This window comes from Bos javanicus, chromosome 21 (genome assembly GCF_032452875.1).
Source record: "Bos javanicus breed banteng chromosome 21, ARS-OSU_banteng_1.0, whole genome shotgun sequence".
Taxonomy (NCBI): Eukaryota; Metazoa; Chordata; class Mammalia; order Artiodactyla; family Bovidae; genus Bos; species Bos javanicus.
The window spans coordinates 26,467,499-26,693,735 of record NC_083888.1 but is presented as its reverse complement, the minus strand read 5'-3'; the positions used below and the strand labels follow the sequence as shown (position 1 = coordinate 26,693,735).

Genomic DNA, 226,237 nt, shown 5'->3' with positions numbered 1-226,237 from the left:
CCACTGTGACAAGCACTCATACTTCTATTATGTATTTTATTTCCATCTAGTCATTTTGCTATTAAAAGATTACAGATACCAAAATTTACTCTAATCCCCACACTTGGTTGCATTCCCCTCATGCTACTAAGAGTTCAGCGTGTGTCCATCCACCACTTGTTTACAGTTATATATGTTGTATGCGTGTAAATATATATGTATAAACATCCACAAACAATATGTAAGTATGTCTTAAGTAAGTACTATAATACTGCATGTATTGTACATACTTACCTTTTTAATGTCCGTTGAAATAAACAGATCAAGCTCACTAACTATAACTGCTATGTAGTGTTTCATCATGAATAAACTACACAGTATTTATCCATTTCTTACTGATGGACATTGAAATCATTCCCACTTCTTTGTAGCTAAAAATAATCTTACACTATTTTATACAGTGTCTACTGCACATGTGCCCGTGTTAGAATTGAGTTAGAATTGGATACTGGTACTTTTTAAAAATTGTTTTTAAAAAGATTTTTATTGAAATATAGTTTATTTACAATGTATTAGTTTCAGGCATACAGCAAAGTGATTCAGTTACATACACAAATATATACATATATACACAAATATATATTATATAATAGTAATTACATATATAAATATATATTCTCTTTTAGATTCTTTTCCATTAGAGGTTACTACAAGATACTAAGTATAGTTTTTGTGCTATACTACAAGATACTGAGTACAGTTCCTGTTTCAGTAAATCCTTTTTGATTATCTATTTTATATGTAACAGTGTAAGCAGCAGCAGCAGCATTTTGGAGCTTCCCAGCTGGCTTAGTGGGTAAAGAATCCACCTGCAATGCAGGAAATGCAAACAGATGGGAGTGCCATCCCTGGGTCAGGAAGATCCCCTGGAGGAAGGCATGGCAACCCACTACAGTATTGCCTGGAGAATCCCACGGACAGAGGAGCCCGGTGGGTTACAGTCCATGGGGTCGCAAAGAGTCGGACACGACTGAGAGATTAAGCGCACACACATTACTATATATAAAATAGATAAACAACAAGGCCCTACTGTATAGCACAATATCTTGTAATAACCTATAATGGAAAAGAATCTGAATCACTTTGCTGTAAAAATGTTAGCGACTTCAGGATGATTCTCTTGGTCACTCCCCCGCCCCACCTTTTTTTTCCTGCAGCATTGTGAGGCATGGGGGATCTTAGTTCCCTAACAATGGGTCGAACCCATGCACCATGATTTGGGAGCACAGAATATTAACCATTGGGCCACCAAGGAAGTCCATCTTGGTTACTTCTTACATTTCTGGATTCATGAATGTCATGAAATTCAAAGAAAAGTTTTCTACACACCTCTAAAAGACTAACTTCCCTAATCTGTGGTGAAGTGAAAGTGAAGTCACTCAGTCGTGTCCAACTCTTTGCGACCCCAGGCTCCTCTGTCCATGGGATTTTCCAGGCAAGAGTACTGGAATGGGTTGCCATTTCCTTCTCCAGGAGATCTTCCTGACCTAGGGATTGAACCCGGGTCTCCCACATTGTAGGCAGACACTTTACCGTCTGAGCCACCAGGGTTTTCCTGATACTCTGTAGTTGTGTGTGTGTGTTTCCTCCTTTTAAGGGTTCATATATTATTGTACATATGTTTTAACCTTTGCCCATTCCATAGTAAACACTGTATATCCTTATGGGAAGTGGGAATCAGTAAAGCCTATGAGTCAACATGTGACCTTCAGAAATATAAACAGGTGTGGTGTGTACCATAGTTCTGCCACTTATTAGCTGTGCTGCCTTGGTCACCCTCACCTGTGTGATACTCTGTTTTTAAAATAATTTTATTTATTTATATTTTTGGCTGTGCTGGGTCTTCGTTTTGCACGGGCCACTCTCTAGTTGCCATGCGTGGGCTTCTCATTTCAGTGGTTTCTCTTGGTGTGGAGCGTGGGCTCTAGGGCACGTGGGCTCAGTAGTTGCGGCTCCTGGACTCTAGAGCACAGGCTAAATAGTTGTGGTGCACAGGCTTAGATGCTCAGCAGCACGTGGGATCTTCCATGATAAGGGATCAAACCCATGTTCCCTGCATCGACAGGCGAATTCTTAACCACTGAATCACAGGGAAGTACCCATGCTCAGTTTCTTAACCCAGGTTGTTCTGTCACTCAGTCATGTCCGACTTTTTTCGACCCCATGGACTGTAAGGGTTAAATGGCACAACACAGGTAAGGTGGTTGGGACAGTGGGTTGCCAGTGAATAAAGAAGTACCTGTATGTCGACAGAGTAGATCACTTAGCACCTGCCTGACTAAGTAAACATGCATACAGTTCTTCATCAGTGTCTATGTAGAAAGCAAATACTCCATTCAGGAGCTTTTAGGATCAGAGCACTTGGACACTTGGCCCATCCCCTTGGTGGTCTGGTGGTGGTTTGAGTTAGGAATCTCTGGACTCCCTGCCCCATAGGCACTTAGTTAAAATTCATCTTGGACTTGGGTGAAGTGTGCCCTGGACAACTGAGTGACTTGGAGGCCTGACAACCTCCTGGGTGGGGTCTGATCAATGGGATCTACAGATGTCTGTCATTCCTTCTGCCCTGTTGGCTCTGAACAAGCCTCCAGCAGACTGCCAAACAGGCCAGCTGAGCAGCTCTGGTGGGCGGGTGGCACTCACCCTCTGGCTCTTGCCAGCTGCTCATCCTGTCCTGTCCCGGCCTCTGGAGACAAAACAGACGAGAGCCTGCTCTCAGCTGGCCCTACTTCACCTGGCCCCTGCTGCCAGTGTGTGAAGACCTCAGGGATGAACAGTTTGCCTCTCTGAATATTTCACATAAACCCAGGACTGGCATTTTCTGGCAGCAAAGATTAAAGTGTCCTACAGTGCTAGAAAAAATTTAGAGCCATGCTCCATTTTGTAAGTATAAAAATCTCTTAAATGTTCGATGTCTAAAAGGCACTTTCTAGAGCAAAACTTATTTTCCCTCAGCTTCGTTTTCACAGTGTTTTATCCCCAAACAAAATTCTAATAAGCTCCAGATATGAGAGTTCAAAGCTGCAACTTTAAGAATTATTCTACATTGAAATTTTTAATGATGCTTTTTAAATTTAAGAAAACCTACATGTCAGTAATTAATATACTAAGCAGTAGATGATGCTATAAAGTGAAAAAATGTCTTTTGGCATTACCACCTTCTGTTAACAGTTTATTCTATGCCTTTTTAGAAGTGAATATTCCAAACTAAAGTACATATATCAACATATATAACATATATGTAAACATAGAAATATAAGTATATACAAACACAACTTGAGTTATTTCTCTTTCTCACTCAAGATATATATACATGATCTATGATATATATATTACATACATTTACTTACTGTATGCCATGCACCATTCTCATTGCTTTTCATTTATTAAATTTTTTAACCTATATGTCAACCCAATGAGTTAGCATTACTATTGTTTTCGTTTTCCAAATGAGGATGAAAAATTCTGGAATGGTCAGTTATGTACCGAAGTCACAGTTAATAAATGGGGACACTGGGATTTGAACCAGGGGATTCTGATTTGAGCCCTGACTCTTATCTGTGGTGCTGTTGTCCTTCTCTCTCTCTATATATATGCTCCTGCTGCTGCTAAGTCGCTTCAGTCGTGTCCAACTCTGTGTGACCCCAGAGACAGCAGCCCACCAGGCTTCCCTGTCCCTGGGATTCTCCAGGCAAGAACACTGGAGTGGGTTGCCATTTCCTTCTCCAATGCATGAAAGTGAAAAGTGAAAGTGAAGTCGCTCAGTCATGTCCGACTCTAGCGACCCCATGGACTGCAGCCTACCAGGCTCCTCTGTCCACGGGATTTTCCAGGCAAAAGTACTGGAGTGGGGTGCCATTGCCTTCTCTGATGTCATATATATATATATATATATATATATATATTTATGACATTTTTCCTGTTCAGTTCAGTTCAGTCACTCAGTCGTGTCTGACTCTTTGCGACCCCATGAATTGCAGCACGCCAGGCCTCCCTGTCTATCACCAACTCCCGGAGTTCACTCAGACTCACCTCCATCGAGTCAGTGATGCCATCCAGCCATCTCATCCTCTGTCGTCCCCTTCTCCTCTTGCCCCCAATCCCTCCCAGCATCAGAGTCTTTTCCAATGAGTCAACTCTTCACATGAGGTGGCCAAAGTACTGGAGTTTCAGCTTTAGCATCATTCCTTCCAAAGAAATCCCAGGGCTGATCTCCTTCAGAATTGACTGTTTGGATCTCCGTGCAGTCCAAGGGACTCTGAAGAGTCTTTTCCAACACCACAGTTCAAAAGCATCGAGTCTTTGGCACTCAGCCTTCTTCACAGTCCAACTCTCACATCCATACATGACAACAGGAAAAACCATAGCCTTGACTAGATGAACCTTTGTTGGCCAAGTAATGTCTCTGCTTTTTAATATGCTGTCTAGGTTGGTCATAACCTTCCTTCCAAGGAGTAAGCGTCTTTTAATTTCGTGGCTGCAGTTACCATCTGCAGTGATTTTGGAGCCCAGAAAAATAAAGTCTGACACTGTTTCCACTGTTTCCCCATCTATTTGCCATGAAGTGATGGGACCGGATGCCATGATCTTCGTTTTCTGAATGTTGAGCTTTAAGCCAACTTTTTCACTCTCCACTTTCACCTTCATCAAGAGGCTTTTGAGTTCCTCTTCACTTTCTGCCATAAGGGTGGTGTCATCTGCATATCTGAGGTTATTGATATTTCTCCCGGCAATCTTGATTCCAGCTTGTGTTTCTTCCAGTCCAGCGTTTCTCATGAGGTACTCTGCGTATAAGTTAAATAAGCAGGGTGACAGCCTTGACGTACTCCTTTTCCTATTTGGAACCAGTCTGTTGTTCCATGTCCAGTTCTAACTGTTGCTTCCTGACCTGCATACAAATTTCTCAAGAGGCAGATCAGGTGGTCTGGTATTCCCATCTCTTTCAGAATTTTCCACAGTTTATTGTGATCCACACAGTCAAAGGCTTTTGGCATAGTCAAGAAAGCAGAAATAGATGCTTTTCTGGAACTCTCTTGCTTTTTCCATGATCCAGCGGATGTTGGCAATTTGATCTCTGGTTCCTCTGCCTTTTCTAAAACCAGCTTGAACATCAGAAAGTTCATGGTTTACATACTGCTGAAGCCTGGCTTGGAGGATTTTAAGCATTACTTTACTAGCGTGTGAGATGAGTGCAATTGTGTGGTAGTTTGAGCATTCTTTGGCATATATATATGGATGTATGTATTTGATGTGGACCATTTTAAAAAGTCTTCATTCAATGTTACAATATTGTTTCTGCTTTATGTTTTGGGGTTTGTTGACCCAAGACGTGGGATTTTAATTCCCTGAACAGGGATCAAACTGTGCATTGGAAGGCGAAGTCCTAATCACTGGACTGCCAAGGAAGTCTTTTTTTTTTTTTTTTTTTTTTAATGGCTTCAAGGAACATTCACATGCATTACTTCACCTGCCCATCACACTGGCATGGGACGACATCTATCGTGGTCTCACGTCACCTATAAGAAAACAGGCTAAGTGACTTGCTCAAAAGCACACAGTGAATTGTGCATGAAGCCAGATTTGCTGCTGCTGCTGCTAAGTCGCTTCAGTCATGTCCGACTCTGTGCGACCCCGTAGACAGCAGCCCACCAGGCTTCCCCGTCCCTGGGATTCTCCAGGCAAGAACACTGGAGTGGGTTGCCATTTCCTTCTCCAATGCGTGAAAGTGAAAAGTGAAAGTGAAGTTGCTCAGTCGTGTCCGACTCTAGTGACCCCATGGACAGCCTACCAGGCTCCTCCATCCATGGGATTGTCCAGGCAAAAGTACTGGAGTGGGTTGCCATTGCCTTCTCCGGAAGCCAGGTTTAGAACTCTCTAATTCCGCATCCAGCCTGTCAACACCTGGCAGTCCATCACATCTTCCATGAAATGGTTTCAAGTAGGCATTTTCTTTGGCGAAGGCAATGGCACCCCACTCCAGTACTCTTGCCTGGAAAATCCCATGGACGGAGGAGCCTGGTGGGCTGCCGGGTTGCACAGAGTCAGACACGACTGAAGCGACTTCACTTTCACTTTTCACTTTCATGCATTGGAGAAGGAAATGGCAACCCACTCCAGTGTTCTTGCCTGGAGAATCCTAGGGACAGGGGAGCCTGGTGGGCTTCCGTCTATGGGGTCGCACAGAGTCGGACACGACTGAAGCGACTTAGCAGCAGCAGCAGTCATTTTTTTACACTATTTTTTAAAAAACTTGAGATGAAACAATATGCACCCAAAACAGAAAATAAAAACTGATTTCAGTGTTGATCTTTTCAAATATTTAGTTGGTTATAGCTCTGAAAAGGGGGTCCCAGGGGTGGCTCAGTGGCTTCCCTCGTAGCTCAGTCAGTAAAGAGTCTGCCTGCAATGCAGGAGACCCAGGTTCCATTCCTGGGTCAGGAAGATCCCCTTGAGAAGTAAATGGCAACCCACTCCAGTATTCTTGCCTGGAGAATCCCATAGACAGAGGGGCCTGGCAGGCAGTCTATGGGATTTGATAGTCTATGGGGTTGCAAGAATCGGACATAACTAAGCACACACAGCAGCAGCAGCTGCACTTGGGTTCCATCCCTGGGTGGGGAAGATTCCCTGGAGAAGGGAACGGTAACCCACTCCAGTGATCTTGCCTGGGAATTCCGATGGACAGAGGAGCCTGGCAGGCCACAGTCCATAGGGTTGCAGAAGAGTTGGACATGACTTAGCGATTAAATGACAACAACCCCGCTGTGAAGGAGGAACGGAGCTGAGGGGATGTGATCCCACTCACTCCTTCAAGGTGGAGGCCACCAGAGGCACAGAACTCTGCGATGTCTTAGCTGGGCCCAGCTCTGTCCCCGATGCCAGCGCATCCCAGTGTCTCCCAGACATCCCTTAGAGGTCTTTCAGGCACCTCCTACTGAATAAGACCAGAACTGAACGCACTATGTCTCCCCTCAACCCTGTCTCTGGTCTCCCTCTCAGGTAAACTACCAGCAGCTCAAGCCAGGAGGTGGGAGTCATGCGCTTCCTACTCCTCCAGTCTCCACCATCTGTCACAGAGATCTGTATGTTCTAGCTTTCTAAACACTTTCCGAGGGTCCTCTTCTCTCCACCTGCACCACCACCCCCTGCTCCAGGCTACCACCATCTCTCCCAGGACCGCTGCAGCTTCCTAACTGCCCCCACCCCCACCCCGTCTCTGCGCACACTGCCTCTCCTACCCCTACAACAGCCGCCCTAGAAAGGAATACCTGATGGAAATTTCACCATCATCCACCCTGGCAGAAAGCCTCTGCGCACTCAAGACAAAAGTCCACTATGCTTACACAAGCCTACGACGTCATCCAAGACCTGTTCCCGCCCTCTTGGTTCTCCACCACTGGCCCTCCCAAGTTCCGGCGCCCCCATGCCCTCCCTGAGCTGGGACGGGCGAAAGGCGGATCCCGCTGGACCTTGTGACGGGTGCCCTGGACCAGCCCAGGCTGAGCGCGTAGTGTGCGCTGCCGGGCCAGTCAATCTCCAGCCCTGCTAATCTCAGAGTAGGGCGGGACCTATCAGACGGTTTAAACCAATCCTAGATTGGGGGCGGGGCTGAGGCGGGACTCTGGGCTCCAAGCCAGGCCCTGGTTTTCCGGCTTCCCAAACCCAACTGGGGGGCCGCAACCGCACATACTGCCTGCGACCCCTAGGCCTCGCGCATCTTTCGGCGCAATGGACCTGGCGACGGCCGCGCAGGTGAGCGAGGCGGTGGCGGAGAAGATGCTCCAGTACCGGCGAGACAAGTCAGGCTGGAAGATTTGCCGGGAAGGCGTGAGTGAGGAACGGGGGTAGAAAGGGGTCGTGGGGTCTTTGCTCCCTGGGGCTGGGGTCTCAGAAGCCCCTAGGCTCCTCCTCTCCTGAGAGTTTTTCTGCATTTTATCTCCTGGAGCTAGATTGAAGAGGAGATTCCACTGGGGGTTGTTTCCTTAAAAAAAATATAGGGCCAGTTGTGCACACAATGACCCCTAGGAGATGAGTATGTGTCCCTTTCACTAAATGACTTAGCCAAGGTCACCTGCTGGCAAATGGTTAGGGTGGAGTGGGAAGCACCAAACAGACCTAAATTGTCCGAGGAAACAAGATGCATGGTGGTTTTTAAAGTGATTTGAAAATCTCCAGTGCTCTAAAGCTCTTCGAGTAGCCACACGAGATCCCTTTGTCCATCGCATCGTCCTGGAGGCAGCTTTGTTCAGGGCTAGTCCCCACTCTGTCACGAATCAGTTGGGTCTCACCTTGGAGACTTGCATCTCTTGAGGCTCTTGACTTTTCTTCCATAAAACAGGGGATCGGGCTCTATCTCCCAAGAGCCCTTCTAGCTCTAAATTGTGCGATTCTGTGCCTTTTAACAGAACGGAGTTTCAGTTTCCTGGAGGCCATCTGTGGAGTTTCCAGGGAACCTGTAAGTGCATGCCTTGCTCAGAGCTCCTCAGGGTGTCACACCTCTCCTGATGTTTCTGTGGGTTTGCTTCCTTTGAGACGGCAGTCCATCCTAGCACCTGGAATCAACTTGCCAGTCATCCTCCGGAAAAGCTTCTGCATCTAACTAAATCATTTCCTCAAACTGTATTCTTGTGAAAGCTTAGCGTCCGTCCGTTTCTGCAGGCCCATGGGGAGGTGGGCCGGTAGATGTCAGCCCCTTCTCTGCAAGGCTGTCTTAAAGAAGAGTGGCACACATGGCTTCTAGTCCTTCTGTGTAATCCCAGGATAAACAAGTCTGGTTGGTGCCTGGGGGTGACATTGCTCTTTGTGCTACAGGTACAAAGGAGAAGGCATTGTGAATGGGACACCAGAGCAGGTGTGGGACTGCGTGAAGCCACTTGCTGGGACTTTACGAGCTCAGTGGGATGAGAATGTGAACAGTTTTGAAATTATTGAAAGCCTCACTGATGTAAGTCTTTCCAAGCACTGTTATCCAGAGACAATAAGCTGACTCTGTCCCCTCTGTGAAGGGTCAGTGACACCTTTAGGCAAGGGGTTGTTGTTGTTTTGTTGCTAAGTCGTGTCCGACTCTTTGCAACTGTAGCCAGCCAGGCTCCTCAGTCCATTGGATTTCCCAGGCAAGAATACTGGTGTGGGTTGCCATTTCCTTCTCAAGAAATTTTTTCCGACTCAGGGATCGAACCTGCCTCTCTTGCGTCTCCTGCATTGGTAGGTGGATGCTTTACCACTGTGGCACCTGGGAAGCCCTTAGGCAAGGGGAGTGCCCAGCAAATAGGTTGCGCACTGCTCAACACTTAAACCCAGCCTCAGCTCAATATAGGTATGTAACAGTGAGACCCAGAGAGGTAGAGCTGCCCTAAACAGAGCTGAGAGAACCCTGCAGTGGCTAATGAAGGCAGGAGTTCAGAGTGAATGTGAGTTCTGAGAATGGTGAAGCAGCCTGGATTGGACGCATCAGCTCTAGTTAGAAATATTGCCCCTTGATGGGACCATGATAATGAGTCCTGGCCACAGACTCAGGATCCTCCGCCAGCTGTGAGACTGTGCTGGGGGCAAACTCTGGATGCCAATTTCTCTGCCGATAAAACATGTGGTATCTAGCCTAGTGCTGCCCAGTAGAACTTTCTGCTGTGATGAAAATATTCTACAACAGCGCTGTTCAATACAGTAGCCACTGGCCCCAAGTGGCCACAGACATTTGAAAGGTGTCTAGTTTGAAGAGATTGTCAATTTTATATAATTTTCATGATTCAGTGTAAATTTAAATAGCCATGTGGAACTTGTGGCTGCCATATTGGACAGCAGAGATCTAGTTGGTCCTGCCCTGGGATCCTCTGTTGTGTTAAGCATGTGTGTGTATGCTAAGTTGCTTTGGTTGTATCTCTTTATGACCCCATGAACTGTAGCCGCCAGGCTTCTCTGTCCATGAAATTTCCCAGGCAAGAATACTGGAGTGGGTTGCTATTTCCTCTTCCAGGGGATCTTCCCAACCCAGGAATCCAACTGGGTCTCTTGCGTTGGCAGGCGGATTCTTTACCACTGAGCCACTTGGAAAGCCCCGTAGTGTTAAGAATCCACCTCATTTTGATTATAGAAGTTAAGGAGGAAAAAAAAAAGACATAGCCAAAAGAAATGAAAAAGTTGCCTTGAGGAAATGTTGCTAGTTTTTTTTTTTTGAACGGTGCCTTGATTTTGACATCTGTGGACCTAGTACCCTCTTGGGTGCTTCTGTAGCAGGTGTTATGAAACCTGAAGCCATACTTCTTTACTATTTGATCAGCAGAAACCAAGTATTCTTAACCTTCACCAGGAATTCACATTTCAATTCATTATCACAGGAGTTTACGTCAGTGTTTCGTGAAGGGTGGGGCACACGGTGATAGGTCTTTAACAGTCGAAGCTGCACTTCAATCACCCCTAGTGAGGTCACTCCATTTCAAGCCTTCAATCTCTCTGATAACTTGAAGCGGAAAGTCTCAGGGGCTGATGTGCCTTTGACACCTTGCTAATCTCCATTATGACAGACAGACAGCTGGCCTCAGGCTCAGAATCAGAACCCAAGAATTCCATGTGTGTGTGTGTGTGTGTGGCAGTTGTCTTTTATTTATGCCAAATGATACCTTCTTTTTCATTTCCAGCAGTTAAATAGCTTCCTTTTAAAATAAGTTTAAGTTTTAAAAAATGAGCACATTTAGATAACAAATATTAAGTGAATGGGCTTCCCTGATGACTTAGATGGAAAAGAATCTGCCTACAATATAGGAGACCTGGCTTCAATCCCTGGGTTGGGAAGATCCTCTGGAGAAGGGAATGGCTACGCACTCCAGTATTCTGGAGAATCCCATGGACAGAGGAGCCTGGCAGGCTATAGTCCATGGGGTAACAGTCAGACACAACTGAGTGATTAACACATGTTAAGTGAATAATGGGATAGGCTCTCCCTGGGACTATCCCATCCTGGGGCCTGATCTTGTGACCCTGAAAGGGCCAAAGTCCTGCTGGAGTAGGGAAACCATGGGATAAAGCATGGGCTTGAGGGGTCCTTGACTTGTAAAGTGGGGGAATGAACTTGGTGGAATATTCTGAGACTGGGTGAAGTTCTAGGCGTGCTCCCTCCCAGGGCTGGGACTGGGGGAAACCAGAAAGCTGTGCAGGACACATATTTAAGGAGGCACTGTTCTCAAGGTTGAGCAAGAAGAGCAGAGTCAGCCTAAGAAAGGAATGGCCTCTCTTGCCTCAGCCTAGACCCGGCCCCGTTCAAGTCTCTCCTCTTCACCCTGAGCTTTGTGGTCAGTTCCTTCATCTCTGCAAGCCTGTTTTCTTCTTTGGTCCAATGGGTAAATGAAACCAGTTTCTCGGTTGTGAGGGGCCACGGGGAGCATTGTACATAAACTCAGTGGACCTGAGTTTGAACAAACTCCAGGAGATAGTGAAGGACAGGGAGGCCTGGCATGTGGCAGTCCATGGGGTTGCAGAGAGTCGGACAAGACAGTGACTGAATGACGAAGAACTTTGTCCAGACAGACTCTTGTTGTGTGCTCCACCGGGGACAACTCTCATGGTCCTTTTACAAATCGTTTTAAAAAATATTTGTTATTATTTTTGCCTGAGTCAAGTCGTAGTTGCCGCAGGCCAGCTCTTTGTTGCATCGTTTGTGCTGCCCTTGTTGCCCAGGTCACAACCCAAGATTTTGCAAACTGGGTATGTTCTCGTGAGCCCGGCACCTCCGTCTGGGGAAGTTCATTCCAGACCCTCTAGGTCACAATGCCACCTTGCTGTCAGTGCTGTTCCCATCTTCCAGAGCCTGGCTTATTGGGACCGGACGTGGGGGTGGGTGAGCTCCGAGTGGAGTCAGGGCAGGGAGCAGATGCCAGGCCATCGGATGCAGCTGGACCCCTCTTTCCTCTGACAGACCCTGCTCTTCAGCAGAACCACTACCCCCTCGGCCGTCATGAAGCTTATTTCCCCCAGAGACTTTGTGGACCTGATACTGGTCAGGACGTACGAGGACGGCACCATCAGTTCCAATGGTGAGTGACGGTGGCCCTGCTTTGAGGTGTTAGTGGGCTGCTGGTCTCTGTCTCCCCCACACCCACCCACTTCCCCAAAGAAAGCCCACCAGCTAGAAATCCCTGAGGCATGCACAGCCTGGGCCTGTTTTTCTGTGTTCCCTTCCCCTTGTCAGGTTTGGGGGGATTCTGTGCCAGGGAGGTCTGAGATGAGAGCATCCACACATGTCATTTTACTTGGAAGACACAGATTCCATCAGCACCCTGTTTTCATTCCTGCTGAGGTGAATAGTTTGTACCCCAGACACACGGGCTATGATTTAGCTCGAGGGAACCCCAGGGTGTGGTGATCCCCTGCACCCGTGGTGCACCTCCCCAAGAGGTCTGTGGCGCTGTCGGCTCCCCGACTTCCAGCCAGGAGCAGAGTTCCTGCCTCTGCACTTTTTACAGTCCCTCCTGCAGAAAGCGCCAGCCTGGCTGCTTTCCTGAATATCCCATGTGGGGACAGGTGGTGGCACGTCCACACCTCTGTTGGCCGGGAATTGAGAAGGAGACCTTCTTCCTTCTACACTCGAGCCTGACATCTGAAATGTTCTTTTAAAAAAAAAATTGTACTTATTTGGCTGTGCTAGGTCTTAGTTATGGCATTTGGAATCTAGTTCCCTGCATGTGTGTATGCTCAGTAATGTCCAACTCTTTGTGACCCCCTGGACTATAGCCCGCCAGGCCCCTCTGTCCATGGGATTCTCCAGGCAAGAACACGGGAGAGGGTTGCCATGCCCTCCTCCATGGGATCTTCCTGACCCAGGGATTGAACCCACCTCTCCTGCATTGGCAGGTGGGCTCTTTACCACTGGGCCACCAGGGAAGACCCTGAATTATTCTTTCCTCTAATACTCTGGCAGGTTGGAGAGGGTGTGTGTGTATATGTGAGTGCAGAAGTGTGTGAGCACACATACGTGTGAATGCATGTGTGTGAGGGACAGTGGGGTGGCAGTAGGGAGAGCTCAGGCTCCAGGTGACTGGTCTGCATACACTCTGGGTGCCTGGTAAGGCCCTTCAGCCACTGTGGCCCGATTGCCGGAAGTTGTAGCTCCCTGACCCTTTACTCTCTCTTCCAGCTGCCAATGTGGAGCATCCATCTTGTCCCCCAAATCCAGGTTACGTGAGAGGATTTAACCATCCCTGTGGTTGTTTCTGTGAACCTCTGCCAGGGTAAGGACAACCTCCTAGAATGAATGATGTGCCCAAACCTTACTGGCTTCACTGAAGATGTCCTGTTGTTGTTGCTGAGTCGATCAGTCATGTCCGACTCTTTGCAACCCTGGGGACTGCAGCATGCCAGGCCACTCTGTGCCTCACCATCTCCCAGAGTTTGTTCAAACTCATGTCCGTTGAATCGGTGATACCATCCAACCATCTCATCCTCTGCCTTCCCCTTCTCCTTTTGCCTTCAGTTTCAGCATCAGATCTTTTCTAGTAAGTCAGCTCTTTGCATCAGATGGCCAAAGTACTGGAGCCTCATCTTCAGCATCAGTCCTTCCAGTGAATATTGAGGGTTGATTTCCTTTAGGATTGACTGGTTTGATCTCCTTTCTATCCAAGGCAGAGGATGTTCTACTCAATGGCAACATTAACAATGATTCCCAATAATTAAAATGCCTTACACCTCTCCTAGGCCTTGCTGTTACAGAGCCCCACATACACATATCAGTGATGTAATACGCCAAAGTTCTGTTGGTGTGTGAGAAAGAATTGTGGTGGTATTGTTCGGTCACTCGGTCGTGTCCAACTCTTTACAACCCCATGGACTGCAGCACACCAGGCTTCTGTATCCTTCACCACCTTCCAGAGTTTGCTCAAACTCACGTCCACTGAGTTGGTCATGCTATCTAACCATCTCATCCTCTGTCGCCCCCTTCTTCTCCTGCCTTCAAAATCGTGGGGAAGTGTCCTTATTTCTGATGTGGGAACCCTCCCTCTAGTCCTAGGCAAGCTGGGCAAATGTCTTGGTCCCATTTAGCAGATGAAGAAACTGAGGCTCAGGGAGGCTGGGGAGTCTGTGCAGGGTCACAGGCTGGCCATGTAGGGTCTGGGCACCCAGTCTTATTGTGGTTCCCTCAGCAAGGAATGAGGTTGAGATGCTCTGGCCTAACGCATGATTCTGAGAGCACAGCATGAGTCAGCCCCAGAACTGAGCTCAGAAATGGCTCTGTCCCCGTGTTCTCAGAGGTCATGGCCAGTTTTTTTTTTTTTTTTTTTGCCATACTGAGCAGCATGCAGAATCTTAGTTCTCATATTTTTGGTCTAAGTCTCCATTGTTGCTGTTCAGTCACTCAGTTGTGTCCAGCTCTTTGTGATCCCATGGACTGTAGCCTGCCATGCTTCTCTGTCCATGGGATTTCCCAGGCAAGAATACTGGAGTGGGTTGCCAGTTCCTTCTCCAGGATATCTTCCCAACCCAGGGATCAAACCCACATCTCCTGAATTGGCAGGTGGATTCTTTACCACTGACTACCAGGGAAGCCCTCATTTACACTCTTCAGTATTATTCAGAGCATCAAAGTGTTTTGTTCATGTGGATTATATCCATCAATATTTACTATATTTGACATTAAACCTGGGATATTTTAAAATAATGATACATTCATTAGAAGTGACTCATTGGAAAAGATCCTGATGCTGCTGGGAAAGATGGAAGGCAAAAGGAGAAGGGGACGGTGGAGGATGAAATGATTAGATAGCATCACTAACTCAATACGAATTTGAGCAAACTCCAGGAGACAGTGAAGGACAGAGAAGCCTGGCATGCTGCAGTCCAAGGGGTTGCAAAAAATCGGACATGATTTATCGACTGAACAACAACAACAGCAATTACATAATAACATAAATATTGTGAAAAATAACTATTTTTCAAAAGAGAAAAATAGTGGAGAGTGGTCTTGTTTTACATTTGAGGAAATATTAATGTCAGGCTTAATAGAAGCTCACATCTGCTTCTACATTCAGTCTGTTGTGATACACACATCAAAGAGCCTTTGGAAACTGGGCCCCCCACCACAGCAGCAAAGCTGTTAACAACTCCATTCAAATAAAATGCTCAGGGACCTCCCTGGTGGTCCAGTGGCTAAGACTCCATACTTCCAATACAGGGGATGCAGGTTTGATCCCAGGCTGGGAAAGTAAGATCCCACATGCTGTGAGTCATGGCCTCCAAAAATTAAAAATAAATAAATAAACAAAAATGCTTGGTCTCCACAAAGCCCATGGCTTTGTTGTGCTGGCCATGGGAAAAATTTGTGAGAATAAAATACAGGCTGAGAGAATGGGAGAGAAAAGGCAAATCACATCTTTATGCTGTGAGGAAAATAGCCTTGACCTTAAAAAGCCCTTGATAGGGTATCAGGAACCCCCAGGAGTTGCCAGACCTCTCGCAGAATCACTGCCCTCAATGGTCAGAGGGCAGCATCATGTCTCTTTCTCCCAGGACCTGGCACCAGAGTAAGTTCTCTGGAAGACTTTCCTGACTGAATCAGGCACAGGGAATGAATGACCTTGCTGTGATGGAAATCAGGGCATGTCCTCGCTTGCCATCGATGTGGGGCCAGAGAAGCATGCTTGAGAGGATCCACTTCCATCCTGAAAAGAAGCAGATCCAGAGGGGACCTCTGGGTAGTGAACCCAGTGGAATCCCTGGGTTTGGACCACTTCCTTGGGTGGGCCCTCAGTTCTGGATACCTAACAGCCCTGTTTTTGTTTTCACAGGGAGCCAAACAAAACCAGCCTGGTCACGTTCTTCCAGACTGACCTCAGTGGTTACCTCCCACAGAGCGTCGTGGACTCCTTCTTCCCCCGCAGCATGGCTGGGTTCTACGCCAACCTTGAGAAAGCAGTGAAGAAATTCTTTGGTTGACAGCCTGGCTGGTTGGCCAAGAACTGCAGTGGCTCGTGCAGAAGGGCAGTTGTTGAGACACCCCTGGAGAGCTTGGGAGCCCATGGGCTCCTTTGGAAGACACCGATGGAAAGTTCGTCTCCAGGGGCAGCCCTGGGTCCTCTGCTCCTCCATCTACTCGGGTGGGGCTGTTGTCATCCAAGCATACCTTCTCCGGCAGGTGCATAAGAGCCCCCAACCACCAGATGGGGACTCTGCCTGGGCACCGTGGGACACACTAGGGTCCAAAGCCTTCCTCTGCCGGTCACTCTAAGAGATCCCCCAAAACCTGGCTCAGCCCCTTTGTTGCATCCGAGCTCTCCGTCCTGTATCACAGACCCCCGGATGTATGGTGCTGTACCAGCCTTCCTCTTAAAGACGTCAACTTGATGTTTAAAAAATGAGATGAGACTTCAGGAAAAACACTTTCAGTATTCCTTTTGTTGTCTCTTTTATTGAAATCAGTTTTCTTTCTTTTTCCCCTGCATGAGTTAAATTTCATGTGCCCCAGGGAAACCAGGCAGTTTGAATCTGACCCTGGAAGCACTCTGGAATTGATTCTGGATGGAGCAAGCCTATAAGTGGGATTTGAGGAGAACCTTCCTTCCCTTGGGCATTTGCCTTTTCTTGTCCTTGGTTATGGAAGGTGGAGCAGGAGTCTTCTGGCCTCCAAGCCCTGGTAGGGCCATAGTGCTGTTACCAAATCCATGGGCTTTCCCAGGCAAGAATACTGGAGTGGGTTGCCATTTCCTTCTCCAGGGGAGCTTCCCAACCCAGAGATCAAACCCATGTCTCTTGCATTGGCAGGCAGACTGATTACTGCTGAGCCACCAAAGAAGCCCCGGTCAGGGGATACTGCTGCTGCTGCTGCTAAGTTACGTCAGTCGTGTCCGACTCTGTGTGACCCCGTAGATGGCAGCCCACCAGGCTCCCCCATCCCTGGGATTCTCCAGGCAAGAACACTGGAGTGGGTTGCCATTTCCTTCTCCAATGCATGAAAGTGAAAAGTAAAAGGGAAGTCACTCAGTCGTGTCCGACTCTTAGCGACCCCATGGACTGCAGCCCACCAGGCTCCTCCATCCATGGGATTCTCCAGCAACAATACTAGGTGTTGCTAATCAATTTCCTTGCCCCAATCTCAACAATCAGGCATTAAGTAATGACCAAACCAAATATCCCTTTGATCAGGCACACAGAGGTAGTTTCCCTACAATGTTCTGTCTGCATTTAAAAACATCTTGGCCTGTTGTGCACGTGCTTGGTTGCTCAGTTGTGCCTGACTCTTTGTGAACTTATGGACTGTGGCCCGCCAGGCTCCTCTGTCCATGGCATTCCCCAGGCAAGAATACTAGAGTGGGTTGCCATGCCCTCCTGCAGGGAATTGAACTAGGAATGGAACCCAAGTCTCTTGTGTCTCCTGTATTGCAGGCAGATTCTTTACCTGCTGAACCATTGGGGAAGCCCCATCTTGGCCTATTGGTCTCTACCAAATCACAGAAGAAAGGACTCTTTGTATCATTTACCAGCTGGACAAGTTTCTTACTGTCTTTGGGTCTCAGTGTTCTCATCTATATAACAGGATGATGTCACACTCTGTAGACACTACTGTGATTACTGAAGACAGTGTCCACTTAACACCAACACGGTGCTTGGCACATAGGAGGTGAATGGCAACCATGTATATTTCACCCTCTCAAACTCAGGCCAGTCTATTCTGTTGGCACAGCTGAGCACACATGGAGTTGCACTTGTCTGTTTATTGCTCTGTCACTGGGTACCACCCCGGCTAGGAGCACTTCTCCAACCCCAACCAAAAACAGTTTTGCAAATGCGCTATGTGATAGACCATATTTTCCAAAAACAGCCCAAGCCGCCTTTTCCCTCCCCTTAAACCTGAGCAGATCTGGGCCAGCTCTGACTGATGGAGCACAAGAGAAGTGATGCTCTTCAACTTTAGAGATGAGGTCATATCAAGGATGCAGCTCCTACCTGGCTCTCACACTCTCAGAGGACATCCAGTCATGTATTTGAGGAAGCCCTGGCCATAGGGAGAGGCCACCTGCAAGTGTGCAGGCCAATGGCTCCAGCTGAGTTCCTAGCCAGCAGCCAACCTCAGGGACCCATGTGTGAGTGAGTGACCCTTCCAGTGGCTCTAGCCTCCAGCCTGTGAGTTGGTGCCAGCTGATGTCAAGTGGAGCAGGATGAAGGGAACCCCCTCCAAGCAGGCCAGCATTGCAGACTGATGAGAAAAACAAGGTTGGGGTGGATTGTCACCCAGAGACAGGCCTTAGAAAACGTGCAGAGCAAGCCAAGGATTTCATATCCAATCATATATCCAATTTATTTACAGCACCACAGTATTATCACTAAGCTCTCTAGATGCAGTCTGTCGTTTGTATCAGCCACCCCACTGTGACTGTGCCCTAACTTCTGGGACCGCCCTCTTACTGGGTGGGGTCCCAGAAGGTCCAGACCTGGGCAAGCAGCCACCGGGAAGCACACCTGTGCATTCCGCCATTGGGTGGGGTTAGCCGTGACCCTGAGAATTAGCAGTTTGGGGACCTGCATGTGGTAGGCTCTGGCGTCCACACCGGTGCTGGGCCTAAGGATCTCCAGCAGCTGGGGTCCCCTTGGACTGCAGGCTTTTCCTCCTGAGGACGATCGTCACAGGTCCATCAGGCAACGCCTTGATGATGTTCCAGGCTTCAAACCGCGTGAGGCCCTGCATGGCAGTGCCGGCCAGGTGTACGATTTCATCTCCCGGCTGGACTGTGTCACTCTGTTCTGAGGCCAGCCCTGGGATGAGAGAGGAGAGAGTGGGTGCCTTGGGTGACAAGGGAACAAGTAGTCAGCACCTACCCTTGGTCTCTGAGGAGCCAGGACAGCTCAGAAGGGAACTGGAGCCCGTCCCTCCGGAGCTCAGTGGTCGATCTAAAGTGAGGCATCCCAGGACTTCCCTGGTGGTCCACTGGTTAAGACGTCACCTTCCAGTGCAGGGGGCACAGGTTCAGTCCTTGGTCAGGGAACTAAGATCTTGTGTGTTGTGCAATGTGGCCAATAAATAAATAAAACAGACCAAGCATCTAAACAGACATTTCTCAAAAAAAAAAGAAAAACAAAGAAGCTAAAATATACTGGGCAGTTATATATCACAGGCTTTGTGTTAACACTCAGCATTTATGGCAAGAGTTCTAGGACTCTAGTAGCTCTGTTACTGTTCCCTTTTCATGTGGGAGGAAACCAAGGACTCAAGTAACTCACCTGAGCTTCGAAGCTGCTGCATGGTGGGTCTAGGTTTGAACCAGACTTTGTGGCTCTAGAGACCACGTCCCTTGGCCGCAGCTGGCAGACTCATCCCCGTGTAAGCAAATGGGACCGAGATGGTGAAGTGACTCGCCTAAGGTTGTGCTGCCATTGGTGGCAGAACTAACACTAGAATCCAGGTCCAGTGGCTTGGAGACCTATGCTCATCTCAAATTGACTTTCAAAAGTTAGAAATATTGGGAATTCCCTGGTAGTCCAGCGGTTAAGACTTCAAGCTTCCACTGCAAGGGGTGTGGGTTCAATCCCTGATTGGTAATTAAGATTCTGCAAGGAAATAGCAACCCACTCCAGTGTTCTTACCTGGGAAATCCCATAGACAGAGGAACCTGGCAGGCTACAGTCCATGGGGGTCACAAAGAGTCAGACATGACTGAGCACACACACACACAGGCTGTGCAATGTGGTCAAAAATTAAAATAAAAAGTTAAAAATATCTTTCTCAGAATTGAGGACTTCCTGCGTGGTCCAGAGATTAAGAATTCACCTTGCAATGCAGGGGATGAGGTTGGGGACCTAAGATCCCCACAGGCCTTGGGGCAACTAAGCCTGTATGCCAACTAAGCCCTGCATGACACAACTCGAGAGAAGCCCATGTGCCATAACTAAGACCTGATGCAGCCATAAATAAATAAGGTGAAGTTTTGGTTAAGGATAAAACAAAGCAATTCTATTTATATATATATTATGTATATATAGCTTTTCCAGAATTGGAGTAAACACAGAATCCTTCGGAAGCTCCCATGTGAGCCTCAGTTCTTCCCGCTGTGGTTCAGCAGTTGTAGCAGACCTCCCAGAAACAAAACCAGTCTGCAGTGGGGGCTCCCTGGGGGACAGGGAGCAGAGCTAGGAGGGCCTTTGAGTCTCAACACTAAGAGCCCAAAGACATACACCCACAGCTCTTCTTATAGATCAGGAACCTCAGGCCCAGAAGACAGTAGTCACTTGGCAGTTAGAAGCAGAGCTGGAGGGCTTCCCGGGTGGCTCAGTGGTAAAGAATCTGCCTGTCAGTGCAGGAGATATGGGTTTGATCCCTGATCCAGGAAGATCCCACATACTGTGGAGCAACTAAGCCCACAGACCACAACTTCTGAGCCTGTGCTTTAGAGCTTGGGAGCCTCACGTGCTGCTACTATTGAAGCCTTCGTGTTCTGGAGCAGGTGCTCTGCAACGAGACACCACTGTAATGAGAAGCCTGTGCGCTTGCAACTAGAGAAAAGTGTGCATACAGCAATGAAGACCCAGCATACCAAAAATTTTAAAAAAGAAGCAGAACTGGACCAGATCCCAGACCACGTGACCCCTTGTCTACAACTCCTGGCTCTGGGACTCAGGGGGTCCGGCTTGAGAAGCAGTGAAGAATCAGGGGTGATTGTATGTGACAGCTGCAGGCCATTCATTATCTTCCCAGGAAAACCCAAGTAACCTCCAACTAGGGTTGGCTTGCTCCCCAGTCCATGATGAACAAAATCTCAACATTTTGAATAGCAGTAGGAGCTGACGGGTCCAGGATTAGAATGAGGTGAGTGAGGCTAGGAAGTCGGACTCTGTGTTTTGTTCATTGTGGGCTTTTTAAATTAATTTCAATTTAAAAAAATATTGCATTGAAACAGTCTGTATCTTGATTACTGAATATTTCGGCACCCCCTTCAATATTGCACCCAGGACTTCCCTGGTGGGCCAGTGGATAAGAATCTTCCTGTCCAGGAAGATTCCATATGCCAAGGGGCAATTAAGCCTGTGCACCACAACTACTAAGCCCGACTGCTCTAGAGCCCCAGCTCTGCAGTGAGAGAAGCCACCACAATGAGATGCCTGGCCACCGCAACTAGAGAGTAGCCGGCTCTCTGCAACTAGAGAAAGCCCACGAGGAGCAATAAACACTCAGCATAGCCAACATAAATAAATAATAAATAATTTTTAAAAATTAAAAAAACGGCACTCAGGGCCTCATGTACTTCACCTTGGTCCCATCCCTGCCAGGCTGAAGTCAGAGCAGGCTGGGTCATTTACAAGGACCCAGCAAAATAGAAGGATTACAGGGATGTCTGAGCCAAGGAGAAGAGGGAGAAAAGCAAAGTCAAGTTCATAAGAGGTCTGCCTGCCTCTCAAGAGGGCCTGGGGTTGTGGGAAACCAATAAGTCCTGTAGGGCCCTCAGAAGCCTGGAGCTGAAGCCAAAAGGGGACCCACATCACACCTTTGAAGATCCTGTTAACTGTCAGAGGCTTGTCCCCATGTAGGGAGCCCTTCCCTCCTTCCAGGCTGAAGCCCAGTCCCGCAGAGGTCTTTTCCAGGGTCACCATGCAGACTGTGGCCTCTGCTGCTGAGAAAACACAGAGGTTTGTTAGGGATGCTCTTCTTCTGGGTATCAGGTGAGCCTGGCTGATGCTGCCAGGGAACTTGTGCACATGTGCGAATTCACCCATGTGTGCATCACCCGGCTGGCTAAGTGTTCTGAGGACCAGGAATGACTTAATGGCCCTGCCAGCACAGGCCTCACACATCCAAAAGTGATGTGGCCCACAAGGCTTCTACCAGGCAAGGAGAGCTTACCGGATTCTATGGAGACATCACTGGTCACAGAGGCTGAACCTGAGGAATCAGTGGAGGAGTTGAGGTCGGTCGTGGCCTCCAGAGTCGGCCTCCTGGTGACGATCACAGCTTGCCTGGGCTCCCGAGCTTGGCGGAGGATAGCCAGGGCATCATTGTGCGTGGCTCCTTTGAGAGATTTGCCGTTGATGGAGAGAACCTCATTGCCCTTCTGAATGGTCCCTTCCTGGGAGGCCAGCCCATTAGGGAACACCCTGTGAACCTGAGCAAACCAGAGGAGGTCAGGACCCAGGACTTACCATATTGGATCTGGATTCTTGCTGGAGGAGGATCATGACCAGTTAAACCTAGGTTCTTGTTGTTTAGTTGCTAAGCGACCACCTCTTTTGTGACCCCATGAACTGTAGCCTATTAGGCTCCTATGTCCATGGGATTTTCCAGGCAAGAATACTAGAATGGGTTGCCACTTCCTTCTCCTGTGCATCTTCCCCACCCGGGAATCGAACCTATGTCTCATGCATTGGCAGGCAGGTTCTTTACCACTGAGCCACCAGGAAGCCCAGAAGATTCTTTCAAAGAAAATAAAATGAAAGGTGTCCTAGCTCAGAGCCACTAGCCAGGTTCACTCCCTTCTCTACCCAGAGCAGAGATCAATAGCAAAAATGGCCAGACTGGCCCTCAAAATTCTTCCCAACACAACATCCTAGACTGTATTGCTTCAATCCTAGTTAACATTTGGTCACACTCTTTTGCCCTTTGTGCTCTGCATCAGCATTCTCCCAGGAAACTTTCTTCAAGCACTGATTTTGTGACATATTAATAGATACTGTGTTAGAAAAGTTTCCAAGGTCTAAGAAAATTAAGAATGTTGGATAAAATACAAGCTCTGAAAATGTCTACTGTTTAAAAAAAATATTAGAGACTCTACAGTGCAGGCTGGCATGATAGTTCTCTAAGAACAGGCCATATAATATAGTGATCCCCAAAAGATTCAGCAAAGCATTCTTTTTTTCATAGAGAAATTCTCAGGCCACATATTTCACAGAATGCAGAATTCCTATCCTAGGAAGTCTATATATTTTTAAAGCTCTTCCCCTAGAAATTCTGATCCTTAATTCCAGTTAAAAGAGACCATCCCCACCTAGGTTCCTTTTCTGAAAAAGTGTAGGATTAAAAAAAAAAAATCTCATGTCTTTGCCGCAGTCATCTTCTTTTTTTTTTCCTGTAATACATTTTTTTTACGTGTATAGGCCTTTTTATTTTTTGGCCCCACGGTATGTGGGATCTTAGTTCCCTGACTCAGGATCAAACCCACCCCCTCTGCAATGGAGGCACAGAGTCTTAACCACTGGACTCCCAGGCAAGACCTGCCTCAACCTTTTTAATGATGTAAATTCTAACGTGCTTAATTAGGAGGACTGAATGACAGCACGAGTGGCCAATCGCTGAACTGTGCTATGTGTTGTTTTGCTGTTATCCTCTGATCAAGGTTCTTTGTTTCTCTAAACAGTTTCAGTGTTGGAAAAATTCTGTTATGGGGTCAGACGTGGTCAAGATCCTCTGATTACAAGACCCGAGTAGGAGGAGAATCTGTTCTGCATCTCCATCCATCCTCCACAAATGAAGCATACATGCCAACGATCCCCCGTCCTGAGGCATGGGGAAGAAAACCTGCACATGTCAGTGGGAGCCCAGCTTGTTCTTGGTAATGGACGGTACTCAACATTAGTTCTCTTTGAATGAATCTGGAAAGGAACAGAAGTGCTCAAACATGGAAGGAGAAAGGGGAAGCTTGGTGCATAGGATCAGCCGATGTGTACCGCTCCTGGCTTTTGAGGCAGTGTCAGCGGTGGCGACCGAGATGGGTGCAGAAAACTACCCCCTCCAGGGCAGACCCACAGATCCAAAGTGTTGTTCCCACAGGCAAGCTATCTTTTCTGCTCTTCAATTAGGAAGCAGCCTGTGCCGTCCAGAACGTCTTTACGGTGATCTACCAGTGCTCAGTGTCAGAAATAGGTCCTCATTGGTTTTATGTGCTTTTTTGTGGTGGAGAGCTTGCTTGCAAAGAAGGAAGTTGCTGCTCACACATGACTGAAAGCAGTGTGCCAAGTTACTCTGGGTACCAGCTGGTCCTGCGAGAACAGGGGGCTGGACCTCGAGATCTGAAGCCTCGGGCACATTCTGAGCTGTGCTCTGTGAATAGCAACAGAAACAGCTTCCTGACCTTTCCAGCTGGGCCCCACCGCCCGCCATCAACCGTCAGACCTGCTTCACCACCGTCCGTGTTAACACACCTATCTCCCAGTGGGCAAACCCAGGAAAACAGCCTCCTGTACCACACCTGCCTGCCCAAGGCCTCTTTCTGTCCAGGTGGGACCTCTTTCCATCTAGATGTGCTATGCTATGTATCACAGCCAGACCTTCAATCCTTCCTGTAAAGCCTTTGGCAAAGGCTCCTGTGGTCATAAATCATTCTTGTCTAAACGTTGGTGGCATACGTATGTCAAGAACAGGGAGCTCAGGTCAGTGCTCTGTGATGACCTGGATGGGTGGGATGGGGTGGGGAGTTGGGAGGGAAATCCAAGAAGGATGTATATATGTATACATGTACATACATATATGTATATGCATATATATATGTATATAGACATATATGTATACCTATAGCTGATTTGCTTTGTTGTACGGCAGAAACTAACGCAACATCGTAAAGCAACTGTACTCCAATAATAAGATAAAATGTTGGTTGCTCAGTCGTATCTGATTCTTTGTGACCCTATGGACTGTAGATTTCCAGGCTTCTTTGCCTATGGGATTCTCCAGGCAAGAATGCTGGAGTGGGTTGCCATTTCCTACTCCAGGGGATCTTCCCAGGGATCAAAGCTGGGCAGGTCTCCTGCATTGCAGGCATATTCTTTACTATCTGAGCCACCAGGGAAGCCCAGTGGCTTATAAAGTTAAAAACATTTTTAAATGTTGGTGGCTAACCGGTTACTTATCTCTATTTCCAAAAGAGACATGATGCTGAAAAAAATTTGTTTTGAATTTTCTTCCTGTTTTATTGTTGTTGAGATGAAATTCCCATAACATTCATTTAACCTGATAGCTCAGTTGGTAAGGAATCCACCTGCAATGTAGGAGACCCCGGTTCAATTCCTGGGTTGGGAAGATCCTCTGGAGAAGGGAAAGGTATTTACCACTCTGGTATTTTGGCCTAGAGAATTCCATGGACTGTGTGGTCCATAGGGTTGCAAAGAGTTGGACATGATTGATCAACTTTCACTTCACTTCACTTCAACGCAGTGACATTCACTGTGTTGGAATTTTTTAAACGTCTCTCCAGGACCTTCAAAAATGGAGGCATTAAGGCTCTGACTTCAAGAAATTCTGATAAAATAGCTCTGGGGTGAGGCTGAGATGCCTGTAATATTTTTTAAAGTTCCATAAGTGATTCAGATTTCTTTGGGTAAATTAAAGTTGTTTTGTGTACACAGAGACCTTTTTAAAGTTAAGGATCATGGGACTTCCCTCGTGGTCCAGTGGTTAAGTATCTATGCTTCTCAAGTATCTTAAACTCCTGCAGTAACCTCCTGCCCAGGGCCTGGGGTTATGCATTCCTCTGATTCCCCCCCTGATAAGTGCTTCCCCCTCCAAGGGTCATTGCCTCTGGCTCTGATGAACCCCATGACTGGGCCACTCACCGTGATCACCTTATTTTCTAGATCTGCTCCTCCTGCCAAGCTGAACCCAAGGCCAGCCCCTTCCTCCTTGTGCAAGATGGTGACATGGATGCTGTCTAATTGCTGTAGAAGGAAAATATATGTATTAAAAAACATTGTATCGCAACAGCATGAACAATTTAGCAAGTATTCTTCTTCCCCTCTGTTCAAGTTTAATAAAACTACAGAAGATCAAGATTTAACAAGTGTTCTAACATCAGGCTGTGTGTGTGCTTAATCATGTCTAACTCATGAGGTTGCAACCTCATGGACTGTAGCCCACCAGGCTCCTCTGTCCATGGGATTCTCCAGGCAAGAATACTGAAGTGGGTGGCCACTTCTTACTCCAGGGGATCTTCCTGACCCAGAGTTTGAACCCACGTCTCTTGTATCTCTGGCATTGGCAAGCCAATGCTTTACCACTAGTGCCACCTGGGAAGCATAACATCAGGCTGATTTGCTCTCAAATCACAACTTGTCCATGTACCCAGTTGTGTCAAACCCATCTCATTATTTAGAAAAAGAAAACTTTCTGGGAAGTCATGGGAAGCACAAAAGAAAAAAGAAAATGCATATAAGGCAACCTGTAGAGTTCTTTGCCTCTCCTGTGTACCCATCCACACCCACATCTGTACAGATGGGGCTGGGTGCTACTGAGTCAGCTGGAAATCGAAGCTGGGACAACAGCTCTGCTATCTGGTGTGGAATGGGGTCAGCCTGGAGAACTCTGGGTCAGCAAGCTGGAGCGGTGCAGTTTTGCAAGAGTTAGCTGCTCTGTTTTTACACCTGCTGCTCCGTGGGGCACAGCAGCAGCATTAAGGAACCAGCTGGCTTCTCACCCTAGAACACACATGCGTACACACACACACACACACACACACACACACACACAGTACTTCCCAGCCTGGACCTGGGCTCACCTGAAGTCAGAACAATCCCTCTGCAGTGTCTAAAGTCAGAGACCCTCGTCTGGTCTCAATGGTGGTGGGGGGCCTCAAACTCAAGTGCATCCAGGGCTCAGGCAGACCACTTAAAAGAGCAAAAGGGGCAGATGTGAGAGAGAGAGGGGAACTACAGAGAACTGAGAGCACATTGGCTCAAGAGGACCCTCTGCTCCTAGGAATGCAGACTAGTGCTCCAGGACCATTCATGCCCTTTTAAAAAAGAGAAGCCAGGGGACTTCCCTAATGGTTCAGTGATTAAGGATCTGTCTTGCAATGCAGGGAACGTGGGTTCCATCCCTGGTCGGGGAACTAAGATCCCACAGGGCAACTAAGTTAGCCACGGGGCAACTAAGCCTGCAAGTTACAACTAGAGAGTCTGTGAGCCACAGCTAAGACCTGACACAGCCAAATAAATAAATATTTAAAAAGAGAGAGAGAGAGGGAAGCCAGAATCCAGGTTTTGATTTGGGTTTGATGATATTTAAAATATAAATATAATATTGGGCTTCCCTGGTGACTCAGATGATAAAGAATCTGCCTGCAATGTAGGAAACTTGGGTTGGATCCCTGGGTCAGGAAGATCCGCTGGAGAAGGGAATTGCTGCACACTCCAGTATTCTTGCCTGGAGAATTCCATGGACAGAGGAGCCTGGCAGGCTACAGACCATGGGGTCGCAAAGAGTCAGACATGACTTAGCAACTACACATACACACACAATATAATATTTTTTAGACAATCACCAAGCAGACCAAATACAATACACCTTCAGGCTCTCAGGCCACCAGTTTGTGCCCTGGCATAAAGAAATAACCTTACATCAAAAATTCACTTGCTCTGACACCACCAGAGCCTCTGTCGTGCCGCTAGCTCCACAAGCCTTTGATCTAGAGTCCCCAAGACCCGGGGTTTGGGGGGGATGAAGGGATGAATGGACTTCACTGTCCCCACCTCAACTGCAGCACTGGCCCAAATCTCCCAAGTAAGCTGATGCCGGATCCCCAGGCATCAGCTTACTTGCCTTAGAAGAGCCCTTTGTCAAGTTTAAAAGCAAATCCTCTCCCAGGGAGGCCCCAGGCAAGACAGCCACGTATTTTACACAGCACTTCTTTGCTGTTGTTCAGTTTCCAAGTCATGTCGACTCTTTGCGACCCCACGGACTGCAGCACACCAGGCTTCCCTGACCTTCACTGTCTCCCGGAATTTGTTCAAACTAATGTTCATTGAATCCTTGATGCTATCCAACCATCTCATCCTCTGTCGCCTCCTGCCCTCAATCTTTCCCAGTATCAGGGTCTTTTCCAGTGAGTTGGCTCTTCACATCAGGTGGCCAAAGTATTGGAACTTCAGTTTCAGCATCAGTTTCAGACTTTCCAGTGAATATTCAAGGATTGATTTCCTTTAGGATTGACTGGTTTGATCTCCTTGCAGTCCAAGGGACTCTCAAGAGTCTTCTCCAGCACCACAATTCGAAAGCATCAATTCTTCAGTGCTCAGCCTTCTTTATGGTTCAACTCTCACATCTGTACATGACTACTGGAAAAACCATAGTTTAGCCTCTGTTATTTTGTTGAAATCAGGCTCTGGGTAAGATGGTGCCAGTGCACAGGTGATGAGCAAGAGCCCCAGAGCCCCAGGACATCTTCTCAGGCTCACCCATGCCCTTGATCTAGGGCAGCAGTCCCCAACTTTTTGGCATCAGGGACCAGTTTCATAAAAGACAATTTCCCCATAGACTGGGGGAGGGTGATGGTTTCAGGGTGATCCAAGTGCACTACATTTACTGTGTACTTTATTTCTATTACCATTGCATCAGCTCCACCTCCGATCATCAGGCATTAGAACCTGGAGGCTGGGGACCCCTGCTGTAGGGAACGCTGACTGTGATGCCCCCTTACCCTCTCCTCCCAGTCTGGATAATTCCAGTGTAAACAGCCTTCGTGGACTGGGGCCTCCCAGGTGGATGCAAGGCCCGTGAGGCTGTGCTCATCTGAGCTGAATGAGCCTCAGCTCTGCCTGACCACTTCCTCTCCACACACTTTTGGGTCATGCTCAGAAGGCATAGGGGAAGTGGGACTTTCAGAATGACTTGACTGAGTGTGGGAGCCTTTGCAAGTCCTGGGGTCCGTCACCTCTTGGTGAGCAGGGCAAATCTTCAGGCAAGAACTCAGAATTTATGATGGATAGCTCACTTGCAAGCAGCATCACCCTGGAGATGCAGGCCAGGCAGGCAGTCAGGGGAACGTGGAGATAGAAACCTTGACTCTGCAAACTTGAACCTCACCTTTCTCCTTTATTAAATGATCAAAAAGATACAACTCTGATTGAAATCACTTCATGAGCTACAAAGCTCCCTACACTGAAAGGTCTGGTTTTGGTCCAGTGCTACAGCACCCCTCTGCCCTGGGCAGGGCACAATCTGACTCTGGTATCTGCCCTTGGGAACAACTCTCTCGACTTCAGGGATCCTAGGGCTACATGGGTTGCTTTTCCTCCTACCTAACTGAGGTGACCACACTGCTCTGAGCAAGGCCTTCATCCCTGTAAGTGCTAAGTCCCTCAGTCATGTCCAACTCTGAGACCCATGGACCGTAGCCCACCAGGCTCCTCTGTCCATAGGGTTCTGCAGGTAAGAGTACTGGAGTGGGTTCCCATTCCCTTTTCCAGGGGCTCTCCCCAACCAAGGGATCAAACCCATGTCTCTTAATGTCTCCTGCATTGGCAGGTGGGTTCTTTACCACTCGTGCCACCTGGGAAGCCCTTCATCTCTGTAAATGCCGATAAAAAAGAAACCTACCTTTAATGTAGCTTCATCCAGAACCTTCACTTCCTCTATGAGCTTCTTTAGTTCCTCTGTGCTCAGCAAGGAGATAACCGATTGACCAGGCTGAGAGGTGCAGTGGTCACAGTCGTTGGCTTCCGTGGACTCACTGAGACCTTCCGTGTATTCTCTTAGCTCTGAGAGGCTTGGCAGGGAGGAGAAGCACATAGTATGAGTTGTGATGCTAACAAGAGCTAACAGTCTTTGCATACCTACTGTATTCCCGGAAGGTGCTAATGTTCATTCCACAAGTACATGCAACAAGTCTATGAATAGAAACTAGCATCCCTTCACCGTAGAGATACAGACATTGGGGTTCAGGGAGGTGGGGAAACTTGTCTATGGTCACACGGTTATGAAATGCCAAGATCTGGAATTTGAAATCACAGATTGTGGTGTGTCTGACCCTGAAGTCTGTGTTCAAAACTTCACCCTGAAGTATAACTGATGCTTTGGGCAAATCTGTGTCTATATGACCACCAAGAGGGATATCCCCTCTCTCTCTCACACACACCCACATACATACTCACCCACACGCTCACAAGACCCATACACTCTCACACCCACACACCCTCTCTCTCTCTCACACACACCCACATACTCACCCACACGCTCACAAGACCCATACACTCTCACACCCACACACCCTCTCTCTCTCACACACACATATATATGCTCATAAGAACAGGTGGCGACTTATTTGGTGGTCCGGTAGTTAAGAATCCACCTTGCATTGCAAGGCACATGGACTCAATCCCTGGTCTGGGAAGATCCCACATGCCACAGAGCAACTAAGTCTGTTTGCCACAACTGCTGAGCCTATGCTCTAGAGCCTTCGAGCCACAACTACTGAAGCTCATGTGCCTAGAGCCCATGCTCTGCAACAAGAGAAGTCACTGCATTGAGAAGCCTGTGCACCACAACTAGAGAAAAGCCTTTGAAAAGCGATGAAGACCCAGTGCAGTAAAAAAATAAAATAAACACTTAAAAAAGAGAGAGACAGAAAGGTGGAACAATCCTTTAGCAAACCTGAGAAACTTTTTAAAGACACAGGATTGTAAGAGGATGAAAGATGAGAGAGGTGAAAACTGGATGGAGACACTCACTTGAGAGAGAAGCTGGTGTCCGAGGCAGAAGCTTCAGCAGAACTATTCGCGGGGTCTTCACTGAATGCTGTGGGAGGTAACACCCCTTCTTTGGGGCTGCAGGGGGTCTGGCCGAAAGAGAGGGAAGATGGGAGGCACAGCAGGGACTTCATGACGGCCGAGGACACTTGGCTGCTGATGGAGTAGAGTTTACTGGTCTTTTCATCCAGTGGCTTCATCTCGCAGGACTGGGTCCGGCTCAGGGGGAAGCTCCGAGCCCGCTGACTTGGCATCTTGACCACTGGGCCTCGGGGTCCCTCCATCTGTGTTGCCAGCAGCCTTGAGAGAGGGTCGGGGTCGGAGGAGAGGGTTTTCTGACCGGGCTGCTGTTCCAGGGGAGGGTGCCCTGACACGCCGGGGTTGCTGGCCTCTGACGTGGCCGGGGAGGCGGGGGGCAGCTGCTCTGGCTCTGGCCGCTGCTGCTCCATGGTGGGGGGAGCCCCTTGCCCCGAGGGACCAGAAGCCCGCTCTCCCTCTTGCTTCCTGGGAAGTTCTGCTGCTTCGCCCGAGGAGCTGGAGGCCTGGAGGCTCAGTCTCTGGGCTCCTCTGTCAGGCGGGTGAGCGGAGCTGAATGTTTCGAAGGAGCTGATCCTCTGCTTGATGGAGGACGAAGCCCGCAGGGGTGGCCCAGGGCGCTCCCTGGAGGTGGGGGTCGGCTGGCAGGAGGCGGCCATCTCTCGCCTGGAGTCCGGAACACGATTCCTCAAACCTTTCAAGCTTTGGCGAAACCAGGCTGGCTTGGGGGCTACTGGAGGACCCTTCTTCACGGTGCTGCCGCCCGCCTGCTTGTAAGCTTTGGGACCGCCGCCGGTGGTGTCCAGCTTCGCGGCAGCCCCGTCTGGGTGGCCCCGCATCCCATCTTCCTCACCCAGCGGGGCGTCGGGCTGCAGCGGCACGTGGTTGTGGTTCTCACTCATGATGGGGCTAAAGAGATTTTTGATGCAGTCAGAAATTCTAACCCAAGGGTCTTCGGCTGTGGTCTCAAGGCTATAGTCCATCCGAGCCTGTCTCCTAAGCAATGGGTGTTTTACTGGGGACGTTTGCGTCCCTAGGGGGTAGAAAGAAGGCCAGAGCTGTGTGTTACACCTCGTTGTGGGTTTTCCTCCTAAGTTCTACTTTCAAAGATGAACAGCAAGGATTCTGGGGGGGAGATGAGCAGAGTGGGGGATCCCTAGCTGGGTAAGCTGCTACCCCAGGTGCTATCACCTGGATGAAGCACACACAGAACCAGGGGACCAGAGGCGTGAGTTAACACCACAGCATCCTAGCGTTTTACAGCTAGAAGGGTTCCCACAGAATACCTAGTCTGATCTCTGACACTGTGTAAGTGAGGAATCCAACATTCACAAGGATAAGGGGTCACCTGTTGGCAGAGCCAAGACCCCCACCTCCTGACTCCCCACTTTTGTATCCTTTTGTAAGTCCCCTCCATATGAACCTTCAAGTTGTGAACTTTCAGAGATACAAACGTGTGTTCTCATGTCCGATCACGTGAGTTAGTTCATATGTCTGGTGTACATTGTCACATGTGTGTATCCTCTACAAGTGTTTGTGCTTGTGTGCACTTTACTGTATAGGACTGTATAGAGGACGGTAGTGCAGTGTCTTTATTTCAAGCCCAGAATGTCTGGAAGCAAGTGTAAAAGCAGTGGTGATGTAGCTGGCACTATTGTACTTTTCAAGGTACTCTAGTGCCAGATTTAAAATGTTTTATTTTTTGTGTTTATTTTTTATGCATTATTTTTGTGAAAAATATTATAAATCCATTACAGTACAGTCCTATGTAGCAGATTGTGTTAGCTAGGTACCTAGGCTAACTTTGTTGGACTTAGGAACAAATTGGATTCATGAATGTGCTCTCAGAACGGAACTCATTCATATGTGGCAGACTTACTGTAATAAGTAGCCTCTTGGATAACTCATTAAAACTTAAAAGGTCAAAGCAACACTCAATTCTCTTACCATTTAAACTTTTAAGCCATGGGTCACACATTGACAGCCTTAATTGGTTTGGACCACCCACGTCATTGAAAAGCAATGCAGGCATGAAAGACTTCAGACAGGTTGCACCCCAGCTCAATGGGGTTAACAGCCTCTCTCTCACCCAGTCAGCATTTCACACATTAAAGTATCACCTGGTCCCTGAAGTCATGTCGGTTTGCTACTCTCCCTACTTGAAGACTTAACCAGCTTGCTCAGCAAAGGAGTGTTCCCAGCCCAAAGAGTCAATGAAAGATGAGAAGGCTCCAGGGAGAAAAAAGCTCTGTACCAGTGATTTCCCAAACTGGGCTGCACACTGGAAACTGGAGGATCTAAAATATACTGAGTCTGATTTAATACACCTGGGATGAACCTGGGTGTTTGCACTGGGGCAGCCCCACAGGTCCTTCCAGCCTGCTCTATCAGGCATGCCCAGTGAAGTTCAGCCCCTCACCACTGGGGTCAGAAGAAGGGGAACATATGTTGGTCTTTCTTGGAAGCCATCTTGAACAAGCCAGACCAGGGGAAGCTCTGCCACCCACCACTCTTTCCCAGGGACAAAGGGAGGCTGAACCCCAAGTCCTGCACAGCTGAGAAGCCAAGTGCATGTGTGGCCCTTCGGTCACCCCAGGTCTTATTGTTCTGGTACCATGCTCTGGGTGGTGCCTGGTATCAGAATTCAGCCCATTGTAAGGAAGACATTGATTCCTCTTGCGTCTTGTTCCAATGCCAACCCTCAAGCTACACAACCATGCAGGGCATTAAGCCTGGATGATCCCACAGAGACCTTCTGCACTATCCCAGAGGCCAGGGTGGTTAGTACTGACTCTGGGACTTTACCAAGTGTGTCTGGACCTCTCAGCCTGGTCCTGCATTTATGCATTGCTCTGCTGTAAGGCCTGTTGTAAGACTCAGCTGTCAGACGCTCTACGTGAGAGCCCTATGCAAACTGGGGCGAGGAGCTCTTGCTGGTAGATGTTCCCTGGTGTGTTCCTCAGTTGGGGTGACTAAGGGGTGAAGAGGAGCCTCCAGTAGTAGGGCCCCTGCTCCGGGAGAGATGTGCCAGGTATTTCCATTCACAGCATTCCTGGACCTCCAAGAGCCTTCTTTGTGCTTTGCATGTGGTTATTGTTATTTAGTTGCTAAGTCACATTGGACTCTTTTGCAAACGCCATGGACTGTAGCCCACCAAGCTCCTATGTCCATGGGGTTCCCCAGTCAAGAACACTGGAGTGGGTGGCCATTTGCATGTAGTGCTACTCAAACAGGTTGAGCAATAAATATGTAAGTGTGTAGCCAATTCTGCCACTACCATTATTGGGAGCTCCTTGATGGACTGGTCTGTCTTCTTTCTCTCATTCTCCTTCACATTCATTCTCATCTCTCTCTCTTTCTCTGTGTGTGTCTCTCTCCCGGTGTCTGTCTCTTCCCCTGCCTCGCTTCTTCCCCAGAAGCCAGTACAGGGACTCTTGAAGGCAGCATTCAATACGCACTTACTGAATTGAATCACCCGTTGGGGTTCTATGTGATTTCCCACTTGCTGATGAGAGAACTGAGGCTCACACACAAAAAAGTTGAGTTGCCCCAAATCACACTGGTGAAGGACAGAGCCAGGTTTTCCACCCTGGTCTCCCTGGCCCCAAATCCCATCTCCTCTGTTATCAAAGCTTTAATATTCAGCTCACATCTCAGCACTTTCAGGGGCACCATGGGGGCGCACCCCAGCCATCCCCTGCATGGGGGCGGTGACCACCAGCAACCTGCTATTCACTCATGCCTCTCTGACCTGCATCCCCAGACTTGGAAATGCTGGAAGAAGCTTTCTAGAAGGCTGTCACCCCGGAGGCAGCGGCCGCTCCCTGTGGTTGGGTAGGTGTGTCTGGGACCTTTCCCAAGGGCTCCCTTCTCCCTTCTCTCTGGATTGGCCCGCATTCCTCCCATCACCGCTGTGCATCCCCCCCACCCCCCGCATCACAGCATCACTATTCCAGCCAAGAGGTCCCCACCCTGACTGCTTACCAGCCCAGGTCCAGCGGTCCAGCCATGCAGGATGCTCTAATGCTCCAGTCTTCCCCTAGTGCTGGACCTTGATCCAGAAGGTCCCTCCTCCTGGCAGATGAAGACCTACCTGGGCTGGCTGCCCTCCTCCCTGGCTGGCCCTCTGAGAGGGATGTCGTGTGTGGCCCGACTACAGGTCCTGGGTGGCCAGCAGCGGTGTGAGGGGTTCTCCCCGCTGTGTCTTCCTGTGGAGGCGGCGGTGGCAGCAGTTCTCTGGCTTCCTGTGGTGTAAACAGGAAGTGAGACTGTGTCAAAACGGTAGCCTCCAGCTGTGAGAAAGCAAGGAGCCCTCTGATTGGGACTGGGGGGCCAACATCAAGCAGCTTTAATGAGAAGTCCAATAGCAGCCCTGGTGGTCAAGAGGGTCCTTTCCTCTATGGCGCTGTCTGCATGGGTGACCAGGGAGCTGGCACCTCCTGGAGGCCCAGAGCATCCCTCTGCTTCCTGGACACATGAGCCGGCATCCAGGACAAGGGCTCATGCACTTGACACATGTGAAGATCCTGGGGCCCCTGTGACAGGGAGAAGAGGTCTGGGGGTGGGAAATAGGGCTGGCACTGCTTCGTGTATCACTACATCTGGCCAAACTCCTCCTCCTCCCAGGGGGGAAGACAATGAGGCAAAGATCTGCCTCCCGAGTCTTCACTAAGTTAAAGTTAGACCCCTTAGAGGAAAATTTGGATCTGTTGCTTTCTACATTGTGATTTATTATTCAGTTATTTATGGTCTTCCTTGATGGCAAGTGGTAAAAAAAAAAAGTTCATCTTCCAATGCAGGAGACCTGGGTTTGATCCCTGGGTCAGGAATATCCTCTGGAGAAGGAAATGGCTACCCACTCTAGTATTCTTGCCTGGAGAATTCCATGGACAGAGGAGCCTATCAGGATACAGTCCATGAGGTCACAGAGACCTGGACATGACTGAGCGACTAGACAACAAACATTCAGCTATTTAGAAAGGATGTTGTGAAGGATGACAGAAACTCTGAAACTGTGCCATTGCTCCCCTCTGCTGCCCCCAGGGTGACCTGATCAGTCTAGGGCAGGACGGTTTTCCCATTAAGCATGGATGTGGCCTCAGGCTGCTTCATAAACCAGTTCAGGGACGAGCTGGACCGAGCACCAAGTCACTTTCTAATGCTTGAGTAGAGTTTGGGTTTTCATACAGCATCAAAGAGATGTTGCCAGGGCCCAGAGGCAGGGACCAGCACCAGTTCTGTCCCAGAGTGGGACAGAAAGCTTCCCAGGAGAAGTGCTTCTTGTCTGGCTCTTGAACAAAGGGTAAGAACTTTCCAGGCAGAGAAGCCAAGGAGAAGTGTTCCAGAGAGATAAACATCCATGGTAGAAGGAAAAAGCAGACCAGCAACCCAGAAAGAAAAGAAGGCCAATATAAAAATGATGCTGTATAGGGCTTCTCTGGTGGTCCAGTGGTTAAGAATCCACCTGCCAATGCAGGGGACACGAGTTCGATCCCTGGTCTGGAAAAATCCCCTATGCCTCAGGGCAACTAAGCCCATGTGTCTCAACACTGAAGCCAGAGTGCCCTAGAGCCCATGCTCTGCAACAAGAGAAGCCACTGCAATGAGAAGCCCACTCGCGCAACTAGATAGACCCAAAACAGCCACAAAATAAAACAAATATATAATTTAAAGAAAGATGCTGCCAAAATTTTTCTGCAGGGGAAATACTCTGCCATACTGCAGTTGATGGTATGTCTTTTCTGCTATTTCCAGGGTCAGGTGGAATGATGGGCTGGCTATTAGACAAGGCTGTGAGCTCCCTTCCAAAAGGAAGGAAAGAAGGAGGAACAAATGCACCATGTGGGACTAAAAGAGAAACTGAAAACATTTGTGGCCTGAGATTTATATCTACTTTGTCAATAAACATTCTTTAGGAAGTATAATTCTATACAAGTTAGAAATGTGTTCACCAAGCATTGTCCCAGCCCAGGGTTCCCTATTTAGAACCAAGTTCTATGGTAGCACTTTGGAAACACTGAGAGACCAACCAACCCAAAGGAATCACTGTGTCTCTTGAACTAGTCCTTCATAAAAGCAAGGCTTGGTTATGAAAGTAGAAGCTTAAAATATCAGACTGATGGTATCTAAGCCACTCATCAGCAGAAAAAAAAAATGACGTGTCTGAAATTTAACTGCACCCAGGGAACTCGGCACCCTGTCTATATCTGTGAATGGTTGACACTTTCATAGGCTGATGCCCTGGGTACCAACCACAGTGGTGAAAGCAACTTTGCATGTTGGAATAGACTCAGATGTGTTTTGTCTTTTCATCAACACACCTGATACTGCACCCTCTTCATGGGAGATTTTTTTTCAATTAGCTCCAGAAGTAAGATTGATTTCACTTGACTTTTGCTGTAAATAGTTTTTCCTGGCATAGTGCTTGGCAGTGAATGATGGAGAGAGAAGGGAAAGAAGACAGGAGATGACTTAGGGGAGAAAGTGATTTTTAACCAAAAGTGGTCATTGAAGCTGATTTTCTAGAAGGGAGAGAACTGGTCCTCTGTTGAAAGAAATATCCTGAAGGTCATTTTGGTTGTGGAAGTCCCCTTGAGTTACAGTAGGTGAGAAAGACTTTGGGGTTGTCATAAAAGCTTGAGAAAGGTCATGGGACCCTGGGGAGGAAAGATTGGAGGAGGTGGAGGGTGGAGGACAGAGAGACAGACAAAAGGAGAAGGAGGAGGGGCTAGAGGGAGAAAGGGAGGAAAGAATGGAGAGATATTACACACTGGGACCAAAGAGAAAAACACCCAGTGAGAAATCCCCAGACATGGTGGAGGATATTTTAAGAAGAATGACATGCAGCAAACAGCCCCTGTTTTTATGGTGCTGTCGTCCCTTCTCTGCACCCCCAACACCCAGGAAAATAATATGGTGCTGGCTGTGGAAGCCTTTTGTAAAAGGCTGTGGAAGGGTCTGTGGGCCATGTGGGACAAAGCAGAAGGACAGAGAATTGCAGCTGTGGAAGTGCAGAGGGTGCAGGCAGGAGCGACAAATGCTGAGGAGCAGCCAGGGTGGCAAAGACAGGGGACTTCTGCCTGCAGCAGAGTCCCTGTCTGCCTTCTTCTCCCGCAGCAGCCTCGCCTGGGGAGACTCCCTCCCCATATCTGGTCCAACCCGGCCAGAGGGCACAAGAGCATCACCAGGGCAGCCCCTGTGACCCCCACAGACCCCCTCTGGGTCTCCAGGAACAAAGTAGATAGCCTGGCTTCCCAGCTTCTCTGTTCCTAATTTGCCCTCTGGGACTCACAGGTCTTAGGCTCAAAGGAAAATGAAATGTTTGCTTAAAATGGGGGTGCACAAGGTGAGGGTGTCTGTTCTGAACCCTTAACTGGACAGAGACTAGGTATCTTCAAGATTCATAAGCTGTCTAGCTGTAAGTTCATTTCAGTAGCAGACCTCACAAGTATTTGAGGTCAAAACCCTACCATGTGTTTAAAAATTCTTTTATACCATGTTAATAAAATACTCATTTGCTTGGAAAGAAAAAACAAAAAAAGGAGCAGGAGAACACAGCCCCCCTCGGCATCTCCACCATGAATTGCTAATGAGCCCACATCCTGCCAGCTCTCTGCAAGATGGTACTTCCTCTTCAGTAACCTGGCTTCCTCTCCCTCCTCTGCTCTCTCCTCCTACTCAACACCTTCCTTTCTGGGGTTTCTTGCTCCTCCTGAAGCTTCCCAACCCTTATCACAGACTGTTCGACTGTTCTAGGGGATTACCAGAGGCCCCAGTTCTACCTACCCTGTGAAATCCGCCGAAGAAGAAGTGAAAGACAACGAAGCCTAATGATAAAGTGACCCACAGGCAATGTGAACTTGAGCAAGTCCCTCGGCTTTCTCTTTGCATGAAAGGGACTCTTATCCCCAGATGGTTGTCTGGCTTAACTGAGACAGAGCACAGCACCTGGGCCTAAAAACGGCTCAAGATACAGCAACTGCCTGGCCATAAGCCTGCCCTCCTGTGAGGGAGGGGGATGGAGCTGCAGAGAAAGGAAACGGAGGTCTGCAGGGGTGTCTGCAGACCCCTGCAGGGACAAACTGTCATAGCAATGAACACCGATATGCCTGAGAGCCCGTTAGGCATCCGCTCGGTTGGTTCCTTTGAATCCTCACCTAGCCCATGGAGGGAGCCTCTAGATTCAGCCCCAGGGACTTCCCTGGCAGTGCAATGGTTAGGACTTTGCCTTCCGGTGCAGGGGGTATGGGTTCGATTCCTGGTCAGGGGGCTAAGACCCCACATGCCTTATGGCTTAAAAAGCAATATTGTAACAAATTCAATAAAGACTTTTTTAATGGTCCACATAAAAAAATAATCCTGGGGTTTCCCTGGTGGCTCAGTGGTAAAGAATCCACCTGCTAATGCAGGAGATTTGGGTTTAATCCTTGATCTGGGAAGATTTCACATGCTGCAGAGCAACTAAGCCCACATACCACAACTCCTGACCCTGTGCTCTAGAGCCCAGGAGGCTCAACTGCTGAGCCCACATGCCCTAGAGCCCATGCCGCTATTACAATGAGAAGCTCACGCACCACAATTAGAGAGTACCCCTGCTCATTCGCAACTAGAAAAAAGCCTGTGCAGCAATAAAGACCTAGTGCTACCAAAAATAAATAAATAAATAACTTTAAAAAATCCTAATGCTTGTAAAGATAAAATAAAATAAAATTTAAAATAAACTTAGACCCAATTAACAGATAAGGAAACTGAGGCTTAGAGACCTGTGAGAGCAGCCTTGCATTCCAGTGTGTCATGGATGGCAAAGCAGAAGTCATTCAGCAAGATTGGGGCTTCAACTGAGGTCTGCCAAGCTGCAAAGCTCTCTCTCTGAAGTCAGCTTTAAGCTTGAGCCCAGCCCCTTCTCTCTGATGGAGGAGAAACCCTTCCTTGCCCTCAGCTAACACTCTACTAATGCCCCAGTTCAACACTGCTTGATGCAAGAGAATGCTCAACCCTCTCTTACCTGGCCACAGGTGGGCAAGGTGTGTCCAGAAGGGCACAGGGAGTCCTTTCTCTCTTCCAGACTCTTCTGAGGGTCACTGTCACTTTTAAAGTATTTTCTGGGTGGAGGCTTGGGCTTGGAGGATGTAGGCTTTCTCACCAAAATCTCAAAGGATTTCTTGAGTCTCAGTGGTGGGTGGCTGCCCTGGCTTGCAGGGAGGGGCAGGTTCTCCTGGGGGTGCCTGGATGAGGCCCCAGGAGGCACCCCTGGTTCCCACCCCAGGGGCAGGCTGGGGTTGTGCACACTGACTTCCAGATCAGAGGGTGGCTGCTCTCCACTGCTGCTGGGACTGCCCCCGGGAGATCCTGACATGTAGCTGCTGTCGCTGCTGGAACGGATCATGACCTTCTGTGCCCGGCGATGCGGGGGTGCAGAGTTCTTGTCCCGCTCCTTTTCCAAGGTGGGCCGCCCGTGCCAGCTGCTCTCCAGCCTTTTGACACCTGCATTGGAAGCACAAATGAAACCCCATCCCTGGTCTGGCTCAGGACTACTGCCAGGGGTACACTGCTTGCCCAGGCTGTCTGCTTCTCCCCGGAGGTCACTTTGGAGTGAAGCTCAGAAATCTTGGGTCTGGTATCCAGCACCAGTGACATCAGGCTGGGAAAATCATTCAAATTTTCTGAGTCTCTAGGCGTAGAGACGGAGATGCATCCCCAAGGTTGCCCTTCAAGGAAGGGCTTGATGTCCTGGCTGTCAGCCCCTTCAGGGACCACCTCGCCCGAAAGGCAGCCCACCTCCAATGCCTGATGGAGATGGGGCTAGAAAGACCCAGCCAATTCTGCACACAGGACACCTCCAGTGGGCCATGTGAGCTCCATGGCTGGGTGGAAGTGGTCTGGTAGGGGCAGTCCGGTATCATCTCTGCTCAACTGGCCCCTCTGCTCAGCCCTGAGACCCCCCCTTGCTCCCATAGGTGTGGAGCCTCCAGATGCTTCTGAATCAATATTCTGACCATGCCCCATTTCAAAGCCTGCTGGCCTTTGGGGGAACCCAAACTTCCACCCTCCGTTTCCTATCTGTAAAACGGAGATACTCATTTCAGGATCACAGGACATTTTGGGGTTCAAAATCAAAGAGAGAAAATGTCCATGAAGGCGCTTTCAGCATTGTACCAAGAGGTCAGGGCTTTCATGGTGGCTCAGTGGTGAAAATCCCGCCTGCCAATGCAGGAGACTCAGGTTCAACCCCTGGTTTGGGAAGATTCCCCTGGAGGAGGAAATGGCAATACACTCCACTATTCCTGCTTGGGAAATCCCATGGGCAGAGGAGCTTTGTGGGTTATAGTCCTTGGGGTGGCAAAGAGTTGGACATGACTTAGTGACTGAACAACAATAACCAAGAGGTTACCTTTCTTTCCAAAAATGAGGATGAAGCAAGGCCAGAAAACCACTGTGCCTTAGCCAGACTCTCCTCTTCCTTTTGTCTTCCTATGCAGCCCTTCCTCCTGGTTCTGAGCCCTCTTCCAAAACCCCGTCATATTCTGAGCATAGGGCCAACCACACACCCTCCACTGACCCTTCTTTGTCTCTAGTAGTAGAAGATGCCCCTTCCCTAGCATCACAGATCAGAAGAGTGTGAGCAGACCGAGGCCCAGGCTCTCGCTCAAATGTGAGCACATTCTGCAAGTCCAGGAGCAACAGGCGAGCCCCACAGGCGAGCATCTCAGACTTCAGTACAGAATCAAGGCCAATCAAGCTCATAATTCAAATCGTCTTTAGAGAAAAAGCTTTTCTTTAGCTTTTTACTGATTTTAAAATAAAAATGCATCTTTGTTTAAAGTCAGCTGCAAAAAGGAAGAAATGAAAGCAAAAATTCACCCTCAGCCTATCAGAGATAACCGCTGTCAAACTTTTTTCCTCTGTTCTCCTCCCTTGAGCATAGATGCATGTTGAGTGGGTGGAAATGGAAGAAAACCACTGAAATAAAATTCTGGGTCCTGTCCTTCTGTCTGGACACTTTCCAGACTGTGTAACATCCTTGTGAATATCAGTACTAAAGCCTGCACATTATTCTATAATATGGACATTCCACAAAGACTTGGCCAATGCCCACCAGCTGTACATTGGAGTTGGCCAGCCTGGTTCCCATCCCAGATCATCTGTGTACTCCATGGCTGATCTGGGGTAAGGGAGCCTCTCAGACCCCACATTTTCCCAAAAATATGCATAAAAATTATATGGGAAGATTCAGGGGAATAGTGTATTAAATAGCATGCCTAACACGATTAGAACTCAATACATGTCAGAAACTTTATTAATAGATATTATTCTTTATAAGGAACCTATTATCATGGGCTAGCAGTTGAAATCTCAACTGCCTATAGGGACAGAGGTGAGACAGGCAACCTGGTAAAATAAGGTAACAGGGAATGGTGAGGACTGTAAAGAACTAGAGAAAGTTTGTGGATTTAAAACAATTCAAATTCAGACGATTTTAAACTCTCGTGCCTCCGAAACAAAGCAAAATGTGACCCCAATTTAGCTGGTGGACTGCTAGCTTTCAATCCTTGTCTATGAACCAGGCTCATCTGTGATGACTACTATGTTCCTGGGGTAGAGAGTGAGTTGGTGGCTAGACTCAAAGCTTTCTAAGAAGACAAAGATGCTGCAAATGCAAGTTCATTGTCTCCTTACCTTCTAGACTCCACTGGTGCCGCTCCTTTCCAAACTTGACATTCTCCACAGCCTGGGCCACAGCTTCTTTGAGCTGCTGTTCAGAAACCTGGAAAATTTACAGCACCTCCTCAAGCAAATAGTGGGAACTTCTGCATCAGGTTTTGAGTCCTGTACCAGTTCCCTAACTGGGCCCCTGGATTTTGCTGTCTTTCATTCACACCCACTCTACAAACAGTTGACATTCCCAGAAACACCCTGGGCATCACTGGTTCCCTAGTATCTTATGGACAAAGTCCAAACTCTGTCAATAAAGGGATTCTCAAGGTGGCCCCTCTGAACTCCCTAACCTTCTCCACTACTTGCTGCCAAACTGGGCAGAGTTACCATTTTAGAGTTTACCTCTGGGGAGTTCTTCCACACTTAACGCTGCCATGACATCATCATCACCTTTATTACCAACAACAATGATGTCATAACTGGAACCCTAGCCATCTTATTGTTGCAGGTAATTAATCCCTTTGAGTAATAGTTAAAAATATGAGTTCCGGAACAAACACACTCATGTACATGTCCCAGTCCCCTCATTTTGTAACCACACACTCACACAAGGAACTGAAGCTTCTAACCCTCAATTTTTTTTCCTGCAAAACAGTGACAACAAGAACCTACTTCACAGTAAAATCAGAGGGTTTTTAAAGAGAACTTTTTGGACACCAAAAGCACAAGCAACAAAAGGAAAAAAACAAATTGGACAATCTCAAAATGAAAATATTCTGCATATCAAAGAACTATGAGATAAATGGGACAGAAAATATAGATACAATTGGATGATGAAAAAGAAAAAGATAAAAAGAAGAAAAAGAGACAAATCAGATAACATCAAAATGAAAATATTCCCGGTATCAATCAACAAAGGGCAAAATCAGTAGAGTGAAATGGGACTCACAGAATGGGAGAAGACTTAGGCAAATCAGATTCCTACAACTCAACAGCAAGAACAATCAAACCATCCAAGTAAAAATGGGCATAGGATTTGAATAGATATTTTCCAAAAAAGACAGACAAATGGCCATCAAGCATGTGAAAAGATGTTCGATGTTAGTAATCTTTAAGGAAATGCAGATCAAAACCAAGAGATAACTTCCCTGGTGGTCCAGTGGTTAGGACTTCCCCTTCCAAAGCAGGGGGTAGAGGTGCTATCCCTGGTCTGGGAGCTAAGATCCCACATGCCTCGAGGCCAAAAACCAAAACAAAAAATGGAAGCAGTATTGTAAAAAATTCAATAAAGGTTTAAAAAATGGTCCATATTAAAAAAAAAATCTTAAAAAAACCCCCCAAAAACACAATGAGATATCACTTCACACCCATGAGGATGGGCAGGTGGTCCAGTGGTTAGGAATCAGCCTGCCAATTCAGGGGACAGAGGTTCACTCCCTGGTCTGGGATGGTCCCAACTGCCTCAGGGCAACTAAGCCCATGGGCCACAACTGCTGAAGCCCGCACACCTTAGAGCCCGTCCTCTGCAATGAGAGAAGCCTGTGCACTACAACTAGAGAGCAGCTATTGAACAGCAACAAAGACCCAGTGCAGCCAAAACTAAAAATTAAGTCATTAAAATAAATAAGTAAACAGAAAAGCACTGCTGCTGCTAAGGCGCTTCAGTTGTGTCCGACTCTGTGCGACCCCATAGACGGCAGCCCACCAGGCTCCCCCATCCCGAAAATGACAAGTGTTAATAAGGATATGGAGAAATCGAAATACTTGTGCTTTGCTGGTGTGAATGTAAAATGAGACAGCCAAGATGACAAACAGTATGGCGGTTCCTCAAAAAATTAAAAATAGAATTACCGTATGATCCAGCAATTCTACTCCTGTATATTACCCACATAGAATGGAAAGCAGGAACTCGAACAGATATTTGCACACCCAGGTTCATAGCAACAGGATTCACAATAGCCAAAAGGTGGAAGCCACTCAAGTGTCCATCAACCAATGAAGGGGCATGCAAAATATGGCCTCTACATAAACAATGGAATCTTATTCAGCCTTCAAAAGGAAGGAAATGCCGACATCGTCCATAGCACAGGTGAGCCTAATGGACACCATGCTAAGTGAAAGAGCCCAGTCACATATGACACCACTTAGATGAGGTATGCCGAGTTGTCAAAATCAGAGAGCAAACAGTGGGAACTCTGGGACACAGTGGGAGACAGAAAGTAAGTAGAAGAGTCATCTCCAAAGGGGAGAATAAGGGCTGTTTAAGGGGTAGAGAGTGTCACTTTGGCAAGATGAAGAGTCCTGGGAATGGCTGATGGTCGTGGCTGCAAAACAATGTGAATGTCCATCACGCCACTGAAGTCCATGCTTCAAAATGGCTAAGACTGGGGACTTCCCTGGTGGTCCAGGGGCTAAGACTCTGTGTTCCCACTGCAAGGTTCCATCCCTCACTGGGGAACTAGATTCCACTCACAACTAAGAGTCTGCCTGCCGAAACAAAGACAGAAGATCCTGCGTGCGGCAATTAAGACCCAGTGCAGCCATGGGGTTGCTAAGGGTCGGAGAAGACCGAGCGACTTCACTTTCAATTTTCACTTTCATGCATTGGAGAAGGAAACGGCAACCCACTCCATTATTCTTGCCTGGAGAATCACAGGGACGGGGGAGCCTGGTGGGCTACCATCTATGGGGTTACACAGAGTCGGACACTACTGAAGCGACTTAGCAGCAGCAGCAGCCAAATAATACATAAATATTTCCTCCAGCATGTTTACTGTCAGTGCTCACTAACTAAGCAGGGCTGTGTTTGAACCCTGCCACACAGGCCTGTGGGGATCTTATCCACCATCCCCTTCTCTATCCTATTTCTGCTAGGAGTCAGTCATGTCATCCAACCATCTCATCCTCTGTCATCCCCTTCTCCTTCTGCCTTCAATAGTTTTCAGCATAGGGGTCTTTTCCAGTGAGTCAGTTCTTTCCATCAGATGGACAAAGTACTGGAGCTTCAGCTTCAACATCAGTCCTTCTAATGAATATTCAGGACTGATTTCCTTTAGGATTGACTGGTTTTATCTCTTTGCAGTCCAAGGGACTCTCAAGAGTCTTCTCCAGCACCACAGTTCAAAAGCGTGAATTCTTCAGCACTCAGATTTCTTTATAGTCCAACTCTCACATCCATACATGACCACTGGAAAAACCATAGCCTTGACTAGATAGAACTTTGTCGGCAAAGTAATGTCTCTGCTTTTTAACATGCTATCTAGGTTGGTCATAGCTTTTCTTCCAAGGAGCAAAATTCTTTTAATTTCATGGCTGGAGTCACCATCTGCAGTGATTCTGGAGCCCAAGAAAATAAAGTTTCTCACTGTTTCCATTGTTTCTCCATCTATTTGCCATGAAGTGATGAGATTGGATGCCATGATCTTCGTTTTTTGAATGTTGAGTTTTAAGCCAAATTTTTCACTCTCCCCTTTCACTTTCATCAAGAATCTCTTTAGTTCTCTTCGCTTTCTGCCAAAAGTGTAGTGTGATCTGCATATCTGAGGTTATTGATATTTCTCCCAGCAATCTTGATTCTAGCTTGTGCTTCATCCAGCCTGGCATTTCAAATGATGTACTCTGCATAGAAGTTAAGTAAGCAGGGTGACAATACTGCTTGACATACTCCTTTCCCAATTTGGAACCAGTCCATTGCTCCATATCTGGTTCTAACTGTTGCTTCTTGACCTGCATATAGATTTCTCAGGAGGCAGGTAAAGTGGTCTGGTATTCCCACCTCTTTAAGAATTTCCCACAGTGTGTTGTTATCCACACAGTTAAAGACTTTGTCATAGTCAATAAAGCAGAAGTAGAAGTTCTTCTGGAATTATCTTGCTTTTTTGATGATCCAGTGGATGTTGGCAATTTGATCTCTGGATCCTCTGCCTTTTCTAAAGCCAGCCATTATCAGCCTTAAAGGTAACTGCCTGCTGGCCTGTCTAACTACACACCCCCCAGGGCCTCCATCTCACTAGTCCCCTACTGAGATCATTCTTGTTGAGTTCTGCCCCAAGGTCACAGGTGTTAGGCCTCCTCAGAAGTGGAGCCCAGAACCAAGGTCACCTCTGAAGCTGACTGAGCCCCTCTGGCTTTGCCAAAAGCCTCCTGATCATTACTAACAAGCTTCCTGACTCCCAGTTAGGCAAAGATGCCAACTCCAGTAAATATCCTATAGCAGCCCAACCAATCACCTAATACCAACCATCCAGCAGGAATTTTCTTTGTCTTGAGGCTATAAAAATTGGCTATTAACCCATGGAAACTGTAGGCTCTCCCTGGTCTGCCAGGTCTGCCTGGAGGTTGGCCTACTGTGCTCGAATTGCCCACATTATCTCTGCTCTTTGTTCTTAATAAACTCACTCCCTTCTGAAATGCTCTGTGTCTGGAAATTCTTTTCCAACTTGAGCTTGCACTGCCTCAACGATTCTCCTTCCTCCCAAGTCCACTCCCTTCTCCAGTTCTCTGTTCTGGCTGTGGTGTTGCCTTCACTATCTAAAAATACTCCAGTCCTCCTAGGCTCCCCTCTCTCTTATCCCAAACCTAAGCAGCCAATACATCTCTCTCTCTCTCTCTTTTTTTCTAACATCTTAGAATTGAAGACGATTTTTAAAATCCTTGTTGCTTGTCTATTTATTTGTTTATTTTTTGGCCATGCCATAAGGCATGTGGGATCTTAGTTCCCTGACCAGGGATTGAAACTGCACCCCCTGCATTGAAAGTGTGGAGTCTTAACCACTGGACTGCCAGGGAAGTCTCCAACCAACAGATTTTGTTGATTCTTCCCAAGTTGCCTCCTGGTGCCCCTTCTGCTCTATTCTCCTCCCACATCTGCTGTTTAATTCAGGCCTCATCATCTGTTTCCTTCCTACAAAAAACTCCAACTCCACCTACTCCATCCTGTCCTCTGCAGAGCAATCAAGGGGTAAAAAGAAAATTCTGAACATGTTACAGCTAGAGCTTCAGACTCCCCTAGCTCGTCACCACCCACAGAATGCAAACACTTAGCGTCCTGTGGAAAGCCCTTGGCATGTGACCCCAATGCCTCACCAAACTCCATTCTCAACTCTCTGCTCCCATCTCTGCACCCCAATCCCGAGAACCTACCCTTCCCTCCTTCCACGGCAGGTGCCTTCATGACTCTGCAACTTAACTCTGTGTCCCTGCTGCCTGGAATGACTTTCCACAAAGTCTTTGCCTGGAGAAAACTAACTTCTGGTACGTCTTGCTTTTATGTAACCTTCCCTTCTGTATGCCTGTGTTCCATAGTACTGATCACGCTGTATTGCAATGATTTCTCTGCCAGTCTCGTGGGAATGTAGGGATCTGGGGGGCAGGACTGTGTGCTATGAGCTCACTCACTTCTCGCTGTGTGCCCAGTGTCCAGCTCCAGAGAGTCACATAGTGGGGACCCGCTGGATGCATGGATGCGTGAATCTCTTCTATCTGTTAACAGAAACTCTGGGTCTATGTTTTCCTGCCCTAGGGCCTGTAACTCATACATGAGAACCTCCTGAGCTAATGCCAAGTGCCTCAGTGTCTAGGAGCTTGTCATAGGACTTCTGCTGCAGAAACCTGTTACTACAGACACTTGGTTCAAACTCAGTTAACAATGTCTACATGTTCAGTCACTTCTTGTTCCCATGGGAATCCTGCGAGAGTGGGCCTGGGAGGGAGAGGATGCCCAGGGGGAGTCACCTGTGGGTCTGGATGGCGGCTAACCATGATGGGGATGGGACCTGGGTTACAGTGACTCAGGATGGCGTAGACTTCGTTGAGCGTCATGCAGTGAACGGGGGAGTCGTTGATCTCCACCAGCTCATCGCCGCATCTGCAAGAGGCAGCAACAGGGAGCCATCAGGCAGCTCATTCACAGGGCGTGTGCACGGCTGAGTCCCCAAGGTCCCACTTCTGCCTAGGCTGCGTGATGAGACCCCAAATTCACCATGCTGACCAAAGCAGCTCATCACACACACCCTTCATGCATGACCACAAAATGGGAGACAGTGCATCCCAAAGTGGGGCAACATTCACCACAGTTTGTAACTTTTTTCTGCCTTTCTCTATCTAACTTAAGCTCAAATGAGATGAAGGGTGTAGTTTAACCAGTGTAATGGATTAACCAATTAACCACAGGTAAACTGATCATGTCCTCTCTTGGGCCTTCTGTGTTCTCACACACAGAATGTTTAAGGGAATGAATGAATGGGATGTGCTAAAAGAGAGAAGAAATCACTGGTTGAGGTACCTGCATGGTGTTCATTCTTATAAGGCAGGAAATGGGAGGGAGACGAGGTAGAAAAAATAAGGCTGCTTTGATAAACAGGGGATTTGTACAAGCCAATTCCCTTGCTTCACACATGGGGAAAATCAGACAGAGTGAAATTATCTCAATACGATCTCACTTAAGGACTAAAAACTTTTTCTGTTAAGTGCCACATAGTAAATATTTACCCCACTCCAGTACTCTTGCCTGGAAAATCCCATGGACGGAGGAGCCTGGTGGGCTGCAGTCCATGGGGTCGCTAAGAGTCGGACACAACTGAGTGACTTCACTTTCACTTTTCACTTTTCACTTTCATGCACTGGAGAAGGAAATGGCAACCCACTCCAGTGCTCTTGCCTGGAGAATCCCAGGGATGGGGGAACCTGGTGGGCTGCCGTCTACGGGGTCGCACAGAGTTGGACATGACTGAAGTGACTTAGCAGTAGTAGCAGTAAATATTTTAGGCTTTGCAGACCATACCGTCTTTATGGCAACTCTGATGTCATAGCATAAAAATAACAGCCTTAGAGAATATGTAAATGAATGAGTACGGCTTTGTTCCAATAAAACGTTATTAAAAAAAAAAAAAACAACAGATGGTGAGCCCTCATTTGCCATCCTCTGCCCTAGCTGGTTATCAGCAGAGCTGGGACTGAAATTTAGGTCTCCTGACACTGATTTCATGGTTCCTGCTGCTGTGGTTGGCTGCTTCTTTCTTCTACATTGCTATTGCAGAGTTGGTTCCCCTTTCTCCTTCTCCTTGCTAAGAAAGCACACATATTCATTGCTGTAAAAGAAGACCATCGCCAGACAGCACCTGATGCCAAGGAAAGTGAAAGTTTGCAAAACAATCCTTATTCAGCTCAAGTCTAAGAGGGAAGACTATCTCAAAAGATTTGGACTAAAGCCATCACTCTGAGCCACTCTGTCCTAGGTGACAGCACAGCAGCTCAGCCAATCAGCTGTCACCCTCCTGCCTAGGATAGCAGCAAACCCATCAATAATTCAAGCTTGTACATACTATAGTGACAGGAAAACCTTTAAAATATGGCCAAACCCTGCTAATTTAGCAAAACCCAAACTCAGGAGAGAAGGTATACATGAAGATATATTATCTGGGATACATATAAATATATAGCATATGTTGCTGTAAACAGTAGCTAAGTCATGTCCGACTCTTTGTGACCCCATGGACTATAGCCCACCAGGATCCTCTGTCCATGGGATTCCCCAGGTAAGAATACTGGAGTAGATTGCCATTTCCTTGCCCCGAGGATCTTCCTGACCCAGGAACTGAACTTGACCCAGGAATCTCCTGCTTGGCAGGCAGATTCTTTACTGCTGAGCTACCAGCATATATCATATGCTCGATGACAGAAGATAAACCATATATGAATGTGGAACTGAGTATTCTAACAAGTTAAACTGGAATAAAATATTATTACTAGACTCAGATAAGTTGTTAAAAATAAAATTTAGATTTTTACTTCTCTTAGAAGTTATTTGTAAAAAGACATACATGAAATGCTGTATGAAAAATCTTTTGTTTGTGCTACCAAGAAACGGAGTTAATACTATTGATTTGCTTAGTAAGCTTTTTTTTTCCATATAGACTACACAGGCAAACCTCCTTGAACCTCCTGTTTATGTCACTATACAATTAACATCAGTTACATCTGAATTAAAGTGTGTTCACTTCATGTTTTCTGTTTCTGGCCATTATTCTCCGAGACAATATCTCTTACATGATGACATGCGTACAAATTCCCCAGGATCTCCTTAAAATGGTGGTTCCGATTCAGTGAGTCGGGGAGGGCCCTGGAATTCTGCATGTCCAAGGGATTCCCAAGGGATGTCAATGCCGCTGGTCCAGGAACCACACTTTGAGGAGCAATTCTAAAGATCTCATCTTCTGATCAATCTCCTGACACACTAAGGAATTCCTGCCTTAAGATCTTTTCCAAAACATAATCGGGACTTACCGCAGTCGACCGTCCAGATGTGCCACGGATCCTGGAGACAGCGTGTGAACAAAGATGCCAGAAATGCACTGGAAATAGGGGACACTGCACAGTCCGATGCCCAGCCCGACACCAGCCTCTGGAAGGCAGAACAGGGTGGAGGCTGGGGCTTGTGACTGCACTAGACCAGGTGTGCACTGGTCTGTCAGGGGCCCAAACTTGTCCTGGGTTAGCTGGCGTCTCCTATTGATCAATGCAGTCACTCCGTGCATAGTCGCAGAGCATCACTGTGAGCAGGCACTGCTCGAGGGTCAGAAACTAGTGACCAAGGCAGATGAAGATGCTGAGATCGAGCAGGGAAAGAGAAAGAAGGAAGACAGGGAGGGAGAAAGAAAAAAGGGAAAAGGAAAGGAGGAAGGGACGGAAGGAGGGAGGGAAGGAGGGAAGAAAGAGAGAAGATGGGAGAGAGGGAAGAAGGAAGGAGAGCAGGCCAGGTTGCAGAACCAACAAGGAGGCCAGCCAGTATGGCTGGAACATAGCTTGTCATGGAGAGAGTGCTCAGAAGTCCCTCAAGGATTTCCAACTGCAATTAGCAGAGCATCAGCCAAAGAGATCAAACCAGTCAATTCTAAAGGAAATCAATCCTGAATATTCAGTGAAGGACTGATGCTGAAGCTCCAAATACTCTGGCCACCTGATGCAAAGAGCCAACTCACTGGAAAAGACTCTGATGCTGGGAAACACTGAGGACAGGAGGAGAAGAGAGTGACAGAGGATGAGATGGTTGGATGGCATCACCGACTCAATGGACATGAATTTGAGCAAACTCTGGGAGGTAGTGAAGGACAGGAAAACCTGGTATGCCGCAGTTCACGGGGTCACAAAGAGTCACACATGACTGAGCAACTGAACAACAACAACAAAACTACAAAGGCCTGCAGGTTCTTTCCCTCTGTCCCCATGAAGTGCTGCAAAACCACTTCTCACCCTGCCCACCTTGCTGCAGCAACACTGGCCTTCCCTCTCTCCCAACAATCTGGGCCTGCCACCTCCTCTTCACCCTCCAGGTCTCAGCCTGGCTACACTCTGGCGGGGACGGCCTGATGAGCCTGTCCCTGTCAGCAACCACCCCGAGTGGTGAAGGGACTGGATGTTGATCTTCAAATGTCTGTGTGTGAGAGCATCTCAATTCTCTGCCGCAAGTAAGAAAAAGATCCCAGAGAGGGCAAGTGACCTATCCAAGGTCCCAGCAGATTTGCCGTAGAGCTGTAACTCCTGGTCATGTGTGTGTGTGTGTGTGTGTGTGTATGCATGAGAGAGAGAGACCTGTGTTTGCTTCATTCTGTTTTATTTTAACCACTGCACCAGAGCACACTGACTGAATTGACTGAATTTGGATGCTGTGTCCTGGGTTTCTGTTAACAAACAGAGCCCTAGACCCTGGGGCTAAACAATAATCATAAAACATTGTAAAATCATAAACAGAGACACAGACATAGAGAACAATCATATGGGTACCAAGGGGGAAAGGGAGGTGGGATGAACTGGGAAACTGGGACTGCCATATATACACTACTATGTATAAAATAGCTAACTAATGAGAACCTAACGTACAGCACAGAAACTCTACTCATTGCTCTCTGGTGATTTAAATGGGAAGGAAATCCAAAAAAGAGGGCATATATGTAAATGTATAGCTTCCCTTGTGGCTCAGAGGTTAAAGCGCCTGCCTGCAATGCGGGAGACCTGGGTTCGATCCCTGGGTTGGGAAGATACCCTGGAGAAGGAAATGGCAACCCACTCCAGTACTCTTGCCTGGAAAATCCTATGGACAGAGAAGCCTTGTAGGCTACAGTCCATGGGGTCGCAAAGAGTCAGACACGACTGAGTGACTTCACTTCACTATAGCTGAATCACTTTCCTGTGCAGCAGAAACTAACACAGTATTGTAAAGCAACCATATGAGTGCTCAGTCGCTTGGTTGCGTCTGACTCTTTGCAACCCCATGGACTGTAGATGGGATTTCCCAGGCAAGAATATTGAAGTGGGTTGATATTGCTTTTTCCAGGGGATCTTCCTGACCCAGGGACCAAATCCATGTCTACTGCATTGGCAAGTGGATTCTTTACCATCTGAGCCACCTGGGAAGCCATAAGGCAACTATACTCTAACAACAAAAATCTGCTTAAGGACAACAGCCTGGCCTGATTCCCCCTAGGAAAGTCTGGGAGACAGCTCAGAAGTGGGGGGTCCAGTCAGAGGGTGGAGGAGGACAGTGAGGCCCCTGGGAGACAACGCCTGCCTACCTTTCTCCAGGGACACCTCCACCAGGATCCTGTCATTGGGCTTGGTGCTGCTGGCGGGCGCCTTGGGGCTGTCCAGGATGAAGGAGCCGCAGTCCTTTGTGACGCACGTGCTAGAGCTCAGGGAACGGCACAGTGGCGGGGACAGGTGGCTGCCCAGGGAGTGGGGGGCCGTCAGGCGGGTCCTGACCGTGAGGGTGAGCAGACCCTTTTTGGCTTGCTGAAATAGAGAGGGTCACAGCTTCCAGCAGCAGCTCAGGGCAAGGCCGACCTTTTATTTATTACTATTTTTTTGTGAATAACAGTAGTGGAAGAACATGTTTTTGAAGAACATGTAGCAGGGTGTGCGTGTGTGTGATATGGAAACCTGTATATACAGATGCTGTCGATTAGTTGTTCAAACACGTCTGACTCCTGTTGTTCAGTCACGTCTGACTCTTTGAGGCCCCATGGACTGTAGCCCGTCAGGCTCCTCTATCCATGGGATTCTCCAGGCAAGAATACTGGAGTGGCTTGCCATTCCCTTCTCTAGGGTATCTTCCTGACTCAGGGATCAAACCTGTTTTTCCTGCATTGACAGGTGGATTCTTTTTTTTTTTTTTTAACCATTGAACCACCAGGGAAGCCCATGTATACATTTACATGATATATATTTGTATGTCTGAATATGAATACGACATCTTATTTACCACATATATTCCCAGGTGAAAGTGAAAGTTGCTTAGTATTGTCTGACTCTCTGCGACCCCATGGACTATACAGGCCATGGAATTCTTCAGGCCGGAATACTGGAGTGGGTAGCCGTTCCCTTCTCCAGTGGATCTTCCTGACTCAGGAATCAAACTGGGGTCTCCTGCATTGCAGGTGGATTCTTTACCAGATGAGCTATGTGGAAGCCCATCCCCAGGTGGCTCAGTAGTAAAGAATCCTCCTGCCAATGCAGAAGGTGCAAGAGACATGGGTTCAATCCCTCGGTTGGAACAATCCCCTGAAGAAGGAATTGGCAACCTACTCCAATATTCTTGCCTGGGAAATGCCATGGACAGGGGAGCCTGGCAGGCTGCAGTCCATGGGGTCGCAAAGAGCTAGACACAACTGAACACGTGTATGAGCACATACCACATATATACATCAGTTCAGTTCAGTTCAGTTCAGTCGCTCAGTCGTGTCTGACTCTTTGCGACCCCATGAATTGCAGCAGTCCAGGCCTCCCTGTCCATCACCAACTCTCGGAGTTTACTCAAACTCACGTCCATTGAGTCGGTGATGCCATCCAGCCATCTCATCCTCTGTCATCCCCTTTTCCTCCTGCCCCCAATCCCTCCCAGCATCAGAGTCTTTTCCAATGAGTCAACTCTTATATATGCCAAAAAGACAGTCTTGAACTAACTAGTTGGAGACTCAAAAAATACCTTTCAGTGACTGTCTTCAAAACTTAAAGCAGATTGTAACAGAAATACGCGGAACGTTTTGAAACAGTGCTATAAACCTTAGATGGTTGATGTGGCCTCAGGCAACAGTCCTGACCACACTGTGATTTCCTGAGTGAGGCCTCTTTTGGGCACTGTGCCAAGATTGGTGTCAGCGGGGTGCCCCACGCAAAGGAGCCCACCATTAGAATGTGTAGGTTTGAAGGAAGTAGGGTGACGTTGGGAGCTTGGCTCCTTTGTCTGGAGGCCTGAGCATTTGGCCATAGAGGGATAACGAACGGTCACCTTGAACTTCTGTAAAGCATCCTGATGTGTCAGTCCAGCCATCGACTCCCCATTGAGTTCCAGAATTTCATCACCTGTTGGGAGAGGGAGGAGGGAGGAATCGTAGCTGAAGAGAGTGTGGCCCCAAGAGGGGCGTTACCCCCACCTTAAACTCTAGTGCGCTCCCTTAACCCCCTGTCCAGCTCTCTGTGTGATGCACAAACCACCACAGAGAACATTACTCACCCAGGTCTCTCCCACTGAGAGGCAGGCAGGGCAGCAGGGCTGGGCCTTCTCTGGCCCCTCTTACGGTCCAGGGTCCTTACCCAAGGCCTGGCCCGGTCGGCTCCCTGTCCACCTCCTGGCTTCACCTCTTCCGCTCCCGCCTCAGCCCCTGATGCTGCCCTCTCCCCGGACCATTTGCTGAAACATCGTACACCGGCCTTTCCACTGTCATCTGTGAAGCTCCGTGCTCGTTTCCATGGATCTTCTCAACTACAACGTGTGTCTCCTACCTTTTTCAGCTACCATCTCTTTATTTTTTGTTGCACTGGGTCTTTGTTGTGGTCCACAAGCTTTCTTTAGTTGCCGTGAGTGGGCTTAGTGGCCCTGTGGCATGTGGGATCTTAGTTCCCTGATCAGGGATTGAACCTGTGTCCCCTGCATTAGAAGGTGGATTCTTAACCACTGGACCACCAGGGAAGTCTCAGCTACTGCCTCAACCTCTCAGTCTCTTCTGATTTTGTGCTCTTGAGGCATGTGGCACCTCCCACTCTCAGAGCTCTCATCACCCCAGTGGTGACTGATAGCCCGAGAGAGTCCCTCCCTGAAGATGGGGCTTTGTAACAGCAGATGCTGTACCCCCAGGGCCAGTTCTGGGTGAGGCCTCCCTAGTACTCAGTAAAAGTGGGTTGGATGTGATGTTTCCAGAATGCCATGAAGATCTTGTCTTACAGAAGAGGAAAGTGAGCTCAGGGAAAGCTGAAGTTCAAATGGTAGTAAGAATTAGGAGGTAGTAAGAATTAGGACTAGGGGCTTTTTACTCCAAGTCCTGTCTCCACAACACTAACACACCTAAGAGAAAAATGTTTTCTGTATCCAGAAATCCATTTTTATGTGCACAGAAAATCACTTTCTCCCATTCACTCAATCTATTCAATACACCAACAGAGAGCACTGTCTCTGTTTTTTTGTTTTGTTTTGTTTGACCACACTGCGAGGCATGTGGGATTTTAGTTCCCCAACCAGGGATTGAACCTGTGCCCTCTGCAGTGGAAGCAGAGTCCACTGGACCGCCAGGGAAGTCCTCTGCCTCTGTATTTTTTACATGACTTTCTGGTCTAATTGCTTTTGCTGAATCTGCAGTCACTTAATTATGGTTCCATTATAGACAATCCATCTTTTTTTCTCTGGTTGTTTTAAATATACTTTTTCATTTGTCTTCAATAGCCTGAATTTTAACTAGGATGTATTGGGGTGCTTCCTCGTATTGAAGTTCTGGGCTTTGAAATAATTCTAGAATATTCTTAACTATGCTCTCATCACCTATCACTCCCCTGCTTTCACGATGTTCTTTCTTTCTAGAATTCCCATTAGATATTCTGGACCTTCTCAACCTATTCTCCATGTTTCTCTAGTGCTCATCTTTTTTTCCTCCATTGCTCTGTGTGGCCTCCCTGGATAATTTCCAGCTCACATATTCTCCTGACAGTTGCATTTATCTGCTGTCTAACCCACCCACTGAGGTTTGTTTGTTTTTAAATTTCAATGACTTTCAGTTCAGTTCAGTTCAGTCACTCAGTCGTGTCCATCTCTTTGCCACTCCATGAATCACAGCACACCAGGCCTCCCTGTCCATCACCAACTCCCAGAGTTCACTCAAACTCATGTCCATCGAGTCAGTGATACCATCCAGCCATCTCATCCTCTGTCGTCCCCTTTTCCTCCTGCCCTCAATCCTTCCCAGCATCAGAGTCTTAATGAGTCAACTCTTCGCATGAGGTGGCCAAAGTACTGGAGTTTCAGCTTTAGCATCATTCCTTCCAAAGAAATCCCAGGGCTGATCTCCTTCAGAATGGACTGGTTGGATCTCCTTGCAGTCCAAGGGACTCTCAAAAGTCTTCTCCAACACCACAGTTCAAAAGCATGAATTCTTTAGTGCTCAGCTTTCTTCACAGTCCAACTCTCGCATCCATGCATGGCCACTGGAAAAACTATAGCCTTGACTAAATGGACCTTTGTTGGCAAAGTAATGTCTCTGCTTTTCAATATGCTATCTAGGTTGGTCATAACTTTCCTTCCAAGGAGTAAGCGTCTTTTAATTTCATGGCTGCAGTCACCAACTGCAGTGATTTTGGAGCCCAAAAAGATAAAGTCTGACACTGTTTCCACTGTTTCCCCATCTATTTCCCATGAAGTGATGGGACCAGATGCCATGATCTTCATTTTCTGAATGTTGAGTTTGAAACCAACTTTTTCACTCTCCTCTTTTACTTTCATCAAGAGGCTTTTTAGTTCCTCTTCACTTTCTGCCATAAGGGTGGTGTCCTCTGTATATCTGAGGTTGATATTTCTCCTGGCAATGACTTTACTTTTTTTAATTTCTAAGTTATTTTTTCACATTTATCTTTTCATTGTGTTCTATTCTTTCCTTATTGTTTTCAGTTACTTCTTTTATTTTTTCAGCATATTATACACTGAGAAATAATTACCACAATATTGTTGTTGTTCAGTCGCTAAGTCATGTCTGATTCTTTTTGACCCAATGGACTGCAACACGCCAGGCTTTCCTGTCCTTCACCACCTCCAGGAGTTTTCTCAAACTCATAATCTAGTTAATATTAGTCACCACACCTGGTTACAAGTTGATTTTGTTGTTATTGTTGTTGTGATGAGAAAACTTTCAAGATCTACTATCTAAAGAGGGGTGTGGTTGTCAAAGCAGTGGAGGGCTGGAAGAGGGAAGGAGTGGAGTTTGGGATTGGCAGATGCAAACTAGTATATACAGGATGGATAGACAGGAAGGTCCTACTGCACAGCACAGGGAACTACACTCAATATCCTGTGATAAACCGTAATGGAGAAGAGTATGAAAAAGAATATGTGTATCGCTGAGTCACTTTGCTATACAATAGAAATTAGCACAACACTGTAAATCGTCTATACTTCAATACAATTTTTTTAAAAAGCTCTACTCTCTTAGCAACTTTCAAACGCACAATATAATATTATTAACTAAAGTCACCATGATTTATTCATTTTATAACTGGAAGTTTATGGCTTTTGACCACCTTCATCAACTTTGCCCACCTCATGAGCAACCACCCATTTATTCTCTGAGTCTGTGAGTTCAGGTTTTTTGTTTTGTTTTCAGTCCACATGTAAGTAAGATCATGTACTGTCTTTCTCTGTCTGATTTATCTCACACAGCATAATGTCTTCAAGGTCCATCCATGTTGTCCTAAGCGGCAGGATTTAATTCTTTTTATGGCTGAAAAGTTATAGTCTTTATTTTCAACTCATTTTCAAGGGGAGCTTGTTTTCTAGTGGAACTCCCATAGCCCTCAGACTGCTAACTTTTATTTTTTCCCTTTTTTTTTCCAGTAGGCACACAGGGGTCTCAGGGCTGGTTTAGGACTAGTTGTAACATTAGCTCTGTGGCGTGGAAGTGCTGAGACCCAGGTTCTGATGGGAAAGCTGCAGACTCACCCAGACACAGACTGACTCTTTGTTTTCTTGAGGGAGATGTCTTTCTTCCACGCAAGAGCCAAGGGCAAAGTTATGTTTCCTCCTTGCTTCCCTTGGCTTGCTGGCTCATGAGCATGAAGGCTTTCTGCAGGTTCTCAGAGGTTCCCAGGGCCCATGGCCACCTCCCCTGTCCCTGTGTGGGCATCAAACCCCAGTCCTTGGGCCTTATGCCCCATAAGCAGCTTCCTGTGCTACTGACAGGGACAGAGAGAAGAGACAAAGTAGGTGATTAAATAGTTAATTCCACTAGGGGACTGTGAGTAGAAAAAACATGGGAGACCCTGTCAGCTAATGATTACTCAGGAAAGCAGGTTTGCTTAACCAAGCAGTCTTGTTTAGCAACAAAACCATGCGACAGAAGCAGGAGACATGCCCCCAAACAGTGAAACAACAGTGGCGTGAGCCCCCATCCTGCCCAGTGAGCTCAGTAAGGTAATGATCCCTAGGACACGCTCTCTGCACACATGAAAAACAGTAATTTGTGGATCTGCAGGGAGAAGAAAACTTGCCTGCCCAACCTGGAAGAGGAACTGATGATGGACGCATGACGTCTACTCAAGAAAGAGAAAGAAGGTCTTCTCCTCCTCCCCACATTTCCTTATTATTATAAAACTGTAGCCCAGTAAGTCTCAGGGGGTGGCATTTCTCACCTGCCCATCTATAGAACTCACAAGTGTCCTATTCTAATAAACCACTTCTTAACTACTACTTTGTCTCTCACTGAATTCTTTCTGTGCTGAGACATAAAGAACAATGGTACCAGAGCTCTTTGGAGCCCTGGAAATGACACCCGTCAGTTTCACTATCACATCATCAATTCCTGGGAAGGTCATGCTTAAGATCAAGTGGTTTCTTTGTGTCTGAGAAGCTGGGTGTTTCCATTTCTTTCTCTAAAGTTTGAATGTGCTATTTTATCCAACGTGTCTGTGACAATAAAAGTGATGGGGAGAATATTCAAATCAGCTTAATATGTTCAGTTGCTAAAACTAGAGGAGAAAAACAAAAGGCTCAGTCCTCTTCCTTAGAAGATGCCAAGTTGAGGAATGAAAACTGACAAATTAAAAAAATAATCACAATATAACTAAGTGCATGCTGAAGGAAGGATTTATAAAGGCCATACTTCATACTTCACTACCCATTCTTCATTACGCAAAATCCTGAACTTGTTTTCAAATTATTAGAAGGTCCATCTCAAGGGAGCCACAGAGCCCAACTCTGGAACCTCCAGAGTCTTTATTCCTTATTTGGTCATTTTTGGTGGAAGGTGTTTAGCCTCAGTTTTGCCATATAAATTTTACACAATCATTTTTTTGCAAGGGGAATACAGATGAAACATTATTAGCCTTGATCTGGACACAATAGTTTTGTTGCACCTGTCAACTACAAAGTGGCACCTGCCAAGGGCATCTGCCATCTGCCTCTGAGGAGATTGAACCCTGTGCTGCTGCAGCTGTTGACCTTTGACACGCCCTGAAGGGAGTCCAGGGTAGAGAGTGAGGCTCTTTGAGCTCCCGGGAAACCGGTGGAACAGATCTTTATAGATTGATATTTTCAGGAACTGATTTTATGACCCCAATCCTCACATTTCCTCATATCTAGAAAAGCACTAAGTCCTTTCATGGTGACATTAGCTCCTCGTGACTAGCAGAAAACCTCTTGTAAAATAAGTGCTTGATTGCACCGAACACCTCCTTCACCAAATCTTATATACTTACCTGCCCCCACTGCCTCTTTGGAGCAGTCTCTCAGAACTATGTGAGGTGCTGTCTCCTGGGCTGCAGTCCTCATTTTGCCCCAAATGAAACTTAACTCCACCTCTCACATTGTGCATCTTCTTGTTTTCAGTCGACACAACAGATATATCCCCTGTGAATTCTTTTCTTTAAAAAAATTATTCATTCATCCATTTATTTGTGCCTGTGCTGGGTCTTTGTTGGTACATGGGCTTTTGTCTAGTCGTCAAGGGCTGCTCTCTAGTTGTGGGGCGTGGATTTCTTATTGTGGTGGTTTCTCTAGTTGCAGAGCGTGAACTCTGGGGTGAGAGGGCTTCCATAATTGTGTCACATGGGATTAGTTGCTCCTCAGTATGTGGGATCTTCCCCGACCAGGGATCGAACCTGTGTCTCCTGCATTGGCAGACAGATTCTTTACCGCCGAGCCACCAGGGAAGCCCCTCGAGGCCCTATTCTTAAGCTTCTCTTTTGAAAGAAGTTACAAAAGGGGATTCAGTCAACTATCTGAGGCTAGAATCGAGGACTGCAAACTAGCTGAGTGTCTTTTTCACCGAACTCTTATGATTACTACGAACTAAGGGAGACAAATACCTGGAAAGAAAATCCATGAAGCTGGTTTCTCCTGGCCACTTCAGTTCCTCCTCCATCTTTTATTCAAACACAGAAAAGTTCACCAGATATAAATCAGAGTCTCAAGATCCTGATCTACTTTCTTCTTTTTCTTTCAGGGACTCCTCTGCAGGCCTCTGGATTCAGTTATTCCCCTAAAGCTGTGCCTCAGCCCTCTTCACTCTCCACTCTTCCCTGCCTCCTTTATCCACTCTATAACTTCAGCTATTTTCCACATGACCCCAAAAACAATTCAACAAGCTTAAGTCCCTTCTTGAACTGGGACCCAAATTTTCACTCGCCTGTTGGACTGCGCCACCTAGTGGTCACCTGGAGACCTGACTCCACTCTGCTGTTGAAACCTGAATATCTTCATTTGGTCCTCTTCCTTCACCTTCTTGTGTGGTTGCTGTTCAGTCACTAAGTCGTGTTCAACTCTTTGCAACCCCATGTACTGCAGCACACCAGGCTTCCGTGTCCTTCTCCTGGAGTTTGCTCAAACTCATGTCCATTGAGTTGGTGATGCTACCCAACCATCTCACCTTCTGTCACCCCCGATCCTCCTCAATCTTTCCCAGAATCAGGGTCTTTTCCAATGAGTTGGCTGTTCGCATCAGGTGGCCAAAGTATTGGAGTTTCAGCTTCAGAATCAGTCTTTCCAATGAATATTCAGGGTTGATTTCCTTTAGGATTGATTGGTTTGATCTTGCAGTCCAAGTGACTTTCAAGAGTCTTCTTCAGCACCGCAGTTTGAAAGCATCAATTCTTTGGCACTCAGCCTTCTTTATGGTACAACTCTCATATCCATACATGACTACTGGAAAAACCATCGCTTTGACTAGATGGACCATTGTGGGTAAAATGATGTCTCCGCTTTTTAATATGCTGTCTAGGTTTGTCATAACTTTTCTTTTAAGGAGCAAGCATCTTTTAATTTTGTGGCTGCAGTCATTGTCTGCAGTGATTTTGGAGCCCAAGAAAATAAAATCTGTCATTGTTTCCACTTTTTCCACATCTATTTGCATGAAGTGATGGCCCTGGATGCCATGATCTTTGGTTTTTTTTTTCCCCATTTTTTGAATGTTGAGTTTTAAGCCAGTTTTTTTCACTCTCCTCTTTCACCCTCATCAAGAGGCTCTTTAGTTCCTCTTCACTTTCTGGCATTAGAGTTGTATCATCTGCATATCTGAGGTTGTTGATATTTTTCTGGGCAATCTTGATTCCAGCTTGTGATTCATCCAGTCCTCTGCCTCCTATTCTATGTAACTCATCATTGTTCTCTAGTTTACTAAGATCAGACAACTTCAGGGGTTCTCTGGCCTCATCTGCCACTGCCACAGAAGCCACTGCTTTACCCTTCAGCATCTTTCTCTTCTCAAGTTTACAGCCTCAGGGAAGACCCTGAAGAGCTAGGAGCCTGGCTCTTAAAATAGCTTCTAAGCTGGTTTTACTGTTTCTGGTGTCTGGCCAGTCCACTTCATCTTACACTCAGCTTCCTGAATCATCTTAAAAAAAAAAAACAAATAAAAAGACCCTGGTCCTGGCCAGTCCCTCCCAAATTAGAAAAAGGTTCCAACACTCCCCACTGTCCATATAATAAAATCCGTATGCATAACCCTGTATAATGTTACAGTTGGCAAACTTTTTCTATAAAGAGCCAGACAGAAAATGTTTTAAACTTTGCAAGCACAAGCTGTCTGTAGAAACTACTCAATGCTGCCTAAGAGCAGCTGTAGACCAGAGGTCAATGAGTGAGCACGGCTGTGTCCCAGTAAAGCTCTTCTATGGAGACTGAAATTTGAATTTAATTTGTCACAAAAGCATCAAAACCTCTTTTGACTTTTTTTCAACCATTGAAGAAACAGGGAAACTGTCCTTCATTCGTGAGCCTTATAAACATAGGCAGTGGCCCAGATGTGGCCTGCAAGGCTCTAGTTGGTCAACCCTACCCTGAACAAGTTAGATTATTAAAGGTGGTAAGGCTCCCAGCAAAGTGTGCAGAAACTGGCCTGATAGGGAAGAGAAGGAAGGTTGTGAGGTCTCTTGTCTTTAAAGATCCATTTGTAGCCCAGTGTCAGGCCTGCACGGTTTTCAGTCTGCTCCATGACCATCTGCTCCCAAATTCTGCCTTCCAGTTAGAACATGGGGTCAAGCGTCTTATCCAATAACTGGTGGGTGATTGTGGGGTGGGACTGGGTGGGGAGAAAACTCTCCCCTCCAGGACAAGAAGACAGAGAGGGGCACTTGGGGAGCATCTCAGGCCCTTCAACCCCTTTCTCTCAGGGGCTTCCCTCCCCAGAAGAGATGAATAAGCTGAAGGGAGATAGTTGATAGCACAGGTGGGCAGAAGGGGAAGGAGGGCAGTGGGGTGAACCATTAGCTCCTCAGTAGAAGGACCCCATCTGATAATTCTCTGCATTCCTAGAGTCCAGAACAGGACAGGCTCGCAGAGAACATTCACCCAACTCATTAGAGCACTGGGCCTGGCTCCCCATGGTTGTGGGCTGGGGTGGGCAGACAACAGAAAAGAAACAGGATGTCAATGGGAGCGGGGTGCCAGCAACTGAGAGGAGCCTTGAAAAGCAAAGGGAGCAATAGGAATGCAAGGGGCAGAGCAGATGCCTTGGTCCTCTGTCCCAGGCCAGTGATAGACTGAGGGTGCAAACACACCCAGCCAACGGGCCAGGCATGACAGAGCCATCACGGCCGTGTATCCCACTGCTTGCAGACTCTCTGCAGAATCCATGCAAGCTGGATTCTGAAGGCTTGAGACACATGTTACGTTCCCAAGAGCTTCTACCAGGGCTTCCCTAGTGGTCCTGTGGTTAAGATTTTGCCTTCCAATGCAGGGGATCTGGGTTCGATTCTTGGTTGGGGAATTAAGATCCCACATGCTTCACAGCCAAGAAACCAAAACATAAAACAGAAGCAATTTTGTAGTAAATTCAATAAAGACTTTAAAATGGCCCACACAAACAGTGTCTACTGGAAGCCTGGGGAGCCTGGGGATTCTCTTTCGATTCCTCAAATGTCACCTAGTAAAGCCTCAGAGATCTACCTTCTTGTAGCCTTCCATCAGCTGCTGCTGCTCCCCCTGCAAAGATGGTTTTAACGTAAATTCCAATGGGGCCATAGATGCTGTCCTTGCCTCCAACAATGCTGAAGCCCAGGCCCTGGGAAAGAAGAGGAGAAGGTCAGACTGAGGCATGTTCCATGCCATTCACTGGGGTTTCCCAGTGGCTCAGTGATAAAGGAACCCACCTGCTAATGCAGGAAATCCACATTCGATCCCTGGGTGGGGAAGATCCCCTGAGAAACGAAATGGCAACCCCCTGCAGTATACTTGCCTGGGAAATCCCATGAACAGAGATGCCTGGTGGGTTATAGTCCATGGGGTCGCAAAGAGTCAGACATGACTAAACAACAACAACAACAACTTCCCAAGGAGGCTTAGCCTGGGTTGCAGGGAGCTCCTCTTGAGACTGTGAGCTCAGGGAGGCAGTGGGTGCATCTTATTTGTCAGGGTCTGGTCTCCGGAGGCAGACACTCAGGAAATATATGTTGTAGAGTGAAGGCATGAACACTGGCTGGAGGCTGGGCCTCTGGATTCAGCTCACAAGCATGTCAGGGCGTGGTCAGCATCATGGCTCCCAGGAAGATCCCTCCAAGTGATGGCTGCCAGGTATCAGCATCACTGCGGCTGGGCAGTTTCTCCTAGGCTCCTCAGAGAAGTTCATGCATCACCCAGCATCACAGAGGCGGCAGGCCTGAGAGCCACCTTCAGATCCTAAGAGAACCCAGTGAGCAGGGGCCAGACAGGAAAGCAGTGTGGACACAGTGCTGGTGTGAGCTTCTGGTGAAGGTGGTGGGTGTTGCAGGACCGGGAGACCAGTGGTGTCCAGGAGAAGCACAGTGGTAGGAAAATGAGAAAGTGGGTTGGGCTTCTGTTTGGGTTCCCAGCTTCTTCCTGGCTGAAATAATTGCTCTAGACCCAAACTTTCACCTGCCCTAGTGAGGCAGAATGATCCAGTGGACAAGAACAAGAGCCCGGGGTCAGAAGGTCTTCAGTCACTGTCATGGTTCAGTTGCTCACTAACCAAGTGATCTTGGCAAGTCCTGTGAGTCCCAGATTCTCAGCTCCTTGTCTACGTTGTTATTCAGGCATCAGTCGTGTTTGACTCTTTCCGACCCCATGGACTGTAGCCCGCCAGGCTCCTCTGTCCATGGGATTCTCCAGCAAGAATACTGGAGTGGATTGCCATTTCCTTCTCCAGGGGATCTTCCCGACCCAGGGATCAAACTCAGGTCCCCTGTATAGGCAGGTGGATTCTTGATTGCTGAACCACCAGGTAAGCCCTCCTCATCTATTAGCAGAAAATAATAGGGTTTTCTAACAGTTAATGGAAGGATCCCTGCAAATCCCCTGGTGCTGTGCCTGTGTTTTGGCAGCTGCTTTTGTGGTTTGACTTTAGGTTAAAGCGTCTGCCTGCAATGCGGGAGACCCAGGTTCAATCCCTGGATGGGGAAGATCCCCTGGAGAAGGAAATGGCAACCCACTCCAGTATTCTTGCCTAGAGAATCCCATGGAGGGAGGAGCCTGGTAGGCTACAGTCCATGGCGTTGCAAAGAGTCGGACACGACTGAGCTACTTCACTTCTTCTACCTCAAGTGCTGGTGGATCCTTCCAGCTCTGCTTCCTCCTCCTCAACTCAGTTCTGGCCTCACTCCTACTCATGCCTGTTAATGATGAGGTCTTGGGTGTGGAGGTTATGTGAGGGAGACAGTGGGAGGCCTGCCCTATTTCTGAAGCCACCACTCCTGCTCTGCACTCCAGGCTTCCTATGCCAAATACGTTCCTGCTTCCCATCAAGGCCGATTCAACCTGCTCAGTGATGCATACACCCATGGAGTCTACTCACTGACTGTACAGTCTGCGCACACTGAGATAACTGACACCATTTTTAATCATCTTTGCTAGAGGGTTGGTACCCTTTTCCATTCTGCCTTCCTTTTTATATGTATACAACTTTTATTTTTTAGGCTGTGCCATGCACACATAGAATCTTAGTTCCCCAATCAGGAATCGAACCCTCGCTCCTTGCATTGAAAGCACAGACTCTTAACTGCTGGACACCAGGGAAGTCCTTGCCTTCTTTTGAGCACTGCAAAAGACAATCTCAAAAACAATCTCAAAGTTGATGGTATTAAAATGCATCTGCCCAAATGCAAGAGATGATGAAGGACAGGGAAGCCTGGCATGCTACAGTCCATGGGGTCACAAAGAGTCGGACAACAAAAAATGCAAGAAGGTAAGAGCATTGTGATTTACAAATCAGGAAGAGAAGCTGTTTGGAGAAAATTGGGCACTGGAAAGAGTGACTCCCTTGTGACTAGAGGGACAGTTATCTTAGCTCTTCCCACTGGTTTCTCCTCGTTTCTCTGCTGAGATCCCAGGAGATAGAAGTGATGAGGGGTGGAGAGGAGGACTTTAGACGTGTGGAACCTTCCTCTAGGAAGACCATTTTGGTGAATAGCTTCTCACACCACATGCCAAAATCATGAGGTGGGTAGAAACCTACTCTTCCATTAAGCATCTAGGTCACTTGGGCTGGCCTGAGAACTCTGCAGCAGCAGCCGTGTCCACCTCAGAAGTTCTTCGGTGCCCATGTCATCTCCTTGCTCGGGGCAGCATGGTCTGTGGGGTGTGCCCAGAGCACTGGGGCTGTCCCACCACCTCTACTGCTTTTCTCCTTATCTTTCAGTATTTCTCGACTGTGAGGCTAAAATCAGTCTGCATATCTGAATTCGGGGAGACACATGGACTGAATGGGTGTTCTCCCCATCAAATCAATACATTAGGGGGAAACTTTCAGAGGTGACTAGGCCATAAATGTGGAGCCCTCATGAAGGGGGCAGGGGCAAGATAGGAGGAGGAGATGAAGAAGCACAACCACTGTATATGAAATATGTCGGCTATAAGGAGACATTGCACAGCACAGGGAACAGAGCCAATATTTTACAGTAATTGTGAACAGAATATAATCTTTAAAAATTGTGAGTCACTATGTTGTACACCTGAAACATATAATATTGTACATCAACTATGTGTGTGCTCAGTCGCTCAGTCGTGTCCGACTCAGGGACCCAAGGACTGTAGCCTGCCTTGGGTTACAGTCCTCTGTCTGTAGGCTCCTCTGTCCATGGGATTCTCCAGGCAAGAATATGGGAGCAGGTTGCCATGCTCTCCTCTAGGGGATCTTCCCGACCCAGGGATCAAACCTGGGTCTCTTGCATTGCAGGCAGCTTCTTTACCAACTTAGCCACTGTAAAATCAGGGAAGAAGTCCTCAACATGCATGGCAACTGCCAGCACCTTCAACTTCGACTCCCAGCCTCCAGAGCCATGAGAAATAAACATAAGCTGTTTAAGCTGCCCAGTCTAAGGTATTTTTGTTACAGCACCTGAACTGACCCTGACGATGATTTGAACTGAATCAATTTCAAAATAGGGTAAAACTATTTTCAAAAACAGCAAACCAGGGACAAACTGGGGAACATTCGTCTTCCTATGACCTGCTCTGTGCAGAGCTAGGTTGCCTACCCCTCCCTGAGCCTGCTCGCATGACAGCATCTGACACCCCTGTTCTAAGCCCGGATCCCCAGCCCCTGTCCCCATCCCCACTGTGACATGACAGCTCCTTGGGAACACATGTTCATCCAGGAGCCTCCCCTGGCCATGGTCCTTGCTCACCTTGGCCTGGCCCTTCATCAGCACGATGTTGGAGATGACAGATGCCTGGAGGCCCCCTGAGGGCTGCACGAGCTGAGCTGTGCTGAGCGACCGTGTCGGTCTTGACAAGCCCTAGAAAAAGGGTGAGGTGGAGAGAGGATGAGTCCAAGGATGTTGGCTCACTCCCCCAGGAAGGGGGAAAGCCCACAGAGAAAACCCTGATGCCTGCTCTTCTGAGTGTCTGCCGCATGGGGGCTGCAGTGAGGTGAATGCAGGGCGGATGGTTGGGAGTCCAGTGCAAGGGTCTGTTTTGGTGGCCCCAGGAGACATCTTTGCTGAGCCCAGGCTCCTTTTCGACCAGCAGCCAGATGCTCACTAAGATTTGTTACAGGAGTGAGTCCCGAGTCACAGATCACACATCACAGACCACAGACAGTGAGTCCTATACTCAGAGTCCCCAGCAGAGGCTGGGAGGTCAATGGCCGAGAATGTCCTCAACAGAATCCAAGACACATTTACTGAGACCCTCATCTGGGCCAGAAACAGGGTGGTGGGCAGAGGGTCAGGAACCCCAAGATGTGGGACTTCCCTGGTAATCTGGTGGTTAACAATCTGCCTTCTGATGCCAGGGACGCAGGTTAGATTCCTGGTCAGGGAACTAAGATCCCACATGCTTGCAGTGGAGTCGAATAAATAAATAGAACTCTTTTTAAGAATTGTTTTTAAAAATATGAACTCCCATGCCTTCCTTAACTTGCCCCCACTTCCCTCGACGACCGCTTAGGGTCACTGTACAGATTAAATTAAGGGATCCACGTAAAGCCCCACTTCAGGGTCTGCACAGGTGGAGTGTTCTCTGCCCATGAGATCCTAACAACATGGAAGCAGCTGCGGGAAGTGGTCACAGGTGACCATTCCTCATGTGGTTCTCTGCCCCCAAGCCAGCTCCTCACCACTGTAGCCCTGTGGACATCAAACCGCCAGGAAGGCTCTTCAAGCAGTCTTCCCCTCGCTCCCTCTTCTCGGGCCTCCCTGCCCTTCGTTCTTACCACAGCCTTTGCTGCGGGAAAGTCCAGTTGTTGAGAGAGAGACTTCCTGCCGCTGCAGAGGGAATAAGGCTGCCTATCCGCCGAAGCCGCTGACTTCTTGGTTGTTGGAAAATCCATCTCTCCTGTGCAATAGGGATTGACACCTAACCCAGGAGAGGAAAGAAAGGGAGAAATCATTTGTGCTCTCAGACAGTGAAGCTCTAGATAGAACGCCGTCCTCGCCCACGGCCAGCCCTCACAAGCTGGGGGCCAGAGTGAACTTGAAGCATGGAGCGCCCAGCGCTGGGTACATGATAGGGAGGGCAGAGGAAGAAGTAGGCGGTATTCTGGCTACCTTCGTCCATGCTGTGTGCTCCACGGGGTGAGGGTGGGACTGTCGCTTCCATTTCAACTCAGCTCAACTTAGTGAGGGTTGATGTGGCCTCTCCTACATGTCAAGTAGGATGCTGGGTCCTCAGGAAACCACAATGATCTGTCAGCTCCAGTCCCTGCTGCCGGGGGTGAGGAGGGGGGCATTTCAAGAGAGAGGAGGAAAGCAGAAATGATGCCCCATACAGGCAGGGCCAGAGGAGAGATGGGGCAGAAGCCTGGGTGATCTGCCTCTTACACACACATTTGCACACAGGCACGTAAAGAGTCATGTCTGATTCTTTGCGACCCCATGGACTGTAGTCCACCAGGCTCCTCTGTCCGTGGGATTCTCCAGACAAGAATACTGCAGTGGGTTGCCATGCCCTCCTCCAGGGGATCTTCCCAACCCAGGGATCAAACCGGGGTCTCCTGCATTGGCAGGTGGATTCTTTACCATTGCGGGACCAGGGAAGGCCACACACCCCTAACACAGGCAGGCAAAGAGTCAACTCTTGAGTCCTTGGGGATCTAAGAATATGCATGGCAATCATCTTCTCTTCCTTTAGGGGGAAACTCAGACTTCCTTTTACCCCACTAGGAAATCTACCCTACTGCTTTCAGCTGGAAAAATCTTCAGAGATTATCTGCCATGGCTCCTCGCTGTCTAAGACCAGTGCTTCCCAACTGAAATACAATGCAAGTCATATATGTAATCTGAAATTTCCTAGTAGCCACATTTTTAAAAGTAAAAGAAAAAGAGTTTAATGTTAATAATTTTTTTTTTTTTTTGGTCATGCTTCACAGCTTGAGGGATTCTAGTTCCCTGACCAGGGATCAAACTCGTGTCTCCTGCAGTGGAACTGGAGAGTCTTAACCACTAGACTTCCAGGGAAGTCCCTAATATTTTATTTAGTTCAATATACCTAAACTCTGTCATTTCAACATATAAATAATCTGCAAAGTTATTAATGAGGTATTTTGCATCTTTTCTTTAGTTTTGTGCTTAGTCTTTTAAATGCGCACATTTTTTACCCTTCTGAGCATCTCCATTTGGATAAGCCACATTACAAGTGAGAAGGATGTGGACACTGGCCACCGTACTGGACGTCAGGCACCCAAAGAAGGGCGGGGCTTTCCTAGTACACAAGTGGCTTTGGTGGGAAATTCCCCAAGATAAAGATGTGAAATTGGTGGTGGTTCAGAGGGAAGAAGGCAGGTTGGCAGAGAGTTTTGGTTTGCATTTATTCTTGGGGTAGGAAAGACTTAAGTTGCTTTATAGGCTGGAGACAGGAAGCCACTACCCAGAGTGGGCTGAGAAAATGGAACACAGTGGGGTTTCATGGAGATGTGAGATCCCTAAGGGAGGAGGAGGAAAGGGACGAAGGCCTGGGGGAGAAAGGAGGTGTCGTGGTTCACTGGTGGTCCGAGTGGCTGGGGAAACATTCCCCTGCGAGGGCAGCTGCTCCCAGCATCTCTCCACACTAGGAGGTGGTTCTCCCCAACTCACAGGGACCAACTGCCCCCAGAGGGGCCAGGAGAGAGAGGAAGCTGAGAGCTTCAGAAAACCACACTCCAGAAAGAGGGGACAAAGATTCACGGGGCAGAGTTGGGAAATGGAGCTATAGATGATCCTAAATCTGCCTGGGCATCATGTTTTTTTTTTTTTAATATATACTTTTGTTTATTTATTTATGGCCATGCTGGGTCTTTGTGGCTGTGTAGGCTTTTCTCTAGTTGCAGCAAGCAATGGCTACTCTCTGGCTGTGGTGCATGGACTTCTCATTGAGGTGGCTTCTCTTGTTGCAGAACACAGGCTGTAGGGTGCATGGGCTCAGTAGTTGCGGCTCCCGGGCTCTAGAGCACAGGCTCAGCAGTTGTGGTGCATAGGCTTAGTTGCTCCCAGGTATGTGGGATCTTCCCAGACCAAGGATCAAACCCACATCTCCTGCATTGGCAGGTGGACTGTTAACCAGTGAGCCAACAAGGAAGCCCAGGCAACATATTTATTGAATGTTTTATCATAAGTGGCTCAAATTTCAATGCCCCACCCAGACCTGCTGAATCCACGCCTGTACAGATGGGGTCTGGGGGAGTCTGTGTGCTTATCAGGCTCCCCTGGCGGTGTGTCCAGTGGTCTTTTGGGGAAACTCAAAAGTCCAATCCTTACTTTATCATGAGGAAATGGATCCCAGTTTCCCATTCTCCTGCCCTCAGCAGGGCAAGGGGACTACCGTATGAAGAAGGGCAGCAGTGCATGGCTTGGGTTCAGGGAATATGGACAAGCAAACACGTGGCCAACTTGGATCAGCCTATAGGACAGAAGCACCTAGAGCCACAGGCCGGCACCATGGGAGCAAGACCGGCCACACCAACTCCGTTTCTGTCTTCACTGAGCTAGGCAGAAAAAAAAATAAATGTCAACTCAGGCTTTCTGAGCAGGGGGTTCCTGCTCCCACTGTGAGTTTGGATCAGCAAGGACACAGGCCTGGAGTCAGGACACAACAGTGTCTCCAAAGCACTAACTGGTGGTCTGAGCCCTTTCCTGCCCCTTCTGAAAATTACTGGATGTGTTCCAACATCAAGGAAATACATCAAAATTATCACCTTGGCTGGGGTGGGAGGGAGTTGAAACCAGTTAGCATGTAGCACTGAGTTCACTGAAAATGGGGTTATAAAATCCAAATGCAAAAGCCAAAACAATTTTTGACAGGGAAACTATGTATTTTTTGGTTATATAATAACATGCTTTCGAATTATGGTGCTGGAGAACACTCTTGAGTCCCTTGGACAGAAGGAGATCAAACCAGTCAATCCTAAAGGGAATCAATCCTGAATATTCATTAGAAGGGCTGATGCTGAAGCTCCAAAATTTGACCACCTGATGCGAAGAACTGACTCATTGGAAAAGACCCTGATGCTGGGAAAGATTGAAGGCAGGAGGAGAAGAGGATGACAGAGGATGAAATCGTTGGATGGCATTACTGACTCAATGGACAAAAGTTTGAGCAAACTCCAGGAGATAGTAAAGGACAGGGAAGCCTGGTGCGCTGCAGTCCAGGGAGTTGCAAAGAGTCAGACATAACTGAACGACTGAACAACAATAATAACATGAGTTTTTATTTAAGTTTACATGGAATTATGAAATGGGGAAATAAATGGGAATGGGTCTACAGACAAATAACCCCATCTCCCATAAGGCTGACAATTTGGAAAAATACAGTCTCAAGTATTATTATTAATAATTGATTAAACCTAATTGATTAAACTTAATCAATGAAGAAGTGGTGATAAAAAACTAAATAAACCTTCCAAATTACTGCAAAAACTAAACACAGAAAACAAATGAAAAGTGACCATACAAATAGAAAGACTCTTTGAAACCCCATGGACCAGAGCCTGCCAGGCTCCTCTGTCCATGGGATTTCCCAGGCAAGAACACTGGAGCGAGTTGTCATGCTCTCCTCCAGAGGATCTTCCCAACCCAGGGATTGAACTCTTATGTCTCTTGCATTGGCAGGCAGATTCTTTACCACTAGCACCACCTGGGAAGCCCTAAAAAGAATATGAATAAAAGCAAATATTAATTATAATACTAAAGTCAATGGCTTAAGCTTCTCTCTTAGAAAGACTGCCAGATTTGCTTTCAAGATCTAAGTGCATATCATTTGCAAGAGATAAACAAAGTAAGCAAAAAGAATGAAATAAAAGGATGGGCAAAAACTACCAATGACTGATGCTGGAATCAGGCACTTAGGAAAAAAAAATCTATCTAGATTTTTGTTTCATATCAAACATCAAAAATAAACTACAAAGAGAGTAAATTTATGGGGAAGGCAAATCATTTAAAAGCTAGAATAAAATACTAGGTAGAAATAATTTAATCAGTATGGTTCTACACAAAATAACCTTCATATTATATAACTTCTGTGGTTCTCTCGTAAATCTGTAATCAAATATGATCCAAGAAACATGTGCAAGCATATATCTATAATTACCTTGTAAATCTTGATAAATTGGAGGCAATTTAAAGGTGTCATAGTGTAATAATTAAATAAGTGTACATGAGAAGTAATAGCTCTCTACATGTGGAAGAAACTTTTAGGATTAGACAGGAAAAATTTGATGGATTTGATTAGATCAGATGAGAACATCTTCATGTTAAAAAATTAAAAGAGAAAGAATAAACTGAAAAAAGTATGTTCAGCAAATACAGCAGCCAAATATTAATTTAACCAAAACAGTTTTTAGAAATAACTGACAAAATGATGATCATCCGAATAGAAGAACAGGAGCACTCCAAAGAAGAGAAGTAAATAATGAAGGGGTGTTGAACTGCACCTGTGCAGAAAAGCATTCTTTCCACTGAGTTTATAGACCCATGGACCAGTGAGGGTTTGACAGAAGCCAAAAGCACATTGAGCTAGGACTTTGAGAAATTGAATGAAGGGGCCATTTACAAACAGTAGACGGGGCTTAAGAAAACAACAAAGCCCAGTGAGGTACTCTGGAGTTGGCATAAGCTGGAAGCTGGAAGCTTTACCACTGGTGGCTCAGTGGTAAAGAATCTGCCTGCCAAGTTGGAGATGCAGATGGTCTCTAATATTCAGATCTGGCTTGCTTTTAACGTCTTCATGTTTTTCTGCATACTTCACATTTTTCTGACTTTTGAATTAGTGTTATCCTATTTGCAACAACCAAGAATCATGACATCTTTCAGTCCCAACTCCCATCCTGCAACAGGTGAGGTGCCAAAAACTCTGGGAGAGACCACGGACTTCCTAAGACCAAGGAATCTGTCAGATGACAGAGCAAGAGTAAAGTCCTTGTCTTCTATCCTCAGTGTCAGCTCTTCTCAACTTGGCACTTGAGATCCACCTAGAAGAGGAGTTGACCAACCCACAGAGAGCTCTATGGACAAGAGCAGAGGTGCTCCAGCTGGCCAGAGCGTGCGCATGCAATGAAGGATGCTCCAGAGAAGCTGTGGACACCATTTTGGAGCAGTCTGGCTGGACAAGCAGAGATCCACCCTCCCCTAAATCTCCCACATCACTGATATTCCCAATGCAGTAAAATGAGTTCTGTTCTGAGAGTAAAGTCCAATTTGTTCATAAGTCCAACAAAGTTGGCCTAGGTACCCAACTAACACAATTGACTATATATTAATAGTAATGCACTGTAATAGGTTTATAACACTTTTCACACAAATAATAGGTACATAAAAAACAAACACCCAAAATAAAGAAAACACTTTAAATCTTATAGTGCAGTGCCTTGAAAAGTACAGTAGGCCAGCTACATCGCCACTGCTTTTACACTTGCTTCCAGACATCCTGGGCTTGAAATAAAGATACTACTGTCCTCTATGTAGTCCTATACACTAAAGGACACACAAGCACAACCATTTGTAGAGGATGCACGCACATGACAATATATGCCAGACACGTGAACTAACTTCCAGGATTGGACCTGAGAATACACGTTTGCATCTTTGGAAGTTCACAACTTAAAGGTTAATATGTAGGAGACTTACTGCATTCACCACAATCTAAGCCCTGCTCCTGAGGATGGTTCAACGACACTTACTGGTTGAGTTGCTGCGTGTTCTTTGATGACAGGCTTTGGGAAACAGGAAGTTATTACTTTGTGGGTCCAGTTTTCCGGACTTTTCTCGAGAGGAAGTTGTAGAAGTTTCCTGCAAAACAATTTCCATTTTTAATTCAGAAATTAGAAGAGAAAAAAAATGAAATCTCAACACTGACCATGGAAATACTTGTCAGATGGTCTGTTTCTTTCTCTATACTACAGGCTCTATGAAGGCAGGAATTTAGAATTACTACCATCCATTAACTCATTGGAGAAGGCAATGGCACCCCACTCCAGTGCTCTTGCCTGGAAAATCCCACGGACGGAGGAGCCTGGAAGGCTGCAGTCCATGGGGTTGCTAAGAGTCGGACACGACTGAGCGACTTCACTTTCACTTTTCACTTTCATGCACTGGAGAAGGAAATGGCAACCCACTCCAGTGTTCTTGCCAGGAGAATCCCAGGGACAGGGGAGCCTCGTGGGCTGCCGTCTATGGGGTCGCACAGAGTCAGACACGACTGATGCAACTTAGCAGCAGCAGCAGCAGCATTAACTCATTGATACTACTAACTCATAGATATATAATTCATTTAATAAAGAATATGAAATGAGTATTTTTATATTATGAAGAATAAAAATTATAATAATGAATAGAAATTGCATAAATTTTGAACTAATGCAATAAATGTTGAATGACAGAGACTTCCCTGGTGGTCCAGTGGTTGAGAATCTACCTTTCACTTCAGGGCACACAGGTTTGATCCCTAGTTGGGGAACTAAGATCCCACATGCTGCAAGGCAACTAAGCCCATGTGCTGCAACTTCTGAGTCCGGGGTTATTTTCTTCACAGCACGTGTTATTCTGTTATTATCTTTCAACTTTTTGTTTGTTTGCTGTTGTTCTTCCATCACTAAAATGCCTTGAACCATCAAGGGAGGTATGATTTAGGGGAGATAACCAAGTAAGTTCCATTGTTCTGGCTCATCATAGGCACTTAGAAACAGTCACTAAATGAATGTTATATAAAGAGATTTCTCGATATTGAACCATCCTTGCATTCTCGAGTGTATCACATTTTTCTTATACTGCTGATTTCTGCCTGTGAAGATTTCATTTAGGACTTGAAAAATCAATATTCTTAAGTTAAATTTGGTTATTATTCTGTTATTGTTTTTCTACTTTGCCATATTGATCAAATTTTACCTGCTTCTTTTTTATACTAATAATTTGGAAACTCTGTACTGAATCTAGAAGCAGTACTTACTAAACCACACACTTGAACTCGTCTCTCTATCAGGCCAGTGAGAAAAGAGAAAATGAATGACCCTTTCTCAGATAAGATGAGAACTTGAAACAACTTTCACTCACTCCCATCTCCTCACCCTGGTATTTTAGAAACAGAGGATGGGGAACAGAAGACTAGAGGTTGATGATGAGCATAATGGTATTAATTATTTTACTTCTCTCCCCAGAACTATTTTTATATTGTTTTCCTATTGCATAACTTTATTAGCCACAATGATTGTGACTTAGTTCTTGAGTTATGTCGGCTTTATTAGTCACGACCATAATCCTTAGGAGAGAAAGAGAGTGTGTGTATGTTCTCTGAAAAACTGTGCAGATGGAAAGCTCTCTGAATATTTGCATGTCTGAGAATGTCTTTCTGTGGTCATCACACTTGAGTGATTTGCTGAGTATAGGATGAGTATTGGTTAGTCTATCTAGAAACTCTAGTTGGTTCAAATGCTACCTGGGATTTAATGTTTTAGCGTAGAGGTTTACTAGGGGTATCTGCCACCCTTTTCTGACAGGTCTATCTCGTTGGCAGTGCTGATTCATTTCATGTGCCAAGTGCCTGCCGGCTTTCAGCACCTGGTGTACTTCCCAGAGAGGAAGGAGGACCTACTGCTGCTTCTTCCTATGTCCCATGTAACCTATCTTCCCCTCCAGCCCCTGGCACTGGAGAAGGCAGTTCAGTTGGCCTCTGTCACACTCATTCCCCAGGCCTGTCCTTCCTGTGTGGTCAATGGCAGGTTAATGAGCCCTTCCCTCAATCCAATCTCACCTGCACTATGTCAGGCAGAAAGTTCTCATGGCTTCCAGAATATGGTTGGCCCCTTTCCATGGCTTCCTGTTCTGACAGGCATTTCTCCCTATTGGTACTTTTTTTTTTTTTTTTTTGACAGAAGTTTCTACGAGGTGGGAGAGTTAATAAAGTGTACTCAGTAACCATATAACCATCTGGAGCCAGAAGTCTACTCACAACCTTTTTTTCTTATTAAAACTGTATCTAGTTCTGACACAAGAGGATCCTGCAAGAAATTCCACATATCAATTCCTTTTTACTTGTACACATCAATGTCCAAAACCAGAGAACTCATCTTCCTAGACATTCATTTTCCTTTTTCCAGCAGTAGATGGCACTATATTAACTTGAACAAAATTATCTTCTCTAACAAGGATAGCCCAGGAAATATGTTAAAGGAGAGAGATTATATGAGAGGGGACTTATATATATTTAAAGAGATTATTGGTCTTCCTCAGTGGCTCAGATGGTAGACTCTGCACTTCCAGTCCAGGGGTCCTGGGTTCAATCCTGGTCAGGGAAATAGATGCCACATACCTCAACTAAGAGTTCTCATGCCACAACTAAACATCTGGCATGTGGCAACTAAGACCCGGTGCAGCCAAATAAATAAATAAGTTTTCCAAAAAGTATATTTATTGTTAAATTTCTTTATTTTAATCCTCTTGACAAAGCTCCGTGTTCAAAACATGATTTAGAAACTACTTGACATAAAAAGCCAATTGATAGCAGAAAAATCATAGAAATGCAGCATTTTTTTTTTTTTTTGGTCTGCATTACCTGCAAATGGCCGATGTCATATCCAGAAGTGTGTGCTAAGTTTCTTCAATTGTGTCCAACTCTCTGCAACCCCATGGACTGTAACCCACCAGGCTCCTTTGTCCGTGGGATTCTCCAGGCAAAATACTGGAGTGGGTTGCCATGCCCTCCATCAGGGAATCTTCCTGACCCAGGGAATGAACCCACGTTTCTTGCGTCTCCTGCCTTGTCTGGCAGGTTCTTTACCACTAGTGCCACTGGGGCAGCCCAACCAGAAGAGGGAATCTTACAAGACTTTGGACCTTTAAAGAAATAGAGCCAGTTAGATCAACTGTCCTGGCTTCAGGAGCAGTAGTCTCACTGTGCACAGACCAGCTGTGGAGCCTCTTCTGTGGGCCAAGGCTTTCTGGGCCAGTCCTTCTCATTCACAACTCCATGTCCTGTGGCCAAAGCTGTCTCAGACATGAGACATGCGGCCTCTGCCACGAAGCCATCATCTGAACACCTAGAGGCTTTGATAAGTTGCCTCTAACCAGGCTGCTGTCAAGCTCTTGGACAGTCATGAAGACTGAGGTGCTTCACTTTGACACCCTCTGCTATGAATCTGCTCTCTGGATGACTGCTACGGGGAAGAATGGAAATGTATTACCGTAAACAGAAGATGAGATCCACATAGCAATTTTCTATCAGACATGTATATAAGAAGCTACATAGTGGGACTTCCCTGGTGGTCCAGTGGTTAAGACTTCACCTTCCAATGCAGGGGATGCGGGTTTGATCCCTGGTCGGGGAGCTCAGATCCCACATGCCTCATGGCCAAAAAACAAAAAAGTAAAACACAAACAATGTGGTAACAAATTTAATGAACACTGTAAAAATGGTCCCCATCAAACTTCTAAAATGTGACACAAATGAACCCAACTATGAAACAGAAACAGAATCAGGGACACAAAGAATAGACTGGTGGTTGCCAAGGGCATGGGGCACAGGAGAGGGTTGGGTTGGGAGTTTGAGATTAGCAGATGGAAACTAGTATATATAGGATGGACAGACAAAAAGATCCTACTATATAGCACAGGGCACTATATTCAATCAGATCAGATCAGATCAGTCGCTCAGTCGTGTCCGACTCTTTGCGACCCCATGAATCGCAGCACGCCAGGCCTCCCTGTCCATCACCAACTCCCGGAGTTCACTCAGACTCACGTCCATCGAGTCAGTGATATATTCAATATCCTGTGATAAACTTTAATGGAAAAGATTATGAAAAAGAATGTGTATCTATCTATCTATATATATAATTGAGTCGTTTTGCTGAACAGCAATAATTAACACAACACTGTAATTCAATTATACAAAACCAATACAAGTAAAATTTAAAACAATGGTCCACATTAAAAAATCTTGTCTTGTTGTTCAGTCTCTAAGGTCGTGTCCAACTCTATGACTCCATGTACTGTAGCACACCAGGCTTCCCTGTCCTTCACTATCTCCTGGAGTTTGTTCCAGTTCATGTCCATTGAGTCAGTGATGCAATCCAACCATCTCATCCTCTTCTCCTCCTGCCTTCAATCTTTCCCAGCATCAGGGTCTTTTCCAATGAACCAACTCTGCATCAAGTGGCCAGAATATTGGAACTTCAACTTCAGTATCAGTCCTTTCAATGAATATTCAGTGCTGAATCTTAACAAACAAAACATCTATATGGCCCCTAAAAGCTCCAAAATTGAGGCAGTGCACAAGTTCAATGGGAAGGAAAGCATGATAGCCCACTCCAGTATTCTTGCCTGGAGAATCCCATGGACAGAGGAGCCTGGCAGGCTACAGTCCATGGAGTTGCATAGAGCTGGACATGACTAAAGCAACTTAGCACACATGCAGGAGGGCACAAGTTCTATGGACTTTCTATTTCCCGGACATTGACAAGGAACCAGTGCTCATCCAGACTCTGGGATCATCTCAAGGTATATATTCACTCTTTTTAATTCATAAAACCCTGAGCATAATGTTTCCCCCACCAGAAAAGCACAGTGGGCCTAGAGCAGAAAAAAGGGTCATGAGATGAGCAGCATTAAGCCTCTTATGACCCTGGGCTGGTCAGTTAATTTTTTGGTCTCAGTGTCCTCTTTTGTAGGCTGAAGGGGTGAACTTAACAGCTTCTATAATCACTTTCAGCTCTATATTTTTTAATGCAATGGATGATTATGTTTAAAGAGTCAAATGACCATTGTCCTCTCTGAAGTGATCACATGGCAGAAGGTCACTCACGAGGAGAAAATCTTCCCTTGGTTCTTGGGGGAAGCCTGGCTAGTCTCCAGCAAGGATGTCCTGGGTGGAGTGGTGTCTCATCAAAGGAATCTCTGTAGGAGCCCCTGTGAATGCTTGCATAGTACAGCTCCCCTGTCAGCCCACAGAACAGAACTCTTCTGTTCTTGCTTCCAAGGGGGGGCTGCTCTTGAGGCCAAGGGTTTGTCACTGAGGTCGTAGGCTGGCAAAGTCATTTCCAGACACGTTGCTCCTTGTTCTCATCAGAGGCTGTGACCCAGAGCCACAGTTCTGTGGGCAGCGTGCCCCATCATTACCTGGGTGGTAGTCTCTAGAGGTCTCTGTCCCTTTGGTGCCTGAGTGGGAAACAGGGTAGACTGACCAGGGAGCTCTCCTCAAGTAAGAACCAGTCATGTAACTTGCTAGGACTGAACAGCCAACCTCAAGAAATGGGGGAAAAAACCCCCAAAAACCACGATCCACATTTAGCCAAGGAATAAACCTAGAATGAAGATGCAGAATTCTGCAGCATTTTGTACTACAAGCAACATTATTCTGGAATCTAAACTCCTCCCCAAAAGTTAGAAGGCTCTATTACTCTCTAAGAAGGGTTCATTTTGCATACAGACCCCCAACATTGCTGACACAGCTTGATGCTTCTGGAGTTTGGTGACTGTACTCCCCTTAAATACAAGCCTTCCCATTTTCTTTTTGAACTGAGATGCTATAGCTGTTCTAGTCTAAAGGAGCCACAAAATAGAATTCACTGCCCTCCTGGTCAAGGCTTGTCTCCTGTGGTTGTGTTGATCACCCAGCAGTAGACTTGAACTTTAAGCCGTAAAGATAAATAACTGTCCCCAGCAGATTGGTTCTGGGGTGGTCACATCATCATGTGGGATGCTGAGGCCACATGCATCCTGATATGGAGAGGAAGGGTGGAAACCAGAAACCGAGGAGTCTCCAAAAGTCCTCCTTCTCCTGTGGTCCCTCCATGACCACAGCCACCAAATCCTTATAATTCTACCTTCTCAAATTTCCCCATTCTTGCTGCTTATGTTCTAGTTCATAGTATTTCTTTTAGATTAGACTATTACAATGGCCTACGAGGTCTAGGAAAAGTATTCTTATGAATATTTTTAACACATGGCCTGGTACAGATGGATAGCCACATGTAAATGATTGAAGTTGAACCCCTTCCTCACACCATATACAACAATTAACTCAAAATAAATCACAGACCTACAAGTAAGAGCTACAACTATAAAACTCTTAGAAAAAAATATAGGAGTAAATACTCATGAGACTATTTCTCTAGAATCTCGGGCTAGAGAAAGACTTGGTAGATATGATATCAAAAGCACACGTGACAAAAGAAAATATAGATAAATGGACTTCTTTGAAATTAAAAACCTTTGTGCTTTAACAGATACCATCAAGAAAGTGAAAAGACAACCCACGGAATTGAAGAAAATTTTACAGTTGAAGAATTGAAGGACACTTTACAATTGAAGAATATTTTACAATTCATATATATGATAAGAGACTTGCATCAAGAATATATAAAGAGTTTTACAATTCCATTATGGAAAGACAGATAATCCAATTTTTAAATGGACAAAGAATCTGATTTTGTATCTTCTCAAAGAAGATATACAAGATGTCAAGAGACACATGAAAACATAGTGAACATCATTAGCCATCAAGGAAATGCAAATCAAAACCACAATGAAATACCATTTTACACCAACTAGGAAGGCTACCATCACACTTGCTTAACATCCACTAATATATGAAGGATTTAGAAAAATTAGAACCCTCGTACATTGCTGGTAGAAATGTAAAATGATGCAGATGCTTCAGAAACAGCTTGGCAGTCCTTCAAAAAGTTAAGTATAGAGCTATCAGGTGATACAGCAATTCCGATCTTAGGTATATACTCAAGAGAAAGGAAAATACACATCAACACAAAAACTTGTGCACAAATGTTTAAAGTAGCATCATACATTATAGCCTCAAAGTAGAAAAAACCCAAGCGCTCATAAGCAAATGAAAAGGTGAATAAAATGTGGTATATCTATACAATGGAATATTACTTGGCAATAAAAAGGAATGGGGTACTAATATATTCTGCAAGCATAGATTCCTGAAAACATTAAGTGCAAAAAGTCAGTGACAAAAGACCACATATTATATGATTCCATGTATAGTAAATGTCCAAAATATGCAAATCCATACAGACAGAAAATAGATTAGCAGAGGGTTATGGATGGATCAGTAGTGTGGTGGGGAGGTGGGAATGAGGAATGACTGCTAATGGGTATTAGGTGGTTTTAGGGGTGATGAAAACATTCTAAAATCAGATAGTGGTGGGACCTCCCTGGTAGTCCAGTGGTTAAGAATCTGCCTTGCAATGCAAGGGACATGGCTCAATCCCTGATCAGGGAACTAAGATCCCACACACTGCAGAGCAACTAAGCCCGAACACCACAACTAGAGTCCTCTTGCTTTAACCAAAGATTCCACATGATGCAGTGAAGAGCCTTGGTGCTGCAACAAAGATCCCTTAGTGCTGCAACTAAGACCAGACACAGTCTGATAAATAATAAAATCAGACAGGGTGAAGGTTACACCACTCTGAAAATACGCTAAAACCCACTTGACACCCCCACCATGTGTGTGCTCAGTCCTGTCTCACTCTTTGTGACCCCAGACTGTAACCCATCAGGCTTTTCTGTCTGTGGGATTTCCCATGCAAGAATACTGAAGTGGGTTGCCATTTCCTTCTCCAGGGGCTCTTCCCACCCCAGGGATCAAACTTGAGTCTTCTCCGTCTCCTGCATTGGCAGGCAGATTCTTTCCCACTGGATTACCTGGGAAGCAAAAACCACTTAATAGTATACTTTAAGTAAGTGAAACATACAGTGTGTGAATTATATCTTACCAAAACCATTTAAAAAGGAATATTCACCTATTCATTCATTGATTCACAAGTTCCCTGTCCCCAGTCTGCACTTTGATGCTTCTGCACTCAGCTGACATGATTTTACAAAAATGCAGATGGTACTCACACAACTTCCTGATTAAACCTATAATGATTCAAGATCAAATTCAAACTCCTTGGCATATCATTGTCGGTCCTTCCTTCTCTAATGCTATCCAAGCTGACTCAAGCCTCCATTGCACCCAGTTATACTTCCTATCAGTGGACCCTCATGTGTCCTGTCCTATCTATGCTGTTACCCATCTTGACTATTCTTCATTCTTCAACAATCAATATAGATGGCACTTTCTTTGTAGTGATGTTTTCATGCAAAATAGCTGCCCCTGAGACAATAATGGGCTTTCTTTCCCAATAAGAGTCAAGGAAGGCTTAAATGTAGAGAGGCATTGAGATGGTTGTCTACTTTTTTTTTTCAATTGGAATATAGTTGATTTACAATATTGTTGTGTTAATTTCTGCTGTATAGTAAAGACAATCAGCCATTCATATACATATATCTCCTCTATGGCACCACAGGGTATTGCATACATGCTATACAGTATGTTCTCATTCAGTTCAGTTCAGTTCAGTCACTCAGTCATGTCCGACTCTTTGCGACCCCATGAATTGCAGCACGCCAGGCCTCCCTGTCCATCACCAATGCCCGGAGTTCACTCACACTCTTGTCCATCAAGTTGGTGATGCCATCCAGCCATCTCATCCTCTGTCATCCCCTTCTCCTCCTGCCCCCAATCCCTCCCAGCATCAGAGTCTTTTCCAATGAGTCAACTCTTCGCATGAGGTGGCCAAAGTACTGGAGTTTCAGCTTTAGCATCATTCCTTCCAAAGAACACCCAGGGCTGATCTCCTGTAGAATGGACTGGTTGGATCTCCTTGCAGTCCAAGGGACTCTCAAGAGTCTTCTCCAACACCACAGTTCAAAAGCATCAATTCTTCAACGCTCAGCTTTCTTCACAGTCCAACTCTCACATCCATACATGACTACTGGAAAAACCATAGCCTTGACTAGACAGACCTTTGTTGGCAATGTAATGTCTTTGCTTTTCAATATGCTATCTACGTTGGTCATAACTTTTCTTCCAAGAAGTAAGCATCTTTTAATTTCATGGCTGCAATCACCATCTGCAGTGATTTTGGAGCCCCCCAAAATAAAGTCTGACACTGTTTCCACTGTTTCCCCATCTATTTCCCACGAAGTGACGGGACCAGAGGCCATGATCTTCGTTTTCTGAATGTTGAGCTTTAAGCCAACTTTTTCACTCTCCTCTTTCACTCGCATCAAAAGGCTTTTTAGTTCCTCTTCACTTTCTGCCATAAGGGTGGTGTCATCTGCATATCTGAGGTTATTGATATTTCTCCCAGCAATCTTGAATCCAGCTTGTGCGTCTTCCAGCCCAGCGTTTCTCATGATGTACTTAGTTATCTATTTTATACCCAGTAGTGTATATATGTCAGTCTAAGTCTACAAAGTCATCCTGCTAAGACCATACCTTCATTACTCTTCTTCTCAACTATTCTTACATGTTTGTTTTTCCAAACACATCATCAAATTATATTGTGTGGTTAAAAAAATATTGTTCTTACTAATTTTGGGAGAGCAACCCTAAATCTAAAAACAACTCCAGGGAATACCACTTTTCTAAAAAGTGGCTATTTTTCTCCAAAAAACAGAGTCTGTATTTCTAATTGTCTAATAGAAATGCCCCTTAATGAAACTTTTATCATATTACATCACAACGCGATTTTTGGAAAGATGAAATAAAATATGCAAAGTACCTGGTTCATTGACCAGCAAGAACCCTGAGAAACCAATTAGTTACAAGAGTGTCAATCTATCTCCCAAATATTTTTCAATTCTATTGTTTCCTTTTAATAGTCTAGAAATGTATTAGAGTAAACAATACAGCAAAATACACAAAGGTGTGTGTACAAAGATCTTTATCACCACATTATTTGTAATAGAAAACATGAGGGGAAATGTTCCATGATGGGAAAGTGATTGGAGATGTTATAGCAGGTTCATCAGTACCATTTTTCTAGATTCCATATATGAGTTAATGTAAGATACCTATTTTTCTCCTTCAAGTGAACATTCCAACTGAACATTTGTGCACTTACTTTATTCTGTATGACAGGCTATAAGTTCATCCACCTCCCCAGAACTGATTCAAATTCATTCTTTCTTATGGCTGAGCAATATTCGATTGCCTGGAGAATCTCACGGACAGAAGAGCCTGGTGGGCTGCAATCCATGGGGTCACAAAGAGTCGGGCATGACTGGATGACTAACACTTACTTACTTACTAATATTCCATTGCATATATGTACCACATCTTCTTTATCCATTCATCTGTCAATGGACATCTAGGTTGCTTTCAAATGCAGACATGGATGTACAGAATGGATTTGTGGAAACAGTCGGGGAGGGAGAGAGTGGGATGAATGGAGAAAGTAGCATCAACATATATACACTATCATGTGTAGATGGCTAGCTGGTGAGAAGTTGCCGTATAACACAGGCAACCCAGTCTGGCACATTGTGATGACTTAGAGGAATAGGATGGTGTGGGGAAAGGGAAAGGAGGCTCAATAGGGAGGGAATATATGTATAATTATGGCTGATACATGTTGTTGTATGGCAGAAACCAACACAATATTGTAAAAATTTTTTAAAATAAAGGTAAATAAAAAGGTGTTATAACAGGAGGTTTCTGTTTCTGGAAGTAGGATGGATTTGTTACTTTGATCCCTCTGCTTACAACAAATAAAATGTTGGATGGAAATGTAAAAGTATCAGTGAAATAGCAAATGAGTAAGAAATTCTAGAAGGCTAAAAAGTAAATAAATGCTGCACCAAAACTTTTGCGAGAAGTAAGCAGATCCCCAAAGCTGGCTGTTGCCCTGAATCATTTTATGAACTGACTGAATGTAAACTGCATCTTCTATAGCTTTATGGGTATTGGGAGCAGACAGGAAGTCCTAGTTCCTTTTCAAGATGAGAAGTTTAATAGGATTCTCCTCTTACATAGAGGAGCCCCAAAGGATTTTAACCTCATTTTAAATGTGAACTGGAAGTAAATCCATCCCACTCTCAGGAACTGCATGAAAATTGTCAGTCTGGAAATGGCCCTAAATGGAAGGGGGGAAAGCCTTTCCGATTTGCTGGGGAATAATAATTACCAGATGGCCCTCACAAGAGTTGGCAACCCTAATTCATACCACATGGATGTTTTTAAAAACCTCTAGATGAGAATTTAGTTTAAAATGGTTCCAGGCTAGTAGTGTCCCAACCACCTGGTGGAAGCAAATTCGAATCTTCTCTGGGGAAAGGAACCAGCTTTGACTTAAGTCACTGAGAGTCCAGCAGAAAAAGCGACAGGTCTTATGAGATCTCAGAGAAAAAAGTAAAAATAAATTTTTGTTTAACGTAAAACACACATTGGAACAAGGCACCATGAGAGAGAACCAGAAGTAGCAATACACAACAAAATCAGACCTGCAAACACTTCAGAAGGTGGAAATATCATGCAAAATTAAAAATAAATATATTTAATATTTTGAAGAAATAAAAGAAGTGACTGAAAGTTTTAAGGAGAGAGAAACTATGAAAATTTCTGAGCAGATCTGAAAAAGAACTAAGATAGTTAAAAATAAAATTAATAATATTAAAAAATAAGTAAAAAGTTTAAACAGTAGGTTGGATGACACTGATGGGAAGATCAAAGAAATGAAATATAGATCAGAAAAAATACTACCCAGATGGCAACAAAAAGAGGTGAAAAATATGAAAAAGAGATCAAGAAATATTAAGACAGAGTGAGAAAGCATAACATTTAATCCAAGTTCCAGAAAGAGGGAATAGAAATCACTTGAACAGACACACTGCATGTGATAATGTCTGAAATTTCCAGTCCTGATGAAAGATATCAACCCACAGATCAATGAAACCCAATGAATCTCAAATAAGATGAACAAAGAGAAATGCATACTTAGTTCCTAGTGAAACTACTGAACATCAAAATATACTAAAGGTTTCTCTGGAGAGAAAAGACAATCTTTGAGCAAGCAACAATTAAAACTCACTTAAAACTCAAAACTCACATTTCAACTGCAATTATCTATGTCCAATGACAGTGAAATAATTAATTCACTGTGTCAAAAGAAAATAGCCATCAACATAAAATTGTACACCAGCTAAAATACCTTTAAAGAATGAGTAAAGTAAAGGTCTTCTCATATAGAAAATCTGAGGAAATTTGCCACCAGGGTATTCTCACTAAAGAAAATCCTCCCCCTCCACAAATGTTTTAGGGGGAAGCAAAGTGATCCCAGATTGAAAGCCTGTAGTACAAAGAATGGTGATAATAGGAAAGAGTAAATATTTGGGTAAATCTAAACAGAAACATGACTTTAAAATAATAATAATACCTGTGGCTTTATAAATTAAAATAGAGCAAATCACCTGAAAACAATATAAGCCAGGAAAGAGTGCTTTTGGAATGAAAATGTTCAATGACTTTTGTGTTGTTCAGAAAGGAGGGCAATTAGCCAATAAGATGAAATATAAAACATGAAGATCAGAAAAGAGGAAAAAACCATCCTCATTTGTAGACAACATGATTGTCTATGCTGAAAATCCCTAGTCATCTATAAAAATAATTCCCAGAAATATGAGTTTAGCACTTCACAGGATACAAAATAAACATACAAAAATAAATAGCATTTCTATCTACTAGCAATGAACATATGGACACCAAAATTAAAATGTGTACCCATTGTAATCACTCAAAAATAAATACTTTAAGTATAAGTGCAACAAAATATGTATAGGACTTGTATGCTGCAAACCTCAAAACACTAATGAAATAAGTCAAAGTGAAAAAGTGAAAGTGAAAGTGTTCGTCACTCAGTCATATCCAACTCTTTGCAATCCCATGGACTGGGGCCCACCAGGCTCCTCTATCCATAGGATTTCCCAGGCAAGAATACAGGAGTGGGTTGCCATTTCCTTCTCCAGGGGATCTTCCCAACTCAGGGATCGAACCCATGACTCCTGCCTCATCTCCTGCATTGTAGGCCGATTCTTTACCACTGAGCTACTCTACTCAAGGCACTGTGATGACCTAAATGGGAAGGAATCCAAAAGAGAATAAATATATGTATATACATAACTGATTCACTTTGCTGTATAGCAGGAAACTAACACAACATTGTAAAGCAACTATACTCCAATAAAAATTTTTTTTAAAAAGTAGAACTGAGATTTCTGGTTCTAAGACACACTAGGGTCAACTCACTTTCCTCCTCGCTTAGAAATACAACCAAATGCCCCGAAAACTATACAACAGACAATAAAAAGATTCTGAATGCCAGCAAGAAGAAGCTAACTGGCAAGAGACCCCGGGACTTATTGAATGATAATATCATGAATTCTTTGTGCCATCTCATTAAGTTCTATATACCCAGTGGAGAAGAATATTCCAGTATTCTTGCCTGGAGAAACCCATGGACAGAGGAGCCTGGCCGGCTGCAGTCCCTGGGGTCGCAAAGAGGCAGACATGACTGAGTGACTGAACAACAACTATACATCCAGACCAAACGCTGTAGACCTGCAACCCAAAACAAACAACAGTGCTCTCTCTGGTCTTTCAAAAGACCAGGAAATGGGAAACACCAATACCAGCACCTAGCAAAATCCCCAGCCCCTGCCCTACAACCAGGGAACTAACAGGAGGTGTGACCTGCCTGCTGGGGCAGGTGTCCCAGCCCCGGTCCTACAGCTCAGGCATCACTGGCAGGTGGTCCGATCTACCTGCAGCAGTGGCAGCAGCCAAGCCCCAGGCCGACCCAGCCCCCACTCTACTATTGGGCACAAGCAGGAGTCGACCTAACTACTGGGGCAGGATCAGCCGCGTGTTTCATTTTCCTGCCCTCCACCTGGTGGCCAAAGAGACCCAGGCCCAGCAGCTTCTGCACATCCCCACCTTCAGTGGCAGATGGTCACCAGTGACACCAGGCAGGCCAGAGAGGCAGAGCTGCAGGGAGTAAACGAGAAATCTAGCTGTGCCAGAAAAATGAAGCAGACCAGAATAACATTGCAAAGGCTCTGAAAACTAAAATGTCATTACTACAAAAGCCCACAAGAGCAGTACAGAACTATATGCTAAAACAGCAGATTTAACCAGATGAAGAGACCCCCCCCCTCCCAACATAATCATGAAAATGTCCAAGATACAATCAAAAGTCATTTCTAACATCAAGAACCAGGAAAGACATGATTTGAAGAAGAAAAGACAATCACCAATGCCAGTACCAAGATCAATCAAATGTCAGAATTACTTGATGAGGATTATAAAGCAGTCATTGTAAAAACACTTCAAAAATCATTGACAAATTCCCTTGATACCAACAAAAAACTGAGAGACATCAACCAAGAACTAGAATTTTTTTAAAGAAACAAATAGAGGTTAGAGAACTGAATATAAGAAACTCAAAAAAATTAGCACCAAGATACTTCATAATTAAACTTCCCCAAACCTGAAGACAAAGAAAGAAGTTCTTTAAAAAAAGAGAAAGAAATGATACACTACTTCCTCCCCCAAAAAATATCAAGTCAAAAGACAGGTTTCACATCTGAAAACATGGAAAGTAACAGGAAAGGAAACAATATTTTTAAAGAGCAGAAAAATTCATGCCAACTATAAATCCCATATTCATCGAGATGAAAGACTCTTCAGAAACGAAGGGGAAATAAAGATATTCTTAGAAGTAGGAAAAACTAAAAGAATGTGTGGCTAGAAGATGTACCCTTAAAAAATGGTTCAGAGAAGCTATCCAAATAAAATAATAAAACAGCTGAAAACTTCATAAAGGCAAGAACAGCAGAAGGGTGAAAGGGTTAGTCGCTCAGTCATGTTCAACTCTTTGTGACCCCATGGACTCTTGCAGGAGCTCACCAGGCTCCTCTGTCCATGGAATTCTCCAAGAAAGAATACTAGAGTGGGTTGCCATTCCCTTCTCCAGGGGATCTTCCCAACCCTGGGATGGAACCTGGGTCTCCTGCATTGCAGGCAGACTCTTTACTGTTTGAGACACCAGGGAAGCCAAGGAGTAAACATAATAGATTAGTTTTCCCCTTCATGAGCCTCTTTAACCGTATTTTACGGTTGAAGCAAAAGTTATAATGTTACCTGATGAGGTACTCAATGGATGTAAAGGAAATATTTAAGACAAGGGAGAGTAAAGGGGTATAAATGAAGTCAGTTTTCTACACTTCACTCAAAATAGGAAAATGTTTGTACCTATATGGTAATATCCAATACATATACAATATGATAATATAGCAACCACATGAAGAATTTTATAAATAAATCAAAATGGAACCCTGAAAAATGTGCTAGTAATCCACAGGAGGGCAAAAGAAAATCAACGAAGGAACAAGAAATAGAGTGAACAAACAGAAAACAAATACAGTAAACCCTTTACATAGAAATGAGTTCCATTCTGAGAGCGTGTTCATAGGTACAATTTGCTCATGAGTTCAACAAAGTTAGCCTAGGTACCCAACTAACACAGTCGGCTATATAATACTGTACTGTAATAGGTTTATAATACTTTTCACCCAAATAATACATTCAAAAATAAAACAAAAAATAAACCATTTAAAATCTTACAGTATAGTACCTTGAGAAGTACAGGAATACAGTACAACAGCAGGGGCTGGCATCGAGTGAACAGGCAAGAAGAATTACTGACTGGAGGAGGGAAAGGAGGTGGGTGATGGTAGAGCTGAAGGGTCGTCAGCAGTAGGAGAAAGAGGGCAAGCTGAGATGTCATTCACACCTGACGTTGATGACACAGGTTCTGGTAACTTGTTGGATTAAATTCTATTACCCTCTTGCTTCCAGACATCCTGGGCTTGAAATAAAGATCCTGCACTACTGTTCTCTATATAGTCAGTCAGTCAGTTGCTCAGTAGTGTCCGACTCTTTGTGACCCCATGGACTGCAGCACGCCAGGCTTCCCTGTCCATCACCAACTCCCAGAGTTTACTCAAACTCATGTCCATTGAGTCAGTGATGCCATTCATACAGTACTATACAGTAAAATTGCACACAAGCACAACCACTTGTAGAGGATGCACACATGTGACAGTGTACGCCAGACGCGTGAACTAGCTTATGCAATGGGACATGAGCATGTACGTTTGCATCTTCGGAAGTTCACAAGTTGAAGGTTCATATGTGAAGGGGGAGAGTAAGGTGACTTACTGTCATAAAGTGGCAGACTTCAGGCCTAACATCTTTACCACTGAGCCATCTGGGAATCCCAGTAACCAGGGGGCTGGATACAAAGAATAAAGAGAAGCTTTAGGTGGTTTGAAATGTACATATGAAGAGCCATAGTGAAAACAGAGTAGGAGGGCTTCCCTGGTGGTCCAGTAGCTAAGACTTAGCAGGGCATGTGGGTTTGATCCCTGGTTAGGTTTGATCCCTGGTTGCGGAGAAGAAGGGGACAACAGAGGATGAGAGTTGGATGGCATCACTGACTCAATGGACATGAGTTTGAGCAAGCTCCAGGAGTTGGTGATGGACAGGGAAGCCTGGCTTGCTGCAGTCCATGGTGTTGCAAAGAGTTGGACACGATTGAGTGACTAAACTGACTGGTGAGCTATGATCCTACCTGGCCCATGGCCAAAACAAAACAAAACATAAAACAGAAGCAATGTTGTAACAAATTCAATAACGATTTTTAAAAAATGGTCCACATTAAAAAAAAAAACTTCAAAAAAAAAAAAAAAAAGAAAGAACACAGAGTAGGAAAGGTAGATGCTTTGTTTATTGCTACTTCACAATACCCCTTCTTCTCTTCGCTTTTCTTTCCACCAACCCCCTTTTCCCTAACCAAATGGTGTCCTGTCAGAACTAATGAAACTCAAAAGACCAGCTTCCAGGCAAATAGGTCCAGATGCTTTGACAACAGCAACAGCGACCAGAAATCACATGAAGTTTTGGAAGCGGCAAGTGCCCCAAACTGTACCTGTGGGCCGCCCCTCCCGCTTCCTGCACGTGGACCACCTAGGCTCCCTCCCCATTCTCCCCCCACACTGGGGATGCGGCTGGCTCCGTGGGAGTCCTGGAGCCCTGAGCATCCCTCCCAGGGGCTGCTCTCAGTCTCCACAAGCTGCTCTTCTGTGGCAGGAAGGGGCAGGCGGCCAAAGGATTGGGTTTCCCACTTGCCAAGGAAGCCTGGGCCTCAAAGCCACAGGCTGAGCGGGCTCACAGGCAGCTAAATGAAGGGACCCGTCTGCTCCCGGAGGGCCCTGACCGCCCTCTCTCCACCCGACAGCACATGCCAGAGACTGAGACGGCTGCTCCGGCCTCAGTGCCTCCTGAGTCACTCTGCGCGAGTGATGACTTGCCCTAACCAGTAATTTGAATTCATAAAGAGAAGCAGGGTCTTCCACAAAACGAAGGCTGTTCCCATGTGGATCAAAGCATCCTGAGTCCTCTTAGGAAGGCGGCCCCAAAGGGAGGACCTGCCCCAGGTCTGGTCTCATCTGCTGCCGCCCTATTCCCAGAAGGAGTGTCCAGCAACTCCAGACCCCAACCAGTGGGAATGCCAAAAGCAATGTCCAATGTAAACCCATGGGTTGGCGCCCCCCAAAAAAAACCCAATGCAAGCTCAGGCTATGTCAATAGAAGCTCGACATCAAGGGTGGCCTCATTATGTTCATTTACGCAACCATTCTTTCCACAGTATTTATAGAGTCACTAGCATGTGCCAGTACCCAATCTCATCCAGTGCCATGAAGAGCGCCAGCTCTCAGATGGATAAACACTGCTTCAGGCCTCTTTGGTGATCTGCTAGTACTTAGCTAGAGAGAAACTGAGAAACAAATGAGACGGGAGGGGTCAGACTGCATCCAGAGACCTTTGTGTCCCCAACCCCATAGTCTCTCTCCCCTGGATCTATCCGATCGAGAGCAAATAATACCACTCTGTGTACAGTCTGAGGCTGGAGAGATGCCAGGGTGGTTACTTCCTAGATTAGAGAATTGCAGGTGTCCACGTGCTTGCAGGTAAGACCTCTTGTGGTATTGGGCAGTGCAGGGGGTACAAGGAGAAGGAGGACATGGCCGGTGGCCAAGAGCCAGGGCCCCCCATCCTAGTGCAGAACACTGAGAAATCCAATAGCAGGGACTGCTCTGGTGGTCCAGTAGGTCTGTGCTCTTAATGCAGGGGGCCCGGGTTTGATCCCTGGTCAGGGAGCTGCATCCCCACATGCCATAACTATAAGACCCTGTGTGCCCCAACTAAGACCTGGAGCAGCCAAATAAAACACAATTTTAAAAAAGAAAGAGAGAGAAAAAAATCCAAGAACTTATTTGACCTTGGTTGCCCAAGTACTTGCGCTTGTCAAGGAAGAAGGATAGAACATATATCTTAAAAAATATTTTACCTTGATTTATAACTTTAATGTTTTTAATTTGAAAAAAAAATTTATTGGAATATAGCTGTTTTACAATGTTGTGTCATTTTCTGCTGTACAACAAAGTGAATTAGCTATACATTCACATTTTGTTGTTCAGTTGCTAAGTCATGTCCGAATCGTTTTGATCCCATGGACTACAGCATGTTAGGCTCCTCCTCCTTCAATATCTCCAGGGCTTTGCTCAAATTCATGTCCATATGGATTTCCTTTTTGGATTTCCTTTCCATTTAGGTCACTACAGAGCACTGAATAGTGCTTCCTGTGCTGTCCAGTAGGTTCTCACTAGTTAGTTAGCTATTTTACACATAGTATCAGTAGTGTATACGTACCAATGCCAACCTCTCGATGCATTCCATATTCCACTTAGAGGGCATTTAAAAACACTCTTCCCATTTGGAAAAAGACAGTGGGTCTGGAGTAGCCGAGGAGTCTGTGCATTCCTTCCTTTGAAAAGTCTAGGTTTATGAAATGTTTGCACCTTGTTTTATGTCCCTGGATATGTTCGAGTGTGTCCTAGTTTATAGTCCATGGGAACTTGAATAGAATTTGTATGCTACTGTTGTGTGAAAATTATATAAATCTTAATTATGTTGAACTGGTTCAGGGTGATTTTCAGGTCTACCATATCCTTCTACTTTTCTGTATATTCATTCTATTAATTTTTCAGAGTTTGATACTGAAACCCCAACTGTTGCTGCTGCTAAGTCGCTTCAGTCGTGTCCGACTCTGTGACCCCATAGATGGTAGCCCACCAGGCTCCCCCGTCCCCGGGATTCTCCAGCAAGAACACTGGAGTGGGTTGCCATTTCCTTCCCTAATGCATGAAGGTGAAAAGTGAAAGTGAAGTTGCTCAGTCTGACCCTTAGCGACCCCATGGACTGCAGCCTACCAGGCTCCTCCGTCCATGGGATTTTCCAGGCAAGAGTACTGGACTGGGTTGCCATTTCCTTCTCTGGAAACCCCAACTAAAAATCTTAATTTATCTACTTAAAAAAATAATTGCAATATATAGTAGGACTATCTGTAACTTTGTTCTGTATTTTCCAAGTCTCTTTTAAATGTGTTACCATACTTCATAATTTAAAAAATAAGAAAGAGATAAAAAAAAGAAATGTTCTTAGTCCAAACTGAGATGTTATGTAAGTAATATGCCTAGTTTCAAAAGACTTAGTATGAAAAAAGAGATGTAAAATACTTTGATAATTATTTGATATCATTTGATAATAATTTTATATTAATGAAATAATGTTTTAGATATATTGGATTAAATAAAATATGTATTAAAGATTTTTTTAAGAAAAGTCCATTAAAAAATCATAAAAGATAAAGTCTAGGTCTGATACATTGAGTTTCTATTTACTAGGTTGGGGAATCTGACTTTGAACACTCTTCCCCAGGGCTCTGGACGCTACCCTGAAGAAGAAGCCCCTTTGGACCCTCAATGCACAGCACAGATCCAAATGTCTGCTTCAGATTCTACACGTCCCTGCCCAGCTCTGGCACATCCCTGGGCGGTGACTGACTTAGTCCTGGTCGTGCCAAACACAACACATCCAATAAGGCTTTTATTCCTTTTTTCAGTTGGCTGTTTATCTAACTTCCTCTTTTTTAATTTTCATATTAGGCGTTTCTAGAGACAGGCATGATGTCATAGGGCCTCTTTCCAGACGTTGTTTTGAAATCAGTGTAACCATGGCATTGCTGGAGGCTGATGAGTCCCCCTGGGCCAATGGAGTCACGCCTGGGTGCAGGGCAGGGTAGGAGCCAGGGCGGGGAGTAGTGAGTCCCTGCGAGGAGGGACAGGGCGGGGGTGTTCCTGAGGACACAGAGGCTCCTCTAGGAAAGGACACTGGGACCAGCTGTCAACTTGGACCTTTCTACCCTGGCACTTTTGACACAGGACGGTGGCTCAGATGTTAAAGAATCTGCCTGCAATGCAGGAGACGTGGGTTTGATCCCTGGGTCTGGAAGATCCCCTGAAGGAGGAAATGGCAACTCACTCCAGTATCCTTTCCTGGAGAATCCCATGGACAGAGGAGTCTACAGTTCATCTGGTTGCAAAAGAGTCTGACACAGCTTAGCGACTAAACAACAACAACAATGTGCATTGCATGGTGGATTTTCTTGTGTAAATACTTATAACTGTATCCTCATAAAACTCATCTGAAGTATGTATCATACTAAAAGTCTCCATCTCATAGATGAGCAAACGGACACACAAAAAGTTAAAGCAATCAGTAAGGACCTACTGTGTAGCACAGGAAACTCTTTTTCAATATTATGTAACAACCTAGATGGGAAAAGAATTTGGAAAAGAATAGATACATGTATAGGGGCTTCCCAGGTGGCACTTGTGGTAAAAGAATCCACCTGCCAATGCAGGTGACATGAGAGACACAGGTTTGATCCTTGAGTCACGAAGATCCCCTGGAAAAGGAAATGGCAACCCACTCCAGTATTCTTGCCTAGAGAATCCTATGGACAGAGGACCCTGGCAGGCTCCAGTCCACAGGATTGCAAAGAGTAGGACACGAGTGAAGAGACTTAGCATGCAGATACATCTGCATGTGTGATCACTGTGCCGTAAAGCTGACACTATTAATGTCATAACACTGTTTATCAGCTATGTGCTTAGTCGTTCAGTCATGCCCGACTCTTTGCAACCCCAAAGACTGAAGTCTGCCAGTCTGCTCTGTCCATGGTGATTCTCCAGGCGTGAATACTGGAGTGGATTGCCATGCCCTCCTCCAGTTTATCAACTATACTTCAATATATATTTTTAAAAATTTAAAAAGGTAAAGTGAATTTTCCAGGAACACACAGTTTACTAATTGGGAAAGTTGGACTCGAACCCAAGCAATCAGACTAATGAGCCCACACCTCCAGCCCCTAGGCCGTACTTCATCCCCCTGCCCCTGACATACAAATGCTGCTGTGATCTCCTTCCCTGGAAAGGGTCAGTGAGATAGAACTGTGAAAACACTGTCTAAACCAAAGTATTTAGTGCACACGTGACTCACAGAGAGACGAGAAGGTGAGGCTTGCCCCGGACCCCTTGCCAGTCTCCTGCCCTTTGCCCATTCATCTGGCCTCCCCAGGTCTCCAGCATCCTGCCACTAGACAGGCTCCCAGAACATAGCTCCAGACACACCATTCTGTGCATGGAGCCCATGCATCAGCACTGGGGCCTCCTCATTGCTGCATCTCTGCTCATGCAGTTCCCTCCACCTGGGAGTCTCTCCCACCCACTCCCGTGTTGCCAAATCCTATGTCCTTCTGGTGGCATCTCACCTTTTACTGGTCATTTCTGCAGCTCTGAATATTTCCCATCTTAGAACACACCATCTTCCTCCCCTGGGATTGTTCAGGGCAGAACTTGCAGTTAAACTTGCCACATTTCATCCTCCCATGGACAAATGGTGCTAGCTGTGCCTTGAAAGTAAATACCTACCCTGACCATCCACAGTACCACTGCCATGACCTGCTCAAAAAGCCACATCACTTCTGGCTTGGGTTATGGTCAAAGTTCTGCTCACTGGCCTCCCTAGGCTCCACTCTCTGCTCTGGAGCCAGAGGGCTTGTTAAAATTATTGAGGTGGCTCAGTTGGTAAAGAATCTGCCTGCAACAGACCACCTGCAATGCAGGAGATGCGGGTTCGATCCCGGGATCGGGAAGATCCCCTGGAGAAGGAAATGGCCACCCACTGCAGTATTCTTGCCTGGGAAATTCCACGGACAAAGGAGCCTGGTGGGCTACAGTCCCTGGGGTTGCAAAGAGTTGGATTTGACTTAGCAATTAAACCACCAGCACCCCTGCTCCGTCTTCCCATGTTTTCCCATCCTTCTGAGAGTAAAGCTCCATGTCTGGTGGACACTGGCTCCCGTCCCGACTCCATCCTCCCCACTCCCCTCTTCCCTGGATACCCTGTGCACACTCTCCTCTTCCTGTCTTTGCACATGCTGTTCCCTCTGCCTGGATGTTCTTCCCCCAGATGTTCATATGACTCACTTCTCTGCTCTCTTCATTCAGGTCCTGAATGTCCCTTCTTTAGAGAAGCCTTTATGATCACCTTTTCAAAAAGGGCAGGGACCCCTCCTCATCTCCCTCTCTATCCCTTTATTCTGCTTCATATTTCTTCACTATTGAATATTTTATCACATGCTGAGTTGTTAACATCAGTATTCGCCCCACTAGAATAAAAGTTGCCCACAGGCAGGGACTGAGTCTGCCAACTCTATAGAACAGTGCCGAATCTGGGTTGGTACTCTGTAAACATTGACTAAGTGTACCCATGGGCTTCGCTGGTGGCTCAGAGGGTAAAGAAACCATTTGCCAATGCAGGAGACCCGGGTTTGATCCCTGGGTAGGGAAGATCCCCTGGAGGAGGGCATGGCAACCCACTCCAATATTCTTGCCTGGAGAATCCCATGTGCAGAGGGGCCTGGCGGGCTACAGTCCATGGAGTTGCAAAGAGCTGGACGTGACTTAGTGACTAAGCATAGCAAACTCTACTTAGTTTCCCTTCTCCTGCTTCCCTGTGGCTCTGCTGACCATCCCTCATTCACACCTGTGTTGGAACTGGCAGGGGGCACCTGGAGAACGCTCAAGGTTGGCATTCCAGTGCAGACTCACTCAGCCTGTAGTCCTTGCCCTGCTCAACATATGGGCTCCTGCCGGGTCTGGGCCCTGTAAGTCAGCTTCTATTAATATCAGGCTCTTGACTGGTGTGAATCGAGCTGCCTCTCTGGAGCCATGACCTCCCCAGTGTATAGCACCTGGCATTTTCCAGCAGGGATCTAGGCTCAGTTTACCTGGGTGGGGGGAGCTTACACAGTATCTTCATGAATCTTTTAGGCAGGAAAGTCAACTGAGCCTGACTCATTGTTATTGTTCCAGTGGGTGCTGCCCCAACTTTTCCCTGCTCTTGTTCAGAATGCGAACTTGCTGCCTCCCTGACTTTGGACTAGGACGATGTGTTGACTTTCATTCATGGCCCCAGGAGCCATCTGGGATTCCTCCCGCCCCACACACACCCTGGCGCACCTTCGTAAAGAACATCCTCCTGCAGGCCTTGCCTCGATCGTTCCCAGCTGCCTGGAGTTGTGTGGCCTCAGAGGACAGTGTGAGGTCAGGAATGCTGCGGGGCACAGCCTCTGACGTGTCTGCCAGCTGCACAGATGAGTGGAAAATTCCCTCCTTGTCCTGGCCCAGGGAAATCTCAAAGGGGTCAGGGTATCTCTCGTCAGGGCTTGAGCTGTCATCGCTGGTCTGGGCGTTACAGAGGATCAGGGAGCGGGAGATGGACCGCAACTTGGTGGATTTTCTGCTCTTTCCGGAACGGCTGTGAGGCTCCATCCTCAGGGAGGAGGTAAAGCTGCCCTTCTTCCTTTCCTGATCTCTGGCCCTCGGCTGACGAGTGGCGACTGGACTGGGTTTAGCCACCACGTCGTGGGTCCCTGGAAGAGAAAGGAAATAGGAAGAGGCAATGGGACTTGCTGCAGACAAGTGGAGCAAGACACAAGTCCTGGAACTGAGCCACGATGTCCGTGAAGCAGGACAGATGGCGAGATCATCATTTGATGTAACTGGCCCTTCCAGGGTGCCGGCCACATGGAGGGATCAAGTGTTTACCACACCCTCCTGAAGCTCCAATACTTTGGCCACCCGATGTGAAGAGCGGAGTCATTTGAAAAGACCCTGATCTGGGAAAGATTGGAGGCAGGAGGAGAAGGGGACAACAGAGGATGAGATGGTTGGATGGCATCACTGACTCAACCAACATGAGTTTGAGCAAACTCTGGGAGACGGTGAGGGACAGGGAAGCCTGGCGTGCTACAGTCCATGAGGGTTGCAAAGAGTCAGACGCAACTTAGCAACTGAACAACAACAATCACTCTCAGGCTCACAGAGCCCAGAGCTTATCTTATCCAAACCCTCCTTCTACACACGGGGACACTGAGACAGAGAGAAAGAGGTTCAAATGCAAAGCCACAAAGAGCATTCGCAGGACAGATCATGGGTAGGAGTTTAGAGATCACAGAGACCTGTGAGACTTTTAAATGTAAAAGTCATTCTTCAGACAAGAGTGTATGGGGTACTCCAGTCTATAGAGTGGGTCAGAGTGAAGAAAAGGACTGGGCTGAACCTGCCAGTCCCCTTCTGCTACCCCTGGTCACTCCTGTGGCATCTCCAAGTAAACCTGGGGCTTCAGAGCCCAGGCTGAAAACTGCTGATGTTTATGCTCTCAATTTCCAGATGCTGCTGCTGTTTAGTTACTCAGTCATGTCTGGCTCTTCAGACCCCATGAACTGTAGCCCATGAACTGGCTCCTCTGTCCATTGGATTCTCCAGACAAGAATACTGGAGTGGGTTGCCATTTCCTTCTCCAGGGGATATTCCTGACCCAGGGGTCAAACCTGTGTCTCCTGCTTGGCAGGTGGATTCTTTACCACTGAGCTACCTGGGAAGCCCAATTCCCAGATAAAAAGCCTAAAAGGAGGTTGGGAGGCTCACCTAACGTTGACCCACCAGGATTGTTTTGAGTATAAAAGAAGGTGAATCCTAGACGGTTCATGCCAAAGGGCTTAGCACACAACAGGTACCTGGAAAACCTGTGTGCCCTTCCCCAGGACCAAGGTCACACCTGGTCAGTATCTCGGCCAGGCTGAGGGTCTCCTCTGTCATCTTTCCCCATGGGATCAAGATGGAGATCCCCATGGGATCAAGATCAAGATCTTTCCCCATGGGATGAGTCAAAAACTGGCTTTACTCATCAGGTCAACAGCATCACTCAGCACAGCTCAGCTCCGCTTCGCTGAGAAGTGCCTGTCATGGATTCAGGCATGAATCCTGTCCATGAGGCAGGTGGTTAAAGGGGCTCTGATGCTGCAGAGTTCTGACTCAGGCCCAAGCCACAAAATAAAGCCTGTTGCCAGAATAACAGACTGTGGGATGCTCTTGGCCCACGGGTACTGCTGTTGGTGCACAGCTAGTACTGAATAAGGAAAAGCAGAGGTCTTCCAGCATTTCCTCATGCAGAAACTCTTTCATATTATATAATCTCCCCAAGAGAACACCTTCTTGAATGAAGAGTGTTTTTCAATACCCAGGTGCATTGTATTGTTTTCTCTATTAGCATTTTAATTTTATCAGCGTATCTACCAACCTCCATGGCTCAGTGATAAGGAATCTGCCTGCAGTGTAGGAAACACAGTAGTCACAGGTTCAATCCCTGGTTCAGGAAGATCCCATGGAGGAGAAAACGGCAATGCCCTCCAGTATTCTTGCCTGGCAAATCCCATGGACAGAAGAGCCTGGGGGTGGGGTGGAGGCTACAGTCTATGGGGTTACAAAGAGTCGGACATGACTGAACACACATGTACATGTCTATAGCAACCAATAACAATGAATCAAAATGAATGAATGAATAACTATTTGAGAGTGTACCCTATATATCAGGTACTCTTCTTGATGCTTTGGTATAAATTAACTCAGTGGGCTTCCCTGGTGACTCAGACAGTAAACAAAGTGGAAGTGAAAGTCACTCAGTCGTGTCCGACTCTTTGTGACCCCATGGATTATACAGTCCATGGAATTCTCCTGGCCAAAATACTGGAGTGGGTAGCCTTTCCCTCCTCCAGGGGACCTTCCCAACCCAGGGATCGAACCCAGGTTTCTGGCACTGCAGGCAGATTCTTTACCAGTTGAGCCACAAGAGAAGCTCAGTAAAGAAATCGCCTGCAATGAGGGAGACTCGGGTTTAATCCCTGGATCTGGAAGATCCCCTGGAGAACAGAATGGCTACCCATTCTAGTATTCTTGCCTGGAGAATTCCATGGATCAAGGAACCTGGCGGGCTACAGTCCACAGGGTTGAAAAAGTCAGCCATGACTGAGCAATTAACACAACTAAATATTGGTCCATTTTATCAAACACCCTCTTGCCAATATCCCAAAGTCCTGTACTCTGTTTCCTTCCATCTAGAAAACGGTGAGTCCCCTACATACAAATCAGTTCTGTTCTGAGAATGTGTTCATAAGTCCAAGTTATCTGAGGTACTCAGCTAACACGATAGGCTATAGAGTACCATACTATGTTGAAAGTGTTAGTCGCTAGGTCGTGTCCGACTCTTTGTGACCCCATGAATCGCATTCCGCGGTTCGATTCTGGGGTTGGGAAGATTTGCTGGAGTAGGGATAGGCTATCCACTCCAGTATTCTTGGGCTTCCCTGGTGGCTCAGATGGTAAAGAATCCTCCTGCAATGTGAGAGACGTGGGTTCGATCCCTGGATGGGGAAGATCCCCTGGAAAAGGGAAAGGCTACTCACTCCAGTATTCTGGGCTGGAGAATTCCATGGACTGTATAGTCCATGGGGTTGCAAAGAGTTGGGCACAACTGAGTGACTTTCATTCACTCACGGTCGTAGCAAACACCTTCTTCCAACAACACAAGAGACACTATACATGGATATCACCAGATAGTCAATATTGAAATCAGACTGATTATATTCTTTATAGCAGAAGATGGAGAAGCTCTACACAGTCAGCAAAAACAAGATACACAGTCAGCAAAAACAAGATCAGGAGCTGACTGTGGCTCAAATCATGAACTCCTTACTGCAAAATTCAGACTTAAATTTAAGAAAGTAGGGAAAACCACTAGGCCATTCAGGTATGATTTAAATCAAATCCCTTATGATTATACAGTAGAAGTGACAAATAGATTCAAAGGATTAGATCTGATAGAGTGTCTGAAGAACTATGGACAGAGGTTCCTAACATTGTACAGGAGGCAGTGATCAAAACCATGCCCAAGAAAAAGAAATGCAAAAAGGCAAAATGGTTGTCTGAGGAGGCCTTACAAATAGCTGAGAAAAGAAGAGAAGCTAAAGGCAAAGGAGAAAAGATATACCCATTTGAATGCAGAGCTCCAAAGAATAGCAAGGAGAGATAAGAAATCCTTCCTAAGTGATCAGTGCAAAGAAATAGAGGAAAACAATGGAATGGGAAAGACTAGAGATCTCTTAAGAAAATTAGAGATATCAAGGGAACATTTCATGCTAAGATGGGCACAATAAAGGACAGAAATGGTATGGACCTAACAGAAGCAGAATATATTAAGAAGAGGTGGCAAGAATACACAGAAGAACTATACAAAAAGATCTTAATGACCTAGATAACCACAATGGTGTGATCACTCACCTAGAGCCAGACATCCTGGAATGCCAAGTCAAGTGGGCCTTAGGAAGCATCACTGTGAACACAGCAGTGGAGGTGATAGAATTCCAGCTGAGTTATTTCAAATTCTAAAAGATGATGCTGTGAAAGTGTTGCACTCATTATGCCAGCAAATTTGGAAAACTCAGTAGTGGCCACAGGACTGGAAAAGGTCAACCAAAGAAAGGCAATGCCAAAGAATGCTCAAACCACTGCACAAATACACTCAGTTCACATGCTAGAAAAGTAATGCTGAAAATTCTCCAAGCTAGGCTTTAATATTATGTCAACCAAGAACTTCCAGATGTTCAAGTTGGATTTAGAAAAGGCAGAGGAAACAGAGATCAAATTGCCAACATCCGCTGGATCATTGAAAAAGCAACTGAATTCAAGAAAAACATCTACTTCTGCTTCATTGACTATACTAAAGATTTAGACTGTGTGGATCACCACAAACTGTGGAAAATTCTTAAAGAGATGGGAATACCAGACCATCTTACCTGCTTCCTGAGAAACTTGTATGCAGGTCAAGAAGCAACAGTTAGAATCAGACATGGAACAATGGACTGGTTCCAAATTGGGAAAGAAGTATGTTAAGGCTGTATATTGTCACCCTGATTATTTAACTTATATGCAGAGTACACCATGTGACAGCATATTAATAAGCAGAGACATTACTTTGTCAACAAAGGTCCATATAGTCAAAGCTATGGTTTTTACAGTAGTCATGTATGGTTGTGAGAGGTGGATGATAAAGAAGGCTGAACGTCAAAGAATTGATGCTTTTGAACTGTGGTGTTGGAGAAGACTCTTGAGAGTCCCTTGGACTGCAAAGAGATCAAACCAGTCAATCCTAAAGGAAATCAACCCTGAATATTCATTGGAAGGACTGATGCTAAAGCTGAAACTCCAATACTTTGGCCACCTGATTTGAAGTGCTGACTCATTAGAAAAGACCCTGCTGCTGGGAAAGATTGAAGGCAGGAGGAGAAGGGGACGACAGAGGAAGAGATGGCTGGATGGCATCACCAACTCAATGGACATGAGTTTGAGCAAGCTCCAGGACATGGTGAAAGACAGGGAAACCTGGCGTGCTGCACTCCATGGAGTCGAAAAGAGTTGGACATGACTGAGCGACTGAACAACAACAACAACAACAACACGTATTTAGTGCTTATGATGTACTGTTCTAATTGCTTTACCATTTAGTTCTCGTAAAATCTATTGTAGGCTCCATCAACATCCTAATTTTGCACACATACACACACACAAAAATGGAATTCATGGGGACTTCCCTGGTGGTCTAGAGGCTAAAACTCTGTGCTCCCAGTGAAGCGGGCCTAGGTTCAATTCCTGGTCAGGGAACTAGATTCCACATAGCACAACTAAGAGTTCGCATGCCTCAACTGAAGATCCCACACAATGAAATGAAGATCCAAGATCCTCCGTGCCACAATTAAGACCCAGTACAGCCAAAAAACAAACAAGATATGTGCCTCAGTTATCTTTTTTTGAACTGTGGTGTTGGAGAAGACTCTTGAGAGTCCCTTGGACTGCAAAGAGATCAAACCAGTCAATCCTAAAGGAAATCAACCCTGAATATTCATTGGAAGGACTGATGCTGAAGCTGAAACTCCAATACTTTGGCCACCTAATTTGAAGTGCTGACTCATTAGAAAAGACCCTGCTGCTGGGAAAGATTGAAGGAGGCAGGAGGAGAAGGGGATTTTTAGAAAGATAACTGAGGCACAAAAAGGTTAGGTCAGTTTCCCAAGACTGCACAGACAGAACTCAGTGAAAGCAGGAATTTAAGCAGGCAGTCTGACTCTGGGGCTTGCATCTTTGCCATGGTTCTACACAGCCATTGATTAGTGTTTCTCTTTAACCTCAATCTCTCCCTCTCTTCTGGGTTTTATCCTCAGCATGTAAACATACTCAAATTGTCCATCTTGGAAAAATTACATGTTGTATCTATATCCTCTTCTTGTTACCTGCCTCTCTTTATCCCCTTCATATCTTCCCCTCACCTTTTAAAAATTATGGTAAGAACATTTAACATGAGATCTGCCAGGCTTCACTGGTAGCTCTGTTGCTAAAGAATCCACCTGCAATGTAGGAGACCTCAGTTTGATTCCTGGGTTGGGAAGATCCCTTAGAGAAGGGATAGGCTACCCACTCCAGTCTTCTTGGGCTTCTCTGTTGGCTCAGATGGTAAAGAATTCGCCTGCAATGCGGGAGACCTGAGTTTGATCCCTGGGTTGGCAAGATCTCCCTGGAGAAGAGAATGGCTACCCCCTCCAGTGGGAGAATTCTTTCCTGGAGAATTCCATGGACAGAGGACCCTGGTGTATCCATAGGGTCACAAAAGAGTCAGACACAACTGAGCGACTCATTTTTCACTTTCACTGCTACCTTAACAGATTTTAAAAAATATTTACTTATTTATTTGGCTGCAGCAGGTCTTAGTTGTGACATGCGGGATCTTTAGTTGCAGCATGTGAACTCTTAGTTGTAGCATTTGGGATCTAGTTCCTGATCAGGGATCAAACTTGGGCTCCCTGTTGTACTGGGAGCACAGAGTCTTAGCCACTGGACCACCAGGGAAGTTCCTTCACAGATTTTAAAGCATACAAACCAACACTGCTAACAACAAGCATGGTTTTGACAATGGACCATTCTTCGGCCCTTCCTCTTCCTGAACAAAATGTTTTACACTCAGTACTTTCTGCCCTCAGGCTCACCTCCTCTTTGAGCTACAGCCCACAGAGTCAGCTTCCTCCCCCAAAACCACTGAAACTTTTTAAAATCACTTCTGCCTTTTACCAAAGTCATGAACCCAAGTCCAGAGGGCGTGGTCTGCTTGCTCAAAACCTGCCTTATTTCTAGAGGATTCATTAATCTGAATATCATTGCTCATATCTATTGGTTGAAGAATACAAAGAAATCAAGCTTTTAGAGTAGCTCTTTTTCCCCCCATCTTCTCATTACTAGCCTTTACTTCTGGGTGTCATCTTTCAAATCCAAATTGTAAATGCTCTCCTCCCTGCCACTGTAATCCAACACAGGCATTCCTTTGCATTCTGTCAATTCAACATCCCAAAACTATAAGCTCTCAACACCAGCACCACTGTAAGGATTAATGTATCCAAACCTCGTTGCCTTTTGTTCAACTTCATGAGGATTCCCCGTAGTTCACCTGGAACTCATGGAGAGGGAAGTGTGTGTGTGTGTGTGTGTGTGTGTGTGTCACAGCTAACACTGGTCCATTAGGCATTTGAAATACTGAAAGACAATTGAAGTTTAAAATCCTTCTGGACTTCCGTTGGTGCTGTATGGAGAACCTATAAGTACGGAGTTGCCCATACCACCTTGTGGAAAGGGCTGCCTGAGAGTGAAGCCAACACAGAAGGTCCAGAACTCACAGAGGAAGATGAAGATAGAAAGGAAGACAGAAAGAGAAGGATGAGCCTAGAGGATATAATACCAACACCTGGGACTTCCCAGGTGGTCCAGTGGTTAGGAATCCACCTTCCAATGCAGGGGGTGAGGGTTCAATCCCTGGTTAAGGAACTAAGGTCCCACATGAGTGTGGCAAAAAAATAAAAATAAATCGTTAAAAAAAAAAATAATAATAATACCAACACCTAGATACAGCCATGCCTGAAGCCATGCTATACCTGAAGCCATACTATCTATACACTTAGAGAAATGAATAAAACTTCCTCTTTTTTTGCTTAAAAAATCCTCCTGAATTAGTTGTTCTTTCTGATGCCACTGGCATAAGTTATGGAAAATAGTGACATTCAAAGGCCGAGAGGCTTTTTGAAACTGCCTTTTATCCCATCCAAGTCTAGTAGAGGAGCCAGTCACCCCCAGTCAAGGCCCAAATTCTTCTCCCCTTCAGTGCTTGGCTCTGGAATAAAGGCCTCTTGCCTTCTTTTTCACCAAGCATTACCACCATCTGTGTGTATTCTTAGACTGCAAAGCCAGTTCCCTTCCCCCCTCTATCTCCCCACCCTCCGCAGCCCACAAGAGCTGTCCCAGCAAAGGTGAGCTCACTCAGTGAGCATTTTCCAGGACACAAACATGTGGAGACCTTCGGGACCCCGTAAAACGCATGTCCTGCCCCCAGTGGTGGAAACGTTAGCTGCGTGTAGGGTTTAGGAGACCAGAAGGATCGAATTCCTCAGTGGAAACTGGGCTAATCCCAGAGGACCGTTGCAGGAGTGTCTGATGAGTACAGTCAGTTTTTAAAAATAAGCTTTTCCAGAGAGAACCAGGACTTCTGCGGCCGTGGCTGTCACGTGGGATGTCCAGTGGAGCCCCGGGATGGGAGGCTGGGGATACACTGGGGACCAGGGAGTAACCCTTCAGTCTAGAGCAAAGAGGGTTTGCAAAATGAACCCTGTTACTGTGGAAAATGTAAAAAAGAAAGGGAACAATTGCAAAAGGACTGTAGAGGAAAAGCCAGGATTGGACTTCTGTGGGAGCCTGTGTTCCCTCTAGGCCTGGCATAGTAAGAGAGAAGAGAGAGAGAGGATAATTGAAAACACAGCACCGTGGTCACACGGTTCAACTTAGCTTTGGTAATTGTGCTCAGGACATTGGAACCAGCTTCTGCTCCCTAATGGAACCAAATGAGAGTGGAGCTGGTGGGCAAGCCCATGCCATTGCCCAATTCCAGTCTTCAAAAGGTCAGAAGTAATGAGCTTTCTCTGATTTTACCCCAGGGCTGTAGGAGCATTTGCCAAGCTCTTGTCAGCCTTGCTCTACCCCCGTGGGTCCTCCACCAGGCTGTCTTTCAGGTCTCTTCCAAGGCTGCCCAAGGATGCACAGCTAAGGCTTCCAATGTGGCTGTGCTAAAAAGGACCAGCTGTTCCCCTTACCCAACAGAAAACTCCGAAGGATCCACTTCACCCCAGGAATCAGCTCTCCTACTCCTTGGAGGCCTTTCCTCCCAAACCATGATTGTATTCACTTTAGTTAGAGCTTCCATAGAATGCTCGGGCTGGAAGGGTCTCCATATGACCCACAGGAGGAGATCCTGTGGCCAAAAGAGACACGAACTGACTCACCATCATAGTTTCAGTGTGCTTTAGACCCACCTTGGCTAAGCTGTCATCTGTATAGCAAATGCAGAACTGGGACTTCCCTGGTGGTCCAGTGGTTAAGCATCTGCTGCGCATTGCATAGATCATGGGTTTGATTCCTGGTTGGGGAACTACATGCCACAGAGCAACTAAGCCCGAGAGCCACAACTACTGAGTCCCGGTGCTCCAACTAGAGAATCCACACACAATGAAAGATCTCGTATGCCACAACTAAGACCTGGACAGCCAAATAAATAATTTTTTTTAAAGAAAGAAAATGCAGTGTCAAAAGTATAAAGTTGAAGGGCAAAAAAACAGATGGTTCTTTCTTTAAAGGGACTTGAAGAATTTCCAGACTGGGGGCCGGGGAGCTGCATCAGTTAAGTCCTCAAGGAGGACTCTCTTCTTTCCTTTCTTTCTTCTTTCCTTCCTTCCTTTTCACTTGTTGACTTTGCAAGCACTTGCTGAGAAAAACTCTTACGTGCTTGCCTCTCAGCTGGGCGCAGCTAACCCACTAGAGAAGAAACCATGATATTTCCATCTGGTTAAAATACACTTAATTCACTGGAGAACTTTGCAAGGGTGCATAACCATATGGAGAGAGGGGAACTAGCTGATAAAATGTGTTTCAAATTTCTGAGTTCTCCGACAGTGTTCTATATCAAAGGCAATTTTTAAAGTTTGGTCACTCCAGCCCGGGGGTAATTTTTTTGTTTTCAGCTGAGGAGTGACTCAGAGATAAGAAATGAAGGGAGGAAACTGATGGCTCCTTTTCTTTCTAAAAGAGTGTCTTTAATAGGACTCCAGGGACCTGCGGCTGGAATCAGTGGGGTGTGTGTCTGTATACATCGGTCACGGGACAAGACGAACGGCACAGCGCCTCTCAGCCTCTTTCCCAACTGGTAAAGTGAGCAGGCTGTGTTGAAGTGAGTTTTATACACTTGATCTTTCTTCCTCTGTGCTGTTACTTCCCAGAGGGAACGGACCATATCTCATCATTTTATGTCCCCAGAGCTCTGTCAAGGCTTGCCACACACAGAGTAGGGGCATCTGCATGTCCAGTGAATGAATGAATAGTGGGTAAGCATCTCAAAGGTTCCTTTGCCCTCAATGGACCTTTCCCACATCAATATGAGGTGAAATGATCCTAGATGGTTAATTTTATGTGTCAACTCCACTGGGCTAAGGGGTGCCCATATAGTTGCTGGGCTTCCCAGGTGGCTCAAGTGGTAAAGAATCCGCCTGCCACTGCTGGAGATGTGGGCTTGATCCCTGGGTTGGGAAGATCCCCTGGAGGAGGAAATGGCAACCCACTCCAGTATTCTTACCTGGAGAATTCCACGGACAGAGGAGCCTGGCGGGCTACAGTCCACGGGGTCACAAAGAGTCAGACACGACTGAACCACTGAGCATGCAAACACACACGCACAGTCACTGGAAAGCCATTTGAAGTCTGCTCTCAGGAAAATTCTAGGGGCATGTGTGAGATCTCAAGAGGAGGCCCTCACAGGGGACGCCGCACTTTCAAGCACCCTGGCAGGTGATCGAATCCATCAACAGGCAGGCACAAGTGGCGTCACCAGGATGCCCTCCAAAAAGCGCAGGCCTCTGAGACAGAAGATGAAGATGGACAGGACTATTACCTCATCGGCATGTATTCCCTCCAAGAGAGAAAAGGGTGAAAATATAATTAACCTCAAGAAGAATCTAGATAAATTCAAGAAAGGCATCTCCACCCACCACTGTTCTGAAGGGATTGGCTAAGATGGATTCCTCATTAAATCCCAGTGCTTGGGGACTTCCCTGGCGGTCTGGTGGTTAAGAATCCGACTTGCAATGACAGGGATATGGGTTCGATCCCTAGTTGAGGAACTAAGATCCCACATGATGCAGAGCAGCTAAGCCCCCACTCTGCAACTAGAGAGAAGCCACAGTCACAACCACTGGATACACGGGCCACAACTGGACAGTCTGTGGCTGCAACTAAGATTTGTGTGGAGCAACGAAGACCCCACGTGCTGCAACTGAGACCCAACGCAGCCAAATATATAATAAATGATGAATATTTTTAGAGATCCCAGTGCTTGGAAGAAGGCTTCACAGGTAGGAGATACTGAATAAAGACTGTTGCCATGAAAACAGCAGTCAGCTGCCTAGCACTGGCCACAAGAATGCTTGTAGCTGGGAGAAATGACAAGCAGGTGCAGAAATGACCTGGCCGAGAGCTTAGACTCTGGAGGTGGCCTTAGTTTGCATGCCAGGTTTCCCCCTTATCTGTGCAACCTCAAACCAAGTATTGAACTCCTTTATGACTTAGCTGATCACCCATAAAATGGAGATGACAATGCTAACCATGTGGGAACGAGAGCAGATAGTCCTGAGAAGGTCTTGGCTGAGTACCTGACACATACATGGACTAAAACAGAAAGAGAAAATAGTAGAATAGTGGGAATAACCTAAATGTAGATCAAGGAGAGGTTTTTATTAAAAATATTATGATACACTCACACACGGAACATTATGTGACCAATCTCAAGAATAAAATATATGGATATGGAAAGAAGTTCACAGTATGTTGTAAAGCTAAGAAACACCATAAAATAGTCATATCGGCTAGTTTGGGTCATAAAAATGTACTTGCCTGAAGAGACATCAAACTGTGAACAGTGTTTTTTGGCAGGTGAAGATGTTGGGGGGTGAAATTTTCAAGGAGTTTTTCCTTTTTACTTATTAATTTCTTGTTTCTGGTTTCTTATGACAGTTACAAGAAATTTTAGTTTTAAATTAAATTTTAATTATAGTTTCCATCACAATTATAACCAGAAAAATAAAAAGTTTTTATTTTGAAAAATAAAATAGAAATTTATGGCTAATTTCTATTAGCTAGTAGTTCTGATTAACTTGAATAATAATCTTCTCAGATTTGAAAATATCTGATTGACATTTGTACTGAGATTTATAGATGAATCTGGGTAGAAAATCTTCCCATCCAGGAACATTTTTTAAACTTTTGCTTTGTTTATATAGTTGCTCAGCTTTTTCTCTCAGACCTTCAGCCAAATTTTATGTTCTTCATCATACATAGTTTAAATCTCTCTAATAACATTTATCCATCTGCACTTTACTTTCTACTTTGAATAGACCATTATTAAAATATTTTTCTAGTTGTTCATAACTTATCTATAAGTTATGACTTTTGCACATTTATTTCATAACCAGCAACCTTACAGATCTCTCCTATCCAGAAGCTATTCAACAGTTCCCCTTGTGTTTCCAATTGTCTGATATCTACTAACAAATCGGCTTCATCTTATAATATTTTTACCACTTATTTCATTTTATTTCCTAAGTCTACTGACTAAAGTTTCCAGGACTTTAATAAATAATGCTAACAATAAAGGAGTTCCATGTCTTTTTCTAGATGTTAATGGAAATTCTCTAGCCTTTCACAGTTGAGTAGAATATTGATAGCTATACTGAGATAAAATTATTTTTATTATATTAAAGAAATCGTCCAAATTACTAATTGCAATTTGGGAAGTATTTTCTCCAAGAATGGTGTTGCCTGTTAAATGCTTTTTCAGCTCCTCAGCCATGTTGTGTATCATTCTTTTGAGTTCTCAGTGTGAAGAAACATATCATTGGCTTTTTTAAGATTGAGCCCCTAATATTGTGATCTTTCTGGACCCCAATTCTTCTCATAGAAAACTGAATTTAGTTTGCTAATATTTTGTTTAGGATCGTTATATCTATGCTCACAAAAAGAAATGGTGGACTTCCCTAGTGGCACAGTGAATAAGAATTTGCCTGCCAATGCAGGGAACACAGGTTTGATCGCTGGTCTGGGAAGATCCCATGTGCCTCAGAGCAACTAAGCCCATGTGCCACAACTACTGAGCCCTAGTGTTGCAACTACTGAGGCCAGTGCCTAGAGTCCATGCTCTGAAATGAGAGGCTGCAGCAATGAGAAGCTGGTGCACAGCCTGAAGGGCAGTCCCTGCTCACTGCAACTTGAGACAGCCTTCGAGCAGCAATGAAGACCCAGCACAGCCCAAAATTAATTAATTAAAAACTCTTTTTAAAAAAAGCAAACAAAGCAAAAAGAAATGACCCTTCATCTCACTTTCTGCTATCTTAGGTTATTATTAAAAAAGGAACTGGGGGAATTCCCTGGAGGTCCAGTTGTTAGGACTTTGTGCTTTCACTGCTGAAGGCCCGGGTCTGAAATAGTTTACTAATTTAAAATAGGGCTTCTCTTGTAGCTCAGAGGGTGAAGAAACCGCCTGCCAAGCAGGAGACCCAGGCTTGATCTCTGGGTCAGGAAGATCCCCTGCAGAAGGGACTGGTAACCCACTCTAGTATTCTTGCTTGGAGAATCCCATGGACAGAGGAGCCTGGTGGGCTACAGTTCATGGAGTTGCAAAGAGATGGACATGACTGAGCAACTAACACACACACACAACACAATTTAAAATATACTCAGTAAAAGTTTGAAGTAGTTTTCCAGAAAATCTCTTTGTCCTGTCATCATGTTTGAGGTGGTTCTTTGAAACTTTCCATTGTTTCCTTGATTGTTGTCTATTTACTTTTTTTTTTTTTTAAGAAACTTATTTTTATTTTATGTTTTAGGCCAGATGCAGCATGTGAGATCTTTGTTCCCTGACAAGGGATGGAACCTGTGTCCCCTGCATCATTAGCGCAGAGTCTTCATCACCGAACCACCCTGGAAGTCCCCTGATCTATTCAGTTTTTAAAAAATATTTTCCTTTGACAGTTTTGTTCACTTACATTGTTGATAAGATGGATGACTTTTCATCAAGATTTTCAAATTTATTAGTATAGAGATGTCTTTTACAATTTCACAATTTAAATTTTTTCTCTGAACTATATAGAGACCACTGATGTGCATTTCAGTTGGTTCTCTGGTCCTTCTTCCTATTTTACTCACCTGATTGAAGTGAGCTATTCTACTGGTCCTCTCAAAGGACTCAGAATTAGTAAAAAAAAAAAAAAATCTACTCTTTTCAGTTTACTTTCTAATGTATTTACTTCTGCTTTGGTTTTATTCCTTTTTCCTTCTTGATTTTCTGATATTTATTTTGTGCTTGTGTCCATCTTCTAGAGTGTAATATTTAGTTCCCTCAAATCCATTCTTTCTATTTTAGAAATAACAGCATATCATGCCGTGGTTACCTGCTTAGCTTTGAGCCTGACTAGATCTGAGTTTAAACCTCTGTCCGATTATTTACTAAATGTCTGACTTGGAAAATCTACCGAACTTTTCTGTGACTCCAGTCTCATTATCTGAAAGATGGGGATGACTGTAGGAGTCATCTTGCAGCAGTTTTGGGACAGACAATAAACTGAAACACCAGATGTGAATCCCTTAGCACAGTTGGTTGGCTAGTACAGTTACTATAGCCACCACTGTCAGCGTCACCATTATTATAAAAAGCTAGAAATTTTCCTCTGAATGACCCTTTGGCCACAACCCATGGATTTTAAAACATGATGATCTAATTGTTGTTATTTTAGAAATGGCCTGTAACTGCAGCTTTGATTTCCAATTTAAACCCAGATTTTTAGAAGATTGCTGTTGTTATTGTTAGTTTCTTGTGGTTAAACTTCCAAGATTTAACCTTGTTGTTCTTATAATTTTTTTATTAGAAAATTCCAGTTTCATTGCATCGTGGCCACAGGATGTGTCCTGGACACTTTTTATTTGTTGAAATTTATTGAGGCTTATTTTGTGAGCCAGAATGTGATGTAGCTAAATGTTTTAAATGTTCAGTGCCCATTTGAAAGGAATGATTATTCTGTTTAGAGTTTCAGATATGGATATACTCAAATGTGATATTAAAATATGTATATATTCCATCTTATAAGTCATAAACTAATTATATTTTGGTCTAATCTGTAAAAGCTTAGAGTGGTGTTCATTGAAATCTGGTACCATATCTGTAAGACATTTCCAAAAATTTTGCTTTACATATTTAAATGTCTTTATTAGAAGAAATTTTTACAAAATGATAGAAGAGTACACCATAAAGTTCTCAATTTTCATATCTCCATGGTGCACCCTTCTTTTATCATTTTGTGAAAATTTCTTGTAATAGTTGCCTCAGCTTTTGTCTGACAGAATTAGCATTGTTACCCCCACTTTTAATCTGTATTTGCATGGTTTTTACCCATCACTTTATTTTTAACCTCATATGATTTCATTTTCAATGTATCTCTTACAAGTGGGGTATAATTTGGAGTGAGAGAGAGCATTTCTTTCTTTTTTTTTAAATGCAAGGTTTTAATATTTCTGTTTATTTATTTTTGACTGCACTGGGTCTTCATTGCTGCACTTCGGCTTTTTCTAGTTGGAGCGATCGGGGGCTACTCTCTGGTTGCGGTGGCTTCTCTTGTGTGGAGTACAGGTTCTAGGCCATACGGGACACATGGGCTCCGTGGGTGTAGTTCTCAGGCTCTAGAGCACAGGCTCAGTAGTTGCTCTGTGCAACAAAGACTAGGGATTGAACCCATGTCCCTTGCACTGCAAGTTGTATTCTTAATCACTGGACCGCCAGGGAAGCCCTCTTTCAATACTTTAATTTCCCTTTTTCAAGCTGAATCTGGGAGACTACCTTTTTAAATATAAACCTTGTATTTGATACTATGTTTTATGTATCTTATACACATTTAATGAACAACTTTGTATCTTACATCTTAATTGAGACATCTTCCTTCCGATCTGTTTTGGTTTGGTCTTTCTGCAGCTTCTTATTGTCTCCTTTTCTTGCTTTTCAGGCAACCCATTCACTCTTTCCTGTCCTTAATGACTCAGAGGCTTTACGTTTTATTTTTGTATTATTGACGGCTCTGTAAAGAATTTTTGAAAGTGATGCTTGAGCACAGATGTTCCTTCTTCATCATTCCAAGAAAGACACTATCTTATGCCTCTTCCTACACGTTCAGGGAAACCTCTCACTTCCTCCTGATACCAACCTCTCCATTTAGAGGTTTGGAGGACATTATGTATTATCTCTTTCAAAATTATTTTTATCACTTGTATTGATATTATTTCAAAATCCTGTTGAGAATAGTCAATGATTGAGATTAACTTAGCCTCCTTTTGTGGCCCAAATATGTATGTATACAGCGATTGGTTGGGGTTTGGGTTTTGCTAAGAGATTATGTATCATCTCTTTCATATTATTCTCTATTTCTCTCAACACACACACATGCCTTTACTGTTTGCTTTTTTTTTTAACTTTTATTTTATATTGGGGTATAGCTGATTAACAATGATGTGATGAACTGCTATAATTAAATGGATAACTAACAAGGACCTACTGTATAGCACAGGGAACTCCGCTCAAAGTTATGTGGCGGCCTGGATGGAAGGGGAGTTTGGGGGAGAATGGATACATGTATATGTATGACTGAGTCCCTCTGCTATGCACCTGGGCTTCCCAGGTGATGCTAGTGGTAAAGAACCTGCCTGCCAATGCAGGAGACATAAGAGATGTGAGTTCAATCCCTGGGTCGGGAAGATACCCTGGAGGAGGACACGGCAACCTGCTCCAGTATTCTTGCCTGGAGAATCCCATGGACAGAGGAGCCTGGTGGGCTACAGTTCATGGGGTCACAAAGAGTCAGATGTGACTGAGCAACTAATACTTTCAGATACTGAAATTTCTGCTCAGATTGCTCAGATCTTTTGCATGCAGATGGGAGCCTGAGGAAGGGGCTCAGGCTGACTCTCATCAGAAGAGAGCTGCTAGGATCAGCAGGTAGGAGACCTTGTGCATCATCTGGAGAACGTGTCGGGGCATGATGGTGGAGGCACCTCCCATCCACCAGGCAGGGCAGCCGTGTCCTCACTGCAGAAGCATTTCTAGCCCAGATGTGCATGCCTAGTCTCAGCCAGAAGCAGGAGCGGTGGGATCCCCCCTGGGTGGTCCCCAGTGTCTGGGGCACTGCACAGAGCCACCAGCAGCCTTATCAGTTGCTCCTACCCAATGCACACACTCTCCTTCAGCATCTCCAAGTGTGGCCAACACAGCAGCTCCCAATGGGCTCCGCCTTCCCACCCAAGCACCCTGCTCCCTCCCCCATAAGCCACCCCAACACCCTGTCTGTTCTAAGTCTTTCATGCAGACCTCTCCATCTTTCTGCCACAACTTGCTGAGCTTACAGCACCAACATAGATTTGTTCTTATTTAAACTGGGATCCAAAAGAAGAACTTGAAGTAAATTCTTATGCTGCCTTCCTAACCAAACTCCAAGCTATTAGTTTATCTTTCCACATGGGGTATTTTCCTCCCTGCATGTATTAGTATGTTGTTATTCACACTGATTGGGGTCTTAGTATCAAAAAAATCTTCTATATTAAAACGGGTTGCCAGCCCAAACAGACAATGCACATAATAAGGTGCTACTGTCAGAGTTAAGGTTGTTGTTATGTTGATAATGTCCATTCAGTTTTTAAGATTTTTTTTTATTGGGATATGGTTGCCTTACAATGTTGTGTTAGTTTCTGCTGTACAGCATATTGAATCAGTCATATGTATACACACACACCCCTCCCTGTGCTATACAGCAGCTTCCCACTAGCTATCTATTTTACACATGGTAATGTATCGGAGAAGGCAATGGCAACCCACTCCAGTACTCTTGCCTGGAAAATCCCATGGATGGAGGAGCCTGGAAGGCTGCAGTCCATGGGGTCTCGAAGAATCAGGCACGACTAAGCGACTTCACTTTCACTTTTCACTTTCATGCATTGGAGAAGGAAATGGCAACCCGCTCCAGTGTTCTTGCCTGGAGAATCCCAGGGATGGGGGAGCCTCGTGGGCTGCTGTCTATGGGGTTGCACAGAGTCGGACACGACTGAAGTGATTTAGCAGCAGTGTATACATGTCAAACTCAATCTCCCAATTCATCCTACCCGCACCGCCACCCCCTCCGCCCCTGTGTCCACACATTCGCTTTCTACAGGAATGAAATTGGGTCATTTGTAGAGATATGGATACTTCACTCGGTCAGAAAGAGAGAAACAGATATCGTATATTAGTGCATATATGTAGAAGCTAGAAAAATAGGTGAACCTAGTTCCAGGGAAGGAATAAAGATGAAGGTGCAAAGAACAGACATGTGGATATTGTTCATTCATTTCTGCAACAACTATTTCCTGAGATTCATCATGTGCCAGGCAATGATGATATAAAGGATGAAGACATGGTACTTTCTAGCCAGCTGGAGAAGACAGATGTGTATCTGGGTAATATTCTTGGTGCAGGAAGTTTGATAATAAAGGTTTGAATCAAGTGCTACAGTCTGAAGTAACTTTATGTGTTGTATCACCAAGGAATCAGCCCACGAGCTGAGGCTTGAAAGCTGAATGAGGGTTTTCCACGTGTGGAAAGAAAGGAGATTTGGGAGTGAGCATCTCCAGCAGATGGAACAACACGCAGACTCACAGAGCTGTAAAAGACCCTCCTTATTCAGATCAGAGCAGATTTCTGGGCGACATCTAAGTCTGGGGTTGTGAGCAGTGGGGAAGGTCCAGATGGCCAGTTCAGAGAGGTGTGCAGCCATGGTCAAGGAATGAAGATCTGATCCTGCTGGTGAGAGGATTTCATTTCAAAGTGCACCCGCTCCTCTTCACCTCCAAACCCTGAGGGCCTCCCAGTGGGGCCCAGAAAGAGGAATGGGGAGTTCGGCAAGAAGGCAGGTCTCAAACTTCTGGCCTGCCTTCAGTCTGAATGATTCTGCTTCTGCTGCTGCTAAGTCGCTTCAGTCGTGTCTGACTCTGTGCGACCCCAGAGACTGCAGCCCACCAGGCTCCTCCGTCCATGGGATTTTCCAGGCAAGAGTACTGGAGTGGGGTGCCATTGCCTTCTCTGATTCTGCTTTTAGCTGCTTACAAATGAATTTTAATGGGGGTGATTTAGTTGCTAAGTCATGTTCGACTCTTTGCGATCCCATGGACTGTAGCCTGCCAGGCTCCTCTGTCCATGGGATTTTCCAGGAAAGAATACTGGAGTAGGTTGCCATTTCCTTCTCCAGGGAATCTTCCCGATCCAGGGATTGAAGCACTGTCTCCTGCATTGGCAGCCAGATTCTTTACCTGCTGAGCCACCTGGGAAGCCATTGGCAGTGCGTGGAGGCTCCCTAAGCTTCCTCAACCTGGACTATGATGCAGGCCCCAGGGACAGGGAGGGGGCCTCAGCCAGACTCACTTGTCAGGGATGGTCACCATGTAATTGAAGAGCTGCCAAGGGATGCCCTGCAGGATGGTGTTCCTGAAGCTGGTGTGGTTCAGCACCTGCCTGGGCCTCCCATCAATCACCACCACCTGGATGCCATTTTCCGAGCCCGGGTACTTCTTTCCGTCCACTGGAAACCATAATAAACACCAGTGGGCTTCGAGGAGGGGGCTTGCCCACCCTGATAGCTCATGCCCTCATCATGTTTGGAATACAGGAGGTGCCCTCAACTGTGGTCATACAAGTTGACTGCCACTTAACTTGGGGACATAAAAGAGAACAGAAGGGACTTCCCTGGTGGTCAAATGGTTAAGAATCTGCCTGCCAATGCAGGGGACAAGGGTTCATTCCCTGGTCCCGGAAGATTCCACATGCCATGGGGTAACTAAACCAGTGCACCACAACTACTGAGCCTGAGCCCTAGAGCCCGTGCTCTGCAACAAGAGAAGTCATCGCAAGGAGAAGCCTGTGCATCACTACTAGAGAAAGCCTGCACACAGCAACGAAGACCCAGTCCAACCAAAAATAAATAAATCACTTTTAAAAGGAGAGAGAATGGAAGAGAGGAAAGGAATGGAGCCATCCTGTCCTCCTCAGCAACCTGGACCAAGGGCTGCTTGGGGAAATGGGGAAGGCTTGGCCCTGGGCTCTTGAGACAAAGGTGCAGCCTTCAAGGAGCTCAGCCAGAAATGGGAGGATTGCACCTGGCATGAGAAGGAAGTGGATGTTTCCTTGTGTCCATAGGGAGCAAGAAATCTGCTGACTCCTCTGACAACAGAGAGCAAGCACATTTATCAACCAACAAGCACCAACCCAACTGTGTGAGTGAAACCACATGGAATTAGTCCAAAGCAAGTGGACCCTCATCTAGAGCAAGTGCAGTGACTGACAGCCTTCCCAAGGCCAGTGTCAGAGCTGTCCATGCACCGTGCCCACCTGGGGGAGAGGAAGCTTGGCAGGCAGCAGGGGAAGTCTCCTTTGGGCTGCCTCCACCCACTCCTCTCCACCCTTCCTCCTGCTTCCTTGCACATCTCCAGCCCCAAGATGAGGTCTTGGCTGTTAAGGTAGAAATCCCTGAACCAGTAGCTCCTGGGGCTGCAAAGTGAGGACTAACGACTGCCCGCAACACATCTGACCTCCCAGATGGCTTCCTCCTCCCCTCACTCTGCAAAGGTGGCCCACAAGTCCCACCCCAGTGACCAGCTTCTGCTCCTGCCCAACCGCAGCACAGCTGCCAAATAGGAAACCAAGATCCCGCAACCGTGCTCTGCCCCCATGCAGGTCAGAGAAGCCAGCCTCCTGACTCTGTGAACCGCCTCCTGGTCAGAACTGCTGCTCAAGGGACATTTTCTCTCCCGGGCCCACCTACCTCTCTGCTCATAGCCCCTGGGGCTGCGCCCTCCTTGGCTTCCCTCTCCAACTGCTCAGCCAGGACCACGGCATCATTTATCCCGGGAAAGCCAGGGCCCAGGCTGGGGTCAGAGGCGGCAAGAAACGAGAAATGGACGCTCCTTTTCACCCAGAGGCTGCTCTCTGAATCAGATCCTGAGATCTGACACTGTTCTCAGCACCTGCTCTGGACAGGTGACTCTGGGCAAATGTGGCCAACCTGTCATTGGCCAGCTCGAAGACTCCCGACCTGAGCCATCTGACTTCTCCGTGGGAAGTGGCTTGGTCCAAAAGGGCCGGGCTGCCAGCGCTGGGAAGCTCGGACTCAGGACAAAGTCCACCATCTGCTGGGCTGGCAGAGAACACGCAGGAGGCCAGTGCCGCCCAGAAGCCCAGAACCCGGCAAGGCTCCTCCTTGTGGTCCCAGGCAACCCCTGCCTTCCCTGGATAACCCAGAAGTGGCTGGGAGGTCAGGAAGGTCATGACCCAGTGTCTCAGAGAGCCTGGCATAAGGTCAGCTCACACCATCCTGCCATGAATCTTTTAATATCACTACATTCATTTTACAGGTGAAAAGTCACTGCATAGAAATTCATTGAGCACCTACTAAGTGCCAGACCTGGGCACCCAGGGTCATAGCCCATTACTGGTTCAGCAAAAATCTAGTGACTTTCCAGAGGCCACGTAGCTAGCAAGATGTCAAGCCAGGTGTCTAATCAAGATCCACCCAACCCCAAAGCCCTGGCTCTCTTCATGACATCGTATTGGGACTTCCCTGGTAGTCCATGCTCCCACTGCAGGGGGCCTAGATTCAATCCCTGGTTGGGGAACTAGATCCCACATGCCACACCTAAGAGTTTGCACGGCGCAACGAAGATGTGGTGCGTGCATGTGTGCTAAGTCGCTTCAGTTGTGTCTGTTTGCGATTCCATGGACTGTAGACTGCCAGGTTCCTCTGTTCCATGGAATTCTTCCCAAGGATCAAACCCATGTCTCTTGTGTCTCCTGCATTAGCAGGCAGGTTCTTTACCACTAGCACTGCCTGGGAAGCCCTAAGATGTGGTATAGCCAAATACATGTTTTTAAAAAAGGGAGAGAGAGAAAGAAACTGGCTTTTGGGAGCCTGTCTGTCCCAAGCCTGATGTCCCCAAGCCAGTTGTCAGCATCAATAGGGATGCCCCAGGGAAAACAATGGAAAAAATAAGTTGTGTAACAAGTTTGAACCCATGGAAGATTCTTCTAGAAATACCAATTCTTAAGCTGCACCTAGTCCTCCAGAATCAGAATCTCTGAGTATGGGGCCTGGCCTGGCACTCCATTTTATAAGCCCTCCAGGATCATCTGGTGGTTGCTCAAGTTCAAGGGAGTTTCCCAGATGGCTCAGCGGTAAAGAATCCATCTGCCAATGCAGGAGACACAAGCTGAATCCCTGGATTGGGAAGATCCCCTGGAGAAGGAAGTGGCAAACCACCCCAGTATTCTTGCCTGGAGAATCCCATAGACAGAGGAGCCTGGTGGGCTACAGTCCATGGGGCTGCAATCATTCGGACATGACTGAGCACACAGGCACAAGTTCAAGAACCAAGGACTTCACTTATGTAGAGCAAGTTGAGAACCACAGCATCAGGGGACAAGGCACTTCTATGTGTCCTACTGGGACTCTCATCACGTGGGCAGAGTGCTTTTCCCCCGCATGTCCCCCTGGAGAGCCTGATCTAAGGGTGACATTTAACCCGTCTGCCCCTTAAAGACCATCCCACACTTTTGTCCTAAGCACAGCCTCTGTGAGCTGTTTGTATGGACCAGGCTGGGACTTTTGTGTGACCCTCTCTTCTAACAAACGGAATGCTTTCTGACGCTCACCACCAAATGTTTCAGGGCTGGCTGGGGGCTTTAATGAGGGTGTAGGTGCAATCCGTGGGAAGCCATGCAAGGCTTTGGAAATCTGGCCATCGCTGGGACAGGGGCCCATGGTCACAAGGGAGGTGCTTTGGGGATAAAGCTGCCTTTGTCAACGGGTGTGGGGGGCAGTTCCACATGGCAGGGCTGAGTCTGGGGTGCAGTGTAGTAACTTCTCAAGTGCAGGGCTTCCCCGGTGGTTCAGTGGTAAAGAATCTGCCTGCAATGCAGGAGACGCTGGTTTTATCCCTGGGTTGGGAAGATCTCCTATGCCATGGAGCAGCTAAGCTCTACAACTGCTGAGCTTGTGCTCTAGAGTCTGGGAGCAGCAACTACTGAAGCCCGTGTGCCCTAGAGCCTGTGCTCCACAGCAAGAGAAGCCACCGCAATAAGAAGACTGTGCACCACAACTAGAGAGGAGCCCCTGCTCGTCACAACTGGAGAAAGCCTGTGCAGCAATGAAGACCCAGCACAGCCAAAAATAAATAAAACTGTATAAAGTGCAGGGAACCTTGGTCAGTGTCGCCTGCTCTGCTCACACCTGTGATGCAGTCAGGGCTTAAGCCCAGGGGTAGACCACCAAGGCTGTTTCACTGGCAGAGAAAGGCTGGGGGCGATCTGGCAGCCCAGGAGGCCAGCCTGGCCCTTCCAGACCCCACAGCCTCTGCGGGCCCTACAGCCTCCCTCCCACACCTTGTCCTTGTGTCTGAATCCAGGTCCTGCTTCTCCATCTTCAGATGACACCCACCTGCTCACTCAGCAGGTGAATTCATTCCGGCCCAGACCTTCACTGAGTGCGGTTTCTCTCCTGGTGGAGACATCCGTGCCACCTGGGACTCTTCCAGGAAAAGGAGACCCTCCCCTCTGCTTCTGACACTCCCAAAAGGTGAGCTCGTGCCTGAAGAAAGCTGGGAGGATGCATCTGGAGAGCCCCACGTGGGTGAGAAGTGGGGGCCCCTGAACCACACACCAAGCTTGGCCAGCTCCTACTGTGGGATGTCGGTCATGTCTCAGCCTTGGTTCACTCAGCTGCCAAATGGAATTAAAAACTCCCACCGCCGAGGGCCAACAAACACATGAAGAGATGCTCAACATCACTAATTATTACGGAAACACAATCAAAACTGCAATGAGCTATCACCTCACTCCCATCAGAATGGCCATCATTAAAAAAAAAATCTACAAACAATAAATGCTGGAGAGGGTGTGGAGAAAAGGGAACTCTCCTACATTGTTGGTGAGAATGTAAGATGGTACAGCCACTATGGAGAACAGCGCAGAGATTTCTTAAAAAACTAAAAACAGAGCTACCATATGACCTAGCAATCCCACTTGTGGGCATAAACCCAGAGAAAACCATAATTCAGAAAAGACACTTGCACCTCAATGTTCATTGCTGCACTGTTTACAATAGCCAGGACATGGAAGCAACCTAGATGTTCATTGACAGAGGAATGGATAAAAAAGATGTGGTATATCTCCTTTACTTTCTTCATAGAACTCGTCACCATCTGAAGATGTCCTGTAGTCTATTTGGTCTGTGGTTTGTATTTCTACGTCCCATTTAGAGTGCAAACACCCCAGACAGGAGGAATTCATCAGATTTGTTCACTGTGGGGTCTGCAGCCCTAGGGCACGGCTGGTCCAGAAGAGCTCAGTAAACACTTGCTGAATGAATCAACCCCAAACTGAATGAATAAATAAATGACTAATGCCATGTAATGAGCATCTACATTTGTTTGTATTTTAGAGTCTACAGGGAGTTCTGGAAGACATTTTCTTAATCTAATATAGGTGATTATGCTCAGGTTTAGATGGAACTTAACCTATTTGACCCTCTCTCCTAGTTTCTCAAGGCCACAGATAAGAAAAGAGTGAGCAAGTTCTCTCTGAGAGAAGAGAGTTTACTTCTGAGAGCATCAGTGGCCCTTTGGATTGGACAAGCAGAATCACTTGGTTTAATTCACAGCTACAGGATGGAACATTTGGAGGTACAGAAGCTTGACTGGTTAATAACAGTAACAACTGGGACTTCCCTAGCAGTCCAGTGGTTATGATTCTGAGCTTCTACTGCAGGGGCACCAGTTCAATCCCTGTACAGGGAACTAAGATCCTACATGCTGTGTGGTGCGGCCAAAAATAACAGCAACAGCGGTCATTCGCGAAGCACTTGCTCTGAGCCACCCTACTAAGTACTGTCGACACAGCATCCATCTCCACAGTTAACTTATAGGGTTGGTGCTATTCATTATTCCTATTTTCTGGATGAGGAAGGGAGAAAGAGGAGGCACCAGCTGGTAACAGGCTTTCCCAAGGCACGGAGCCAGCATTTGAGCCCAAGGTTATCTAACAACAAAGTCCAGGCCATTCTGGCCCTTGGAATAAACACTGAATAAACAAACCAGGCGGAGTTGAGCAATCTGGAAATTCCTACCCCACCCGGCAGCCCAGGCACAGGGGCTGGAGGTTGAGAAAGGGTTAAGCACCAAAGAGAGAGGGAAAGGTTGGTGTTTGGGTGGCGCTTTTTCCAGGCCCTGATCAGGAAGGTTTGCACACGGTGTGCTTGCTTGCCCTCCACCCGGCCACAAGAAAAGGCCAGGTTTTCATGCATGACTGACACACCCAGGACAGGATGGAGGTGGGGGCTGTTTCCATTCCACAAGATTTAGGCAGGAACCATGTGTTCAGTCTGGGGTCTTGCCTCTTATAAGGGTGTAGACATAGTTGAGTCCCTCATCTTTTCTGGCTCTTACAGGATGCTGGAGCTTTCTGAGCCAGGGGCCCAGTTCTGTTCAGTATGTGTTCAGACAGGACGAGGGGTGAGCCAGGGTTGGGAGGGAACAGCCAGGCCCCCTCCTGCAGTCCTCCTGCCCACACAGTTATCGCAGGAAAGCCGCTTCCTGACTTGCTTCAGAAAGCAACGTTTTTAAAGATGAAGAAATCCCTGCTTTCTTTTCTTAATTTGTTATTGTCATGATATGACTGACTCAATAAGTAAAAATGTTCAATTCCAGCCCGAGGTCACAGGCTCATCTCCCCCAGGCTGGAAACTCCTCCGGAGGCTTCGTGCCTTCTCCCACTTCCGCACCTCAGCACATGCACATGCTGCCCTTTTCTAACTCACAAAGCCCCTGCTTCTCAGCCGGCTCTCATGTTTGGCTCAGAGCCACCTCCTCCAGGAAGTCTTCCATGATACCTCCATCCCAATTCACCGATGGAATTAGGGGCTGCTCTGCTGTCATCTCAAAGCTCTCTCATCAGGGTCTTATCCATTTACTGTGAGATCCCTGATGCCAGGGACTGTGTCTTCTCTCTCTCTGTAGCCCTGCACAGTCCCTGGATGTTAAATAGCTATTGGAGGAAGGAATGAGAAGAGAAAAAAAAAAACAAAAAAACAGGAAAAAAAGGCAGGAGGAAGGAGGGAGAGAGGTCAGATGTCTCTGTGGTCAGATGCATAGAGAGATATATGCATAGGTCAGATATAATAGAGACAGAGACAGGCAAATATAACTAACTGCATGCCCAGGTATGCGTATGTACCCTCCAGTCACAGGAAGGGTATGGCGGGAAAGCCCACCATGGTCCAGGAGTTCAGAGGCCTGAACTCTTACTCTCAGGTTGTTGCTGACTGGCTGTGCGGCCTGGGATAAGCCATGGCCCTCTTCTGAGCTTCAGCTATCTCCTTTGTGACATGTGTTATTACCAGCCTTTTAAGGGTTTCCCTGGTGGCTCAGTGGTAAAGAATCCACGTGCTGGCAGCAGTGGAGACACAGACATAGAGAACAGACTTAGGGACACGAGGTGGGGCAGGAGCGGGTGGAGGGGAGAGTGGGATGTACGGAGAGTAAAATGGAAACACACACTCAGTTCAATCCAGTTCAGTCCCTCAGCCGTGTCCGACTCTTTGCAACCCCATGGACTGCAGCACGCCAGGCCTCCCTGTCCATCACCAACTCCTGGAGCTTGCTCAAACTCATGTCATTGAGTCAGTGATGCCATCCAACCATCTCATCCTCCGTTGTCCCCTTCTCCTCCTGCCTTCAATCTTTCCCAGCATGAGGGTCTTTTCAGATGAGTCAGTTCTTCACATCAGGTGGCCAAAGTATTGGAGTTTCAGCTTCAGCATCAGTCCTTCCAATGAATACTCAGGAAGATCTCCTTTAGGATGGACTGGTTGGATCTCCTTGCTGTCCAAGGGACTCTCGTGGAAACATACATTACCATATGTAAAATAGAGAGCCAGTGTGAATTTGCTGTATGACTCGAAGAACTCAAATGGGGGTTCTGTAACAACCTAGAGGGGTGTGATGGGGAGGGAGGTGGGAGGGTGGTTCAAGAGGGATGGGACATACGAATACCTGTGGCTGATTCATGTTGATATTTGGCAGAAACCAACATAATACTGTAAAGCAATTATCCTTCCATTAAAAATAAATAATTTTTTAAAAAAAACTAAAAAAATAAAAATAAAAAACCCACCTCCAATGCAGGAGACACGGGTTCAATCCTTGGTCCAAGAGGATCCCACATGCCATGGAGCAACTAAGCCCATGTACCACAACTACTGAGCCCAGACACTGCAACTATTGAAATTGTGTATCTAGAGCCTATGAATCTAGAGCCTGTGCGTCTAGAGCCCATGCTCCACAAGAGAAGCCACCACAATGAGAAGCCCTCGCACTGCGATGACTAGATGCCGCTGCTCACTGCAACTAGAGGAAAGCCTACATAGCAATGAATACCCAGCACAGCTTTAATAAATAAAAATCAATTTTCAAAAAAGATTTCAATAAGAAGGTTCTCACTGCCTGATGCGTGGTGCTGTTTCAAGAAGCATCAGTGTTGCCTTCCTCCAGCAGCACTCCGCCTATGGTACCCTAGATGCCATCCTCGACCAGGACAGAAGGCAGGGTGCAGGAGCCAGAAGTCCGTTTTCATCTCATACCATCTCAGCCATTCAGACGTTAAAATGCATACACCCTACACTGCGTGATACCCATTCTGGCTGCTTCCGTGTTCATCTTCCCAGGGACAGGTGCTCACTCTGGCTCCAATTCCTGGACCAGCCTGGTCTGCAGCAGGACATACAGGGCATCTCCTGTGAAAAAAGCCTGGGGAGGGGACCCTCCAAGGGGACCCCACGTGAGGCCCTGGGACACCTGAGTATATACAGAGCCTTGACATGGTTCTCTTTGCCACCCAAGCGTCCAGTTCCCATGAAGGGCACCTGCTCTGTCTCCTCCGTCCTGGCCTATTCCTAACCTTGCTGTCAGAGCCCGGAGCCCCATTCCAACCCTATGCCCAGCCCGCACCATTATCTGTACCTGCTTCTCCTCTGCCCCCCAAAACCATCTGCTTGATGCTGCTCCCTTCTCCCCAAACCCCAGCCAAAATCTAAACTTGAACTCACTGTGAGGTCTACCCAGCAGAGCTGGGCACTTTTGCCACCAAGGGCTCTGCCCATGAGACCAGCATAGGATGAAGCAGTGCTGTACTTCATTGCTGTTGTTTAGTCTCTCAGTCGTGTCTGACTCTGCCACTCCATGGACAGCAGTGCACCAGGCTTCCCTGCCCTTCACTATCTCCTGGAGCTTGCTCAAACTCATGTCCATTGAGTCGGTGATGCCATCCAACCATCTCATCCTTTGTCGTCCCCTTCTCCTCCCACCCCCAATCTTTCCCAGCATCAGGGTCTTTTCTAATGAGTCAGCTCGTCGCATCAGGTGGCCAAAGTATTCGAGCTTCAGCTTCAGCATCAGTGCTTCCAAGGAATATTTAGGGTTGATTTCTTTTAGGATGGACTGGTCTGCTCTCTTTGAAGTCCAAGGGACTCTTGAGAGTCTTCTCAGCAACACAATTTGAAAGCATCAGTTCTTCAGCTCTCAGCCTTCTTTATGGTCCAACTCTCACTGTATTTTATTAAATTAGGTCTTTGCATCTAGTGGCACATAACATATTATTAATATTAGTAAAAACTGAAAGCAACTGAGGAAGGACATGGGAGAGCCTTCTGGGGTGAGAGTAATGTTCCTAATAAGGTAAGTTTCTCAGGTGTATCTGTTTTTCAAGATTAATCGAATGGTACATACATTTCACTGTGTGTAAACTTTACCTGAAAGAAGAACAGTCACCAAATACTGAGCTTGTTTTCATTATATACATGCTGAAGTGTTTAGAAGTGAAGTGTAGGGGTGCCTGAAACTTATTTGGAAATGTATTAAAAATATAAGATGGGAACTTCCCTGCTGGTCCAGTGCTTAAGAATCCACCTTGCAAGACGGGGGACATGAGTTCCATCCCTGGTCTGGAAGATCCCACGTACTGAGGGGCAACTAAGCCCATGCACCGCAATGAGCCCATGTGCCCCAGAGTCTGTGCTCTGCAACAAGAGAAGCCACTGCAAGAAGAAGCCTGTGCACAGCTAGAGTGTAGCCCCCACTCACCACAACTACAGAAGGCCTGTGCACAGCAACAATGACCCAGTGCAGTCAAAATAAATGAATATATTTTTAAAAATTAAAAAAAATAAGATGGATGCATGGGTGGTGGATAGAGGGTTGGTGGGATGGATAGTCATGTAACAAGGCAAAGAAACATTGCTTGTAGAATCAAATAGTAGGTATATGCTTGTTGACTACAATTCTTTCCACTTCCCTATATGTTTGAACATTTTTGATAATAATATTTTGGAAAGAACACAATTGAAAGCAAGCTAAGTTGATAACTGGGGGAGGTATGAAATCAATTGTGTCCCTGATGTGGTTTTCTGAGGCCATAATGGTGATGGTTCTGATAACTTCACAGGAACTGAGAAGCCTAACGCCAAGTAGAAACATCAGCATGGCAATTGGTCTGTTATGTGTCTAAGGATCGCTGTAGTTATTTTTCAGCCACATGCTAAGAATTCACGCTTTAGCATGAAACAGAGCTGCCTGGGTTCAAACCTCAGTCCTGCTGCTCACCGTTTGGATAAGCTCCCCAGGCCCCATTTCTGCTCACCTTATAATAAAGACAAGGCTTTCCCCAGTGGCTCGCTCAGACTGTAAAGAATCGGCCTGAAATATGGGAGACCTGGGTTCAATCCCTGGGTTGGGAAGATCCTCTGAAGAAGGGCATGGAAACCCATTCCAGTATTCTTGCCTGGAGAATTCCATGGACAGAGTAATCTGGTGGGCTACAGTCCATGGGGTCGCAGAGAGTCAGACATGATTGAGTGACTAGTGCACACATTGCCTCATAGGGATGCAGGGGAAGATCCAGTGAGTCCATGCCCATCAGGGTCCTAAATCAGCACCTGTGCTGAAAGCCCCCCAGGTGGAGGGAGGTGCTGGTATTTACGGAGAGATTTCTAAGAGGCACCCTCCAGGATTGGCCAGCGGATGTGGGGAAGAGAGATAACGGGCTGACACATGGAGAGAAGGGCTCTTGAGGCCTGGCTCCACCAGCAAAACCTCTTTTTTCCCTGCGCTGACAAGTCACCAGGATGCTTTAAAAAAATTTTTTTTAAATTTTATTTGACTGCCTCGGTCTTAGTTGCAGCATGCAGGATCTTTTGTTGTGGCTCGAGGGCTTAGTTGCCCCAAGGAATGTGGGATCTTCCCAGACCAGGCATTGAACCCGTTTCCCTGCATTGCAAGGTGGATACTCAGCACTGGACCACCAGCGAAGTCCAACCAGGATGATTTTTTGAAAGATGCTGTGAGGAAAACAGACTGATGGACAGATGTTTACGAAGCACACAGAGGCGATGTTAAGCTCATAAGATCTGAGACAGTTCATTTCTCATTGCTTCTCTACCTCTGCACCCAACCTAACTCCCGAAGCTCCACACACAACTCAACTGGCGCCTTCTTAGGGAGGCCCACCCTGACCACCAGACTAGGCCAGTTCCCCAGTGAGAGCCTCTCATAGTGACGAATCCTCTTGTCATCATATTGATGCGTATGTGTGCTTTTTATCTCCAGTTTCCCAGTATATCCTCAGAGCCCAGCACAGTGCCTGAAGCAGAGACTGCGCTAAATAATCTGTTGAGAATGAATTCCAAGTGTCTGAGAAAGCAACTGCACTCTCTGTAGACTGACAAATAGAAAATTGGTGGTGGGGTGAAGTGTTATTCACTCAGTCATGTCTGACTCTTTGCAACCCTATGGACTGTAGCCCACCAGGCTCCTCTGTCCATGGGATTCTCCAGTCAAGAATACTGGAGTGGGTAGTCATGACCTCCTCCAGGAGATCTTCCCAAACCAGGGAGATTGAACCCATGTCTCCTGTACTGGCAAGCAGATTCTTTACCACTGAGCCAATAGGAAAGCCCCGAGAGGTTAATTACCTTTCCCCAAACCAAGTAGCCCATTCATCTTAGAGCTAAGGTTCCATCTCAGTAGCCAGACCCTGCAGCCCTGGGGTCTTGGTCCCTATGCTCCACTGCCTTTCTTCTGAAGTCAGAGACACTTTAATGGAACCTAACCAAATGGATCTCAGGCTTCCAGCCTCTCGGCCGTATCTTCCTCCTGGAGCTAGAAAAGTCAGAAATGTGCCTTTGACTTGCTTCTCTTTCTTTTTTAAAAGAAAACCACGTGTTTATTCTCTTCTGCCAAAGTTACAACAGAGCTGAAGCTTTGCCAGTGTTGACTTAAAAAGCTGGGCTGAGGGGTTAAAATCCTTTCCCCTGATGCCTGTTTGTTTATGTTTCCGGAGTGAAAGAAGGAGGTTGTTATAAGAAACCATCTGATCCATTGCAGAGGCTGTACCTGCGGCAAGGCAGGGAGTCTGGCCCGAGTACCTGGCGCCCCTCTCAGCACTTAGATCCGAGAAGGCTCTGAGGGGGTCCCTGCTCCAGAGACTTGTTCTCCTGTCTCCCCCAGACGCTGAGCAGCATCCCCTCCTGTTCTGCATCCTGTTAGAAGCAGAGCACAGCCGTGGGGACTCTGACAATTCTGGACATTTGACATCGATGCCCTTGCCCCTGAAAGTTGCCAGGACCCCTCACAGAGGAAGGAAGGGCAGGTACAAACCGGCTGCCCTAGCCAGGGCTTTCTCTCATCCCCTTTGGGTGGTCCTGCAATAAAGCCCACCCTTCACCCTTCTGACAAGCAGCCTAATGAGCACTCAGCCAGCCTCCGTGAGGACAACGCAGACAGACAGGGAGGGACTGCACCACACACACACACACACACACACACACACACACACACACACACAAACACAACACAGTATAACCCCAACGATGCTTTTCCATGCTTCCACTCCTCTGGGAGAACGTCAAAAAGAAAAAGTCAAACTCTCCATCTCCACCTCCCCGTGATTCAGCCCCACTCACCATTCTCCTTTCGTGGGAAGACCCTCTTCTGCAAACTCATGTCGGGGGGCTCTGAGGATGTGGGAGAGCAGTGACTGGTCCCTCTGGGTTCGGATCAAGAAGTCTTGGGGGATCAACAGCAGCTTCTAGGGCTGGGAGTATTTGAATGGGAGTTAAAATTACAAAGTAACTCCTCGTTAGAACTGTTTCTCCCCCCGCCGGCAGGGAGGGAAGAAAAAAAAATCCTTTTCCCTCTGCCAGCAAATCTTTAACGTCTCAAAACAGTTGCTTCCAACTCCTGCCCTCCTTGCGAAGCGAATGTGTAGAAGGCAATGTAATTTCACTGAATCAAGCCCTCAGATCACAAGCCTTTTCCTGTACCACAAACAGAAATGTAAAACCTCAAACTTTCCCTTGGACTGGAAGTCCGTTGCGAGCGGGCAGAACACGATGCTCTCTGAGGTCTAATGTATGGAAAACGTGCTGAACTTTTCAGATCATCCCAAGGGCTGGAGTCCGTTCCCCCACAACTTCCCATCCTCAATCTTTTTTTTTTCTTCTTAATGAGTTCTGGTGTGTTTATGTCATTGCAAGGGACAAACACGACACCTCCAGTCCTTGCCCAAAGTCGAAGTGATTCATTTTCTCCTTCACACACGCCACACACACACAGCGCCTGTTGAATCCCAGTGAAAACGGCTTTCATAAAATCCGCGCGAGGCTGGGGTGGAGTGAGGCGGGGTGAATGCAGTCTGTGTCCTGCGAAGGGCAGTTGGGCTCGGGGGAAGGTGGAGGCTGACTTGAATCAAGACAAACAGAAGGCGCCCTTACTCCCGCCCTTGTCAAGAGGAGGAGGGATGAAAGAAAAGTGGACACAGCCCTGGGGAACTGGGCTCCGAAACTCACAGTGTTCTCTGCCCAACTTCCCCTTGTTAGCCTTCCCATACCCTGAAGGATCTATTTTTAGACTTGGACAAGGCATACTATTATTTTAAATGACCAATTTGATTGCTGGGTTAAAGAAATCTTTGGATTCCCCCCACCAGAAAGACCAAAAGAATATACCGTAAGTGGGCAAAGTCGGGGCCAAAAGCTGGGGAAGAATGTGATGGTTTTCAGGACACGGCAATGTGACAGCAGACGCAAGTAAAAGCCTGCTATGTTTGATCGAGAAAAAGCCACCAGGGAAGCAGGAGTGACAGACCCTGAGCAGGAGTGTCAGCTCCTGGGTTACCTGTCGCCTGCCAAGTGGCCCAGGTCTTCTAGGGGTGAGCCCCCGCCATGGACGCCTCTGGCCTCCTGACCGATGTCACTCCCCCATTCAGAGCCTTTTAAAAAATACTTATTTGGCTGCACAAGATCTTAGTTGCATGAGGGATCTCGTTCCCTGACCAGGGATCAAATCTGGGCCCCCTGCCTTGGGAGCGCAGAGTCTTAGCCACTGGACCACCAAGAAAGTCCCCGTTCATAGTCTTTTTTAAATAAAACTTTTTAAATTTTTTATTGGGGTGTAGCCGATTAACAATGCTGTGATAGTTTCAGGTGAACAGCAAAGGGACTCACTCAGCCATACATATACATGTATCCATTCTCCCCCAAACTCGCCTCCCATCCAGGCTGCTGTATAACATTGAGCAGAGTTCCCTGTGCTATACAGTAGGTCCTTGTTGGTTATCCACTTTAAATATAGCAGTATGCACAGGTCCATCCCAAACTCCATAACTATCCCTCCCCCATATCCTTCCCTCTGGCAACCATAAGATCCTTCTCTAAGTCTGTGAGTCTGTTTTGTAAATAAATTCATTCTTATCACCTCTTTTTAAAGATTCTGCCCATAAGGGATGTCAAATAACGTCCCTCCTTCTCTAACTTCACTCAGCCCCACTGTTCAGTCTTGAATCACCATCACTCAATTAAACCACCTCCAGGTCACTGTGACCACTCCGCCTCCCCACCTCCCTCAAATAATCATTTCTTTGGGCAGTGCTCCAGGGTGCCAGGGGGAAAAAAATGGAAAAAAAAAAAAAAAAAACAACTCTGCTGTCAGCACCTGGAGTCAGAAAAGTTCCCTGAGGGTCATCCTTCTCCCAGGATGAGGGTTTGGATCCAGAGCTGGCACTTCCTGCTGCCTGCTCTACCTTGCTCGTAGTAACCAACTGACTGCCCAGGCCATGGACCTGCAGCATGCTGCAGGTACTCTATGCACAAAGAACCACGAGGGCCAGACACTGGCCTTGCATTCTAGTGGTTCCCAGGAGCGTCAGCAATGGGAAGCCAGCTAGACAGGGGAATAGTCTGCAGAAACTAAAATGATGTAATAAAGATTTATTGTCATAGAAGGGCTTTCCTGGTGGCTCAGGGGTAATGAACCCACTTGCTAGTGGCAGGAGAGTTGGGTTTGATCCCTGGGTCAGGAAGATCCCCTGGAGAAGAAAAGGCATCCCGCTCCAGTATTCTTGCCTGAAGAATTTCATGGACAGAGGAGCCTGGGGCTATAGTCCATGGACTCGCAAAAGAATCAGACACAACTGAGCGACTGAACAACAACATTGTCAGAAATGTATTACATCACTAAGCGAATTAAATCAGGTAACAAACACAGAGTGTGTAGTGTGATCCATATTTATGAAGCAAAATTAAATTTGGAGAACTAAAATTGAGGGATGTGGGGGTGGGGGGAGTACTTCCCTGGTGGTTCAGTGGTTAAGACTCTCCACTCCCACTGCAGGGGCCACAGATTCCATCCTGGTTGAAGAACTAAGATCACACACGTCAAAGCATAGCCAGAAAAAAAAAAAAGAAAGAGGGATTTTTCTTTTTCTTCATGGGCTTCCCAGTATCCATTAAGTTTTCCAATATCCATTAGGTTATTCTCAAAGTCAGAGAATAGCAATAGCTTTCAATTCATAACACTTATAGGATGGTAGAAACATTTTTAAATTAAAAAAAAATTTTTTAAGTTAAATTACTGGCTTTGGGACTCCAAAGTAAACTTTGTTAAATCAATAACAAAGACTATACTTCTGAGGTCATAGCTTTTGATCATATGAATTAAGCCTTTGACAAAGGAATTATTACTTGATTAGTAGGCAGAAGAGTGGCCCCTCCAAAGATGTCCACATGCTATTTTTAGGGACCTGCGAACATGCTATATTACATGCAAGAGGGGATTAAGGTTGCTAATCAGCTGACTTTAAAATAGTGGGACAAACTGAGACAGTAGAATTGACCTTTACACACTACCATGTGTAAAATAGCTAGCTAGGGGGAAGCTGCTGTATAGCACAGGGAGCTCAGCTCAGTGCTCTGTGATGACCTAGAGGGGTGGGATGGACAGTGTGGGAGGCAGGCTCAAGAGAGACGGTATATATACATATATATATATATATATATATATATATATATATATATATATATAGCTGATTCACTTTGTGGTACAGCAGAAACTAACACAACAATGTAAAGCAACTATATTCCAATTAAAATAAAATAAAGGGATTATCCTAGATGGCCCAGGTGGGCCCAATAAAGTCAGAAGTGTCCTTAAAAGTGGGACAGGGAGGCAGAAGAGGAGGTCAGAGTTAGACAGAGTCTTGAAGAAGCGACACTGCTGTCTTTGATGATGCAGATGGGGGCCATAAGCCAAGGATGGAGATGGCCTCCAGGAGCCAGCAGAAGCAAGGGAAAGGATTCTCCCCTCCAGTGCCCAGATAAGAATGCTAACTCCGCCAACACTTTTCATTCTACCCCATGGAGACCCAATTTGGACTTTTGACTTCCAGCACTTTAAGATAGTTTGTGTTTGTGTCTTTTAATCAATTTATTTATTTATGGCTGTGCTGGGTCTTCACTGCTGCGCTGAGCTTTCTCTAGTTGCAATGAGCAAGGGCTACTCTCTAGTTGCGGTGCTCAGGCTTTTCACTGCAGTGGCTTCTCTTATTGTACAGCATGGACTCTAGGGCATGCAGGCTTCAGTAGTTACAGCTCACAGATTCTAGAGCAAGTGCTCAGTAGCTGTGGCGCTCGGGCTTAGTTACCCTGTGGCACATGGGATCTTCCTGGAGCAGGGATCGAACCCATGTCCCCTGCATTGGCAGGCAGAGTCTCAACCACTGGACCACCAGGGAAGTCCCTCTATGTATTGTTTTAAGCTACTCATTTTGTGGCAATTTGTTACCCCAGCAATAGGACACTGACACATTTGAATTTGTGTGTATTTTGTTTGTTTCTTCAATGATGAAAGCTTGGCCTGGAGTACAAAGAGCAAAGTCTGGAGGATACAGAGCACAAAATTTATACCATAAACCCACAGATTTGGGAAAAACACTTGATGATATAAGAGAGGCTATTTTCTTATTTGAAAGAAGATAAAAGTCTGCCCAACTGAAGGGAAAATGAGTTTCAAAGAACACATGGCTGCAGAGGAACTCCTCACTTCTGCCCCTTTGTGGTTGGCACCAAGACACTTAGATAGTACATATTAGGGATAAGACATAACACAGAGACCTGGGTCCCACTTTCTGCCTGAAATGCTAGGAGAAAAGAGCCTCATTTGAGTGTCCTGAGCCAACTCGGATTGGAAATGTTCACATGGGATGGTTAGACCAAGATCCTGGAACAGTCCCCTGAGTTCCCATGGGAGGATAGAGGTAGGGTGGGAGAGAGGAGCTGAAAGCTCCCTGAAGAGGTGAACTTGGAAGAGATGCCCAGAATACCTGAAGGCCCCAGCTGACCCAGGAGCCCCGGGCGGCTGGATGTGGACAAAGCAGGGGGACCTTTGTGGTGAGAGAATAAGATCCCTGGATGGCCAACATGGAGGGGATGGAACCTCTCAGACAAAGGAGAAGCTGGCAGCTTCCTCTACAGAGAATGCCTCAAAGAGGGGACCACAGGCTCTGTACACGTTCCCCAGTGCCACCATCTCACATAATAACCAGGCAGGGAGACCCTCAACTGGCTGAGCAGGAACCCAGAGGAGACCTGACTAAAATCGGGAGTAAACCAGGAATGATTAAATTTACTTTGGATTAGCAAAATCCATTTTCCATCTTCAGGATTTGCCTGGTGGTCCAGTGTCGAAGACTCCACACTCCCAATGCCAGGGGCCTGGGTTCAATCCCTGGTTGGGGAACTAGATCCCACATGCCACAGCTAAAAGTCCCAAGTGCTGCAACTAAGACCCAGTGCAGCCAGGTAAATAAATATTTTTAAAAACCCACTGTCCAGAAAAATGGGGGTTAAAGAGTTAAGTTCAATAACAGAGAAATATGGAAAATTGCATTTTTTTCTGAAAATAGATTATTATTGATAGTATATCAATAAACATAAGTATATAAACATAAGTATATCAACATAAACAGAGATTATCTCTGGCTAGTGAGAGAGATTATAAATGCTTTTCATTTCTTTTTCTCTGCATTTCCTACTTTTCCAAAAGGAACACATTTATATATGTACAGATGTTAGAGCTGAACAATAAAGAAGGCAGAGTGCTGAAGAAGTGATGCTTTCAAACTATGGTGCTGGAGAAGACTCTTGAGAGTCCCTTGGAAGGCAAGGAGATCAAAACAGTCAATCCTAAAGGAAACCAAACCTGAATATTCTTTGGAAGGACTGATGCTGAAGCTGAAGCTCCAATGCTTTGGCCACCTGATGTGAACAGCGGACTCATTGGAAAAGACCCTGATGCTGGGAAAGATTGAAGGCAAGAGGAGAAGGGGATGACAGAGGAGGAGATGGTTGGATGGCATCATCGATTCACTGGACATGAACTTGGGCAAACTCTGGGAGATGGTGATGGACAGGGAGGCCTGGTGTGCTGCAGTCCATGGGGTCACAAAGAGTCAGACATGACTCAGCGACTGAACAACGACAGTCCTCTCTGAAGACACCCCTAACCCAAGTGAATGGAGATGGGGTCAGATGATACAGTCTCAATTATAAACACAGAATATAAGAGAATATGAGGTTTCCCAGGTATCTCAGTGGTAAAGAACACTCCTGCCAATGCAGGAGACACACTCAGTCCTTAACTCAGCAAGATACCCTGGAGGAGGAAAAGAGCAGCCCATTCCAGCATTCCTGCCTGGGAATTCCCATGGACAGAGGAGACTGGTGGGCTACAGTCCATGGGGTCACAAAGAGTCGGGCACGACTTAGTAACTAAACTACCACATAGCTGATTCACTTTGCAGTATAGCAGAAACTAATACAACACTGTGAAGCAACTACATTCCAATAAAATTAAAAAAAAAAAAGCCTGGTTACCTCCTCCAAACTAGACAAGAAGGTAGGGAAGGAACTAACAAGTTGTCCACAGATTCTAGAGGCCACCCTCTGGCTGGCTGGCTGACCATGAGCTTCAGCCAGGCTGTGTGCTGCAGCTCAGGAGCAAGAAGGACAGAAATAGCAGCACCAGCCCAGGCAGGGATGCAGGAAGCATCAGGGGACCCAGTGGGGCACAGAGATGACTTGGGAACCAGAACAAACTCGAAAATCTCATGGTAATCCCTGGGGTGTCCTGTCTTTGCTCTCCCTGGAGGTGATGGATAGGTAATAACCCCACTATTTGGAAGGTCATGTGAGTTCAGTCTTGCAGTGGAGAGATTACTCAGTGGTCCAGCTGAGGAGACCTGGGAGAGGCTCAGCAGGGATGCTGAAATAGACACTGACCGAGTCCTAAGCCAGGGAGACAAAGGACCACTGTCTGAATCCCACCTCTCCAGGGGGAACTAGATGTGCCTGGATAGATGCCAACTCAACAGAGGCCCAGGGTCTACGCAAGGCCAGGCATCCTCTCCAAGGCAGTCTGAAGTACAGGGAGGCAGCACCAAAGGCCAGAGCTTATTCTCAAGGGAAGTCCAAGAGCCAAGTTGTGAAGCCTAGATCCAGTCCAGTGTCCACAAGGCAGAGTGGGAGGACACTGGGGAGCTGAAGACGCAGACTGGGGGAGGACTGGACTGGCTTAAGGGTCTGGAGCATGCTCAAGGAGGGACAGGAACCCCAGTGATGAGAACACACAGTGGTCCCCAACCTTTTGGGCACTAGGGATGGATTTCGTGGAAGATAGTTCTTCCACAGACTGAAAATGCCAGGGATGGTTTGGGGTTGATTCAAGCACATTATATATTTTTAATTAATTTATTTTTTATTGGAGGATAACTGCTTTACAATACTGTGTTGGTTTCTGCCATCCATCAACATGAATCAGCCATAGGTATATATAGGTCCCCTCCTTCCTGAACCTCCTTCCCACCTCCCTCCCCATCCCACCCCTCTAAGTTGTCACAGAGCACCGGTTTGAGCGCCCTGTGTCATATAGCAACTTCCCACTGGCTGTCTATTTTATATGTGGTAGTGTACAGGTTTCTCTGCTGCTCTCTCCATCCATCCCTCCCTCTCCTTCCCCCCGTCAACCTGTGTCCACAAATTTGTTCTCTATGTCTGTGTCTTCACTGCTATGAAGACAGCAGTCTTCAGTACCATCTTTCTGGATTCCATATATATGCATTAACAAACAAGATTTGTATTTCTGGCTTACTTCACTCTGGATAATAGGCTCTAGCTTCATCCACCTTATTCGAACTGAGTCAAATGCATTCCTTTTTATGGCTGAGTAATATTCCATTGCATGTATGTACCACAGATTCCTTATTCAGTCATCTGTCAATGGACATCTAGGTTGCTTCCATGTCCTGGCTGTTGTAAATAGTGCTACATGAATATTGGGGTACATGGACCACATTACATTTGTTGTGCACTTTATTTCTAATATAATGCCGCCGCTGATCTGACAGGAGATACCCACCAGTCCATGACCTGGAGGTTGAGGACCCCTGCTGTAGACTAGACTTCATGGAGGAGATGGCATTAAGTTTGATCTTGAAGGCAGTCTCACTCCCAGGCCACTTCACACCTCCTTCCCCTGACACTGGCCCCAGAGTCAGGAGAAACATCAGGGAGCCGTCAGCCTCCCTGCCGGCCTGGAGCTCTCTTGGTGGTTGCCTCTGAGTCTGTGCTGTCTGTGGGGGACACAGCAGCTGTTCCTCTAGGGCCATGGGTCCCCTTTCCTCTTCCTTCTGCTGTTCTAGTCTCTGATCCTCCCTAACCCCTGTCCTCCAAACCTTAATCAGCTGCTGTCCTTGTTCTCTGCAGGATTCCATTTGCAGTTAAGCAACTGGGGCTTCCCAGGTGGCACTAGTGGTAAGAACATACCTGCCAATGCAGGAGACACAAGAGATGTGGGTTCAATCTCTGGGTCAGGAAGATCCTCTGGAAGGGGGCATGGCAACCCACTCCAGCATTCTTGCAGGGAAAATCCCATGGACAGAGGAGCCTGGTGTGCTACAGTCCTTGAGACTGCACAGAGTTGGACACGTCTGAGCACGCACAAAATACAATAAGGACAATGGGCTCAAGAGGGAGCCTCAGGAAATTCCAACATTTAAGGGATCAGCACTGGAAGAGACATGCAACATCAAGGCAGAGAAGAAACTAAAGAGAGAAATGAAAATTAAGAAAGTTCCAATACAGAAGCCAAGGGGAAGGGAGGGTCCGTTTTGTATTTTGTTTAGTCGTCGTTGGCTTTGGGACAAAAGAAATAAACTTCAGGAACCTCTGGCAAATCAAGTTGGCCTCCCGTCTTTCTTGGAGAAGAGACTAGCTTTTAGCATCCCCTGGAACGAAACAGCTGTCATTTCCAGGGTGCTAAGGAGGGGGATTGGGGCGGGAGGAGGGGTGGGGAGAGCAGATGGATATAACTAAACTGAGGATCTGGTCAGAGTTTCAACCAATTTCCCAAACCTAGTGCTAATTCGTGCAGCCCACAGTCCATTTCCCATAAATTGAAATCCCTGTGTATTTGAACGGAAATATAATCCACGTGTTCATGATTCATTTGCACTTTATGTAACCAAATGTTGGGCTGTCGCTGTTTGATGTCCAAGACACCATCTGAAGAATCTTTGCAGCCAGAAGTCATGAGTTGCCAGAGAAATGAAAAGGAGACAAGCCTTGGCCAGCCACATCCCTAATCGTAAAGCAGTCAGCAGGGAATGAAGAGGTACAGTGTGAAGGGGGCGCATCCGATATGTACTTATAGATCAGATATATGTTCCGTGCCTCAAGATGCAAGCATCTGATGCTAAACAAGCCACATCAACAAACAGGCAGCGCCCGCAGAGATGCTGTCGGTGATGTAACTGTTTTGGTTCCTGCTGAACATTTTAGATGATTTCCAACTCTGATATTATAAAGCTAAAACAAAAATCTTGTGTATCCGTTTTTGTCCACACCTCTTATTATTGCCTGATGATAAGTTTCCAGATATAGAATTACTGGATCACAGGAAAGACACACAGTGTTAAATTGTATTTCAGGAAAATTGCAAAGTTACTCTTTTATACCGGGCTTCCCAGGTGGCGCTAGTGGTAAAGAACCCACCTGCCAATGCAGGAGACATAAGAGACACGGGTTTGATCCCTAGGTCGGGAAGATCCACTGGAGGAGGGCATGGCAACACATTCCATTATTCTTAACCTGGAGAATCCCAGGGACAGGGAAGCCTGGAAGGCTATGGTCCATGGGGTCATAGAGAGTTGGACACCACTGAAGCAACTTAGCGCATATGTATGCACCCTTTTACACACAATGGATGAACTTGTCTTTCTAACCATGCTTTTTTAAGCTCTGTGCATTATCAAAGAAATAATGACATATTAGAAAGTTATTAAACATTGTGTTTCAAAGACTATTTTACATGGCATGCAAAGCTATTAATTATATAAATACAAAATTGCATAACTGAATAATAACTATATACAAGTATAAACTCAATTTTGTTTAAATTATTCCATAGTGTGATGTATATTCTATCACACAGAACAAAGTTTCAGTATATGAAAAGGTGCTCAACACCACTAATCATGAGACAAATGCAAATCAAAACCACAATAGTATGTCATCTCACACCTGTTAGAATGGCTGGTACCAAAAAGATAAGAAGCAGCAGGTGTTGGTGAGGATATGGAGAGAAGGGAGCCCTTGTGCACTATGTGTGGGAATGGAAGTTGGTGCAGCCAGCGTGGAAAACAGTATGGAGGTTCCTCAAGAAATCAAAAATAGAACTACCATATGATCCAACAATTCCACTTCTGATATTTACCCAAAGAAAACAGAAACACTAGTTTGAAAAGATATATACACCCCTATGTTCACTGCAGTATTTTTCACAATAGTCAAGACATGGCAACCAGTTAGGTGTCCATCAATGGATGAATGAATAAAGACAAAAAACTTTATATATATATACATACATACATATATAACACATATATATTTTGTTTATTTAGGGGCTTCCCTGGTGGCTCAGATGGTAAAGAATCAGCCTGCGGTGCAGGAGACCTCGGTTCCATCCCTGGGTTGGAAAGATCCCCTGGTGAAGGGAACTGCTACCCACTCAAGTATTCTTGCCTGGAAAATTCCATGGATAGAGGAGCCTGTTGGGCTATAATCCATGGTGTCGTGAAGAGTTGGACTCGAATGAGCAACTTTCACCCATTCACTTATTGCTATGTACACACACACAGTAGAATATTATTTACCCATAAAAAGAATGAAATCTTGCTATTTGTGACAACATGGATGGTCCTTGAGAGCAGGATGCTAAGTGAAAGAAGTCAGACAGAGAAAAATAGAGTATGATTTCTCTTATGTGTGGAACCTGAAAAAACAACACAAAAGAACCCCCAAGCTCATAGATACAGACAACAGATTAGTGGTTGCTGGAGGTTGGCAGCCAGGGTGGGGTGGTGGAAGGGGCGTGAGCAAAATGAGTGAAGGGAGTTAAGAGATATAAACTTCCAGTTATAAATAAGTTATGCGTGTGAGGTGCTTAGTCGTGTCCGACGCCTTTTGACTTCATGGATGGTAGCCTGCCAGGTTCCTCTGTCCATGGAATTTCCCAGGCAAAAATACTGGAGTGGGTTGCCATTTCCTTCTCCAGGGGATTTTCCCAACCGAGGGATCAAACTTGTGTCTCCTGCATTGGCAGGCAGATTCTTTACCTCTGCACCAGGGAAGCCCAAGGTTAATAATACTGCCTTGCATATTTGAAAGTTACTAAGAATAGATTTTAAAAATTCTCAACACAAGAAAAACAATTCTGTAACTATGCCTGATGATGAATGTTAACTAGACTTAGTGTGGTGATCATATCACAATATATCCAAATACTGAATCACTGTGTACACCTGAAATTAATGTTGTATGTCAGCTGTAATTCAATAAAAAATTTTTTTTCTTAAAGAATATCAGCTTCAGTTGCAATAACAAAATCAATCCTCAACTCTCAGCACTTTAATCCCAACAGAAGTTTATTTCTCATCAGCACAAAATCTGATGCAACCCAGGCCACTCTCCAAGGCAGCCCTTTCCAGGTGGTGACTCAGGGACCCAGGCTGTCTCCTTCCTGTGTCTCCACCATCTCAACACTAGTTGAATTCAGAGTTCCAGAACAGAGGACAAGAGAGCATAGAGACTTGGGCTTTTCAAGGCCTCAGGCCAGACCTGACACATGTCATTTTCATTCATGATCAACTGTCTAGAACTTTTCCTCTGACCATGCCCAACTGGTGGGTAGCTAGAAAGAGCACAAGGATGTTCAGTGAGCACTCAATGTCTCAGCTACAGTCTGGTCACCAAATATTCCTTTTCTCCCTTCTTGCAGAAAGAAAACACTTCCAGGACCCATCGCCCCATCAATTTATAGCCCCCAGCTCAAAAGATCAGAATCTCCAGCAGACACATGGGTCCTCGTATCAAGTCAGAAGCAGCTGCTCTCGGTTCTGAGAAGCATCTTTCTAGAGCAGGCGTCGGCAAACTTCTTCAGGGCCAGAAAGTAAATATGTTAGGCTTGCGGGCCATGAGGTCTCTGCTACAGCTATTCAACCCTGCCATTGTAATACAAAAACAGTCACTGACACTCTGTAAATGAACGGGCATGGCAGAGAATGAGACGGTTGGAATGGCATCCCCGACTCAATGGACATGAGTTTGAGAAACTGCGGGAGATAGTGAAGGACAGGAAAGGCTGGTGTGCTGCAGTCCATGGGGTCATGAAGAGTTGGACACAACTGAGTGGCTGAACAACAACAACTGCTCTCAGAGGGCACTGCAATTATTTACTGCTTGTCAAGGACACCTTTTAGAAAGTTCTCCATTTTCCATTGCCTCCTTGGCCACCTGTGCAGTAGATGTTGGAAAGCCTATGTCCCTTGGGGGCTGCTTTCCTCAGCCTTTTTGATGCCTGTGCATGGTTGGAGTTTCAGGGTTCTTAGAGGGTTAAAAGTCTCAAATAATCACAGGCTTTCTAAGGCCAGGGTTCTTTTTTTTTTTTTTTTTGGCAGTCTGGCTCTCAGACCACTCAGTAGTCACTTTCCAGTTCCATCTTCCAGGAACCACACCCACTGTTCTTTCAAGACTTGGTTCCTAGAGCTGCTGTATTTGTTTATTTCATGTTCCCAAGCCTCTTTCACACATTACAACAGTGGCTGCCTTCAGGCCACCTACAGCCACAAGCATGAAGTTCCTACCCTTCCTCTGTTTGCTCTGAGACATAAAAATCAGAGGGAAATTTTAATTATAGGTGTCAGGCCCACACCTTTCATTTGATTTTTGCCCTGCTTCCAACTGGACACGGCACTGGGTACCACACCCTGAATCTGAATTTGCCTTTGGCCACTCTGAAGTCTTTCTCAATCCCATTTCTGACGCTATCATCTCAAGGCGGTTCATTTTTCCAACTTTCATTTCTGGCCTTTCTCCATTCCCTGTTATTACTCTTGGAAATGAGTCGATTCTTTTCTCTGTGCATCTTTTCCTTGTAACACCTTGTTAAACATAGCCAGCAACAACTAATGCAATTACCACCATTCTGATTTTCCAACCACTTTCCCCAGAGCTACAAGTTCATTAAGAACCAAATGTGCCTTCCAGGTGATCACAGGAGACTAATCATAAATATTTCACCACTGCATAAGAGGGGCTGAGTGTTCCTCCAGCCCCATTTCCTTACTGCCATTTACCTAACCGATACATCGATACACACTGCAGGTTTTTGTTACAGCAGCATTTTACTTTTACTGTCAACTTCTAAATTAGCCCGAATAAGCTAGGGTGTATTATGGGCATCCCCTAATTCAGTGGTTTAACACTTGCTTGCTCACATAAAGTCACAGATAAATCTGGCTGCATTCTGTGGTATATACAATATACATTAAGGTTTCCACCCAAGTGGGTAATGGAAGCCCCACTGGACCCTGCTATGGAGGGGTCCAGCGAGCCACAGCTAGATGCTAAGGCCACAGTCACCAGCCGGCCCAGAGATTTTCAGTGGAAGCTGGGGATGGCTGTGAGCTCAGACAGTTGCAGATTACTTAAGTGTCCTTATGTTTCAAAGTGGCAGATCATTGAGGTCAAGTAAAGAACAAGTTTTTCTGAAATGACAATTCCACATTTTCCGAATTTCTACAGACTGTTCAAGGAAGTTGCTGCAATTATTGAAACTATGTGAAAACTGATTACTTGGTTGGTGAATTGCTACCATCGTTCTAAAATCATGGACTTCATGGGACTTCCCTGGTGGTTCAGTTAGGACTTCTCCTTTCAATGCAGGAGGTGTGGGTTTGATCCCTGGTCAGGGAGCTAGGACCCTACATGCCTTGTGGCCAAAAAAGAAACAAAGCATAAAACAGAAGCAATATTGTAAAAAAATCAATAAAGACTTTAAAAATGGTCCACATCCAAAAAAAATTGTTTTTTAATTAAAAAAACTACCACTAGCTAAAAAAAAAAAAATGGACTTCACTTTCTGCGACAAAAACGACCTAAGGATCAAATGATAAGTACTGAATGAAAATTACACCTTGGGTTTTCCGTTTTTTAAAATAATAATAAAAAAGAATCAAGCAGGAAAAAATATAAAAATAAGATATATGTTAAGGAAACACACCAAAAATTAGGGAAACATTTTCTTTTCCTCAGTCATCCGCATTGAGTATTTATTACTTTGTAATTAGAATATGGACTTCCCATGTGACTCAGAGTTAAAGGATCTGCCTGCCAATGCAGGAGACACAGGTTTGATCCCTGGATTGGGAAGACCCTTGGAGAAGGAAATGGCAACCTATTCCAGTATCCTCGCCTAGCAAATCCCATGGATAGAGGAGCCTGGTGGGGTACAGTCCATGCGGTCACAGAGAGTCAGACACGACTGAGCAACTAAACAACAACAATCAGAAGAAGATTACGAATACTTAAATCATCAGGTTATTCAGCTACTTGGGAGATACACTTCTTAACAGTCCAGCTGACTTGATCCTTTGAAAACTGCATTCTCTATATGGGCCTTTCAAGAATCTCTTTCAAGATGATACACTATCCCTGAAATTATCACAACATTGTTAATCAGCTATATTCCAAAACAAAATAAAAAGTTAAAAAAAAAAAGATTATAGAAAGAAACAACCCACCAGTTAAAAGACCAAAATATATACTTAAGTTTACCTTTACTCTTCATGGCACAAGGGATGAAGAACTGTGTCTTGGTGTTGAATGGTGGGCCTTTTATGCCTGTATATGTTTGTTCAGTGTAAAACACTCCATGAACCAAGTTCAAGGACATTAGCAGCAAAAGGGCTATTTGTGGCAGCATGTTTTCAGATGGATTCTGAAAAACAGGAAAGAATAATTTCATACAGCTTTGTCATTGACCTGTTTTATTTTTCTAATGTTGTATAGACGAATTCTTTAGTTATCTACTTTTGCTAGCCTTATCCTATATGTTCTGGATATACTCCATAAATTAATGAGCATTATAATTTTGTTAATCATACAAATATCTGTCTTATTTGGTTTTGAAAACCACATCCAGATAACCAAGTAAAAATAAAGTGATTTAAATAAAAGAAAAAAAAAATGATGCTCTGGTGTATAGGCCCTTCCTTCTCCTGGGATGGCCTTTCCTATGAGAAGTCTTTATGTTTTTATTATTATTCTTTTTATTGGAGATAATTGCTTTACAATGTTGTGTTAGCTCCTGTTATACAACAATGAATCAGCTATATGAGTACATATATCCCCTCCCTCCTAAGCCTCCCTCCCAACCCCCATCCCACCCCTCTAGGTCATCACAGAGCACCGAGCTGAGCTCCCTGTATTACACAGCAGCTGCCCTGTATTATATTATACTAGCTATCTATTTTACACATGGCCCTGCATATATGTCACTGTGACACTCTCAGTTCATCCCACCCTCCCCTTTCCCTGGTTCATCTGTACCTATTTTTCTAGATTCCATATAGATGGGTTAATATATAATACTTGTTTTATGAGAAGTGTTTCTAATCTCCAAAGCATCCTGGAGTCTGTTCTCCCAATAGTCCTATGTATTTAATGGTCACATTGGGATATGGTAGTAATACTTTAAATTTGCCTGCATGCTAAGTCACTTCAGTCATGTCCAACTCTTTGCAACCCCATGGACTGTAGTCCACCAGGCTCCTCTGTCCATGGGATTCTCCAGGCAAGGATACTGGTGTGGGTTTTGGGGCCCTCCTTCGGGGCTCTTCCTAACCCTGGGATCAAATCTGCATCTCTTACATCTACCTGCATTGGTAGACAGGTTCTTTACCACGAGCACCTCCAGGGAAGACCATCTGCTGTGCTAGGGGGAGAGCAAAGGGACTACCTCTGCCTAGAAGGCCGAGGGAAGCTGTCATGACCACTAAACATAGGTGGCTGCACTGGGACAGGTCTGTGTGCCTAGAATTTGCTGGGACTCGAAGAATCCATGACTGATCCTGTGAACTAGAAGCCAATCACATCAGAGAAAGAACGTGGGCATCTTAGTCCTGTCCAGAAAAGGTGTCTTGGAAGAGTAAACAGACCTCAGCAGGACAGACTCAGAAACATGGGGGATTCCCAGGGACTGAGAGCATTTGCCTTCCATGGAAAACTCTAGAAAAGATCCCAGGAGTGGGAGATATGCCCGGAGATAACATCCTCAAGATAGATGCTCACTGGGACTTCCCTAGCGGTCCAGGGTTAAAACTCCACCCTTTCACCGCAGTGGGCATGGGTTCCATCCCTGGAACTAAGATTCCAGGTGCTTCTTGGTGTGGTCAGGAAAAAAAAAAAAAAAGAAGAAAGAAAAGAAAAACACTCATCATGGCCACTGGCCAAGATGGGAGAACAAAGAAGCTGGGTCTCTTAGCACTTACTATCAGGAAAGAAGTTTTCTCATGTTCTGATCTCTTTTTCTCCCCCCATGCTCTTACTCCAAAAGGGTCAGAAAGTGCAGCGGGTAAGATGGGAGAGAAGACCTAGCGAGGGACCTCCTGCCAGCAAGGGGCCAAGCTGGGAGAAGAAGGCGGGCTCAATTTTCCATCAAGTCCAGAATTTGATTATTATCTGTGAAAAATGACTTTTTAACTGCTAACTGGAGTCCATATTTAAGTGTTAAGCAACACAAAGTAGCTAAAGGACACTTTAGAACTGAAGAGACTCGAGTATTCATCCAGGGGACAGGGAGGAAATACTTAGTCCCCTAGAACAGGAAGAGGGGCCCGCCCTTGAGAGACAGGATGAAGTCCCTTTATGATCCCATCCCTTCTCTGTTCAGGATTCAGTTTAGTTCAGTCGCTCAGTTGTGTCCGACTCTTTTCAACCCCATGAATTGCAGCATGCCAGGCCTCCCTGTCCATCACCAACTCCTGGAGTTCACTCAAACTCTTGTCCGTCAAGTTGGTAATGCCATCCAGCCATCTCATCCTCTGTTGTCCCCTTCTCCTCCTGCCCCCAATCCCTCCCAGCATCAGAGTCTTTTCCAATGAGTCAACTCTTTGAATGAGGTGGCCAAAGTACTGGAGTTTCAGCTTTAGCATCATTCCTTCCAAAGAAATCCCAGGGCTGATCTCCTTCAGAATGGACTGGTTGGATCTCCTTGCAGTCCAAGGGACTCTCAAGAGTCTTCTCCAACACCACAGTTCAAAAGCATCAATTCTTCGGCCCTCAGCTTTCTTTACAGTCCAACTCTCACGTCCATACATGACTACTGGAAAAACCATAGCCTTGACTAGACGGACCTTTGTTGGCAAAGTCATGTCTCTGCTTTTGAATATGCTATCTAGGTTGGTCATAACTTTCCTTCCAAGGAGTAAGTGTCTTTTAATTTCATGGCTGCAGTCACCATCTGCAGTGATTTTGGAGCCCCCAAAAATAAAGTCTGACACTGTTTCCACTGTTTCCCCATCTATTTCCCATGAAGTGATGGGACCAGGGCCATGATCTTCATTTTCTGAAAGTTGAGCTTTAAGCCAACTTTTTCACTCTCCTCTTTCACTTTCATCAAGAGGCTTTTTAGTTCCTCTTCACTTTTTGCCATAAGGGTGGTGTCATCTGCGTATCTGAGGTGATTGATATTTCTCCCGGCAATCTTGATTCCAGCTTGTGCTTCTTCCAGCCCAGCGTTTCTCATGATGTGCTCTGCATATAAGTTAAATAAGCAGGGTGACAATATACAGCCTTGACGTACTCCTTTTCCTATTTGGAACCAGTCTGTTGTTCCATGTCCAGTTCTAACTGTAGCTTCCTGACCTGCATACAATCAACTCACTGGCAAAGACCTTGATGCTGCGAAAGATTGAAGGCAGAAGGAGAAGAGGGCGGCAGAGGATGACATGGTTAGATAGCATCACCAAGTCAATGGATATGAACTTGGGCCGACTTTGGGAGATAGTGAGGGACAAGGGAGGCCTGCTGTGCCGCAGTCCATGGGGTCGCAAAGAAGCGGACATGACTTAGCGACTGAATAATAAACAACAAGTAAAACCGAGGATAGGTGGATACAAACAGAAAGGTGAGAGTCAGAGAGATGACAGAGAGAGGGAGAGGGAAGGGGATGACAAGAGAGAGAGGGGAGAAGCAGGGAGGGAGGAGATGGGCAGCTCACAGTGACAGCGGCAGAGAGAATGAGAAAGAAAAAGAGGTGGGGGACTCTTCCTTGGTGGTCCGGTGGTTAAGACTTGTCCTTTCAACGCAGGGAGTGTGGGTTCAAACCCTGGTCAGGGAGCTGAGATCCCACATGCCTCACGACCAAAAAAACCAAAACATAAAACAGAAGCAATACTGTAACAAATTCTATAAAGACTTTTAAAATGGTCCACATTAAAAAAAAAAAAAAAACTTAGATAAAGAGAGGAGAGGAAAGAGGAACCACTGCTACGTCAATGCCCAGCTAGCCTCATCCTTGACCTTCATTCTGCCCTAGTGGCAGGGACCATCTGCGTCCTGCCCACCCCCTTGGTGGCTTCCCACTGACAGCACTGAAGCCCCTGCACCTGCAGCTTGCTCCCAGCCCACTCCCTGCTGCAGGCAGAAAAGTCAGGAAGCTGATGGCCTCGGGGCAGCCCTCAACAATGGCCGAGGGGAGGTGAAAAAGAAATCTCCCCCTGTGCTCACCTCCCACAGAGGAGATGAGGCTGCCTTTCTGGCTCCTCTGTGGAAGGTGTTTCAGGTGCCCCAAGGACACCTGCTTAATAAAGCACTTTCTATTGACTTCCTTGTTTCCCATCATCTCAAAGAGATTCCCATCAAATAAACTACCTGCACTCACATCTTTCTCTCAAGGTCTATTTCCTGGGGCACTGAGAAAGCCATTCTTCTTCCCACACCCATCCCAGGAGTAGAAGCCTGTTTGTTTTGTCTTTGCCTCCCCAGGATGGCGGAGACAGTTTCTAACATATCTGCCCTCTCCTCCCCTCTCTTCTATTGACTGACCAGAGTACTGTCCCTTCTGGGGAAAAGGGGAAGAATGCAGATCCCCGAATTCTCCCATCATCTGGCCAGCCCCCAGAGACCCCACGGGTCCCACCAGCCCCAGGCAGGCCAGGCAGCGTCCCAGAGAGGCTCACACGTCGCCCCTGGCACCTTGGTCCAGGGCAGCGCCGCTTCCTGCCCGTCTGTTGGGAGCACTCACAGGAGACGTGAGCAGATGTCTGGCAGATGTTCAGCCTTGTTCGCACCAGCCAACAATAACAGAGCTGAGAGACGACGCTGCAGGGGGAGGAAGGGAGGCAGCTCTGGCCCCACAGCTGGGGACACGGCCATGGAGAGACACTGTCTCCCCTTCCTCTGGGGGAGGAGATGGGGTGGGGAGTGGGGGTCTGTGTGTGACCTGGCTGCAGTGAATTAAGAGTTTGGAGCCCTTGGTATCAGTGTTCGGGGCAGAATCCTGGGTAGATCAGCCTATTGCACTCAGTGCCCCCGACAGAACCCCCAAACCAATGACAGGCAGCCTGGCTGCTCTGGGAGGCCTGGAGAAGATGCAGGAATTCTGATCTATCAGACGGCATGTTTGCCCAGCATGGCCCACAGTCCCCTCCTATACAGACTGGGATATCTGTAGGGCTCTCTCTACTGAGACTGGACACATCCCCCATCCTGCTCAGCACAGGGCTCCAGAGAGACTTGACGCATCCCCAGAGCTGGTACTCAAGATGAAGCCCACATACCACCCCTCCAGGCTTGCAAAATGCAGCTGGGGGCTGAACCCCCAAGTATGCCAAGGCAGACTGAGGTGCCCAGGAAACTGAGCACTGCCCTCTGCTGAGAAAAGTCCCCTGTAGTCCCATCGCGCCTCATGACAGCTCCCAGTCTTTTCCACACCCCGCCACTGCTTCCTGCTGCCAGGACTGAACAGCTCTGGAGCGGCGAGCTCCGCCTTACGTTCACCCTCTCCCTCATTCAGTCGTGCCCTGCAGCCTTGGTCCTCCTGGCCCCCTTCAGAGGACACCTTTAAAGCAGCTCTGAATGCAGAACTGGAAGGCAGAGGGAATGCCAATTTGTGTGCCATACTGGGCAGCTCTAGAGGAGGAAATGGCAACCCACTCCAGTATTCTTGCCTGGGAAATACCATGGGCAGAGGAGCCTGATGGGCTACAGTTCAGGGGGTCACAAAGAGCCAGACATAATCTAGTGACTGATGACTGAGCACGCACACCAGGCAATTCAGTTTACCTCTCCAAGTTTTCACCCATTTACCTGTCAATTGGGGAGAAGTGAGGGGGGAAGATCTTAGTAGCATGAACACTGAGGATACAGAGATGAAAATTACGTATGCATACGTGCAGTTTCTGTATTTGAAGAGTTCACAGTCACGTGGAGGAGACAAATATTTAAAAATGAGGATGCAGCAATGACAGGCAGCACACAAAGAGCACAGAGATGCAGGAGAGGCACAAGTCACCATGATAATTGATATGATGACTGACATGGTGCTGGATGGGACACTGGATGCTCAGGATATACAATCACACAGCAAGCCTATGAGATGGGGGACATTTTAGTCATTCTTTCACCTATGAGTGAATGGAGCCTCAAAGAAGTACAGAGACTTCCAAGGTCACACACCTAGGAAGTGACCAATGCATGCGTGTGTGCTCAGTCGTGGCTGACTCTTTGTGACCGCATGGACAGTAGCCTGCCAAGCTCCTCTGTCCATGGGATTCCCCAGGCAAGAACACTGGAGTGGACTGCCATTTCCTTTTCCAGAGGATCTTTCTTGCCCAGTTGTTGACCCTGTGTCTCCGGCACCGGCAGGCAGATTCTTCATCACTGAGCCACCTGGGAAGTCTGAAGTGACTAGTCTCCTCACTGAGTTCTCTGACCCCAGCTCGAGTCTTATAACTTATTATCCTCCGGCCATTCATAAGAATACATTATGTCAATTCATTTAATCTTATAAACAAGTCTGAGAGGAAGTCAGGAGTCCAGCAGAGAACACTGAGGCTTGGCAAGGAGGAAGACCAGAGAGAAGCATAAAGGGCTTTGAATGACTGGACATCACATTGCTGTCACTCAGGGAAGCTTCAGACCCCAGGGTCCCAGGCCTGGGTGCTTAGCACAGTTTCCTGGGGAGAAGTCCAGATTTCAGACGGAATGTCTATATACAGTCCCAGAGGGGCCATATTCAAACCTGGACGTCCCCTGGCACAACCCCTTGGAATGCTGTTTTTTAAAAGAAGATTTTACATTCACCTAGTATACCGTTTCTTTTACAAGGGAAAAAAATGAACTGATACCCTAACTGCAGTGCTTTTATGGTTTTTCCCCTCTTTAAATCTACATTTTTGAAAACTGGAAACTCCCTTATATTTTGAAATTAAGCTCAACTGCTGAGCCAGGGCAGCTGACTTGTTAGTGTTTTTAACACTGACATCTTGTGGCCGCTTTGGAAAACTGCAAGACTAAATATGCAGGTGAGACCGATTCCTTTCTCTGTCTCTCTTTTCTTCCTTCCTTCCTTTCTTTCTCTTCCTTCCTTTTAATTGAAATATAGTTGATGTGCAATATTATGTTAGTTTCAGGTATACTATATCACAATTTAACATTTGTAGGCATTATGTAATGATCACCACCTGTCCCTATACAAAGTTATTACAATATTCTTGACCTTAATGCTGTACATGACATCCTTGTGGCTTGTTTATTTCATAACAGGAGGTTTGTACCTTTTACTCCCCAAAACCTATTTCACCCAGTTCCTTATTCCCCTCCCATTCTGGCAACCACCCATTTTTCTCTGTATCTATGAATCTGTTTTCATTTTGTTTTTTAGATTCTACATGTAAGTGGATCTGAGGTTATTGATATTTCTCCCGGCAATCTTGATTCCAGCTTGTGTTTCTTCCAGTCCAGCGTCTCTCATGATGTACTCTGCATATAAGTTAAATAAAGAGGGTGACAATATACAGCCTCGACAAACTCCTTTTCCTATTTGCAACCAGTCTGTTGTTCCATGTCCAGTTCTAACTGTTGCTTCCTGACCTGCATACAAATTTCTCAAGAGGCAGATCAGGTGGTCTGGTATTCCCATCTCTTTCAGAATTTTCCACAGTTTATTGTGATCCACACAGTCAAAGGCTTTGGCATAGTCAATAAAGCAGAAATAGATGTTTTTCTGGAACTCTCCTGCTTTTTTCCATGATCCAGCAGATGTTGGCAATTTGATCTCTGGTTCCTCTTCCTTTTCTAAAACCAGCTTGAACATCAAGAAGTTCACGGTTCACATATTTCTGAAGCCTGGCTTGGAGAATTTTGAGCATTACTTTACTAGCATGTGAGATGAGTGCAATTGTTCGGTAGTTTGAGCATTCTTTGGCATTGCCTTTCTTTGGGATTGGAATGAAAACTGACCTTTTCCAGTCCTGTGGCCACTGCTGAGTTTTCCAAATTTGCTGGCATATTGAGTGCAGCACTTTCACAGCATCATCTTTCAGGATTTGGAATAGCTCAACTGGAATTCCATCACCTCCACTAGCTTTGTTCGTAGTGATGCTTTCTAAGGCCCAGTTGACTTCACATTCCAGGATGTCTGGCTCTAGGTCAGTGATCACACCATCGTGATTATCTGGGTCGTGAAGATCTTTTTTGTACAGTTCTTCTGTGTATTCTTGACATCTCTTCTTAATATCTTCTGCTTCTGTTAGGTCCATACCATTTCTGTCCTTTATCGAGCTCATCTTTGCATGAAATGTTCCTTTGGTATCTCTGATTTTCTTGAAGAGATCCCTAGTCTTTCCCATTCTGTTGTTTTAGAAGGCTGAGCGCTGAAGAATTGATGCTTTTGAACTGTGGTGTTGGAGAAGACTCTTGAGAGTCCCTTGGACTGCAAGGAGATCCAACCAGTCCATTCTGAAGGAGATCAGCCCTGGGATTTCTTTGGAAGGAATGATGCTAAAGCTGAAACTCCAGTACTTTGGCCACCTCATTCAAAGAGTTGACTCATTGGAAAAGACTCTGATGCTGGGAGGGATTGGGGGCAAGAGGAGAAGGGGACGACAGAGGATGAGATGGCTGGATGGCATCACTGACTCAATGGACGTGAGTCTGAGTGAACTCCGGGAGTTGGTGATGGATAGGGAGGCCTGGCGTGCTGTGATTCATGGGGTTGCAAAGAGTTGGACACGACTGAGCGACTGATCTGATCTGATCTGTAAGTGGATCATACTGCATTTGTCTTTGTCTGACTGATTTCACTTAGCATAATACCATCTAGATCCATCCAGGAGATTTCAGCATCTGTATGAATCTTACCCCAGTTACTTCCATTCTCCAAAGGACTTAACTGATGGTGAGACTAATCAGCTTTGGTCCCTGTAGGCTCTGACACTCTAATTCTATCACTGCTTTTCTTCAGGAGAAGACAAAAAAAAAAAAAGGCATCTCATTATCTTCATTGGAACTTACTTTGAAATGTTTATTGAAGGCTTAAATTATTTCTCATATAATTTCCAGTTAATGCCTTTTGCCTTGTTTTTCTAATGGCATGATTGTGGTTTCCTCTTTCACTTATAAGAGTTCTTTACATTTTTTTTTTTTTTTTTTTGCCATGCGGCGGGTGGGGATCTTAATTCCCCAACCAGGGATTGAACCCACAATCTCTGCACTGGAAGCACAGAGTCTTCCACTGCACTCAAGCATTTGTTGTGCACTTTATTGCTATTACATCAGCTCCACCTCAGATCCTCAGGCATTAGATCCTGGAAGTTGGGGATCCCTGCTCCAACCCATCCCCTTCTCTCCACCTTCCCTGACACTGCCTCAGTTCAGAGCCTCATCTCTCCCCAGGGACCCCTTCACTCCCTGCTGCTTCCTTAATAATCTTTCTAAAGCAAAACGCTGGCCATTACTTTCCAAATAAAATTCAAATAACTTGATACATGCAGCCACGAATGACAGACAAATGATTAAACAACCTGCAGTTTTTTCTGCAGATCACTGGGCACCAACCAAACAAAACACACTCCAGCACTCGGGTCGGTGCTCCAGGCTCCCTGCTGGGTCAGACATTCACTCTGAACTTCTGGGTGAGGGCCAGGCATCATTCATTACTAAAGTTCTACAGGTGAATTCAGTGCACAGCCAAGGGCAGAAACACCTCCTGCTGCTGCTGCTCAGTCGCTTCAGTCTTGTCCGACTCTATGCAACCCCATAGACGGCAGCCCACCAGGCTCTGCCATCCCTGGGATTCTCCAGGCAAGAACACTGGAGTGGGTTGCCATTTTCTTCTCCAGTGCATGAAAGTGAAAAATGAAAGTGAAGTCGCTCAGTCATGTCCGACTCTTCGAGACCCCATGGACTGCAGCCACCAGGCTCCTCCGTCCATGGGATTTTCCAGGCAAGAGTACTGGAGTGGGGTGCCATCGCCACATCTCCTATTGTATTGCAATAGACAGGGTAATGCCTGACTCCTGGAAAACAGTCAAGCCCTTTGGCTTGAAGCTGCATTTATTTAAAATGCATTTATATAAGCTGTGACTTACTTTCTGCCTCTGGGCACACAGTCGTCACTCGGTATCCTTGAGGACTGGTTCCAGGGCCCCCACGGACACCAAATCCTAGGACAGTCAAGTTCCTTAAGCCAGATTCCCTATATGCGGGTTCTGCATCCACAGATTCAACCACCCGCGTATCATAAACATAGTATCAATGCTACACGTTGGGCGGTTGGTTGAATTTGCGGATGCGAAACTGTAGATAGTGAGGGCTGACGGGATTTTTAGGCTAACCAGCCATAACCCTCATCTTAACCTCCTGTGTCGGGCATCTCTTCAACCCATTATAATACCTTACACATTACAGGTACTCGGTACTCCACAAAGAATGAATAGTAGATGGACAAACACATAGAAAGATATATATTTATTTTGTCTGATGACGTGAATGCCACAAACTAATGTGCTGGTTTCAAAGACAATGCAGAAATAAGGAGATTCTGCAATATGAAAATCACTACAAAATAAAGGACTGGTCAAACAGAGGTCTTGACTCCCCCATGCTAAAAGAAGACACAGAAATACAAGAGGGAAATGTTTAATGTAATGCCACAGCAGTCCACAGCTACCCATTTTTTATTTCTTACTACACTGTGCAGGGCTAGGATAAAGAGAGTGGAGCCAGAAATTCAGTAAAGTTCTGATAACTTTATTGCAAAGACATAGCTTTAAAAAGTAACACAACCCTCGTAGAAGCTGCTGCTACAGAGGATCTAAATATAGGAAGCTGAGTCTTCAGAATTTGCTCATCAACAAAGGAATGTCATCCGGTAACCTTCAAATGCAATTTCTGAGCTATTGCCCACGGCAATTTTTTTCCTGTGTCCTAGACCTCCACTGTTAATTCAATAGTCTGAATAGAGTCTTTGTTTAATACAATGTTCGGAGAGCTCTTTGCCTTTCTTAAGAATAGCCTGAGGCATACAAGGTTGATTTCCCACACAGCTACATTGGAAGTGTGCACTGAGGCACGCAGCCACGTGCATCAGGTGTGCTTGTGGCCCCTGGGTCCGAAACCTGCTCTCTCTCTTGCTCCAGGGCTCGGGTGTCCTCTGCCGGAGGCTTGGGCAGGTCCAACATGGTGGACAAGTCCTTCCTGGGAGCCCCAGTCACCAACATCCAGTGGTTCTTTGGCTTTTCAACTCTGTGTGAATCCAGATAGGTGTGAGCAGCGACCTCTGCTTCCTGTCCAAAATAGGTTCTGGGGCAGGAAAGAATTAACACAGATTGGAAATGGAATTACAACCCTCAGTAAGCTGTTAAATTCATCTCAAAACACCCAGTTCAGCAGAGTGCTACATAAAGCCCTTGCAGGAAAGAAGTTTCTCTAAAACAGGACGTGTTTGCCAGCAAGACTCACCAGATATGGGCAAGGACAAGATGTATAGGACCCCATGATAGCTAAAAATCCTCTGTGGGGAAGGACTTGCATAATAGAAGGGGTTCTAAGGGAAGTTTTCACACCATCAAAGTTCTAGGTGGTAATATTTTTCGTCATCAAAGGACTTGTGTGCATGGCCATCCTCTTTAAATTGACTTCCTTGCCTGTATTCACAGCCTCCACCCTCCAGCATGATATTGTGCTGTACCCTGCTATACAGTACCTTAGGGAAAGATGCCGGTGGGCCACCAGCCCGCGATTCGTGTGGCAGTGAGTGATAAGAATCTTGGTGTTTGCCTTTAAAGATAAAGAAAGTGTGTTACTTGAATTATGAATCAAGGCTTTCAGTTTCCTAAAGGCAAGACTTTGGAAATATTGTGTATATATATGTAATATATATATAATACATTTATATAAAGTATTTATATATGCTAATGCTAAGTCGCTTCAGTCATGTCCGACTCTGTGTGACCCCATAGACGGCAGCCCACCAGGCTTCCCGTCCCTGGGACTCTCCAGGCAAGAACACTGGAGTGGGTTGCCATTTCCTTCTCCAATGCATGAAAGTGAAAAGTGAAAGTGAAGTCGCTCAGTCGTGTGGGACTCTTAGCGATCCCATGGACTACAGCTCACCAGGCTCCTCCGTCCATGGGATTTTCCAGGCAAGAGTACTGGAGTGGGGTGCCATTGCCTTCTCTGATCTATATATAGTGTATATGAAAATCACTACCAAATAATGGAATAAATAATATAAACAATGGAATAAGTAAAATAACATGAAGATTACAAGTAGTTATTTATATATTATATACATATATAATACTGTATACTATATATAGTATATATGCTATATATATATATATATAGCAATGGCACCCCACTCCAGTACTCTTGCCTGGAAAATCCCATGGACGGAGGAGCCTGGTAGGCTCCAGTCCATGGGGTCACTAAGAGTCGGGCACGACTGAGCGACTTCACTTTCACTTTCCACTTTCATCCATTGGAGAAAGAAACGGCAACCCACTTCAGTGTTCTTGCCTGGAGAGTCCCAGGGACGGGGGAGCCTGGTGGGCTGCTGTCTATGGGGTCGCACAGAGTCAGACACGACTGAATCGAGTTAGCAGCAGCAGCAGCATATAGTAGTTATATGCCAGTGCACATGCTAAGTCCCTTCAGTCATATCCGACTCTTTGTGACACTATGGACTGTAGCCCTCTGTCCATGCGATTCTCCAGGCAAGAATACTGGAGTGGGCTGCCCTCCTTTCCAAGGTGTCTTCCTGGCCCAGGGATCAAACCTGCGTTTCCTGTGTGTCCTGCATTTAAGGCAGATACATTACCACTGAGCCATCAAGGAAGCCCAGTAGTCTTATAGATATATATATCAACTGATAGTCTTCATATTATTTTTGTACTTTTCTTACTTTTCATAAATGAACATATATTGTTTTTTAATATATAAACAATAAACAAAAAGATACATTATTTCAATAAAAGACATATAATTTCAAAATCATATATATATATTAGGTAGGTAGAATAGGAAAAAGGAGTCCAGAATGGCAGTGGCTAAAAGACAGAGGGAAAAGCCCACAAAAGTAGAACAAAGGAAGGTCCGAGGACCGGAGTGAGGACCTCAGGTAAAACAAACAGCCCTCCTGGCTAGCTCAATTTACATAGAGCAGGCCTGGTGGAGGAGAAAAAAACATATAAAAAGAGGAGCCAAACATGACAGGGGGACTTTTCTCTTCAAGTCTTTTGGATCAACCCACCCTCACACCTCAAGGATGTACTTCCCTTTGCTTTCTAAATAAAACTGAGCTGTAACACGGAGCTGTAACACTGGTCTGTCTGTCGCTTCAAATTTTTGCTGCAGTGAGACAGAACCAAGGGAATTATACACTCCCCCGACATAGATGGTGCCGTGACTTGGATTTAACCTGGCTCAATTTCAGCTTGACCCCCATGAGGCAGAAGCTAAGCACAGCAGAAGCCCAACTCGACAAAAGCTCCTGCGTTGGAAGCTAAGTGTGAAGAAAACCCAGTGCAGGGAAGTGACAAGAAACCCAACATGCTGGAAACCAGGACAGCAAAAACAAACTCAGCAGAAAGCTCAAGCGGCTCAGTCTCAGATTCCAGGAGACCTTCGGTTGGGGTAGGAAGTCCTCGCCCCTATGGCTGGAAGGACATTTGGCTAACAAAATCTTAATTCCTTTACAATCTCTCATTTCTTGTTTCTTCAACCTCCCCCCCACCCCCCGTGAACAGGTGAGTGGCAGTGGGTGCCCCAGGGTGTCCCAAAGGCTCTACTATATGCTGTGCCTTAGTAGCTGTTGCCCAAGTGGGTGGGGGTTCTTCTGTCCTTAATCTTCTTTGTGCCAAGGATCAGGCCAATGAAAATTGTGAGCACAGGTCAGGTGTTTAGCAGATTTTCTGGCAGGTTATGAAGGGGTTTCCTCGGCACATTTTTCCCACTGCTTTTCCCTCCCATCCTTCAGCTTCTCTCTCCATCTATGCCACTGCTTACAAAGTATTGGGCAGGTCATCATCTTTCCATTTCTGAAAGTTGTGTTTGAAACCATTTACCTAAGATTGGGACTCAAACCCATGTGGCAGGGACTCTGTGCTATGCTTAGTCACTCTGTTATATCCGACTGGGACTTGAGTCTGACCAAAATCCATGGTGCCTGGTTTTATGACCTAATGAAGCCCAGGCTCTTGATGTCTCATTGCAAAAAATTCAGTGAGAGACACAGTGATAGGTAAGAGGTGGATTTGTGTGGATTTAGAGAGAAGCACACTCCACAGGGTGTGGCCCATTGCAGAGTGCAAGTGCAGAGGCCATGGAATGTGGTGTGGTTAGTTTTCTCAAGCTGGGTGATTTCATATGCTAATGAGTGGGGCGATCATCCCAACAGTTGTGGAAACACCCACTCCTCCGTCTTTTGACAGTGCCTTGGAACTGTCCTGGCACCTCTGGGTGTGTCATTTAGCTTACAGACTGAGGATCAAGGTTTAGTTGAATTTGACTTGTCATCTTTGATCCATTTTATTTTAATCGGTTTATGTTATGCCCTTGGCTATGTCATTTTTTCAAAAGTTGTACCCTACCCCCTTCCTTCCTGTTTCATGTTCTTTTCCTGAGTCCCGTCCAGGCCCACAATGTTGCCTCTACAATCTTCTGGAGGGACAACCATAAAACAGCTGGCCATTGGGAGAGAAATGCTGTATAATATCCAATCTCTCTAGATATTGAGGCCTTCATCTTCCATGTTTCCTACAACATGCCCAACAACATGCAATTCAGGTTCTAAACTTTTTGGCAGAGAGGGGATATAATGCTAAGGCACAGATGGTCAAGACAAAGGTCACTTACCTGGGAGTTCAGATTACACACAAGTCCAGGAGGCTGTCCTCTGATTGAATACAAGGAATCCTCCAGTTGCCCTCCCCTACGACTCGAAAACAACTGCAAGTTTTCCTGGGGCTAATTGAGTATTATAGAATCTGGATTCCCAACTATGGTCTAATTGCCCAGCCCTTATACGAAATCTTGAAGGGACGGGATGATTCAATCCCACTGATGTAGGGAACTCCTTAAAAGAAGGCAGAGGCTACACTAAAACAAGCCTTAACTCAAGCACCTGCCTTGAGGTTGCCAGACCCAGAAAAAGCATTCCAATTTTATGTCCACAAAAATGAAGGAATAGCCTTGGGAGTGTTAACTCAAAGGTTGGGACCTCAGCCCTAGCCTATAGCTTACTCATCGAAGAGGCTCAACCCAACCACCTGAGGCTGGCCTCCCTGCCTTTGAAAGTTTGCAGCTATTGCAGTCCTGATAGAAGATACTTTAAAACTCTCTTATGGGGGCAAATTAACTATTTTTACCAGTCACCAAGTGAAACAACTCCTAAATGGGAGAGGCCATTTATGGATGCCTGATCAAAGAATCCTCAGATATCAAGTAATGCTGATGGAAAATCCAGGCCTGACTATATCCCCTTGTGAGGTTCTTAACCCTGCCACCCTCCTGCCTGCCCCCGAGGGCTATCTCCCCTTTCAGTCTGGCCTAGAAACCTTGGACCACTGGACAAAACCCCAAGAGGGATTGTCAGAAGATCCACTGACCAATCCTGAGGAAATCTGGTACACTGATGGAAGCAGCTTTGTCTTGGATGGAAAAAGAAGAGCTGGATATGGAGTAGTCTCCATTTTTGAGACCATAGAGGCTAAACCTTTGCCACCAGGTACTTCAGCGCAATTAGCTGAGCTCATAGCCCTGACTCGAGCTTTAGAGCTAGGAAAAGGAAAAAGAATAGCCATTTACACTGACTCCAAGTATGCCTTTCTGGTGCTACATGCACATGCTGCTATTTGGAAAGAAAGAGGCCACTTGACCACCCGAGGATCCCCAATCAAATATGGTGATCAAATCCTTAGGCTCTTAGAGGCAGTTCATCTGCCCACTGAATTTTCAGTCTCCCATTTTAAAGCACACCAAAAAGGGAGGACGGAAGTGGCATGAGGGAACCAAGCAGTGGATCAGGCTTGACCTAATAGGGGTTGCCACCTTAGTTCCTCAGACTAATTTGCCAGAAACTCCTTCATATACTGAAGGTGAGACTCTTAAAGCTAAGAGTGAGGGCTTTCAAGATCATATGGGGTGGTGGTTCCAAAAGGAGGGACTCCTTTTTCTCCCTGGGAACTGCCAATGGAAGTTGGTTAACTCCTTACATGCCATCACTCATTTAGGGGAGAAGACCCTCCAAAGATTACTAGAAAGGTTCTTCAGAGGAACAGGCCTCCAAATGAACATAAGGCAAGTAGTTTCCTCTTTTCCCACTTGCCAATTAAACAACTCCCAAGGAGCTCAAAGACCCCAGCTGGCCCAGTCCGTCCAATGACAAGGGACCTACTCAGGAGAGAGCTGACTGATGGACTTCACCCAGATGCCAGTTTCTCAAAGGTATAAATACCTATTAGTCATGATATATACATTCACAGGATGGATTGAAGGCTTTCCCACCTGGACTGAGAAGGCTGATGACGTGGTAGAAAAACTGCTCCATGAAATCATTCTGAGATTTGGTCTGCCCAGGTCATTACAAAGTGACAATGGGATATCGTTTACTTCTAAGGTCACCCAAGGGGTCTTTAAAGCATTGGGCATTACTTATTATCTCCATTGTGCCTGGAGGCCTCAGTCTTCAGGAAAAGTAGAAAGAGCCAACCAATTCTTAAAATCAGCGATAAAAAAGATAACCCAGGAGACCTCCCTGGGATGGAAGGAGGTTTTACCAATAGCTCTCCTCTGCACCCGTATTGCCCATAAGGAACAGGTTGGTCTTAGTCCTTATGGGATGCTATATGGGAGACCTTTGCTTATGTCAATGACTTCTTCCTCAATCCAGAGGCTCAGTCCCTCCAGTTTTATACCATGGCCATTGGGCAATTCCAACAGGATATACGCTTGTGGGGTGTCAGATCAGATCAGATCAGATCAGTCGCTCAGTCGAGTCTGACTCTTTGCGACCCCACGAATCACAGCACGCCAGGCCTCCCTGTCCATCACCAACTCCCGGAGTTCACTCAGACTCACGTCCATCGAGTCAGTGATGCCATCCAGCCATCTCATCCTCTGTCATCCCCTTCTCCTCTTGCCCCCAATCCCTCCCAGCATCAGAGTCTTTTCCAATGAGTCAACTCTTCGCATGAGGTGGCCAAAGTACTGGAGTTTCAGCTTTAGCATCATTCCTTCCAAAGAGATCCCAGGGCTGATCTTCAGAATGGACTGGTTGGATCTCCTTGCAGTCCAAGGGACTCTCAGGAGTCTTCTCCAACACCACAGTTCAAAAGCATCAATTCTTCGGCGCTCAGCTTTCTTCACAGTCCAACTCTCGCATCCATACATGACCACAGGAAAAACCATAGCCTTGACTAGACGGACCTTTGTTGGCAAAGTAATGTCTCTGCTTTTGAATATGCTATTTAAGGAGTCACCACTATATGCTCCAGGGACTCAAGTCCTAATTAAAGTCTGGCAGATGGGTCACCAAAGGCTCAACTCCAGCCCACATGGAAGAGCCTCCACCCTGTAATACTTTCTATCCCCACAGCAGTCAAGGTACCATGACTCCTGGATTCACTACTCACAAGTCAAGCCGTGGAAGAAAACAGAAGAGGACACTCGATACACCTGTGAGTTCCTGGGAGATCTCAGATACCTATTCAGAAATGCAAACGAGTTCCATTCTAATGAACACCCCCAAAATTAAGTTTCTGGGGATAAGATTTCTCAGGATAGTGCTAAAGAGCCAACACAGCTTGGCAGGGGTTGTATTCCAAAGCAGACAGGAGATAGATCTCCTGATCCCTGAACAAGGAGGGACTTGAGCCATCTTGAATGAGACATGTTGTTTCTGGGTAAATACCTCCAGCTAAGTTAAAAGAAAGTCTCACAGTCCTCAAGAAAAACATTCAGATCCTACAGGATCTCAAAGAACAAGCTAAAGAGTTAGGGTCACTACAATCTCTCTTTGGGGGATCCTTCTGGCGATGGGGAATTTGAAGTTGGCTAATGCCTTTACTAATCCCTGTCATCACCATACTGATGCTGCTTATGATTGCTCCATGTATTATCAATTGTCTAACCTGTTTTGTCTCTGCCCAAGTCAACACACTATAACATGCAGTGCCAGTTCAACAAGGATATATAAAACTACAGCTGACCATAGAAAATATCATTCACCCTTAGATGGACACTACTATAAGGACTCTGAGGCTTGAGACTAGAAAGAGGGGGAGGCCCAATGCCCCTTGCAATCCCAATTCAGCAGGAAGTAGCCAGAGAGACCTCAACGCCCCTATTCCCAAAGAATTGGGCCTCCCATCTCTTGAGGGGGCAATGTTAGGTAGTTAGAATAGGAAAAAAAGAGTCCAGAACGGCAGTGGCTGAAAGACAAACAAGGGAAAAGCTCGCAAAAACAGAACAAAGGAAGGTCCAGGACTTGAGTGAGGACCTCAAGTAAAACAAACAGCTCTCCTGGCTAGCTCAATTTATATAGGGCAGGCCCAGGGGGAGGAGAAAGAAACATGTAAAAAGAGGAGCCAAACTTGACAGGGGGACTTCTCTTCTCTTTGAGTCTTTTGGGTCAATCCGCCCTCATGCCTCAAGGATGTATTTTCCTTTGCTTTCTAAATAAAACTAAGCTGTAACACTGGTCTTTCCATCACTTCAAATTTTTGCTACAGCAAGGCAGAACTAAGTAAATTACAACTCCCCCAAGATATAGACACAGATATAGATAGAGACAGCGAGCAAGAGAGAGAGATGGAATAACCTAGAAGTCAAACCTTTATAGATGAGTAAATATATTATTATAAATACATATATGATGGAACATTATATAATCATTTAAAGTCAATTTGGAGAAGATCCCTGACAATTGGAAATAGGGTCAGTGGTGTTTTTAAGTGGAAAAAATAAGAATATTCCTGATGTCCTAATTTTTTAAAAACATTAAAATTAAATTTTCAGAAAACATAGACATGGAAAAAGAAAAGATAACAGTGGCTTTCTCTGGTAGGTGCAACAACTGGTAATTTTCTTATTATTTTTTGTCCTTTTCTGACTTCCCGTAAGTGAGCATACATTGTTTATAATTAGAAAATAAAAGACTTATTATTTCAAAATCCTGACTCATGTAAGCTTAAGGCAGTGTGAGATGTGAGAAAGCAGCTCTGACACCCAGGAGCTGGGCTGGCACTCCCAGCTATGTCTTAGTGTTCCCTTGTGGAATAGAATTAATTTCACACAATGCCCACATCAGACAAGGCCATGCTGTGACCACGATGGGTCAAGACAGAAAGAAGACCACTGTGTAACTGTGTCTGAACACAGCAAAACCATGAGCACTGTCCAAACCACAAAATACCAAATGTCCTCCTCTCTCAGAGAACAGGAGTGACCGCAGCTTCCTTACTCAGGACAGCTTTGTCCATGCGCTGGCCTGCCCTCTATAGATAAGATGCATTGAGACACACCTGCTTCCTGACGGCATCCAACCCCACTTCCTGAGACCCTCCCTAAACTCTCCCACCACAGCCCCAGTTCTGTAGCTTGTCCTTCCTGACAGTCTTTTACTGAGACGCCCCACCGTTTCCTGTGGTGTATGTTCTCCATCACTGAGACAAGAAATAAAGCTGACTCATTCAACCCCAGGTGCTCCTGACTGAAGGGCATTGATATGTGGGTGGAAGTTGGACAGGTGTGAAGTGTTCCATTTTGCAGAGGTGTCTGAGTGAGGCTCGAAGACCTGCCTCGGGCTGTGGCTTGAGTTAGCGATGGAGAAACAAACTCCTGGTGCCTGACAACCTATCTAACCTAACAACAGCAACAGAACCACCACCACCATTAAATTAACAACAGTGAACCCTTGGGAGTGCCCTCTGAGCCAGGCACTTTTCTTTTTTCAAATTTTTATTGGAGTATAAACTCCAGGAGGTAGTGAAGGACAAGAAAGCCTGGCATGCTGCAATCCATGGGCTGGCAAAGAGTCAGACGTGACTTAGAGACTGAACAACAACATAGTCGATTTACATATAATATTGCACTACATTCAGGTGCAAGCAAAGCGAATCAGTTTTATCCACTCTTTTCTCGCACTTTTAAAAAAAATGTGTCCATGCTACACAACATGTGGGGTCTTAGTTTGTCGACCAGGGAAGTCTCTTTCTTTCTACTTTTCTAATAAGCATGGTAAATGTACTAACTGTTTAATCCTCATAAAACCTCATAAGTTGGACATCATCATATGTCCTCATTTTATAGATATTGAAGCTGAGATACTGACAGTTTAAACTGTGGAGATGAGAGGCAATTTCAAGGAGAACAAAGCTTGGCAAAGGCCAGCAGAAATCTGTCAAGCATGCATCACTGTGGACCACGTGGATATTCTCCATGCTGGGAGAAACACCCTTGCAGGGACTTCTCTGGTGGCCCACTGGCTAAGACTCTGCACTCTCAGTCCAGGGGGTTCCAGTTCAATCCCTGGTCGGGGAACTAGATCCCACATTTCACAGCTAAGATCTGGTGCAGGGAAATAAATACTAAAAAAAAAAAAAGACCCTTGCAAACCTGGGTCCGGCTGTGGAGCTTGAGAGAGAAGCCCACTGCATTGGGTAGATCCAGAGTGGCTGGTAACTGGAAATCCCTGGATGGCCAGCTCTTTAAGTCCTTCCTGGCTATAAGTCTGCACTCTCCCAATAACTTCTAATGACCCCTCAGTCTTCATCTGCCTGATGTCTCATAAGCAAAAAGCACAGCCTCTGGTACTTGAAAAGCTCTGCACCTCTGCACCTGCCTCCCCATCCAGAACTCTGCTGCCATCCGCAGGGCCCAGACTCCTGAGAAAACAGCCAGCCTTGTGCTCACCTGGCGGCTGCCCTGCCCTGTCCTTCACTCCTCCAGATTACCCAGGCTCTTTAGAAGTGAGGACTTAGGGAGCTCCCTGGTTGCCTAGTGGTTAGGATTCCAGGCTTTCACTGCCGTGACCCAAGTTCAGTCCCTGTTCAGGGAACTATGATCCTACAAGCCATGCACCCAAGAAAAAAACAAAAAGATTTTTTATCTACAACACCAAATGCATAATCCATTAAGAATAAAATGGATAAATCTATCTGACTTAGTAGAAATGAGGACTTAACAGAGGCCTGAAAGAAAGCAGCAGCAGCATCTTTACAGTGTCAGGGGAGTGGTTCTCAGCCTCATCTCAGGGGCAGGGCCTGGGCCTCCGCATTTTTATGAAGCTGTGTGGGTGACTGTATGTGCAGTCAGCATGGAGAAGTACTGAGGCAGGATGCTGCCACCGGGGAAAACAGTACTTCCCAAACTTGAGTTAGGAATGAAAACAAGGGACTGCCCTGGTGGTCCAGTGGCTACGACTCTGTGCTTCCCATTTGAGTCAGCTCTAATGAGGTGGATGAACCTAGAGCCTGTTATACGGTGTGAAGTAAGTCAGAAAGAGAAAGACAAATATCAGATATTAACACACATATATGGAATCTAGAAAGATGACACTGGTGATCCTACTTGTAGGGCAGCAAAGGACACACAGACAAAGAGAACAGACTTGTGGACACAGTGGGGGAAGAAGGTGGGATGATGTGAGAGAGTAGTATTGAAACATATACATTACCATATGTAAAACAGAGAGCTAATGGAAAGTTGCTGTATGACACAGGGAGCTCAAACCCAGTGCTCTGTGACAACCTAGAGGGGTGGGATGGGGTGGGAGGTGGGAGGGAGGTTTAAGAGGGAGGGGACATATGTATACCTATGGCTGATTCATGCTGATGTATGTCAGAAATCGTCACAATATTATAAAGAAATTATACTCTAATTTAAATTAAAAAAAAAAAAAAAAAGACCGTGCTTCCACTGAAGGGAGCACAGGTTCAATCTCTGGTCAGGGAACTATTTATAAGATCCCACATGCCATGCAGTGCAGCAAAAAAAAAAAAAAAAAAAAATTTATAATAAAAATAAATAAATAATATATTTTTTAAAAGAAATGAAAAAGAGACAGAGTGAAAGTCCATAAGGCACAGGAGCCATCAGAGCCCTGACAAGCCTCCATCTTACACACAGGAATGCTTCGCAGCCACTTCACAGCATCGGCACATACAGCTGTGCTCACCGGGACGGGGGAGCCCTCGTACTCCAGGCGAAGCTGGGGATGAGGGACGGCAGCCTGCCAGCAGTTCAGGTAGGAATCCTCATGCGTCAGGAACACCTCCTGGAGCCAGGATCTCTTGGATGACTTCAGAAGGGTCCTGTGGTCACTTGATAAATATAACTGAAAAGGACAGCAAGCAGATGTTTTCTATCATATCTATGCAAGCAACAGTTCACTAGCTGCACAGCCAGTGTGTTCAAAAAATGAAAGTGTTAGTCGCTCAGTCATGTCCGACTCTGTGCTACTCCATGGGCTGTAGCCTGCCAGGCTCCTCTGCCCATGGGATTCTCCAGGCAAAAATACTGGAATGGGTTGCCATTCCCTTCTCCAGGGATCTTCCCAACCCAGGGATTGAACCTGGGTCTCTTATACTGGCAGGCAAATTCTTTACCGTCTGAGCCACCAGGGAAGCCCAGTGTGTTCAAAAGCAGTTTTCAAAAGCCCTGCTCTTACTGATCGTATGAGGACACTCAACTTTATCTCAAAAAGGCTGTCTCAGAGGCTGAGACCACTCACCCTCGAATCACCTCTAACTGCTTTCCCTTTCTTTGAATACCAAACCTAGCCTCCTTCTCCTTCTTCTGCACTCCTCCTCTTGCTCAGGGCATTGGATTTGGATCGGTATTTTATTCATTACGAATAATGCTGCATGAAATGTACTGTGTGAAGTGAATGCGCTTAAAACCAGCACCAGCACAGCTGATATTCATATGTAAGCCTCCAAGGGGGCCTCAGCCCCTCTGGAATTGATGTCCACACTTGAGACTTCTGTCAGCTCTCTGGCTGACTTTTTAACGTTGCAGCACCCCATTTTGCTAAAAAGTCCATAACGTTAGTTCCTGGTCAGCTGTTTACCAATACACCTTCCACCCTGCCCCTGGCAGTTATTTCTGCATATTTTGATCACTGTTCACTAAACATCTTTTCTATGCAAAGCTGTGGCATGAAGCACTCTGGGGAAGGTGGAAATGAATTCCTGCCCTCTAGAAGTTTCCTGACTAACAGGAGGGAGGATTGAAATGGAAGCATCTGTAAGGTATGGTGTCCAGCAGGGATGCCAAGAGCTACAAGAGGGGACAGGTGGGAACACTTGCTCTCCCAGGGGCTCAGGAAAGACCCCAAATAGGAGGTGATGTTTTGCCAGGGAGCCAGAGGGGATGAGCATGGGTCAGGACGGAGGGGATATATTGTTGTTCAGTTGCTCAGTTGTGTCTGACTCTTTTATGACCCCATAGACTGCAGCAAGTCAGGCTTCTCTGTCCATGGGATTTCCCAGACAAGAATACTGGAGTGGGTGGCCATTTCCTTCTCCAAGGGATCTTCCCAACCCAGGGATGGAACCCTCGTCCCCTACATTGGCAGACAGGTTCTTTACCACTGAGCCACCACTGAAGCCCCAGGGACATATTACAGAGGGCTTTAAATGCCAGTCACCAGCAGCACTTAATGCAGAGGGCAGTTAGGAGGTGGGAAGAGGGAGCACTACTGACTTTTCATTGGAGATGGGAGGTGAGAAGAGCTGACCTTTTAAAGGGTCAATCTGAGAGCATCCTGCCAGTATGGGATAAAGTCAGGATAGACTGAAGGGATCAAGCTATGGGAAGTGGCATCGGGAATGCAAAGATGGACCAGACTGCATTACGAAGGAAGAGCCATAGGACCTAGCAACTGGAGCTGTATGCGGGTGGGAAAGAAAGATAAGTCCAAGATGTACTGTGGCTTCAGCCTGGCTGATGGGGAGAATGGCCATGCCATTCTGAGATAATCGAAAATAATATACATCTCAAGCCACAAATGTTGCTTTTTTCATATAAAGAAAAATATTAAGACAATCAGGAACAAATCTAGATGGCCACCATCACCAGATTTTTCATAAATATCTTGAAAGGGCTTGCTAATTAAAAGATGAGAAATAGAAACAAGAGGTATGAGAACTTGGGATGAGATAAAATTGTCATAATTTGACCATGAGATGACTGCATACCTAGAAGTCACAAGAGAAGCAACTAGAATTCATGAGTAAGTGATTTCATCAAAGATGAGAAGAAAAAAATCAATGATTTTCTTCTATTTTTTACTGCAACTGTCAAAAGGACCTGCCTTAATAGCTTCCAAAATAGAAGATATCAAATAATAACCTTGATGAGATCAGTGTCAGATCTATGGGAAGGAGAGCACAAAACTTTACTGAGATGTAGAAAGGAGTAATTGGATAGGGACTTCCCTGTTGGTCCAGTGGTTAAGAGTCTCTGCTCACACTGCAGGGGGTGCAGGTTCAATTCCAGTTTGGGGAAGATTCCCACATGCCTCACAATGTGGCCAACAAAAAAAAGGCAAAGAAACAAAGAAAGAAAAGTATAATCGAAGAAACAGACATCTCAGAAGACAAATACTGTAAAGCTACTAAATAGGTGAATGTACTTAATTTTACAATGTCAGTCAAAACACCAAGTGATTTTCCCCCCTACAGGGGCAGAGGGACTTGAAAAAATTATTACTATATTTAACTGAAAGATTAATGCCTAACATAATTCAAAGAAGGAATTAGCCCTACAAGTCCTCAAATTTGTATTATAAAGCTACACTCGGGGAATAAAAAAATAGACAACTTCAGTTCAACAGTCCCAAATAAGAAGCTCAGAAACAGCCATATGTAATAATGTACGGAGCACATTTCAGTGAAGAAAGGGATAATTACTCAAGAAATAACACAGATACAACCAACAAGTCATTTGGGGGAAATTTAGATGTTCACATTAAGCCCTTGATCAAAATAAATCCCAAGTGGATCAAAGAATAAACTTAAGCAATACTTTAAGTTCAGACATCTAAAAATTAATACAAGTTACTCTTTTTATCACATCTTTGGAGCAGACTTCAAAGGCTCTGAGCCATGGAAGGAATTACAAAGAAAAGCACTGATAGGTTTGACTCAAACAGAGATTAGAACAGATACAATTTAAAAGCCAAGCAACAAAAGAGAGGAAATACTAGCAACACACATGGCACATTTTTATCATCTGTGAAAGAGCAGATATTAAAGCCTAAGGCAATGAACAGGCAAAGAATAGATGATTTACAGGAGAGAGAGAGATGAGATGGAAGGGGGAGGTAGGAAAAGAAGGAGCAGGAAAAGAAAGAGAAAGGGAAAAGAAAAGAAAAAAATTATATCCAAATGTTGTAGTGCTTGTGATCTTCCCTACATTTAAGATTTTCCCTTTATAATATAAGCCAAAATGTTAGTAGGGTTCCTCTCTCGATAAAACAGTGATGATTTACTGTCCTCTCTCTGATGAGATATTTCCTCTAACTTTCACATTTAAAATCAGGCTGCACACGGGGAAGTTTATGAAAAAGGAAGCTTGAGAAAAGAATTTTATGTGTGGTCAGGATTGATTAAGATTAGATTGAATTTAATTACATCAATGAATTTTATTATTAAAAGTAAACTAATACCAAAAAAATTCAGCTGCACATTGTGGGTAGACTTGTATATTGTATACTGAGTAAAGTCAGACAGAGAAGGAGAAATATCACATATCACTCATAGGCAGAATCTAAAAAGAAATGATACAAATGAACTTATTTACAAAACAGACTCACAGACTTAGACAATGAACTTCTGGTTGCTGGGGGAGGCGAGGTGGGGGAAAGGATGGGGGAAAGGGATAATTAAGAGAGTTTGGGATGGACATGTACCCACTGCCATATTTAAAATGGATAACCAATAAGGACCTACTGTATAGCACAGGGAGCTCCACTCAATGTTATGTGGCAACCCGGATGGGAGGGGAGTTTAGGGGAGAGAGGATACATATTTATGTATGTCTGAGCCCCTCTGACCATCACCTGATGCTATCACAGCATTGTTAATCGGCTATACTCCAATATGAAACAAAAACTTAAAATAAAATCAGGCTGCAGCTTACCATCTATGATGTTTCAGAGTGTAACTGCCAGCATTAATTTCTTAGTGGTACAAAAATAAAAATGATGCTGATGATGCCACATCAAACAATAAAGGAATCTTTGATTCAATGAAAAATGTTACATTAACACCAGCTCTGCCATTTAGTAGACATGTGACTTGGAACAAAATCAATTAATTTGCCGTGCTTCAGTTTTCCCATCAGTAAAACTGTGGTAAATAGTCCTTATTTTTAAAGACTTGTTGGGAGGAATAAATGAGTTAATGTATGTGAAGCACTACACATACAGTAAGGTATAATTGGAAAAGACTTTGATGCTGGGAAAGATTGAAGGCAGGAGGAGAAGGGAGAGGCGGAGGATGAGATGGTTGGATGGCATCACGAACTCAACGGAAATGAACTTGAGCAAACTCCGGGAGATAGTGAAAGACAGGGAAGGTTGGTGAGCTACAGTTCATGAGGTCACAAAGAGTCGGACACGACTTAGTGACTAAACAACAACAACATGGTATAATAACCTCCATTTTTATAGACAAGATGCAAAAAGGTTAAATAACTTAACCCAAAGTCCCATCCCATAGGTATGCATCAAAGCTGGAATTCATATTTGTCTGAATCCCCAGGGTGGAGGTAAAGATCAAAGACTTATGCTCCCTGATTTATGCAAATACATTACATGGGTGACATTAAACAGCTATCAGGGCCTCTCACCTTCTGAGATGGCCTACATTCTGCCTATGGAGTGTGTATCTCCCTGAATAAACCTTTTTTCACTTAAAAAAGAAGCTGTCAGATTATTATTATATAACCTGATCATTTAACTTACAAGTGGAGGTGGTATGAATTTTTGCTTTTTACCAGATGTATTGCAAAAAGGGTTTTTTCCCTCTTACTCTTTAGCTTTTAAGGATGTATTTTTGTAATCCATGAGGTTGGAAGCAAAGAATTGGCCCAAAACTGCCTTGGAAAAGCTGCAGTCTGATACTATAATGAGACCAGAGATGGAGCCCATACCTGTAGAGTTCTCTGTCCACTTCAGTAAGTACCCAGTAGCCCACTCGGAAACAAAAGTGACTGGTCCCAGTAGACATGCAACATGATGACTCACCATTCTGTCATCAAATCCTCCTGTTATCCCAAGGCGGAAGTTCTGCCCGTATCTAAGGACTTGACCGATGACCTCTCCAGCTGCACTGTCGGTGGAGAATGAATATAATGTCAATTCTCTGTATTAGGATCATTCTACAGCTTTATTTTTGTGTGTATGCAGTTTTGTTTATAATTTTCCTGGTGGTTTAGTCCCTAAGTCATGTCCAACTCTTACAACCCCATGGACTCTATATACCATGTTGTTGTTCAGTCGCTAAGTCGTGCGATCCCATAGACAGCAGAGACCAGGCTCTGCTATCTGTGGAATTTTCCAGGCATACAGAATACTGAGTGGGTTGCCATTTCCTTTTCCAGGGGATCTTCCCAACCCAGAGACCGAACCAGGTGGTGCTAGTGGTAAAGAATCTGCCTGCAGTGCAGGAGATTCAAGAGACTTGGGTTCAATCCCTAGGTCACAAAAGAGTCCCTGGAATAGGAAAATTGCAACCTGCTCCAGTATTGCCTGAGAAATTCCATGGACCAAGAAGCCTGGCAGGCTACAGCCTATGGGGTCCCAAAGAGTTGAACAGGACTGAGATGATGTCTACTTGTATACAGTAACTGAAATAAGTCACTAACTAAAAGATCTTTTCTTTTGACCTTCAAATCTTGCTGGCACCTTATTCACCACCTTCCAACACAGTCAGGACACAGAACGTTCCCACTCTGTGAGCCTAGGATGGACTGAGCACATCATATTGTCCTACACTAATGAATTGGCCCAAGTTCACTGACATTTTTTTTAACTGAAGTACAATTGATATATAATGTTACATTTAGTTTTAAGTATATACAACATAATTCAACATTTATATACATCATGAGATGATCACCACAATAAATCTAGTTACCACCTGATGACATTTAAAATTATTATGATATTACTGACTATATTCCCTAGTCTATACATGACGTTTCCAAACACTGACATCTTTAGAGAGAAGCAAGGTAACAAATTTGCAGACATTTGGTATACTTTTCCCTCTTAATCGTCCAGGAAACAGAAATTGTGATCAATTTTTACTTGTTTTAACATAGTCTGCATTAAAAAAAAATCTAAAAACTTAAAGGACTGACTATATGCCTATCATATAAACTTGTTATCATTAGTAACAAACTGTAAACAATAACTTTTAATTGTTATTACATATCTATTCTCCAAGGACTTAAACGCTCATCTACAAAAACTCAAGCACATTTTAAGTGGATAATTAATTTTAAAAGAGCAAATCTCAAAAAAAAAAAAAAAAGAGCAAATCTCTGTGTACTATCTTACATTCAATTATATATTTCTGATGCAGAAATAGCATAGCAACATTAAAAATAATGAAAGCACTTGGATGAGCTCAAAGCATTAGGAAATGATATCAGGAAAACCCCACTTGGCTTCTCAGGAAGAATCTGAATTTTATTCCCTGGATCAATACTTTCAAATGATGCGTCTGGAATTGAGCTCAAGTTACCCACTATCCTGATGTTTATGGAAAAGGGATTGTAAAGACCCCTTGACAATCATTCTCAAGATAAGAAAATAGGATGAGAATCACAGAGAATGTTCATATAACCTCTGACTCCAACCACTAGTGCTTTCATTCCAGGGGATCCTTAAGAAGCAAGTGAAAAGAGATTTGTGATGCAAAGGAGCCTATTATACAATTCAAGTTTCTTTACCACAAAATAGTAAAAGTGTTTCTGCCAACTGGGATCTTGGTTTGAGCTGCACTCAGGCCACAGGGTACCTCTAATTCATTGCTCAGATGGGCTTTAATCTCATCTGGAGTCATACACAGGCTGAGGTCCCCGCGCAGAAACAGATCAGCCTCTGTCTCAGGATGGTCGGGACTCACAAGCATCACTTTGTCGCCATAGTGAATGTATCCGTCTTCAGATACGGAAAGCTGCATCTGCAATTGAAATAGGAGTTTTTCAAATAAACCGTGCAATTCCTTCTGCCACCGCAGATGTATCCCCATTTTATTTTAACTTTTGGCTGCACCCCGTGGCATGTGGGATATAGCTCCCAGACCACGGATGGAACCCACGCCCCCTGCATTGGAAGGCAGAGTCTTAACCATTGGACCACTGGGGATGTCCCTACCCTATTTTAATAAGGAATGGACTTGAATTTTCTCGGATCCTTATTCTTTCTTTTCGTGCCACCAATCTGCTCCCAATTTGCCAAACTGAAATACCTGATAATCCCAAATGAAGTAAAATAAAGTTTATGAGAAATCACATGGATTGATTCCATTACTATTCCAGGAAAATTACTATTCCATTACATTCCTTGAAACTTTCTTGAGCACCAACAAACAGGAATTTTACTTATGAATGCATCAACCTATTCATTTCTTAATTTGGAGAGGCTTCCCTGGTAGCACAGTTGGTAAAGAATCTGCCTGCAATGCAGGAGACCCAGGTTTGATCCCTGGGTTGAAAAGACCCCCTGGAGAAGGAAATGACCACCCATTCCAGTATTCTTACCTGGAAAATCCTATGGACAGAGGAGCCTGGCAAGCCACAGTCCATGGGGTCAAAAGAGTCTGACATGACTGATTTGGAAAATATAGATAAACATAATTAATAGTAAACATCTCACATTTCTAAAATCTTGTTTCTGTTGTTTAATCGCTCAGTCATAGCTGACTCTTTTGCCATCGCATGGACTGTAGCCCTCCAGGCTCCTCTGTTCATGGGATTTCTCAAGCAAGAATACTGAAGTGGGTTGCCATTTCCTTCTCCAGGTGATTTTCCTGACCGAGGGATCAAACCCAGGTCTCCTGCATTGGCAGGTGAATTCTTAACTGCTGAGCCACCAAGGAAGCTCTTCTAAAATCTTAGGGAATTTTAAACATTGTGATTATTTAAAGAGAAAAATAGGAATTTTCCAAATGACCACTCACTTATGCAATATTTGCTTGCTTAACATATTCTCACACTTAATTTGATAAAGTTTTGAAAACATTGTTTGAATTTATAATTACCGGTCTCAAAAGATTCTCTTTTAGTCTTCTGTTTCTCTGTATGAGAAGTTGTCCCTTATCTCTCTTTGCTAAGAAGTCTTTCATGATCTCCTGGTTAAAGAAAAAAATGAATGAAATCCAAACAGTCAACAAGAGTCCTGACTAATACACACACTTAGAGCTTTTAGGTCAAAAGAACATCAAGTTGAAAAAGCAAAATTTTAGAATGAAAAAAGAAATGTGAGGATAAAGGAAGTGGTAGACTTTTCAGCATTACATTTTAGCATTACTTTTTAAATTTCATTTGGACTGTTTAGAAAGACATGAAAAAGAATAATCACCTGTAATTACTTCAACCAGTGACAAACATGAGTAACATTTGAAGGTCATATGCTCCCCCTCCTGAGGTCTCTGCTAGTTCTCTGATGATGAACACTAGAAGTCCTCCCTGATGGCCCAGGGTCTAGTTAAGACCACCACAGGAGAAGTTCAGGGCAATGAGTATAAGATCAGTAAAAGGGACGCTACTGGGACCCTTAGGAGGTGATATGTGACGGGGATGGGGGCAGTAATTTTGCTTAGGGCCTGCCTTCTCACCTGGACTGAAGCTTCGAGTCTGTAAGTCTCTAAGGAACAGAGGGAATTTAGTGGGGCTCTGGACTAGAGACACAGAGAGGGATGTTGAGAGTTTCGGAGGCCTAAAGATGCAGTGAACCTAGAGTCTGTCATACAGAGTGAAGTAAGTCAGAAAGAGAAAGAAAAATATCATATATTAACATACACATATGGAATCTAGAAAAATGGTACTGATAGACCTATTTGCAGGACAGGAATAGAGATGCAGACATAGAAAGTGGACTTGTGAACACAGTGGGGGTGTGGAAGGGAATGGTGGGACGAATCGAGAAAGTAGCGTTGACGTATATACACTATCACGTGTAAAATAGCTAGTGGGAAATTGCTGTACAGCACAGGGAGCTCAGCTGGTGCTCTGTGATGACCTGGAGGCGGGGCAGAATGGGGAGATGGGAGGGAAATCCAAGAAGGAGGGGACATATATATACATACATATAGCTGATTCATTTTGTTGTACAGCAGAAACTGTACCTGGACCTCACAGACTGTAGCAGGAGGCTGGAGAGTCTGACACGACAGTGACTGACCACCACCACCAACACAATTGCCTTACAATGTTGTGTTAGTTTCTGCTGTACAACAATGTGAATCAGCTATAAGTACATATATGTCCCCTCCCTCTTGGACCTCCCTCCCTCCCCACGCCCATCCCAACCCTCTAGGTCATTATAGAGCACCCAGCTGAGCTCCCTGTGCTATACAGAAGCTTCCCACTAGCTTTCTGTTTTACACATGGAAGTTAGACTCCAATAAAAACAAATAAATGTTAAAAAACTAAAAAGAGAAAGAGTGGAAGGGCGTGAACTTGTGGGACAGCCTGTGAGATTCTCAGGGAGTTCATAGGGAGATGGGGTTTTAGGGACATTGAATGTGAGCTGGGTTAGAAAGGAGGCTTGGGATGCTCAAAGAAGGGGCCGGAACTTGGGCCAGGGGTGGGAGTCCCTGGGCCATGGGTGGGCAGTGCCGGGCCACAGCCTTCCTACCTCCTCCAGGTAGACGTCCTCATTCCAGTTGCCAATCCGGACTCGTGGACCGTACAGGTTCTGCGCCATCGTCCCCAGCTCTCCCACCACCAAGCTTGGGGCACAGCGCCCGTGTTAGATTCCTCGTCGCCATGACGACCCAGCGCCCAGGGATTGGCCAAGGGCCGGGACCGGCTAGCCAATAAGTGACCACACGCGAGTCGCGCTGGGCTGAGCGCTGCCGCACCCCAGGGGCTGTCACCCACCCCCACCTCCAACCTCATTCCATCTCACTTCCATCCTTAGGTTTTTCTTGAGTTTAATGGCTAAGCAGGAGAGAGATAAAACTCGAGCTTACAGACCCCGTTTTGTCCTAAATGCTCGCAAACTTTTTTTTTTTTTTTTAGAATCTAAAAGAAACTGCTTTTAAGGAGGGTTTCGCTTGCTTCAGGGTGGGGGACAGCAAAGAGGAGCTTTGAAATGGAAGCCGAGCTTGCTTGCACTCTGTTTTTATAATCAGCAAGCAACCATTTCATCATAATCATAAAACAATACAGACTTGATGTAGAAATTTGGAAACCAAAATAACATAGAAAAAAGGAGGAAGGGAAAATTACTCACAATTTTCACCTCCTCCAGAGTAAGAAATATATCATGTTAGCCTATTTGTGGATTTGTTTCTGAGGTGGTTCTTATTTTCACAGGCTTTACAGCATTCCTCCTTCCCCCAGATACCAAGTGCAAGAAGAAGCCGATGATTTGCAATAACTCTTGATAAAACCAAAATATACTAGAGCCAGTATTTTTACACAAAATATAATTTTTGTAAGCAGGAGGGGGAAACAATTGCTGCCGGACTCCTTGGGACCTGATGCTGATCGAATGCATTCAGTAATTCACCTTTATTTACTGTCTACTAAGACAGGACAAAAGACAGGAATCTTTCTTCTCTTCAGCAACCCCAGACTAAAAAAGAAAAGAATTCATGGGGAAAAAAATGACTTCTGAGGAATGGAATGAATGCAGTTAAAGATGTGCCAGTGGTCAGAAAGAGAAAAACAAATATTGTATATTAATGCATATATGTGGAATCTAGAAAAATTATATAGATGAACCTATTTGCAGGGCAGGAATAGAGATGCAGACATAAAGAACAGACATGTGGACAAGGTGGGATGGGGGGAGGAGTGGGTGGGACGAATTGGGAGATTAGCTTTGACATATATACACACTACTGTATATAAAATAGATAGCTAGTGGAAAGCTGCTGTATTGCACAGAGAGTTCAGCTCAGTACTCTGTGAAGTACTGAGTACTGTGAGTACCTGTGAAGGCCTAGAGGGGTGGGATGGGGATGGAAGGGAGGTCCAAGAGGGAGGGGATATATGTATACATATAGCTGATTCACTTTGTTGTACAGCAGAAACTAATACAACATTGTGAAGCAATTATACTCCGATATGTTTTTTTTTAAGATATAACATGAAGGGCCGTAGTAGCCTAAAGAAAGATTTATTTCTGCCTTGGGAGATGGTGAGAATGAGAGTCAGGCTCTATGGGTGGTGACTGAAGGAAGGGGGACTTTGGAGATGAACTTGTATTTGAGCTGGCAGGTTGCAGCCTGGGATACAAATGGGAATCCACGAGCTTTGTGAATACAGCATCACATGCTAGGATCCTTTGAAAGGACAAATGGGACAAAGAAGGTAGGTCAGACATCATACCACTAACTGCACTTGATAAATCAAGGAACTGAGACTCGAAAATGCTATAGCTCATCCAAGTTTAAACTGCTAACAGTTGCTCAAAGCAAGGACTTAACTCAGATTTTCTGAATCCAAGTCCATGTTTTCTCTTTGTCTACAAATTTCTTGTAAAATTGGGAGTATGATAAGGCTAGTTAATAAATCCATATGACTTAAGTTTCTAATGTTTCAGTTATTTGCTTAACTCAACAGCTTTCACCTGTTTTCTTTGAGCTATTAGGATCAAATACAGTATACTTCTCTATTTTACAGGCTCAGCAGTACAGTTACATACATGTTGCTTTATGCAATTGCTTCTTAAATCAGTCAGGATTTAAAATGTTCAATTATACTCTTTTGTAAATTACACGCATAATTATCTTTGTGTGTCTGACTCTTTGAGAACCCATGGATTGTAGCCCACCAAGTTCCTCTGTCCATGGAATTTTCCAGACAAGAATACTGGAGCAGGTTGCCATTTCCTCCTCCAGGGGATCTTCCTGACCCAGGGATTGAACCTGTGTCTCTTGCATCTCCTCCTGTATTGACAGGCAGATTCTTTGCCACTGTGCCACCTGGGAAGCCCATGATTATCTTTACTGGTGCTCTTTATTTTTTCAAGTGTATACCAATTACAGCCTGGTATTACCCGATTTCAACCTGAAGAATTTCTATTGGGATTTTTTTATAAAGCAGAATTTCTTTTCTCTAAGGCTGTATTCACTTCTCTTCCTTCTTTTTTCTCTCTGTTCTTCAAACTGCATAAAATTTCTATTGATTTATCTTCAAGTTTATTCTTGCCTGGAGAATTCCATGGATAGAACCTGGCAGGCCACAGTCCATGGGGTTGCAAAGAGTGGACATCACTGAGCAACTAACACTTTCACTTTGGGCTTCCCTGGTGGCTCAGACAGTAAATAAAGGAGACCCAAGTTTGATCCCTGGGTTGGGAAGATCCCTTGGAGAAGGGAATGGCAACCCATGCCAGTAATCTTGCATGGAGAATTCCATGGACAGAGGAGCCTGGTGGGCTAGGGTCCATGGGGTCATAGAGAGTCAGACACAACTGAGCGACTAACACGCACACACTTGCTTATTTCTTCTTCTGCCAGCTCAAATCTACTCTTCCATCTGGTGAGTTTTTCATTTTGGTTATGATACTTAGCTCCAGAATTTCCTTGGGCTTCCCTAGTGGCTCAGTTGGTAAAGAATCTGTCTGCAGTGCAGGAGACCTGGGTTTGATCCCTGGGTCAGGAAGATCTCCTGGAGAAGGAAAACAGCAACCCACTCCAATACTCTTGCCTGGAGAATTCCAAGGACAGAGGAGCCAGGCAAGCTACAGTCCATGGGATCACAAAGAGTCAGACACGACTGTGTGACTTTCACTTTCACTTTCATGATACTTAGCTCCAGAATCTCCACTTGGCTCTTTTTTTAATCATTTCTTTTTTGATATTCTATATCTGAGGAGGCATTGTCATCAGACTGTCCTTAAATTCTTTAACTTTGGTTTCTCTTAGTTCTTTGCGCATATATATAACTGCTTTGAAGTCTTTGTTTATTAAGTCCAACGTTTGGGCCCTCTCAAAACCTGTTATTTTCCCTGTATCTGGATCACATGTTCCTGCTTATTTGCAGGTCTCATAATTTGTTGTGAAATCTGAACATTTTAGGTAACATATTGTAGGAACTCTGTATTCTGGTTCCCCACCCCCAGTGCCTGTGGTTGCTGTTTGCTTATCCACTTGTGTATCTATTTAGTGACTCTGGCTAGACTAGTTAGTGAGGTCTACTCCCCAGCTGTGTGGAGCCCTCTGATGTCACTCTTTAGGGTACAGTCCTGAACATACGCAAGTTCCCCTGATCCCCTAAATAAATCTTAAAATGATAAAGTAACATAAAGAAGCATCTCATAACTGAGGATTTAACAGGTGGATTTAAAAGTCAGGTGATGGGACTTCCCTAGCCCCAGTGGTAAAGAATCCGCCTTATGATCCAGGGGGTGAGGGTTCAATCCCCCATTGGGGAACTAGGATGCCACCGGACTCAGACAACTAAGCCCACACTCCACAACTAGAGAGTCTGTGTGCTGCATTAAAAAGATCCCACGTGGAGGCTTCCCTGGTGGTCCAGTGATAAAGAATCCACCTTTCAATGCAGGGGACACTAGTTTGATCCCTGTTCCAGGAAGATCCTACATGCCATGGAGCAACTAAGCCTGTGTGCCACAACTACTGAAGCCCGAACGCCTAGAGTCCATGCTCTGCAACAACAGAAGCCCCCGCAATGAGAAGCCCACGCACCGCAACAAAAAGCAGCCCCCGCTCACCATAACTCCGCAACTGGAGAAAGCCTGGGTGCAGCAACGAAGACCCACCACAGCCAAAAAATAAATAAATAAATCTTAAAAAAAAAAAAAAAAGAGCTCACACGACACAACGCAGATCCCTTGTGCTGCAACTAAGACCCAATGTAGTCAAATAAATAAATAACATTTTCAAAAGAAACAAATAAAAGCCAGGTGACAGTAACAAAACTATAAACAAACATACAAGGAGTTTTTGGAAGGAGCTTTTGACTAATTTTCACTTTTAATTTGGAAAATTTATAAAATCTTTATTTTATGGCAATTACAGAGCACTTTAAATTTACATTCTTCAAAACCCCTCAAAGCTACAATGAGAACAGGATTGTGCACATACATTGCTAGTCTCTGAGTCATTTACTCAGTTCATTATGTAGCCATAAGTATTTGTTTAAATTAGGCCACCATTCCCTCCCTTTTAGAAGTAGTATAATTTTGACATAAACCAGGTATATATTGGAAAACTCATTTGCTATTTTTTTTTTCATGATTTGATGAGGCTCTTGGAAAAATTTAATTGGAGCCTTTTGTTACTTGCTTATGAGACATCTGGCAGGATGAGAAAAGCCAAAGAAATCCTTGGACAGGACCATTTTTAGAAAGGAAAAGTAGGATAAAGTTCAGATACTGAGAAAGAGAAATGAGAGTTATCGTCTTAGAAACAAGTAACTTCCAGGTGGCTGAAAGTAAGTTTTCAAGTCCTCATTGGACAAGACACATTGTAAGTCATCATAGTGTCCTAAACTTAAAAATGGAGTTGACACTTCTTTCACTCAGTTTATGCAACTATTTTCATCTCTGGGCCTTAGCATCTTCATCAATAAAAACGAGTGAAGGATAATTTTGCAGATAATTCTTTAAGAAGCATTTCCAAAATATGCTATGTGTGTTAACAGATATGGAGAGGGAAAGAGCTCTCTTGTAGATCAGTTTGAGAAATGGTGGGTTAAACAGGCACCTTACTGCAGTCCTTGTCAGAGCCTTGAATGTAATGATGCTCATTATAAACCCACAGTCCTCAAGCTAAGCTCACCGTGGAATACATTTTTTAAAGAATCATTGTACTTCCCTGGTGGTCCAGTGGTTAAACATCCTCCTGTGAATGTAGGGGACACAGGTTTCATCCCTGATCCAGGAAGATCCCATATGCTTCAGAGCAACTAAACCTGGGCACCACAACTACCGAGCCTGAGTGCCCTACAGCCCGTGCTCTGAAACAAAAGAAGCTACCAAAATGAGAAACCCACGCACCTGCACCGCAACTGGAGTGTAGCCCTCACTGGCCACAAGTAGAGAAAGTCTGGGTTTAGCAACAAAGACCCAGTGCAGCCAAAGATAAATAAACAACAGTTTAAAAAATAAATAATAAAATAAAAAGAATCATCTTGCAAGAATACTTTTTACAAGATTTTGTGTGGCTCAAATGACATAATACTGTGTAAAATGGGCAGGATTTGGACATGTAGATAAAAGAATCAAGATACGCACTTGTCAGAGGAAGAAAACAGGATGCAGTAGGGCAAAGAAGCTGGAGTCTCTCGGGCCAGGAAGGAGCAACAAGGTAATGAATGTGAGTGGGGAGAAGACAGAGGGGGTGGGAAGACCTGAGGTTCCAAGGCAAGGGCTGTGAATTTCCTTCTTTAAGTCAAAGAGAGCCATGAAAGTTTCCAATGTGAGGATGTGGACAGAGAGCAGAGTAGAACTTTGGAAGTTTGCTGGGGCTATAGGTTGTGAATCGCAGGCAGCCGGGCCAAGTAGAGAGCAGGGAGCCCAGTTAGGAGATGCCCTGATGAGAGGGGATGGGTGCGCTTAAGTAGAGGGAGAGGAATGATAATAACGGCTCAGGTCAGGAGCTCTTCGAAAACGACTGTGCAGTGGGGGAACCCATCCTTCACCCATGCAAGAGCCACTGAGTGCCAAGCACTATGGAAATCATGGGCCCTGACTTTGTGCGGTCAAAAGGGAGACACAGTGCTGAACAAGTACGTATACACGAGAAGCCTCGTGCCAGAGGGTCAAGGTGGGAAAGTCTTCTCTGAAAGGATGTTGGCTAATAATCGTCCTTTGACAAGCAGGTGGGCTTTCGGGCTTCCCTGGTGGCTCAGATGATAAAGAATTCACCTGCAATGCAGAAGACCTGGGAAGATCCCCTGGAGAAGGGAATGGCAAGCTACTCCAGTATTCTTGCCTGGGAAATCCCATGGATAGAGGAATCTGGAAGGCTACAGTTCATGGGGTCGCAAAGAGTCAGATATGACTGAGTGACTAACACTTTCACTTTGATGAGTAGGCAGGCTAATGAAAGTCCTGATCCATCTACATCATCATTTTGGGCTCCATTGCGGGTAGTGACTGCAGCCACAAAATTAAAAGATGCTTTCCCCTTGGAAGGAAAGCTATGACAAACCTAGACAGCGTATTAAAAAGCAGAGACATCAGTCTGCTGACAAAGATCCACATAGTCAAAGCTATGGTTTTTCCAGTGGTCATGTACAGATGTGACAGATGGATCATAAAGAAGGCTGAGCACCAAAGAATTGATGCTTTCGAACCGTGGTGCTGAAAAAGACTCTTGAGAGTCCCTTGGACAGCAAGGAGATCAAACTAGTCAATCCTAAAGGAAATCAACCCTGAATATTCATTGGAAGGACTTTTCTGAAGCTGAAGCTCCAACACTTTGGCCACCTGATGTGAAGAGCTGACTCACTGGAAAAGACCTTGATACTGGGAAAGATTAAAGCTGAAAGGAGAAGGGGGCAGCAGAGGATGAGATGGTTGGATGGCATCACTGACTCAGTGGACATGAGTGTGAGCAAACTCCGGGAGATAGTGAAGGACACGGTAGCCTGGCATGCTGCAGTCCATGGGGTCACAAAGAGTCGGACACGACTGAGCAACTGAACAACAGCAAGGACCTACTGTGTGGCACAGGGAACTCTGCTCAATGTTACCCGGCAGCCTGGATGAGAGGGGAGTTTGGGGAAGAATGGATACATGTATGTGTGTGGCTGAGTCACTTTGCTGTTCACCTGAAACTATCACAACATTGTTAATCTGCTAAACTCCAATATAAAATAAAAACTTTTTTAAACAAAGAAAAGAAAGTGCTGGGCTTCATTGCCCCAGAAAGATATAAATAGAAGCATTTTACACATTGAGGGCAAGATTTAGAATGTAACAAGAATAAATCCATTTGGGTCCATCTCTCCTATTCTTTTGCAGTATGAAAGTTGGTAAATTACAAATGGGCTCTGAAAGCAAAGCAACCACGCGAACACTTACAGTGCACTAGAATGTGATGGAGAAATCGACCAGTTCCAGGAACTCCTGGAGAGTGTCAATGCAAAGACGCATTTCCCCCAAACGTCAGCATTTCCAGTTCCTTTAATCTGATGGGAAAAGAGAGAATGTCCCTTCAATTCACAAATGAGGAAACGGAAGCACAGAAAGGTTACGGGAAATAGTCAAGTTAGCATAGGAGCCAGAAATGAAAGCCACCACGAGAATGCAGGAAGAGAGGAGGAAGAAAGAAAGGAGAGAAACCAGAGAAAAATAGGGCCTTGTATTGTATTTTTATAGCATCCCCAGGTGTCACATCACTTTACACACATCATTTCACTTGAAAATTACCATTACAGGAGGTTGGAAAATAAATCTGTGCTCTGTAGCCAGCTCTGTGAATTAAAACACAAGCTCTGGAGCCGAACATTCCTAGTGCAGATCCCCAGAACTAACCACTGGCAGCCTGTGGGACCCTTAAGCAAGGTCATGACCTCTTTGTGACTCAGTTTCTCCATCTGTAAAATGAGGAAATAATAATACCCACTTCCTATGGTTATTGAGAGGCATAAATGGGAGCCCACATGTAACACCCTTGGCACAGTGTACAGGACAGGTAAGCACTCACTAGATATTGCTGCTCATTGAATTGCAAATATTGGCATCAGGCATGGCTTGATCAAGGACTTCTCTGTTTGCAAGATTCACAAGTTTGAAGTCCAAGGGATATTTCATTTAATAAAAGAGAAAACAAAGACCCAGCCAGGGGAAGAGAAGTGGCTAAGGACAGAGAGCTAGTGATCCCAGGATTTCTACTAATTCCTTCTCTTCAACTCTAAGGTTCTGAGTATGAGACTGGGAAATGAAGCATTTTTTCTGTACATAATCCCAATGTAGACAGCAACAGTGGTAATGTTTAATATTAGGGCTCTGTGTGGTAGAAAAATTCCATATAGAGAGTTAATTACCTCTGAAGGTGTCATTCTGCCTTCTCTTGGGGCGAACTCTGTGGGCCAATAGGTGGCCTGAACTGCCCAAAAGCACAGAGCCAATGCCCATGCATGGCCTGGGTAGAATCCTGGACCCACTGACTCAAAATTCAGCACTCCATGAATCATACAGCTCTCACACCCTCCAAGAAATAGGGAGAGAAATTACACGCACCACAGTCCTTGAGTGGTTGAATTTCTCCTTCAGTGTCTTTAAGGAACTTCTGTGAACTACACTAAACTATGGCTTCAACTAGGGTAGGGATATTGTTTATTCAAATTTGATAAATACCCTGAGAATATCCGAGAAGGTATTTGGGAGATGTTCATAGGATAGTAAACTAAAATGAGACTATAAAAGAGCTTATAATGTAAGATGTCCATTTTATGATTCAAATGTATATTTTTTTAACATATATTTTTACTTTTTGTTTTTTTTTTAGCCATGCTGCAAGGCATGCAGGATCTCAGTTCTCCAATCAGGGACTGAACCTGTGTCCCTTACCTTGGAAGCAAGGAATCCTAACCACTAGACCTCCAGGGAATTCCCTAAAATGTGTATTTTTAAATGGACATTTTAAAATGTGTATTCATAGGAAAAATGATATAATTTATAAACGTGTGATGATCTATTCATAAATGTATATGTAACATATGCATATATGCTAAATATAATACAATATATGCGGCTAAGTCGCTTCAGTCGTGTCCAACTCTGTGTGACCCCATAGACAGCAGCCCATCAGGCTCCCCCGTCCCTGGGATTCTCCAGGCAAGAACACTGGAGTGGGTTGCCATTTCCTTCTCCAAAGCATGAAAGTGAAAAGTGAAAGTGAAGTCGCTCAGTCGTGTCTGACTCTTAGCAACCCCATGGACTGCAGCCCACCAGGCTCCTCCGTCCATGGGATTTTCCAGGCAAGAGTACTGGTGTGGGGTGCCATTGCCTTCTCCGAATACAATATATAGTACTGTGTATAATCATTCATGTGTGTGCTAATTCACTTCAGTCGTGTCTGACTCTGCGACCCTATGGACCATAGCCCACCAGTCTCCTCAGTCCATGGGATTCTCCAGGCAAGAATACAGGAGTGGATTGCCATGCCCCTCTCTATGGGATCTTTCTGATCCGCATCTCTTGTGTCTCCTGCATTTGCAGGTGGGTTCTTTACCACTAGCACCACCTGGGAGCCCATCATATATAATCATACACATGTCTAGCCTACATAATCTATACATATATCAACTATACACATATTTAACCCACATATACACGGCTGATATGGAGAGGGTATCAGGCTTTCCATAGGAAAATGCTTTTTTTTTTTCTATAATGAGCATGCAATTTTTTATAATAGCAAAAAAAAGAAAATCTTCTGAAGGCATTCTGGCCCAGTGGTATTCCATACCTAAACGAAAACTCTGAATTGTGTCCCAACAGCAGGACTAGTGATAAAATATCTCAGTGGTTCGAGAAGTTAGGATCAAGAATGGGAGTCAACTCTCTGCTCACACTGCCCCAAGCACCTCACTCAGCAGATGTCTGCAGCTTTTATATAACCACTTTGGACCGTTTCTCATCGTCTGTCAACCAGAAAAGCTTGTGAGGACAAGGTCTTTTCTGACCTTTCTCTAGAGGCGAGTTCAATTCCATAACTAGGCAACTGCGCCCTCGTGTGGCACCTCCCAGGTACAGTTCTTTGTCCGTAAGGAGGAAATCACACAGGGATAAGATGGTCTATGGACTCAGACAGGAGACCCCAATTTACAAGTGGGTCTCTGTTCCCAAAGGGATTTGGTGAGCTGGGTTTCTAGACATTACAATGTATCTTCTTAGAAGTGATAAACATGGAAGTTAAGAACCAGAAAATGTCAAAAGCCTATTAAACCATTGTCTACTTTTAATAGTATCACCTCCTATAAATGACACTGTTTTACATTATGTTCTAAGAATATCAAAATAGTTGAGGTTTCCCAGAAGGATGCTTGTATTGCCCTTGATGTTTCCTCTATTTGAATCTCCTTACTCAAGACACTTACTTCCCCAAGTAATCTACTCATTCATCAAGACAATCCCAAAAGTCATCTCCCTCAACAACATCCTGAGACTGGAGCCATTTGCCTCTCCCTTGGCTCTCAACTCACTTTGTGTTTTCTCTGCAAATTGCTGTGATTAGAAGTTTTTATTGGACCTGAGCAATTTGAACCAGTGTAAGCTCCTTGAGGTCAAGGACTTTGTGTTTCATTAGTACATCCTTAGTGCTTAGCACACAGCCTCATATATAGGTGCTCAAAAGAACATGTTGACTGTATCTTCCCTGGTGGTCCAGAGGTTAAGACTTTGCCTTCCAATGCAGGAGGTTAGGGTTCGATCCCTGTTTGGAGAACTAATATCTAGCATGCCAGGTGGCCAAAAATTAAAAGAGATTGTAAAATAAAAATGTTTAAAAAAAAAAAGACGAGAGAGATAGCAAGATAAAAATGTAAAAAAGAAAGAGAGAGAGATGGCAAAATAATAAAAACACATGCCCTTTGGATTATCAACCCAATTTATGGTACTTCTCTAAGAAAAATAATGACACAAGTATAAAATCTATGTACAAGGGTGTATATCAAACAGATGCTGAAAACAGCCAAAACGAAAAATAAAATTACCTAGATGTCAATCCTTAGGAGATAGGTTTAAGTAAGTAGCGATACATATCTCTGGTAAAATATTATGCTGTCTTCAAAAATAATAATGAGTATCTGTTGTTGTTCAGTCACTAAGTCATGTGTGACTCTTTGCGACCTCATGGATTGCAGCTCCTTGTCCTCCAATATCCTCCTGAGCTTACTCAAATTCATGGCCATTGAGTTGGTGATGCCATCTGACCATCTCATCCTCTGCTGTCCCCTTCTACTTTTGCCTTCAATCTTTCTTAGCCTCAGGGTCTGAGTATCTATACTTATTTGTTTACATGAAGAGATGCCCATGTGTACCAGGTTGAATGACATCTCTCTGCTGTTTGCGTTTCCCTGGTACCTATGAGCATGACATTAAACATAGGGTCTACACAGATGTAAGCAAGTTTAAAAGAGGTCACAATAGATTATGGAGGGTCCTAATCTAATGACTTCTGTTTTTTTGTTTGTGGGGTTTTTTTGAGGTCAAAAAGTGAGTTTATTGGGGTCCAGATCAGGGGGCACCAGTTCAACCCCTATTCAGGGAACTAAGATCCCACGTGCCATGCTGCATGGCGACAAAAAAATTTCTTTAGTAAATAAATAAATAATAATTTTTTAAAAATCGACTTGTCACTAGCCCATGATGTGGGGGGTGGTGGGGGGAGTATTTTTATGAGGGAGAATTCTTTTAACTTTTCCACTTCCAGACTGGAAAAAAATAAGACTTTGATATAGGGCATTTGGACAGAATCCTTTTATATGATTCCTCAGTGTGTGAACTCTAAAAATAATAATTCTAGAACAGTCCATAGACGGTCAGAAGTGTGCCTTGCAACTCATGGGAGCTGTATTCCTGTGGTCCAGAGTAAGGCCCCCCTGTGGGAGGAAACCCCTTCTCTGGAGCTCCCAGTCCCCCTGTGTGTGTCTCCTTCCAGCCCTTGAGACTTTCCACGGCTCAGGCTGGGGCTATCTCAACCCATTTCCTCACCCTACTCCCAGGGCACAGAAGGAACCAGTTCCCATTGTCCTCAGCTCCTATCTGACCTCACACCCCAGCTGGCACACAAGCAGAGCTGGCAACAGGGCTGAACCCAACTCCACAGCCTGTTGGCAACAACAGCGAGTCTGGCTTTCCCAGAGAAGTATGCTCAGCTGCACCCACCAAGCCTGTATAACAACCTGCCCACTGTTTCTCTCACTCTCACAACTTGTCCAGAAATTCTAGATTCACTAACATGCCCCTTTCCTGTAAGTTCGTCTCGGGGAACACGACCAATGACCTCCTACAGAATGAAGTGGTAATGATCTACAGTCCGGCTCTACCTGGCAAGTGTCTCCAGTTCTTTTGTTCTTGGGTCATTGCCCATGACTTTGCCAATCCTGGTGGGAAAGGCTTGGGTTTCCAGGGCCGCTGCCTTGTGGGAAGAATCTGGAGCAGCTGGGCAGAGCTGTACCTACTGGGCTAGGACTCCAGCTGGCCAAAGTCCATGATCCGAAACTCTTTCCTAAAAGGCACAACTCGTCAACACCGAGGAGAGACTCTCTGAGAGCTTTCAGTCTGCACCCATGTCCATTGCTGCCACGCTGGTAACAAAATATGGGTCTACCTCATGTGGGTGACCTTGAACTTCATTTCAATCCTAGCTCCTCCCCTAAAGGGGTTCCGAATGCCCTGTCTTGAAAGTAGCTGTTGGACTTCCCTGGTGGTCCAGTGGTTAAGAATCCATCTGCCAATGCAGGGGGCATGGGTTAGATCCCTGGTCTGGGAAGATCCCACAATGCCTTGAGGCAACTAAGCTCATGTGCCACATCTACTGAGCCCAGGCTCTAGAGCCTGTGTTCTGCAACAGGAGTGGCCACCACAATGAGAAGCCCACACACCACAAGTAAAGAAGAGCCCCCACTCATCACAATTTGAGAAAGCCTGAGCGCAGCAACGAAGACCCAGCGCAGCCAAAAATTTTAAAAAGTAAAAATAAAAAGGAAAGAAAAAAAGTAGCTGCCAGCACTCCAGCTTGCCTCTAGTGAGTTGTCAAAAAGACTGGATTAAAGTCTTTGAAGCCATGTCCACTGCCCCGTGCCCCTGTCACAGCTTTCTAGCCACTCAGATGCGTTGTGTTCTTGAGAGAATGAAAAATTGAGAGGAAGTTGGCTAAAACTCCTGTTTCTGGGTGTCCCCTGGCAGTATTTGGTTGAGCCAACCCCTGGTTTTTCATGCTGATTTCTACTGCTATTTTCTCTGCTGTACAGAAAAATTCTTGATTTTTAGTACTTGACGAGGAGTCAGCTTGCCCATTCTTCACCAGGAGAAAAAAACCTGACAACCAACTTCATCACGTATTCAAGCGGTGACTTTGAGCAAGTTTTTGCCCCTCTCTGTGCCTCTGTTTTCTCACCTGTAAAATGGGGATAGTACACCACCGTCTGGGCTTCCCAGGTGGCCCTAGTGGTAAAGAACCCACCTGCCAATGCAGGAAACATAAGAGACATGGGTTTGATCCCTGGGTCAGGAAGATCCCCCGGAGGCGGGCATGGCAACCCAGTCCAGTATTCTTGCCTGGAGAATCCCATGGACAGAGGAGCCTAGTGAGCTACAGTCCATAGGGTCACAAAGAGTCAGATGCGACTTAGCAACTAAACAACAACAACAACAAAATTAATACCCAATTTAAGAACCCCAAACCAATGGCATCCCTTGCTCCATCACCTCTCCTAGCCTATCAGCCTGGGTGTTGGGGTGTCCGGTGTCCTTTGGGTTCACCTGTCACAGACAGCAGTCCTCACTCTCCAGAAGCAATCCAGATGTCTACAGAATTTCTGGCAGTCAATTCCATATTAGGTTTATGTAATGGCAACCCACTCCAGTGTTCTTGCTGGGGAAATCCATGGACAGAGGAGCCTGGCAGGCTGCAGTCCATGGGGTGCAAAGAGTTAGACATGACTGAGCGAGTGAGGATAATATTCTTCAGAGACCATATCCTCCCATGTTTCCTGCACGAGGTCTTGTGCAGCACCTGACCTAGACAACTTGGCCATGGCCCAAGTCCCCACACCTTCTCAGACACAGAGCTCAGGTGCTAAGACCTCAGCCACTATTTTCTGCTCCTCTCTCTGGATGAGGATGTATTTTTGCCAAATAAATCTGTAAATCCTGGCACCATTCTCCTAATGGTTTGGCTGCAAAGATAGAGTCCGTCTCTGGCTCAGCTCTAGGGGAGGACGAGATTCAACAGAGATAAATGCCTATCTCTGTTCAAAATCCAGATGGTAGGACTTCCCTAGTGGTCCAAGTGGTTAAGAACCACCTACCAATGCAGGGGACACGAGTTCCATCCCTGGTCCAGGAAGATTCCACATGTCATGGAGCAACTAAGTCTCAGGGCTGCAACTACTGAGGCCCATATGCCATAGAGCCTGTGCTCCACAATAAGAGAAGCCACCGAAAGGAGAAGCCCATAAACTGCAACTGGAGAGTAGTCCCCACTCGCCACAACTAGAGAAAGCCCGAGTGCAGCAACAAAGACCCAGTGCAGCAAAAAGAAAAAAGACTCAAAAAAATACAGATGGTACTTGCCATCCCCCAAATATCCTCAGAGCAATATCTTCTACTACAGAAGAGAGCAGGAGTACAGCTTGCAATGTGAGGTGGTCAGTTCAGGCACATGCTTAGATTCCTGGAGAATGTCCAGTCATTGTCTGTCCTTACTCTGAGCTTTGGAGGATGTCACTGGTATTCAAGCAGAGTTGCAAAACATCTCTGCCAGAAGGACCCCAAGCAAGCAGCAGATAGAGAACCTGGAGGGGCAGGCCAAAGGAGTTATCCTTGACACTCAGGGTCACGCATGCACTGGCATCACCATTCCAGTTGTAACACTGCCTGGTTTCCATTCTGTTTGGCAAATAGCTGTTAACGCCAAACTGCTTACCTGTCCCTCTGCTGCAGTAGCTTTCCCAGACTGAGGCCCCAGGCCACCCAAACATCACCTCCACCACCATTATTCAACAATTAAGGATAAATATTTGACACAAGAGGAAGTCCCTACACCTCTGTCCCTGTACTACCTGTTTCTTTCTGATTGGTCAGGGCGGGCTGTGAAATATATTGCCTAGGACTTCGCTGGTGGTCCAGTGGTTAAGAATCTGCCTGCCAATGCAGGGAACAAGGGTTCAATCTCTGCCAGGAAGATTCCAGATGGTGCAGGGCATCTAAGCCCATGCACCACAACTACTGAGCCCTTGCTCTGGAGTCTGTGGGCTGCAACAAGAGAAGCCACTGCAATGAGAAGCCCTCGCACCACAACTAGAGTAGCCCCCTGCTCACTGTAATCAGAGAAAGCACAAGTGCAGCTATGAAGACCCGCACAGCCAAAAATAAATAAATGCAAAATAGAAGTAGCTGTCTCCAACCTTTAGGGGGGAAAAGAAAAAAAAAAATATATATATATATATATGCATAGGCTACCAGCCCAGGCTGGACCCATTCACAAAAGGAAAACTGAACTGATCAGAAATTTGATATGGAAACTTTGCTCCAGTAAAGTAGCATTATGAAAAATGAAACGTACCAATCTAAGGATTTCCTAAACTCTGACCTTGAGCCAACCAAGCTGGTGGCCAAATCCTTGAATTGTAACACAGACTTGATCAGCCAATCCTCCACCACTCCTCCACCACAGAAAACAAGAGTCATCCCCATTCAGGACAGATCAAGTGGGAGCCTGCTGGGAGGTGGTGGGGGAGGGTGTCACAAAAGCATATTTGGGGAGAAAATACCTGGCTAACTTAAACCTCTTTTTGGTAAGAATGAGAATTCCTAAGAGAGAAAAAGACTTTTTTTTTTTTTGTAATCCAAGGATAAAGGAAGATGCCTGTAATGATCTAGGCATATAAAACTTTTTGGCAAAGGAATAAAAATGGAGCTGGTCCCAAACTCCTTGCTGACTGGATCAAAAAAACTCTGAGTGGAGGAAAGTGTGGAAAGCAAGATTTCAAAACCCAGCAAGTTGTTGTTCATGATTTAAAGCAATAAAAAGACATTCCAAGGTATGTATCAGTTCAGAATACGCCTGTTAGGTACCTTTCCTGAAAGATATTATGCAATTGAGCTATAAATCAAGTTAAAGAACTCAATAATAAGGAGGCTGTTTTATAAAAGGACTCATTATATAAACACTGAAAAGTGTGTATTAATATAAGCATAAAATAATTTAAGCATAGAACTAAGGTGAAATAACTATAGTGAATAGAGTGACAAAATAATACACTGTTATGTCATTCTCAAAGAAAAAGTACTTAATAATAATGAACATTCAATTTGAATTTTTTTTCGTAGTCAAAAATCCCAGACTATACCAAAAACCTAAGAGGCAGGCAGAAGTGGAAGAAAATAAAAATTGAAAATTTCTCCCTACAGTAACTTCTATAGCATGTTCAGAAACCATTTTTAACACTTTATATGTGTGTATTGTCTTATTTGGGACTTCCAAATAAGCAGGCGAAGTGATAAAGAATTCACCTGCCAATGCAGGAGACCCCAGTTTGATCCCTTCGTCAGGAAGATCCCCTGGAGCAGGAAATGGCAACCCACTCCTGTATTCTTGTCTGGGAAATCCCATGACAGAGGAGCCTAGAGGGCTACAGTCCACGGGGTTGAAAAGAGTCAGACATGACTGAGCATGCACATCATTGTCTTACTTAGTTTAATCTCACAGATCTATGAGATAAAGGTCACCCCCATTTCATAGATGACAACATGGGTGCAGAGAAGTAATTCCTTGTATAAATAAAAGGAAAAAAAAAGAAATATGACAGACATGAAGAAGACCTTCATGTCTACTAAAATAGTTTTAAAAACAAGGATTTGGAAGCACTTCCCTGGTGGCCCAGTGGCTAAGACTTCGTGCTTCCAATTCAGGGGGCCAGGGTTCAATCCCTGGTCAGGGAATTATATCCCACATGCTGCAACTAAAGATCCTACATGCCATAACTAAAGGTTTGCATGGTACAACTAAGACCAGGAGCAGTCAAATAAACAAATTTTTAAAAATAAGGATTTCTGAAATGGTATTGTTAATAAGTTTGACTTAACATACTTTTTGCCCCTCTGTCTTTTGGTTTCCTTCTTTGTCACGAGGGAGATGGGACTTCCTTCCCATTGATATGTTCTAAGTGTGCAGAGTGGACACTTCATCTCAGCAACCAGGAAGGTCAGGCTATTTGTGGAGCTTTCAGAATCACCAGGGCTTCCCTGGTGGCTCAGATGGTAAAGAATCCATCTGCAATGTGGGAAACATGGGTTTGATCCCTGGGTCGGGAAGATCCCCTGGAGGAGGAAATGGCAAACCACTCCAGTGTTTTTGCCTGGAGAATCCCATGGACAGAGGAGCCTGGGCGGCTATATAGTCCATGGGGTCGCAAAGAGTCAACACGACTGAGTGACTAACACTTTCAGAATCTCTGGCCCATGATTTCTAAGGCCTGAGATGATCATCCCAGAATTCGGGACTCATTGGGAAGAAAGGACCAGCATTCCCCTTTGTTCTCAACTTCAGAAGCAACCTTCGCTCCTCTAGTTCCAATGTCATCAAGGGTCCTGAGAGGGGCTGCTGAGATCCTGCTGAGGGTCCTGGAAGGGTCCGGCAGGAAGAATTCCTCTTGAACACACCAATGACAGTGGAGGTCTCCGTGTCACTGGTCCTCAGCTGATGACCCTCGTCCTGCCTCCTCTGGCTAACTCATTCCCTCTGGGATAAACAGTTGGGCAGGGCTCCTCTCTGGTCATCTGCTTCTGGTGATAAGTCCTTGATGACTCTCTGCAGCCTCCCGTTGGGGAGATAAATATCCTATTTGGGAGGAAATCACACCCCCTCTTCCCCACCCAAGTGGCCACATCTCCTCCGCCTTCAGCAATGGTGGGAAGTGACTACACCCACTCTTCCCAACCCTGGGGGATTCCAGCATTTGAAATTGCAGAGCTGGAAAGATAAACATCACCGCCGATCCCTCACTCCCTCTTTGTTCCTCTTCAGCAGCAGAAAAGGAACTGAGAACCACGAGGCACGGAAACTCTCCCCATCTGCCGGCGTTGTTAAGGGAACCAGTGCTTTAATTTACACTCGCAGCCTCCTCCCTTTCTTCCTCATCAACACCCCCAACCATCCCTTAAGGAAAAAAAAAAAAAAAACTTCGATTCCTCTGTCCAAGGTAAGCCTCATGAGCCTGGCCCTTCAAACCCCTCTTGCTGTAATTCCAGAAATGAAACTTTAGGAAAAGAAAAAAAGGATATATTGATATATTGGAGCCAAATTGTGTTTATCAATTGCAAAGCAAAAGTGAAAGTTGCTCAACTGTGTCTGACTCTTTGTGACCCAATGGACTATACAGTCCATGGAATTCTCCAGGCCAGAATACTGGGGTGGGTAGAGCCATTCCCTTCTCCAGGGAATCTTCCCAACTCAGGGATTGAACCCTCATTGCAGGAGGATTCTTTACCAGCTGAGCCACCAAGGAAGCCCAAGAACACTGGAGGGGTAGCCTATCCCTTCTCCAGTGAATCTTCCTGACCCAGGAATTGAACCAGGGTCTCCTGCATTGTAGGCAGATTCTTTACCAGCTGAGCTACCAGGGAAGACGTCAATTGCAAAGTACATGCTAAGTTGCTTCAGTTGTGCCCGACTCTTTGCCATCCTTTGGACTATAGCCTGCCAGGCTCCTCTGTCCATGGGATTCTCCAGGCAAGAATACTGGAGTGGGATGCCATGCCCTTCTCCAGGGGATCTTCCCAACCGGGGATCAAACCTGGGTTTCTTCAGTTTCTTGCTTTGGCAGGCGGGTTCTTTACCACTGCTGCTGCTAAGTCACTACAGTCGTGTCTGACTCTGTGTGACCCCATAGATGGCAGCCCACCAGGCTCCCCCGTCTCTGGGATTCTCCAGGCAAGAACACTGGAGTGGGTTGCCATTTCCTTCTCCAATGCATGAAAGTGAAAAGTGAAAGTGAAGTCGCTCAGTCCTGTCTGACTCTTAGCGACCTCATGGACTGCAGCCTACCAGGATCCTCCGTCCATGGGATTTTCCAGGCAAGAGTACTGGAGTGAGGTGCCATTTCCTTCTCCAGAGGATCCTCCCGACCCAGGGATCGAACCTGGGTCTCCCACATTGTAGGAAGACGCTTTACCGTCTGAGCCACCTAGGGCCACCTGGGAAACCCCATATGGAAAAGTACACATCCTCGTATGATGATCCCTCCCTCCCACTGCCTCCTTCGTGGGTCTTACCTACCAACTGAACTAGATTCCTCATGTTTTTGCCAAATATGGGGGGAGAGGACAGTCTATCTTTTTGCAATACCAGTCTTTATTCAAACTGTTCCTTTGATCAGAAATGTCCTTCCTTCTCCATCTCTTTCTTTGAAATCCTTTTCATCATTCCCAGCTCAGTTGCTATGTCCTGCCTCCAAAAGCCTTCTCCCATCTTGCTGTCTTTTTCCAGAGTCATGTGGCACGCTCTGTCTTTCAGAACTCCTCCAACATTTTCTTTGTCCCTTAATGTCAGTGCTAACCCTGCGCTGCCTTGAATGTACTTCTTTGTCCATATGCTTATCTTCCCAACAGACCAACGGTAAGCAATCCACAGGCAGAGCCATGTCATCATTGCACTCCCAGGGCCTGGCATGGAGCCTGGACGGGGGCCATGGCAGTGGTGATGCTGAAAAAGGGGAGGGGTGAGAAGGGGGGTAACTGGGTCATGTATATATGTGTGCATGCATGGTATTTATCTAGGGGACATTTACTTCTCACTCTTTCCTGAAAGACTCTAAGAAACTTTAGAAACCGAACACAACTCCAAGAAAAAGCCAGAGTAAAAGAGAACAATGTGCTTCAAAGCACCTGGGAAGAGTTGTTTACTACAGTAGATGGCTGGATTTATCTCTCAGTTTCCTGGATGAAAGGGGGAAATGCACTGGCTTGTGTATTTTGCATTGTACAAAAAAAACCTCTGGAATCAGATTGGAAAGAGAAATTTTTCCTGGCACCGAGTTCAAGGAGAAATTTATCAAGCGAGTGCTTATATAACAGACATGAGGTAACCCAAGGAGCAGCATCTCCAACTGGCTTTCTACAAAAGGACACAGATGTCCTCAGAAGAGCAATTCTCCTGCTCCATGCAGCTCGGAGACAGAAGGGATTTCTGCGAGAAAACGAGACAGCGTGGCCTGCATCCAGGGCCTTCCCTATGTCTGTAGAAGTTCTGAGAACCCAGAAAGAAAGAAAAGTTGATATGAGTCCATTTAATATAAGATCTCAAAGACCCCATCTAGATTGATCTTAAAGATCTTAGTGGCTTGAGCTTCCCTGGTGGTCCTGTGGTTGGGAATCTGCCTGCCAGTGCAGGAGACATCAGTTTGATCCCTGATCCGGGAGGATTCCATGTGCCGAAGGCAACTAAGCCCATGCGCCACAACCAATGAAGGCCACACACCCTGGAGCGAGTGCTGCAGAGCAAAAGAAGCCACGGCAATGAGAAGTCCAAGTAACGCAACTACAGAGTAGCCCCCACTCGCTGCAACTATGCAGCCATGAAGGCCTAGAGCAGCTAAAAAAAAAAACAAAACCTGGTGGCCAGATTGCACAAAGTGTCGTCTAGCTCAAAGTGGGCAGAAGCAGAGAGTGAGCCAGAAGTTTAGGTAAGAAACTGCCCCCTCTCAAGGGGCAAACTCCAGAAGGGCTGGTGTACACTGAGTGGGCAGGACTCTGTGCTCAAGGACATAGTGTGTGTCCCTCCACAGATGAAGTCAAGGGTCCCATCATTCACCGGGAGGGCATGCCTCAAAGGAGATTTGAGAGAAATATGAGAGCCACACAGATGTCCTGAAAGGCAACAAGACACTTGGGCAAAGATGCCGTTCAGGACAGTAACACCAGACCCCAAGCAAGACCACCAACATGGCAGACAAGGATGCCTACATCCTGGGTCAGGTGGGGTCAGGAGCATTGGGGTGCCCATCTGTGAGTGTCACAGGCCTGAAAGAGAGGTGACAGTTGGTCATTTTAACCAACCTCCTTATTTGTATGGGAGGAACTGTTGTTCAGCCATTAAGTTGTGTCCAACTCTCAGCAACGCTATGACTGTAGCACACCAGGATCCTCTGTCCTTCACCATCTTCAGGAGTTTGCTCAACTCATGTCCATTGAGTCAGTGATGCCATCCAATCATCTCATCCTCTATCTCCCCCTTCTCTTCCTGGCCTCAGTCTTTCCCAGCATCAGGGTCTTTTCCAATAAGTCGGCTCTTCACGTCAGGTGGCTACAGTATTGGAGCTTCAGTTTCAGCATCTGTCCTTCAAATGAATATTCAGGGTTGGTTTCCTTTAGGATTGACTGGTTTGGTCTCCTTCCTGCCCAAGGGACCCTCAAGAGTCTTCTCCAGTGCCACAATTTGAAAGCATCAATTCTTTAGCTCTTAGCCTTCTCTAGGGTCCAATTCTCACATCTGTACATGACTACTGGAAAAACCATAGCTTTGACAGAGAAACGAAAACCTAAGTGCTCCCATCTCTGGCCACCACAGAGAAAACTCTGACCATCTTCAATCCTAAGCTGGCTGCTTTGTCTCCACATAAAAATGGGAGGGTTTGCTTTCTGGGGCCTCCTATGTACCTGAGGAACATTGGCTTCTCACCACAAGCCCACGGCTGAGATATCTCTGGGGTTTTCAGCTTGAGATCTGTGTGTCTGGAAGGAACTCATTCTACAGCTAGAGCACCTCCTGAAAGTTTTATTCCCTCTTACTCATGTGACTCCAAAAGCCTGAACCCTTCTCTCTGAAGGCATTTCCAGATGAGAAGAAGGGCTGGTCTCTCAGTATGTCTGCCTCCAATGAAACCTCAGAATCGAGATCCCATCATCACCTCAGGCCACCACTGACATCATGGGAAAGATAGGCTTCCTGTTGTCCTTATTAGTAGGTGCCATGGAAGAGGAGAGTTTAGAGTTGGAACCTCAAAAAGCCCGAGGAGGGGACCACCAGGATACCCAGAAGGAAAAGTACTCCTGTATTCCCTTTCCTGGGAGGTGCTTTGGCTTTTTCCTGGGCAGCCCCAATGTGGGCATTTTGCAGCTACGCCAGGGCAGTTCTTCCTCTGCATTTACTCAACAGTGTCCAGTTGATAGGGGCTTCCCAGGTGGCACTAATGGTAAAGAATCTGCCTGCCAATGCAGATGACAAAAGAGACTCAAGTTCGATCCCTGGGTCAGGAAGATCCCCTGGAGGATAGCATGGCAACCCACTCCAGTGTTCTTGCCTGAAAAATCCTATGGACAGAGGAGCCTGGGGGGCTGAAGTCAGTGGGGTTGCATAGAATCAGACATGACTGAAGCAACTTAGCATGCGTGCGTGTCCAGTTGATAAGACTGAAGATGGACTTCCACTTAAGCCTGAAGTGAGGGCATCAAAACCAGTGTGCCGGTGAGGGTCACCAGGTGGCTGGCACAGTGAGGATGCAAGTCCTGTCCTGCTCCAGGGGAAGTTGACACTAGAACCCGGTGCAGACCTCAACCTCTCACTCTTCTCATTGCCATTGTCATTACCACTCCTAATGGTAGCAATGGTAAGAGTGGTGTTATAGGTCAGAACAGCTAGGCAGTCAAGTACAAAACTGCAACATGGACATCCCTGACAATCCAGTAGTTACGACTCCTCTGCGGGGGATGTGGGTTCCATCCCTGGTCGGGGAATTTCTACCTGCATTGTGGTATGGCCAAAAAAAAAAAGTGAAACATCAGACTTACCTGGTGGTTCAGTGGCTAAGACTCTGCACTCCCCAGGTAGGGGGCCCAGGTTCAATCCCTGGTGGGGGAACAAGATTTCACATGGCAACTAAAAGTTCACATGTTGCCACTAAAAGATCCCACTTGATGCAACTAAGATCTGATACAGCCAAGTAAATAAATACATAAAAGATTTTTTAAGATGGCAACACATGTTTTCCCAAAAGAAATTATATTATGCTTTCATTCCGCTGAACAGCTCAGAGCATCAAATTAATGAACCGATTAAATGTTTCCTTAAAAAAAAATCCTTAATAACTCATCCTATTAAATGACTATTGTCTTAAGCATCCTCTCTGTGTCCATCACTCTCTTAGGCACTTTCTATGGAGACTGCATCTGATCTCCATGACAACTCTGCAGGCAGATCTACCCACTCTCATTGTAGAGGAAATGGCACTGAGATCTTGGGTACCATGGGGCCAAGGGAAGTTAGGCAGCTCTTAAGAAGCTACTTAGGGGCTTCCCCAGTGGCTCAGCAGTAAAGAATCTGCCTGCGATGCAGGAGACTTGCAGGAGATGCAGATTCAACCCCTGGGTCAGGAAGATCCCCTGGAGAAGCAAACTGCAACCCATTCCAGTATTCTTGCCTGGGAAGTCCCATGAACAGAGAAGCCTGGTGGGCTGCACTCCATGGGGTCAAAAGAGTCGGACACAACCGAGAGACTGAACAACAACAACAAAGAAACTACTTATCAGGACTGCTCTGGTGGTCCAGTGGTTAAGACTCCGAACTTCCATGCAGGGGGCGCTGGTTTGATCCCTGGTCTGGGAATTAAGATCCCACATGACACTTGGCCAAAAACTAAAATTCAAAAAGAAGCTACTTGTTACCACTCATGGTCAGAGTACCCTCGGAACTGCTCTCTTCATGAAAACCTAGAAGGGGACTGGGAAAATATGGAATAAAGAAATAACCCTCAGAGCAGCTTCCAATGTAGTAAGATCTCCTGAGGCTGAATCTAAGACCAGCCAGAACAGAAAATCACCCACAAATGTTTCCAACTAGACCTGGGTTCAGTCACTCTACCCGAGCACCTTCTGGGTGCTCTCGTATACTTCACTTCGTTCCCTATCCCCGAATAACCTTTGAGTTGAATTTCTCTGTGTTGCTTGTAATGAAACAGAGGTCCAGCCAATTAGGGAAGTTGCTCAAGATCCTGGTTCATCTGCAACAAAGCTGAGACTCAGATCTAGTCTGCTTACAGATAGAGGCAAGCTACTAAAATCCCTGATCAGGAAAGATCATAAATGCTTTTTTTTTGAGATTTTTTTTCGAGTGTTTTCTTTATCTTTGGGGAAGCCCATGGGTACACACTGCACAGGAGCAAAGAGTTAAGCATGGCTTTTGTCTTCTTTCCCTCTTTTTTTGTTCTCTTTCTACCTACTCCTCACCTTGTCTAAAAGGGACAGGGTTGGGACTTCCCTGGCAGTTCAGTGGTTAAGATTCCCCACTTTCAATGCAGGGGGCATGGGTTCAATCCCTGGTGGGGGAACTTAGAACATGTATGCCTTGAGTGTGTGGCAAAAAAAAAAAAAAAAGGTTAAATAAGATACTAAAAATAACAAGGAGAGGGGCTCTGTCTCTTTGCAGGGCTAGAGCTCCCTTGCTGTTTGCTGTCTCCCGGGCACAAGGTCATCTGGCACCCACGTGACAGCTGCTATAATTATGAGCGCATTTGTGTGGCTCAGGGTGGAGAGAGAAGCGTGAGCTCACCGAGGGGCTGGGAAAGGAATGGCCTTGATCTGAGCTGCAGCCTGGTTCTAATTTTAGCAACGACGGAGCCCAGGACTTCCTGGACAGATCGCATTGCCCCGTGCTCTCCGCTCCCTGTGCTGGGCTGACACCAGACATGTGGAAAAGATTCGAATCACAAGAACCACCAAATTGGGTCACACCCATGGCTCATCCGGCCCAGCCGCTGTCTCAGAAAGTGGGGACAGGACGTCTCAGATGGCCAGAGTTTAGCCACCTCCTTGTAAAATCCCCTTACTTTATCAAGAAGGACAGAGGTAAACAGCTGTCCACAGTGAACAGCCAGCAGAGCCGGATCTCCAATCCCCAGTCTCCAGCATCCGGGCTTATATGTTACCTGTCTTGTCACTCTCTCAAGGTTGGGGTTGCAGTCTGAGGTTTGTCTTTCCCTTTTGAAGTATGAGCCATGAGGCATATTTTAAAATAATTTTCCCTCCTAATGCTACATATCTTTAATAAGGTAAAGTTTACATACAGTGAAATGCCCATCTCTTGTGTATATGATGGGATGAATTTGAAAAACATGTATGTCTCCCTGGAGACAAAGAATACAACCAGGGGACTTCCCTGGTGGTCCAGTGGCTAAAACTCTGCTCCCAATGCAGGGAGCCCAGGTTTGATCCCTGTTCAGAGAACTAGACCCCACAGGACGTAACTAAGACCCAGCACAGCCAAATAAATAAAAACAAATATAAGTTTAAAAAGAAATAGTCTATCAGCCCCCCAGAATTCCATCATGCCCCCTTTCCAATCAATTCTTAAGTCCAGGGACTTCCCTGATGTCCCAGTGGTTAAGACTTTACCTTCCAATGCTGAGGGTACAGGTTCAATCCGTGGTCAGGGAGCTAAGAGCCCACATGTGTCATGGCCAAAAAAAACAAAACATAAAACAGAAACAATATTGTGACAAATTCAATAAATATTTCAAAAATTGTCCATGTAGAAAAAAAAAATCTTAGAAGAAATATTCCCTGAGTCCTCAACAAAGGCGAGCTTCCCTGATAGCTCAGATGGTAAAGAATCTGCCTGCAATGCAGGAGACCTGGGTTCGATCCCTGGGTTGGGAAGATCCCCTGGAGAAGGAAATGGCAATCCACTCCAGTATTCTTCCCTGGAGAATTCCATGGACAGAGGAGCCTGGCAGGCTACGGTCCATGCGGTCACAAAGAGTGGGACACAACTGAGCAACTAACACTTTCACTTTCAACAAAGGCAATTGCAGTTCTGATTTCCACTGTCATAATTAGCTTTCTGGTTCTTCACTTTAAACAGAGGGCATCTTGGTGTCTGGGAGACAGAGAAGATTCTAACCAACCCTCAGCTTCTTGCAGGTCTTTCACTGGGTGGTTTCCATTGCATGGCTCTTATCCAAGCCTCTTCTTTTGGGGCTCAGTGGAAAAGACCCTTAACTCTTGAGTCCCTACCCCCTGAGCCCCCAGTGAGAAAAGGAATTCAAACAAGGCCCTGTGATCTCTGTTACATAGTCAAGTGAGAAGTCATTCGTCTAGTTTCCAGCCACAAGAGAGGCTGGTTCCCCCTTTTTGCTCCCTCCTTCCAGACCTCCTGGAACAAAGTCTGCAAACCTTCTCGTTACTTAAGAATGAGTGTTCATCCCACAATTAACCTGAATGTTTTTCTCATTAGAACACAAGCCCATTTCTTCATGCTCTCTCTCCCCAGCAAAGCTGTTGAACATTTGGTCAATAGAGCAAGTAACTCAATATGAAAGCTCCTTATATTTAATTTCATGATCTCATTGGGCAGAGATTTTCTATATCCACTCTGAAAATAATTTAGCATTGAAATGTTGTGTGTCATAGCTGCTCCATCCTCACTTGGGTTTGAACTTTCATTCTACCAGTGACTGGTCCTGTTCTTGAGTCGTCATGTGTGTGTCCCCGGCAAGTCTGTTGTTGCCAGGGGAAAGCATGTGTGCATCAGCAAGTGCTACCTCCCTGGGGACATTACTCACTTGGGCTCACCTATGGTGTCTCTCCTCTCAGTAACAATGAGTCTTGCCTTGTCTTCTTGTATTTATATTACCTCAAAGAACTCTCCAAGAGTTCTCAAGAGCTTCTGAAAGGACACTTCATTTCTATATTCCCAGCGTTCAGAATAAGGAAGCCCTAGCTCAATAAAAGCTAATCAATCAATCAATTAATCAATGAATTACATTGTGAGAGTTGGACCATAAAGAAGGCTGATCACTGAAGAATTGATGCTTTTGAACTGTGATGTTGGAGAAGTCTCTTGAGAGTCCCCTGGACTGCAAGGAGATCAAACCAATCAATCCTAAAGGAAATCAACCCTGAATATTCATTTGAAGGACGGATGCTGAAGCTCCCTGTGGCCACCTGATGTGAAAAGCTCACTCATTGGAAAAGATCCTGATGCTTGGAAAGATTGTGGGCAGGAGAAGAAGGGGGCGACAGAGGAGGGGATGGTTGGATGGCATCACTGACTCAATGGACATGAATTTGAGCAAGCTCTGGGAGATAGTGGAGGACAGAGGAGCCTGGTGTGCTGCAGTCCATGGGGTCACAAAGAGTAGGACATGACTGAGTGACTGAACAACAAATAAACTACATTGACTCCATCTGGTGAAGAAGGAGAGATAGGTTCTCCTAAGCATTGTCTCCTCCCTTCCCATGAACTGGAGTACTGAGGTTGCCCAATGTCACTGAACTGTTGGCCATCCCAGACTCCCCCTCAACTCTCCCCATCACCTGGGTGCCCATCTTTCAGGAAATCACAAATGTGCCCCTCTCATCACCTTTTCCTTTGTCTCTGTCAAAGGCTTATCTTGGGTACCCAGTTCAATGGACTGTACCAATCACAAAATAAGGAGTAACCAGTTCCTTAAAGCAAGTCTTCCAGGGGCTTCCCTGGCGGTCCAGTAGTTGAGCTTCTGCCTTGCAATGCAGGGGATACAGGTTTGATCCCTAATCAGGGAACTAAGATCTCACATGTCTCAGAACAAGTGAGCCCTTGAGCCACAACTACTGAGTTATCGCACTACAACTAGAGTCCATGCACTGCAATGAAAGATCCTGCATGATGCAACTAAGACTGGACACAGCCAAATTAATTAGTCTTTTTTAAAGACTTCTGTTTTCTTAATGTCATTTCCAGAACCATAATCCCATTAGCAAAGGGTACCATTTCATCAGTGGTGAGTTCCACTGAGTCCTCATCTTTCCCAGTATCCCTAACAGTGTCCCCTTAGGCTCCTTGAATTCGTGCTTATGGTTCTATTCAATGCTCCTATAAGAGAAAGAGGAGTCTCCTTTCCTCGTCTCACCAGCCTTACCTCCATCCTGAAGTCTGGCCCTACATCACAGGAGTCCTGAGTTGTTCCATGAAGCATGTAATCTTTAGCCAGAAGCAGAACTCTAGCTCTGTTGGGTCTGTTCTGCACTGCAGAGACAAAATGAATAATAACTCCTTGTGCAGAAAATGGCTAACCTTGAGCCACGTACTTTATGAGGCAGGAACGCACACTCCCCCTGCTCTGCCCTGAACTGCTGTCCCAACAGCATCTGAAACCTTCCCCAAGGTCATCTGTCATCACATGGCACAGTGTGTCAGCCAAGCCCTGATGGGGGAGCTAAGAGCCCACATGCCTTGGGGCCAAAAATCCAAAACATAAAACAAAAGCAATGTTGTAATAGATTCAATAAAGACTTTAAAAAATGGTTCACATAAAAAAAAATCTTTAAAAAAAAGAATGGGGTGTGGGTATGGGTGGGTGTGTGCACGCGGGCATGTGCGTGTGTTCCTGTAGGAACACACATAGGTTGGGGAGATCAGACTGTGCAGAGGAAAGAAAAAAGTCAAATGGGAAGAGCCCAGACAGCAGCACCAAGGCATCTGGATGCCCCTCCTTTGGAAACAAACATAAAAGCAGCATGGCTGCACTGAAGAAAACACAGAGAAGACAAAACCCCCCACAATCCTACATTGCTGTAACAACCACTCCCCATTCGCTTCCAATCACCATCCGAACAGACAGTTTCACACACTGCTGTCAGTGCGCAGGGCATTTTGTAACGTCTGTTAATTCAATATGGTATACAGTCAGTCCTCCGCATCCACGGGTTCCGAATCTACAGATTCAACCAACTCAGGATCAAAAACATTTGAAATGAGGGGCTTCCCTGGTGTCTCAGTGGTAAAGAATCTACCTGCCAATTCAGGAGACACAGGTTCGATCCCTGGTCCAGGAAGATCCCACATGCTACGGAGCAACTAAACCCATGCGCCACAACTCCTGAGCCTGTGCCCTAGAGCCTGTGCTCTGCAACAAGAGAAGCCACTACAATCAGAGGCCCATGCACAGCAATGAAGACAAACCCCCACTGACTGCAACCAGAGAAAAGCCTGCGTGCAGCCCACCATAGCCAAAAAATAAAATAAATAAATAAAAATATACTTGAAAAATGCCACAAAGTTCCAAAAAGCAAAACTTGATTTTTGCCCTGCACTGGCAACTATTCACATAGCATTTGCATTGCTGTTTACTATTATCTACCTAGCATTTATATTGTATTAACTATTATAAGGAATGCAGAGTTTATTTAATGTATGTGGGAGAATGTGCTCTAGGACATCTTATATAAGGGATTTGGGCATTGCTGGATTTTGGTATCCATAGGGGTCTTGGAGCCAACCCCTTGAGGATATATTATGGGACAACTGTATACATATTTTTCCCAAGTTGATGGCCCAGTTGGGAAGAGAAGATGTGTGTGAAGGCACCATTATTTTCTAAATAATTCCTTGGGGGTTGGATATTTAAGATGCCTTACAGATTTTACATAGTAAAATTGAAAAGGTGAAGAACCCTATGGTCCTTGTGCCCCACGTCCTCTGCCTGCCTTTTGTCTATGGTTAAACTTTAGCCAAAGAATAAGTTAAATCAGAGAAGTGAGAACATGCGGAAATAAAGGAAAACAGTCAGAGGAAACCAAATAATAATAATGTAGTCATTAAGCAAAATCAAAGACCTTTATTTATTATTTCCTTCTCAAGGGCTATAGATAATATTCTGAGCCATAGCCTGTGAGATGTCTTATAGATACTAAAACTGTCACCATGTAGAAGAAGTTAACTACATGATGTTAACTACATAACCAGACTGTAGCCATGACATAAGCTGCCAGAATTCCGAGAACTAGCCTTAAGGAAATGGGAAAAAATTGACCCCAGAACTGATGATTAACTGTACTTAAAACAGTCAAGATGATGCTGGTCAGACCACTGATGACCAGTTTCAAGATGACTGTCGTATCTGATTGTGCTATTTCTTCATGGAGCCCACTCACTCAGCCTATAAAAGCTATTGTCCCCTGGTTGTCAGTCAGGGGAGTCAGCCGTTGGACAGCAGTCTGTTCCACTTCTCCCCACCAAAATAAAATATTTTCCTTTCCACCAACCTGGTTTCTTTAATGGCTTTTGAGAAGCAAGCAGCCAGACCCCACTTTGGGTTACAAAATGGACAATGACAATGAAGGTGGAGCTTTTTCTCCTTTCAAATTATTTGTTTGGGATAATTTCCAGGAGTGTAGGCCAAAAATGATGCAGTGTTTCAAGTCAAACCCAAAAGAGTTCCAAACAAGGATACTCTTACCTGTAGCAAGGAGGAGACTCCATTTCACCAGAACAGTCCTCAGAGATGGAAGATGACTATTTTAGCAAGACTGTAAAACCCTCATGTGCAAGGACCAAGTCTGCCAGCTCCAGTGATGTATAACACCGAACACAGAATGGATGACCAAGGCTGATCCAGGCTCGTGATACCTGAAGCTTAAACAAATTAAGGAACCATCTTTAAGAGGAAGAATATGAAATCACCAAAACAAAACTAGGTATGAGAATGACCTTTTCAAAAATGGTGGGGGTGGGGTGGGGTGGGTAGGTGTGTGCTAAGTCGAATCCGACTCTTTGCAACCCCTTGGACTCTTTGCAACCTGTCAGGCTCCTCTGTCCATGGGATCTCAAGCAATTAATTCTGGAGTGGCTTGCCATTTCCTTCTCCAGTGGATCTTCCCGACCCAGGGAATGAGGAACCTGTGTCTCTTGTGTCTCCTGCATTGGCAGGCAGATTTTTTACCACTTCACCACCTGGGAAGCGTTGGGAGCAGGGAGTGGGAATCAAAATAAATTACCATTGTTTAAAGAGCCAAAAATGCAACAAGTTCACAAAATTAAAAAAAAAAAAAACACCACAAATTCACAAAATTGAAAAAAAAATTTTTCACAAAAAAAAAAACCCTGCTTGCCTGACACCCCACTGTAATACTTTTCCCCCCACATCTTTAGCTGCATGCTTTTTGGTATCTTTTCCATATAATGACAGTTTTCAGTATCCTTTTCTGTAGCAAGAATAAAAAATAAATTCAGTCTTCTCTCTGGCATGGCTGATCAAAATTGTTTATTACTATCATTGTTGTTCAGTCGCTAAGTTGTGTCCAACTCTTTGTGACCCCATGGACTGCAGCATGCCAAGCTTTGCTGTCCTTCACCGTCTCCTTGAGTTTGCTCAAACTCATGTCCACTGAGTTAATGATGCCATTCAACCATCTCATCCTCTGTTGCCCTCTTCTCCTCCTGCCCTCAATCTTCTCAGAATCACGGTCTTTTCGATTGAGCCAGCTATTCATTTCAGGTGGCCAAAGTACTGGAGCTTCAGCTTCAGCATCAGTCCTTTCAATGAATATTCAGGACTAATTTCCTTTAGGATTGACATGGGTTGTAAAAGTTTTTTTCAGCATCACAACTCATTATTAGCAATATCACATACAGTTTTAGAATGGTAAAATTGAGGAAAACCTGTTGGTCAAGTTTTTTTCATATATGAGAGAAATTTATCTCCATTCATTAGTCATAAGTTTAAACCAGAATTTGTTTTCCTGATTTGGGCAGATCTCTTGGAATGGACTTTATGTTACAGTTGCATGTGGAAAACAAGCTCAGCCGAGTTTGAGTCTATTTCAAACTTTGTTTCTCCCCCAGTATCCACGTACATCCTGTGCTGGTGGCTGCAGGGTATATTCACACAGGGTACAACGCCTGTCCCTACCCTTGGTGGCCACATGGTCCTGACAAATCAGACAATGAGTGTTCCTGAAAACCATCCCTATATAGAGGATGGGGAGCGAGGATGTCACTCTACTTGCAAAGGACTGTGAATCACAAAAATGTTTCCCACCAAACCCAAGCTAGGTGCATCGCCAAGTCCATTCCAGATCCCAAATAGACCTGAGTCACTCCAACGCCAAGTGACACAAAGGGAAATGAATAGAGAGGAAGTCAGAGTGGAAAGAGATAGCAATCCTAACCAGAGGTGGTTAAAAATATCATGTCTGTTCAGATTGTGCAAACACACACAGCCATGTACACACATTCCCAGGGCTCCTCCTAGGGCCCTGGAAGGGATTCATATGAGGAAGAGCATCTGAGGCTGAAAATGACTTTGCTTCACCTGTGCATTACTCTGAATTAATTCATCTATGTGTTTGATATACCAGGAATGTTTCATTACCTTCATTGTACTAGGGTGTTCTGTGAATTTTTTTTTTAACTGCAGTGAAAAATTCTGCTGAGGAAAACACAGTTTACATTTCAGGTGGTGTTAGTGGTAAAGAATCTGCTTGCCAGTGCAGGAGACATAAGAGATGCAGGGTGGGAAGATCAGTCACTGGGTTGAGAAGATCCCCTGGAGAAGGGCATGGCAACCCACTTCACAATTCTTGCCTGGAGAATCCCATGGACAGAGGAACCTGGCAGACTACAGTCCATAGGGTCACAAAAAGATAGACATGACTGAGGGACTAAGCACAGCACAAACCCTCCCCCCTGCAGAGATGACTAAGAGGAAACTGAGTTCCATCCTCCTCCTCCTCCCACTCTACCTATTTAGCAGACAGTCATAGGGGACTGGGAAGGAAAACTGGAAAACTGGTTGGGATCAGAAGCCTCTGAACTATTTAGAAAGTTTGGGGAGGAGGGAGGGTTTACAGCCCCAAAGCCAAATGATGGGTGGTCTGAGCTGTTGTTGTTTAGTTGCTAAGTCATGTCCGACTCTTCAGGATCCCATGGACTGTAGGCTGCCAGGCTCCTCTGTCCATGGAATTCTCCAGGCCAGAATACTGGAGTGGGTTGCCATTTCCTTCTCTGGAGGATCTTCTTGACCAGAGCACCATGCATAGTGCTTGGGGGGCTTGACATAAGAGGAAATCAACATCTTCTTCCAGTTGAAGTGTTGCTTAGTCACAGTCGGGTTGAAGTGCTTCCATGCCTTCCATTGGAATGGGAGGGGAAGAGAACTGGAGAGGAATGGCAGGTGGAAGGAGGGGTGGCAAGTGGCCATTTGAATTCCCACAATTTGGAGAAGCAAGAATACATGAATTTCCTGGACCTAGAGACTACCATACAGAGTTAAGGGAGTCAAAGAGAAAACAAATACCGAATATTTATCCATATATGTGGAATCTAGAAAAATGGTATAGATGACCTTATGCAAAACAGACACAGGTGTAGAGAACAAACGTACGGATACCAAGGGGGGAAGGGTAATGGGAAGAACTGGGAGACTGGGCTTGACATATATATACACGCTACTGATACTATGTAAAAAATAGATAAATAATGAAAGCCTCCTGTACAGCACAGGGAACTCTGCTCAGTGCTCTATAGTAGTCTAAATGGGAAGGATATCCATAAAAGAGGAGATATATGTATACGTATAGCTCAGCTGGTAAAGAATCCGCCTGCAATGCAGGAAACCCCATTTCAATTCCTGGATCAGGAAGATTCCCTGGAGAAGGGATAAACTACCCACTCCAGTATTCTTGGGCTTCCCTGGTGGCTCAGCTGGTAAAGAAATCTGCCTGCAATGCGGGAGACCTGGGTTCAAGACCTGGGTTCAATCCCTGTGTTGGCATGATCCCATGGAGAAGGGAATGGCTACCCACTCCAGTATTCTGGCCTGGATAATTCCATGGACTGTATAGTCCATTGGGTCACAAAGAGTTGGACACAACTGAGCAACTTTCAATTTCACTTTCATAGCTGATTCACTTTGCTGTACAGCAGAAAATAACACAACATTGTAAAGCAACTATACTCCAATGAAAATTAATTAACTGACTAGATGGACATGAGTTTGAGTGAACTCCAGGAGTTGGTGATGGACAGGGAAGCCTGGCGTGCTGCGATTCATGGGGTTGCAAAGAGTTGGACACAACTGAGCGACTGAACTGAACTGAACTGATGATAGAAGCATGCTTGAAATGAGAAGCATGATTTGTTTATCCTCCCTACCTAATATCCAAGAAAGTAGATATGGAAAGTTCTTAGTACAATGTTTAGCACGTCATGAATTTTTGAAAAGCATTCATTGTTGTATCATTGTTATCATTTTATTATTAATCTTTTAGAAATAAAATCCTAACCACAGAGCCAGGATAAATGAAGAGCATGCAAAAAAAAATTAATTAATAAAAAAGAAATTTTTTTAAAAAGGATACATGGATTTCTCTTAGAATGGCAGGGACAACAGAAAGAGCCAAGACTGTCTTCTTGCTGGTATGTCATTCAAAAGGGATGGTCAGCAGATTGAAAAAAACTCACTAGTGGGAATCTCTAGATAGGTCATCAAGGTGGGAGCTTAGGGGAATCAAAAGAGGTCAGGCCAGGTCAGAATGGGTCTCCTATATCAGGGAGCTGTGAAGGTCAGTTGCTGTTCAGTCACTCAGTCATGTCTGACTCCTTGAACCCCATGGACTGCAGCATGTCAGGCTTCCCTGTCCTTCACTGTCTTCTGGAGTTTGCTTAAACTCATGTCCATTGAGTTGGTGATGATATTTAACCATCTCATTCTCTGTCACTGCCTTCTCCTGCCCTCAATCTTTCCTAGCATCAGGGTCTTTTCCAATGAGTTGGCTCTTTGCATCAAGTGGCCAAAGTATTGGAGCCTCAGCTTCAGAAACAGCCTTCTAATGAATATTCAGGGTTGATTTCCTTTAGGATTGACTGATTTGATCTCCTTGTAGTTCAAGGGGCTCTCAACAGTCTTCTCCAGCATCATACTTTGAAAGCATCAGTTCTTCAGCACTCAGCCTTCTTTATGGTCCAACTCTCACATCCATACATGACTACTGGAAAAACTATAGCTTTGACTTCTAAAAGGACTTTCCACTAGATTCACACATGGGACCCTCAAGAGCTGTTATCTGAGCACCTGCTACCCAGACAGCCATGACGGGAAAGCAGCAACACCCACAGAGACAGGCTCCTAGAAGCATCAACCCCTAGTGCACTGCAGTAAAAGGTGACTCCACAGAGGGAGAGGAGGGCTGTGTACAAGAGAAGCCCAATTCTATCCACTCCAGGCCCCTTATGCTGAAGCCAAGCTGGGCAAGGAGAGAAGCAGGAATTCAACTCAATGTGCTCATGACCTTTTATACCAAAACTTCAAATCCGCCTGATCCACCACTAAGGAAAAGGAATGAGCAATCTGTCATAGAACAATTAAAGGCAAAGAGCTGAGGTTTTTTTTTAAAGAATTGTCTCTGCCACAAGTTCAGACTGTTCGATGAATTATTCATAAGCGTGAAGAATTAAGGAAAATGGATTAGGAAATCTGCTGTGGGGCAAGAAACATCTTTCAAACAGGCTTCTCTGTTCTCTCACATCCCACAGATGTGCTGGCACAAAGTTGTCACTGTTAGCTTTGGTCTAATGAGCACCCCAGTTTAGCAGAAGAAACATTCTCTAACACATCTCTGGTTTCTTCATCAGAGTGATAAGGCATGAAAAAATAATGGTTAAGAAAAATGGGTGCTTTTATTCATACGTTTTATCGTACATAAGTCTTCCACACATAGTGGGAAGTTCAGACGTGCAATGACCTTTTTCTCCTTTGGGATTTCTCGTGACCGTCCAAGCAGTGAGGCCACAGGGATGAAAGGGACGGTCTCTGGTACACCTGGGTTCCAGGTCCTACTCTGTCGGCTGTCAAGGGGAAATGTTTGCCTCTCTGGCAGAGACTTTCCCCTGTCTCAAAGGAGGTGTGCGACTTCTCTGGGGTTTCCAGATTGCCAAGGAGCAAACCTACATCTCAGAACCAGGTCTCCTGACTCCAGAGTATCTGTGTGTACCTCTGTTTTAGCAGTCATTCTTATATGGCCTGTGTCCATTCCATATGCTCTGAAGGATGGTGATGACATCTTTTCATAATCATATCCAGCAGCTGTCAATGTCCCTGGTGTTGAGTGAGAACTCACAAAATGTTAAAAGAATGACTGTAAAAGCCAAGCAACTGTGTGCAAACAGAAACCGCGCATCAGCACTCACTTAAGTAGCTCCCATGATAAACAATGATGAGCCCACCCTTAACCTTCAAAGTAAAAAAACGGAACTAGTAAAAAGCAGAAAGTGAAGGATGATGCCTGTCATGATGTGGTGGACCAGGGATTTCAACAGTATCATTGATAAAATGTGCCCATCACCCAGCAATATGCCACTTGTATCAGTGAAGGGAAAATATGCCTTCAAAGCTGGCTGTGGGGGCTTCCCTGGTGGTCTAGTGGTTAAGACTCGGTGCTCCCAATGCCAGGGGCCTGGGTTTGATCCCTGGTCAGGGAACCAGAGCCCGCATGCTACAACTAAGACCCAGTACAGCCAAATAAATAAATAAAACAAATATTTTAAATAAATTTGGTGGAATGTAAGTGTGTGAATGTTTCCATACAAGTGCCCTTTAAGTGCCGCAATACATATCTCATTCCACCTGCAAACAACCTTAAGTATTCTTTCTTGCTGTGTGAAACATCTGCTCCTCTTCTTTAAAAAAAAAAAATCCACTAAAGGAAGCCAGATGGAGTCCATGATATTTTTATTCGTGACAGTTTGATGACTGGCCAGAAGGTCTGGAGAACAAGAATCACCCAGCTTGTCTGTATCTGTTCCCTGAGCACTTGATTTTAAGAGCCTCCGGAGGGAATTCTCTGGCGGTGCAGTGGTTAAGACTCTGTGCTTCCATTGCATGGGGTGCAGGTTTGATCCCTAGTTGGGGAACTAGATCCCAGGTGCCAACCAGAAAAAGAAAAAGTCTCTGGAGGCTCCTCCATGGTCATTTCTGTCGATACAAACAGTGGTCCCCACAGGAAGGCTAGACATGGTGGGGGTACAAGGAAAATGACTTGGCTGCCCCACGCATGAGAAGCTCCCACAAAAGGACCCTGCTGGGACTTCCCTGGTGGTCTAGAGGCTAAGACTCCACGCTCCCAACGCAGGGGGCCTATGTTTGATCCCTGGTCGGGGAATTAGATCTCACATACCACAACTGAAGATCCTGTGTGCTGCAACTAAGACCTGGTGCAGTCAAATAAACAAAAGTAATTAAAAAAAAATTTTTTTTTTAAACGGGACCCTGTTGCCATCTTGTTCCAGCTTCTCTGATCTTCTAACCAGTTATTCTCTACACCTCCCTCAGGCTACCTAAGGGTATGGGAAGAGGTGCTGAAATGCACTGTTGGTTGGATGCACAGCGGATCTGAACAGTGGTCAGTGCCTGACTGGGTGCTCCCACAGGACTGCTGGGCCATCCTGTCATCTGGGCGCATCCACCATGGGGTTTCACATGGCAGCGTCCCAACTTTCTCTGGCTTCCAGTTCAGAATTCCTCACTCTCTGGGTGGTCTCCCCAACCTTCCCACCTGCCTCAAAGAAGAGTCCCCCTTCTCCAGCATCCACCCTTCAATTGCTCCCTTTTCCCAACTTTGTCTCTTTTCTCTCAGGTTAAATCAAAACCACTCTCTCCTTCCTCTTCAGCTCTGCGTGTTGTCCACCAGGTCTCACACCAAGACCTCAGGGCCCAGGGAGCCTCCACGTGGCATCACTTCCTTCCTGAGCCTGCTGGAGCTCTGTCCTCAGCCACACAGCCAGCTCGCACATCAGGAAATTCTGAGCCCCAAATCAGTACCAGTCCAAGTGTCTGCCACCTCTGCTCCTTCACCCAGCAAGAACCCAGCCAGGGGCAAACAAGAGAACCGCACAAATCTGCATCTTTACTTTCTATTCCTTGCAGCTTCTAGGCCATGACTCTGAGCAAACTTCCTAATCACAACCAACTTTCACTCCTCTCATTTTTCATCCACCCCAGTGAATGTCCTTTTTGAGAAACATGTTGGTTCCTTTCTCCTGGGAGGACACGTCCCTGAGATCTGGCTGAATCACTTACGAGGCATGAAAATAACACCTATTATTCACTAACAGCCACTGAGACTGAGACTATTAGTGAGAGAAATGAACCATAACCAGGAGTGGGTGTGGATCTATATTCCATGCCAAGAGTCCCCTTGAAATAGATCATTGGGCAATCCATGTCCACTTGACTTTATTGATGCCTTACTCCCTTCTAAAACGTTCAGTTCTCTTGGAGAACAAAAGCCTTCACAGTAGTTTGGTAAATAGTCACTTTGGAACCTACTGCATGATTCCATTTCCTTTTGCACTTCAATAAAGTGAGACTACGGAGAAGGCAATGGCACCCCACTCCAGTACTCTTGCCTGGAAAATCCCATGGATGGAGGAGCCTGGTGGGCCGCAGTCCATGGGGTCGCTAGGAGTCAGACACGACTGAGCAACTTCACTTTCACTTTTCACTTTCAAGCATTGGGGAAGGAAATGGCAACCCACTCCAGTATTCTTGCCTGGAGAATCCCAGGGACGGAGGAGCCTGTTGGGCTGCCGTCTATGGGGTCGCACAGAGTCGGACACGACTGAAGTGACTTAGCAGCAGCAGCAGCAAAGTGAGACTATGGCCCCAAAAGCAGGGGTTAGATCTTCTATTGTTCATGCTGTTCTCATGACAGGACTGAGCAACTGAACTGAACTGAACTGAGACCTTCTACGTCATTAGTAGGAATATAAACCGGCGCACTCACTATGGAAAACAATACAGAGGGTCCTCAAAAAACTAAAAATAGAGTTGCCATATGCTTAGTTGTTCAGCCATGTCTGACTCTTTGAAACCCTATGGACTATAGCCCACCAGGCTCCTCTGTCCATAGGATTCTCCAGGCATGAATACTGGAGTGGGTTGCTATGCCCTCCTCCAGGGGATCTTCCCAATCCAGGAATAGAACCCAGGTCTCCCGCATTGCAGGCAGATTCTTTACCACCTGAGCCACCAGGGAAGCCCAGGAATACTGGAGTGGGTAGCCTTTCCTCTCTCCAAGGGATCTTCCCCACCCAGGAATTGAATCGGGGTCTCCTGCATTGCAGGTGGATTCTTTACCAGCTGAGCTACCAGGGAAACCTTGCCATAAGACCCAGAAATTCAACTCCTGGACATACATCTCAACAAAACTATCATTCAAAAAGATACACACACCCCAATGTACATAACAACACTATTTATAATAGCCAAGACATAGAAGCAACCTAAATGTCCATTGACAGATAAATAGATAAAGAAGATATGGTATATATATATATGCCATAGAAAAGAATGAAATAATGCCATTTGCAGCTATAAGGATGGACCTAGAGATTATCATACTAAGTGAAGTAAGTTAGAAAGAGAAAGACAAATACATAATATCATTTATCTGTGGAATCTAAAATACAACACAAATGAACATATCTATGAAAACAGAAACAGATAAACAAACATAGAGAACAGACTTGTGGTTGCCAAGGTGGATGAGGGTTGGGGGATAGATGGATTGGGAGTTTGGGATTAGCAGATAGAAACTATTATATGTAGGATGAATAAACAACACAGTCCTACTCTATAACATAGGAAAATACATTCCATATCTATAATAAACCATGCCATTGTTCAGTCACTAAGGTGTATAGAGTCTGTGACCCCATGGACTGTAGCCTGCCAGGCTCCTCTGTCCATGGGATTTCCCAGGCAAGGATACTGGAGTGGGTTGCTATTTCCTTCTCCAGGGGATCTTCCCAATCCAGGGATTGAAATTGCATCTCCTGCATTAGTAGGTGGGTTCTTTATCACTGAGCTACCTGGGCAGCCTGTAATAAACCATAAAGTAAAAGAAAAAAAGAAGTAGTTAGAGCCTAGGAATGGACAGACAAAATGTTACAAAAGTAACAGATAATCAAGACAAAACTCAGAGCAGGATGATTTGAATCAAGCCCTAATGCTCCTACTCAAATTTCATAATAACTTGAGGCAGATCATTTAACTTCTCTGAGCTTAGCTTTTATAACTATAAAATGAATGTAAGCCAAAGGTTTCCAGTTCCAATCTTTTCCAACTTTTCTGGATCCCTCATTCCTCTGATGTTCAAGTTGAATGGCTTGAGCTCCTAGATCCTAAATTATGAGAAATCAAACAAAACTCTTCCCCAAGAGTTCCTCACATTCCCCTTGCTTTCCATTGAGTTGGCAAACATTTATTGAGCATGTACTATGTGCCAAGTTCATTCGAGCAGAGAACAAGATGAAGGAAACCTGCAGGCATAGCATATATATGTAAGTCCCCCTGGTCTTCTCTCATTCTGGGGATACGTTGGGAAATCCCAATTCTCCCACATGATCAGGCAGTGCAAATGAGTGCTTCCTTCAACTCCTCTCTGGCACCTAGGCTGTGCTCAGGGGGTTTTATCTTTCTCAACCTCATCGAGATGTTTCTTCAAAAGAAATCATCATTTTGTATGAAACATACTACTCACTCTCCAAGAAGGCAAAATTGAATGCAGGCTATGTTTGTTGTAAATAGAAACCAGTATTTCCTAATGTTAGATAGGTAGAATAGGGAAAAGGAGTCCAAAATGGTGGTGGCTAAAAGACAAAGAAGGGAAAAGCCCGCAAAAATAGAACAAAAGAAGGTCCGAGGACTGGAGTGAGGACCTCAGGTAAAACAAACAACACTCCTGGCTGGCCCAATTTACATAGGACAGGCCCAGAGAGAGATAAACATATAAAAAGAGGAGCCAAAGCTAGCTGTCTCTCTCTCCCGCGCACTGGGGCGATCTTCTCCACGTGTCTTTGGATCGACATGCCCTCACGCCTCAAAGATAGATTTTCCTGCTATTTTCTAAATAAAATAGAGCTGTAACACTGAGCTGTAACACTGATTTGTCTAAGAGCTATAACATGGTCCATTTGAGACCTGAGAGCTATAACACGGTCTATCCAAGACCTGTGATACACCGAGGGGGCTTTAATGTCCGCCACTCCAATCTTTGTTGTGATAAGACAAAACCCGAAGAACATAGACTCGCGTGACACTAATCTACTTGGGATTTGAGCAGCTCAAGAAGAGCACTGGTGAGCTTTACAAAAATATAAACTAACTGATGTGTACACAGAGGCTTTCGTTTTACTTTCTCAATGTCTAAGGTTATCATTTCCCTATGTTCTAATGCTCTGTTTTTCCCCTTTCTTAACCCACGAGGGAACAATGGAGTTTGACCAGACAGAATACATTGAACCTTATGGGAACACTTCTTTAAGAAGAAGTCTTATAGGAGTGGTGATTTGGAGAAACATGACTCCTGGCTCCAGACGTATGATGAGTTATGCTAATTATGGCTTCCAAACAAGAGACCAACTCTTCCAAATATTTCAGGGGCTGATGTCCACATCTGACAAGACCCAGGGGAGACCCTGACTCCTATATGACAGAAGCTAATCAACGTCCTAAAGAAACACAGTGGCTCCCTTCTGTTCTCTGTTTCTCTCCATACAGAATAATGGTTTTGAGCATAATTTGAAAAGGCAGAGACCAAAGGGGATTCCAGGGATTGTCTTGGCTTTGAACCTCATTAAACAGCTTTAATTTCTTTCTCCTTTGTTTAAGTAGATAACAATATTGCCAATAAATACAGTCCAGTGAATCCTCTGCCAAAAACTGAATCAGACAGTATTTTAATAAAGTAAAAAATGATCAGGAATAGGAAATTTTACATTCCACAGACAATGAGAGTCCAGATAGTACAGGGAAACTGGCCTCTGGCCATAAGAGATGTGAAGACAAGGACAACAGAGTTATTGAGCACAGGTAATTCAACATTCAAAAAACTAAGATCATAGCATCTGGCATCATCATTTCAAGGCAAATAGAAGGGTAAAAAGTGGAAGCAATGACAGATTTTATTTTCTTGGGCTCCCAAATCACTGTGGATGGTGACTGCAACCATGAAATCAAAAGACGCTTGCTCCTTGGAAGGAAAGCTATGACAAACCTAGACAGCATATTAAAAAGCAGAGGCATCTCTTTGCTGACAAAAATTCATATAGTCAAAGCCATGGTTTTTCCAGTAGTCATGTACAGATGTGAAAGCTGTACCATGAAGAAGGCTGAGTGCTAGAGAACTGATGCTTTCAAATCGTGCTGGAGAAAATTCTTGAGAGTCCCTTGGACTGCAAGGAGATCAAATCAGGCAATCCTAAAGGAAATAAACCCTGAATATTCATTGGAAGGACTGATGCTGAAGCTCCAATACTTTGGCTACCTGATGCGAAGAGCTGACTCATTGGAAAAGACCCTGATGCTAGGAAAGATTGAAGACAAAAGGAGAAGAGGGAGGCAGAAGATAAGGTGGTTGAATAGCATCACTGACTCAATGAACATGAGTTTGAGCAAACCCTGGGAGATAGTGAAAGACAAAGGAGCCTGGCTTTCTGTGGTCCATGGCGTCAAAAAGAGTCAGACACAACTTAGCAACTGAACAACAACAAAGTTCTTAGCAGAAGAAAAGGGCCACACCATGAACAAGCATAACCAGAAGGATGAAGGAATGGTAGAGTTTGTCAACATTCCAGATGGAAAGGCAGGTATTGCTGTGGAAGGGAATAGCCTTGAAACTGGTATGTAGAATCCTTAGAAGGGTCTGAAGAAAAGAAGAAAAGCCTAATACATTGACCTCCTTCTTCAATATAAATAATTCAATTCATTTCAATCTTACTTAACCATTCCAATCAATACCAAGATTTGATTGTGGTTGCCAAGGGAAGGCAGGTGGGAGAAAGACAGATTGGGAGTTTGGGGTTAGCAGATGCAAACTATTATATATAGGATGGATAAACAACAAGGTCCTACTGTAGAGCACAAGGAACTACATTCAATATCCTGTAATAAGCCATAATGGAAAAGGATATGAAAAAGAATATATATATACATATGTATACATATATACATACATGTTATATGTATATCATACATAACATAAATAACAAAATATGTATATCATACATACAAAATCTGTACAATAAAAATAACATTGTAAATCTACTATGCATATGTGCTAAGTCCCCTCAGTAATGTCCATCTCTTTTGGAACTTATGGACTGTAGCCCACCAGGCTTATCTGTCCATGGATTCTCCAGGCAAGGATGCTGGAATGGGTTGCCATGCCCTACTCCAGGGGATCTTCCCGACCCAGGGAACGAACCTGTATTTCTTATATCACCTACCTTGGCAGACGGGTTCTTTACCACTAGCACCACCTGGGAAATAAACTATACTTCAAAAAAAAAGAAAGACCAAGATTTGAATTTATGTATTTAATCTTCCTATTCCCCCAAATTTTAATGAAATGACCAAAAAATTTTGCTTTAACCTGGGAAACACCATATGGGCAGTAGCACCTTGGGAAAGTGGTGCTCTTAGCAGCAGTCCATCCAGTGAATCAAGCCTCTGCATGCTGGAGAGCTGTAGGGCTCAGCCTGACCTCTTCTCCATCAATACTCTCCAGCAGAAGCCGTGAAGTGTGGGGCTCTGTGTGTGATGCATTTACTGTCCCAGGTGGGTCTCGTGTCTTCCTGGACTGTCATTCTTGCCTCCATTCTGGCCCCCCTCCTTCCCACTCTTCACATAGCTGCTAGAGTGCTCCTTCTAAAATCCAAGTTAGGGGACTTCCCTAGCAGTCCAGTGGTTAAGACTCCAAGCTTCCACTGCAAGAGGATCCCTGGTCGGGAAACTATTCATAAGATCCCACATGCCTCCCAGCTGGCGCTAGTGGTAAAGAACCCACCTGCCAATGCAGGAGACATAAGAGATGTGGGTTCAATCCCTGGGTTGGGACGATCCCCTGGAGGAGGAAATAGCAACGCACTCCAGTATTCTTGCCTGGAGAATCCCATGGACAGAGGAGCCTGGCCGGCTACAGTCAAGGGTCACAAAGAGTCAATCATGACTGAAGTGACTTAGCACGCATGCATGCACATGCTGTGAGGCGCTGCCAAAAATAAGCACAAAATAAAAGAAAATTTTAAAAGGACGATTTAAAAAAAATAACAGAAACAAAACCCAAGTCAGATCATCTCAGTGTCTCCTCAAACTCAACCATGGCTCACATCCTGCTCAAGGGAAAAGACAAAACTTACAAGAATCTGTGGGGCCCCATCTGATCTGACCGTGGCTACCTCTGTGCCCTAATCCCCCAGTGTTTCCCTCCCTCGCTCCCCACTCCACTCCAGCCACACTGATCTCTCTCTAGTTCCTTGAACATGCCAAGCTCTTAGGACCTTTGCCCCTGCTGTGTCCTCTGCCTAGAACACACTTGTCTCAGAAGCTCATTTTATTCTGCCCCCTTTTACTTCTGGTCTTTGCTCAAATGTCATTTTGTCAGAAAAGCCTTTCAAGGTCTCTGTTTAAAATTATATTCCTGGGACTTCCCTGGTGGTCCAGTGGCTAAGATTCCATGCTCCAAATGCAGGGGGGCATGGGTTTGATTCCTGGTCAGGGAACTAGATCCCACATGCTGCAAGTAAGAGTTTGCATGCCACAACTAAGACCTGGCACAACCAATAAATAAATATAAAATCTTAAGAAATAAAGTAAGAGTCCCTTACTTCCTTCATTCCCTATCTCTTTAACCTAATTCTATTTTTTTTCCACTTAACGTAGCATTATCTACCACTTTTTATTTATTTAGTGAAGAGGAACTAAAAAGCCTCTTGATGAAAGTGAAAGAGGAGAGTGAAAAAGTTAAAGCTCAACATTCAGAAAATGAAGATCATGGCATCTGGTCCCATCACTTCATGGGAAATCGATGGGGAAACAGTGGAAACAGTGTCAGACTTTATTTTGGGGGGCTCCAAAATCACTGCAGATGGTGATTGCAGCCATGAAATTAAAAGACGCTTACTCCTTGGAAGGAAAGTTATGACCAACCTAGATAGCATATGGAAAAGCAGAGATTACTTTGCCAACAAAGGTCCATCTAGCCAAGGCTATGGTTTTTCCTGTGGTCATGTATGGATGTGAGAGTTGGACTGTGAAGAAAGCTGAGTGCCAAAGACTTGATGCTTTTGAACTATGGTGTTGGAGAAGACTCTTGAGAGTCCCTTGGACTGCAAGGAGATCCAACCAGTCCATTCTAAAGGAGATCAGCCCTGGGATTTCTTTGGAAGGAATGATGCTAAAGCTGAAACTCCAGTACTTTGGCCACCTCATGCGAAGAGTTGACTCATTGGAAAAGACTCTGATGCTGGGAGGGATTGGGGTCAGGAGGAAAAGGGGACGACAGAGGATGAGATGGTTGGATGGCATCACTGACTCGATAGACGTGAGTCTGAGTGAACTCCGGGAGTTGGTGATGGACAGGGAGGCCTGGCATGCTGCGATTCATGGGGTCGCAAAGAGTCAGACACGACTGAGCGACTGAACTGAACTGATATACCACTATATTATATATTTGTGTGTTATTTTGCTGTCTACCTTCCCTTTTGTTGTTGTTTAGTTGCTAAGTCGTGTCCAACTCATACGACCCCATGGACTGTAGCCCACCAGGCTCCTTTGTCCATGGAATTCTCCAGGCAACAGTACTGGAACGGGTTGCCATTTCCTTCTCCAAGGCATTTTCCCAACCCAGGGATTGAACTCATCTGCATTTGTAAGTAGGTTCTTTACCATAACAAGTAAAGTAAAAATAACAAGATAAGCAGTGAACCCTGAGATGGGCAGCCCAGATCCCTCTTCAGGACAGATGGCCAGTGTCCCCTAGTGGCTGGATTTGCTGCCAGTGGTCAGCCCTCTTCTGAGAGAGGCTGGACTGATGAGAGTTGTCTTATCCAAGGCCATACTCCCTTCTTTGGGCTTCTCACACCCCGTGACTGTTAGATGCACAGGTATGTTACTAATCCCAACTCACAGCTCCAGAGGGTCCTCCTAGTGTTAGAGCCTTCTTAAGACTGACTCAGCCCAGTTCTTCCCTCTGCCCGTCCTGCCAAGACACGGAAACAACCTAAGTGTCCATCAGTGGATGAATAAGGAAGCTGTGCTCTTTGTATATAATGGAATGCCACTCAGCCCTGAGAAGGAAGGAAATTTTTCCATTTGCAACAAAATGAACGACCCCTGAGGGCATTATGCTAAGCAAGATGAGTCAGAAAGAGAAAGACAAATACTGTAGGATCTTATTTATATGTGGAAACTATAAAAGCTGAACTCTCTAGTGTAGAATAGTAGTTACAAGGGTCTGGGAAGTGGTGTGGAGGTGGGGGTGGGGGTGGGAGTAGGGGGGTTGGGGGCTGGAGAGGGGGAAATTGGTGAGGTGGTGCTTATGTTGTAGCCCTGCGTTCTGGGAAACAACCTCACTTAGAAGGATAATGCAGATAGTGAAGTACAGTTTATTACACTGGCTGGCCCAAGACAGCGTCTCCTCTTAGCCAAGGACCCAGACCAGTTTTTGTGAAAACCTTATATACCCTAAGTGTACGTGCCCAAACCCACCTCCCCAAATTCCCTGAAACTAGTCTGAACAAAGGAAAAGAAAGATACAATCAAAGTTCACCCGTGATTCATATGCCTTAAGCCCAGGTAGTTAACAGGGGACAATTACCAATAGGCCTGTGGTCATACCCCAATAAACATAATAGAATGTATAATTGCATTCCGTTACACAGATAATTAGGGTATTCTTTTAGGCATGGAGAGTCTAGATACTAGCCCTGGGGCTCTTCCTTCTGGGGGGCCTGATTTTTCAGTTGGTATGTCATTTCCATAGATACTGGGCATATAGCTCAAAGTCCACAGTCAGGCACAAGATGGAGTCCTGCTTTCAAGACAGAGCCTGTTCTGTCTGTTTCCTCCTTCATTTAGGAGGGAAACTTTCAACTAATAGATAAACAAGTCCCAGAGATCTAATGCACAACATACAATTTACAGCCAGCAAGACTGTATTATAAATTTCAAAGTTGCTAAGAGACTAGATCTTAATTGTTCTTACCACAAAAATGAAACGATAATTATATGAAGCAATGGAGGGGATGAAGAGAAACAGACTACTAGTCTCTCATGGCCCCTGCTAGTCACAGCATCCTGACACCACCAGCTCTTCCTACATGTTGAGATCCTCTCTACAAGGGAACTCTGAATGAATCCTTTCTTTATCTGCTCCCTTGTTCTCTCAAACATCCAACTTAATTACCATTTTTTAAAATTCAGACACCAAAAATAAAAACCATGCTCACTAAAGCAAGAAAAGTCACACTGAAATTCTAACTCCAAGAAGCTGCTCTAAAATCTTCCATGACCAAGCAATGACTTAAATCCTTGAGGAATCAGAGGTGCAGAGCCAATGCAAAATCTGTGATTACATGCAACCTCTCATAACTGTCCCCGAGGAGTAGTAGTCCATTAGTCAGGACTCTTCAGACTCTCCAAACCTGATTCAAATGAGCTTAGCAAAGTTGGAACCTATCAACCCAATTGTCAAATCATAGGAAAAGCTGGGTGGAGCTGGCTACAGAAATTAGTGGAACCCTGAACTCTTTTTTTTTTCCCCCTCTCATGGCTCCTTCTGCTGGTCTCATTCCCTTATGATTCACTTTTCACATTGACCACAGGACTCTGACGTTAAGAAAATCGAGCTTCTCTCTTCCAGATCCCATTTGAAAAATCCCATAAGAGGACTTTGTTTTCCCTGGCTTGGATCATACGTCCATCATTTTGGCCAGGAGGTCAAGCTCTGTTACCATATGACAAAGAAAAGGGCTGAGCAGACAAAAGCAGGAGATGTCCACTCCAATTTACTGCAGTTGCATCCCATGTTTATATAGACATTGGTCTCTGAAAATCTGGTCTCAGAACTGTACTTTCTGGCTATTGTGGCCACAGAACATAAGATCTGGATCTAGTCATCGTAAATATCCAAGATTCCTTCATCTCTGCTCCATCCTCAGAGCCTCATGAGTCCTTTCTTAACCAGGCAGGACTCTATACCATTGAGTTATTTCTTACAAAAGACTTTGTCTAGAATGCTGAAAGTTTATCTAAGCAGATTTTTTCAGGTTGGTTATAGCAGGATAAAAGTCATTGTTACAGATTCCGAGTGGACTTTCCTTCACTGATTCCAGACCAATGCAAGGAGCATCTCTACCATGAAATGCATTTATGATCATTTGTTGCTTTTTACACTGACTTCCACAAATTTGGGTTTCCTTAACTTTGGAAACCACAAACTTCCAGAAATGCTGACAAAGGGGGGGAAATGGAAGATGCTAGAGCAGTGAAGCATAAATCCCAGCTTCTCTCCTCTGCCTTCCACACTGGTCAGAAAGAGGGAAAGCTGGGTGGGCTGGAGAGAAGCTTGGGAACTATCACTAATATTCTCCAACTTGGAGTGACATTGACCTAAGCCAGCGATCGAATAGCTGGGGAAAATGTGCAAAACCCTTGCCAGTAGGAGGCCTGACTTGCCACCTGGGCAGCCAGTGGAGCTGGAAAGATGTCCAAGGGCTGCCAAAACAGTCTTCAGGCACAGAGCTGAGTTGGGAAAATGACATGAAGGTCAAAGATGGGTCTCTCACAGCCAGGAAACAGATGCACGCCCTCCTGCTTGTGGAGTGAGCCTTGGAAGGGTCCAGAAAACATTTCAGATCAAAGTCGAGTGCAGGCCTTGGGGCTAGGCTGCCCACAAACTGACATCTCCCCACCCTCAGGCCACAGGAAGGCGGACACAGTGAGCTATTCTCAGACTGTAGCTATGACGGGAAGGCAAGCAGGCTCCAACAATTTGGGAAGGGGAAAAATTCTGGAAAAAAAATAAAAGAGGCCTAATAATAAGTACCAAGGCCCAATATCTGCATAGGTAAATTCTTTCTTTCACCCTTCCAAAAAACAGAGCATTCCATTCTTGAGCCCAGAATACCTGAAAAGGACCAAACAGAAAAGAAAACAAAGGAGTCACAAATTCAAATGACTTCACAGACCAGATAAGAGACACAAATGCGTGACTCTGACCAACTGAAAATATGGGCTTCACACTTGTGAGTGCTGGGTCCTGGGGGTACTGGAGAGCCTGTCCAGTTTAAAGATGGGCCACCTGGGGCGAAGAGCTGACTCATTGGAAAAGACCCTGGTGCTAGGAAAGATTGAGGGCAGGAAGAGAAGAGGGCAGCAGAGGATGAGATGGTTAGATAGCATCACAAACTCAATGGACATGAATTTGAGCAAACTCTGGGAGACAGTGGAGGACAGAGGAGCCTGGTGTGCTGCAGTCCATGGAGTCAAAAAGAGTCAGACATGACTGAGGGACTGAAGAACAACAACGACAACCTATCCAATCCTCAGACCGTCTTTTCCATACAGAGACTCAGGCTCACTGAATCTACCTAGTTTTTCAAGAACAGCTGGATCTTTAACCCTCCAATTTTTAAAATATCAATAGGACAAATAAGTGGTGGGCTGCCATCTATGAGATCGCAGAGAATCGGACACGACTGAAGCGACTTAGCAGCAGCAGGACAAAAAATATCAATAGGACAAACAAAATTTATCAGCTGCTGGATATGAATCATGAACCATCAGTTTTCTGATACCCTTTGACAAGTCATACTTACAAATATTGACCTAAAATACTATTTTTAAAGCAAATATGTTTTAGCAGTACATTAGAAGAATAATTTTAGATGACCAATCTAACCCATCCTTGGAATATATCTAGTCAATATTGCTGCTGCTGCTGCTGTGCCACTTTAGTCGTATCCGACTCTGTTCGACCCTATAGATGGCAGCCCACCAGGCTCCACCATCCCTGGGATTCTCCAGGCAAGAACACTGGAGTGGGTTGCCATTTCCTTCCCCAATGCATGAAAGTGAAAAGTGAAAGTGAAGTTGCTCAGTCGTGTCCATCTCTAGCGACCCCATGGACTGCAGCCCACCAGGCTCCTCCATCCATGGGATTTTCCAGGCAAGAGTACTGGAGTGGGGTGCCATTGCCTTCTCCTCTAGTCAATATTAGGAAATCTATTAATATAAGACATTATATTCACAGAAAGGGGGAGACAGCATAAGAATATACCAGTAAGCACTTGACAAGCTCCAATATGCATTTTTTATTTATTTATTTTTCATTTTTTATTTTTTTAAACATTCTTGATTTTTTTTTCTGTTACTGAAACAGAAATGCTTAGATTTCCTAGACTGCTCCAGACTTTTTTTTAAATTTCCCTGTGCTATACAGTAAATCCTTGTTGCTTATCTATTTTATATTTTTATTTATTTTTAAATTTTTT

The 226,237-nt window shown here is 45.4% G+C and overlaps 3 protein-coding genes, 1 long non-coding RNA gene and 1 pseudogene across 14 annotated transcripts; 2 read left to right on the top strand and 3 right to left on the bottom strand.

Annotated features, from left to right (window-relative positions):
• The first annotated feature begins 7,651 nt into the window (after positions 1-7,651).
• STARD5 (StAR related lipid transfer domain containing 5) lies at positions 7,652-16,412 on the top strand. 2 transcript variants are annotated; one of them, XM_061394616.1, is made up of 6 exons: positions 7,652-7,791; positions 8,445-8,494; positions 8,851-8,983; positions 11,948-12,065; positions 13,166-13,259; positions 15,810-16,412. In XM_061394616.1, exons 1-6 carry the CDS (start codon positions 7,768-7,770, stop codon positions 15,955-15,957), a joined length of 567 nt encoding a protein of 188 aa, XP_061250600.1. In that variant the 5' UTR covers positions 7,652-7,767; the 3' UTR covers positions 15,958-16,412. The 2 variants fall into 2 exon arrangements, with proteins under 2 accessions (XP_061250600.1, XP_061250599.1); XM_061394615.1 differs by having other exon boundaries at positions 7,652-7,866.
• Positions 16,413-18,290: 1,878 nt separating this feature from the next.
• Positions 18,291-144,634, bottom strand: IL16 (interleukin 16). 6 transcript variants are annotated; one of them, XM_061394606.1, is made up of 20 exons: positions 144,525-144,619; positions 129,984-130,114; positions 97,855-98,267; positions 74,205-74,313; positions 68,271-68,413; positions 67,243-67,353; positions 63,551-63,665; positions 54,425-54,498; positions 52,713-52,929; positions 50,428-50,545; positions 47,878-48,010; positions 42,166-42,253; positions 39,494-39,972; positions 34,583-34,733; positions 30,436-31,522; positions 29,306-29,474; positions 25,549-25,650; positions 21,851-22,109; positions 21,495-21,620; positions 18,291-18,771 (listed from the first exon to the last, which is right to left on the bottom strand). In XM_061394606.1, the coding sequence occupies exons 2-20, from the start codon at positions 130,021-130,023 to the stop codon at positions 18,578-18,580; spliced, it is 4,128 nt and encodes a 1,375-aa protein (XP_061250590.1). In that variant the 5' UTR covers positions 130,024-130,114; positions 144,525-144,619; the 3' UTR covers positions 18,291-18,577. The 6 variants fall into 6 exon arrangements, with proteins under 6 accessions (XP_061250590.1, XP_061250591.1, XP_061250587.1 ...); XM_061394607.1 differs by having other exon boundaries at positions 21,495-21,617; XM_061394603.1 differs by having other exon boundaries at positions 18,291-21,620; positions 144,525-144,620.
• On the top strand, positions 143,283-143,555 carry LOC133234275 (COMM domain-containing protein 6-like; annotated as a pseudogene).
• Positions 144,635-154,982: 10,348 nt separating the features above from the next.
• Positions 154,983-206,536, bottom strand: CFAP161 (cilia and flagella associated protein 161). 5 transcript variants are annotated; one of them, XM_061394599.1, is made up of 9 exons: positions 206,364-206,536; positions 204,045-204,151; positions 183,502-183,608; positions 174,533-174,622; positions 173,220-173,452; positions 171,508-171,592; positions 166,432-166,590; positions 155,959-156,032; positions 154,983-155,555 (listed from the first exon to the last, which is right to left on the bottom strand). In XM_061394599.1, the coding sequence occupies exons 4-9, from the start codon at positions 174,614-174,616 to the stop codon at positions 155,300-155,302; spliced, it is 891 nt and encodes a 296-aa protein (XP_061250583.1). In that variant the 5' UTR covers positions 174,617-174,622; positions 183,502-183,608; positions 204,045-204,151; positions 206,364-206,536; the 3' UTR covers positions 154,983-155,299. The 5 variants fall into 5 exon arrangements, with proteins under 5 accessions (XP_061250583.1, XP_061250582.1, XP_061250584.1 ...); XM_061394598.1 differs by lacking the exon at positions 183,502-183,608; XM_061394600.1 differs by lacking the exons at positions 183,502-183,608; positions 204,045-204,151.
• Positions 190,338-204,036, bottom strand: LOC133234265 (uncharacterized). Its single transcript, XR_009732088.1, has 2 exons — positions 201,538-204,036; positions 190,338-199,783 (listed from the first exon to the last, which is right to left on the bottom strand). It is a non-coding gene; the product is annotated as an uncharacterized LOC133234265 (long non-coding RNA).
• Positions 206,537-226,237: the final 19,701 nt, after the last annotated feature.

Excerpts from the sequence above, each read along its gene's own strand:
- CFAP161 (XM_061394597.1), bottom strand. The coding sequence starts at position 176,199 with ATGGCGCAGAACCTGTACGGTCCACGAGTCCGGATTGGCAACTGGAAT. Across the intron at positions 174,623-176,130 it reads AGGACGTCTACCTGGAGGAG|GAGATCATGAAAGACTTCTT; the intron begins GTAGGAAGGCTG and ends TTCTTTAACCAG. Across the intron at positions 173,453-174,532 it reads AAGAGAATCTTTTGAGACCG|ATGCAGCTTTCCGTATCTGA; the intron begins GTAATTATAAAT and ends TTTCAATTGCAG.
- IL16 (XM_061394603.1), bottom strand. The coding sequence starts at position 130,023 with ATGAGTTTGCAGAAGAGGGTCTTCCCACGAAAGGAGAATG. Across the intron at positions 74,314-97,854 it reads GGAGGATGTTCTTTACGAAG|GAAACTTCTACAACTTCCTC; the intron begins GTGCGCCAGGGT and ends ATTGTTTTGCAG. Across the intron at positions 50,546-52,712 it reads GGAGGTGTCCCTGGAGAAAG|AGGCTGGTGTCGGGCTGGGC; the intron begins GTAGGCAGGCGT and ends TCTGCCTTCCAG.
- STARD5 (XM_061394615.1), top strand. The coding sequence starts at position 7,768 with ATGGACCTGGCGACGGCCGCGCAGGTGAGCGAGGCGGTGGCGGAGAAG. Across the intron at positions 8,984-11,947 it reads TTATTGAAAGCCTCACTGAT|ACCCTGCTCTTCAGCAGAAC; the intron begins GTAAGTCTTTCC and ends TTCCTCTGACAG. Across the intron at positions 12,066-13,165 it reads CGGCACCATCAGTTCCAATG|CTGCCAATGTGGAGCATCCA; the intron begins GTGAGTGACGGT and ends TCTCTCTTCCAG.